Source organism: Mya arenaria, chromosome 3 (genome assembly GCF_026914265.1).
Source record: "Mya arenaria isolate MELC-2E11 chromosome 3, ASM2691426v1".
NCBI lineage: Eukaryota > Metazoa > Mollusca > Bivalvia > Myida > Myidae > Mya > Mya arenaria.
In genome coordinates, this window is record NC_069124.1 from 85,576,756 (window position 1) to 85,865,113 (window position 288,358).

Below are 288,358 nucleotides of genomic sequence, written 5' to 3' on the forward strand. Positions count from 1 at the left end.
ATGCAGAACTTTCTAAAAAGTTTTGGTCTTGCATCAACACAACTAAAATGAGACATGACCTCAGCGATATGAAAACGTATGATTGGAATATTGTATCTCAAGTGAGAAGGCAAATGTCCTTAACAACTATTTAGCTCGACTATTCGAAGAATAGGTGGGCTATCCTACTCGCCCCAGCGTCGGCGTCGGCGTCCGGTTAAAGTTTTAGGGCAAGTTGGGATTTTCACTTATAGTCCAATACCCTTCCATTCAATTGACTTAATACACGCAGTTATTCAGGGCCATCACATGATGAAGTTAGATAACTCCATATTATTCTTTACACAGATTATGGCCCCTGATTGACTATGGAACTTAGGTTAAAGTTTTAGGGCAAGTTGGAATATTTATTAATAACTTCTATATCCTTTGTTGACTTCAGTTGTTCAGGACCATCACCCAACGAGGTTTCATAACTCCATATCTTTTATACAAGTTATGGCCCCTGATTGACTTAGGTTAAAGTTTTAGGCAAGTAAAAGGCAAGTTGGGATTTTAATAAAAACAACTTCTATACCGTTCATTAAATGCACTTAATAAAATTCAAAATTATTTACGACCATCTTACAACAAGAAACATAACTCCGTTTTAAGCCTAAATTACTAAATACAAATTATGGCCCTTGATTTTTTTGGATTTTTTTTTTAAAATTTTATTTGAAAGGCATATTTGATTATTCTTAACCACATTTTCATAATTGGAAATCAAGTTATTTGAATGACTTGCGTCATTGTTTGGGCGGGCTGGTGGGAGGGCAGCATCAAAGTCACCTTATGTATCGAATAATTTTAGTTAGGTTTGACATAAAGAGACCAAACTTGGTATTATTACATCGTTATTGTATTCTAAGTCAAAGCGGCGTAGTCGAGCGCGCTGTCTTACGACGGCTCTTGTTGTATCCGTTTTTGTTGACGAACCACTTGGACCATTACCAGTTTTTTACATTAAATACGAAGGAGTGTTAATGGATCAAAGTTTCATTGAGCATTGTTTGAAGGATCTAAATGTTTATAAGTCAATGGGAAGAGATAATATACAGCCAAAGTTGCTAAAAAGAATGTGCACATTAACTAAGTGAACCACTACTAAATCTCATTAATAAGTCACTCTTTGTAGGAACAGTATCGAAAATATGGAAAGAAGCAAACATAATTTAATAACCATTGCTAAAAAATGGACCCCTCAAACTATCCCACACTAAGCCTTACTTGCCTCCCATGCAAGATATTTGAAAAAGCTATAAGAAATACTATAATGAAACATATGCAAGATAAGGCCCTTTTCTCTAATTGTCAACATAGATTTAGATATAAAAGAAACTGTGTCATTCAGTTACTGGATGTTCTTAATAGCTGGACTTAAGCCATAGACCAAAATCTACAAGTAGATGTTATGTATCTCGATATAAAGAAAGCCTTCGACCAAATCCCACAGAAGGCTGCTACTCAAGTTGGAATCATATGGCATCGTAGACAAACTGTTGCAATGGATTGAAGACATTTTTGTATAATCGAATTAAGTTGAAGTGAATTGGGATGACTCAAGTTGGTAAGTCTGGTGTTCACCAAGGATCCGTACTGGGGCCTATATTGTCCATCATCTATATTAATGACCTGCCAGATACATTCTCGTCAATATGTTGAATATTTGCAGACTGCACAAAGCTGTACATACCAATAGAGAGCAGACTAGATCAAATCACCTTCAAAAAGAATTGGATAATGTGATTCGAGAGAGATGTGTAAAGCCATGTATATTGAAAACAAGAAAAATAATTATGACTATGAAATAAAATCAACAACCGTAGGAATTTTACCTGTACGCAATGAAGAAAAAGACATTGGTGTGACTATTTAAGATACCCTAAAATCATTCAACGAAGAACGACTCATATTGTACCTTACCTTAAAGGATTGACATATGAGGAACGTCTTGAAGCATTGAACCTTAATTTCAACACTATTATATAGAAGACAGCTGATACAGATCTTTAAAATACAAAAAGAACATACTCGCAATTCCATACGATTACATGCTTTCCCAGCAACGTGTATAAACAACTTGAATAGCCTTCCTGAAGAAATTGTGTGTGGTGATAATTTGATGCATCATTCATTTATTAACTGGTAGCGGAGCAGAAAAATGTTTAGGAGAAGCTAACAAGCCATTGCTAAATGGCTTCCAAAGCTTCAAAGACAAGCAGACCAGACCGGACCTTGTATATGTACCAACATTCAGCTTCAAAGTTCAAGAAAACGCTTGAAAAACAGGATTACTATTTTTCTTTATTACTTGGCAACTTTGTCTGGTTCCAAACTGTCGTCTTTAGTTTTGACTAAGGGGAAGGTACTACAGTTGAATTAAATAGTAATTCTTATATCAAATTGATATTTACACTGTTGTTATTTCACTACTCCATATTTCATTGCAAAGCATGACATTAAAATGTTTCCTTTTCGATGTTTTCTTGAACTTGCTTTCATACAAAAAAAAATCATACGAAAACAACTGCTCGAACATCAATTCGATGTTATATTCCGTACCAAATGTATTTTTAAACTATACGACTTTGAAGTACGAACTTCCCGGAAAATTCACACAACAGTTAACTGATTTTTTAAGCCACCTGACTAAAAAATCAACAACCAAGAGCGGTAATCACTCTTTATCTGGAAAGCGAATCGGCTTCATCCGAATCAGACTGTTCTCTGACAGTGAGTGGTGATTAAATATCCGTGTATCACAATACAAACTCTAAAACTTGCAACACTGTTTTAAATCCAATGTTTATTCACATTTGTTTTATTTACGTGTTTGACCTTTTCATTGTTCATTCAGTAAATAGCGGCCAGTGTTAATTTGGTCATGTATGCATGTATTACTCAATTATAAAACAATAAAAATCTTACAGCCACATTTGTTGTTTGACATCTAACGAATTTTAATCTGAAGTTTGTCAGTATTAAAAAGAGATCTCGTAAACATGTTTCCAGCATTTTCGTCAACAACTGATTGATTTATTAATTGTTCAGTTTTAGACTTACTATTTGTTTACAATTACTATCGTAAGTATTGGCTTTTTGAAGCACTGTTCAATTCTTGAACGTACCTGAATCAGCCGTAAAGTATTTCATCTGTAGTTGTCGCCCTTGCACTGTTGAAAAATAGATCAATGTTCGCGGCTGCGCGTTTCTTTGTTTCTCCTGTCTTGACAATTTTCCAGAGTCCACGCTGGTCAAAGTTCAAACATATGTGTGATGCATGCACACACTTATTGTTCATGCGAATGAATATCAGCGTGTAATTCCAGTTCGTTAATATTTTAACACCTGACGGGTTCGTTTAATTATAAGGGAGAAAACGTTTGTGCTGGGCCGGTGCACATTTCTAGCTCCGTTGGACCGTTGTATCAGAATTTAAACAAACGCGTCCAGAGGTCTTCAACTCTGCATTGAAGTATCACATTATCACACTGTTGGTTGATATACTATAATATCACAAAGCGTGTGTGTCTCTTGTTCAGACAATTCAAAACTATCGAAAACGGCTATTAATTTGACTGAAAACGATTGAACACTTTGATAATCTCACTCGTATCTTGATAATTATGTCACTGTCTATATCAACAGGTTCAATGGTTTTATTCAACGATATATGCCACACTATCGCTTCTTCCCCTTTACCCATAAATCGTCCGTTAATTACTTGAGATCTTTCGTAAGTTGGTCTTTCCAGCGAGTCGTTTTTTTATCTATACAATCTTAAATGTTAATGTTATGCGGAAGAAGCCAGTGTTTGGAGAATCCACTAATTGGTGCTCCTTTTTCTTTTCCTAGCAAGTCACAAAGATAGGGAATGCCCGTTATTATACCCGTAACATTTTATGACATAATTGACAATTCATTAAGACACTATATGTCTAGTCTATGGAATTGAATGTCTTCATTTTTTCCATCTTGTTGTTTAAAATTTGGCGTAGTTCTGCCACGATCGGCGCGAAATACTTTCGGGCAATACAGTCACACCTGTATTAAATGGCCACCTTTGGGTAAAGGTCAAAGTGACTGCTTAAGACAGGTGGCCACTTATCCAGGTTGGAACTTTCCGCAACTTAAGCTTTGTTTAAACAGAGGTCAATATATATCTTAAAAAACACTTAAATCCACCATCAGTACCATTATCGTTAAAGAAGTTTAGATACAAATGTAGATAAAATAACTTAATTGCAAACTTGTGAATAGAATGCAGAAGACAAATGGTTATACACACCTAAATCAGTCCACACAACTACAATGATTTGTGAGACATTACAGTCAGTAATTCATGTATACATGAAACTTGCGGATTTGTAGTTATTGTCGACCTGTTTCCGGACCCCCATTAGGCCTTCTTCATTTATGTCCGTATCAATGCCGTAATGTTTTAAGTTTGTGCCCTTTTACGAAACACACCTATGAATCTTACATTCGAGCGTCCACTGTTTTTGAGTCTTATAACTACGCTGCTAGTCACTTGTCGCCTTCATGCAGTCGTCTGGATGTGCGTAACTGGATGGAGTTGTGACGGCGTGATGAGGGTTTCTCAGTAGCTGAGGCCGTGGTTAGATGTTCTGCGTCTGGTGTTTGGCAAACCATTCTAGCTGCGCGGGGTTTTCTTTGTCTCGGATAGGATGGGGGTTGTAATGTGCACCTGTGGCCACCGTGGGGCTGGAATAATCCTTTGCGCACCACTTGAAGAGTGAATATGTTGGCTTTATGTTTAAACTTTTTGCTACTGAGCATGTTTCTGTAGCTTTTTGCATATATATTGATTTAAAGAGGATCGATGGTGTTTTAGGTGATGTTTCGCATACAAGACCCAAGTTGTTCCCACCTCGGATGTCGCAGTCACAGATATAGGTCAAAATGAGGTTCGTTCTATGTATGAAATGTTTGTGTTTTAGTAACTTATTTAAGCATTAGTTAGTTGGGTTTTTTTTATAATATTTTGGCACAATTGTTCACTACACTGAGACGATGTGTTGCATACACAACCAAAACTTATCATTGAATCATTGAATGTCAAGCTCAAAGTATTGTTTCCGCACTCAAAGTTGTTAATGACTAAATGGCGATTCATGTATAAGTCTGCCTTTAACAGTAAATTTGCATTTCAGGTTAAGCATTGTTACTCATTTTGAATTAATTTCCGTCGTAATAGACCTTATGCATGAGACTTAGTAGTGTTTGGTAGTAGAAGTAGATATGTATCACCTGTTCCGACAACTCTAGTTTACGTAGTTGTTAAAAGCTCTTATTCATTATTCAGTTCATGTATATGTATGTACCTAGCAATGTGGTCTCAGTTGCCGGTTGAGCGGACCATCACCTTTTCCATTGAAATGCGTTTGGTGACATAGACTAGTGCAGAGAGTGTCCCAAGGCGTGTTGATCTCAGACGCTGGGACCTATAGATATGCTTATTTATTAATGTTATTATATGCCTATCAATTTCCTTTTCCATATCCAACAGTGAAAATACACTGAAAAATCCGTATCACCATACTGTCGTGTTTTTTTTTTATTCCGTATCATTCTAGTACCCGCGTGTGTAGTCTAAGAACTGACACAAATATTTGGTAAAATCTATCAAATTTTAGATACATAAAATCACCTAGTTTTACTCACGCCACTAGAAGCATATTAATATTCAGTAACATCGTTCTTCAATGAAATCTGAGGATAAGCAAGAAGCAGAGAACAAGACAACTAGTTGTTTGCCAATTCGAAGTTAATAAAATTGTAACATTATCATAAACATGAGGGGCTCGCGAAGACAAAGAAGAAGGCGAATTCGCGTCATCGATAGAAATAGCGACCTCACGAACTTTCCTCAATTTTGCAAAGTATGATCGTCAAAAAATCCCACGAAAATTCACTTTGTAAAAATGCCCGCGTTACGTCTTAAGGAAATTACGACTAGTGTATACAGGGTGAGGAATCACGCAACTTCAACGGGGTTCTCACATGTGTCACCACGGTTCAAAACCGATGTAAACAAGCAAGAAAGTGACAGTAATTCCTGAATAACACTTTTTAGAGAAAAAATAGGAAAATATTTCTTAGCCTACAAAAGACTGTGATGTTTTCTGCTTCTACACGTATAAGATATTTTAGATTTGCTTGTATTATAACGATGCAATCCTTGGCTAAAAATTCAGCTCGGAGGAATTTTGTAGAACGATGCTACGCTGTGTGCGCCGTGATTCTTTGTTTTGTACATATTTCTTAGTCATTTGTAATGGTTAAGAAATCAGAAATGCGTTAAAAAGATAGTTTTGCTCATTAATTTCATTAAACGAATTGTTCGTTAAATGTTATATTATTTTTTTTCAATAAATATCATATTTTCATGAAGTGCGGTGTTAAACGTGAATGTGATATGTGCTGTCGTTAACGTAAACTTCTCATCTAAATAAAGCTGACTATGTTAAGTCGGTATGCTTAACAAATTTATCATAACATGCTCAGTTTATTCTATTTTATGGTTTGAATTGCCCTCTCCACCAATTTGATCGATTTGAAAATGTTCAATTTATGTTGAACATATGTTGCCTTAAGGCCGTCAATGGGCGACTTCCAAATACTCAGTATCCCTCTGCAGTTTCACCAAATGTTTACAAAGATTGATACATTAAATGAATGAAGTAATAAATACACTAAAATGGAAGGCAAAATTCACTACAGCCAAACCAGTCTCATGTACGTTCCAAAGTGAAAGAAATCCAACAGCAAAGAAACGACAAATAACAATAACAATTTAATAACAAAATCGCCATTCCTAAAGGTTAATCATAAAACTGCCCACGTTCCAGTTAAATCTCATGCTTCGAAAATGGTCAAAATATCTTAATCCGTAAGAAATCAGGAAATAATAAGAAGCACTGACAACGAAATTGACTACCATGAAAATGACCTTCCCTCGTAAGGTGATACTTTTTATCTTGCATGGTCTTTCGTGCAAAAAGGTTAACCCCAACCCGAGCCTAGCGTGTGATGCGGAAACACGGTTACACAGTTTTCACTTTGCAAATAATACCATATGACATGTTTCCATTGTGCTGCAGACGACGGTCTTCAACAATATTTGAATCTACTTATCTGGGGAGGGGGGAGAGAGAGAAAATGATAGCTTTAACGCCATAGAAGAGCATATAACCAACCAGACACTTTTAGTGGAATCACAAGCCTCGAGTTGTGATAATAAAGTTTCATAGTTTATTCAAACGCGTAAAGGCCATAGGCCCATGAACATACATCAATGGAATTCATAATATATATAATTAAATGCACTTCTATCAATCGATCGTAGGTCACGATATTTATTAATACACGTATACTTATCTTAACTAACAAGGTACTTTCGAAACACAAATAAGACATGTTTGACAGTACACATTAAATATATTATAATCATCGTCAGGTGACTGGTTGCAAATATCATTTAAATGAGTTATTTAGCTTCATTATGAATACAACAGGGACTCTAAATTAATAAGTTTTGTGGATAAACATTGCTAATTTCCGTTGAGTGGTATTTGTAAACGTTCAACAAATTTGGTTATATTTGGTCTATTTAAATAATATTTATGTATGTATTGTCTTCTTCAATAACTAAATAAAGTACATTCACACAAGAAATGAAATTCATCTACTATTTTTAATATGGCAATCTTGACTTTTCCTTTCATGTTCAGATATAGGAGTAGGTTTGTGCCATCTACCGGCCACAATTTCTTACCTGTGTGACGAAAGACTATGTCTCGTCAATGCTTTCCTAAATTTAACTATATTAACAGCACACAAAAATGGTTGTAAATTACAAAACACACGTTTTGGCTCTAGATGAATTAACAAATTCTGAAAACCATTTTTGTACATATACATTTTAGTCTCTGTTTCAGTTCACATATAAATATATATCAAAATCACCAACACGTTGAAATAACAATGCATCATAAAATCCTAGTGATTGTAATGTATCTATAATAACTTTTGCCCATGACTAACAATTTGGCAATCTTTCTAAATCTCTATACGATTTTCTTTAAACAGCTTTAACATATTTAATATCATCACATTGTGAAATCTTTAACAAATAATTAATCAAATTTACAATTCCTTTAATTAGTAATGGTATTCTACCAAGTTCTCTATACATAAAATTGTTCTCAGTTTGGGTTCTTACACCCAGTATTTCTTTACAGAACTTTGAATAAACTTTTTTTAACTTAATGCTATCTTGTAGACCCAAAACTTATTAACCATAGTTTAAAGCAAGATATATTTATTTATCAATAAGATAAATACTGGCATGTGCTATACCAGGAAATTTAACTAGGATTGAATTAAGCTTGTAAAAAGTCTTCATAGCTTCTCCTGAACAAGGGTCAAACGTTGTGCTAAATGACCCACCAGTGCTAAATATTATTCCTAGATAAAGTAAATTTATTCACAATTTCTAACTCAAGCCTTAAATTACCAAAAAAAATGTTTGCCTAATGTTTCAGCCTTTTAAAAAAATATTGCCTTTGTTTTTTTACATTTACAAAAAAACGTTCTATCTATAACAGTAGTCTTTTTACAACAACAGATTATTTTGTAACTCACTTTCAGATTCTGATAAAATAGAGTGCCCTAAATACGTTTCCTTTTTGAAAAAAACTACACATATTTTAAAATAAAAATATTCATTAAAAGAACTAAAATGAATTTTACAAACAATTCGTTTAATGAATGAAATGAGTAAAACCAACATTTTAATACATGTATGAGTTCTTAAATATTACTAATTACTAAGAAATGTATACAAAACAAGACTCACGGCACACACAGCGTTGCATCGTTCTACAAAATCCCGTCGAATCGAAATTTTGGCCAAGGATTCCATCGTTAAAATACAAGCAAATCCAAAACATTTCACACTTGTAGAAGCAGAAAATAGCATTGTCTTTTATAGGCTAAGAAATATTTTCTTATCTTTTCTCTCAAAAAAGTTATTTAGAAATAACTGTCATTTTCTTGCTTGTTTACATCGGTTTTGAACCGTGGTGACACATGGGAGAACCCCGTTGAAGTCACGTGATTCCTCAAAGTAAATAAGTACCGTGTATCAGTGTGTGCTTACCACGTGATAAATTACGTCATATATGCTACGTCGGAAGGCAACAATTTGCTTAACATGAAGACTTAAATCAAAGATAACTTTTCAATTACACCCCCATTTTAAATGAAACAAACGGCAGTCAATGTCGCTTAAAGAGTCCCGCATTTGTTTGATTTCCGAAATTTGATGAGGTCATTAGTTTCATCAAATACTTCGACAAAGCTGTTTCCAAAATAATGTTTTGACAGTGCTCCGTCAGACGGCCGTATTGTGAAAAGGTTTGTCCAAGTGTTTTAAGAAACTAAACTCGCAATCAAATTCTGGTAAAAGACCGAAGGTGTGGCTCCGTAAGCGGCGTTGACTGCGCTTTGTTTCAGTTAAAATGGTAAAGAAATAGTAAAGTTATCTTTGTTTAAAGTCTCTTTTTTTCAAACCAAAATATTGCCTTCGATATTACAATTATGACGCAATTTATCACATGGTATACACAGACTGGGTTATGTTTGTTATTTTTTTGTGCTGTAACATTTAATAATAGTTTTCGTATAAGCAAGTTGTTTATCTTGCTTTAATAGATATAAATCATTTCCTTCTTTTTTTGTTTATTAAAGTGAATTCTGTAACTTTAGCCTCCCTTGACTTCAATACACAAAATAACGTAACATATTCATTTGCCAATCCATTCCATATTTAGACATTTGACATATAGCAGTAAATTTAAATCTCATTGAAACCGAGAAATAAAAAGGATTTATTAAATAGTCAGGTATATAATAAATAGAATATTACGATAGGACGCTTTTCTGGTGACCTGCATCACGTCTCGTTTTGTGGGTTAACATGTTTACTATGTCACAATTACATGTATGTTTAAAACATGTACCGATCGAACGACTTGACATTATTTTAAACACATTTCGTATACTGCTATGTTTCTTTTCCCCTCTAGCAATATATTGTATGCCAGGTCGTTGCTAGATCGCCTATCGACAAAACGACGACTTTGTGTTCATGTTTTGGCAAGCTACAAAAGTTGCTTCCATTTCGGTGCTTACGTGAAGGATTGTATCTGTCTGAATCTTTGACTCGACCCTTTGCAGCAATAATAGCGCCATCCCATTTCTTTCTTGGACCATATTTATATAATATATTTCTTGAAGATGGTATCGTGAAGGAAAACTTGGATGTATTCAGCCAAGTCTCAGTCACATTCAATATATCCGTTTTAGCTTGAGTATTCGAAGAACAATAATATGAACTTTTGCGTGCAAGTATTCACTTGTTATGTTGGTTTGATAATCCATACACGACATCCCCGTAACCACACACTATTACCCTTGTTTGATCAAATAAAATACATACTTCTTCAGCATGAACAATGCTTCAAACATTATAGTTTATTCAGAAATACATGTAGACATACTGTCCATGTGTATACATTTGAGAAAATAATTTCTCCCACCTCAGATAAGAAGATCCATTAATTTAACCATGCTAGAAATTCTTATCTTGCCCACGGGTGAAGAAAAAATGCCCGTATGGAACTCCTTTTTAATGGTCATCACATTGTAATTACCTCCCTTGTTAAAGACTGTCGTCTGTAGCATCATGGAAACCTTGTCTTGTGGCAATATTTAGAACGCAAATTAATTATTTCTCGCTTTAAATGTCACCATAGAACAGTTTTCATGCACCTTTCAAGAAAATATGCTTCACTTTCCTTAGAACTATTTAAAGACAGATTTGACTATTTAACATAATCTGAATCACTGCGCGCATATCCATGACAACCACGAATTATCGCATATCCATACGCAATTACATTTACTAAGCACAAAATAGTTACAGCAAAAAATACATTTTTACTTAATTTTGTTTAACTGAGGTGGGAGAAAAAGCATCTACGATAGCCGCTCGTGTAAGATAGGTTCATCCCGACCCTCGCGCGGGTAGTTTTGCGGAAACTCGGTAAACCTCGTTTCCGCAAAACACCCTACGCTAGGGTCGGAATGAACCAATCTTACACTCTCGGCCGTGGCTGATACTTATAATATATTACTTGTCTAGTGATCAATGAAATATTTATAATATACAGAACATATATGGAATCGCATAGAATACAAAACTAATAACTATTGTATACATGTAGAGTAAAATCAATATATGACAGCGAGAAATCAGTGTAAAATAACGTTTATATAGGCTATCACTAGTCATAACAATAATGATACTTGTTTCTTAAACCAAATGCATGATTAACATCCATGGCTAAATTTCTATTCACTTTAACATTTTCAGATTGCATTAATTCAACAAAGTTTGGTACGGTTGGTCTATTTCAATAATACTTAGTGATATATGACTTTCGTAATTCGTTATACAGAGGACATTCAAGATCAAAATGAAATTCATCTTCCAATACATCACACAAAATACATTTTCTATTTTCAAAAGATATTGGTTCGGGTCTGTGCCATCTTCCTGCTACTATTTCTAATCTATGGGATGATACTCTTAATTTACATAGGTCTTTTCTAAATTTATATATATTAACATTTGTCAAATAAGGTTGCAACATACAATTATAAAACATTGTATAAGTTCTTGCACGTGACGAGTTATTAAGTTCTGACCTCCAGTTTTGGATAAATGTATCATTAAGTCTTAAGACTTCAACAAAGACATAAATATATTTTCATCACCAACACCTTGAATCAACCAAGTATAATGGAATCGAAGAGATTGTAACAAAGTACATATACAGATTTCGCCCAAGACTTACAATTTGGCTTTGTTTCTATGTAACTACACATTCGAGTGTAAACACCTTTAGTATATTTATGATCTTCTAATTTAACAACGTTTAACCAATATCTTCTTACATTAACAGCTCTTCTGCTTAACAAACAATGAAGTTCTACCAAGCTCCCCATCGATGAAATTATTCTGAGTTTGATCTATGGAGAGCTTGGTAGAACTTCATTGTTATACACATTCGTAAATACATGTATGTGTTAAATTACGACAGCATTCACATGCAATCCCAATTTTATCATCATCATCATCATCATCATCATCATCATCATCATCATCATCATCATCATCATCATCACATCATCATCATCATCATCATCATCATCATCATCATCATCATCATCATCATCATCATCATCATCATCAGTTCGTTACCGCACTCAGATACCGATGCGAGTGTGTAGATCTGATAATTAAATTCTTACGCAGGTAATTGATTGAACAAAGATTTGACAAACTAAACCATAATTATTCCACTTGGAATGGGTTTGCTGTATGGTTTTCTTTTAATTTTTCAGTTTCATTTATTCTGAAAACTAATCATGTTGTGTTTTTGTAAAACATTGAATAGCTTTTCATAAATAATACACGTTCTACAGACTGTCTGAATGGGGGTTCATCCATCAATGTATTTGAAAACTAGAGAAAGCCTAAAGTAAATTAAATAAAAGGTACGAACTTTAAATAAAATGTTTCGATACGTACGAAGCACTGGCACCGGATTTTCAAACTCAATCATTTTTTTAAAAAATCAAAAAAAAATCTTATAATTCCTTACTAAAAATTATAATACCGAATATGTGAAAAAATATTGAATTTTTTTTTTTATAAATATGCACTTTGTACTGTATAGTTAGTATATTATACAGTACAAAGTGCATATTTATAAAAAAAATATTTTTCAATATTTTTTTACATATTCGTTATTATAATTTTTAGTAAGGAATTATAAGATTTTTTTGATTTTTAAAAAAAAAATGATTTAGTTTGAAAATCCGGTGCCAGTGGTGCGAAGAGTGGAAAATATTTGCGTACGAAACTTTTTTCCACGGTACGAAACGTAGTAACAAGCAAAACAAACTAAAATATATCTGAATGGATTGGAAGATCTCATATAAGTTCCTGTCCATGTTGGAGTTTACTTGCTCTGGATAAAAAGGGACATTGCCTGATAGCGGGACTAGGAGATTCCTCTTTAGTTTCTTGAAATTTTTGAAAAAAATATTGCCCGATCAGAAATCAAAACACGCATTTTTATACCAAAGTAAAGTTGCCCTGTGCTTAAGGATATGCAGTCTACGGACAAACTCATTTCATGGTTGTGTACATGATAGCTAGACTTAAATCCTACTTTGAGATATTAGGGTTCAAAGATATACTTGTTTTATGCTTTTTTAGAAGTATAAGTAACAATTTATAACTATTACGTTGTCTGATGGGGAAACACCGAGGGTCTGTTATCGTTGCCTAGTTAGTTGTGAAACACCGAGGGGCTGTTATCTTTGCCTGGCTGTGAAACACCGAGGGGCTGTTATCGATGCCTGAGTGTGAAACACCAAGGGGCTGTTATCGTTGGCTGGTTGTAAAACACCGAGGGGATGTTATCGTTGCCTGGTTGTGAAACACCGAGGGGCTGTTATCGTTGCCTGGTTGTGAAACACCGAGGTTGAAACACCGAGTGGCTGTTATCGTTGTCTGGTTGTGAAACATCGAGGGGTTGTTATCATTGCCTGGTTGTGAAACATCGAGGGGCTGTTATCGTTGCCTGGTTGTGAAACATCGAGGGGCTGTTATCGTTGCCTGGTTGTGAAACACCGAGGGGCTGTTATCGTTGCCTGGTTGTGAAACACCGAGGTTGAAACACCGAGGGGCTGTTATCGTTGTCTGGTTGTGAAACATCGAGGGGTTGTTATCATTGCCTGGTTGTGAAACATCGAGGGGCTGTTATCGTTGCCTGGTTGTGAAACATCGAGGGGCTGTTATTATTGCCTGGTTGTGAAACACCGAGGGGCTGTTATCGTTGCCTGGTTGTGAAACACCGAGGGGCTGTTATCGTTGCCTGGTTGTGAAACACCGAGGGTGAAACACCGAGAGGCTGTTAGCGTTGCCTGGTTGTGAAACACCGAGGGGCTGTTATCACTGCCTGGTTGTGAAACACCGAGGGGCTGTTATCACTGCCTGGTGGGGAACATCGAGGGGCTGTTATCATTGCCTGGTTGTGAAACACCGAGGGGCTGTTATCATTGCCTGATGGGGAAACACCGAGGGGCTGTTATCGTTGCCTGGTTGTGAAACACCGAGGGGCTGTTATCATTGCCTGATGGGGAACGCCGAGTGACAGTTATCATTGCCTGATGGGGAACACCGAGGGGCTGTTATCGTTGCCTGGTTGTGAAATACCGAGAGGCTGTTATCATTGCCTGATGGGGAAATATCGAGGGGCTGTTATTGTTGCCTGGTTGTGAAACACCGAGGGTCTGTTATCATTGCCAGACTGGGAAACACCGAGGGGCTGTTATCACTGCCTGATGGGAAAATACCGAGGGGCTGTTATCATTGCCTGATGGAGAAACACCGAGAGGCTGTTATCATTGCCTGGTTGTGAAACACCGAGGGGCTGTTATCGTTGCCTGGTTGTGAAACACCGAGGGGCAGTTTTCATTGCCTGATGGGGAAACACCGAGGGGCTGTTATCGTTGCCTGGTTGTGAAACACCGAGGGGCTGTTATCGTTGCCTGGTTGTAAAACACCGAGGGGCTATTTTCATTGTCTGATGGGGAAACACCGAGGGGCTGTTATCATTGCCTGGTTGTGAAACACCGAGGGGCTGTTATCGTTGCCGAAACACCGAGGGGCTGTTTTCATTGCCTGATGGGGAAACACCGAGATAACAAATGAAAAACTATTGAACACATGATCAGATTCGTTTAAATTGATTCACTAAGATTTTAACAAAATTTGCTGTTTTCCTTAAGATATCCGGGTTCTTACATTTTAAAACTTGACTAAAATTCAAGACATTAGGTCTTGAGTAAAAACGACAATGTATGTATTTTTTCTGATAGGATTAAATCTATATCTTATATATACACAATTAAAAAAATAATGTTTGTTTTTATAGATATGCATTGCTAACAAATGACAAGTTATAGTTATATTCTACAATAAATATGCATTTCAAACAGAGTGAAACAAGGTATCCGTAATAAAAATCAGTGAAATAATATTCTGCAAGTATACTGCAAGTACAAGTTTTTTTGTGTGTAGTTCATTTTTATTGTTGAACAGCATAGAACATACAGGTAAGTTTGAGGTGCGAAGAGATAATTGGTGATTATATGTAAGTGTGAAAATAGCGGTTGGGAAAGTGGGAGCAAACCGTTTTACTTCCCGATATTGGGAAATACGTGCTTCCAAGTCGGGAAGCATTTAGAAAACAGCTCGATATCTCATGAATGGGGAACATCAAGAATAATCTGAACGTCTACACTGGTTAGCATGTTCTGTATCAGGGACTGAGAATAATTTAGGGCATTGTGACTTAAAGAGTTTAACCACGTGAACATCACTGTTTTTGCTGCTTTCCATATATTGTAAGACTAATTAATTCTAAGAAAAACAAAACCCTCTTGTTGTAAGTCAAACATATTTTCCCGAATGCATTCTATTTGGGACGATATACCAGTATGTGAATGCAGCCAGAGGAAAACGTTCCAGCATGTTTTTTTATTTCTTCATTCCAACGTCTTTGATTTATTTCGCTGTTCACACTTGGACAGTGATGAAGTATGGTGGCCATAAACCATGTAGCCTCCTCGGCGGCCCGCGTTCGGGAGATCCCCAGGCTCTGCAGGCGAGATTAATGTTTCGTCAGAAGTCCATATATATGAATATGGGTTATATAAACAATGATTATTTTATTTATGAGTACCAATAGTCTCGTAGAGGCAGTCACGTCTTCATCATCCGCTCACGCTTTTAAACAGATACGTGTTTATTGGCCGGGCTCAGATATAAGTTATGGCTTTTATTAAGTTATATCCTACGATAAAATATTAATGCAGAACATTTATGAACTATTATGCATTTATTGACTAGGGAGCCATTGGATATGATCAGCCATTACAACGTCGTACCTAGCGTTACGCAAATACTCGACCGCGTACTACTGAAAAAAATAACTGAAAAATTAACAAACGTTTTAATTGCGCACTTGCGCAGATGTAAAAACCCAACCCTTACCCGGGTAAATCACAATGGTACCCATAATAGTAACATGTAAAGCAAATGTTACAGTTCAGAACAAGAAGTAATGGTTGAAAGAAAGCCGAAATGTTTCATCTTTGTTTGAATTTTACATGTGCTTTGTGTAAAATAAGCGTTTTTAAAGCGCAAAAAAGTCATGAAATAAACGCCAAATTGCACCATCTCAATGAAATCTCGGGGGAGGATGCCCCCCCCCCACCTACATCTGGTTGCGAGTACATGCTAAATGTCTCTAGGTACGCCCCTGACCAGTGCGGAAGCAAGTGGATATCAGATCACGATCCATAGATTCCTAGTCACCAACTGTTACATTATATGACATGGTTATTTTCAAATTAAAATTCGTCATTAACATGCTTTGGACTCAACCAACATTTTCAGCCAATTAAATTGCAGAAAGGTAATCATTCAATTCTTGGTAATCATTAAGAATTTCAACTTTCGCGGGTGTTTAAAGGTCCGCCTACTGCCAAGCATCCAATACACATTCCTGTGTCAAAATTTGCGTTGGCAATGTGTTAGTCAATGAGGTTGTATTCTAAGTCAGTAAGATCACAGACATCTGGATCATTGTTTGTCACTTAAATGTTGTTTAAAACCATTTTGGGTACATACAATGAGATAAACAACACATCTGAAGATATTTAGTGTCTTTGATATACAAAAAAGAAACAAGGTATGTTACTCAAACTTACACCGATTTCACGGTAGAGTCCAGTTTTATAAAATTCTCAACCAACATATAGACAATCCATTTTTAAATAAATGACATGGAAAGAAGAGTCAATTACCTTTAAAATGGTGTGCGATATGTTGGTATTACTATATTGTCTTTAGACAAACAAGCATAATTCAATGTCCAATTCTCGTGTTTTTCTTTAGTCGGAAAGAGTACAGCAAATTTAAATCTTCAATTTTCCCCGTGTAAACAGTACTAATCACAGTCCTATTGAAGTATTTTATGCTTCAGTGCACAGATAAATTAATTCCATTCCTTAATATCACAATAAGACTAACACCACAGTTTAAGAAACAACCGGGTCAGTATCAGTGATTTTTATCTTATTGTATGTACCCAAAATGGTTTTAAACAACATTTAAGTGACAAACAATGATCCAGATGCCTGTGAGTAAGATGACTAAGTAATATCTTAATGATTAAAAAGAACTCACGCTCACTCCGCCCTTTCTTAATAATTAAAATATTACTTCATGTCATCTAACTATTACTTGAAAAAAACAAACATATGCAATACATTTTTTACTATTAAGATAAAAAACTCACCATTTTTTACCTTATTATAACATAGGTTTTATGTATAAATTATAGCAGAGATTCAGTCAGGATTTTAAAAGGGCAGGGTTCTACGTCAGAAAGGGCATTGTGGATGCACATTAAATGGGTCACTTGCAAGGGTCAATATTCAATTCGTATTGTGTTTGTGTTGTAACATATGACATGAATATGAGGAGGGAAATATTTCGTGTCACCGATTGCACTCATGGCCAAAGAGAGATTGTCTGTTTATAAATACGAGTACTACTAATGATAATTATATCGAAAATAGCCGTATAACATATACATTACAATAGGTGATTGCATATTGGCTTAGTTATCAAACATGACCGAGGCCGAACTTGCATAGGCTGTCAGCCGAGGGCCCTCCGAAATGTCGATTGCCATACAGAAACGATGTTATCACCTAATTATAGATGCATTATTATAAAAATATAAGAAATAATTATCCATACTTATACATTTCTTATAATCTAACTCAGTCATGTTTTATATTCAAATCAGTAATATACACAAACCTAACTTAATATAACCTAATTAAATGCTCTATTTCGATATTGGGGATGTGCATTGCCTGGTTCTAGTTTTTCAAATGATGACTCAACTCAAGTGACTAAAACGGAAATAATTTTGTATCGAAAGCCAGCACCAACTTAAAACCAGGTCTGTTTCAAGCATATATGTAAGATTGAATTGAAAAAAAAATATGTTCACACAACAGAGCTGCGAATGTTTGTTTTCGGAATACAAATGTAGTGCCATTCTGTTTTATTTGTAAAACTTTGTTTTCAATAACAAGGAAATTAAAATGCACGGTTGTGTCTATTTTTCTCTCTGTTCACCCCAGTAGATACGTCTGATAGAAATCAATAGCCGATCCTTCAAATCAGGCGAACTTGGGCATTGCCTAGCATAGCTGGCTTCTCCAAAAAGTCGGAACAAAGCAAATGGCGTGCATGTCGCCAAGTATATGTACAGACTCTCAATGTGACAGACACGATCGATCCACGAGATTCCCGTGCTATTTTTTTTAAGTGAAATCTATCAATCAATATGTAAACGACATAACTGAAGCCTTTTCAGAAGGAAATAGAATACGTAATTTGACAATTTTCTCTCTCTGCAAATGTATGCATCGATTAGACAAATATATTAATCTGGCTCAGTAAAACATGGGTAAGTTGGCAAAGGAAGAATGAAGATTGAAATCCAAGGTTCTCTGTTAATATGCTATGATTTGTTCATAATAATAATTTGTTATGATATTTCTTCATAAATATGATACATTATAAGCGTAAGAAGCGAATCGAGAAGTGTTGCATGTAATTCTTGGAGAATGATTAAAGTAACAAATATATACTTCATGGCTGGCCGAATATGTTCACTGGACTGAAGTATTTTACCAGTCTTAAACATAAAGAGGGTGTACCGTATATCAGCAAATAGTTGCAAATCAAGGGCAACTACCAGTAAAGGTAATGTTAAGGTATGCATTAGCTTTGTAAAATGATTGAAATTAATCTAATCCAATGGGTAATTTTGATTCACAATAGCGTAATCTGACAAAAACAAAACAAAAACAAAATCGTGCACTTGTCTGAAGTAAAACTGCCATGGAAGCATCTAGTGGATTTCCAAAATTTATGTTTGTCATGTTGTGTTAAAATTAAAATTAATTCCATCTAAGTAGAGCTTGGTAGAACTTATTTGTTAATAGAAGAGCTGTAAACGTTATCAGATATTGGTTGAAAATTACTAAATTAGAGGATCATAAATATGTGTTAAGAACAAGATTTAAATTTTGATCCGTTAATTTTACAGGTCATTTAATTTTAAATAATGTGTTATTGTAACGACGACATGTGAATGGCATCCAATTAAGTATTCAAAATGCGCAATACATGGTCTCACTTGTAAACACACATCGTACGCAATTTTTTGGTGATATCATCATGAAATATTTAGAATTTCATCCTGAAATATCATTCAAATACCTTAAAACATTAATATAGCAAAGATATGTCCGAAGGCCTCAAATCGCGCGATGCTGCTCAATTAAGATTTCAGTGGTGATTATGTTGGGGCCATTTATCTCGATCTACGAAAAGCATTTGACTTAGTTGACCATGAAATACTCTTACACAAACTTAAACTTTATCACTTCACAGAAAGGTCTATGAAGTTATTTAGGTCCTATCTGACTAACAGGATGCAATTTGTGAAAGGGAACAACATTAATTCTGAGAAAATGAAAACTATGTCGGGTGTCCCTCAAGGATCAATACTCAGTCCCTTACTTTTTCTTATATACATCAATGATATGCCTTTAATTTCTTCCAATTGATGTATTGACTTATATGCAGATGATTCCACGTTATACAAAATAGGTCCAAGTATATTGAGCATTCAATCAGATCTACAAAAAAGTCTTAATAGTGTGAACTGTTGGTGTAAGAAAAATAATATGTCAATCCATCCATCAAAAACCAAATGTATGATTCTATGTACTAATTATAAGGCAAAACATGCATTGCAACTTGAACTATCAATAGATGGATTGTCAGTAGAAAACGTGAAATGTCAAAAGGTCCTCGGGGTGCATGTTGATCAGACATTGTCATGGCATACACACAGACTGTAGTGAATAAGCCTAATTCAAAATTGGCACTTCTAAGAAGAATAGCATATTATCTAACAGACGAGATGAAATTATTGTATTATAATGCATATATCATGTCAAACATGGAGTGCTGTTGTAGTGTCTGGGGACTTACACATTCCTCAGATACCACAAAAATCACTAATATTCAGAAAAGAGCGATTAAGCTAATAATGAAGTCGGGAATTAGCCACTGTGGAAACATATTCAAACAGCCAGGGTTGCTATCTTTTGAAGACAGGTGCTATTATCATCTTTCATTAGTTGTTTTCAAAAGCATGAAATGTTTGACTCCTTCGTACTTCACAGAATTGTTAACATTTGCCAAAAATGAGCACTATAGATTGCGTTCTTCAGAAAACAAGGATCTTTTTGTTGTTAAACCTAGAACAAACTATATCAAAAATACATTTGCCTATAAAGCAATGAAAATTTGGAATTCTCTTCCTACATACATTAAATGTAAAGATAAGCTACCAGCCTTTAAACATGCATTAAAAGGCTACTTATTGGCAGAATAATTTTATCACATGAAAAACAATCTTGACACTTTATTTAATTCACATTATAATAAAAAGTTCATTGTTTACATGAATTGTGAATTGTGTTAATGTACGTATATGACATTCTTGCAACAACTTGTAATGTATACTACCATATATGTAAATGCTGAAAATATATTGATTGAATGTGGTTTTACTGAATATATGTACATTATTTACAGTATGAAATTATTGTAATTTTATAATCATCATATTAAACTGAGTTGTGTTTGTCGAAGAAATGTATGATAGTGATAGTGTGTTTGTATGTTTTTTATGTTGCTTAATATGTAACTTAGTATATGTGTTTTTGTAATACTTTTTGTGTGAAGGCCATGCTGGAAATAAGTAGTATGTCTGTAATGATTGTACACTTAGTATGTAACCTTCGTTAAATAAAGTTATTATTATTATTATTATTATTATTATTATTATTATAATTATTATTATTATTATCATTATTTTTATTATTATTATTATTATTATTATTATTATTATTATTATTGTTATTATCTCTTCATGTATTTTTGAATAAACTATCAATTATAAATAAATAAGTGATAGTTATAAATAACTATCTTATCTTGAAAGAGGGATTCTCAATTTGTATATCTTTAGGGTCGGTCTACCACAGATGCTATTTTTGTTTTCAATGCAATTGTACAAAAGTTGTTTAATGGTACAGATTGTGTTGTGAGTCTATTATATATGAAACGTTCTTTCGATAGTATTAGTTTAAATAGCATCTGGTTAAAGTAATAAAGATCAGGAGTTGACGAAAAGATGCCTAGAACTATTAAGAATACGTATACAGATGTAAAACATGTGTAACAAATGAAGTTCGCTCTCCGAATATTTTGATTGTGCTGTCGACCTGATAAAATTCATTGACCTTACGCAAGATACGAAGTATTCTATATTTTGTACAAAATATACGAATAGTCAAATCGTTCTTTAAATACTTATGAGGAGAGTGCAGCATTATTTCTTGAATGCAACGTGAATGCACTTGTTTGGTGACAAATAGAACATAAATATATTTTGCTTAACGTTTGTTTGTCCATCCTCAATGCTAATTTAAACATTATTTAAGACAAATTTAACATGTAAAATACTGATTATTAATAATGATCATATTATATTTTCCTTGTCTCACATACAAACCTATTGTGTTATCGTTGTATATATGTTTAATCTTTGATAATGTAATAAGGATCACGTTTGTGTTCAAATTACTTTAAGTGACACTCTTATTCAAAATCAATACATACACATGTCCGGAGACATGAATTTTGAGTGATACACCCTCAACCTTTTACTAAATAATGCATTTTTGGGAAATATTATTACTATTAGCAATATTATAACTGTGTATTTAATAGCTGAAAACGCAAAAAATATTAATTGATTGATGAATGCTAAAAGATTAACTGCGATATACTGTGGTTTCATAAGGTAGCAATACCGTGTTTTCTGCACATTTATTTTAAATTAAACTCGGTATCCTTCATAAGCATCATTGTTTTCGACATTGCTTCATCCTTTTCGGTATGATTAAAACAATTGCATTACATGTGTTAAATCTTATTTGGGAGTAAAAGTGCATCTTTAATAAATGTGTTGAATCTTATCGTCAAGCAAGACGGGGGATAATGTCCCAGATCCTATTTGCCCTTTTCATTGATGACCTTGGGCTATTTTTCGAAAATGCGTCGTTATGCGATTGACGATATTACTATTATACTGATGTTATTGGCTGATGATATGGTTGATTTTTGTAAAACTGATTACCTACAAACTATTCTAAATACGTTACATGAATAGTGTGTTAAATGGGGTCTAGAGGTAAATATATATGTAAAGCAAAAGAAATGGTTTTTCGTAAAAGGGGCATAGTACGTAACAATGAAGAATGGTTTATATACGACAATAAGTTCTTTGTCGTATAAGGATTGTCGCCCATAAATTACATATTGAAATGGGCTGATATTGCCGTAATAGAATAAATAGATCTCTGTGTAGCTCTAACGATGTAGAAGATGAATACCACTTAATTGTCGTAGAATTCCCTGTGTATAACAATATCAGAATTAAGTTGATCAAACCAGTTTATGCAAGAAACCCTATGTACAATTTGATTGAAAACAAATGAAATCGCAAACAAGAACTCTAAGTTAATTTATAAACCAAACATTTCTTCTACGAAATTCTATGATAAATAATATGATTTAGACTAAAAAGTGATATTTGATATTGGCTCCCAAAACGCTATTATCTTGTTATTTCAGATATGTACTTTTCATGTTTTGATTTCGATATTTATCATTTATATTTTTGAAAAAAAAAACACTTTCTTTTTTGTTTTTCTTTGTCTTTTCTTTTTCCCAGAAGTATGCCGTGTATCATTGTGACTATATTATTATTTTTTATGCATATCATGATTTGTCAAGAAAGGGTTATTGACATTCTTACGACAGTAAACAATTTAGGTGAAAGTGGTCTAGTGGTAGAGGTGTTTGCCTCTCAAAAGGCTGTGGTTAAATCCCCACTAGGGGTACTTTTTCATGGCCTCTCATCAAGGACAGCGTCATGTTTTGTATCGCGGTTGAGCATGCCCCGCTTCTTTTGGTGCTCTCGTATATGGATTTGCCAGGTATTTGTAATGGCAGTGTCAAATTAATTGTCAAATTACGTGTGTTATAAATAATACGATGAAAAACTGCAGGGACAAGTCCAGTAGTCGAAAAGGAATAACAAACCATTTTTAGAGTTACAAGGCGAACCCCAAAGTCAATGAAATAGAGACACAAACATAATAATACCACATACACAAATTCAAACACCACAAACAAACCACAACTTCGTCAAAATAGCTAATCAAACTAACAGAGATTTATTGTCATAATTAAGTAATAAGATCAATTTTATTTATTGTTAATTGATGGGATTACCCCCCTGAACGGCCAGTGAAACAAGTGTTCACTGGAAATTGAGAGATTGAGATAAAGCGCCGCGAATTAACTGTATCCCCTTGTGAGGCACTTCCGGGGCTAGAAAAAAAGCGCACAGTTTTTGTGCCTGACAGACTGTTTGTCGACGGCAGCGAAGTAAGAGCCGGGGAAGTCGATATATCACAGAACCGAAGAGGAAACCACGGACCGCCGACCGGACGTGGCATCCGTGGCCGTGGGGACGCATGTTTCCAACAGCAACACGGGAACCATACACAGCTGCCAAGAGGAAGAGACTACAATACCGCACGCGGACGGCCGATCGGCGCCAGATAAGACACCGAATCCACACACCTTTAGGGGTGCTGTGGTGGACTTTCATTTTTTGTTGTCTTTATGTTTGTGGTTTAACTTCGAATTCAAATATCTGTTATTATCTATTATTTGTTTATCGTATTAAGTCTGTTGATATATTTTCTTGTTTTGAAACACATTGGGACGAGTTTGATTTAATCAACATTGAGGATTATGATTGTTTTCTTAAGAATCGTTCCCAAAAAAACCCGAAAAAAATGGTGAAATGGCTACTTTTATTTTTTTTTGTTTTATCTCAAATTATTTCTCAATAATACCTACAGACTGTGAGTATATACAATGGTTTGAGCTTTAGAAAACTCTTTTCACATCTCATGAAGATGTAATATTTGGTGCAGTGTATGTACCACCGGATAGTTCAAAATATTATATGTTTTTTTTATACTGAATAAGAACAGTTAAATTGTAACAAGAAATATGTGACACGTCGGATGTTTTGACAGTTTTTTGAGAGAAAAAGTAAAAAATGAAGACTATGCATTTTGAACGTCGTTCTAAAGATGGCACTGTAAATCGTCTAGGAAGACAGCTGATTGACTTTTGTCGAACTAACGACCTTATTATCATTATCAATGGCAGAGCTTTCAGTGACAAAAGTGGTCATTATACATGCAAAGATATATCGGTTATTGACTAATCGCATCGTGCGATTTGGTTTCGTTTTTCCAGGATTTTAGTGTAAATGAATATTGTCCCCTTCTCTCTGATGTACATTGCTGTCTCAATAATAAATTAGTCACAGAAAAATTAGATACATCTGATAACGATGCAAATGGAGAAAAAAAATCGTAAATGGAATGGAGACAAAAGGCAAGAATTTATTAATAATACCAATATGCATAGTATAGAACGATGCTATGGAGAATCTATCTAAAAATGATGGCAATCTAGATAAAATTTAACAATATGAAATAGTCAATTCTTTTGAAAGTGTCTTAGTAGAATCTGCCAGAACCACACTTGGGGTGTATAAAATTATCCTCTTAAAAGTAAAACTAATAGTAGAAATAATAAGATATGGTTTAATAATGAATGTAGATCATCTAGAAATAAGTTCCATGCCTGTAAACGTAGATATAGTCATATAAAGAACACTGATACAAAACATGATCTAGTCCAGACAGTCATCCACATCATACAAGACTATCGAGAAAAAAACGAAGTATGCGTAGTAAGTCTACAAAGATTATTGGAATTTCATAAACAGTTTAAACTCTAGAAATAAGACTTATGATGTCAACCTAGATGTATTTTTCGATTTCTTTAAAAACATAAATGCTAATAACGTTGATGCAAATGAGCATGTTGAAACATTTCCAAATGTAAGCATAGACCATAATCTAAACAATGAAATTACAATTGCTGAAATTATTGTTTGTATAAATAAATTAACGTCTGGCAAGGCTGCTGGTCGTGATATTGTATTAAATAAAATATTAAAGCGTCTTGTTATCTGTTAATGCCTTTGTACCATAAGTTATTTAACAGCGTTCTTTGACACGGGCTGTCTCACTGAAAATATTGATTGACTTGTGTTGGGGAAGTATTTACTGCTGTGTTGAACAATAGGCTAACTGAATACATGTACTTAGAATACCTTAACCTGCTCAATGAAAATAAAGCGGGCTTTAGAAAAAAACAACACTTTACTGTTGACCACATTTTTGTAATACATTTATTAGCGAAAATTTAAAAACTAAAAGGTTGTTTTGTTGTTTTATTGATTTTCAGAAAGGTTTTGACTCTGTATGGAGAACCGACCTTTGGAGTAAATGAATGTGTTAATTATATCATTAATGGAAAAAATGTTAACTATTATAAAAAATATGTATCGTGATATCAAATCCTGCATTTCTGTTAATAATATGTCAAACCTTTTCCCCTGTGCTAGAGGTGTACGCCATGGCGAAAATCTGTCACCGATACTTTCTCGCTGTTTTTAAATGATCTAGAGAATTATTTATTGACAGAAAAGTCCTATCTGATGAAAGTTTCGACATGAATATAAAACTGATTGTTATATTATATGCTGATAACACTGTAGTGTTTGCAAACCCAGAGGAGGATCTCATGTCAGTGCTTCATTCTTTTAACGAATATTGCACACAATGGAAATGATATATAAATTTTGACAAAACTAAGATAATGGTATTTGGAGATCGTTTCCGTAGAAAAAGAAATTTTATCATAAATAAACACCAACTTGAGGAGGTGGATACATTTAAATATCATGGTATTCTATTCTTAAAAACAGACAGTTTACATCTGCTAATATATATATATATTACACGTTTAACGTAGTACTCCTCATATTATGCTTTATGAAGACCTCGGGAGATATCCCATTTATATTGTTATCAAGAAACAGATTATTGACTTCTGGTATAATATGATATCAAGTACTGATAAACTATCTTCATTGTTCTATAAATGCATGTACTCTGACTTTGTTCATATTTCTAAAATGTATAACTGGTTAAAATTTGTGAAGTAAATTTTAGATGAAAGTGGTAAAAGCTATGTATAGATAAACCAAATAATTGATGGTTCTAGAGATATGTTTTTTAAAGAAAATAGAAACAAGTCTTCAAAATCACTACTCGTAAATATGGCATAGCAATGTTATTTTGATTTCAATAAATGTCTTAATTACCGTATGTTCAAGCATGAAATTTGAACATTACTCTAATATATTGTCACCCTACTTTGTACACGATTAGTTAATTTTAGTTAATTTTAGAATGTGTAACAAGCATCTCCCTAGTGAAAAACTTAGATGGGCTAATATTCAACGTAACGATAGAAAATGCAAATGAATTAAGAAAAAAAGTAGTTCCAGAGCGATTCCACAGAAACACAAATTGTCTTAGTTTCGAATCTCTTATGAATGAAAACAACGCACAAACTCTTCGTCAATTAGGCATTTTTTTAGGCAAGTTTGATGTGACTGAGATTCGTCTATTCTTGGGATTTTAAATGAACATGGCCCATGTTACCGATGTTCGCTTTTCGTCGTCTTGGAAATTATTTAGTTGTAAATTCAATGAAACAGCTACATCCTTAATCAAACTTCAGATCCAAACTTCATGGAATTTCGCTTGTACATGTATATTGGTCAAGCATAGCTCATGTTTGAATATGGTTCTACATTTTTAGCAAATCTTCATGACACTGGCTTCGTTGATTACTCTTTTACAGATCATTGTGTATTAAACCTATGGATCATGTACTCCGGTGAGCGATGATGAGCCTTTATGAAATGATGACACCCTTCCTTGCTTCTAGACTTGTCCAAGGATCATACCGACCAAACTTTTTAGGGATTGCGATACAGACCGGTCCTGGCAAAATTCATTGAATGTACCCTCAAACGTGTCCAGATTTTGACCAAACACATCCTGTCTGATAATGTTGGCAGCCCTTGACAAAATTACTGCTTCGTCATCAAAGTCCTTAGCCTTTCGCACATGTTTTCCAAAGTAAATATTGAACATCAGATTAATTTCCTTACCATGTTTGTGAGCCTCTAAATCAGAGATATTGGACAAAATCCTATTTTTTAAATGTGTTACATTTATTGGAGTTGTTAATTGCACACCTAGCGGATTCAACCGTTCACAATACAGTTGGGCAAGATCAGATAATTTAAAAATCTGGATGCAAGCAACATCGCTGTGAGATTCTTCAATGTATGCAATAAGCTCTGCTAGAACAATGCCATGCACCTTTGACTCAGTTTGCCCTTGACCAACATCAGAATCAGTAACCCTTGTTTTGTGATACAATTCTCTGTAACATTTTAAATGATAACTTGCTTCCGGGGAAATTAGAGCACCAGTGCTCAATTTAGCCAAAAGAACAGTATCCTGAATATGATGTGCATATTTTCTTACTGTTGTGTCCATATCAAAGGTTTATCATTACAAAAAAGCACTTCATATTTTGCTACATTACCAGAATTTGTTCGGGTTACCTTTGATGGCGTTGGTGAGCACTGGTTGTTTTCACTATTTTGGTCCGAAGAATTCAATCCGCTGTAATTTGAGTTTACTAAATTTGTTTCTACAAAGTTTGTGCCATTTAGCCTTATGTTTTAGAAATGTTTCTTGCATGCCTTCACCATCATCTAACAAGCTTACATCAACTGGCATTGGAGGCATTTCAAATCATCAAACCTCTTCAAATCTTCTACCAATGATATATAGCCAATGTTATTGTTAGACTGTAAAGTAGTTGGACTAATAAGCCCTTCAGAAGTGTTGCTTTGGCACAAAATACATTTCGACCAATTAATTGATTTGTCCTTTGTCCCATCTTTGAAAACATATGGACTATCAGCCATGTTTTTTTTTGTGTTAGTATATGTTTAAGAAATTTAGTCTACATGATGTAGTACTACACAAAATTTAGTCTCTATATTTTGGGTTCATGCTGAAAAATTAAAAGAAAGTGTTTCGTCATTTAAAAACTATCAAGTTAGTTCTATTCTAATTAGAAATAAGAAAATATATCATTTAATGATGTTTTAACAAATAACAATATGTTTCATCAAATGATATCACTATGAAATGTTAACCTTGATAAACTTCTTAGTACTTACAAACGTTGACCAAACAGTCTATGTTGTCTCAAAACCATTTGGCATTCTTTTTTATTAATTTGTGCTTGTTTTATTACTATTTCAGCTTTTTGATAAATATCTTAGCTTACCTCTTCACATAATGTAACATTGCAGTAAGTTTCAGGCATAAATTCATTTAAATAAGCAGAGAATTATGCAGTATCTCTCCAAATGTATTCAACAAAAATCGTCTGCAAATGGCACATATAAAACAATGGGATAAAACTTGTTTATTTTAATCCCAATAAAATACTCACAATGTTTCATTTTTTTAAATAAAGATCAATTCCTGTATTAAAATTAACTCAATTTGTCTGAAATTGTATTGATATATGATTTTGATGAATATTTAAAAATCATAACATATAAGGCGGCCATTTTGGATTTTGTCGGCCATTTTGGATTTTTCAGAGTGGGTGTTCAAAATTTGGTGCTTTTCCCATTTTCTGAAGTATTCTGGTAACGATCTAACTGGACTAATATAGTTTGATTTATTTCATATTTAAATGCATTAATTACAGAATGCACGCGTTCATATTGGGTTTTCAAAAGTTCTTGGTGATAATCAGGTTCCATTAACGTATTGGGTGATAATGAAGTTACATAAGTTAATACAGCTCTTAAGCTTCTTGTCATGAATTCTAAATTTAATAAGGGAATGCAGTCTCGCTGCAGAGGGAACTTGCTGCTGTATAATCACTATATGCGGGTTTTATGTTTTGTTTATTTGCTCTTACAGTTATGGTATGTTCGATCCCATATCTTAACATTTAAAGGTTAAAAAATTAAAAGTACACAGTCTTCAAGGTGTAAGAAACATACGTTCCAATGATAAAAATACAATCTTAACTACAGTGACAAGCCATGGATGGGACATAACAGTAGTCACCAGAACAGAGGCAACTCATACAGAGGTAACAAGTACAGATATATCAAATACAAAGGTAACAAATACAGTAGTGACAAATACAGTGGTAACAAATACAGTAGTGACAAATACAGAGGTAACAAATACAGTGGTGACAAATACAGTAGTGACAAATACAGAGGTAACAAATACAGTAGTGACAAATACAGTAGTGACAAATACAGAGGTAACAAATACAGTAGTGACAAATACAGAGGTAACAAATACAGTAGTGACAAATACAGAGGTAACAAAAACAGTGGTAACAAATACAGTAGTGACAAATACAGAGGTAACAAATACAGTGGTAACAAATACAGTAGTGACAAATACAGAGGTAACAAATACAGTAGTGACAAATACAGAGGTAACAAAAACAGTGGTAACAAATACAGTGGTAACAAATACAGTAGTGACAAATACAGAGGTAACAAATACAGTAGTGACAAATACAGAGGTAACAAATACAGTAGTGACAAATACAGAGGTAACAAATACAGTGGTAACAAATACAGTGGTTACAAATACAGTGGTAACAAATACAGTAGTGACAAATACAGAGGTAACAAGTACAGTAGTGACAAATACAGAGGTAACAAAACAGTGGTAACAAATACAGTGGTAACAAATACAGAGGTAACAAATACAGTGGTAACAAATACAGTAGTGACAAATACAGTGGTAACAAAAACAGTGGTAACAAATACAGTGGTAACAAATACAGAGGTAACAAATACAGTGGTAACAAATACAGTGGTAACAAATACAGTAGTGACAAATACAGAGGTAACAAATACAGTAGTGACAAATACAGAGGTAACAAATACAGTAGTGACAAATACAGAGGTAACAAAAAACAGTGGTAACAAATACAGTGGTAACAAATACAGTGGTTACAAATACAGTGGTAACAAATACAGTAGTGACAAATACAGAGGTAACAAATACAGTAGTGACAAATACAGAGGTAACAAAACAGTGGTAACAAATACAGTGGTAACAAATACAGAGGTAACAAATACAGTGGTAACAAATACAGTGGTAACAAGTACAGTAGTGACAAATACAGAGGTAACAAGTACAGTAGTGACAAATACAGAGGTAACAAATACAGTGGTGACAAATACAGAGGTAACAAATACAGTGGTAACAAATACAGTGGTTACAAATACAGTGGTGACAAATACAGAGGTAACAAATACAGTGGTAACAAATACAGTGGTAACAAATACAGTGGTAACAAATACAGTGGTAACAAATACAGTAGTGACAAATACAGTAGTGACAAATACAGAGGTAACAAATACAGTAGTGACAAATACAGAGGTAACAAATACAGTAGTGACAAATACAGAGGTAACAAATACAGTGGTAACAAATACAGTGGTAACAAATACAGTGGTTACAAATACAGTGGTAACAAATACAGTGGTAACAAATACAGTGGTTACAAATACAGTGGTAACAAATACAGTGGTTACAAATACAGTGGTGACAAATACAGTAGTGACAAATACAGAGGTAACAAATACAGTGGTAACAAATACAGTGGTAACAAATACAGTGGTAACAAATACAGTGGTTACAAATACAACTGTTTCAAATTCTTGTAGTTTTTGTAAAATTAAATGTTTACCATGCAATATTTCTTCGTTTCAATGTTCATTTAATACTGCTAAAATTAAATACTTGTAAAAATTAAAACGTTTATTTTAAATTTAAAATTGAAACTTATATAGAGATTCATTCTTTTGAATCTAGAATCAACAATAATATCGTCGTTATCGTCTTCCGATTGCACAATTTGGTTTTGTTTTCTCTCAGAGGTCTGTTGTTTGTTTTGAGGAGAACCATAAAGACGGTAGTTGACATCTGATTCCTAAATCAAAATATTGATTAACGCTGTTGATCGTCTGAAGATATCCCCAATTTCTACCAAGAAGATGGGATGGGATCTGAACAGGCATTCAAGTGCCATTGAGCATACTTACCACGGCAGATTTAATATGTGTGTTCAGGACACCTCGTCTTTCTTCCCAATAAACTTCCTTTCAAACCGAATTTCTGAGCTGTATTTGGATATTTTCTAAAAAAAAGCCGAACATCATTCATAGAAACGGCAGAAATCGATGGTTTTAAGCCAAAACTCTTTAAAATGGTACCCCTTTATAAATTATACATGTGATATTTACCAGTTTATATGATATTTATACAGGAATTAAAACACATTAGAGTGAGACTTTCAAATGCAGGTTACGTTCGAGAGTGTGCGTAAAACCGCGAATGACCTTTGTCAACAACTTGATAGCACCTTTCCAAGACCAATACATTTCCAGAGGTTTCAATCAGTTCTGATTGAAAATAATGACAACTGTGATAGCGGGACAGAAGAAATGAGCCTCAGAACTATAAATATCTCGACCAAGATCATGCATTAAGCCAGCAATTACGCCATCTGGGTTCAAGGCGTTTATTGACATGATATAATTTTATTACATTCACGGCTCTATTCACTAATGAAAACTTCTAGGATTGAAATAGTCTAGCCGGGAAATAAATCACAAGAGGCGAGACCTCGCATTTGTAACAATGTATTTCTGCTACATAGAGCAACGACCTAAAGCTGTTTACGTAATCATGAGAGCTGTAGTTTATCTTCATGAATCACTGTCCCGACAGTGCTTTACAATTCGAACAGATCATTCAATTGGCGGCCCTTCCTTGGACAGCTTCACAAGTCGGACAGATTATTCATGCAGCCTGCCTGGGAATTTGGATACCAGTCTTCATTCCCCAAACCCTCAGGAGAGAAGAAATACGGGGTCAACTCGAAACATTTCTCCTATTTCAATAGTAGGTACAATCATCAACATTGATCGCACATTTATGCAGTTAGTCTTCCTGCTTATCGTAATGTATTAGCAAAACTATGGCAAATACAGAACGAACGCCTTTTTAGAGAATCAAATACTTTAATAACCCAACAGACCCTCACGTTTGCATTGCACGAGACTGTTTGCGTATGTGTCCGTGTGCATCTGTATTTATTGGCATATATACTCACTTGTTACGCTAAAATTAAATGGTAGATTAACATATAAACAAGTAACACTCACTAGCGTTAAAGCAAGGATTACACAGTGAGGCAACGTCAATGGTTTAAACCGTTCAACCAAAACCTCCAACGTATTAATTGATAAGTTCTGACAAATGTAACTATGTTGACACCACAGGAATCAGCTTTCTAGCAAACATCAATCATGTTCATATAGAACCAAAACTACAAAACACACCAAGGGAGATGCACCACCCCACGGTACAAACAAGCGAGGTGCACGTACCATCGGCAGAAACAAGTCAGGTGCACGTAACCTACGGTAAAAACAAGCATGATGCACGTACCAACGATACAAACAAGCGTTGTGCACGTACCACACGATACAAACAAACGAGGTGCACGTACTCTACGGTACAAACAAGCGGGGTTCACGTACCCTGCGGTACAAACAAGCGAGGTGCACATACCCTACGGTTAAAACAAGCGAGGTGAACGTACCCTACGGTATAAACAAGCGAGGTGCACGTAACCTACGGTACAAACCAGCGACGTACACGTACTCTACGGTACAAACAAGCATGATGCACATACCCTCGGTACAAACAAGCGAGGTGCACGTGCCCTACGGTACAAACAAGCATGATGCACCCACCCTCGGTACAAACAAGCGAGGTGCACGTAACCTACGGTACAAACAGGCGAGGTACACGTAAATACGGTACATGTAAGCGAGATGTACGTATCCTACAGTACAAACAAGCATGGAACACACACACCCTACGGTACAAACAAGCGAGATGCACTTACCCTACAGTACAAACAAGCGAGATGCACGTACACAACGGTACAAACAAGCGAGGTGCACGTACCCTACAGTACAAACAAGCGTTATGCACAAACTTCACGGTACAAACAAGACAGGTGAACGTACCCTACGGTAAAACAAGCGAGGTGCACGTACTCTATGGTACAAACAAACGAGGTGCACGTACCCTACGGTACAAACAAGCATGATGCACGTACCCTCGGTACAAAAAAGCGAAGTACACGTACCCTTCGGCACAAACAAGCGAGACACACGTACCCTACGGTACAAACAAGTATGATGCACGTACCCTTGGTACAAACAAGCGAAGTGCACGTACCCTACGGTACAAACAAGCGAGATGCACTTACCCTACAGTACAAACAAGCGAGGTGCACGTACACAACGGTACAAACAAGCGAGGTGCACGTAACCTACCGTACAAACAAGCGATATGCACATTCTTCACGGTACGAACAAGACAGGTGAACGTATCCTACGGTACAAACAAGCGAGATGCACTTACCCCACAGTACAAACAAGCAAGTTGCACGTTCCCAACGGTACAAACAAGCGAGGTGCACGTACCCAACGGTAAAACAAGCGAGGAGGACGTACCCCACGGTACAAACAAGCGAGGTGCACGTAGCCTACGGTACAAAAAAGCGATAGGCACATAGCCTACGGTACAAAAAAGTGAGGTACACGTACCCTACGGTACAAACAAGCCATATGCACATACTTCACGGTACTAACAAGCCAGGTGAACGTACCCTACGGTACAAACAAGCGAGGTGCATGTACCTTACGGTACAAACAAGCATGATGCACGTACCCTCGGTACAAACAAGCGAGGAACACGTACCCTACGGTAAAAACAAGCGAGGTGCATGAACCATACGGTAAAAACAAGCGAGGTGCATGAACCATGAGGTACAAACAGGCGAGGTGCACGTACCCTAAGTTAAAAACAAGCATGATGCACGTAACTTACGGTAAAAACAAGCGAGGTGCACGTACCCTACTGTACACTGCATTTACAAACATGTAGTCAAGAAATGAAAGTTTCACTGCAAATAACCTTAAACGAGAATCAATAAATAAAAAAACTGAAATAATTTCATTGTTGAATGTTGCCTTGGAAATAAATGGGAATGGACACTCTTGCATTTCGAGATACTTGTGACTTAAATCACTTATTCCATTTTAGTTGTCATTAAACTAGTATTATTAAGGTATAACTACGTAGTCTGTTTCTTTGGTTTATTACGATTGTTCTATACGGTAATGCATTGATGCGGTTTCGGCATAGGTGCAATAATGTACTAATGCATGCATACGATAAATGTTTCAGTTATTTACATATTTTTTTAAATAATTGTAAAGGAGGAAATTGATCAATATATAGGGAGATTTAAAAGACGTGTTTTTTTGACAAGTCTTTAGATTTCAAATTTATACCACTCCATCTAACCATATGCTATCCTTCCTGTTAAGAATCCTGCTCCTGATAACCATAACGAACCTTCATGATGGCAACAGATGGGGACCAACGGGATGGCGGTGTCAGGGCACGGACCGGTTGGTGGATAAGTATGACGTCCTATGTATCGATCCTGGGTTCCGGGAAAAGTATGACGTTCGATGTATCGATCCTGGGTTCAGGGAAAAATATGACGTTCGATGTATCGATCCTAGATTCCGGGAAAATAATGACGTTTGATGTATCGATCCTGGGTTCCGGGAAAATTAAGACGTTCGATGTATCGATCCTGGATTCCGGGAAAACAATGACGTTCGATGTGTCGATCCTGGATTCTGGGAAAACTATGACGTTCGATGTGTCGATCCTGGATTCTGGGAAAACTATGACGTTCGATATATCGATTCTGGGTTCCGGAAAAACTATGACATTCGTTGTATCGACCCTTGGTTCAGGGAAAACTATGACGTTCGATATATCGATCCTGGGTTCCGGGAAAACTATGACGTTTGTTGTATCGACCCTTGGTTCCGGGAAAACTATGACATTCGATGTATTGACCCTCGGTTCCGGGAAAATTATGACGTTCGATGTATTGATCCTGGGTTCCGGGAAAATTATGACGTTTGATGTATCGATCCTGCGTTCTGAGAAAACTATGACGTTCGATGTATCGATCCTAGCTACCGTTCTTGTCCCGCTTCCTTCAACTTCTTCCCGGAATAAATCGCCAATATTGGATTCACAGAAGAAATGTATTGGGTAGTCGTGCAACACTTGTGCTCAAAGATTATTATAGTTTGGTGTGATATGCTGGTGTTCATTTAACAAGAAAAAGGTGCCAACAAGAAATCAGTGTCTGTTAGTTCTGGATATATTGTTTCAAATATTGAGGGATGTGTTTGTGGTATACTGAAATGAATGATTTTTCATATATGGTGTAAGTATAAAGTATTTTCATGTTTTATATGTTTTATATTACAAAATATCTTTCGAAGAATGTATGATTCATTTACTTTCACGGGCTTAGTCATGGTAACGTCTGCTGTTTATGTCGCATAATAATGCAAAAAGGAACGTTTGAAAAGAAAAAAATCAGATCTGTTGTAAGTCTCGCCATATTAACAGCTCCTAGAGGCGATATTACTTAATCAATGTGTCGAGCCTTTATTGACGTGATTCGTCCTTATTTGACTTATATTGAGACGCTGGAAATGAAGTATTCAGCTCTTCAAGATAACATATTTTAGGGTCCCCGGGAAAAGTACCACCAGTCACTACTCGGCCTCCTGGGAAACATACTAGAGACAAAAACCGAGCTTGCCTTTAATGAGTAAATATGACACGGCAAAGATTTTCTTTTTCAACAATGCCTTGAAAAGGATTCCATATCCAGAATAGGTTTTACTTAATGATAATCTATTGATTTTGGGAGACAACCAGAAATAAACAAAGAATCAATTCCAGTGGTTCGAATTGCAAACGTGATCGAGTTCATTTTATTCTGATTTCTGAGACGTTTGCTGTGATTTATGAGCGAGCAAGGAACTTGAGAAATGGAAGGATAATTGTTTATGTATAGAGCAGCTTGGTTTAACTTCATTTTCTGCTGTCTCTTGGAATGGCAAAGAAAGAAGCAGACGTATTATTTATGTAACTTTGTTTTAAAATAATAATTCATAATGCCCTCTCAAATTAAGTTGCAAACCAATTAGTCATTTTTTTCTGACATGAGTTGGTAACATTTACAATGATAAAACTCTTAAATCTCTTAAAGCTGCAACGCACATGTGTGGGTGGAGCGAGCGGCACGATATAGTCAGTGTCGGTCCCAGTTGCTACGTTGAAGGTCATGTCCTTACACACTAACGTAATGAATCATTCCTGCTTGTCTGACTACCTTTATAAACAAAACTCACTTGAAATATTCAATAATTCACTGAATTGTACTTTACGGTCTATTCCTATTTAATTACGAAGCTAAATTCAATTCGTAAGACTGTTTGTCTAAATTATGTTTTCTCTACAATGAAATGAACTAACACACTCCTTTTTGTTTCGACTTTCAATATTGAGTGATTTGAAATGGTAAAATGTTTTACACCCATGGTTATGTCCATTAAAATGATGTTTCTAAACCCCTGCAAACGTGCGGAAAATCGATAGAATCGTCTACAGTCCTGAAAAGCAGGATTTTATACAAATCCATGTAATTATATCGCGTGCCAGTGTTCTTTGAATTGCCTTATGGATTTTTTTGTCGTAAACAATACTTGTTTTATTGTACTTATCGTATTTTTATTGGTTTGGAATATATAATCAAGAATATGTTCCCATGTACGGAAACACTAGCTTTTAGAAAAAAAAAATACTTGAAAGTTGAAATGTGCCTTTCATTTACATGTTATATCACAAACCGGTTTGTCTTGCCTTTGTCCCAACAGTAATCGATAAGAGCTAAATTCAACCTATTAATAACCGTATAATAAGTATTTTTGCTTTATACAGTAAACCCTATATATATATATATATATATATATATATATATATATATATATATATATATATATATATATATATATATATATATATATATAAATAGACTTAAAATCCATCGTATTGCTTTGATTATTATTGAACGGCATACACGTATTCTTATAGATTAAGAAAAATTCCCAGCCACGCCCAGCCGTATATACCCAGCCATATCGCTCTAGTCACTCGAGTGTTATCACACTTTAAGTATAAAAGTTACCTAAAATTGGTATTCTCAATAACTTTAAAAGCCTTTATCAAATTGTCACCAAAATGTGAATTGACATTAAATCAAGTATTGTTCGAGTCACTCGATGGTTATCGCCCTTTAATCATAGAAATGACCTGAATTCCGTATTGTCTGATCCATAACTATAAAAGCCTTTGTCCAATTATGACCAATTTTGGTCATAATGTGCATTGGAATTATATTTTGGACAAGTTCGATAACCAGTCATATCGTTTAAGGCACTCGGGAGTTATCGCCCTTTTATTATTATAGATACCACGAGGGGTGAAAGCGAAAAGGTTCTATCTTCTTCTTTATTTAATGTCAGTTAGAACCGTAAGCAATAACTAAGAATAAATTCTAACCTTAGTATTAGCTCCACACCCAAACTGCATCAGCTTTGAAATCATGCTGTGCACCCGCTTAAAAAGACCTGAAATCTCTTCATGACACTCCCTCCAAAATATTGTGACGTCATTTAAATCAGCGTTGACACTGAAATAGTGCCTTTGCATAGGCTACTGTAGGCGTGGCTATATGCGCATGCGCAGTTTTAGCAATTTACTAAATCATGAAGAGTCGTCTTAAGCAACAAGTTAATATTCTTAACAAATAATAAACTTAACATTTAAAAACATATAGCACCCCTGATTGGCTAAATATGTAGGGTGAACACTAACGATACTCACCGATTTTTTTATATAGCTGAAACATATTTATTTGTGTCAATACTTAGGATTTTTTTTCTTTGACTGATAACCTATGAACACATTTATGAGAAGCACGAAGCAAGACATTCCTTTCAAAATTATCAGGAATTATAACTTCAGTTCTGTCTTGCTTTTGTCATTTGATAACCAAACATTTTGTTTTTATATTTGTTCTTACGGTAAAAGTAATTTGTAACACTCTCGGAACTATGAACCACTGATAAAGATAGATTATTTCCCTTGGGTTCAAGTTAATCACATAACAACAATTATCGAAAGACAATACACACATTTGAACACATAAGTTCGTCAAAGGAAAGGGCATAACAAACAATATCGAAGATTTTCCTGTCAATTTCGAAAGCCTCTAGTATTAAAACATGCAGTTGATGGTATAATTGAAATTGTGTACATCTACAACGTTATCCTGGGACAAATTTCTCACCCGAGGTCGCCCTTATGCTTAAATGTTTTGAAAAAAAATCAATCCTCCAAAACGTTTTGCATCTTAATACATCATCATGAGATAACATTCGCCTGACTAAATGGAATATCCCGTTACATGTCATGGAATGAATATGTGTTGGCTTGAAAAGTATATCTGTAATAACAGCCCCAGGATCATCTTTAGACATATATGCATCTACTAATGACACAAGCTGTGTTGATATACAATGAGTAAACTCAATATGCGCTTGATAGTTATTTAGAAATACAATTTAATACTTTTGGTGCTTCAGGGACCCATTCCATATCATAAACTTAACATCTAAAAACCATTTCAAAACATCTGTTTTAATGGCATGGGAACAACTAATTCGTCTAATTTGCCCATAAAAAGATGAACCAAATGATGAAAACATAGGACTACCAATTGCCCATTGCTTGCAGGTGCTTTGTTGTCAAATTCAAAACAGTTTTTGTCAAGTAACAATATCAACAGTTTACTAACATCTACAACATTTACCTCTGTTTTGCCAACGTCTTTGTTTAGTTACTATCAACAAGCCTCAATTCCGCTATGAAGTGCAGTATTAGTGAACAACGAGGAGACTCCCAGATTAACTTAATATGAATATATATTTTTTCGAACTACTATTCTTAACTTTGTTTATTAAATCAGTTGTATCTTTTTCGTATGATTGAACACTGTATATAGAAATTTAAGATAAAGTCTTGGACTTGGGCAATGTGCGGACATCATGGGTCGACCTGGGAACACAAGCGGAAGATTGTCGTTAAACGGCTCGTGAATCTTTGGTAATATTTAAAACTGTGGGATCCGAATAGTGCTGTTGAAACTTATTCTGTAATACCGGCAATGTTATATTGTTTTTTTTCTCTTCATCACAATCTACATTTTTTTTTCGTATTTTTATTTCGAGATTTGTCCTCCTTTTTATAATATGTTTCGTTTCTTAATTTACGTGTAACTTTTTAAGAATATTTAGTTTTGTCCATGACAACATTTGTGTCAGATTCATTCGCCTTTTTTAATAACAATGCAATAATTTTGTGCGTCTGTTTCTGTCTCCGTTAGACTATTTGCTTTCATTCCTTTCTTTTTTATAAATACGTGTTAACATAGCCCAGTTACAAAAATAAAGATATAATACAAGGTTGTTCCTTTAAGTATTAACACTGTCGCATGACCTTAGTATGATCAGTTTTATACACATTTACCTGGAACAGTCACATCGGGCTGTACACAATGACATTACTGTTTACTGCCATAAAATTCGCTGTAACAATGTTTCTTCTTATTGATTATGCTCAAGGCAGCACATGTTTCTTGGAAAACAAACGTACGTGGTGCTTCGGAACATATTTGAAGAAAAACGCTATATACTTTATATTTTACAGCGTGATCAGTATAGATTTCTTTTGAAGAGAATGATCTGTTGATTGCTTATCACTCGTCGATCGCTTCCTCTGCGTGTTAACGGTGCATTCGTATATTGTCTGTGAGAGCTTGGATTTCCCCCGGGGAAGTTAAGATTCCATCCGCTTATAAGCTTGTCGTTAGCATTATAATTCAATACTAATTCATGGATTGGTTTTCATAGCTTTTCTCGTCGAGATTTTAAAATCTATTATCCCACATGCCATACATATTTGTCAGTTAGTTAAGACAGTTTTGTTATTCTGTGTTTAGTTCTATTAGCTCGACACCATTATTTATTTTCCCTTTAATTTGTTCTGCCATCCCGGTTTGAATAATGATTCAATCTTTATTAGACGGTTTATATAATTTTACTGTGCTTATGTTTGTTTGTCACCCGAGCCTTTTCCTACGAAATACAATTTCGTTTATAATAGTACAATAGAAATTATATTGGCCTATAAAAGATTAAGATGGTCCTGTTTAAAGTCACAAGGTAAAAAACCATACAGACACTAAACGTACACAATAAAAACATACCGAACACCCTTCCACACAGACATACCACAAACAGAACAACACACATATATCACAAACAGAACAGCCCAGACATACCACATACAGAACAGCACACACATATCACAAACAGAATAGCCCAGACATATCGCATACAGAACAGCACACATATATCACAAACAGAACAGCCCAGACATACCACATACAGAACAGCACACACATCAAACATACAGAACAGAACAGACATATCACAAACAGAACAGCACAGATATATCACATACAGAACAGCACAGACATATCGCATACAGAACAGCCCAGACATACCACATACAGAACAGCACACCCATATCGCATACAGAACAGCACACACATATCACATACAGAGCAGCACAGACAAATCGCATACTGAACAACACACAAATAAAACATACAGAACAGAACAGACATATCACAAACAGAACAGCACAGATATATCGCATACAGAACAGCAATACCAGGACATACCAAACACCCTTCCGTACTGAGATATCACATATAGAACAGCACACACATATCACAAACAGAACAGAACAGACATACAACATATAGAACAGCACAGACATATCACATACAGAACAGCACAGACATACCACATACAGAACAACACAGAAATACCAAACACCCTCCCGCACAGACATATCACATACAGAACAGCACAGACATATCACATACAGAACAGCACAGATATACCACATACAGAACAACACAGACATACCAAACACCCTTCCGCACAGACATATCACATACAGAACAACACAGACATACCACATACAGAACAACACAGACATATCGCATACAGAACAACACAGACATACCAAACACCCTTCCGCACAGACATATCACATACAGAACAACACAGACATACCACATACAGAACAACACAGACATACCACATACAAAACAACACAGACATATCACATACAGAACAACACACACCTATCACAAACAGAACAGCACAGACATACCACATACAGAACAGCACAGACATACCACATACAGAACAACACAGACATATCAAACACCCTTCCGCACAGAGATATCACATACAGAATAGCACACACATATCACAAACAGAACAACACAGATAAACACATACAGAACAGCACAGACATATCGCATACAGAACAGCACACATATATCACATACCGAACAGCACACACATATCGCATACAGAACAGCACACACACATCGCATACAGAACAACACAGACATATCACAAACAGAACAACACAGACATATCACAAACAGAACAGCACATACATACCACATACAGAACAGCACACACATATCGCATACAGAACAGCACCGACATATCACAAACATAACAGCACAGACATACCAAACACCCTTCCGCACAGAGATATCACATACAGAACAGCACACACAGAACAGCACACACATATCACACACAGAACAACACAGGCATATCACATACAGAACAGCACTCACATATCGCATACAGAACAGCGCAGACATATCGCATACAGAACAGCACACACATCACATACAGAACAGCACACACTTATCACATACAGAACAGCAAAGACATATAACATACAGAACAACACAGACATATCACATACAGAACAGCACAGACATATTGTATACAGAACAACACACATATATCACATACAGAACAGCACACACATATCACATACAGAAAAGCAAAGACATATCACATACAGAACAACACAGACATATCACATACAGAACAACACAGACATATCACATACAGAACAGCACAGACATATCGCATACAGAACAGCACACATATATCACATACAGAACAGCACACACATATCGCATACAGAACAGCACACACATATCGCATACAGATCAGCAAAGACATATCACATAGGGAACAGCAAAGACATATCACAAACAGAACAGCACAGACATATCACATACAGAACAACACAGACATACCACATACAGAACAACACAGACATACCACATACAGAACAACACAGACATATCACATACAGAACAACACACACCTATCACAAACAGAACAGCACAGACATACCACATACAGAACAGCACAGACATACCACATACAGAACAACACAGACATATCAAACACCCTTCCGCACAGAGATATCACATACAGAATAGCACACACATATCACAAACAGAACAACACAGATAAACACATACAGAACAGCACAGACATATCGCATACAGAACAGCACACATATATCACATACCGAACAGCACACACATATCGTATACAGAACAGCACACACACATCGTATACAGAACAACACAGACATATCACAAACAGAACAACACAGACATATCACAAACAGAACAGCACAGACATACCACATACAGAACAGCACACACATATCGCATTCAGAACAGCACCGACATATCACAAACAGAACAGCACAGACATACCAAACACCCTTCCGCACAGAGATATCACATACAGAACAGCACACACAGAACAACACACACATATCACACACAGAACAACACAGGCATATCACATACAGAACAGCACTCACATATCGCATACAGAACAGCGCAGACATATCGCATACAGAACAGCACACACATCACATACAGAACAGCACACACTTATCACATACAAAATAGCAAAGACATATAACATACAGAACAACACAGACATATCACATACAGAACAGCACAGACATATTGTATACAGAACAACACACACATATCACATACAGAACAGCACACACATATCACATACAGAAAAGCAAAGACATATCACATACAGAACAACACAGACATATCACATACAGAACAACACAGACATATCACATACAGAACAGCACAGACATATCGCATACAGAACAGCACACATATATCACATACAGAACAGCACACACATATCGCATACAGAACAGCACACACATATCGCATACAGATCAGCAAAGACATATCACATAGGGAACAGCAAAGACATATCACAAACAGAACAGCACAGACATATCACATACAGATCAACACAGACATACCACATACAGAACAACACAGACATACCGCATACAGAACAACATTCCACATACAGAACAACACAGACATACTACATACAGAACAACACAGACATACTTCATACAGAACAACATTCCACATACAGAACAACACAGACATACCGCATACAGAACAACATTCCACACACAGAACAACACAGACATACTACATAGAGAACAACACAGACATACCACATACAGAACAACACAGACATACCGCATACAGAACAACACAGACATACCACATACAGAACAACACAGACATACCACACACAGAACAACACAGACATACTACAAACAGAACAACACAGACATACCACATACAGAACAACACAGATATACCACATACAGAACAACACAGACATACCGCATACAGAACAACACAGACATACCGCATACAGAACAACACAGACATACCGCATACAGAACAGCATTCCACATACAGAACAACACAGACATACCGCATACAGAACAACATACTACATACAGAACAACACAGACATACTACATACAGAACAACACAGACATACCACATACAGAACAACACAGACATACCGCATACAGAACAACACAGACATACCATATACAGAACAACACAGACATACCACATACAGAACAACACAGAAATACCACATACAGAACAACACAGACATACCATATACAGAACAACACAGACATATCACATACAGAACAACACAGACATACCACATTCACAACAACACAGACATACCACATTCAAAACAAAACAGACATAAAACATACCCTACCACACATACATACCACATACAGAACAACACAGACATACTTCACACACTTCCAAACAAGCATACCACACCCCTTTCCACACAGACAAACCATACACCCTTGAACACAGACATACTTTACACCCTTCAACACAGACATACCACACATTCTTCCACACAGACATACCTCGCACTCGTCCACACATACATTCCTCGCACTCTTCTACACAGACATACCTCGCACTCTTCCACACAGACATACCTCGCACTCTTCAACACAGACATACCACACACCCTTCAACACAGACGTACCACCCACGCTTCAACACAGAAATACCTCGCACTCTTCCACACAGACATACCTCGCACTCTTCCACACAGACATACCTCGCACTCTTCCATACAGACATACCACCCACCCTTCAACACAGACATACCACGCACCCTTCCACACAGACATATCACACACCCTTCAACACAGACATAGCACACACCCTTCAACACAGACATACCACACACCCTTTCCAAACAGACATACAACACACCCTTCAACAAAGACATACCACGCACCCTTCAATATAGGCATATCACACACCGTTCAACACAAATATACCACACACCCTTCAATACAGACATACCACGCACTCTTCAATATAGACATACCACACACCCTTCAATATAGACATACCACGCACTCTTCAATACAGACATACCACACACCCTTCAACACAGACATACCACACACCCTTCAATACAGACATACCACGCACTCTTCAATATAGACATACCACACACCCTTCAATATAGACATACCACGCACTCTTCAATACAGACATACCACACACCCTTCAATATAGACATACCACGCACTCTTCAATACAGACATACCACACACCCTTCAACACAGACATACCACGCACCCTTCAATATAGACATACCACACATCCTTCCACACAGACATACAACGCACCCTTCAATATAGACATACCACGCACCCTTCAATATAGACATACCACACACCCTTCAATATAGACATACCACACACCCTTCAATATAGACATACCACACACCCTTCAATATAGACATACCACACACCCTTTAATATAGACATACCACACACCCTTCAATATAGACATACCACACACCCTTCAATATAGACATACCACACACCCTTTAATATAGACATACCACACACCCTTCAATATAGACATACCAAACACCCTTCAATATAGACATACCACACACCCTTCAATATAGACATACCAAACACCCTTCAATATAGACATACCACGCACCCTTCAATATAGACATACCACACATCCTTCAACACAGTCATACCACACACCCTTCAATATAGACATACCACACACCCTTCAATATAGACATACCACACACCCTTCAACACAGACATACCACACACACTTCAATGTAGACATACCATACATCCTTCAATAGAGACATACCACACACCCTTCAATATAGACATACCACACACCCTTCAATATAGACATACCACGCACCCTTCAATATAGACATACCACACACCCTTCAATATAGACATATCACACACCCTTTAATATAGACATACCACACACCCTTTAATATAGACATACCACACATCCTTCCACACAGACATACCACGCACCCTTCAATATAGACATACCACACACCCTTCAATATAGACATACCACACACCCTTTAATATAGACATACCACACACCCTTCAATATAGATATACCATGCACCCTTCAATATAGACATATCACACACCCTTCAATATAGACATATCACACACCCTTCAATATAGACATACCACACACCCTTCAATATAGACATACCACACACCCATCAATATAGACATACCACACACCCTTCAACACAGACATACCACACACCCTTCAACACAGACATACCACACACACTTCAATATAGACATACCACACACCCCTCCAAACAAACATACCACACACCCTTCCAAACAGACATACCACACACCCTTCCAAACAGACATACCACACACCCTTCCAAACAGACATACCACAGACCCTTCCAAACAGACATACCACACACCCTTCAACACAGACATCCCACACACCCTTCCAAACAGACATACCACACACCCTTCACTATAGACATACCACACACCCTTCCAAACAGTCATACCACGCACCCTTCAATATAGACATATCATACACCGTTCAACACAGACATATCACACACCCTTTAATACAGACATACCACACACCCTTTTATACAGACATACCACACACCCTTCAATATAGACATACCACACACCCTTGCAAACAGACATACCACACACCCTTCAACACAGACATACCACGCACCCTTCAACACAGACATACCATATACCTTTCCACACAGACATACCACGCACCCTTCAACACAGACATATCACACACCCTTTAATACAGACATACCACACACCCTTCAATATAGACATACCACACACCCTTCAACACAGACATACCACGCACCCTTCAACACAGACATACCATACACCTTTCAACACAGACATACCACGCACCCTTCAACACAGACATATCACACACCCTTTAATACAGACATACCACACACCCTTCCAAACAGACATACCACGCACCCTTCAATATAGACATATCACACACCGTTCGACACAGACATACCACACACCCTTCCATACAGACATATCACACACCGTGCAACACAGACATACCACCCACCTTTCCAAGCAGACATGCCACATTGGTTAAAATCAAGGAGCGGGTGCAAAAATATAGTTAATAAAGTACTTTCTATTTCAAAAAAGTGTGTCAAATCCAACGAACAACTGATCAATTTGTTGTGGCCTAATATGACGACTTTGTTCGATCGTTAAAAGAACGAGTACTTCGTTATGGACCCATTTTGCAGTAGTGTTAAATTTCGCCAAAGAAGCCTTAGAAAATTAAATTTCAAAACAATGATTGACAGAAAAGTTTAAAGGTCCGTAGAATGATAAATCGTTTCCCTCCATTACCCCACTGTCCAACCGTACACATTGTCCCACAATAGTAATTTGAAAGCCGTGTAATAATTTAACCCGTATTCCTTTTCAAAGGGTATGGAGTGAATACGAACACACAAATAAATTGAATTATGATAGAGCCTTTTAAAGCTAAGAACCATTTTCCAATTGTTAGTGTTCAACTGCTCAGTAAAGTCAATTAACACCTGAATAAACATATTTTAATAGATGTATAATCACATTATGTACAGCGTTACTCCCATGTTTTCCATGAAAGTAAAAAATCCCCAAACACACATCGTCATTATTATTCGATTTTTGTACCAAATGGAGACCCAATTCGGTCTTTTGATTCCCAATTTTACAAAAAAGCTCCCACATACTCGTTTATCGTGACAACACCTTTCATTTTTAGTATTCTATAATTGGCGCTATAATGTTGTGGATATACTTGCAATACAAGCTCAGGTTTGTAACAAACCAGTCTTTTTCAAGGTGATTATGCATAGCGGGTTCTTTCCGTCCACAATCGGCAATTGTGTGTTATATCGAAGCCGATGTAAAATCTATCCGAAAAAGACATGGTTGTTGTGTACAGCTCATCAAACTTTCGTTTTTTTACGGTAACGATTATTTTAGTAAGGTTTGACATATGGTGACTAAACTTGGTATTTACTTGGAGTTTGTGGAGACCTTCCATTGTTCTGCTTTTTGGGACCCTATGATCAAGGACACTGATATCAAAAATAGAAAATTGGTTGAAATTGAAAACTTATAGTTAATTATTGCGACCAACATTGGTATATAGGAAAGGTTTATAGAGAACGTTCATGGGATTGTGTTTTGACCCCGAGAGTCATGGTCAAGGTCAAGGCCAGTGCTATTAAAATAGAAAAATGATAAGTACGGAATGACTTTATTTAGAGTTAACACATTGTGACCAAACTTGGTATATGTGACGAGTTTATGGAGATCTTTCATGGGATTGCGTTTGGGACTCTTAGGGTTAAGGTCACTGTTACTAAAAATAGAAAAAAACCGGTAAGTACTGAACATTTTAGTTAGGGTTGACATATTGCGACCAAACTTGGTATATAGGAAGAGTTTATCTAGATTGCATTTGAGACACATAGGGTCAAGGTCAAGGTCACTGTTTCTAAAACAAAAACAAAAAGTGTGTTTATGGCATCAATCTTAAAAATGATAGACAAGGGACGATTTTTAAATTTTTGTTATTCAAATTCTCTAAACATATTAAATAAATGGGAATTCTTCCGAGTTTACACTCTCTTAAAAAACGCATCTAAAACCCTTCTTTGGTCGGGGTTGGGGTGTTAAGTAGGGCCAAGTTCCCCTTAAAACAGCAATCATTGTTCGGCCTTAGTTTCATACTCGAAAGTGTAACTAAGGAAAATTAAAACCATTGCTCATTGTTGTAGCAAATATCGTATGATTTGTTTATTTATTTATACGTTAGCTGTCAAATACGCTGTTATAAAAATGCCTTGTCCTCACATGTATAAAAAAACAGCAAAAACATGGGAGATAAGTTTAAATCGGTAGAAACAGTGGATACATGTATTAATCGGTAGAAACAGTGGAGATAAGTTTAAATCGGTAGAAACAGTGGAGATAAGTTAAAATCGTGAGAAACAGGGGAGATAAGTTAAAATTGTGAGAAACAGGGGAGATAAGGAAAAATCGTGAGAAACAGGGGAGATAAGTTAAAATCGTGAGAAACAGGAGAGATAAGTTAGAATCGTGCAAAATGAATGTGATTCATAACAGTTCTTAACTGTACTAAAATATGATGTATTTATGCAAAAGGAGTATTGCAAAACATGTATAAAATGTTAATTTAATTTTAGACTAATTGTTTAGAAGACTAAAAAGAATTGATTTATAACTGTGTACAGTGATGAATGCCTCTCAAATACCTTAGCATGTGTGTATGCGCATGTGCGAGCTTTTAAATACCTCGATGAATAATACCTATCAACGAATAAATGGAGATTTGACGGTTATATTCGTTAATCAATTCTTTTCCTAAGTCTTCGAGAGCTCACATTATATTAGAATAGTTATCTTCGTGATTTTCTCGAAGATTGTTTTGGATTCTTTGGGGTAGCTCACAGGGAATAAGTGGTGTGCGTCATTAGAAAAACTTGTAGTAGTTACTCGTGACGAATTAATTTTATATAAATATTGTTCTATTAGGGGAATAATTAGAATTTCTTTTTCGACCTATATATATAAGACAACAACAACACAAACTTTTATCAAATATCATATAGAATGTGGTGAGCGTGACTAAATATATCCGGTGTGGAAATTTCTATGCAACTGCATATGATAGATACAATTCGGAGCATTGCTAAACCGTCAAGCGAGAACTTGAAATTCATTTTCTATCCCAAAGATTATAAAGTATAAACAGAAGAAAGAAATTAAATATTTTCTTCTTTGAACAGATCAGTGCTAGTAGCAGGATGTAAAAGAAGCTGGTAGTACATACATATCAAGGTTTAAATTGCATGGTAATTGGTTTTAAAATCTTGATAGCTGTTGTTTTTCCATTCGTTTACATCGATACAAAGTATAAAACATATGGGACGCTGATTCTTGTGTCCATTTATCTAAAATTTATGAATTTATTCAATTGGTACCAAATCACAATATTAATTATGACATTTGCTGTTTGTCCGACCGATTTCTACTGCAACATCCCTTTCTTCAATGTAAACATGACTGTTCCTCATCGGTGTCGGATAGAACCCACAACAGCCGAATGTTGACGGAAAGAATCTGCTATGCATCATCATCGTGTACTTGGCTTGTCACAGTAGTTTTCATCATATTTTTGCAATAGATTATCATTCGGAATGAGACGAAATAGAGTGACATTGACCTTAACACGAAACGTAATTAATGAATCCCTATGCCACCAAGCACATTGTTAAACAATGTTAAAGATAAGTAATAGCATTGGTCGTTAAGGCATTGGATACCCACCGTAGAATGTGGCCTTGATCCTCGTCTTCAGTCCTGTTTTTTTCCCAACACAACGGCTTCTTAAGGGGAACATTTATGGCAAGTAATATTAAATCGATTCATCAATGTATCATATCGGCCACGAAGTAGAGGACGATCTGAAGAAGTCGAGCGAACTAAGTCACCAGAAATCGGTCTTTGACCGGTTAGCATGCTTTTGGGAATACAACCTTCGTATGCCTAATGCCAAGCACATGACAATTATAAAATTGTTTGTATTCCGCCACCAAACGGACATTAGGATCAGAATTGTTTGAAGTATTGATCTGGACAGTGCTTGATGGAACAAGATTGATGTCTCACTTTACCTAGGACAATGTACTGTACAAAAAGCTCTATGGACAGTGGTTGGGAAAGTAACGTTTTTCAATTTGTGAAGTATTGACGTACGCTTGTTTTAAACGTATTGGTTTAGATATTTAAACATATATATAAGATATCTTTTTAATCATAGTTAAGTTTTCCAGTGTTTTATACTGGGAGTTTGAGTTCAGATGAGAACAAATATAAACAAATACTTCTTTGCTTTCGAAAGTAGTTTCCAATGTACCTCATTAAATAAAACACATATGCAAAACCCTGACCAAAATGACATTGACCCCAACATTAATTAATAAATATATGTTATGTGTAGTTTGTCTTTGTTGTTTCGTGACATAGTACTTGGAATTAATGGATTAATTGAGTGCCTCATAACAAGGTCTTCGTTCAATGTGTGCCTGCTGTGCTTAGCCCTGTAGTTGATGATGTCTTAACTATTAAGGCACATACTAGGTAAGGACATGATAAAACCAGCTTAACTCACCACCTCTTGTTCGGTTTGTCTTGAGTTTTACTTGGATCACTTAATTCATTGGGTATTTTTAACAGCTAGTTAAACCATAATATTAAATACAATAATCTGCCTTCCAACCTTCCTCTTCACCAGTGTGATAACTGTTTGAACAGTTTAACCACACATTATCATGTCATATAAGGAAGGACTGGTGCACCCATACTATTTGTCATCGGGAAAACTAACGCACGCCAGCGGAAGAGGTAGGAAGACAAGAGGGCTCGTGTTTGACGCTCCCTGCAGGAGCGTATTCTTAAAACCCTTCACAAGCACAGGAGATAGCCATAATCGGAAGCAAATATTTAATCAAACGAAATTCAAACGGAAACTTAAATACTTCAAACGTCATCTCTATTTGCTCTCATTTAAAAACAAATAGTAATTTTTCCGTTATTGTATCGAAACAAAATTTCAATGAAAGGTCAAGTTTCCAAGAAATGTCACATTTAATTGATCGCGTGTTTTGCTTTGAAAAACTATTCTAAAATAGGCAATCACTAATGTAATAGTCAAAGCATTGCTTTTTTTCTGCAATTCGAAATAATAAGGCGTGTGAAAATCTCTCTTTGATAACGAACTCGTGTCTGAAATCATTATTATCATTACTGCATGTAAATTCCACTTACAAACTTATTCCCACTTAAACAATGCAGAACAGTAATTAGGCCAACGAGAAAATAGGTACCATCGACGATGTATCTGTAAACAAGGTAACACATTCTCATAGCAGTCGCCCAAGACAGGCGAGGACTGGGATGTGTTAAGGAATATGAATTGTTTACTTTCTGTATTAAGAATTCATCTGATCAACCAATCTCTTTCTTGCTGCATGTGGATGGGGCATATATCGGATCATCTGTTGATAATAAATAATATAAATGTATACAAAGTTCTGCTTTACGGACACAAACTTTCAGGCAATGATAAAAGAATCTGATGTTATTTATCACATAATACGTGCATTTTGAAACGTATTATGCCAACAGGTAAGCAACACAAGCAATGTTCACGACAAACAATATATCAACAACACACCACCTTCACATTAAAATCGTCAGTCTCGGTAAAACTGTAGGTTCGGGCGCAAAAAATGAAAGTACTTTTTTGCATTTCGGATAAAAAGGTGCGGTAAATCGGACGAACAACTGATCAATTTGTTGTTAAATATGACGACTTTGTTCGATCGTTCAAAGTACTAGTTCAGCGTAATGGACCAATTTTGCAGTAGTGTAGAATTTGGCGAAGAAACCATAGAAAATAATTTTCAAAACAATGATCAAGGACCTATAAACCAAACGTAAAAAATAGGTCCGCGGAATGAGCATTCGTTTTGTTTCCCTCCATTACCTCACTGTCCAACCGTCAACGTTGTCCCACAATAGTAATTTGAAAGCCGTGTTATAATTGAACACGTATTCCCTTTCAATGAATACTTACACACAAATAATTGAATAATGATTAAGCCATTTAAAAGCTAAGAGCCATTTTCCAATTGCCAGTGTTTAACTGCTCAGTAAAGTCAATTAATATCTGTATAAATATGACTTTTTATAGATACCTAAACCTCCTGTTTCAGATTTCATAGTGTTCACATTATGCTTAGCGTTACTCCCATATTTTCCATGAAGGCAAACTATCCCTGATCACACATTGTCATGAATATTTGTATATAGTTCCATATGGGGACCCAATTCCTCGATCCTATGATTCCTAATTTGGGCCAAAAGCTCTCCACATACAACACCTTTAATTTTCGTTATCCAATTATTGGCGCTCTTGTGACTGATCATGCAAGGCACTACATCATGTGTTCTTTATGGGACTTCAGGTGGGTTTAACAGAACGGTGTGTGAAAACGGTTACTACATGACACGTGGAGATCTTGATGTTGGACCTACTGATCCTTGTGTTGGACATTACACTTTAACTACATGTTGTGTATATATTTGAAGTACATGGCCAAGTAACAAACGAAACTTTTGTTTACCTTCTTATCTTTAAAAAGCAATTTCAACTCAGATCTCAAATACTATAATATCCATTGTCCTCCATACTTTATTATAAAGAATGACCTACGTCGTTGTTCGGATGGGCTAGTGGGAAGGCGTCGTCAAACTAAAATATGGTATCGAATACTTTTAGTTAGGTTTTTACATATGGTGACCAAACTTGGTTTACAATAAAAGTTTGTGCAGACCTTCGTGGGATTGCGTTTGAGGCCCCTAGGATCTAGGTGAAGTTGACTGATACTAAAAATAAAAATAAGGTTGGAACTCAGAAACATATTTTATACAATATATTCAGTTGACATATTTTGACCAAACTTGGTATCTAGGAAGAGTTTATGAAGACCTTTCATGTGATTGCGTTTGAGGCTCATAGGTTTAAAGTCAATGTTACAAAAACAGAATAAGAAACGGTTATGACTGAATATCTTTAGTAAGGGTTGACATATTGCGACCAAACTTGGAATATGGATATTGCATTTGGGTCCCAAGGGTCAAGGTCAAGTTCACTGTTACTTAAAATATAATTAAAAACCCAAGTGAAACTGAATCTCACGAAGGCTGAATTTCTTCTGTCAATCATCGAAAGCCTGGTTTTGTTTCATTTTTTTTATTGTTGTATTTTATTCGACTTTTGTATTGCTTTTGACAGGCACATACCATATCATCATCATTGTACTTTATCTAAGACAAAGCGGCATAATGTCGAGCAGTGCTTAAATGAACTTAAAAACGACGTATTTTAAGCATAGGTAGAATTTCAATGCATAAATTGTCAATGACATTTTGGACTAATTGTTTTTAAGACCAAAATCAAATGTTTTACTGTGTTCAGTGATGAATGCCTCGCGAATGCCTTTATATTAGAATGGGCGTATACACATGCGCGAGCTGCTAAATTACTCACTGAATATTCCCAATTAATGACTAAATGGAGATTTGACGGTTGCTTTCTTTATTTAGTAGAAATCTGGCTGTTTTGTTATCTGCTTAATGGAGTTTTTGGTGTTAGAGCTCATCTTAATGACTACATGTGAATCTGTCCGGCGATCCTATTGGCGAAAGAATGAGCATGGACACTTAGCAGTGTTATAGCTTGAAACAAAAGGAATGCAGTAAAAGCTTTGTGGGCCTTAGTCATTAATTCTTAATCACGACATGTGTAAATAGATATTACTACTTAATTGGAAAAAACAGTGCGAAACTTTAGAAAACTCAAGATTTGTTTAACGTATTCAGAAAAGTTGGAAGAATGTTCCACATTTTGTTCCTAAGTCTTCGACACAATTGGATAGCAGAAGTGAATATGCTAAAACAAGCAATGCCTAACACTTGGAAAGAAACCTTAAGAACAAATATATCTACAAGGACTGTGGTTAGAACAAAACTTTTAATCAGTTGTCAAGACAAATCTCTAGAAAACATGACGAATAAACAGATATATCAGATATATATCAAACAATTCTATGAAAAGCCAAGCTGTGTGAAGTTAGCTAAACATACGACATTGGACATTGGACATTCAAAATCGAATGTTGTGCTGGCTCGACATTGGACATTCAAAATTGAAAATCGTGCTGGCACGACATTGGACATTCAAAAATGAATGTCGTGCCAGCACGACATTGGACATTGGGATTTCAAAAATGAATGTCGTGCTGGCACGACATTGGACATTCAAAATCGAATGTTGTGCTGGCACGACATTGGACATTGGACATTCAAAAATGAATGTCGTGCCAGCACGAAATTGGACATTGGACTTTGGTATTTAAAAAAATGAATGTCGTGCTAGCACGACATTGGACATTCAACATCGAATGTTGTGCTGGCACGACATTGGACATTTAAAATCGATGTTGTGCTGGCACGACATTGGAAATTTGACATTCAAAAATGAATGTCGTGCCAGCACGACATTGGACATTCAAAATCGAATGTTGTGCTGGCACGACATTGGACATTGGACATTGGTATTTCAAAAATGAATGTCGTGCTAGCACGACATTGGACATTCAAAAGTGAAAGTCGTGCTAGCACGACATTGGACATTGGACATTCAAAATCGAATGTTGTGCTGGCACGACATTGGACATTGGACATTCAAAGTGAAAGTCGTGCTGGCACGACATTGGACATTGGACATTCACAAAAAGGAATGTCGTGCCAGCACGACATTGGACATTGGACTTTGGTATTTAAAAAAAATGAATGTCGTGCTAGCACGACATTGGACATTCAACATCAAATGTTGTACTGGCACGACATAGGACATTCAAAATCGAATGTTGTGCTGGCATGACATTGGACATTGGACATTGGTATTTCAAAAATGAATGTCGTGCTAGCACGACATTGGGCATTGGATATTCAAAATCGAATGTTGTGCTGGCACGACATTGGACATTGGACATTGGTATTTCAAAAATGAATGTCGTGCTAGCACGACATTGGGCATTGGATATTCAAAATCGAATGTTGTGCTGGCACGACATTGGACATTGGACATTGGTATTTCAAAAATGAATGTCGTGCTAGCACGACATTGGTCATTGGACATTCAGCATCGAATGTTGTGCTGGCACGACATTGAACATTGGACATTCAAAATCGAATTTTGTGCTGGCACGACATTGGACATTGGTATTTCAAAAATAAATGTCGTGCTAGCACGACATTGGACATTGGACATTCAACATCGAATGTTGTGCTGGCACGACATTGGATATTAGACATTCAAAAGTGAAAGTCGTGCTAGAACGACATTGGACATTGGACATTCAAAATCGAATATTGTGCTGGCACGACATTGGACATTGGACATTCAAAAGTGAAAGTCGTGCCGGCACGACATTGGACATTCAAAAATGAATGTCGTGCCAGCACGACATTTGACATTAGGACATTCAAAATCGAATGTTGTGCTGGCACGACATTGGACATTGGACGTTCAAAAGTGAATGTTGTGCTGGCACGACATTGGACATTGGACATTCAAAATCGAATTTTTTGCTGGCACGACATTGGACATGGGACATTCAAAATCGAATGTTGTGACTAATTGAGTCGATATCGATAAAAAATAAGTCGACAGGCAGTAATAGGTTACTTAATCGGCTCATTGACAATATTTCGTGTTATAATACGTAAAACCAGATAAAGTAGATGTAGGAACGATTACATTTATATTTTTTGGAATCATCAATGCATGTGTATATTTTCCATATGTCATCATATACTGTGAATATAATTATCTTCACTTCGTTTATAAATGGTACTAGATGTGTAGCAGTGGTGTGTAAACAATTAAGCTTATTAAAAGTATGCCATTTCGAAAGCATTATCACTGTTTGTCTACATATAATCCACGACCATTCATAAGTATATTCATTTGAATCTTTCTCTGCATATGTGACATCATGTCTATCTGAATCATGCTTAAGTTCCAAATATTGCGATGGAATCGTAATGACAATGCTTTCTTGGTGTTTATAAATTTATAATGAGTCATTGCTTTTGTGATCTCTAGCCCTTTTCAAATAATTTTAAGTCAATATCTCAAAAAAAATAATTCCGAAAATTGCATGCCATCCGAATTAATTTAAAGTCGGTAGAAAACATTTATTCATAAAACATGTCATACATTAATTTGAATGTGCCAGCACGACTTTCATTTTTGAATGTCCAATGTCGTGCTGGCACGACATTCATTTATGACTGTCGAATGTCCAATGTCGTGCCAGCACGATTTTGAATTTTTCAATTTTGAATGTCCAATGTCCAATGTCGTTCCAGCACAACATTCGATTTTAAATGTCCAATGCCGTGCCAGCACAACATTCGATTTTGAATCATTTTTGAAATCCCAATGTCCAATGTATAATGTTAAAACTGAAAGTCGTGCTGGCACGACATTGGACATTCAAAAAAGAATGTCGTGCCAGCACGACTTTCAGTTTTGAATGTCCAATGTCCAATATCGTGCCAGCACAACATTCGATTTTGAATGTCCAATGTCGTGCAATGTCCAATGTCGTGCCAGCACGACTTTCAATTTTGAATGTCCAATGTCGTTCGAGCACAACATTCGATTTTTGAATGTCCAATGTCCAATGTCGTGCTAGCACGACTTTCACTTTTGAATGTCCAATGTCCAATGTCGTGCCAGCACAACATTCGATTTTGAATGTCCAATGTCGTGCTAGCACGACTTTCACTTTTGAATGTCCAATGTCCAATGGTGTGCCAGCAAAACATTCACTTTTGAATGTCCAATGTCCAATGTCGTGCTAGCACGACATTCATTTTTGAAATCCCAATGTCCAATGTCCATTGTCGTGCTGGCACGACATTCATTTTTGAATGTCCAATGTCCAATGTCGTACTTGCACGAATTTCACTTTTGAATGTCCAATGTCGTGCCAGCACAACATTCGATTTTGAATGTCCAATGTCCAATGTCGTGCTAGCACGACTTTCACCTTTGAATGTCCAATGTCGAGCTAGCAACACATTCGATTTTGAATGTCCAATGTCCGATGTCGTGCTAGCACGACATTCATTTTTGAAATCCCAATGTCCAATGTCCAATGTCGTGCTGGCACGACATTCATTTTTGAATGTCCAATGTCCAATGTCGTGTTAGCACGACTTTCAGTTTTGAATGTCCAATGTCGTGCTAGCACAACATTCGATTTTGAATGTCCAATGTCGTGCCAGCACGACATTCATTTTTGAAATCCCAATGATCAATGTCCAATGTCGTGCTGGCACGACATTCATTTTTGAATGCCCAATGTCGTGCCAGCACGACTTTCAATTTTGAATGTCCAATGTCCAATGTCGTGCCAGCACAACATTCGATCTTGAATGTCCAATGTCCAACGTCGTATGTTTAGCTAACTTCACACAGCTGAAAAGCCATACATTCATGGTTATTGGGAAAGACGATTACAAGAACATATTTGCTGGAACTCTTGGTATTACATAGTTCATAAATCCATTGTGGACAATAAAGTCAAACAGTTTAAAATAAAGCTATTACATAATATTATAGCAACAAATTTAAATTTATATACCTGGAAAGTGAAAGAGTGTCCTTTATGCATATTCTGCAATGAAGTAGAAGATTATGAGCACTTCTTTGTTACATGTAAGGCATTGTCAACCTTTTGGAGCGATATTCAGACAGTCTTTAAAAGAATACAGAAACATATTAAGAATATTAAGCACATTGTGCTGGGGTATAAAATTACCCCAAAAGAATATAATATTGTTAACATTGTATTAAGTCATGTTTCTTATTGTATTTACAAGACTTACTATATGTGTGAAAGAAGAACAAAACCGATTAATATTATGCACCATTTATATAATTATTTAATAACGCTTCAAACTCATTTTACAAATAAAGGCATTTCCCTGCGTTTTCTAAATGAATTTATCAAATATACTGCTATATATTGACTATTCACCTCAAATACTATACCATTTACCACATTGCTTGTTGTACCCTTTGTATGTTTTATGATAAAATTAACGGATTATTATAGATTGACAATTCCAAAAAGAAAAAAAGTCTTCGACAGCTCACATTGCATTGGAATAGTTATCTTCGTGATTTTCTCGAAAATTGTTTTGGATTCTTTGGGGCAGCTCACATGGATTTAGTGGTTTGTGTCAATGGAAAAACTTGTAGTTGTAACTCGTGACGAATCAAGTTTTTTTTTATAAATATTGTTCTACTAAGGGATGGATTATATCTTCTTTTCCGACCGAAATAACACAAAAACAACACACACTTATATCAAATACCAGATAACATCTGGTGCGCGTGACAAAATATATCCGGTGCGGAAATTTCTATGCAACTGCTATGATAGATAAAATCCAGAGCATTTCTTAAACGTCAAGCGAGAACTTGAATTCCATTTTCTATCCCAAAGATTATAAACAAAAGAAATAAATAAAATATTTTCCTCTTTGAACAGATAAACGTAAGTAACAGGATGTAAATAGCTGGTTGTACATACATAGCAAGGTTTAAATTGCATGGTTTCAAAATCTTGATTGCTGTTTGTTTCATTCGCTTAGATGAATAAAAAACATATGGGGCTTTGTTCCTTGTGTTTTTATCAAAAGAATATTCAGTTATTCTTTTGGTTTCAAATCACAAGCACGGCTTAGTATATTTGCTGTTTGTCCGACCGATTTCATATGTAAATATGACTGTTCGATTCCGCATCGGTGTCGGATAGAACCCACAATAGACAAATGTTGACAGAAAGAATCCGCTCTGCATCATCCTCGTCCCTGTTGTTTTCAGCGTATTATTACAATAGGATATCATTGAGAATGAAACAAGATTGAGTGACATTCGCCTTAGCGCGATACATAATTAATGAATCCCTATGCCACCCTGCATATTGCTAAGCAATGTTGAAGATAAGTAATAACTTTTGCCGTTAAGGCATTGAAAATCACCCTCAAATTGTGGCCTAGATGTTCGTAATCAGTCCTGTTTTTTGCCTAACACATAGTCATCTTAAGGTGAACATGTTTGCCGATTGTTTTATTAATGTACCACACTGGCCACAAAAGCGGGGACAATTTAAAGAAGACGAGCTAACTTAGTCACTCCAAATCGAACTTTGACCGATGGCCATTTATTTTTATATTTTTGGGGAATACAACCTTTGTTCGCCCAATGGCAAACAAATGATAATTACAAGCGTGTTTGTATTCCGCTATCAAACGCACATTAGAATCAGAATTGTTTGATGTATTGATCCGGACAGTCCATGGTGGAACAGGATTGATGTCTCAATTTACTTAGGACCATGCATTATACAAAACATATTGTGGTCAGCGGTTGGAAAAGTAACGTTTTTCAACTTTGCAAAGTATTGACGTATGTTTTACACATATTGGTTTGCATAATTTCGTTTACTGATACATAATTTATATAAATAGAATAATTAAAATATGTCTTATACATAGTTTAGTTTTTCCTGTATTCCACTGGAAGTTTGAGTTCGGATGAGAACGAGTAAACAAAAATAGTGGGTTGCCTTCGAATCCTTTTTGCATTGTTCCTAAATATTGACACTATTAAATAAAAATTACATGCATCAACATTACCAAAATGACATTATGACACTGACCCTAACATAAATTAATAATATATATTATGTGAAGTATGTCTGTGTTGTTTAGTGACACTGTGTTTTGTATTAACATCCAAGCAAGGTATTCGTTAAATGTTTGCCTACTGTGCTCGATGCTGTAGTTGATAATGCATTTAGTATTAGGTCACAGACTAGGTACCGACATGTTAATGCCAACCTATTGAACTCATGTGGTTAGGTTTGTCAGTGCAAAATACAAACATTTCTGAATCAGAATGTATATCTTAAGTTTTACTTCGATCAATCATTTAATTCATTGGGTATAATAAACTGCTAGTTCAACTAAAATGATATTAAATACAGTCATTGGCTTTTGTTTGTGTTCTGTATCATTGATAATTACATAACTGATCATAATACCAACCTTCCTCTTAACCAGTGATATAACATTTGAACAGTGTTTGTCGCATATTTAAACACACATTATCATGTTATTTAAAGAACACTGATGCACCCATACCATTTGTCATCGGAAAACAAACGCACGCCAGCGGAAGAGGTAGGAAGACAAAAAGGCTCATGTTTGACGCTCCCTGCAGGAACGTATTCTTAAGACCCCTTCACAAGCACAGAAGATAACCATAATCGGAAGCAAATATTTAATTAAACGAAATTCAAACGGAAACTAAAATACTTCAAACGTCATCTCTATTTGCTCTCATTTAAAAAAACAAAACAAATATTAATCTTTTCGTTTTTGTATAAGAACTAAATTTCAATTAAAGGTCAACTTTCCAAGAAAAGTCCAATTAAACTGATCGAGTTTTTTCCTCTGCAAATATACTCTTATCATATATCAGGGAATTACTAATGTGATAGTCAAATTATTGTAATTTCTAAAATGATCTAATTTAGATGTGTGATACTGTCCCTTTGATAACGAACTCGTGTCTGAACCCATTATTATCATCATTCGACGTAAATTCTACATACAAACTTATTCTCACAAAAACAATGCAAAACAGTAATTATGCCAACGAGGGGCAAGAAACCATTGACAATGTATCTGCAAACAAGGTTAAATATTCCTATAATTGTTCAAGACAGGCGAGTACTGGGATGTGTTGAGGAATATGAATTGTTTACATTCTGTATTCAGAATCCATCTGATAAACCAATCTCTTTCTTGCTGCATGTGGGTGGGGCATATCATATGTTGATAATAAAAATTATCAATGTATACGCAAGATTTTCTTTACGGAAGTAAACTTTCAAGCAATGTTATAAGAATATGTTGTTATTTATGATATTTATCTCAAAATACATGCATTTTGAAACGTGTTATGCTATCAAGAAAACCACAGAAACAAAGGTCACGACAAATAAAACTTCAACAACACACCAAGTTCACATAAACAGCTTAGAAACACAAACAATCATGCAAAAATAACATAGTCAGTACAAATGCAATATTTTGTCTTCGATTTAAGGCTAAGGTTAACGGCTAAGAAATATCAGCGAAAATCTTAAGTACTTGTGATGGGAGTTTAGACTCATTTAAGAACAATCTACTTAGTGTTATTAGAATGAGGATGCCCATGGGCAGACAGCCGAGCAGGCATCAAACTTGTTGATACAATATAAATAATTTTCGTTAGGATATGACAATAGTCTAAGACGAGGCACTAGATCTGCCTTGGAGAGGAAACATTTCAAGCCAACCACGCCTTGTCGGCCCCCATTTATCCGGGTCTGACTCCTGATTCTACTCTTCTCCTGGTTGAGAAACGCCTTAGATATCATTCATGGTTGTTGCACAATCACTATTTGGGGAGGGGCTTATTTGCTCTCTTAAGTTTTCCAGTAAGGAGAGTAAATTACTCCCGTTCGGCTTCTAATGTCTTCTTTTCTCTGTATGGGGAATGGAATGGGATTAAGCCATAATACACCGTAAAGAGCGAGTAGACCTTAAAAGTCATATATAACAGTAAAAATTGATTCACACGATAGTTCTAGCAATCAGGTTAGGAACTAAGGCGATTTTCCAAAAAAGTTGAAATGTACGATTGTGTATATTATAAGAAGGATATCCATTCTGCAGATCACGTGTATACATTCAAACATAAATCCAACAACCTATAAATATCCGACGGAGTTATTTTTTGGAGTTTATTGGAAGTAGATATGAATTATGATGTTTGTTAAATCAACAACTTCTATAAGAGCTCGTTTCAGAGCGAAGAATACATTTACAACTCTTTCAGTCGCTTCTTTTCTTGCTTAATTACTCTATATGCTTAAGTCTGCGTGAGAAGATTACTTTCTGTTCGCCTTTGTAAAGTTTATATATGCGTATTATATCTCTTGGGAGAGGTCATGTCTGGGATATATATTATCTCTCTTTGGACAGGTCATGTCTGGGGTTTTAATGAGTAAGTTTATCGCTTGCCTCTCATGTATATACATATACGAATATATTAAAATATAAGTACTTGATTCAAATCCAGTTAACTTGTTCTTAGTGCTGTCTTTTTTAAGATACCTAAGTATATTTGATTTGACTCTCAGGTCGAGATTGGAATATACAACCGAAGGTTACGGACGAAAGCAGGTAAAAAGGATTACCAAGTATGCGACGTGTCCGGAAGTCGGAATTTCCAATCTGGACCGTAAACAGATACTAGATTCGTGCATACCTTCACCAAAACGCACGCACGTCGGTGTTCACTGACGTCATGTTTTATTTTTTTTATTTAGATTATTAAAACCTTAAACTATACAATAAACTTTTATCAACTGGCGCGTGATTCATCTTCCATGGGGCTTGAACGATCATGTTACAAAACTGTCCAACCGGGAAACACTTTTACAGTAAACAAGAAATAGAGATAGAAATTTACTGTACTCATGTGTCTTTATGCATGTGTGCATATTTTACCGATATCATTTGTCCTATTTACTCAAGATAGAATCTTACAATGGAATTGATCGGGGTTCTTTGAAATATATTTTTGAATCACAATCCTACGAAACCTACCATTATAAAACGATATCTTCTTCAAAGGAGGACATATCTATCACTTTGCGACAAGAATATTCTCACAATTAATTGGGTTATCCTTACTGCACTCTCCTTAACTAAATGTTAATGGTAATATTCACATTATGCTGGTTTATTTAGTTTATGCTTCCCGGTGGTTTATTGAAATTTAACGGCGGATCATATCTCGGTAAACACACCGTTTGATTTGTTTCTCTGTTTTCTCAGTTCCCGTTTCATTGTAAAAAATGGTAGCATAAACGCATACAAAGCCGGGAAATATACAATGTGTTCTAGTATGACGTCATTTGGTCGAAATTTCGTTTGGTTTTCCTATCATATATCAATTAAATTTTGTTTTGTTTTTGTAAATTGTTTAACATGAAATGAAAAGAAAAAAAATGTTTGTTTTAGTGTAAGATTGCAATATATATCAACCCGTGAACACCAAAAGTAAAAAGTTCACTCGTAGCAAAGCCACTGGTGAACTATTACTTTTGTCATTATCCTCTATATCATAACTAAGTCGCCATTATGAAATAATGTCATATTTTTGAAATGATACTAGTGTAATAACAGTTCAAAAAGTGTGACGTTACGTCATTCATAAACAGCATTGAAATTGCGACATTTTATGTATTTATTGCTGTAAATTGGCACTTGCACATTAGTATTTCTGATATAAAAAGATATTCACACTCGTGATCATTCAATCCGAAATTTATTAAACAAATTTTACTAAAATTGATGGAATACGAGCTTCGGCGATTTGTTTTTTTGCAATTTTAGTAAATGACCACTCATCCTATATTTGTTGTATAAACAAAACAATGTATGAACCGCAAGGGGTTATGCCGTCATTATATATTTTAATTACGTGCTATGATTTGATTAGTGTGACGTCATTTAACCAACTGTTTACGACGTTACAAATGTATGCAATTCGTTTTTACAAACGTATATTGTCGATAATCCTTCTTGACCAATAAATATTCAACACAACAAAATTTTACTAATTGTCAATCGTAATAATTATTGGCTTAAATACAAAAATATGGACTGATCGCATTCTTTTTGCGCACCTTGGAAAATTAGCAAGCGTGACCTGATGTGTTCATACAGCATGCTAACACGAACAATGCGTTCAATCCTTATAGCAAGCTTATTGCAAAATATGTAGACGGTATTTATATGTTTTTCTTATTTCCGAAATTCCTGTTGATGAATGATATTTTAATACGGCGTAGTTAATTATGGCTCCGTTGATTCTTTTTATCACCGATAATGAACCTTTTGCACAGATAGAATGTCAGAACGGCTACGGACGATCTCTTTAATGCCAAGCGTGAATAATTTCCTAATCAACGGTTTCAAATGTCAAACCTGTTCGATCGATGCGAATTATTAGAGAATTTCTTGCCATTTTACTAATAAACTTATCTTGGACAAATTGTGCATTTCATCGGTGATTCCGTCCAACCTTTTATAACTTATAACCTATACCCATATTATATACCTTACTTCATGTATTTCATATTGCCACACACGTTTCCGTTTATACAGTAACCAGTCAGCTTTATAAGATGGCTTAAAATATTGATGATACTATATTTTCAGACTGAAATAAATCACCGATCTTAAGGACCATTATGTGCTTTGCACAACCTCTAACTTCATCACTTCCTACCTGCACAATCGGCATTAACTGGTCAACTCTGGCGACATTAAGTCTAACTTGCAGGAAATAAAGTATAAAAAGAGTAAAACCATGTTTCAAATAATTAATATGGCATAAACACCAGTTAAAACAAAAAAAATAATTCTTTTTCATCTCTTCACGATTACATAACTAATAATCTGGGTTAAAATATTCAGTCCTTTGCTCTTACATCGACGATACTCTACAGTTGAATTCACTTATTAAATGTTTGCAGACGAACTTGATAAGCCACATAAAGTGACACTCTTTTTCAAAATCGATACATACACATGTATAACAAACACACATTTTGACTGATAAACCTTAAACTACTTACTAAATAATTCATTTATGAAAAATATTAATTATTGATAACAAAATCGTATTTTTAATAGCGGAATGAGCAAAAATGTTAAATGATTGGTGAATGCTAAAAGATTTACTGTGATCTACTATAGTCTCATAAGGTAGATACACCGGGTTTTATGCTCATTTCTTTCAAATTCAACTCGGTATCCTTCATGAGAACCGTTGTTTTCGACATTTATTCATCCTTTTTGGAATATTAAAACACAATTATTAATTGTGGAAAATATTATTTGGGAGTAAACGTCCCTCTTTAATATCTTGAAAAGATTGAAAACATTCCTAACGACAGATATGAAAATAAATAATATTACAATTTATGTGTCCTGACACAGATTTATTTCTCTCTGTGTGTGTGTTATAGTTTGGGCATCTAACGCGCGTTTAGAGGCTTAAAAAAACATGTTTAGAATTAAACAAGAGAGCAGCCAGAATCCTATTACAGAAGCGTAATGAAACTCCTTCTATGTCACTTATCAATAATCTGGGATGGTGCACATTTGTAACCCGATTTAAGTATCACAGTGGCGTGATTGTATATCAAGCCTTAAATAACCAAGCGCCATTATACATTTAGAAACTTTTCATTTCTATTTCCGTTTGTAAATACCCACTTCTTTTACAAACTTTCCCAATAGCATTACAAGTATATGATGAAAACCTTTCCAAATAGTGGTAAAAATTGGAAGTGAACAACAGTACACATAAGACATTCTTTTAAATATTTGTTAAAATATATCTTTTACATTTCCAAACATTGGTTATCGGAATTAAAATTGTTTTAAATATGTATGAAAACAGAGACACAATAATAAATGTCATTCATGAACAATTATAAATTCACGAGCGTTTTCTGAAGATTATATATAACGAAATCTCGTTTTATTTGTCACGTGAAGATGTCTCACGTGTAGAAGCGTGTTTTTGTTTGTTTTTGTTTTCTATTGCTGTTGTTGATTCTTTTTATGGAAGCCGTTTTGTAAAGAACAGGGTTTCCACATTTTTCTGCAAGGAAAATTCCAGACTTTTTCCAGACTTTTTCAAGGTCCTTTTTGGCAAATTCCAGACTTTCTCTCAACCTTTTTTCACAGTTATTACAACGTAACATTTCAGTGAAATATTGTTAACATTTTAACATGCTAAAATAAATTAATTGGCCATTTTTAACATTTAATAAACAACTTGTAAAATAACATCAAATGACATTCTCAAAAACAAAACCTTTCACGTTCTGAACTTCTTAGACATTTATTGAACAACATGATTAACCTTTAGCATGCTGAATACTATTGGCCTCTGTGAACAGTGTAGACACGGATCAGCTGCCATGATCAGGGTCTAGGCTATTTGCTGCTTGGACACTTAAAGGCTTACCTACTATCTGTGCATAGAACAGTGCGGACCCTGATCAGCCAGCATGGTTTGGTGCCGGCTGATCTCTGTATACAATACCAATTTTCATAATTAGTTGATAAATGCATGCTTAAGGTAAATATAATCAAATATCACATTAAAAAAGTTTTACTCTCTGAACAAAAACTTACGTTCTGGACATTTTTTAAAGCTGCACTCTCATAGATATATACTATTTTAACAACTTATTTTATTTTTTTGTCTTAGATAGAGAAACTTTTGACGTAAATATCTGCAAACCAACGATAAAAGATTGCTGACAAAAGATCAGATCGCTGATTTTCATATTTCCGTTCAAAAATTTATGATTTATGGTTTACTAACGGTTAAAGAAAAATGCATAAAAAATCCATTTTTGAACTTAAATATAAATATCTGCGATCTATTGTTTGTCAGCAGTCTTATAATATTATATAATTGGTTTTCATGGATTTTCGCCAAAATTGGCTGGTTCCAAGACAAAAGTAAAAAAGCTGTCAAATTGTTCAATCAGTGAGAGGGAAGCTTTAAACATTTATTGAACAACTTGAACTCATAACATCCAGTGTCATTTTAAAAGAGCTTAACACTCTTTAAAAAAAATCTACTTGCATCAGTGAGCATGCAATACAGCTATATCTGAACATCAATCTTCATCAATTCATGTTCTTCGCTTCAACCATGAGTGAAAATGCAAAATAAGTGACTTTTTTGCACAAGTTTAAAACTACTATGATGTCTACTGGCCAAAGAACTGTGGTCTTCTCAATGTCTATAAATACGAGCAAGGTCAGTCTAAAGGCATCATTCATAGATTCACACTTGGAATAGCAAATATTTGTCAGGCTTTGTAGCACTTCGCAGACTAGTGAGATCATTGCAATTAGCATTCATGTATGTTATTGACAGCGTATTTAAAGTTTATTTTAATGAACTAGGGCCAATTTCACGTTTAAAATAACTTTCGATGAATGCAGAGATCGCTAATATAATATATATATAATATCCATGATCAATATCATACTGTAGACTAAAAAGATCGTTGTAGATATCATCTACGATACTTACTGACAGCTTATAATAAAGCGAATCCCGACGAACTGCGGCCAATTTCTCGTCTAAAATAACTTGCTGACGGCAGTGCAGACACAGCTACTAATCATGATCAATAAACGCTTACATGTGGTAACGGATACCTTCTTAGTCTCGATCATTCAGCCGCTCTGATCAGAGTCAATTCAATACAGAACAGTGTCAGATGCAAGCGTCTAGATGATCGAGACTACTTACTTTTACTAGTTTCGTAACCAAAACGGTTCGAACTTTAGTACTTTTCCCGGCTTTTTCCCGATTTTAACCTGTTAATGCAAAATTCAAGGCATTTTCACGACCGGCAACAGACTTTTCGATATTCCTGACTTTTTCCCGTTTTCCCGGTAGCGTGGGAACCCTGAAAGAAGCTATTTTATTCAATTAATGTGCTATCTACAATAAATGAAGTTATTATTATTAGGAACTATAAACACTTCCTTGCTTCCTACCTCATCCGCGTCGTACCGAAGACGTTACACAACATTGTACCGGTATTGTTCGGCATTTTTAAGGGGGTACTGGAAACCTGAACATATACACGTGTTGTCCATCACCAACTTCTGTTTACATATACACTATCTGAAACATGTTTGTCAATCAGAAAAAAACAAAACATGTTCACATTGCAATTTGCGACGAAATGTACTGTTTCAGACATGTATTTTTTTTTTCAAATATGTGTTGGTAAGATTGAAAGTTTTAATTCGACCCAACTGAAAAATATCGTCTATTGAAAACCAGAACCTTCTATCAGCAAATTTCTAAATTTTTCAGGAATCACTAAAAACTGTTAAAATCTTTTGATTCAGAATCTTTTGATTAAATACTTCACATCATGAATGTTTGTAACATGGTTAAAGCATAGGCATGTACTTTTGTTGAAAATATTTTGAAATATGATCATTATGAGGCAGAATTGATTTTTTAGTTTTGGCATACTAAATCTGAGACTGGAACCGACATTTTGAACTAACCAGAACGTTTTATTTCACGATAGAATGTTCTGGCATATGAAATCAGGAAAACTATTGTTATGTTTAGACAACCAGAATGTTGCATCTGGAAATGAAAGGTGTAAGCAAAAAAAAAAATTGATATAAAACTAGCGATTTTGAATGCCAGAGTATTTCATCTTGTGATACAATATTCTTGCTTTTAGCCAATCTAATTCTTTGACAAGACAAAATATGTGACAAAATGTGTCATTCAAAGATGACACATTTTAGAATAATAAAGAGCATACTTTTTAAGTACTATTTATTTTGCTAGATACATTTATACAGAGATAAGATGGACTGGAAAGAAACACAGCTACCTTAAAACAATACAATATGAGACCAGAACAGTGTAAGTACTGTTACTACGGTCTGGTTGTGACAAAAGCATACTGTTTATGTTCTATGACGTGCTTAAATATATTATCTGGTGAAAAATCAAAACTAAAATTAATGATAATGCTTGGAAAAACGATACCTTAGTATGAGTAATGTGCTCTCAATTTCAGTTTTCAATAAGAAAGAAGTTTTGATTGTGTATTTTGTATTTTATGTGTTACTTTCCACTGGTTCACTATACATGTTGTAAAAATAGAATAATATTTTAGTCTAATGCAAGTTCATGCCATGCATAATTTTATGCATGTTGCCAATTGACATTTTTCAAGTGCATTTCATGATCTGTTTTCATACAGACAAAAATGTCAGTGGTCATTCAAAGATTTTGTAGCTATCAGATATCATAAAGACATATTGCCAACAGTCTTCATGTGTCTTAAGTCATACTGATAAACCTCAATAGTCATTTCAAGACACAGTCATTTAACCTTTGGAAACAAGAACAGTAGTAAAGCAAACATTATCTAAGCTCCTTTGGCAAGATTTACACATACATGTACTAATGTAAATTCATTCCACTTGTTAAAAAGCTATAATATAACCATAAGTATACTTATGTTGACAATGCACTTTCACTGTAAACTGTAAGCATTAATGTATAACACGTAACAATGATGTACGTTTGATTTATGTTAACAAACTTATGACCTGTATCATTTTAAGATATCTGTTAATTATTAGATCAAAAGGTGAGTCTAAACTTATTTCCCTTTCATAAGACCTAACTGCCTAAAGTGACTACTGTCATGAGAAATTGACCATTATGTCATTTATTGAATAGGATACTATTTTCATGCTAGTGATTATATTTTTTATATTATTATTACAAATGATTGTTATCAGCATCGTCTTGAGATGAGATTGGATGTAGCTACGTTAAAATTAACAGATTTGAAGCATTTACATGCCCAATTGCCCTCTGTTTAGAAATACATTATGGATTTATTTTCTCATGACAATACCATTTGTGTTAGAAACATTATTGTCAGTCATGTTTTTAGTTCAATTCGACTCAGGTTTAATCAGGGAATAAATGTGTTAAGATAATTGAAACATTGTCATGTCGAGTTTATTCAACATCAGTGTCCGCGTCCGATTCCTCCTTATCAGGTTCTGGTAACCTTTCCTTTACACTTTGACTGGCCGATAAACCCCTGTAAAAGTCCTGGTATTCTGTCGGAATAATGCCTTGTTTGCACAAAGTGATGAGGTCTTTCTTCTTTGCACTTGATATTGGCAGCTTTGCTTTGTACAAGGGCTGTACTTGGTGAATATCGCGTTTACTTACAAGCTTAACCTTCTGAAACTCTTCTGTATTGTCAAAACTGTACTTGAAGAAGCATGCATCGGGTTCGTTCTTCAAAAATCGCATCCACTTCATGGATGTCCATTTCAGCCTGGTGCCCTGTTCAGTTTTTGTAGCTTTTGTTTGTGATGATTTTACTGCCTTGAAGTCTTTGAAGTCGTAGTTTTTCAGAGCAACCACATGGTATGGGTTTTTTCTTCTCGCCATAGATAGGACAGTTTCCCATTGGCTTGGGACAAATATCTTCGTTTTTGACTTGGCGAACTCGATTGCCGAATGCATTGAGTCACATTCCATATGAGTGTGTCCACTCTCGAGAAATTTGTGGTCGATTGTGTTAATAGTTGGTGATGTTGATACAGAATGTAACAGACTTGTCGCCACAATTTGATTTCTGTTTTGCCCAGGGCAAGCGTCGGAGTACAGAATAACATGTTCGATCCTTGAATTCAATCTTGACAGATACAAGTTTAGACATGTAGAAATCTCGTTGGATCCCCGTTTCCCATCAATTTCTGACCACAGAAAACATGTTGCTGTTTTGTCACCGGCACTGTAGACTGACAGGTTATAGCAGCACAGCTTTCTCATATAATACATCAGGCTTACCAGAGAGCAGGGTGTGTATAACACTGACTGAAGATCAAACGTACATGTGTGAGTCTTGTTGTCCTGTTTTGCCTTATTGCTGTCCTCGTACTTTTGTTCCCTTGCTGATGTTTTCCTTTGTTGGTGATTTAAATATTCTTTTTTCATTTCTTCATTAAGTGTTCCGTCTGCCTTTGCGTTGTTGTACCTGTTGCATAGGCTACACTGATCTTTCTTGGGGACGTGAAAGGAAAGGTTGTATTCCTCATTAAAAACCCTTCTGTAAATTGGCTCCTTGACAACATCTGTTTCTTTCTCTGCACATTTCAGTATGTATGCCTCATACATTCTCTTAATGTTCAATTCAGGGGGGAGGAACTGTCGTTTGGTGGATTTTCTTGTATAATGTGAGTCAACGATTGGGAAAGATTCAATATGTGCCCTTACTTCATTTAACATTCCGTCACTTGTTTTATTTGGTGCTCTATGTCTCCCTCTTTCATCTTTGCCTTGAAAATGACCACTAACTTTTTTAGAAAGAGCTTGATTTACAATTGCTTGACTTATGCTTATAGTACTGAGAAAAAACTTTTTGCAAACCCTTATGCTTTCATCATTTACCACAAATGAATATGATCTTGCAACTTGCTTTCTTTTCTGTACTTTTATTCCTGTATCATCTACATAGGATTTTGTAGTTTTCTCTTGGACATTTGAACATAAAAAGTCCATTTGTCTTTCGTAAGACGTTAGTCCGTAGTATAAGTCTCTAATCGCACATCTTTGTTCAAATGACACTTTGCTATTGCATTTGTATTTACATTTTGCACAGTTACATTCTTTCACGTCCTTTCTCTTCACCATTTTCCCTGTTGTTGCAATGTACTCTTCACCAGATATTCTTAACCTTTTTCTTACATTCTTTTTCCAGTGTTGAGGCATAGCTTTTTTCTTTCTGAACAAATGCTTTTTTACTGGCGACACAAATTTAGCAGCCTTTTTCGGGGTTTGACTTTTCACTGGCGTATGTGTTTCATCTTGCTCATTTACTACTTTTGTAGCCGTTAACATCTCGGTCTGGCAACCGCTTGAAGAAACCCTACATGCGTCATAATGTTCGAGAACTGATGGAATGGAAATATATGCCAAGTTAAGATTCCTATTGTCAACATTTCCTACCAAATTAGGTTCGATGATGATCTTTGGCTGATCAGGCTTACTTGTGAATAGTGTTAATGTACACGTAGCATAATTTGTTAGTGCAAGTGGAAGTAGGTCCGCCACTCTGTTTGACCAGTATCCATCTTCTTTAAGATGCTCAATTTCGCTCAAATATTCACACACAAATTCTTCTTGGCTCTCTGGGGCATGTTTGTTGATTAGAAATCCCATGTATTCAAGAATGTTGTCTTCAAGATGCTTGCACAATGCTTTCCTCAGCTGGCTAGGGGACTCAGGTATCAAATTGGATACACATGCAGCCTCAAAGAAACAGTTGCCATGCGGGGGCACCTGTATGCGTTCATATCCTTCAGTATTTAATATTTGATCCACACGGCCTTCATTTGCAGCGATGAGTGTTGTCCGAAGAACTTCTTCTTGAAAACTTAGACGTACTGCATCATGAATAGCTGAATCACTATTTGAACGTTTCCTTTTTGTTTTGAGTTTTGTCTTTTTTGATGTAGTGGCAAGTTTTGCTTTTTCACTGTGCTTTGTATCCTTATTCCATTCTTTCTTAAACCTTTTTTCCGCCATGTAAATCCTTTTACTTGATTCTGAAAGATTGGAAGAGTATTCTGAGTCGGTAGAATTCACATCTTTTGAGTTAGGAACAAACATCTCGTCACTGCCGCTGTCACAATTTATTCTGCATTTCTTAGCATACACACTAAGAGGAACATCGTCATCAGAATCTGTAGAAATATATATCAGTTTTGTTCGTGTCGGTCTCCTCTTTCTGTTTTTTCGTTTTTTTCGACATGCTTTGCTGTTCTGGTAGCACACCTGCAGTGTTTTGCTGTTCTATTAGCACACCTGCAGTGCTTTGCTGTTCTGGTAGCACGCATGCAGTGCTTTGCTGTTCTGGTGACACGCCAACAACGCTTTGCTGTTCTGGTAGCACGCCTGCAGTGCTTTGCTGTTCTGGTGACACGCCTGCAACGCTTTGCTGTTCTAGTGACACATCTGATATGCTTTGTTGTTCTAATAGCACGCCTGCAGTGTTTTGCTGTTCTGGTAGCAAGCCTGCAGTGTTTTGCTGTTTTGGTAGCAAGCCTGCAGTGGTTTGCTGTTCTTGTAGCACGCCTTCAGTGCTTTGCTGTTCTTGTAGCAAGCCTGCAGTGTTTTGCTGTTCTGGTAGTAAGCCTGCAGTGCTTTGCTGTTCTTGTAGCACGCCTGCAGTGCTTTGCTGTTCTTGTAGCACGCCCGCAGTGCTTTGCTGTTCTTGTAGCACACCTGCAGTGCTTTGCTGTTCTGGTGACACGCCTGATATGCTTTGCTGTTCTGGTGACAAGCCTGATATGCTTTGCTGTTCTGGTAGCAAGCCTGCAGTGTTTTGCTGTTTTGGTAGCAAGCCTGCAGTGGTTTGCTGTTCTTGTAGCACGCCTTCAGTGCTTTGCTGTTCTTGTAGCAAGCCTGCAGTGTTTTGCTGTTCTGGTAGTAAGCCTGCAGTGCTTTGCTGTTCTTGTAGCACGCCTGCAGTGCTTTGCTGTTCTTGTAGCACGCCCGCAGTGCTTTGCTGTTCTTGTAGCACACCTGCAGTGCTTTGCTGTTCTGGTGACACGCCTGATATGCTTTGCTGTTCTGGTGACAAGCCTGATATGCTTTGCTGTTCTGGTAGCACGCCTGCAGTGTTTTGCTGTTCTGGTAGCACGCCTGCAGTGCTTTGCTGTTTTGGTGACACGCCTGATATGCTTTGCTGTTCTGGTGACACGCCTGATATGATGATTTGCTCTTCTAGTAGCACGCCTGCATTGATTTGCTGGTCTGGTAGCACACCTACAGTGCTTTGTTGTTTTGGTAGCACACCTGATATGCTTTGCTGTTTTGGTATTTGCTGTTCTGGTGACACGTCTGATATGCTTTGCTGATTTGGTAGCACGCCTGCTGTGCTGTGCTGTTCTGGTAACACGCCTACTGTACTTTGCTGTTCTGGTAGCACGCATGCACTGCTTTGCTGTTCTGGTGACAGGCCTGTAGTGATTTGCTCTTCTGGTAGCACGTCTGCAGTGCTTTGCTTTCCTGGTAGCACGTCTGATATGCGTTGCTGTTCTGGTAACACGTATGCAGTGCTTTGCTGTTCTGATGGAACGCCTGCAGGGCTTGGCTGTTCTTGTGCGATATGATCCCATTTCTGGCTAGCTTCAATTAATATCTCGTCGTCTGCATCCGACCACATCTGGAATCATGACACATTGGCAATTGGTTATATGTATTTGGTATTTGTGTACTCAGAATGGAGACGGTATGAACAAATCTTTTAAGGTTAAACCGCTTGCAACATTTTGCAGTCAAGTGTGTTTTTTTCTAGGAATGCATGTGGCATTATTGCACAAAAATAACTATGCGTTCAATCAAAAAATAGCATTCTACTATTAGTCCAAGTGTGTTTTCTACCACCATTCGATTCCGTCATCAATATTCCTTGCTATGCGAAATGCCCACTTGTTGAAACAATAGGGCCCGTGAATTTATATCACGGATGACGGATGCATTTTGGAAGATCAATGTTTTTTTTTTACATAAACGTAGTATATAAATAAAATCAATTCAACGTAAATCTTATGAATTTAGAGTAAATTAATAACCGGAATCTTAGTTGTTTCCATATTTTTTTATGATCGGGATAAGCAGGCTAAGAGTTGAAAAAACCTGTTGTGTAATAAAGCAGTTGAAATACATATTTGATTCCGGTCAGACACAGAGTTACTCGGTCAATATTTCCCTCAAATTTGAAGCGATTAGGTCGATGTTTAAAATTGAAGCAGGTGAACAGACGACAATTTTTGTAGCAGGCTAAGGGTTAATTGTAAAATTAAACTAAGATATTAGTATATTTACATTGAAAACACAAATAATAACAATCATTATAAGTAAATATGCTTACCTTTTAGTTTTTGTAGGTCGAAATCCTTCCCTGACCACATTCTATACAGTTCTGCGGTTTGTGAGGTTTTTATCTCTAAACAAACACTTCGCAAGACAAAAACCAGTTCCACATGAAACATGATATAGAATGTTATTAACACCAATTAGCCTTGTCAAGTGCTATCACACATATGCTTAAATAGTTCATACGTAAATGATAGTGTCTGCTTTTCACTTGATAACTCATTTAAGTTGATATACGATAAACCCAGAACCATTCATCGCTAGATACAACGTTGTGGCTAACTCTTCTATCAGCCATTTAGTCAAACATGCATGTGTATCTGAGATAAAATGTTCTGGTTGTAAAATATGATGATGTTATGGGCTGTTCTAATGAAACCCAGATACTTTCATACTCAGATGATAGAGTCTGGTAGACAGCATTTGCCTGTTTAATTCTTAAAACTGTAAAAGCATACCATTCTATGACCAAATGAAATGGACTGGCAATTTTCTTAATGAAAATTGTGACATTTTATGTTACATGTGACGATACACTGTTCTAGCATTACAAAAAAGTGATTGATTTCAGATAGAATGTTTGATCTCTTATCAATAACTTTTGATATAGTTGGTATATAGGTCTGAAATTTTGAGACAATGTGTATCCGCATTTTCTGGATCTAAGAATGCAAAAAAGTGATTTTTGCAAAATTGGTCAGATAGAATGTTCTGGTTTTCAATAGACGATATGTTTTGTTTGATGTTGTTAAATTCTTGCATGCTGTTTCATGACTTTTCGTTCTGCATTGTATTCAATTTCATTCTTCCGTCTTAACAATATCGGATTCAATTTTAAGATTATTTTCTAAATGATTAACTTGTGTTATATGCACATGGTACGTAATTTGTAAAAGGCGATTCATAAGTTTGTGTTATTCTGATCTGATTTATTATTATTTCGTTATGGGTCAATTTATCTTTTATGATTACCATGCTTTGTAGCGCTGCTTGTGTGGCCTCCAATTAGCATTACCATCATGCAACGAGACCTGCAATATAGTGCTGTTTGTGTGGCTTCCAATTAGCATTACCATGCTGCAACGAGACCTGCAATATAGTGCTGCTTGTGTGGCCTCCAATTAGCATTACCATGCTGCAATGAGACCTGCTTTGTAGCGCTGCTTGTGTGGCCTCCAATTAGGATGATAATGCTGCAACGCGACCTGTAATATAGCGCTGCTTGTGTAGCCTCCAATTAGCATTACCATGCTGCAATGAGACCTGCTTTGTAGCGCTGCTTGTGTGGCCTCCAATTAGCATTACCATGCTGCAATGAGACCTGCTAGACAGCGCTGCTTGTGTGGCCTCCAATTAGCATTACCATGCTGCAATGAGACCTGCAATATAGTGCTGCTTGTGTGGCCTCAAATTAGCATTACCATGCTGCTATGCAACCTGCAATATAGTGCTGCTTGTGTGGCCTCCAGTTAAAATGATCATGCTGCAATAAGACCTGCTGATAGCGATGCGTGTGTGGCCTCCAATTAGGATGATAATGCTGCAACGCGACCTGTAATATAGCGCTGCTTGTGTGGCCTCCAATTAGCATTACCATGCTGCAATGAGATCTGCTTTGCAGCGATGCTTGTGTGGCCTCCAATTAGGATGATAATGCTGCAACGCGACCTGTAATATAGCGCTGCTTGTGTAGCCTCCAATTAGCATTACCATGCTGCTATGAGACCTGCTTTGCAGCGATACATGCGACAAGAAAAAAACAAACATTCTATGATAAAGAATTAAATGAACTTATATCGACATGCGATGATCAAAAGTACTTTTGGGTAAAACTTAAACGAATGACAACTCACACCGAATGTGGTAACCCAATATCAATACAACAATGGGAAGAGCACTTTGAAAACCTATTTAAAAGTAATATAAATGAAGAAAATGTCTTGCATGAACCAACCAATCTTGAGTTCAGCAATGATATAGCAGATACTTTGTTTAATGATGAAATTACTGATGATAAAATATTACGAGGAGTAAAAAACATAAAACGGGGTAAAAGCGGTGGAAATGATTTATTAATCCCAGAGTTCTTTATTCATTCAATTGATTTAATTTTACCGATTATACGGACAATTTTTAACAAATTATTTACGGAGGGCCAGTTCCCAGATCAATGGTGTGAATCAATAATCGTACCTATATACAAGAAGGGGAAGCGCACATCCCCCGGCAATTATAGAGGTATATCATTACTCAACGTGTTAGGGAAAATTTATACAAGTATTATTAATAGACGATTAACTTTTTTTTGCGAATATTTTTGACAAAATAAGAGAGCCACAAGCTGGTTTTAGAGAGGGGTACTGTACAATTGATAACGCGTTTATTTTACAGGGTTTGATTGAAAATAAATTGAACAGAAAGGGGGGTAAAATGTACGTAGCATATATCGATTTTCTCAAGGCATTTGACTAAGTCAGTAGACATAAATTGTTTGAAATCCTTTCATCTAATCGTGTATACGGTAGATTATATAAATCCCTAACAGCAATGTATACTTAAGTTAGAGGCAGAGTCCGATCTAATAATAACATCAATTCAAATGAATTTGATTGCCCAACCGGTTTAAAACAAGGTTGCCTTTGCTCTCCGATATTGTTCGTATTCTTTGTCAATGAGTTTGTTAAACAAATAGAGAATAGCGAACTAAAAGGGATTCAGCTCTTCCCTGATTGGCGAGAAATATTATGCCTACTATTCGCAGACGATTTAGCTTTAATGGCTGACACTGTACTAGGCCTTCAAAGAATACTTAACAAACTATCAGATTTTACACAGGAGTTTAACCTTACAGTCAATACTAAGAAAACAAAATCCATGGTCTACAAAAATGGGGGCACACTTTCGAAGACTGAAAAGTGGTACTTTAATAAGGAACGATTGGAAGTTGTAAACGGATTCCCATATGTTGGTGTTTTCCTTTCACAACAACTATCATTCCCAAGAATGGCAAATGAACAGGCAACTACTGGGAAGCGAATACTTATTTCGTTGCTATCAAAACTATACAAATTTGGCCAACTTAACCAAAAATCGTATTTTAAAATTTTTGATACAAAAATAGCACCAATATTAACATATGGTTCAGAATTATGGGGTACTAAAAAACGTAACACAATTGAATCTGTCCAAATATACGCGTGTAAAAGATATATGTGTGTCCCTCAGAAAACAACAAACATAGCAGTTCTTGGTGATTGTGGAAGATTTCCGATGTATATACAAACTATGAAAAAAGTAATAAAATATTGGCTTAAGATACTACATATGCCAAATGATAGATTTGTGCGCCTTGTTTATAATATGCTCAACTATATGGACAAACTGGGGCACATCAACTGGACAACACGGGTTAAACATATATTAAATGAGACGGGGTATAGCTATGTATGGATAAATCAACTGGTCCAAAATGAAAATATATTCTTGATCAACATTGTGCAAAGACTTAAAGACCAATACATGCAAGATTGGACAATATAATAATATCAGAATCTCATAAAACTAGCATATTCAGAAATCTGAACACGGATTATAGACATGCACCTTCTAGAATAAAGTAAAAATAAGAAAGTTCCAAAGTGCTTTAGCTAAGCTTAGGTGTTCCGCCCATAATTTAGAAGTTGAATCAGGCAGATATTATAATACTCCCTATGAAAATAGAATTTGTAAAATATATCAATTAGAAGTTGAGACTGAGTACCATTTCATAATGAAATGTACTACTTTTAATGATCTGAGGATCAAATATCTCCCCAGCAAGTATTACAATAATCCGAACATGCATAAATTTCATCTCTTACTGAACACAACAACAGATAGCACTGTTAATAACTTAGCAATGTTTATCTTCTATGCCTTAAAATTGCGGGAAGAATTTGTAAATAATAATCTACCATAACAGTGTTGAAAAACACCATACTGATATATATTTATTCATAACTATATATAAGGTTGTTCTACTTTGTACATGGTATTATATGCACATTTTTCACTACATATATTCTATGCCAAATAATTTTCACATGTAACTTGTGTTCACCATTCACCTGTAATTGTCTCATTTGTGTTTGTTTGTACATAATGATTGTTTTGGGCCGGTGGCCTTTATCAAATAAATGATTTGAATTTGATTTGAATTTGAGACCTGCTTTGTAGCGCTACTTGTGTGGCCTCCAATTAGCATTACCATGCTGCAACAGTGCCTCCAATTAGGATGATCATGCTGCAATAAGACCTGCTAGATAGCGCTGCTTGTGTGGCCTCCAATTAGGATGATCATGCTGCAATAAGACCTGCTAGATAGCGCTGCTTGTGTGGCCTCCAATTAAGATGATCATGCTGCAATAAGACCTGCTAGATAGCGCTGCTTGTGTGGCCTCCAATTAAAATGATGATGCTGCAACGAGACCTGTAACATAGCGCTGCTTGTGTGGCCTCCAATTAGGATGATCATGCTGCGATAAGACCTACTATATAGCGCTGCTTGTGTGGCCTTCAATTAGGATGATGATGCTGCAATGATAACGCATTGCTTTTGATATCTCCCAAAAGAATGACCCTGCTGCAATGAGATCCGCATTGTAATGTCCCTTTTAAGGCTGACTGTGCTGCATTGAGATCCGCAATGTGATGGATCTTATTACGCTGGCCATGCTGCATTTAGACCGGCAATGAAATATCAATATTAGGATGACAATGCTGCATTTGGACCGGCAATAACGCATTGATTGTAACGTGTCCAATAAGGCTGACCATGCTGCATTGAGACCGGCAATGTGATGTTTAAATATAATATGTAGAATTAAATGTGAAGGACTTTTTCTTATCGATGAATAGAGCATGAAAAGATGGTATTTGGTATTTCGTTATTTGGAGACTTTTGTTTTGTACAATGTTTTGTATTAAAGGAGGGAATCCGCCAATATGCTAAAAATAGAATTAATGAGAAGGACAGTCCATAGCAACTGCAATAGGTCGAGCAAACTTTGTACGAACTAGCCCCCGATTATTATAAGCTTGCATTGTTGGGTATGGATTTAGAGACTATATCATTTTATAAGAACCACTTGCGGGAAAAGGCATTGTTGTTATGGTGTATGTCAAAGTGGCTCTACGTATGATTATAAAAATCACATGAAAGCAATATTTGTTATACATTTCTCTAAACCTAAAACAAATATATTTAAGTGCAAAGGTTGAATAAGTGCATCGGCTCGAGAGGATTCCCCAGTTAACAAAATTAAAAACAAACAAACGAATAGTAAACATTTTAATGGAGGAAGCGAATCTCTTGAGGACCACCCAGACGCTTCAACCGCCATATATCACCGCGGCAGGTGTTTCGAACGTAAATGTAATGGCAGGATAGATTTATTTAAAATGAAAATGTTGTCGATTGCTATGGTTCAATTTATAAAAACTTTTTAATGAAATAATTATTGGTATTAAATACTTTAGTGGATATTAGTAACAATATTACTATAAGAGAAAGGGGTAGAAGTACCGTTGACGTAAATAAAACATATGCCTTACAAGAGGCTTCTGAAGTATACTTATCTATGTTTTTTCACTTGCACAACCGTTCATCAATTAAATCACATATATCAATCTCTTGGACAGAGTGTACAACGATCAAAGTACCGGTTGGGATCTAACAGAATAGAAACAGCAATTAAAAAGCTAACATCGGAAAATAAACTTTATATATTATTTACTGAAATAAAGACTTGACATATAGTGCTACATTTCAATCGTTCCAAAATGTCTGAATTATCATTGACAGTTTCGAAATGTTTGTTCAGTCTTCTGGTGATCATGCAACATCAACCTTCTGGTGATGTAATGTTTTTGTCTAATAGACACATTTATGTCTTATAGACACTTCACCTTCTTGTGGTGTAATGTTTATGCCTTATGGACACTTCACCTTCTGGTGGTGTAATATTTATGCCTTATGGACACTTCACCTTCTTGTGGTGTAATATTTATGCCTTATGGACACTTCACCTTCTGGTGGTGTAATATCTATGTCTTATAGACACTTCACCTTCTTGTGGTGTAATATTTATGCCTTATAGACACTTCACCTTCTGGTGGTGTAATATTTATGTCTTATAGACACTTCACCTTCTGGTGGTGTAATGTTTATGCCTTATAGACACTTCACCTTCTGGTGGTGTAATATTTATGACTAATAGACACTTCACCTTCTGGTGGTGTAATATTTATGACTAATAGACACTTCACCTTCTGGTGGTGTAATATTTTTGTCTAATAGACACTTCACCTTCTGGTGGTGTAATGTTTATGCCTTATAGACACTTCACCTTCTGGTGGTGTAATATTTATGTCTTATAGACACTTCACCTTCTGATGGTGTAATATTTATGCCTTATAGACACTTCACCTTCTTGTGGTGTAATATTTATGACTAATAGACACTTCACCTTCTGGTGGTGTAATATTTATGTCTTATAGACACTTCACCTTCTGGTGGTGTAATATTTATGCCTTATAGACACTTCACCTTCTGGTGGTGTAATATTTATGTCTAATAGACACTTCACCTTCTGGTGGTGTAATATTTATGCCTTATAGACACTTCACCTTCTTGTGGTGTAATGTTTATGCCTTATAGACACTTCACCTTCTTGTGGTGTAATATCTATGTCTATTAGACACTTCACCTTCTTGTGGTGTAATGTTTATGCCTTATAGACACTTCACCTTCTTGTGGTGTAATATCTATGTCTAATAGACACTTCACCTTCTGGTGGTGTAATATTTATGTCTAATAGACACTTCACCTTCTTGTGGTGTAATGTTTATGCCTTATAGACACTTCACCTTCTTGTGGTGTAATGTTTATGCCTTATAGACACTTCACCTTCTGGTGGTGTAATGTTTATGCCTTATAGACACTTCACCTTCTGGTGGTGTAATATCTATGTCTAATAGACACTTCACCTTCATGGTGGTGTAATGTTTATGCCTTATAGACACTTAACCTTCTTGTGGTGTAATGTTTATGCCTTATAGACACTTCACCTTCTTGTGGTGTAATGTTTATGCCTTATAGACACTTCACCTTCTGGTTGTGTAATATCAATGTCTAATAGACACTTCACCTTCATGGTGGTGTAATGTTTATGCCTTATAGACACTTCACCTTCTTGTGGTGTAATGTTTATGCCTTATAGACACTTCACCTTCTGGTGGTGTAATGTTTATGCCTTATAGACACTTCACCTTCTTGTGGTGTAATGCTTATGCCTTATAGACACTTCACCTTCTGGTGGTGTAATGTTTATGCCTTATAGACACTTCACCTTCTGGTGGTGTAATGTTTATGCCTTATAGACACTTCACCTTCTGGTGGTGTAATGTTTATGCCTTATGGACACTTCACCTTCTGGTGGTGTAATGTTTATGCCTTATAGACACTTCACCTTCTGGTGGTGTAATATCTATGTCTAATAGACACTTCACCTTCATGGTGGTGTAATGTTTATGCCTTATAGACACTTCACCTTCTTGTGGTGTAATGTTTATGCCTTATAGACACTTCACCTTCTGGTGGTGTAATGTTTATGCCTTATAGACACTTCACCTTCTTGTGGTGTAATGTTTATGCCTTATAGACACTTCACCTTCTTGTGGTGTAATGTTTATGCCTTATAGACACTTCACCTTCTGGTGGTGTAATATCTATGTCTAATAGACACTTCACCTTCTTGTGGTGTAATATCTATGTCTAATAGACACTTCACCTTCTTGTGGTGTAATGTTTATGCCTTATAGACACTTCACCTTCTTGTGGTGTAATATCTATGTCTAATAGACACTTCACCTTCTGGTGGTGTAATATTTATGTCTAATAGACACTTCACCTTCTGGTGGTGTAATATTTATGCCTTATAGACACTTCACCTTCTGGTGGTGTAATGTTTATGCCTTATGGACACTTCACCTTCTGATGGTGTAATGTTTATGTCTAATAGACACTTCACCTTCTGGTGGTGTAATATTTATGCCTTATAGACACTTCACCTTCTTGTGGTGTAATGTTTATGCCTTATAGACACTTCACCTTCTTGTGGTGTAATATCTATGTCTTAAAGACACTTCACCTTCTGGTGGTGTAATATTTATGCCTTATAGACACTTCACCTTCTGGTGGTGTAATATTTATGACTAATAGACACTTCACCTTCTGGTGGTGTAATATTTATGTCTAATAGACACTTCACCTTCTTGTGGTGTAATGTTTATGCCTTATAGACACTTCACCTTCTGGTGGTGTAATATTTATGACTAATAGACACTTCACCTTCTGGTGGTGTAATATTTATGCCTTATAGACACTTCACCTTCTGATGGTGTAATATCTATGTCTTAAAGACACTTCACCTTCTTGTGGTGTAATGTTTATGCCTTATGGACACTTCACCTTCTGGTGGTGTAATGTTTATGTCTTATAGACACTTCACCTTCTGGTGGTGTAATATCTATGTCTTAAAGACACTTCACCTTCTGGTGGTGTAATATTTATGCCTTATGGACACTTCACCTTCTTGTGGTGTAATATTTATGCCTTATAGACACTTCACCTTCTGGTGGTGTAATATTTATGCCTTATAGACACTTCACCTTCTGGTGGTGTAATATCTATGTCTTAAAGACACTTCACCTTCTGGTGGTGTAATATTTATGCCTTATAGACACTTCACCTTCTGATGGTGTAATGTTTATGTCTTATGGACACTTCACCTTCTGGTGGTGTAATGTTTATGCCTTATGGACACTTCACCTTCTGGTGGTGTAATATTTATGCCTTATGGACACTTCACCTTCTGGTGGTGTAATATCTATGTCTTAAAGACACTTCACCTTCTGATGGTGTAATGTTTATGCCTTATGGACACTTCACCTTCTGATGGTGTAATATCTATGTCTTAAAGACACTTCACCTTCTTGTGGTGTAATATTTATGCCTTATGGACACTTCACCTTCTGATGGTGTAATATTTATGCCTTATGGACACTTCACCTTCTGGTGGTGTAATATCTATGTCTTAAAGACACTTCACCTTCTTGTGGTGTAATGTTTATGTCTTATGGACACTTCACCTTCTTGTGGTGTAATGTTTATGTCTTATGGACACTTCACCTTCTGATGGTGTAATGTTTATGTCTTATGGACACTTCACCTTCTGGTGGTGTAATGTTTATGCCTTATGGACACTTCACCTTCTGGTGGTGTAATATTTATGCCTTATGGACACTTCACCTTCTGGTGGTGTAATGTTTATGCCTTATTGACACTTCACCTTCTGATGGTGTAATATTTATGTCTTATAGACACTTCACCTTCTGATGGTGTAATATTTATGCCTTATGGACACTTCACCTTCTGGTGGTGTAATATCTATGTCTTAAAGACACTTCACCTTCTTGTGGTGTAATGTTTATGTCTTATGGACACTTCACCTTCTTGTGGTGTAATGTTTATGTCTTATGGACACTTCACCTTCTGATGGTGTAATGTTTATGTCTTATGGACACTTCACCTTCTGGTGGTGTAATGTTTATGCCTTATGGACACTTCACCTTCTGGTGGTGTAATATTTATGCCTTATGGACACTTCACCTTCTGGTGGTGTAATGTTTATGCCTTATGGACACTTCACCTTCTGATGGTGTAATATTTATGCCTTATGGACACTTCACCTTCTGGTGGTGTAATGTTTATGCCTTATGGACACTTCACCTTCTGGTGGTGTAATATTTATGTCTTATAGACACTTCACCTTCTGGTGGTGTAATGTTTATGCCTTATGGACACTTCACCTTCTGATGGTGTAATATTTATGCCTTATGGACACTTCACCTTCTGGTGGTGTAATATCTATGTCTTAAAGACACTTCACCTTCTTGTGGTGTAATATTTATGCCTTATGGACACTTCACCTTCTGGTGGTGTAATGTTTATGCCTTATGGACACTTCACCTTCTGGTGGTGTAATATTTATGCCTTATGGACACTTCACCTTCTGGTGGTGTAATATCTATGTCTTAAAGACACTTCACCTTCTTGTGGTGTAATATTTATGCCTTATAGACACTTCACCTTCTGATGGTGTAATATTTATGCCTTATAGACACTTCACCTTCTGATGGTGTAATGTTTATGACTAACAGACACTTCACCTTCTGGTGGTGTAATATTTATGCCTTATAGACACTTCACCTTCTGATGGTGTAATGTTTATGTCTTATGGACACTTCACCTTCTGGTGGTGTAATGTTTATGCCTTATGGACACTTCACCTTCTGGTGGTGTAATATTTATGCCTTATGGACACTTCACCTTCTGGTGGTGTAATATCTATGTCTTAAAGACACTTCACCTTCTGGTGGTGTAATATTTATGCCTTATGGACACTTCACCTTCTGGTGGTGTAATGTTTATGCCTTATGGACACTTCACCTTCTGGTGGTGTAATATTTATGCCTTATGGACACTTCACCTTCTGGTGGTGTAATATCTATGTCTTAAAGACACTTCACCTTCTTGTGGTGTAATATTTATGCCTTATAGACACTTCACCTTCTGGTGGTGTAATATTTATGCCTTATAGACACTTCACCTTCTGGTGGTGTAATATTTATGTCTTATGGACACTTCACCTTCTTGTGGTGTAATATTTATGCCTTATGGACACTTCACCTTCTGATGGTGTAATGTTTATGTCTTATGGACACTTCACCTTCTTGTGGTGTAATATTTATGTCTTATGGACACTTCACCTTCTGATGGTGTAATGTTTATGTCTTATGGACACTTCACCTTCTTGTGGTGTAATATTTATGCCTTATAGACACTTCACCTTCTGGTGGTGTAATATTTATGCCTTATGGACACTTCACCTTCTGGTGGTGTAATATCTATGTCTTAAAGACACTTCACCTTCTGGTGGTGTAATATTTATGCCTTATGGACACTTCACCTTCTGGTGGTGTAATATTTATGCCTTATAGACACTTCACCTTCTGGTGGTGTAATATTTATGCCTTATAGACACTTCACCTTCTGGTGGTGTAATATCTATGTCTTAAAGACACTTCACCTTCTGGTGGTGTAATATTTATGCCTTATGGACACTTCACCTTCTGGTGGTGTAATATTTATGCCTTATAGACACTTCACCTTCTGGTGGTGTAATATTTATGCCTTATAGACACTTCACCTTCTGGTGGTGTAATATTTATGTCTTAAAGACACTTCACCTTCTTGTGGTGTAATATTTATGCCTTATAGACACTTCACCTTCTGGTGGTGTAATATTTATGACTAATAGACACTTCACCTTCTTGTGGTGTAATATTTATGTCTTATAGACACTTCACCTTCTGATGGTGTAATATCTATGTCTTAAAGACACTTCACCTTCTGATGGTGTAATATCTATGTCTTAAAGACACTTCACCTTCTTGTGGTGTAATATTTATGCCTTATAGACACTTCACCTTCTGGTGGTGTAATATTTATGACTAATAGACACTTCACCTTCTTGTGGTGTAATATTTATGTCTTATAGACACTTCACCTTCTGATGGTGTAATATCTATGTCTTAAAGACACTTCACCTTCTGATGGTGTAATGTTTATTCCTTATGGACACTTCACCTTCTTGTGGTGTAATATCTATGTCTTAAAGACACTTCACCTTCTGATGGTGTAATGTTTATGCCTTATGGACACTTCACCTTCTGATGGTGTAATATCTATGTCTTAAAGACACTTCACCTTCTTGTGGTGTAATATGTATGCCTTATGGACACTTCACCTTCTTGTGGTGTAATATTTATGCCTTATAGACACTTCACCTTCTGATGGTGTAATATTTATGCCTTATAGACACTTCACCTTCTGGTGGTGTAATGTTTATGTCTTATGGACACTTCACCTTCTGGTGGTGTAATGTTTATGCCTTATGGACACTTCACCTTCTGGTGGTGTAATATTTATGCCTTATGGACACTTCACCTTCTGATGGTGTAATATTTATGCCTTATAGACACTTCACCTTCTGGTGGTGTAATGTTTATGTCTTATGGACACTTCACCTTCTTGTGGTGTAATATTTTTGTCTAATAGACACTTCACCTTCTGATGGTGTAATATTTATGCCTTATAGACACTTCACCTTCTGGTGGTGTAATGTTTATGTCTTATGGACACTTCACCTTCTTGTGGTGTAATGTTTATGTCTAATAGACACTTCACCTTCTGATGGTGTAATATCTATGTCTTATAGACACTTCACCTTCTTGTGGTGTAATATTTATGCCTTATGGACACTTCACCTTCTGGTGGTGTAATGTTTATGTCTTATGGACACTTCACCTTCTGGTGGTGTAATGTTTTGGATATTTGGACTTTAAAAGTGCTTTTTCGGAACAAATGACAACATGGTGAACTGTTTATCATTGTATCATTCAAAGATTAACTGGCACAACCCCTCATCTATCGACACTAAATGTCTTGTTTCCCCAGGCAAATACAAGCTCTGTTTCTGAAAAAACCCGCAATTATCATCTTAATTTTTATACATCAAAACAAAACGCGTTACATTTGATATCTGGGTAAAGATTATCTATTTACAAATACACGTACGGATACACATATAAGATCAGCTGTATGACAAGTCTGAGAAACGATGCCTGTTTCTGGCCACCTGATATATATCGGCTGCATATGCCTGTTTACATAGATGTTGGAAACAATGTTGAAAGAATGTTACAATATATTAATATAATTCCCTTGCAATTGTAAGACTATATACAGTTATGTCAAACCTACAGCAGACAAGATTATTAAATTAATCAAATTTAATTAAAACATCAATATGTTACCAAATCAAATCATATAGATGTCTTAGTCCTGTCAATAAGTTCCAACTTTTTCTCAGATGAAGATAACCGTTAGCACTTTAACCTCTTAAATTCAACAACTAAATGCTCAGATTTGTCACGTGATCGAAACTTTGCACCTGGACATTATTTTTTGTTATATAAATGTTACCGCAAAAAACGAGAAGAAACAGTCTTTGTTTACATTTCACAGACTTCTAAATGAATTCCATATATATTTCATAGACAATAGACCAATTTGCAAGGGGAGTAACACTGATTTAGTGCTACACGACCCCAACACCATATATGCGAAGAAAGTTCAGCATGTGTACTACACATTAAATAGCGTTAGAAAAAAGTTACGTTTCTTATAAGACAAAAAATTAGTTGAACGTTATCACCTTGTATTAAATATATAAATGACCAACCAAATCCGGGGTAGGTGTTCACAAAATGCGATGTAGAAGTAAACAAAAAAAGTAGATCCAGCACGTTCAGCATGTTTTGAAATCACAAATCATTCTTCTTCAAAACTTATAAATATGGAAAGTAGCCAATGGTCTGAGATGGTATAAACATGCTTTGATTCACTGTCATAAGTCAATTAAAGTCCGATGACCCCCATGGCCTTTCAAAGGTTCTACCGAAAATTTCATATCCCTCATTTTTAATATCTATACGTTGGAAACGCTTTTAAATGCACACAATTTTATTGTTGGGGGGGGGGGGGGGCAACAATGATCAAACAATATATTTTCTATATTTTTTTGGGGAATCCCGGATTGATCCTTAAAGGTCACAGACTACCTAATAAATTCCCTATATATTCTGTAGACAGATGGCCAATTTGCGCGCGAAATAACAATGATTTCTTGTGCTACACGACTCCAACACCATATATTGGAAGAAAGTTCCACATGTGAAATACACATTTTACAGCTTTAAAAAAAGTTCTTATAAGGCAAATAAAATTAGTTGAACGTAATCACGGTTTATAAGATAAAATGACGAGACCCGGTGAAGGTGTACACAAAATGCGGTGAAAATGTAAATCGAGATTTTTCAGTCCGTTTTTGAAATCACAAACCATTCAGCTTCAAAACCTTTTAATATGAAAAGAAGTCAATGGTCTGAAAAATTATATAGAATGAATCACTGTCATGTGTGAATTAAATAAATAAGGCATATAACAATGAGCTGTCACATGCGTTTTGGTGTTTTTGCCGCCCTTGTACTACCTTCCTGGAAAATGTGTATCACGTGGTACACATAGCAAAAAGCAATGACGTAGTTGGAAAATGCCTTCTATTGGAACAGTTTTGAACAACAATTTTCCTTCTTTTTTCTACTTTTTGTCGACTTTGCTAAGTATATCAAGGTTCTTTCCTTTGATCGATCTTATCTTCTGCTTAATGTAGAGTTAATCAGCTGTATCAGGGCTTGTCACATGGCGTTGACACGTGATTAAGAAGCTCTTGCAAATAACGAAATTGGCATTGACCTCCAAATTATTTCATTTGTTGGTAATCCTATTTTGATATTGGCTACCAAATAATTCGTGGTCACCTATTCCGTGATTAATCGAACAGAACTCGCATTGCCTTTATCAATGGTATAATGTGAGAGATTATTTTCACAAATAATTTCTTTCTCTATTTGTACATAATTTCTTCCCAGTGTATTGTTTCTAGTACAAATACATAATTATATACATTTTGTGAGCAACAGCCAACACTTTTTTTCATATTCCAGCACAGTTTGAAATGTGTACATGATTCTCAAATTCAAGGGTCAATGTAGTATCTTCTGTAGTTTTTTTTTTAAATTGTCTTTTGATCAGAACATGCAAAACTACGTTTATAATATATAACAGTTATTGTCACGATGCAGTGCAAGTAAAAATGTTTTATGTTATTTTTTTCATCTGTTTCATTAAAACAAAGACGCTCCAAGTGATGTAATGTATTGCTTACGTTACGATTAAAATGATTGACACATTTAGGGAACAGAAATCTTTGAATGATCACTTTACTTGAGTGTATGACGGATCTTTTTTGTTCCCTTTCCTGTCCCACAGACGGTGTTCGTACGATGTTTATCAAAAAATCTAATAAAAGAAATATTAATGTCTACATAATGCTAATTTATCCCCATAAAGGCGAGCTTTGTATTTTATTAAGTAGAAATGGTCTGGTATTTCGATCGGATTCCTTTGGTAATGTCTAGGAAAATAGCGGATATTAAATTGTTTATGATTATATACTGATATGGTTTTTCCTATGCATAATAGTTCAAAGAGTTTGACGAGGAGGAAGTGTTTATTTACTTTTTCTCTGTGTGTGTGTGCGTGTGCGTGTGTGTGTGTGTGTTCGATGTATATGGTCTTTTTGTGTATAACATCTTAATGAAAATGCCCGGCGCTATGTTGAATCTAAATAAGACGCAATTATTAGCTCTAGATTATAAATTTGACATGATGACATAACTAACGCAAGCTATTAGAAAAGAAAAACATCACACCTCCCGAGGTCCGAGTTTCGACTTCAGTTCGACCAATGCCTCTGATATTAAAAGGGACGTTACAGCCACTCTGCGAAACACATTGTCACAAAACATCAAAGAGAGACTGTAAAAGACTTAAAACAATGTACAACACAATAAGCACGTCGCCCATCCAATGGAACAATGCAAATAAATACCAAACGGATGTGAATATTATCTTATTATAACTTAAACAACTGGAAACTACAGAAAAAAGTATATTGGCATTATCTTTTACTAAGGTCCTGTTAAAATGCACAAGGCGCACTGTCCTGACAGTATCAGCACCCACCACTGTGTAAGAATGCTAATATGTTTGTATATGCATACACCATTCAACCAACCTGGCATCAAACGCGAATGTGACAATCGTCATCGAATTGTGTATGTGTGCTAATTGTACTTGCCATAACTAGAATCATCTTATATCATAGGCAGTGTTAATGTTATATTTCCTACAGCATATCTTAAAGTATTTAAGTTGTGCACATCTCACAAGAGTTTGATCTACGGCGCCATCAGAAATGAGACGTCTTTTCCGATCCTTTGACTGAACTACTAATGGGCTCTGGTGTGCAGATGATATCAGCGCCATACACAGGTCGATACTCACAAACTGTATTTGTGAAAGAACAACTCTCTCCCTCTCCCTCTAAATGTCATTTAAAATAAGAAAAAGTATTCATGTATTTTGCTTGCAACAATGAGACAGCTAAATGGTATCACTCCCTTATGCACAGAAACCATTCTTACATTTAAATTAAAACTATTATGTTAAGGGTGTGAAACCTTAATAGTTTTGCTGATGACTTGTTTAGTTGGTTGGTGACTGGTCTGATGGCTGATTTGATTGGTTTGTGACTGGTCTAATGACTTGTTTACTTGGTTGATGACTGGTCTGATGAATTGTTTGGTTGGTTGGTGACTGGTCTGATGAATTGTTTGATTGGTTGATGACTGGTCTGATGAATTGTTTGGTTGGTTGGTGACTGGTTAGGTAGGTTGGTGACTGGTTTGATGACTTGTTTGGTTGCTTGGTGACTAGTCTGATGACTTGTTTACTTGGTTGATGACTGGTCTGATGAATTGTTTGGTTGGTTGGTGACTGGTTTGATGACTGGTTAGGTAGGTTGGTGACTGGTTTGATGACTTGTTTGGTTGCTTGGTGACTAGTCTGATGACTTGTTGGTTGGTTGGGGACTGGTCTGATGACTTGTTTGGTTGGTTGGTGACTGGTCTGATGACTTGTTTGTTGGTTGGGGACTGGTCTGATGACTTGTTGGTTGGTTGGTGACTGGTCTACTGACTTGTTGGTTGGTTGGTGACTTGTCTGATGACTTGTTTGGTTGGTTGGTTTGTGACTGATCTGATGACTTGTTTGGTTGGCTGGTGACTGGTCTGATGACTTGTTTGGTTGGTTTGTGACTGGTCTGATGACTTGTTGGTTGGTGACTGGTCGAATGACTTGTTTGGTAGGTTGGTGACTGGTCTGATGACTTGTTTGGTTGGTTGGTGACTGGTCTGATGACTTGTCAGTTGGTTAGTGACTTGTATGTTGACAGTTTGGTTCATGTCTGAACTGATGACTCGTATGGTTTGTTTGTGACTGATCTGATGAGTTGTTTGGTTGGTTGGTGACTGGTCTGATGACTTGTTGGTTGGTTAGTAATGGTATGATGATAGTTTGGTAGGTTCATGTCTGAACTGATGACTCGTGTGGTTGGTTTGTGACTAATCTGATGACTGGATTTGTTGGTTTGCGACTGGTATGATGACTTGTTGGTTTGTGACTGGTATGATGACTTGTTAGTTTGTGACTGGTATGATGCCTGGTTGGTTTGCGACTGGTATGATGACTTGTTGGTTTGTGACTGGTATGATGAATTGTTGGTTTGTGACTGGTATGATGACTTGTTGGTTTGTGACTGTTATGATGACTTGTTAGTTTGTGACTGGTATGATGCCTGGTTGGTTTGTGACTGGTATGATGACTTGTTGGTTTGTGACTGGTATGATGACTTGTTGGTTTGTGACTGGTATGATGACTTATTGGTTTGTGACTGGTATGATGCCTGGTTGGTTTGTGACTGGTATGATGACTTGTTGGTTTGCGACTGGTATGATGAATTGTTGGTTTGTGACTGGTATGATGACTTGTTGGTTTGTGACTGGTATGATGACTTGTTAGTTTGTGACTGGTATGATGCCTGGTTGGTTTGTGACTGGTATGATGACTTTTTGGTTTGCGACTGGTATGATGCCTGGTTGGTTTGTGACTGGTATGATGCCTGGTTGGTTTGTGACTGGTATGATGAATTGTTGGTTTGTGACTGGTATGATGACTTGTTGGTTTGTGACTGGTATGATGCCTGGTTGGTTTGTGACTGGTATGATGACTTGTTGGTTTGTGACTGGTATGATGACTTGTTAGTTTGTGACTGGTATGATGCCTGGTTGGTTTGTGACTGGTATGATGACTTGTTGGTTTGCGACTGGTATGATGCCTGGTTGGTTTGTGACTGGTATGATGCCTGGTTGGTTTGTGACTGGTATGATGAATTGTTGGTTTGTGACTGGTATGATGACTTGTTGGTTTGTGACTGGTATGATGCCTGGTTGGTTTGTGACTGGTATGGTGACTTGTTGATTTGTGATTGGTATGATGCCTGGTTGGTTTGTGACTGGTATGATGAATTGTTGGTTTGTGACTGGTATGATGACTGCCTGGTTGGTTTGTGACTGGTATGATGACTTGTTGGTTTGCGACTGGTATGATGAAATGTTGGTTTGTGACTGGTATGATGAATGGGTTTGTTGGTTTGTGACTGGTATGATGACTGGGTTTGTTGGTTTGTGACTGGTATGATGACTTGTTGGTTTGTGACTGTTATGATGACTTGTTAGTTTGTGACTGGTATGATGCCTGGTTGGTTTGTGACTGGTATGATGCCTGGTTGGTTTGTGACTGGTATGATGAATTGTTGGTTTGTGACTGGTATGATGACTTGTTGGTTTGTGACTGGTATGATGCCTGGTTGGTTCGTGACTGGTATGATGACTTGTTGGTTTGCGACTGGTATGATGAAATGTTGGTTTGTGACTGGTATGATGACTGGGTTTGTTGGTTTGTGACTGGTATGATGCCTGGTTGGTTTGTGACTGGTATGATGAATTGTTGGTTTGTGACTGGTATGATGACTTGTTGGTTTGTGACTGGTATGATGCCTGGTTGGTTTGTGACTGGTATGATGACTTGTTGGTTTGCGACTGGTATGATGAAATGTTGGTTTGTGACTGGTATGATGACTGGTTTTGTTGGTTTGTGACTGGTATGATGCCTGGTTGGTTTGTGACTGGTATGATGCCTGGTTGGTTTGTGACTGGTATGATGACTTGTTGGTTTGTGACTGGTATGATGCCTGGTTGGTTTGTGACTGGTATGATGACTTGTTGGTTTGTGACTGGTATGATGAAATGTTGGTTTGTGACTGGTATGATGACTGGGTTTGTTGGTTTGTGACTGGTATGATGACTTGTTAGTTTGTGACTGGTATGATGCCTGGTTGGTTTGTGACTGGTATGATGACTTGTTGGTTTGTGACTGGTAAGATGAATTGTTGGTTTGTGACTGGTATGATGACTGGGTTTGTTGGTTTGTGACTGGTATGATGACTGGTTTTGTTGGTTTGTGACTGGTTTTGTTGGTTTGTGACTGGTACGATGACTTGTTGGTTTGTGACTGGTATGATGACTGGTTTTGTTGGTTTTTGACTGGTATGATGACTGGTTTTGTTGGCTGATGCCTGGTATGATGACAGTTTGCTTGGTTGATGACTACTTTGATGAATGGTCCGATGAATGGTTTAGTTGATTGGTGACTGGTCTGGCGACTCGTCTGGTGACTGGTTTGGTTGGTTATTGACTGGTCTAGTGACTGATTGGTTGGTTGATGACTGGTGTGATGACTGGTTGGGTTGGTTCATGACTTGTTTTGTTGGCTGATAACTGATATGATGACAGTTTGCTTGGTTGATGACTACTTTGATGAATGGGCTGATGAATGGTTTAGTTGATTGTGACTGGTCTGATGACTCGTCTTGTGACTGGCTTGGATGGTTGATGACTGATCTAAAAGCTGGTCTTGAGACTGGTCTGGTGACTTGATTGATTGATAGATGACTCGTCTTGTGGCTGGTCTGGTTGGTTGATGACTGATCTGATTAGTGGTCTAATGAATGGTTAAGTTGGTTTGTGACTGGTCTAATAACTGGTCTGGCGAATAGTCTGATGGCTAGTCTGATGAATGGTTTGGTAGGTTGGTGACTGGTCTGATGACTGGTCAGGTAGATGGTGACTGGTCTGATGACTGGTCTGGATGGCAGGTGACTGGTCTGATGACTGGTTTGTTGATGGCTGTTTTAGTTGGTTGATGAATGGTCTGATGACTGTTCTCATGCCTGGTCTTGTTGGTTGTTGACTGGTCTGGTGACTGGTCTAAAGACTTGTTTGGTTGGTTGATAACTGGTCCGATGACTAGTTTGATGGGTTGTTGACTGGTCTGATGATTGGTTTGTTGTGTTGGTGACTGGTCCGTTGGTCTGTCCCTGTTGCTTCCTAGGACTTTGATCGATCTTCTAGACTCTACTTTGCCATCTGTTCATATGACGTTTTGTCAATATTCTGACTGCATTTTTCGTCCTCTATATCTAACAATTTCTAAAAGCGTAGTACTAAGTGGATGGCTACCAGACAATTTTGGCAAACGTTTATTGTTATGTTCTGACTTTAACAGGGTTTCAGATATTATAAATTAAGGAAAACTTTTCCAAAATGTTTGAATGGTCATTATAATCTTATATCAAAGTACAATAGTAGTCTTAAATCGCTAATTGCTAATGGTATTGCTCATCCCGATTTTAATGGTGATGTTTTAAAGCAAATTCGTAAAATTAAAATGTTTCCAGCAGGTAGTTGGGCAGATAGACTCAATGAATTACTTGGATTTTATTTAAACCGTGGATATAAAGGCAATACTTTGAAGAGTACTTGCCTTCTAGTTTTTAAAGATGAATTTCTAAAACAAAATATAGGGTTGAATATAGCAGATTCATGTTATCTTTAAACTTACTTTGGCTGGCTAATTTTCTAAACGTAAACACCCTGAGCGATGAAAGTAGTTTAGGCCACACCAAATTAATGTTTAGTTCCTCGGATTTTTGCCCAAAAAAATTGGAGTGAGCGAGCGAAAAAAATTTTTTGTCAGTTTTCATAAAAACCGAAGCGAGCGAAGAGCGAAAAATATATTTTTCCTTATATTCAATATAAATAAGAAAGATTGTTCAAAATAATTGCCCTTAAACCCATTTTAATGCCACCTTGAACTGAACCTCTAATGGACATTGGGAAAATGTCGGAATACATACTATTTATTCATCCGTGTTTAGTACAAACAGTAAATGGATAAATCTAATTTCTTATATAATTAAAACGTTTAAAACTTTAATATGACGATCATTCATAATAATAAATAACCCTGCTTTTAGTAAAAAGTTTGAAAATACTTTTATAAATCTACCTGAATCAGTTTAACATCATATGCAACTGTATTTAGACATAACTTAGGATTGATTTTGGATTTGTAAAAAATGATTACTTACACAAGCATCATCAAACATCAGACTCCTTATAACAAGACTAAATTTTGTTTTTATTATCATAGGAAATGCAATGACATGTGCTATCTAAAACAAAAAGAAGGGTATTTTTCAGAGTACTTTTTTTGGTTATTTAGATGTTTTTATGCACCAGCCAATTGTATATGCCCCCCCTTAGTCCGGAATAGCGGGGACTTTGACTTCCGGTCTCTCAAAATCCGGGTAAAATACCCGACCTGCAGGGACACACTGCTGGTATTCCCGACTATTTTCATTATGAAGACAAAACCACATTCACTTGGCATTGCGGGGCCACCTGAAAGGTAAAAACACAGCCCATTGCCTCTGCTGTCCCCGGTATACCCCTGGAACAAGGACGAGGGGTGGGCGGGGCAGTGGTTACAATTGACAAGTGCATTACAATCCCGGATTATGTTGCAAATAAAAACAAAATATAAGGTGATAAACTTAGGCTTACCTATGTTGTGCTATATCCAGACCAGTGTTTATATCGCTATTTGTGAAAAGATATTTGTTCAAAACTGTTGTTTTGTCAGAATTTGATAAAAAATGAGCTGCTTGATACATCAATTTGGACCAAACAATGACTCTAGTTCCAGTTAAATTGACGTGTCATCGTCGCAACGAGGTAAAATTTTGGTCCCTTGTATTATGACTTGAATAAAATAGTACTAAGTTGATCATTCCCATTCAAAACGAGTCACTAATTACTTAATATAATCGCTACCAGTCTCAGATACACATGCTTTATTGCATAATGATTGCTTTAAATAATGATCCTTTAGTGCATGAGACGATCAACAATGACTTTAAGCATGCTCAAAACATATTTATTGTAAAAAATAAGATTTAATTTCCAAACTTCGAGCCACAATGTTTATACCGGAAGCCGCCATTTTGATTGAATTTATTGAAACCCATGCTAAACCGATCGAGATACAGTATAAAAACACTACGCATCGGTAACTTCCCTTTACAAAAACACGAAAACTAGCGTAGAAAAATTATACTTGATTATTTTTAGCCTTTTAATAAATTATTACCTGAAAAAAATCTGCTTTGCGATCAAAATGGAGGTGCGGGCGCACAATTTTTTTTTTTTTTTACAATTTCAAAAAAAATGGAGTGGTAAATCCGAGGAACGAAATATCAATTTGGTGTGGCCTTAAACTAAATTAAATAATTATAATATAGCCTGATTTCTAGCACATTTATAATTTGATCTGGCCATTGACTGTTTATAAATTCATAGGAGTGTTTGATAAATTCAATATTGTCTTCGATTTCATGTTAGCTCTAGTTGACAAATGTTTGTAAACATGTGAAGTTGGTATCTGATTAAAGTTCCTCCGTATTTCATCTTCAGTGTATTGATTTGCAATCATTGAGTATTCGTTAAAATGAAAGATCGACGCTTGGGGCGATGGCAGGAAGTGTTGCACCTACCGTTGGTGTCAATGAATAGTCTGAATCAATAATGGAACTACACAAAGAAGCCCAGTAGTCAACAACTCAAATATAAACCATGCATCATTGTACAAACAAGGAGGAAAAACAAAATGAAAATATAATAGAACAATACAAAATATACATGTTGTCGAATATTCTTCGAGACTGCTGCTTTCATTCTGTTGATGTATTTAGAGCTTTCGGAGCATCTCCCACCCAGAATTAATTGATCATCTCGTAAACCGGTTTAACCCTCAAGGGTTTCCTTTCAGGAAAATAAATGATAAGTATGAGGATGCTACCTAAAAAAAACTCGTTTTACCTTCCTTTAGACGTTTGTTTTCGCTGACACATGCAATAAAGCATTGATTGTAATCAATTCCAATTAGGATGACCATGTTGCACTGAGACTTGCAATAAACTATTGATTGTAAGGTTTTCCATTAGGATGACCATGCTGCATTAAGACTTGAAATGTACCATTGCTCGTAAGGTATTTCATTAGGATGACCATGCTTCATTGAGACTTGAAATATACCATTGCTTGTAAGGTATTCCATTAGGATGACTATGCTGCATTGAGACTTGAAATATACCATTGCTTGTAAGGTATTCCATTAGGATGACCATGCTGCATTGAGACTTGAAATATACCATTGCTTGTAAGGTATTCCATTAGGATGACCATGCTGCATTAAGACTTGAAATATACCATTGCTTGTAAGGTATTTCATTAGGATGACCATGCTTCATTGAGACTTGAAATATACCATTGCTTGTAAGGTATCTCATTAGGATGACCATGCTGCATCGAGAATTACAAAAACATTACTTGTGATGTGTCCTATAAGATTGACAATGCAACATAGAGACCTGCAATAATGCATTCACTATGAGTCTCCTATTAGGATGGCCATGTTGCATCGAGACTTGCAATAAAGCATTGACTGCACTTAAGACGACCATGCAGCATTGCGACCTGCAATACAACATAGACTGTGAGTTTCTTCTTAGGCATCGATTGTGAGGTCTTCCATTAGGATGGCCATGCTGTTTGGAGATTTAAAATAATCTTTTTCTTTCGATTCTTCCAATTAGGATGACCATGCTGCTTCGAGACCTGCAATAAAGCATTAAGACCTGCAATATGGTCGATTTTTAAGATGGTGCTACGTTTTGACTCGCAGGTGTAGAAAGTACAAATTTATCTTAAGACGCACAAAAATTGAATCTAAAAAATTGAGATTGTATTATAAATTGTTAGTGATTAAGTACTTATACGGTTGTCAGTATCGTTAATTTTGAATTTGGTATGTGAAATCAAATGGAATGGACATTTTGTGTTAAATTGTTCATTGATTCTAGCACTTAATCTTTTATAATTGTGCCGCTAGACAAATCGCATTTAACTTATAGCCACTAAGATTTTCCTTTAGTTTTCATTTGTATTTTTGAAATCTTGAAATAGCTTTGGGCTTGTTGCACAGCTTTGACAAATGTGCATACTAATTGATATAAATACCATATATATCATACTAACAGTTCTAAGAGGGTGTAAGTTTTGACACCACTCTACGGACGTTGACTACAAAACTTGTCGCCCGTGTTCTTGTACATCACTTTTCACTAACAAAACGAGCAGTATATAACTGTGTTAATTTATACATACTTATATATTTAAATCGTCAGCACTTTTTAATATTTTTTCTCCTCACTTCCTTATACATTCTATACCGTCAGCTTACTTGTCCGCAATTAAGTGGAGCCAACACTACTACTTTTCAGATTTTCTTGAAAGCGAGTTCAATTGTAGTATTATTGTGTCCGAAAACGTGGAAAATTAAAGATTACAATTTTAAGTTTGATAATTGTAAATACGGAGTATATAACTCCTATAATCAACTGTACTGATAACTTCATATATATCATATCTTTGCAAAACACATTTTGGCCGCAACATTTAACTTTTGATTGTTATTTGGTATGCTATAACGGCCAACCCTAGCGTCGAATTCTCGTTTAAGAAATATTGAAAACAAATGTTGTGTTAAAACTATGGCGAGGGTGAGACAGTCACCATGAACACGACAAAGCATGTTCTCTGATAACAGTAATGGTCTGAGGGAATTTCGGACATCTGATTTAAAGACTTAAAATGTTAGTTTTATAATTGTATTTTAATACCAAAATGTTTGATCTGCCCAAATGCTTCTTTTAAAAATGTCTGTTTCTTTACATGTTGTGGCGTATAGCCACCGCGTTCCATCACAGCTTGAAATGTGAACGCAGTTTTCAAGTTCAGGAGCCGTTATAACACCCTCAAATAAAACAAGTTTTTAAATTAATTTCGCTTGATTATACTACGTGAAACACTGGTTATTGTCTAGTTCAGACATAAAAATAACATATTTCAAAGAAAGATTTCAAGTAATTCTTTAGGATTCCATCTGTTTCAATAAACCAGAAATGTTCCAAATAAATGTAATGCTTACGTCATGGTTAAAATGATTGGCACATTTTGGGGAATAGCAATCTTTGATCGATCGAGCTAACATTACTAAAGTGTACGTTGGATCGTGTTTGAAGCATTTTTCTGTCCCACAGACGTTATTCGTACGATGTTTATACAAAAATCTAATAAAAGAAATGCTAGCTTCGTCTATTAGTATGTATAAATAATCTGGTCCGTCAATTTGATTCCTTAGGCACTGTGTAGCAGGCACTTGATATTTAACTGATCATAATTATACATTGAACATTTGCATAACATATCAAAGTGTTTTATGTGATAGTTTCTTTCTTTCTTTGTGTATACGTGATGAGTATGAAAGCTATGTATGAAACTGCAAGGTTCTAGTGAATGTCGGAATAAACATTATATTACTAACTTCACAATAGTTAAGCTACTAGATTTGAGTAACACGACACGTTAGAATATAACTTACACACTTAAGAGCTCTGACTTAACTTTTGACCAATGTCAATGGTATGACAATAGACATACTGGCAAAACATAAGACATCTTACAATACAAATGCCACGCCCATACAATGTACCAATTCAAATAAATATCTAAATATCGATAAAAAATGGAAAATACAGGGGAAAGTTAAACCCTAGAGTTAAAATGTTTATAAAGCAACACGCTTCAACGTGATACTACAAACATTACACACATGCACACATATCAAAATATCGTCATTGATTTTAATACCTCTGACCAATGCTAGAATCACATTTTATTAAATTCAATTGTAAATAATATCTTGACTAAAGCATATCTTAAATGGTATAAATTAATTATATGTACATCTCACAAGAGATCTACGACGCCATCAGTAATTGTTGTGACTAAGAGATGGTTTTTCCGATTTCGCCTTAATGGTCTTTGACTGAACAACTAATGGGCGCACTGTGATGTTCTGATCAGATGATATCTGCGACTTACACAGGTCGATACTCATACACTGTCCTTGTGAACAAACGTCTGCTATCTAATTTTTTTTAAAACAACTGTTCATGAGTTATAAGCTCGTTACGATGAGGCAAATAGATGATATCATTCTCGTATTCATCATCGGATTTTTTTACATTTACCAAGCCATGTAACTGATTAAGAAGTGTGAAGCGAATGAATATTCCATGTGTTTCGCTGACGTATTGTCCATATGCTGAGCGCAAATATTATTCAGATATCAGATGAAATATAAGTCATACTCACGTGTGAACCAATAAACAAAAGGCACAGCTGCAATATGTCAACAGTGTTGACAGCGTTAGTTATATTTTAACTAACTGATATAAGATTACACGCTAAATGAAACGTCATCGTCCCAACAGTTTTTCGACGGGTTGTTATACTCTCTACACAAAAGTCATGTGATATGAGGTTCATTTACCAGATATGTATACAAAGCACACACTGTGTGTTACAATACACATGCACGCATACAACTGAACCAGGCTGGTAAGTGTCAATTCTTGTTTTGCAACTACATGTATTATAAAGCTAAATACATTACTGAATAAAACACATTATACGGTATAGAGAAAAAGTATGTTTACTAAATAAAATATATACGTTTAACATAAATACATAATTAAGAACTCGAAAGAGTTATGGGTTCCCATGCGAGTTTTTTTTAAAGGTTTCAGAACAATTGCAAATAAATTTACTCAAATTAATAAGTTTTTCAACACCGTTTTCAGACATAATTTTCTGAAAAGAAATTATATTAGTCAACAGTACATGAAGTCCAATAAACGACATAAGGAATTCTCTAAACACCCCTAATTCAGTAATACTGGCTTCAATAAAACATGTATGAAAACACACAGGAAGAGATGTTTATACAGAATGCGATATATTTGTAATCCTTGGACAATGACGCCCTATATACTTCTCAACTGGTTTTCCGATGTCGTTTGCTGTTTGAAAATATTGGTAGGAGATCACAAAGCAGCGTATGGATTAATAGATATTTCATTTGTTTTTTAAACACATTTTGATAGTAAATCTATTTAACTTGCTTTTCCTGAAACGGGATAAGCTGATTGCATGTGTTCGATGTATGTTCAGCCTTTAGGTTGTTCGTCTCCTTGCCAAATTTCCATCAGTAATTGAGTGCCTGCATCGATTTGAGAATGTTACTTTGTATAGCTCAAGATCTGTTCATTTCGTCGTGAACTGGTCATGTATTGGACGCATACACACACTTATAATTAAAAGAAGACGTACTACACCTTTTAGGACGCGGTGAGGAAAAAAGAAGTGCTTGGAAATCTGGGCGGTTCATGGTACACGGAAACTTAATACTTGGCCCCATTTGGTACGCATAACATAAAAATCGTTGAATATTATTTACAATGCGGGATTCTGAGAGTAATTGAAGTTTTCGGTACGCAAGAAGGATGTAATAACATCCTCTTAAAATGTATATATTATTTTCGTTAATGGCGCTAATGAAGGCCAAAAATGAAACTTTCAATTCGACAGTCGGCCAACACATGGCAGCTTAGCAATTTATATCCAACATCAATAAAGCAATTATGAAAGTACTGTGCCTGAAATTAAATAAACAAACTTATCAAAGAGTATTATTATATTACAATTCATCAATACATTGCACGCTAGTTTAATTTATCATTTTATGAGTACCATGGTATGATAGCTTTTAAGCCATAGCTGCCAAGTATTGACCAGACTTTGCAAATACCTTTGTATGAAACATAGAAAAAACCTGCGAGAATTGAACAGGTGTATTTCACGATTCTAAATGATCTGTAGATCACCAGATAGTCTTTGAAATATGCCAGGAAATTCGGCGAAAGCATAACTAGATAGAAACACCATCAGTCGATCAGTGGCACTTAACACTTCAGGGAATTTTATTCAAACATTTTTGCTCATTAGCAGTTAACCTTCGACGGACGTGTATGTTTATTTGTTTCAAAGGAATATTTTGTCATTGGAAATAGTTCGTTTGGAATCTTCTTCAACTTGATTCCACCACAAGTGTATCAAGGATTATTATCTTGGTAACCACTTCTCATGACATGTTTTCCGAAGATGTTCTTCAATGACCAAGCTTTCTTTGTAATTTGTTGATTTATTCTGATTTATTCGGATTGCGAATACTAATACTGTTGGTCATATTTGAAGGATTGGAAAGAGGTATATAATGAGAAAATTGAACTTTGTTAAATAACTAATAATCATATGCAGTATGCATGATAACTGAATAAAATTGGTCTTGGGTAAATATTCATTTTTGTGTTAATGACATAAATGGTGCAAATGAAAGCAAGTAAAAAAGCAATACAGGTGCTTTTAACTTTCAATGAACTTGATTTTACGTTTAACCATTTTTAAACAATTTTATTTATTATACTATCATGATAACGTCTGTATGGTGGAAATAGGTGACCTTTATAGAAATATGGGAAAACAACGTTTACAATAAACATAACCTGATCGTTACAGCCAATTGAGCAGGTATTGTAAATTTCTATAAAACTTGTCTTTTTAAAATGATATCGTCAGCTGCTGAGCAAAATATTGATGTTCGCAGACGGATTCCAATGCAAATTTAATTACACAGAGAAATTGAGACTGTTAAAGATATAAATACACGCGAATGGTTTTAAATTACTCTGGCATTTCTAATGTTAACGATGGTCGTATTAAGGCTGATTAAAAGTTCTCGTAAAATTTCAAACATTGATTCAGAGTTACGATGTCTACATAACGCTTCAAAGGAAAGCACAATCGCACAATTAGGTAACTGTTTGAAAACGGGCGTTGTTTTGACGTCTGTGAAGTTGTTTCCAAAATGTTCATTAACATCAATGAGCGGAATTTCTTTACTGTTTCGTTTTAGGCGTTCTTTCAACATTTGAATGTCGATTTTCTTATACTAGCATTTTGAGGTGTGGTCCGGTACAACTTGGATTAAACGTTAGACTTAATGTTATGTTTAATAATAATTGGTGCTTTATCTTTTAAGTAGAAAGTAAACCACTGTTCTTATTAAAAGAAACTAATCTATCAATCTTTCAGCATTTGGATGAGGTACGAACTAGACAAATGTGTCCAAACCAAATTTTATAAATAACCATCGAAAAGGGAAGATTTGCTTTTATCATATTCCATAATTTATATTCTGTTGACATAAAGGCATGATTTAAAAGTCTAAATCATCTGTTCAGCTTAGAGCAATGATAAATGTATTGTTGACTTTCAAGCTTGGAACATGTTCAAACACTTTTTTCTGTGAATTTTACTGCAAAAATCACGAGGTGAAATGAATACTCAAAAGTTTAATAGAAAACAAATAAAATAAACTACGATAAATATATACCTAAAATTCATCAGCCTGCCTGTCCGCCTTATGAAATAACAGTAGTTATGATAATGCCATATAATACGATGCGATGAGGCCAAACAGCCTATAAATTGCACAAACTGGAAAGTCCCTGTAAAGAAGAGAATCATAACACCTTAGGATATGTGTACGGAACGAGTGTATGGCTTCTACATCTACTATTTTATTACACGTTCCCGCATAGTAGGAACATTTACGGATGGATCTGCCTGAGAAGTTCTTGCAAAGAAATCGAGATGAAATATACGATATACGGAACACATTTGACTTGCTATTTTTACGGTCGGCTTTTACAAGAAATATCAGAACATTCTTAAGAATCTCAGAGAAATTGTGTTAAATACATAAAAATTGCGATGGTGATGATACGCCACAGTCGAAACCAGAATGGGCTGCCAGGAACCTGTTCCTGTTTGTGATAACATTATCCATTGTTTTGGTTAAATTCTATAAATATTTAAGTTTGTTAAATTGGTAAATGAAATCAATTTTAAACAAGAAATCAATAAAGAATGCAATGATAACCACACGGACAATAAAATCAATAAAAACATTATGTGTCAGGCTGTTTTATTTTTAATTAACGTTTTTGTAAACAATACAAACTCAAAATTAAACTACTCAACTAATGCCATTTATAAGAAACTCCGGCTATAGATATCCATGTTTTCAAGTTTGATCTAAATAAATGCTTGAATTTTGATATTTTCTAAACAATATAACTAGAAATCGTTTAATTTTCTCACCATTCAGTAGCCTTTCAGTTAGCGTATACTGTTCTCTTTGCTGACCGTCTAACCCTTAATGTGGAAACAAGGCGCGTTATGTGGCCTTTTTATCAACACCTAACTCTTCCTTTTTCGCTTACTCCTTATTGTACCATTTCTTCTCAGCAAATGACTTGGAAAAGGAGTGAGAGCTATGTTACCTAGTTAACTGTACCATTTTCACTCCGCAGATGACCTGAGCCGCGGTGTCGTGAGGAGCCCGGGAATGGAGGGCGCGCTATGCTCACCCCGGTCATCATCAAGACACACCAGCCTCTCTCTAACCCTCTGCCATACCTCATCCTTCTTATTCTAGATAAAGGTAAATGTTTTAATACCATCCTAAAGTAAAATACAATAAGGACTCGAGTGCCACATGGTGTACATATATATTGCAAAAATATATTTGCATTATCCCCTGACCTAATCTCCAGGAATAAAATTTATTTGAGAGCACTATGTATGTTTATAGATAGAGGCTAAAACAATTGATTTTGTTTGTTTTTTCCAAAATTGCATTCGGCGTATATAATAGTATATACACAGAAAGAAATACTTACACGGTAAGATCAAAATGTATTCCGGGTGTATATTTTTGGACCTAAAGGCAGCTATAGCTAAAGTAAAGTATCTTATGATTATCTTATAATACGATTGACCATTGTTTTGATATATAAAAGTGAAATTTTTAAAACAGTCTGGCCAATCACTGACATGCGTGCTTGAATTTGATAAATTATTTTGTTCATATCGTTTTAGTAAAGGTGCGCTCGGGGTGAATACTGACACATATAGTTCTATTTTATCAATGCAATACGTGTTATTGTTGCAGGTCTTGAAAAAATCCCGCTCACCATTCAGATGTCTGTAAACAACACTGACACTGTGGTGACATTGGCCGAAGACAATGGCGACAACGACATGGTTTCTCTTCTCTCAGAGAAACGAGAACAACCCCAGCAAAAGGTAAGCCAATTAATGTATATGCACGTATTTGGGGAAGATATTTGTGTTGAAAAACAGTGTTTTTATTGTTCCAACGAACATAAATATTTATAGGATAAATTTCGTGATTTTGTCAATGTATTTATGTATGCAGCTATAATTCTATTTTATTTATTATTATTTTATTTTATTTGTTTTATTTAGTTGTGTGTTTGTTTGTTTATGTTTTTATTTTTTTCGGGTTGGGGGTGTTTCTTTTAACATTTTGTAGTGATTCTCTCAATTTGCTCATTGGGCGTATCGGTAGTAATTGTTATGGCAGTTTTTAAGATGGTTTGTACTATGAGCTTATTTACATCTGAGATCAGTGGGAACATATCGGACGTGATCATAATCTAGGAGCGTTACATAGTAGTCAACCGATCAATCAGGTTTGGTATGTTCAATACTAGAACTCACCATCTGAATAATTCCAACAGTGTGTGAACTAGGCCATGCTTGTTCTGACAACATCGCCTCTAGTTAAATTAGATACTGTTTCTTTTATGTGTTCAAATAATATTATGACTAAAACCTATTATGGATTATAAACTATTCCATCCAAACAATTACTGGTGGTCGATGGTAAAACTATTCTTGCCGCATGTGGGAGTGCCAGTTGAAGATGTAGTTCATACCAAGGAATTATTGGCGTTTCAGTAAAACCCTTTAGAGCAAGGTAATGACTTTATAACATAAAACAAAATGACATGTCATATGTATATCAGTTGTGTATGGTCACTTTATAGTAGTCCGTGTTGGGAGGAGCACATTTGTAAACACGTGTATACGAGTAACTATAATAAATAGTCCAGTTAATTTAACTGAAATACAATTGTTGTAATAACATAACTTTCAATTTCTATTCTTGCTATTATTTCGAACTTATTATAAATGCATATATATTACCGGAAAGTGTAATTGTGTATGGTAAGACTTGTCTCGTATGATTTGCTGCTAACTTACATTTAACATCAACTCTTATTGAGTTATAAAGTGATACTTTCACGTAGACCTTTTTATAATCACTCTCAAACATTTCACACCTATTGTGAGATTTATTGTCTAGAAGAATCGGTATCTATAGGTATCTCAACACAAATTGGATGTGAAAAGCAGAACCTAGATTAAAATGATTTAAACAGTTCATGTTATGCAGGTGTTCATATTGATCATCTCGTCCGCATTTTTTTCCATTTCGACCTTGTTTAGGATCATTGAATATATGAAATATATACACATGTGCTAGTGGCTTCATACTGTTAATAAGAACAACAATTGCAAACGTTAAAAAAAATACACCTTAGTAGCACCCTCAACAATTATCCCATTTTCCTTTCCTTTTTTCCACCACTTTTTGTGTGTTTTGTTTTGTAAAAGGTATATTCACATCAGTTGCTGAAGCATAATTTTGTCCATAACATGGGAATGTTAATAATGATTTATTTGTTTGTGTGGATACCACTGGCAGTTTCCTTGCTAGCATTACATAATGATACTGAATGCTCATCTTAACAGGTTATTTCATAACTTGTTTTATGCAATTTGTAGACTTAATAACTAAATATAAATAAAATGTACTGTCAATGAGTTGTCCAATCCGAGTGTCAAATTGAGTCCACGTTCTAGGAACATAATTACTCTTGTGTTTGAACTATACGTATATTTGCAATAAATCTTTAATTCATACAAGTGAAATATTTTCTGTGCAAGTAACATTTAAAACAAATGTTTTTTAATGAAATTATCTTTAATGCCAGACAAACAATTTGGACTAGAGAATACGATTCGGAGAAATCTAAAATAGATTAACGTAAAAGAGTTTTTTTTGGCACATGCCTTATTGTTCGGCCAAACATTATTTATTTTAAATCATATATATTTACAATGTACCATCCCAGAAAAAAATAAAGTTGCAAAACTAAAAAAATACAATTGTTCAAAATACATACACTTCATCGGGATACTAAGGCTTTTAGTGCCAAATTTCCATCTTTTCCAATTTTAAGATAAACAACTCTTATATTCTCATCAGGTACGCCCTACTTGAAATGACTAGAAAAATGCATTTAGTTTTACTTTATTTTTTAATATGAACTTTATTTCCTAAAATACTATATACACAAGCATTTTTTTTTAATTTTTAAGAAGCGTCAACTGTATTTTTTGTAGTATTAGTAAAAAGATGAGGGGATGGTTTCACTTTTCCGGTGACTGTTACAAATTTCCATTTCCCAATGTTACTCTAAGGCAAGTTTTGTGAAGACACTCCGTTGTTAAATTTAACTTGCAACGCTCATTAATAATGAAACCTGAAGTGTATTTGCTGATAACCGTAACATGATTAGCTCCAGGAAGATTTATATCTACCATTATCGTAGGATTCTGCCCTACCTTCCTAGAAATATCCCGTCAAATTACTTGGTTAAACATAGCGTTTTACACGATGTGCCAATATATTAATACATATCTATTAAGCTGTTCCAATAATAACTTCATTATAAGAGTTCATCTCATTTTATCTGAATCCTGCAGCGGACGGTTGTCTCTTCAATCACCCAAGAACATATTTTACCATATCTAACGTTTTCATTTTACATAATATACAAGTATAAAAACCATCATTTGTTATATAGCTTAACAAAAACGTGCAACATATGGCATTATCCAAACATTGTTTTCGAAATCAATTAAAATTCGGATATACTAATCAAACCATGAAATCGTTTTTGATAATTTGTTCCTAATCATTTTTTAATCTTATTTATGAGAACTATATCGAACTTATTACACTTCACTAAATACAGATAAATGGACCATGATTCTAGCCGAATTGGCCTTCGTTACGATAATCATCAAGTGATGCCTGGTAATCTCTTAACAGTTTAAGCAAGTCCGTCCAATTCGACACAAGGTGTGTTTTTACTCTGTCCTATGTTAGGAAAATCTCTACATTGTTCATAGAAATCAGTCGAATGAGTTTTAGACGTATACATATATGGCCTGAAGTAGATAATTTTAGCAATGGCAATGTTCTAGCTGCTCCTCTTTGTTCTTAATATAGACATGTAATTTATACTATTTTAGCTCTGTTTTTCGTTTCAGTTAAGGTTATAATTGAATGTTATATATTATTTGTTACGGTTATAATTTTACTAAAACCTATAGAAAGTATTGCATGTTTATAGACGTTTATTATTTTATTAATCATGATTGTTGTATTTCATGTTCATACATGTGGATTTCATAATCATGATTGTTGTAATTATAGTTTGCATAATTGATGATATGTACTTAAAAATGTTATTCACAAGCCATATATAAGGGACAAAGATTGCGAAATGTACTATATGTACATCATCAGTTTTCTAAGCATACGCACATTATAATGCTCAAGCGGGTTCTGCTCAAGTGGAGGGCATTTTCCTAAGGGCATTGTAATCTTTGTAAAATTGAACTCCTGGAGACAGAAGCAAGTGTTGGTCTACGAAGCATCGTGTGTTGTACGGCCTAGCTGTTGTACCCGTCTTCGAGGATCAGAAGTGCTCCGAACATTGACGGGAGTCAATCTCTTATGGAGGCCCCGCGTCGTAAGATATGTTAGCTCAAAATTCCTCTTAACGTGTTGCCCTTTCCTGAAGTTTCCTCCTCCAAACTCTTTGGGCTGCGTCATGGTGACACTTCAGCTTAACTCTTAACCTCACCTGGCGATGTAGGTGGAGTTACCATGTTATTCGTGTATTTCGCTCAACTGTTTTTGAACTTTCCATATAAATGTATCCAATGCATCCAGTTCAAGCTTGTATTATGAAAATAAACATTATTATTATATTTTCTAATATATTTATTATAAATTAAGAAAGACAAATTGCTCTATTATTTTGAGTTTTATCGTATACTTATTTTCCCATAAAAAGTATTACCTTTTTATTTTATCCTACTCCTTGGTTTATAAAAAACTTAAGGAAGATGATATTCTGATAAACGCACCGTTAGAAACAGTGAGTATATCGAGATGCAATGTTGCTGTATTTCTTGCTTTGGCCCGTGAATAAAACCATAAATGCAAATCTGGTGGATAAAACATCAATGACGTTATTTCCGTTTTGACGCCAGTTGGCTAAAATTTTGCGCGCTTTTCCGTTTCGGACCTTTATCTGCTGTTCGGATCTCGTGTTTTGTTTTCTAGAGTTATACATATAAGTAACATACTGGCTGCCAAAATGAATATGCCTTTCAATATTGCATGCATGCGAATGTATGTACCTTACATATACGCAAACAGATGTTGATTTACAGGTCAATATATCAGGGAAAACGCATGTTCATGTGTTCAGGAATATTGCAGTATTTATCATGATCAGTTCTAATCATAATCCGAATTTTGCATTATTGTTATACGTCGGATACATTCAGGCTTTTCATTTACCTTTTGCTTATCAGCTTGTTTCCATCAGCTTCAAATGCAGTGTTGCATAACAAAATGTACACAAACCTTTCATATAAATGCAGGAATTTCTTTATAAATATAAAAATTTAAACTAATTATAAACAAAAGTTGCAAAAGCTGAAAACATTTCAGTCTTACAATAGTTCTGTTGAAAAAATACTCATCAAGTGAAAACAAAATGAAACTCGAACATTTTTATATAACATAAACTAAACTTAAAAAAACTTAAAACACAGGCCTTTATTCTAAAACATTTAAATTTATTAATGAAAGAAAAGGGTTTACAATCGTCTGATTAATCTTATCAGTTATTTGTATCTGAGAGCTTTGTTTTACGATAAATTCCCTATGCCAACCTTAGGTCGTAATAAAACCAAATACAATTGAACCTATATGGTTTATATTTACAAAGGAAAATACATTTTTTGAAATTTAGAAAAATTACATCAAATTTGGAATTATTGTTTCCATACCCTTCTATAACAAATACTTTGTACGACAATGTTAAAACCTTATCAATATAAAGCATACAATGTATATGCTTTTCATACATCTTCCCAAAAAACGTCCGTAATACAGTTTTGTCTAAAACACTTACTTCCATTAGCCATTTCATCCTTATCAACTAATGTAGCTATCAGCTGAAACATTTATTTTCACTATGTTATTATACTTTATAGCTATTTTATTTGTTTGCTATATAAATAAAGCTTGCAACAGCTATGTCTTTTATTCCACTTTCTGTCACAAAAAACTGGCCTTTTTTGTTTTCAATTCCATACTAGCTCTGAAAATGTATCAATGAGTCGTTTTACAAACTCATTTGATGGATTTGGTAACAAATTAATGTGTAATTGATGGTAATACAATTGGTTTTACAACTGTAATTTTAACTATCGGTGTTACCTGTCTGCTTTTTTATATATTAAACTATGCTTTACTTTAAATATATTCTCATCAAAATTTATCTCACACATTTGGTTTAGAGCAATAATAAAATTTACATCAAGTAACTTGAACCTAATATCGCCCGTAATAAATCAAATTTTGTTTTTCGTGGATCTGGAAGGGAATTTCAGTGTTACAGCCCAAACTAATTTGGTCTTATCATGATTTACGTTTAAACCTAAAAATTGGGAGAATCTAATTGAAACATTTCACTGTTTTCACATTTTTTTTGTACCATCCAACAAAAAAGATGTATGATCTGCAAAATGTGAAATAATATAGTTTGAACTATCGATACAAATACGTCTTATATCTTCACAATTTCTTAATCTAAATAGCTAATATATCTGAACCCAAAATAAACATGTACGGAGAAATATGACCTACCATTCCGTTTACAACATCTACTATCTTAAGAGAGGCTGAGACTTAAAAACATGTATCGGTAAAACAATTTCGATGTTGTCCAAGAACATTTATATCCATTTTTAAACATATCTGCAAACTGTAATGCCAACATTTTCTCAACAAAACTAAAACATATCGAATCAAACGCCGTTCCGACGCCAATAAGCCTTACGGGTCCAGGAATGTGATCATCAAACATTATAGTTTACAATAGGGTTGGATTTTCACTTACAATTCAACCTTTAACGAACTCTGGCTTGTCTTTTGAAAATGAAATTATAAAAGAAAAGTTGCTATGCTACCCGGAACGTTTTTGTATGTATCTGGAAAGATCGGTATTTTGCTTGCGAAATCAGTTGAAATAAAGTACAAAATTGCATTCTTCCATAACTTCTTCTGGGGCTGTATAAATAAAACATCTCAACACATATAGTGAAATAAAAATCATGCAACGTAAATTTAACCTCCCAACCTGACTGTGATCAAATGTATACATATGAGTTTATAATTGAGGCCATTTTCTGGGATTTAGTTGATGTACAAGAGTTAGTCTTTAGCTAAGAAAAATGCATTTTTTAGTAAAATAAATAGCTAAGAAAACAAGCACCTTTTTCAAAAAATAATCGAACTCAAGTTACTTAATGAATATAGTCCCTGTTATGAATTTCCTATAAGGTATGCTGCATATTTAAAATGTGCATTCAAATGATATCAACATATTAGACTGGTCACCAGCCATTAAATTTACCATTACAGCCAATGGCACGATAGACCATTATTTTTACATCGTATACCTTACAGACACAACATAACAAGATAATAAACACAGATAACAAAAACATTTTCATCGTTATCAATAGCTGTGTGAATGATAACAGGAGTTAAAATGAGGTTAAAGTAGTTTGCGAGTTCTCAATGTCACACTTATCAAAACATGTATGAATCAAAGTTATGGTTAAACCTGTAAGACTCAACTGAGCCAGTAACGGCTTGAAGACAACGTAGCTTAAAGCAAAGGAAATAATTAAAAATCACAAAAACGGAAACGTCACAAACAAACATAAAAAGACAATAGATTAATGTACATTCATGAGACCAGTAAGTTGTTTGTTTATTATTATTGGGAGTAACGGTTCAGAATAGTAAATAAAACTAGAAACATCTCATTTTGTGCTTTATTGTTTGTAGCTTGGTTTGTCACTGTAGTAAAATTTGTGTAACATGGACACATAGAATACGTGTTTTCATTGGTTACCTTCCGATTATATTTATTATGTCCAATAAGCTACCCGTATCCATGTTGCCATTCGTTTTGATATTTCATGTTACCCACCCTTGGTTTCAGGTGCAGTTTCATCCTGTTTTTAGAATCTATACTAAAATCCATGAACTTGTTAACTGCAATTAATAAAGGCATGAACCCAGTGGGAATTCTTTGATCCTACGTTTTATAGACAGGCAAACCTAATGCATCAAACCTCATATATTGGTATAACAAAGAAGCATTCCAACTGGGCTTTTATCCCAGGCAAAACGGCAATGAAGAATCTAAATAAATATTGTTTTTTCCATATTCAATACGTCGGCCTATTAAACTGACATATGGAAAATAAATATTTAATGTGTTTTGTGTCAGGTACAATCAATGTGGTTCATATATTTCATTGCATAATACTTTATTTAGGATTCCTTCCATTTTTACTGTTTAACATGTAAAGGTTAACGTATCGATTGTAAAGGAATTGAAAATACGGTCTTTTCAATTCAGATTTATGTTTTAATAAATATAAATATTGAAACACTTTCTTGTCTACTTTTAATGGATTTATTTGGATAGTCCCCAATATGTTTTTTTATCTGAAAACGAAAAAACACACGTTCAATATCATCAGGGTCGGTGAATACAAATTTGAATTCAAAAGGAACTTCATAAACAAGCCCTGTTGTAAGATACAATATCAAAGGACCACCGAACAGGGACGTCTTAATGTAATGTTTTCACTTATGTCCACGTGTTCCTTTTGTTTAAAATGCACGCTGGTCATGATCCTTCTGTTTAAAAAAGTGACCATTGCCACACATGTACAACCAAATATTCAATACAGTATCTTCTCATGATGTATGTTTTTGTCTATAAAAACAACTTATAATTTTGAACTTCATAATGAAGGTATAATTTATTTGCGCGCTTCATGGGCTTCTGTTTAGCATTTCAGGAATATTTATATATACCCTTGATATGATTAAAAATAATGCCAAAGAACACTTTCAAACATTCTGAACATACACCTCTCTCTTTCAGGGTTTTATACGACAAGAATGGATGTTATTGCTAGTAGAACTTTTTCTTATACGAACTCGAAAAGATCGGCTACCATGAAAACTTTGTGATTATCTGTCTACGTTCTATAACATGTGTATTGAATTTATTATACTATCAAAATACTAGTCAAACGAAAAAATGAGTGATAACATTTCTGTTGCAAATGGGTTTGCGATTTTCACTCAGTTTATAGTGGAGGTGAAATCAGAAGGCAGCTCTAGGTTGAAAATGTGTTAAAACATTGCGGACTCGAAACTGATTGAAATCTTTTGGGAGTTCCCACTCAGGTTTTAACCTTTCTTTTATATCTTGATTAATTAAAGGTTAACAAGTAATGAGTTTATTGTATATAGCCTTCTTTCACGTTAGTGTCTTTTTGCCTTGATGGTTTTGTAAAGACCAACATGCGTAGCAGATAATTATACAGTCTACTGTGTCTCGTATACAAGCAGCGTTTGTCCTATTTTTTAACAAACGTTTCATAATTATGTTTAACTCTAAATCAAAATACAGATACAACGCAATATTTTATACAAATGTAAAAATTTCGAAGGAGCATTGCAACACACTATAGGTTAACATCGACTATGGAAAACATTTGTGTGTGCATTAAACCTTTCTGACGGAGAAAAACATGAGAAATGTCAACGTTATCTTCTGATGGAGCGAATGGAGATACAGCCTGCATCTCTTTACGTCTGGTCGTATTGTGTTCTCACCACAGTGAGAATGATACTCCATAGGAAGTAATGTTAGACTTACTTTTATGGCTCTTCAAAAGTATTAATGAAAATAATTCATGGTACATCAACCGTTCAGGATTTGACAGAGGGCAATGTTCAAAAACAAAATAAAACACCATATTGGCCCCCTCTTTAATCAGAAATTAGGACTTCCAGGACAACATGTTTTTCATAATTCATTTTGTTTTTGGCAATATACATTAAGAAAGGAGTAATAATAGAACGCAGTCATACTCATTGCTCATAATGCATTCTCTACGATGGTGCACCACACCAAAAGGTTACTCCACCATTGTCATAAACTTCATCTCCATCAAAAAATTCTGACAGTAATGTTCCTTTCAATCATGCAAAATCGACATTATTGAATTGAAGGTTTTTTATTCTAATGTCCCTGAATCATCACTTTCTGCCTACTTCATTATCTTTGAACAGTGTTGAAAATTGATTTAAATTCAGTTGACAGCTAAAACTTTAAAGTCAAGGACACACTTTTAACATAAAGAACTTTTAACTTTACAAGGTTACATATCTCAATGTAAAAAATAAACCTTGTCTGAATTACCTGACCCTACCATTACAAAGGGTACTTGCTGTCCAGACTTTCTGTCCAAATGGAACTCAAAATCATTATCATTAATAATGATTTTTATTATTTATATGACACCATATTCCACAGCTAATAAGTAAATGATTATATAATATAACTTTTGCATATAAAAAAGGCTGTAATTCAGGACCTTTTCGTGAAAAAAACCCCACAGTGTATTGTGATTTTCATTCTGTTTGTTTTTTAAAACAGTCGAAGGAATTTTGAAGGAGGATTTAAGTATGAGAATAATTGAAGCCTAGAATTTCACTGTACAGCTCAGCTTCACTGTAACATTAAACAATATCACAGCAAGGCTCTTTGCTTATGTACATTCCAATAAATCAAGATATCTTTGTTCCAAATAAAATTAACAAATTCTATATTTACTATCAAGACCGGCATTCAGAAGCATCTTGAAATCACAGACACGACGTTGTTAAATTTTACTTAAAAACGCTTACATCGCACATTAATTGGGAAACCTGAAGAACATTTGCAGATAACCTGCCTTACCTTCGGAGAAACATTCCCGCAATGTATCTGTTTTAACGCAGCGCTTTACAAGACGTGCCAAATGCCAATACGTTGATATTGGGGAATTACCTTGGTAGTGTTATTTCTGAATCCCGCAGCTTCATTCAAAAACATTTCCATGGACTCTCAGCATAAACCCATACTGACTTGATATATTATTCAATCATTAAATATTTTAAAACACAAATTTATTTCTGTTGCAACACTTTTAAACGATAGAACATAAGTAGTTGAATTTAAACAGAGGCAAGATACAAAGATACACGAAAACGCGCTTTCATGAACAGATTGAGAAGCACATTTTACTAAGTGTATTGCAAACAGTACTTATTATTGCCTTGGATGTATAGAGTAATTAAAAATGAACAGATGAAACCTTTTAATTGAAATTCCTATAAACCAGGATGTAAACCAAATGGAAACGATGTTTTTTTTTTGCAGCAACTGCACTTTATTTTGTGATGATAAATACGCCTGGCCCCATCATAACGCTAAATCTCGACTCATTATTCATAATTACAGCATAAAATGGTTTTAGTCTTTCAAAATATGTCAATATTCCGAAGATGTTATACAGCTAAACATGTAATTGAGTAAAATTATATTTTTGATATCATTTACTTAAGCTTATTGTACGCTCTTAAACTAGTTTTCTTTCTGTGAGAAACAAAGAAACAACTATAAGAGTAAAATCATACAGGATTTTGAATCATAGCATGCTTGTATGTGGTAAATGAGTTGACATTGATATCGATATTTGGATAAAGACTTTTATGTGATATTTGGGTCATATCTTTATACTATATAGACTTGTGGATTGAACAAAAAACATAGCGTTATATGGATTTTTCGGTATGCCGTGCTGTATTACGTTCAGCTGTTTAAAAGGATATGGATAGAATAATAACCTATAACATATCCGCCTTCTTTTATGATGTAAAGACTGTTTCAAATTGTGAAGAATGTTTTAATTACAATGCCGTGGTATGGTATCTGATACACCCGTAAAAGTTATGCTCCCATCTGTTTTAATATTTTATAATGCAGAATCCCTAAAAACAGGTGCATTTTCATCCTGTTATCAAAATGTGTACTGCAACCATTGATGGGGTAACTGGAATAAGTGTATGCATGATTCTAGTCGGAAATTCTTTGATCTGCCTTTTAATTGCATACAGGCAGGCTAATGCATGAAACGTGAAGTATTGGATTAAAATTGAGCATACATCACACGATTATATTCGATGTTAACAGATATTTTTAGATTCTATTACAGTGATTAATTGTTTTATACACATTTAGTACCATTAAAAACCTCTGTCCATTAAACTGTCATATGGAATATCAATACTTAACGATATTTGTGCATGGCATAATCATTGTACATTCAGAACCTTTCTTGCACAATTGTTTTATTTAAGTCTTCTTTTATTTTAACTGTTTAATATGTTCTTTCAAATGGTTTGAAATTGTATCGATTGTGGAGTTATTTGAAACCCGATCTTGTCCATTATGAAATACATTTGTGTATGTCTGATGGTGCATGAGTGTTCGTGTGAATACAACAAGTTTACATCGCATCAAGATATCCAAGCCATATCGTTCCAAACGTGTATTAAATAGTGACTAAACAGAAATAAGACATATTCATTCGACATAAGTTTTCGCAGTATTTTAACTCAATTATTAAAACTTCTAATCTCCCGTATTCACGGTGGAGAACCCACGTGACTTAATTGGTAAAGTGCACGGCAACAAATGTCAACAAGTCTCGATTCAGGTAAGGTTTTTAAAGATAACTTTCTTAATATTTGGAGATTTTTTGTGAAATAAAGACCATAAACCCCGCATTTAAGAGCTCTATCCACGGTTATAAAGAACTTTCTCTAATATCCTAAAGTTTTCCTGAAAATCTTGACCAAAAGATTTCTCAGAGTTGAAATCTAAGGCAAAGTACACGGCTTTTGACAAATCTATCGGTTTACTTCATGTTATCCGTAAATAATTCATACAAAAATCTTACTTTAAGCAAATTTAATGTATTTTAAAGTTTTCAGCGTGTATTGTTGAACTTCTTATAGTTATTTCAAAGGCGAAAATGAACTAAAACCAAATTGATAAAGTACACGGACATTTTAGGTTTGATAAAGTACACGGTCGTTTACAACCTTCAGTGTATATACTCATTATTTCACTGACTGGTGCTTAAACGAGTTATTATAAATATATTTATTATTTCTATTCTTCAAATTCACTATTGAACATTGCTCCATGTTTGACGCATTGTAATGGAGTGGCAAGGGAAGAATGAACGCGTTTTAACAGTTAGACCGACAGAGTCGCCTAAATGATGGGCTCATTTTCATGAATCATGGAAACATGTGTTATCACACAAAAGTCACAAAAAATCTCCAAATATTAAGAAAGTTATCTTTAAAAACCTTACCTGATTCGAGACTTGTTGACATTTGTTGCCGTGCACTTTACCAAATAAGTCACGTGGGTTCTCCACCGTGATATTTGTATAAATAAATTGCAAATAAAAGAAAAAAAAGATACTGGGCTCAGTTGAATTGAAACTCTATTTATCGTATTTGATATTGTTTTGGATGGAACTGATTTAAATAATATGCACACATGTACATTCTCTGCTGAAGAATATAAAGAGAGCTGCTGCAGATCATCCAAAACGACTTCATTATATAATTCATCAAGACATGCAAGAATAATTTCCCTGTGCACCAAGTAATTGTGAATTACTCCATTTTCCTCTCTCCCCCGCAATCGTTCTGATCAAACTGCCGCACTGCAAATCTAATCAACACGTAAGTTTCCACGCATTATAAGCACCTCGGTCGTTGGATGTTTTGCCTCTAAACATCTCCTGACGGTAATATCTTTGATCAATCGACGTCATTTTGGTACATTAGTGCAATGTTGTTGCGAGGTTTGATTCTCGAAAGCAAGGATTAAACATAAATAGTTTTGCTGCCTGAAATTTGTCACTTAATGCATGTGTTTTCTCGTGTAATAGGAATGGTCCATTATGATACGATCGAACTTCTTAATCGACAATATCATGCATTTTATTCTTAGCCCTCTACCGACAGACATCGAAGGGTTGCTTCACGTTATGATATTTTTGACAGTTTTAAAGTTATTGATGACAACCACTTAAAAGCAATCATTATTATTCCAAACCTTTTTCAGAAACAATTTTGAATTTCGCCGTAAGCGTTTTCAATTACGCTTTAGTTATAGACATAACATTTTAAGAGCATATACACAGATCTATTATACATGTTTGAAAAAGAGACAGACTCTGCGATAGCTCTTCTGTAAATGTCTCGGAGCGTTCTCGAGGGAAGTGCTTCTCGCTGATAAAGATGTCATGGAGGTTAAAGGAGGCTGCGAATCTGTATAAACACGACGAGAAGAGACGATGATCCGAAAACTGAATGAAAATTTTCAGGAGAAACATAGTTCTTGCATAACGCACACGTGTTTCCGAGTTTTTACCGGACCTCGAAATGTCTGTCTTCCCCTACCCGCGTAAGGCGACTCACATGCGCCTACGCGTCATAACAGAATAATATTTCAATGGATTATGGTACTAAATTAAAAATAGAATGATTGATAAGAACATAGTCAGAACAATGTTCATCAACAAAAATTAATACAAAATTAAATGACACCTCCAAAAAGGCGAAGTCAATCGGGAACTATTTGACGTTCACTTATCGTTTACTTCCACACGTGCCCTCAGGTCGGATTTTGTCATCTGCACCGAATACATGAAAAATAAACTTATATTCAACTCCCGGAGGTGTTAGAAAGGCGTCACTGGACATTGAACCTTCCTGACGAAGAAAACATGAGAAATGTCAACGTTATCCCGATGGAATTCAAGGCGTCGATAATAATCTTTAATATTACTAAATTTAATCGTTTGATAGCGGCTGATTTGTGGGCCGAGAACCTGAAGATGAACAGATCCGTCACTTGTTAGTCGTAATTTGACATTGTTCTAAGAGCAACTATAATTCAACTAAAAGTTTCACTGTTCTCTAGCTGCTGGATAAAGAGAGACAATCTATACAGTTTTCGAAGCATTATTGGAAACACCATAATGGGCGCTTGTGGAGAATAAAAAAGGGCGGTCATCCGTTCCATACAATAGAAGATTGTTTAGTGAATTATCGTGAATATGTAACACCGCAGCTAAACATAAAGCAATATGGAATATACACTGGGAGAGGACATTAAATGGCTGCAAGACCGAATAACCATGCCATTACTTTAAAATAATAGGAAAACAATTACCGTTTATACATGCATCATTTGAAGTTATATCTTCATCTCCGACGGTATAGTTTCACTCCCGTTTAGTTGACACCAATATCTATCTGCTATTTTATAAAACCATATACTTCAATGATCTATAAGTACATCGTAGCGAGTCCCAACTCACCAAAATCTTGTGTAATTGCTTTTATTTTTCTGTTCAACAAAATACTTAAAGGGAATTCGTCACATTTCTTGATTGGGTCTTTTTGCCAACCTTATAAACATTCAAGGCTTCTATTATCATGCGACATGCTTCAAAATAATAATTGCCCTCGGCGTATTAACTTTATGGTAAGACATACTTAGAATTAACAGTAAATAGGATAACAATGCGGTAAATCACTGCTTTGAGTGAACAACTTGGTTACAGTATATATCGAATCAAATTGATCAATAAATACATTTATAAAATATAATTTCAAAATTCAAACGTGAAATATAACATAATTAGATTGACCAGGGTACAGACGTTATTTTGTGACATGTCAAACTTGCAATAAATGTTGGTGTACGGCCTGTAACCTTGTACAAATAATCCAATCAAAAATACAATTGATGGTCATCAGAATGTGATTTCCATCGTAAGCTGCAGGCGGCTCACAGACCTCAATTTGATTTTCTGGGACTAGCCAATAATATGGCTGGTTACACTTGGATAATAATACGGACGTCCCCGTAATGCAGCGAAATTAAGCACATTCCTGCTTTAATCATATCTACTTCAAATTCCATGATTGGTATCTACTGTATTGCGTTATTTATGAGAATCTGACGTAGTCTGCAGAATGTCTACTCTAGCAAACATATTCCTCTCTGGCGTGTAGCTGTGAGGCATTATAGTAAAATGACCGATAGCATAGATATACAAGTCGTCTATATATGCACAGGGGAGACAATTTCAACAACGTCAGTTCCGAAATGTCGTAACGTTCGCATACAATTTGGTTCGTTTTTATTATAATACTTCAAATAAATTTTATTTTATACTCCTTTTAGGCTTACAATAAACATAAAAAAAATCGTGGCCTGTATGTTAATTACGAAATGGTATGATAAAGTGCAGTTGCACTCGGTGTATTAACTTCACAATTGTAGTAATCAAAACAATTATTAATTATCTTTTTTATTTATATATCCGATCGTTTGCATTCCGTTTAGAAGTAAACCAAATCCTGAGATGCTATCCAGTAAGGACCACTGCATAAACACTGTACTTTTATAAACATTTGCTGTTCTATAAACGATGACTTCACATCCGGTTTCATTTTGTTATAGGCTCATGACGTCATTTCCGATTTATATACAGTTATTGACGAACGTTTAAAGAATAAAAAAAATATAAATCAAGAGAAAATGACATTATTTCCTCGAATGATTTTATGAAAATTGAACTTTCTTTAAATACTTCTTTATCATAAAACACAAATTAGAAATATAAATATGGCTGAAATTGCTTGAATATTACCAATTTAGCAATAAAGGTTTCCACTTATATAGTACACAATCATGCGGAGTGATATTGATGTATGACACATGCGTTATACAGAAAATGGGTAATATTAATCAAACCGGAAACAAGGTTCACCATACGTTAATTATATTTATTAAAATAAATCATAAGTTAATAGAAACAAAATCAAATGCAATGTCCTCTCCGAGTGTAAAATGTTGTTCTTGCTGAACATTATATGCTCTGTCATATATCCTAACTTAAGAACACGGTTTTGAAAATAGTCAAAGGGAAAACTATTGTAACGTTTTAAATAAAAATAAATGAAATATCTGTATCCTTATATATCATATATAAACAAGCTTTGATTTGTCAATACAATGTCATTTCAGTACGAGGCGAATAATATCAGAGACAAGCCCATTACTGGATATGTGATTTAGTTAAGAATTATGGCACCCAAAAATAGCCGCATATACTAGAACAGGATATCACAGCAAAGCATATTCAGTTACAACGCCACAGCTACAACATATACATCAGTAAATGTTAAGCACACTTGACTCATAAATAATGGAATAACCTATATACAGTATTAAGGTATAGCGAGTGGTTTGCCATTTTCATATGAACATGTTTTTGTGTCTCAAAATAAGATCATTGTTTTGGTTACTAGGTTTGTTTTGCCATGACAAATATTGTTAACTGTTTCAGGCGGTGGAGCCTGCTAAGCCCAATGTTGTCAAGACTGAAAGTCCCAGGCGAGAAGGTCCGTCTAACTCTGATTCTTCTCACTCTTCCGGAAGTGGTTCACAGCTGTCCTCACCTATTCGGAAGCTGGAAGGATCCCCTCCTCCCAAGAAAGCCTCTCTGTCCCCTCACATTCCACGGTCTGACTCTGTCAAGTTCCATAAAAGACCGGCCAATGGAAGCGCTATAAGATCGATCAATATGGACGATAAACAGAGAGCGCCGCGATTATCGAAACGCGTGCCTAGTCTAAAACTCAAGCGAATGGGTGCACAGTCACGGAATTTAAATAATGCAAACGTCAGTGAAAATGTAGAGGGAACTATGCCGTGCCTACCCCAATGTGGTAGAGAAAATCCATCGATCACAATAACTATAGATTCGGATGATGATTCAATTTATAGTGATTATTTAAGCCCAGATGTAAACTACAAACCAGAAATGAAGGTGCAATTCATAGGTGACGAAACGAGTTTGTATGGAACTCCGAAAGAGGAATTGTTACCCAACTGTAATAATAGTGTAAATTTGGAAAAATCAAGTCCAACAAGCTTCCTGAGGGAGCAAATATACGCGTTCTTCCAGCCATCAGATAATAAACTTGCAATGAAATTATTTGGAAATAAAAATGCCTTGCTCAAAGAGAAGATGCGACACAAGCGCCAGGGTAACTGGGTCATCCACCCGTGCAGCAACTTCAGGTGAGTCCACACCCTCCCTCGACAACAAATGTATAATGACTAGAGTAGATCATAAGTTCACAAAATTAGAAATGTTCAATTCAGTGTGTACATAATGTCAACAGTCACACTTACATAAATGTACTACACCTTTTCATTTCCCCAAGAATATTCGAATACAAATTGTACAAATGCTTGATATTGGTAGTAGTCTAAATACGCACGCTTTCTTGAATATGCGGAGATGCATTTACGTTGGTAAAATCAACATTGTAAGATATACAGAACATTCTTAAAGTAGTGAATGGCTTTGGTTATTCTTTGTGTATTCTTGTTTCTGGACAGCTGTTTATCTAAACTTAAGAACCGAGTTATTCAGCAGCTATATCAAGTTGTGTTTTAGATTCAGCATTGCACCAACAATCAAGAAGAAGCAATCTAACTCACTTTTCTAAGAACGAGAAGAAAATAATAATTACATGTCAACATTTGATATTAACTGACATCTTAAGGTTTGTATTTCACTGCGAAATTAAAACTGCCAAGTTCTCCGTCGTCCATTATCTGCATTCCAATTATTTAGAAAGTGTTGGTACTGCACATAGCTTCTTCAATTTTGATAAGTTGTCATGACACTTGGACCTCCCAGTTTGTGAAAGCATACGCCTCTCACGTCCACTGTTTAAGATTGAATAACCATTTTAATGATACAATGACTTTATAATTTACATATATATATATATGTGTGTGTGTGTGTGTGTGTGTGTGCGTGCGTGCGTGCGTGCGTGCGTGCGTGTGTGTAGCTGTAGCATGACAATGGGAAACAAATGTGTGTAGAAGCTAGCTTTCATGAAGAAATACGTCCTGACCTTCCTGATCAACCGCTTACCCTGGATTCCACGTTTCTATAAGATCTGATAGCAACTTTAATTTAGACGATCGTTTCCTACTCTAGTGATCGGTTGATGTTGATTATCATATTTGCAATGTAAACTACATGTAGTTCGTTTCTCTATCAACATCAAAGAACAAAATAAATGTTTTGAGCATTATGATATACTCGACCAGAGATGTTATTCGGCTGTATTTATCTGGCCGGTATATAATGTATAAAACGAATACAAACAATTTGTATATGTATAGTAATTAATAATCTACACTAATAGTTATGTCTGTTGCACGTCTTTCTTGTTTTTGTTAGGTATTTACTTGTGTCACTGCAAAAATGGACGGAGGAGGTTTGATGCTTGTTTGAATCAAAACATTCCTTATAGGATAAAAGGGATCAAGCAAATAAACATCCCTACGTTGTTTGCAAGTGTTCCAGACTTATCATATATTAAGGCTGACCATATCTCGGAAAATATTACATAGTTTCCGATCGAGTAATCTGTAGGAGGCACGGAAACATCGAAATTAGAAAAATAGCAGTGACGGTTTGAATAAGACGTTCATATTATTTATATCATTTCTGTTTGGGGGTTTTCCTGCAGAATAAAAGGAGTGAATGATGTGTCTGCTGTTACACCCATATATCTCTATATTCAAAATTTGCTACTTTAATACACTGGAATTCGATTAATTATCCAGATACATATGAATAAAACAAGTGCATGTGTTAATGAACTACTTATGAAACTCATTGTGTTCTTTGCAAATATGATCGAACGTTTATTTGCCTTAGTACGCTTCCGGTTATGTGTACTAAAACTAAATATGTGTATATTACAGTTTACGTTTGTTAACGGATTATACCATCTCGTGCATCGTAAATGTATAAATGTTGCAGATGCCGACGGCCATTATAAGCCTCCATAATAATTGAGATAATTGAAATTTAAGTATATACAATTAGAAAACGCTGCAATTAAATATTTTTCTTGCGAAACAAAATTTTCTCTGAGTTCAACACAATAATGCCAAAACTGTAAGAAAACATCGATATTAACCTCATGGAGTTGAAAACATATTGTACGGAATTTGAAAATTCACAAACACTGCAACTGCAAGTATAACCACATAATTATTTAAATGAGATGAACATCTTTGCGATTAGATTGATCTAGAAACACAGAAAACGCAAAATCAATTGCATAAGAGCTAAAACAACACAAAAACATACATTCGTCGCACTTGACTTCAGTAAACATGTCTGCCCGTCTTGTATGGACCGCACTTGTCATGGTGGAGCGCTGGGTATGTAATAGTGAAATGCTACTCGGAATTTGTCCTGGTCATGTGCTAGGTTTGAATAAATGGTGAGCCACTCGGATTTATCCTCGCCATGTGCTAGGTCTGCATAAATGGTTAGCGACTAGGCCTTGTCCCGGTCATGTGCTAGGTCTGTATACGAGGCTAGCCACTCGGCTTTGACCTGGTCATATGCTAGATTTGCATAAGTGGTTAGCCACTCGGCTTTGTCCTGGTCATGTGCTAGGTCTGTATACGTGGCTAGCCACTCGGCTTTGTCGTGGTCATATGCTAGGTTGGCATAAATTGTTAGCTACTCGGTTTTGTCCTGGTCATGAGCAAGGTCTGTATACGTGGTTAGCGACTCGGCTTTTGGTCATGTGCTAGGTCTGTATTAGTGGTTAGCCACTCGGCTTTGTCCTGGTTATGTGCTAGGTCTGTATTAGAGGTTAGCCACTCGGCTTTGTCCTGGTTATGTGCTAGGTCTGCATCAGTGGTTAGCTACTCGGGTTTGTCCTGGTTATGTGCAAGGTCTGCATAAGTGGTTAGCCACTCGGCTTTGTCCTGGTTATGTGCTAGGTCTATATTGGTAGTTATCCACTCGGATTTATCCTCGTCATGTGTTAGGTTTGTATACGTGGTTAGCTACTCGGCTTTGTCCTGGTCATGTGCTAGGTCTGTATACGTGGCTAGCTACTTAGTTTTGTCCTGGTCATGTGCTAGGTTTGTATTAGTGGTTAGCTACTCAGTTTTGTCCTGGTCATGTGCTATGTATGTGTCAGTGGTTAGCTACTCGGGTTTATCCTCGTCATGTGCTAGGTATGCATAAGTGGTTAGCTACTCGGGGTTGTCCTTGTTATGTACTATGTATGTGTCAGTGGTTAGCTACTCGGGGTTGTCCTTGTTATGTACTATGTATGTGTCAGTGGTTAGCTACTCGGGGTTGTCCTGGTCATGTGCTATATATGTGTCAGTGGTTAGCTACTCGGGGTTGTCCTGGTCATGTGCTATGTATGTGTCAGTGGTTAGCTACTCGGGGTTGTCCTGGTCATGTGCTATGTATGTGTCAGTGGTTAGCTACTCGGGGTTGTCCTTGTTATGTACTATATATGTGTCAGTGGTTAGCTACTCGGGGTTGTCCTGGTCATGTGCTATGTATGTGTCAGTGGTTAGCTACTCGGGGTTGTCCTGGTCATGTGCTTTGTATGTGTCAGTGGTTAGCTACTCGGGTTTGTCCTGGTCATGTGCTTTGTATGTGTCAGTGGTTAGCTACTCGGGGTTGTCCTGGTCATGTGCTTTGTATGTGTCAGTGGTTAGCTACTCGGGGTTGTCCTTGTTATGTACTATGTATGTGTCATTGGTTAGCTACTCGGGGTTGTCCTGGTCATGTGCTATGTATGTGTCAGTGGTTAGCTACTCGGGGTTGTCCTGGTCATGTGCTATATATGTGTCAGTGGTTAGCTACTCGGGGTTGTCCTGGTCATGTGCTATATATGTGTCAGTGGTTAGCTACTTGGGGTTGTCCTGGTCATGTGCTTTGTATGTGTCAGTGGTTAGCTACTCGGGGTTGTCCTGGTCATGTGCTTTGTATGTGTCAGTGGTTAGCTACTCGGGTTTGTCCTGGTCATGTGCTATTTATGTGTCAGTGGTTAGCTACTCGTGGTTGTCCTAGGCTTCTGCTATATATGTGTCAGTGGTTAGCTACTCGGGGTTGTCCTGGTCATGTGCTATGTATGTGTCAGTGGTTAGCTACTCGGGGTTGTCCTGGTCATGTGCTATGTATGTGTCAGTGGTTAGCTACTCGGGGTTGTCCTGGTCATGTGCTATATATGTGTCAGTGGTTAGCTACTCGGGTTTGTCCTGGTCATGTGCTATGTATGTGTCAGTGGTTAGCTACTCGGGGTTGTCCTGGTCATGTGCTATGTATGTGTCAGTGGTTAGCTACTCGGGGTTGTCCTGGTCATGTGCTTTGTATGTGTCAGTGGTTAGCTACTCGGGGTTGTCCTGGTCATGTGCTTTGTATGTGTCAGTGGTTAGCTACTCGGGTTTGTCCTGGTCATGTGCTATATATGTGTCAGTGGTTAGCTACTCGGGGTTGTCCTGGTTATGTGCTTTGTATGTGTCAGTGGTTAGCTACTCGGGGTTGTCCTGGTCATGTGCTTTATATGTGTCAGTGGTTAGCTACTCGGGTTTGTCCTGGTCATGTGCTATGTATGTGTCAGTGGTTAGCTACTCGGTGTTGTCCTGGTCATGTGCTATGTATGTGTCAGTGATCAGCTACTCGAGTTTGTCCTGGTCATGTGTTATATATGTGTCAGTGGTTAGCTACTCGGGGTTGTCCTGGTCATGTGCTATATATGTGTCAGTGGTTAGCTACTCGGGGTTGTCCTGGTCATGTGCTATGTATGTGTCAGTGGTTAGCTACTCGGGGTTGTCCTGGTCATGTGCTTTGTATGTGTCAGTGGTTAGCTACTCGGGGTTGTCCTGGTCATGTGCTATATATGTGTCAGTGGTTAGCTACTCGGGGTTGTCCTGGTCATGTGCTATGTATGTGTCAGTGGTTAGCTACTCGGGGTTGTCCTGGTCATGTGCTATGTATGTGTCAGTGGTTAGCTACTCGGGGTTGTCCTTGTTATGTACTATGTATGTGTCAGTGGTTAGCTACTCGGTTTTGTCCTAGCCTTGTGCAAGGACTGTATCAGTGGTTAGCGACTCTGTTTTGTCCTCGTATTCTCGTACCCTTATTACACAAATGTAGTTGGACGTATATTGTGAAAAGCTAGATAATAAAAATGTAGTTTAACTTCAACACTCCTTCTGCTTGGAAAGAAGTGAAATCTAGAACAATTATTGGTTAATAATGTACATTGAACAGAAGGTAAGAAGTTCATGCATTTTTAATCAGTTGGTGGCTTTGTTAACTGAAGAAATCAACAGGTATAATATTAAGGTCCAATTTATGGTGGAATGGTGCTGGGTATGACGTGCTTAATTTTTTGAACGCACAATTATTGAAGAAGAACCGTATTGCATTCACTGACTGTTTGGAACTTTCTCTGTAAAAAGTCATGATACAATTGAAGCTTGCGTGAATTATTAATGCTATTCGTTTGAACGATGAAGCAATTTCCTGTTTATTCGCTGCCATAACATAAGATTGAAATCTAATTCTATAATGATTGTCCGCGATAACAGTTTTCCTAAGCAACTCCATTATTTATCTTCAGTTTGAAAAGGACTGAATCTAGTTTGACCATTGTCAATATATATTTTTTTAACCGTCCATTACAGTTGTCAATATATTTGTAAAAATGGAACGATATAAAGGGACGAAGTTGTAATAATTTCAAGTGACGGCGTAGACTGTTAAGCCTGGCGCGAAAATGGGACAGTGATGTGACAGGAATTGAGTTTTACTTCATGCTTTATCCACTACCTGCGGGTGCTATTCGCATTGGAGGATAATAATTAATTCCCTATTCAAGACGTTTCCGTTTTTGAAATTTAGCTACAATTGATAATGTATATATTTAGCGGTACGTTCGGCTATTAGACATATTTAAAGATGTACTCTTACTCCTAAATAAGATTTTCCACAATTAATAATTTTGTTTTAATATTCCAAAAGGGGTGAATAAATGTCGAAAACAGTGGTTCTCATGAAGAATACCGAGTTGAATTTAAAAGAAATGAGCATAAAACACGGTACTTCTACCTTATATATTCATAGTAGACCACAGTCAATCTTTTAGCATTCACCAATCATTTAATATTTGTACACTTTCTGCTATTAAATACACGGTTACAATCTTGTTATCAGTAATTAATATTTTCCATAAATGCATAATTTAGTACGTAGTTAAAGGATTAGTAGTCAAAATGTATGTTTGTTATACATGTGTATGTATCGATTTTGAATAAGAGTGTCACTTTTAAATCTTATCTGTCGATGCATTCGTACACCTAATTAACGACTTCCATTTTGTTAAAAGTATTATTTAAGGTAGTTTTTATCCATTTATAGCACATAATAGCTTTCATGATGTTTAAAAGTTTTTTATACGTTTCCAATCAAAATTCTATGTTTGTTGTACAATATTTGGCCACATGGTCCTATGACCTTCTGGTTATTAACTATTTTGTTCAGTTATTTTTAATACAAAACATAGTGTATTGTCGCTGTGAAAAATAAATTCTGAGCTGGTAGTATTCAAGAAAATATGTATGATATGAACTTGGTATCGTTTATACAGGAGCATGGTTTGTTCAATTAAGTGTATTATTTATCAGCTTGTGTTAGTCTCGAAAGGAAATACAAACAAGATTATTTATTTCTAAGCATTATAAATAATCATACTTATGCATTCGTTATTTGTTTAAACACTTTAACAGTTTTACAGTTTCTCCTACCCCTGCAAAGGTCATAGGATTCAATTAAAATGTGCGTGAATTATTTATGCCTTTCATTTCAACGATGAATTAATTTTCTTCGTTTTCGCTTGCATATGATTAAATGAAGGTAGACATATGTTGTTGTTTGCAGAGTTTACAAAAGTCTGCATGAACCTACTGGCTGCTTGACGCTGCGCTGTTTCCCATCACAACTTTAAGTGTGTTTAACTGAAATTGAGTTAGAAGTGGATGCAATTTCTACCAACATTGCGATCACCCTAAGATACATTAAGAAATGATAGCTGTAGTCCCAATGGAGTAAATTCATCCTTAATTGTGGAACTGTTACACATATCTGCATCAAAAATAGCAGATGTAACCTATTACATGTCAGTATGTTCTTTAAAGCGCTAAAACAATCAGCCTAGCAGTTCACTACATGTTTTAAAAATATCATAAACACATTAGGGTTAACAGAACAAATCCTGATTTTTTTTCTTTTTAATTACGGAGACCCAGTAGAAACCATACAGAGTATGTCAATGACATAAGTTGTAATAGATACATCTAATTTTATCATGTACAATGCTCAATCAGTGATACATAGTTTAGTCGTTAAGAATTGTTCTCTGTCTACAATGATTTGATTGTTTTTACTTGACTATCAGATCGTAGGTGGAAACGAATTGAGCCACTGATGACATATATATGATTACATGCACATTTCTTACAAAGAAGAAAAGTGTTGATCTTAACAGCGACAACTTGGAGCTTTACAACGCATGTTAAATTTAACTTTTTTTTCTTTTATAACATGGAACACAATAATTATTTCTCGGTATTGATCATGCCTTGTCTGAGAAGACATGTTTTCACGGACTTTCAAGTTATCTTTGCATGTTCTGGTAGAAGGCGATAACTAACTGATAGATTCACTTTGTATGACCGAGAAAAGAAATCTCTTATTTACCAAAAAAAGGTGTTATATCATCATAATTATGTATAAAAAATGGAGGGAATCATGATTTCTTTAATAAAACGATGCAAACTACAAGGACAAGCCCAGTAGTCGAAAAAACAACAACCCTGTTTAGGGGCTCAAATCATGGGCCCAAAAGACAATGAACTAGAGACACGAGCCAAGCTCAATGGCGTCACTAACTTGACGTGTTTTTATTGACGTTGACGGTGGCGTAGAAATCACGCTTAATATATCAATTTTCTTAGGTTTCTTATATCTTTTAGCAATTAACCTCACCGTCAATTTTTTATGTTTCCTATGACTAAATAAAAACATACCCTTCCCAAGTTCGTTTTCGAGATAAATACGTCAAATTCACCGATGGGTATCTGTTTTTGGCGATTTCTTATTAAAGCCTTTTTGTCATAAAACTTAAAATTAATTATTTTTTTCTTAAATACTTATACTAAAATTATAGGATTATTTATTCATCGTACAATAAATTATATTCCGATTTTTTTTTGTAAAAAAAAGCCGTAAAGTTATATTTTTTTACGGTTTTATCAATGTTAGCGCCAAATAGCACGTGTCCGCTAGGTGGCGCTGTAAATCAACAAAAGACGGGATTCGAAAAAAAATAATTACACCTCGTTAAAGTAGAGTCATTGACGATTATTTGTTCCAAGTTTCATTGAAATCGGCCGACATTCATATTTTTCGGAGTAACGTGGTCATGTACCTTAAGCCAGAATCCTGACGTGGCAATGACATAATTGACGCATACATTCCATTTGCAGATACCAACGGCAATTAGGCATGTTGTCTTCTACTTTAACTCGTAATAATATGAGATTTATGTCTTCATCATTTCCTAAGAAATCGTTCTATCCGAGAGCTATTGAGTTCTTCATCTTGAATCATGTCACACGTGCTCTATAGTATATAGCATTGTTTTGAAACAATAGTTATACAGCTAAGTTATGGCAGACAGCATTGTTTTTAACACATGCATACTTGGACAGAATATTGGCAGCACCATTGAGTCTACGTTAGTCCTGCTTTTGGTCTTGATGGGATCATGTCGGGGATTTCAGCCAAATCAGCAAATGTCTTCATGATATCTAACTGTCACATAAACCTATCCCATTGCCAATCCACACAGTGTATGTAAATGTAACCTTTGAGACATGATGGGACTAGACAGCCTTGGATAGTATTGTACTGGGACTAGACAGCCTTGGATAGTATTGTACTGGGACTAGACAGCCTTGGATAGTATTGTACTGGGACTAGACAGCCTTGGATAGTATTGTACTGGGACTAGACAGCTTTGGATAGTATTGTACTGGGACTAGACAGCCTTGGATAGTATTGTACTGGGACTAGACAGCCTTTGATAGTATTGTACTGGGACTAGACAGCCTTGGATAGTATTGTACTGGGACTAGACAGCCTTGGATAGTATTGTACTGGGACTAGACAGCCTTGGATAGTATTGTACTGGGACTAGACAGCCTTGGATAGTATTGTACTGGGACTAGACAGCCTTGGATAGTATTGTACTGGGACTAGACAGCCTTGGATAGTATTGTACTGGGACTAGACAGCCTTGGATAGTATTGTACTGGGACTAGACAGCCTTGGATAGTATTGTACTGGGACTAGACAGCCTTGGATAGTATTGTACTGTTTCATGACCGGGTGAGGTCGTGTGAGAGCGGTATATCCGTTTGCCATTTTTTCTGATGAAGGGACGGAGGGATGGTGGAAATGCCAACTGCTAATAGTTATTTGATATTTTAGGAAACGTTCACGTCATTTGATCTCGTGTTGCACGTGTGTGAATGAAAGTAATGGCGGGGAACAGACGATAAAAAACTTTTATTCCATATTTAATTACATAGGTTTAATTTGATTTAAATTTACTTAAGCAATTCTCTTCGGAACCAATCAACTACCACAAAATATTTCTTGGAAATATTTTTCCTAATAAATTGATGTTTATGAACTTTAAGATGCCTGTTTTATTTCATCACAGCCAAAAACTCAGAAGCACGAACATTATTCTAGGACAACTTAGAAACGCCATGTAATGAGCTGCATAAAATTCTCGGACTTGTGTAATGGTCTTATAAACACGTCTTTAAAAGTCTTTTATTACTTTCATTTTTTGCTTGAAAAACTTGGATAATTGTTATATTTCCATTTGAGGTTGATTTGGTACAATTCATATAATACACATAATTAAAGTTGTTATTAAATTGTATTAGATATAATAACAATCTAAATAAAAACTGTCAAATGTGACTAGACATATATCTTTGAATGACTTGAATTGTTTACAACCTCGCTAATCGTTGGCGGGTTTTAGTTCAATGTAGCTGCATTTGCCCCAATAATCAAGTTAAAAATGGACAACGACTCATAACCCTCTGAATGGAGTCAACGCAAATTATTAAGAAAAAAAACAACAACCATGATTGTATTGACCATTTTGTAAATGACCAAATAAATGTTTTGTGATACCAAGTAGAATGTCGTAAAGGCGTGTCCGAGTCTTGTTTTTTGCCACATGGTATTCTTTTATTTTCCCCGTCAATATATATATCATGGAGTCGATGTCATCTCCATGGGCCCGTACACAGTATATTTAATTGAGAAACTATGGATTATGCTAAGTGTTAAGACAAGATATCTTTATTATAAGACGAGTCGGCAAATACTGAATACACCTATTCATTCAAAGAGTTCATTTGTATGTAAGCGATCCTTACAAGTTGACGCGTGTCAGCTTATGATTATCACATGCTTTTTCTGGTCAAATAATTCGAAGAAGACTTTAATGTTTTACCTGCCGTATACCATTCCCCCCCCCCCTTTAAGCATTGCAGAAATAAAATACCCGGAATAATCTTAAACAAGTATAATAAATACTGAGATGGTTGGTATCCAGTCTGAATTAGAACGTTGTAAACGTTAAATGACATAATCAAAAACCTTAATGATTAAGAATGGGCGGAGTGGTGAGCGTAGCGAACGAACTCTTCTTTCTCATAAAGATTTTACTTTAGGTCATCTAACTGACATAAAAAATACCTCATTGGCTGAAACATTGTCAACACAAAAGTTGACACAGGAAGTGTCTATCAGATCAGTGGCTGAAGGCGGATCTTTACATATCCGCGCGATAGTTGAAATTCTTAATGATTAAACCAAGCACTTATTCATTACCTGTCTGCAATTTCATTTGAAAAGGTTGTATGTTAAGTAAAGATAGAGCTAGACGTTCATATTGCATGACACGCAAGTAGTTATGACGTCATTGTTAATTTTAATTTTGCGCTCGCTTTGGATTAGCGCGACGTCATTTAACCAATGATATACGACGTTGCAAATATCATGAAATCTTTTATATAAACGATTTTTGTCTGCTAAATTTCCTTTAAAAACTAATACTGAATTGTAGAACATATTCGCAATGGATAATTCATATTTTAAATGTAAATATACGTATTGATTGCATTTTTCTTTCGAATTACTACAGTCAAATGAGTTAAACAATATCATACATTATAATAATAATAAAATGTAATTGCATTAACCTTAATTGTGTTCCTGTAATGCAAAACTGCTATTCAGCCGAAGTACGGCCGCTCTTTTTACCTATCGGTCGTCAAAATTGAACTCTTACATGCATACAAACGTCACCCCATCTACGACGTTTCTCTATTTTAAAGACATTTTTTGTTATATCATATTTTCTCCAAAATTACACTAGTCCATGCACATGAGGTACGGGTTGAATATCCCGAGCTTTGTCTTGAACTGCAAAAGAACAGCAACGTCGCCTCTTTGACCCAGAAACAAATTACGCTGTCGTTCGAATCCATCCGTTATTGTATAAAATATTTGCCGTTATGGTAACAGTGTAATAGTTTACCACAGAGGTATTATCAGAGAAATTTGACAGGTTGGTTCCCAGAAGTACTGAAAACTGCCAGAAAAACAATATCATAGAAACAGCAGCAACATTCCGACTATGTACACCTGGTTCTGGTCTTTCATCGATACCAATTGAACATTCTGGGATATGCTGAAACGCATGGAAAAATCAGGAGAAAGAACTTGAGTAAATGGATCGTATTGTCAATTTAATGCTTATGCCCAAGGAAGTCATCATAAACAGCCCAATGCTGATAAAAGTACCTGGTTTTGTGCAGCTACGGTATATTTGTCCAAGCACTTTTAATTTTATTAAAATGTCTTCTAGAAAACCGAACCCCTTATTTGCTCATATTTATTCGTAAGAAACAAGGCAGTAGGATTGAGTTTAACTATCAGAATAAGTGGGACAGAACAAACTTGCCCCAGAAGTGAAGTGACGCAAGGGCCAGCGCAAAACATTGAAGTATTAAACAAATGCCAGACTATTAATTATGGGAGTTGTCAGTTTAATTTGAAGCTTGTAACCACTTGTGCATTTAGAATACCAATTACACTCGTGCTTTAAGGATACCAATAAAAGCCGTCCCTTGAGAATACCTATAAAACATGTGCTTTTAGAATACCCATAACACCTGTGCATTAACAATACCCGTAAAACTCGTGCTTTAAAAATTTCAATAAAGCCCGTGCATGAAGAATACTCATAACGTCCGTGCATTTAAAAGACACAGACAATCTGTGCATTTAGAATAACCATAAAACCAGTTCATTTGGAACACTTATATATCACGAATTTTAAAAAATCTATATTACTCTTACATTTGGAATATCCATAACAATCTTGTATTTAAAACACATAACACCCATGCTAAACCCATGCAATTAGAATACACATAACATTTAGAATAGACATAAACCCGTGCATTTAGAATACACCATTTAGAATAGACATAAAACCGTGCATTTAGAATACACCATTTAGAATAGACATAAACCCGTGCATTTAGAATACACATAACATTTAGAATAGACATAAACCCGTGCATTTAGAATACACGATTTAGAATAGACATTAACCCGTGCATTTAGAATACACATTACATTTAGAATAGACATAAACACGTGCATTTAGAATAGATATAATGCCCGTGCATTTAGAATACTTATAACATATATATTCAAATGAAGTTCACACTATTCCCTTACTATAGTGTGGAGAATGTTGAAGGCCATTCGTATTGTAATGTAAATCAGATTTCTGACAAAGATATTGTATTGAAGTGTTAATTCAGACGGAAACTGTCAGGAAGGTGCGTATAGCGTTTCGATTTAGGTGAAACTATTCATTTTGTTGTTCTTTTAAAGGCTTATTTGTCATGATTTATGGAATATATAGTTGCGATCAATGTACTCCAGACGCTCTCGTAAATTCTGAATAGAGGAGTTTTCTTCTAACATATTTTTAAACTTTTATGACATTGGACAGGAAATGAGGGATATTTCATGTATTACAGTTCATGTTGAATATATAGTCATAAAGATTATTGTAAGCATAACAAAACCATGCAATCTACACCAGATGAAACAACAGGGACGTGTGAACACCATAGACATACAGGAGACGGACTTTGAGGGAATCTATATGCTATCAGCTTCTTTTCAAACCCGACCTTAAAGAGATAAGTATAAACTCACTACTCGCATGGTAACACGATAATATAACCTCATGAACAGCCAAACACAAAGCCAATACTTGAAACAGCCTGAGCACTACCATCACATACAGAGTGTTCCAGTAATACACATAAATTCATTAGGAATCCATGAGTCATAGTTTCATTGGAAAAGAAGACTATATCGCATTTAATGTAATTGATTACGCAATCATCGAGTAAGCACACAGTGACACCATATTTGGGATAAGAACTGTCATTTTCGTTCAACAGAGGAAGACATTAATAAATATTTACAAATGTCTGTTGACACCCAATTTGTCGTCGTGGAAGCTGAACATTTTTACATGATATCGCAAACGGTGTGCCAGCTCCCACAGCCATGATATTAGTTTCCATTCGCTGATATTGTGTATACAGTAAACAAATCTATATGGAAAGTACGTTTCATTCCAACCCACCAAATAACAAAGTAGTGAAACTAAAATGCATCTATAACAATTAGCCGAATTGACTAGCAAAGCATTAATCTTAAAGAGGTATAATTTCATGGCTCAAGAAACATGTTGATACTAGTAAGATTTCAAAAGTGAAGATTTTATCTCTAAGCATCGCTTTTTGCATACAAAGGATCTACGACCAACATAAACAGCATATCAACATGCATACAAAAAACAGAATACATCAATGTTAGACTAGATAATAACGTATTAAGTAAATAGAAAGTGAATTATTCCCAAAAAAAATGAACTGCTGGTAACATTTCAATATAGTTTAAGTACAACATTGTTATGAAACCTAATTTTACAGAAGGGTGCACATCCAATCAGCCTTTAAGATAAAGTCTTTGAGCTTTACAGAGTTTTGGTTTGTAAAAGTATACGTTTAGAAGGATTTGCTCTAACATCATCAAAGAAGGTAATTGAAACCAATAATGCAATTCATTTCTCAGACAATCGGCGTTTTAACAGAGTCTCTGATTTCTTTTAATGATAAAAAGCAATGCCTTTTCTAAAATGTACAAAGCGCAAGGGCAGAAATGTTTGTACAGTGCAGGACTTTTGCGTCTGGCTGAAGCATTGGTATTGTTTTTGTTATAAAGTAAGTTACAAGTGACTAGTACCATATAAACCCAAATGTAGCCCATTTTCACAAACTAAGGTGTGTTTTTTTCAAATCCCTCCTGTGACAGCATGATTAAACTCGATGCCGAGGAACACCATTCTTTCGATTCGGATGATTATTGCCAGATTGATGTTCAATTAAACCTTGTTAAAGTGACACTCTTATTCAAAATCAATGCAAACATATGTAAAACAAATATCAATTTTGACTTATAAACCTTTAACTACTTACTAAATAATGCATTTATGGAAAATATTAATTATTGATAACACGATTGTAGCCTTGTATTTAATAGCAGAAAGTGCAAAAATATTAAATGATTGGTGAATGCTAAAAGATTTACTGCGGTCTACTATAGTCCCATAAGGTAGAAATACCGTGTTTTATGCTCATTTCTTTCAAATTAAACTCGGTATCCTTCATAAAAACCATTGTTTACGACATTTATTCATCCTTTATTAATTTTGGTAATCTTATTTGGGAATAAGAGTGCATCTTTAAATTCATGCGGGCGGTTTAAAAATGAAGATGTTTCATTTTTCTTCGTTAAATGAAATATGGAATTGCACCGTGGTTAACTGATCGATAAGAGTTTAGCACTTCAAGAATATGGATGCTATATTACATAAAGATTGCATAAGGACTTGGAAATTATTTGGGAAAAAAATCAAATTTCTCCAGAGCGTTTCTGTGAAATATAAATTTTATCAGAAAACGTTTATGATTATTTTTTGGCTACATGTCTGTATGTTTAATTTGTAGTACTATGTTATAAGTAAGCTGTGTTTTCCTTTGTAAAAAGCTACGACATTCTTACACGAGGTCATGTACAAAAGACCACATCACTTGGTTTAAAATGATTATATGAAAAGTTTTAAAGGAGAATTTCTTTAAAGATTGGGTGGTCGTATTTTTTGTTATGCTCGGGACAAGCATCGTCGGCAACCACGGTACTTCATTCCGTTATACTTCATAATTGTCCTAGAAGTGTATCGGGGTTATCCAACGATGGTGACAGGTGAAGATGTTCAATAGTCCATGTTTAGTTAATGATTAAAGGGAATGCCCCGTCCAAACTATCAAAGGTGTGTTTTCATAAGACAAAAACAAAAAAGGACTAAGGCGTAAGAAACAATTTTTGTTTCCAGTTTATTGACATACTTTGTTTTGGGCCCCGACCCTTACCCTTTTTGCCATTATTTTTTTTGTCTTTTTCAAGTTAAAAGTGTTTTTGGCTTCGAAAAATACCAGTGATGGTAATAATGGTTGTATAATTGTGTAGTGTTCTTAAGCATACCATATATATATATATATTGGTAACAGAAAGAAACAATTGCCCTATAAAAAGAGATATTAAGAGGGGGTGGACAACCATATTATTTTTAACGCCTTAATGCGAAGAATGATTTTTAAAGCTAGATTGGGTAAATATGAGTTTTTAAACATCAAGACATTTCAAATATCAATGCCAATTTTAAGTATGGGTTCAAACGTACAAAAAACACACGCACCAAAAGAGCTTTATCAATAAATGATGGAATAACCTCCTGGGAACGGTCAGTAAAACACGATTCCATGTTAACACGGGTTTACTCGGGGTTTAAACTAAGTTATTTAACACTTGTTCCGACATTTATCAAAAAGTAGAAAATTGAATATGATTAAACAACGAATGAAATCCAGGATTCCTGGGCAATTTGTGATCACGTGTGTCCTTGTGGGGTGGTTCAATCGCTTTTATATGTAAATGGTCTACCACAGCACTGGCAGGTTTTTATATTTGTGTCAGCTGTTAAATAATGCATCATGTGAACAAAATTATAAAGATAGCCTGCGAACTCGTTTTAAATTTGTATTGTTAATCATCCTTCTCGGAACTGTCCCGGTTAACGGCCAGCATTGAAACAAAGCAGTTCACTCCAGTAGTAGCAACATGTGTCTTTTAAGAACCAGTTCGTGCGTAATGTTTTCAATGTAACATTTCCGCCAAACAGATATGGCTATGTAAATCTCCCAGAAGGACTGAGAACAATATCATATGAACAGTAGTCGCATTTCAGAATGGTGTACCTGGTTCCCTTATCACCAGAAACAGTTGAGGAGATACAAAATCAATGATAATGAAACTTGGGTTTGTGCTCTCTTAACGTACAATTATTATATGTATCTAGATGAGAAATGTATCTAATATTCTAAGAAGAAATAAACCAATGGTGTTTGCATAACATTTAACATAAGACGTTTTTATCATGATTTGCTTTCATGATGAATAATAAATAATAAGCCGTGACATAATATGAAGTCACATGCTAGATGCCTATCGTACTTAAGCCCTTAGATACCAGATAATATTCAAAACAAATATTTTATTATTGGTCTTCTTGACCTTTTGTAACGTAATGTATCAAATTAAATGAAGTAAATCCATTAACATTTATATTTACCGGGACATGACGTTTAAATAAAGTATCTCTCGATAAATGTCATAGTAATTTAACTATGCAGCAGATAACATTAAAGTGTGGAATTTCAGATGCCGTTATTTGTCTCTGTCAGTTAAGGCATGATATCGCCTCACTTTTATTTATGATTTTAATAGCAAGATCTTGAAAAATAAGGTATCAACTTCGTCTGGCTTTTGCAGTGATCAGCCTACATCGCATACCGCCACTTTGCTGCAATGAATTAATCCACTAATAAATAGAGAGCACCTCGATGAAACTAAATGAAGGAGTGTTTGCCTATTATTTAGTATGTCATTACCTATATATAGGGCTACTGAAGCAGTTACCGCCTACAACCTATCAGCACCTTACACCGGCAATCTCGACAACATTGCCTAGCCAGAGTTAGTGGGAGTACGGTCTCTTTATTTGAATAGCACAATTTCCTCACAACAATCTGTACTTCCGGCTGTTGAGTGATAAACATATTTTCTGTCCATATTGCCTCGTTGCACTGATCATGCGACAAAAATGACATATGCGAAAGGACCATAGAACAAAAACAATGCTATTAATTGTACGGTTTAGCCCCTAGTCAGGTCCTGTTTCGCTTCTCGTTTCAAGGCAACAACCACACCAATTGTTCATAAACATATTTTAATAGTGTATATGTAATTTGTCTTCACTGTATTAATATATTGTGTGAGTCGTGTATAGTGTCAGTTAACCTTGAGGCTTGTGTCCGAATCATGCTAATCATGGCTATTGGCCCTCTCCCTGTAGTAAGGTACTGTTCGAGATTATTCTGACCTTAATCTGTTGGAAGTAAAAGTCACCATTGAAATCACTTCGACATGTTGTCGAAGGTTCCTTCTTGTCTTCTCAACTCAAGAATGGTGTTATAACTAGACTTATGAAAGCAATTGCAATTGCGGCATGAAACAGCCAACTGATCTCAATTTATCTGATTAGATATCGCCAAAAACATTGCACTGGAAATTTTCAATATATTCGTTTCAAATCCAATATTTGCTTGCGATAAATTACAACGCATACTGTTAAAATTTCCTTATTTTCAACATGACAGATAATTGATTCGCTATACAGCCTCATATGCTTCAAGAGTTTGCAAATGGTGACTAACATGTTAGATACTAGGAACTATATTGAGTTAAAGTTTGAACTTGAATGGATGGTTTTGGACACTAACTTCCACACGTTCCTGCTCGAGGGTTCTTCAAAAGCCCCTGTTTAATGATAATTCCTACTTAAATGCGCCATTTTACTAGATAAAAATAATATTCCAAGATATTGATCGAACATATATATATACTGTTCCGACTAAGACAATGGGGCTATGAATGACATATTCATGTTTCATGACAACTGTTACCGTGGATAGCGCGTTCGCAGTGTTTATCGTAATCACTTTTCACCGAGTATCCCCTGGTTCGATTCTCGGCCTGGAAATATGTGACTTTGGTATATTGCCACATAACCGGACAACCTGGGTTTAATAGGAGTACTCCGCATTATTCTACGACATAAAACCTATTCTCTCGCATTCCAACGAGAGTGATTAATATTTTGTTGCAATAACTTGTATTCATTGTTGATTCGTCGATTTATTTTGTGTGCGATTTTTATAATTAAAAAGATACAACTGAATACGAATGAAAATAGGATTAAAAAAATGAATGATCGGGATATCACTCCAGGAAATATTAAATTACTCGATAATTTAAAAAAGGTATCCTTCATCGGAACTTTAATGATCCCTTTGGTCGAGATCGAACCTACAACATTCCCGATACTTAATCTAATTATAGTAGACAACTTTACATCTAAATCATTAACACTTTCGGTAGCACAATGCTTAAAGAAGAATGATCTTCTTAATGTTTTATAGATACATGCAAACGTTGAAAGCATTTGTGAGCGGGTCAGAGGCGATCGTTTGAACGTGTTTCCCGTTTGAACTAATCTCCCGTTCGGACTTAGCTCCCGTAAATGCTTTGTGTCTAACTTTATTGTTTATGAACTGTCACTTACTACAGCAAAATGCTGGCCTGATCATGATTTTGTTTCCATTCAAAACAAACTGACTGTTCGTGACAACACATTCCAATCTATTTCAAACACATTTTTTTTTCAAATCCACTGAAACACCCAAACCAGAAACCCATTGATAGCTGCTAAACCGCGTTCTTTAGGACTTATTATCATTTATACAAGATGTACAAAGATACATTTCATTTTTTATCTCCGAGATTATGTCATCAGAGAAGGTGTATGTTCATTAATAACTATTTTTATGTTTTGATTTGCAACTGATTACATCGTTAATTAGGTAAAGATTAGTAACACGTTGCCTGTTTGACCCAGAAATCAATTACGTTAGTTGGTTTCCCAGAAGAATTGTGAACTACCAGTAAAGAAGATCACACAAACAGCGGCGGCATTCCGACATGGTGCACCTGGTTCTGGTCTCTCACCAATTGAACATTCCGGATTGTGCTGAAAACTACTGGTGAAATATGGAGCTGGTCTGGAGTCAATAGATCTTTATTGCCAATTTTAATTCGCTTTCGTTACTAGAAGACTGCGCAAATGTCTCGAGGTTTGCCTCGATCTAGTTCACATAACATGTGAGTAGTTTTGTGTAGCGACTATAAGTTTCATTTCATTAAATTGCATTCCAGTAAACCAGATAACCTAATATGCCCATAACTATCTTGTCAGTAATAAATGACGACTTAAGTTATAAATAATGATTACAAAGACAGACGTAGCAGCTAGAGCACGCATGTTCAAGTAGTTTCGTGACACAAGGACCGGCACAAACAAGTATAAATTCAAAGACTCATTCTTGAAAGTTCGTTAAGATAAATATATTATCAGGACGAGTATATCAAATGTATAATGACAAATTCATCTCAACATGTCCGAACATTGGATTAAAAATGCGACGTGTAGAATAAGTTTAATGTACTAATGCGTATCATTTTTAAATACCAATAGTTATTAAAATACGGAGGTGGGTATTCAAAGTATTGAGCTGACATATTGACTTCTTATTTCGTTATGTTTGAAATTCATATTTATAAGATAATAAAATTAAATTACTGTTTTACGGTTTTTGCAAGCCCTGTCCATACCCATTAGAATGCACTGTAACATTTTGGATTTTAACGGTTATTAAAGATATCCATTTGCTTGTTAAACCAATCAAATATAGCAATAAAAAGTTTTCCTTTAATGTATGTTTTTCCTTATGTAAATTACTTTTGTCCTTTCATATTTTCCAACATCTAATGAATTGTGTTTAGTTTTAGCAACAAAACTTTTATTCAAACATATGTCAACATTGTTCCAAAACGAGCAAGTATTTCTTAATGATATCTGTCTATGAAAAATATATGTGTCAGTAACTAAGCAACATTAAACTTTAAGTCATCTACTTTTTGTTCTTTGTTTGCAAGTATGGAAATAAAGTAGCATTACTTTTAAGTTAAAATAACGTCAAGACTTAGCGTACGATAAAGACTGTTAAATTAAACCAAAGCCAACAAAAAAAAATCATTTTTTTCTAAGCAAAGATCCATAATATCTCAAGAAAGGGACAACATATATAAAGCCAATACTTATAACATTATGAACAATATCAACCACATTACATGTATTGCCAAGCTTCATTTGCATTGGAAAAGAAAACTTTATAGCATTTTAGTCAATGCATCTAAATAAGTTCATTGAGCATGTATTGAGTTAGCAAACACTGAAAGTTTATTGATAATGATTGAAACCGTCATTGTGGCTGAACAGTGAACACAAAGAGAAATGAATAAATATTTACAAATGTTTGTCCATGTGTTGTTGTCGAAGAAGGAAAATTGTTTACATAATATAAGATATGCTAGTGTTCCATAACTTAGATGTTCGTACTGCTTGTCTATTTTGTGTATGCACAATTTAATGTTCAAACACATGCGCACATTATTTTGAATAAAATGAACCAAAAATAACGCCAATTAACATATAAATGTACTGCTTATGTCGCTTTAACCATACGGTCACGATTCTGACCAATGAAAATAACGTAGGTTTGTCTACCGACAACCAAACACATAACAACAGATAACAATAGTAAAGTCATGTTTACAGGACCAGAACAAACTATTGCATACTAGAGTATGACACTTTTACCATATAGGAAATGCTCTGTTCTTTGAAAAGATATTGAATCGTGGTTTCAATACTACAATGGATGCCAAAGGGACATGCTCAGCAGCCCAAATTTGACACAAGTCTAAACAGACACTGAATGAGAGACTTACAATGTTTAAATAACACAGCTAGACAACACAATTTAAGTGGAGCACAGCCGTTATTGAGAAATAGTTTAATGAGAGTTGAACAACTTTTAAACATAAGGTGATTATACTTACAGAAGAATTTTCCGACGTCATCTTAACAGTTATTGAAACACATTATGGGATTCATTACTTAGAACAGTGCAGAATACTTAAGTGTTTTTAATGTTTAGAATCAGTGTTTGAACATCAATTATTCCAAATTAATATTTTGGACAGTGCAATTGCAAAATTTCTTGTGAAAACATCAAGAAATAATTCAAAGCATAATTGAGCTTGACACCAAGGCACGAAACTTATACATCTGACTGTATACCATCTACCTTGTTGTATGAACTGGTTTTAAATAACATCTTTGCGTTCCATGTTTTGTTCATGGTATGTCTTTGACATTCTACATCATTAAATAATAGTATCATAATGTTTGTTTCAAATGGTGTCATATCTGAAAAAAAGCTTTAAGATTACGTTTGTATCTATATAAATGTCATTCACACAAACTGACCGTGCTGAAACGCTCCTGTGAAATCATGGAAATACTCTGCATCGATAAGAAACACCACTCTTCTTTCTTTTTTTACTTAAACTTAGATTTAACAAAATCATGTTCAGATGCATTAATTGAAAACGATACCAAATCCCAACAAACCCAAGAAAGTGAAATGAGAGCTATGTTTACAACCAAGCATATTCTCGGCCACTGCGCAATGTGTGATCATGTACGAGCTATGTTTACAACCAAGCATATTCTCGGCCACTGCGGAAAGTGTGTGATCATGTACGTAATTGTTGAGTGGTTATATCGCTAAATATATATAATACTCAAACCGATGCAATGGTCTACTACGTTGACATGTTTTGTTTTATTTACAGTAATACAAGGTTAATACTGGGTCGAGCCAGCAGCTAAACAAATTACTAGATCCACGAATTGGTTTTAACTTGAGGTACATGGAACAGAGACTTAACGCGACGCAGAGTCACAAGACAACAGACTATTCAAATAGTGTTGTCTGTAGATGTGGTTTTAACATTGCCTTACAGCTAATATGGTTTATTTATTTTAATAACAATTGTAAAATTTTGTATTTCATATTGATTTAAAAGGTCAATGGAACTAAGCACGCCGGGCGTTCAATCACCATTGCCCTCTCATAAAGGACGCCGGTACAGAGCCTGATTTATAGTCAATTCCATGTAAGCTCACGCTTTTGGACTATGACGCATGTCTTTACAAACGACATATAAGGCGAATAATTATACGAGTATAATTTAGGCTCTTTTGGAAATTGTGCAAAGCATTATATTGCAAACGTGTGCTCCACTGGTGCAATCGGTTAGCGCGCCGTCCATATAGACAGTGTACAGGTTATGATATGCGGAGGCTGTGAGTTCGAGTCCACCAGGGTCACTGTTTTTAGCAGTTCAGTTCACCTATAGAAAAATATTCCAGGCATAGTCGTTGTGTAGGTAAGGGCCGTCAACAATGTTAAGTGGTTAGTCAAGCACATCTCAGTTCACAAGGCAACTTGACCATGTCCTAGCGAAGTGCATTGTTTCCTTTTTAAATTTACATTTCATATAAATAACACTATGTACCATTTAATAAACAGTTCATGTTATTATTTACATTGTAACATCACGATCAAACAGATTCGGTGGTATAAATCTTTCACACGGACTGAGAATAATCAGAAAACAATATCATATAAACAGAACACACATTCCAGAATGGTGTACCTGATTCCCTTATCACCAGAAACAGTTAGTCGATATTAATAAGATGCATACCTTTACTTGTATACAATTAATACATTTATCTAGACACAAATGTAGAAGACAATATTTTTAAAATTAATATGCAGCTTCAGAATCAAGTGAAATTCCTGAAGTTTCTTCAAAATTCCCTTTTCAGCACGTTTGTATGTTTACATATATCAAACATATAGAGAAGGTTGTTGACTTCTGATGATGCTAAATTTCTCAGCGAGCTGATATACGAAATCAAAATAAACGTAAAATAAAAAGGTTGGCCTGCATTCGCCTCGATCGGAAACGCTGCTTTCATATATTTGCACAAAATTATTTGCACAAAATTAATAAGCATGCTTTGAAAACGAATGAAGGATTGTTTGTTAGTTCGTTAAGTTCGTGTCGTCTAATGCGATTACCTCCTTTACAACTAATGACAAACCTAACAAACCAGGAATCACGACAATGTTTTCTAGTTCTAATAATATCTTTTCATACCAGTTTGGGTCGAGCATGGGTTTGAACGAGAAATAATCGGTTCAAAACACAATATTTACATTGATCTGATCTTTATTATAGAGAAAGCAATTTGAATTTTATAATACATAAACCGCATGAAGGGATAATGACGTCAGAGCAACGTCTTTTAGCCAATGCATACGAGATTACATTCGTTCTCTTAGAAATTAATATTCAGTAGCAAAAGATCTAAATATTTTTATTCGTAATAATTAGTAATGTAAATATATTATGATTGATCGCAATATATTCCGTGTGTTCATGCTGTATGAACGCAGGTTGGCACTATTGCAAATATCACAAGAAGCGAAGGCTCATTTCATGAATCTTGCTTGTGTGACTTCCTTCTCATTAAATATACGAATGTCAACTGAAGCAGTTACAGCCTATAACCCATCAGCACCTAACACCGGCAATCTTGATAGCATTGCCTAGCCGTCGCGCGCTTGTGCGTTAGTGGGAGTATGGTTCCCGTATTTCAATGACACAATATCCGGAAAGTCCTCACAACAATCTGTACTTCCGGCTGTTGAGTGACAAACATATTTTCTGTCCACTCATAGAGTATATTGCCTCGTTGAACTGATCATGCGACAACAATGACTGATGTGAAAGGACCATAGAACAAAAACATTGCTATTAATTGTATTGTTTAGTCCCTAATCATCTCCTGTTTCGCTGCCCCTTCAAAGGCACCAACCACATCAATTATTTATAATTACATTTTGATAACGTATATGTTTTCTGTCTTCACTGTATTGTTACCTTGTGTAATTCGTGTATAGTGTCAGTTAACCTTGAAGCTTGTGCCCCAAACAGGCTAATCATTGCTATCCGGGCCCTCTCCCTGTATTAAGATACTGTTAGAGATTATTCTGACCTTAATCTGTTGGAAGTAAAAGTCACCCTTGAAAGCACGTTGACATGTTGTCTAAGGTTTTTTCTTGCCTTCAGTCAAAATTTAATATGGTTTTATAACTAGTGTCATGATAGCAACGTAGGGATTAATCTTACTGGTTTATTCTTTTTTTAAATTGCGTCAATAAAATGGCCAAACTATCTCAATTTGTCGGATTAGATATCGCCTAATACATTTCACGGGTAGTTTTAGAATATTCGTTTCAAATCCAATATTTACTTGTGATTAATTGCAACGTTTATTTTTACAATTTCCTTATTTCCAACATGACAGATAATTAGTTGTTATCCAGCCTCATATGCATTAAGATTTTGTAAATGGTAACTCACATGCTAGATACTATGAACTTTAAATGGAGTTATAGTTTGAACTTGAATGGATGGAATTGGACACTAACTGTCACGCGTTGCTGCTCGAGAGTACTTCAAAAGCTTCTGTTACAAATGATACTTCCTACTTTAATGCGCCATTTTAGTAAAACAAATCATATTCCAAGATATTGGTCGAACCTTTATCTTTTAGAACCACATTATTTCGTTGAACTTTATGTAATGGCATTGCTATTTAATGTTGAAGTAGTGTATCTTACATACACTGGGCAGTATTGGGACTGCGCAGTGAAGTAAGCACTTCAATCATTAGTTTGAAAATTGAATTGTATTGTAAATACGATCTAAATATGTCTTCGTTGTTTATAATTGATTGTATGCATATGTGTAAATGGGTTTAAGACCTTCATGCAATAATCGTTCGAATTTGAATATGCGAGATTTGACATAAATCTTCCTTCGTTCCATACGTTCATCGAAATTGGTAGAAATAATGAGATGTTTAGAGCTTGTATATCAAGTATTAAAGATGACCACCTTTATGGACGCCAATACACCATTGACTGTGAAGAAAACTGAAACTGTGAGGGAGATGGCTGATAAATGGGTTTAATAGGAGTACTCGGGAGGGGGCCGTAACTGATGTTGGCAAAACTCGTGGCCCAATACTAGGGAGAGGGCCGTAACTGTTGTTGGCAAAAACAAGTGGCGCAATACTAGGGAGAGGGCAGTAACTTATGTTGGCAAAACTCTTGGCCCAATACTCGGGAGGGGGGCGTAACTGATGTTGGCAAAACTCGTGGGCCAATACTAGGGAGAGGGCCGTAGCTGATGTTGGCAAAACTCGTGGCCCAATACTAGGGAGAGGGGAGTAACTTATGTTGGCAAAACCCGTGGCCCAATACTAGGGAGAGGGCCGTAACTTATGTTGGCAAAACTCTTGGCCCAATACTCGGGAGAGGGCCGTAACTGATGTTGGCAAAACTCGTGGTCCAATACTAGGGAGAGGGCAGTAACTTATGTTGGCAAAAATCGTGGCCCAATACTAGGGAGAGGGCAGTAACTGATGTTGGCAAAACTCGTGGCCAATACTAGGGAGAAGGCAGTAACTGATGTTGGCAAAACTCGTGGCCCAATACTAGGGAGAGGGCAGAAACTTATGTTGGCAAAACTCTTGGCCCAATACTCGGGAGAGGGCCGTAACTGATGTTGGCAAAACTCTTGGCCCAATACTCGGGAGAGGGCCGTAACTGATGTTGGCAAAACTCGTGGCCCAATACTCGGGAGAGGGCCGTAACTGATGTTGGCAAAACTCGTGGCCCAATACTAGGGAGAGGGCCGTAACTGATGTTGGTAAAACTCGCGGCCCAATCCCTGTACATGCTTGATTTTATAATGTGGGTTAAATATTGTGTTAAAATTTGCATTCATATTCGCATTGTCAAATGTGTTCTCATGCAATAAAATATTATTAAATCAAATCGGAGTACTCGGGAGACATAAAACCTATCCTCTCTTATTCCAACGAAATTAATGTTGTTATAACTTGTATTCATTTTAGTTCAGTCCATGGGTTTTATGTGTGATTTTATAATTAAAAAAATACAATTGAATACAAATGGGATTACAGAAACAAAAACAAAATGAATGAACAGGATATAATTCCCGGAAATATTAAATAACAAGATAATTTAAAATGACATCCTTTATCAGAACTTTAATAGTACACAACTTAACCTCTACATTATTTAAGCTATCGGAAGCACAATGCTTGAAGAAAAAATGATCTACTTATTGTTACATAAATACATACAGACGTTGAAAACATTTGTGAGCGGATAAGACGCGATCATTGGAACCTATCTCCCGTTTGGTCTTAGCCCCCGTTAAAGCTTTGTGTTTATGAACTGCCCGTACTACAGTAAAATGTTGACCAGATAGTAATATTTTTTCCATTCAACACAAACTGACTCTTCGTGTCAATGCAATACAATCTAATTAAACACAGACTGTTCGTGACGTCACATTCCAGACTAATTCAATCACATAATGCCCGTGACAACGTATTCCATTTTTTTTTCAAATGCACTGAAACACCCTAATAAGAACCCGTTAATAGCTGCTGATGCTCGTTCTTTAGGAGATATTTTTTTGGAAAAGAATATGAGTGGTTATTTCCGCCATTTTGACCTTGTATACTCGTTATACCAAATGGCTGTAACTACGGGTTTATTTTTTATTTTCGAGAACATTCAGGTGAAGTCACATCAAGACATTATATCAATATATAAATAACAGCAATATAATAAACGCATTTATTTTGTTGCACGAGTTGTGTTACTTAATTTACAAACATAATGTCAGCCCTTCATTTATCCCAGATATACAAAGGTACCTTTCATATTTTATCTCTGCGATTATGTCATCAAAAAGGCGCATGTTTATTAATAATACATTTTATGTTTTGACGTGCAACTGAAAACATCATAAATGAGGTAAAAAATAGTAACACGTTGCCTGTTTGACCCAGAAATCAGAAGCGGTTTGGTAAATATAACCGTTATTGTGTGAAATATTTGCCATAACTGTTACAATGTAACAGTTTACTACAGAACTAGAATCAGTTAAATGACCGGTTCGTTTCCCAGAAGAATTGAGTACAACCAGTAAACAAGATAATACAAACAGCGGCAGCATTCCGACATAGTGCACCTGGTTCTGGTCCCTCTCCAATTGAACTGTCCGGATTGTGCTGAAATCTACTGGTGGAATATGAAAATGGTCTGGAGTCAATAGATCTTATTGCCAAATTTAATTGGCTTTCTTTACATGAAGACTGCGCAATTGTCTCCAGGTTTGCCTCGATCTAGTTGTCATAACATGAGGGTATTTTTTGTTGCTACTACAAGTTTCATTTCATTGAATTGCATTCAAGTAAACAAGAGAACGTTTTTATGGCCATAACTATCTTGTCAGTGATAAGTGACGACCAATGTTTAAAATAATAATTACGGTGAAAGACGCAAAAGCTAGAGCACGCATTCCCCGTAGGGAATGTTGAAGCTATTCGTTTTTGAAATGCAAATAAGATTTCTGATGTAAATCTTGTATTGAATTGATATTGAAGACAAAAAACGTGTCATTTCTAAATGCGAATAGTTATACAGATACGGGTTGGGTATCTATAGAGCTATGGAACTGAAGCTTCAAAGTATTGTATGAAATAGATTCATTTCTCTAGCATAATCAAATTACCTTTTACAAATGTCTCCGTGCCCTGTCTATATCCACCAAAATACAATGTAACATTTCTGTTACGTAAATTTGATAAAATATAATATTGAAAAGCTTTTCTATAATGTATGCTTTTGCCTATGTACATTACTTTTGGTTTGTTATATTTTTCAACATCTTATGAATAGCGTTGAGTTTGAAAATACGTTTGATTCAGAGTCAGAATTTCTTAATGATAATTTGTTTATGAAAAAGGTATGTTTCAATAAGCTCAAAAAAACCTTAAAATCATCGACTTTTTGTTCTTCGTTTGCAAACATGGAATTGAAGCATTACCTCAAAGTTCAAATAAATACATAACGTATGATATAGGCTGTTTAATAAAACTAAAGAAAGGGACAACATAAAAAGGCCAATACTTAAACAGTATGAACAATATCAACCATATTAAATGTTTAGTCAAGCCTCATTTGTATTCGAAAAGAAAACTTTATAGCATTTTAGTAAATAGAACTAAATAATTTCAATGAGCATATATGAAGTGAGTAAATACTGAAACTATAATGATAATGATTAAAACAGACATGTGACTGAACAGTGAACACAAAGAGAAAAGAATAAATATTAAATATTTACAAATGTCTGCCAATGTGTTATGGTCGAAGCTGCAGCCTAACATTTGACACAAGGCTTTACAGTCACTGAAGGAGTGATTTTCAATGTTTAAACAACACAGATATACAACACAAGTTAAGTAGGGCACAGCCGTTGTTGAGAAAGAGTTTAACTAATTTCAAACATATGGTGCATATACTTACATAATATTTTTCCGACGTCATCTTAGCAGTTATTGAAACACATTAAGGGATTCATTACTTAGCAAAGTGCAGGGTACTTGAGTTTTTTTTCAATGTTTATAATCAGTGTTTTGGACTTTAGTTATTCAAATTAATATTTTGAATATATTGCAATAATTCTGGGCAAAACATCAAGAAATCGTTGAAAAGATAACTGAGCTTGACACTAGGGCAGGAGAGTATTATATCTGACTATAAGTATATATTGAAAACGATACCAACCACGAACAAACTCAATAAAATCAAGTAAGCAATGTTTACAGCCAACATATTCTCAGTCACTCGGCAATGTTTACAGCCAACATATTCTCGGTCACTCGGCAATGTTTGATCATGGAGGAATTGTATCGCTAAAAATTTAATAGCCAATACGGCACAACGGTCTACCACTTTGATTTTTTTTTTAAATTATAGTAAAACAATATTAATTACGGGGTCGAGCTTAGCAGCTATACAATTAACTAGACCCACGAATTGGTTTTAAATTGAGGTACATGGAACAGACACTCAATGCGACGCAGAGTCACAAAACAACAGACTATTCAAATATTGCTGTCTACAGATGCGGTTTTAACATTGCCTTACAGCTAATATGCATCCGAGCTCAAGTTTTTGGACTATACCTCATATATTAACAAACGTAATATAAGACGTTTAATAAGCATACAAGTATAAATTAGGCTCTATCGATATGTGTTTAAAGTATCCTATTGCAATCGCCAGCCTCGATGGCGCAATCGTTTAGCGCTCCGTACTTAGAGAGAGTATAGTCTACGATGTGCAGTGGCTGCGAGTTCGAGCTCCATATTGGGCACTTGTTTAAGCAGTTAAGTTCACCTATAGAAAAATATTTCCGGCAGAGTCGTTTTATAGTTAAGGGCCGCCAACAATGTAAAGTGGCTTGTCAAGCACATCTTAGGTCACAAGGAATTTTGACCACGTACGTCCTAGCCAAGTGCATTGTTTCGTTAAATATTTACATTTCATGTAAGTAATTACACCATGTGCCATTTAATAACAGTTCATGTTAATGCTTTTATTGTTACATCTCCATCAAACAGATTCGGCCGTGTGAATCTCCCAGAAGGACTGAAAATATACAGAGAGCAATATCATATAAACAGTACAAGCATTCCAGTTTGATGTACCTGGTTTCCTTATCACCAGAAACAGTTAGTAGATATTTATAAGATGCATACTTTTGAAACTTGAAAATTATTCTAAACAATTAACACATTTATCTAGACACGTATGTAGAAGATATTATATTTCAAATTGATTTGAAGGTACAGAATAAAAGTGAAAATAAGGAAATTCCATCATAATTCCATTTTCTGGACATACTATGGGTGTTGACGTATGAAATATATGAATAGGTAGTTGATTCCTGTTGCCGTCGTGTTGTTGTTCTTTTTCTGCCAGCTTATTTTGCGGAATCAAAATAAACGTAAAATAATAAGGTTGTTCCGCAAACGTCTCGAATCTGCTTTCATATTATAGAACACCATGCTATGAAAACGAATGAAGGATTGTTTGCCTCTAATTCCGTTAAGTAAGTGTCATCTAATGCGGTTACCTTATTTACGAGTTATATCAAACAAACTGTATAAACGGTCCACAAACGGGCAACTAAAACACTATTGGCGTATATGGTCTCTTTTTATGCCAGTTGAGGTCAAGCGTGGGTTTGAACGAGAACAAAACGGTTCAAAACACAATATTAACATTTCAATGGTCTTTATTCTAGAGAAAACTTGACTTTTATATCATATCGCAAGGGATAATCGCGTTTATATTAGTATTAGTCACTATTACGCTCTGATTGCATTAGCGCAACGTCATTTAACCAATGTATATGAGGTTAAATTCGTTTTCTTTGCTATTAATATTCACTTGCAAATCGATCTAACTATTTTAAATCGTCATAAAACGTATATATAATATAAGGATTGATCGCAGTATGCACCGTCTGTTCATGCGGTATGAACGCAGGTCGGCACTATTGCAAAATTTCACAAGACTTGCTTCGTGACATTTGCTTGTGTGTCATCCTCCGTTCATACAGCAACAACACGTTGAAACTTTGGATCAGCCCATCCATGATGAAATACATTGACTGCTAAGGTAGGAAGTCTAAGCATTTGGAAATTAAGTTGTAGGAGTTGTAGGAGGTCTTGAATATTTGAAAATGTTAGGGTTTTGTTTGTTTAACCAGTATCTATTTGAGATAGTTTAATATTTAAATCATGAACATTGAAACTGATAAAATATAAAACAAATATTTCAATTATGATAAAGAGCAAAGCTGACAATTATGTAATTTCTACAGAATTGTAAAGTAGCCAAAACAAGTGTTGTTGTTGTTTTCTGTGTTTCTCTTCTGGTTCTGTAAATGATAGTTCTGGCTTCAATTTCATAGTGTGGTGTCCTAGTACAATGTTCAAATAAAATAACACTTCAGTTCTCGTCCCATATATTATCTGACCTACCTACAATAAACAAACATTAGAGTATGTCACAGGTCTCCCTTATAAGTCAAAATCTCGTTGTTATAAATATTGTGATTGTCTTTTCCATAAGTGTGGTGAATAACGGTACGGCTTTTGTCAAAGTACGCAACACAGTAGTGGTGCCTCGTAACTGAATGAAACCAACAACAAAACATGGAAAGGCTTGTTGCTCAATTCGAAAACAACTGACAATGCAAAAACACTATAGTCAGTTAAACGTTTTATTAAGGCAATAGCTCCTTTGTTATAATGATGTTTTCTTTTTTTTTTACGCAATCGTAGTCAAAACAGTTGAAAACGTACAATTGAAAAATCTTCTCACAGAACACTTTATACATTCAACCAGGAAGTTATTACACATCCATGTACAGTAGTTTTATCAACAGAATGTGCAAGACAATGTCAATATTCTCCAAGGAACTTATCATATTGATTAAATTTACTTTTCCCTCATGTGTTTTATGTCCGAATGGAAAATTTGGACGGAATCAATGCATTTTGTATGACTGTCTGCAGAACGAAGGTTTATGTGAATAATACTTGGCTGCTGGACACGCGGATTGCTCGGTAGCACTCCTGGTACACAGACTTCGTTTTCTTTCACCTCTCTCTCTCTCTCTCTCTCTCTCTCTCTATATATATATATATATATATATATATATATATATATCGCTCAGACACGCTACGTTTTTTGAAAACTGTTATATCTACATCTGAAATGAAATCCAACAACTCCCTGAAAATTCTCACTTCTAAACTTAAACCCAATAACTATTTGATGATTCCCACTTCTCAACAAAATTCCAGTACTTATCTTTTTCCCCCATTTAATTTGATCCGCATGCTGATTATATGAGAAACGTGAACCATATTCATTAGAAGAATGCTTTGAATTGCACACAATAGCATCTCAGGATTTTAATGAGTTTCAGTGCATTTATGTTTATTCTGCTTATACATAAGTAGATATAAGGGTTAAAACACTGAACAGTGTATGTTTGACTGCCTTCAAATATATCTTACATAATATGTATAATAAATCTAGCAATATATTTAAACTAATTTCAGTGTTAAAAATAAAAACTTAATTCATAAATGGTAATATATTTTTACATGGCAGGATGTCAAAGTTTGCCCAATAAACAATGCTTTCAAAATATGGCCTATATTTTATATAAATGTTCTGTGCGTTTTTGCCATATGCTCGTTAAATGGTGCATTTTCATGATGCAAGTACCGCCGCGGTGACCTAGTGGTAAGGGCGTCCGCCTACGGAGCGGGAGGTCGAAGGTTCTAGCGCACTGTGTTGCTAACCTATCAGATAGTTAAATAGTTAGTTCCGATTGTCGCTCGATATACAGGATAGGAATCGAGAGTTAAGATGTTCCTCGATATAGGTGTTCCGTAAGCCCAGTGGTCTTGCTCTTAACTGAGAGGGGAACACTACAATAAACATACTGTTTACTTTTTTTACTTTTAGACGCTTTTCGCACTATTCTGAAATTGACATGTTAACAGATATCTAAAAGACAAAGTGTCTGCCTGTCCCCTTTTGCGTTTTAAGAAATAGATATTGTACCTTTGGACAATGCATTCTCCGTAATTACGTGTTTGCCTTTTCTGTTCGTTTGTATTCGCAAAATAATAAGTTATGGATGATGATCTTAACCCAATAACCATTGTATTGATCTGTCAATTAAAGCAAGCATAGTGACATATTTCCCTGCCGCTATCTAATACCGATCACTGTAATTTCCCCAGTTCATCCGTTATAGAAGCCAACCATATCATGCAATATTTGAATCTTTGATGCCAGGGACTGTGAATATATATCATATTCGTTGCTACTTACCCTGGGGAGGTTAACCAGTACTAGGTGCATTCATCTCTGCAAGGAAACCTGAAACACAAAGATTATAAGAGATGCGCTTGGAGATTCCTGACTGTATCTCCAAGCGCATCTCTTATAATCTTTGTGTTCTATTCAATCCCAATGTCAATTTCCAATCACACTTGGCATACAACAAGCTATGTAGATGTATGGGTGGTAATGTTGGTTACAGTTAGCTCTTACACAAGTTACCGAGGTGTAACGATGGAAGTGATGCTGTCAGATAGTGTCAGTACCAAACTTATCAGACAAGTTTGCATCGATGAGTACACATTAGGCATTATGGCACGTTCTGTGTAAGAGAAACATTTGAGCGTGAGAACACAAAATGGAGAATTCGATTAAGAAGAATTACTCGACTGAATGTCTCCAACGGCTTTTCGATCGTTGTTCTCATTGCAAGAGTCCGTCTCGCCAGACGTTTCCGTATAACATTTTTAAATTGTGTATATATATTCAGATAATTAAATAATGTTCGCTTAAATCAAGTGAGAAAGTCTCTGTTTTAGACCAAAACCTAAATCTAAATCTAAATACCGTAGCCATTTAGTACTTATGTGATGCATCGTGGTATTGACGTAGCATTCATTTATCGCTGACTAAAGGGACAGCGTTAAATATTAAGTTAGTTGACTGTGACCGTCTTCAAATCCTGAATGTCTGACATACTTAAGCTGCTTTCGAAGTTAAGCTATTATTACGCTAGACAATTTTACAATAGAAAACGTGTTACCCGTAAAAATGAAGCTTTACCTACAATGTTCCAGTTAAAATCTCACATGCTGCCATGGTAACATTAAGATTTAATAAAGGCCATTTCCGACATGCTCTGCAATATGAATGAGTATTTTATAATCGAATTTTGCATGTTATGTGAATTGGTTAAATATAATTTATCTTTAAATTGTTTAAAACCACGTTATAGCTAATTTTAAGTGATGCTATTAAAGTGCCAATAGGCATTTGAATTCTTCGGAAACATGGCTAATAAATCTATCTTCATTGGTTTATTTGAAGATCATTTCGCTTTCCCGATGTACACTCCGATAGGCTATGATATATAAGAGATCGGCCGATACTGTCATGTCAAATACGATTGAATTGGATTCCGGGGAACTGACACGTGTGTCAGATCAAACGCTTGTAAATAAATGAGGTTTCGACTGTACAACGAGTGTAAAACATATTATTACAACGTTCGTTGACACGCTGTTTCGCGAGATCGAGGTCTTATGATGTGATCAAACCCGGTGTACAAGAAGGAAACTGGCTTGGTGGCAACCAACCGGATCATAGTTTCATGATATACGCCAGATACTTTATAATCCGCTGATTTGCTAACCTTGGGTTTAAGTCAGTTTGCACGAGTCTACACGGGCAAACCTTGTAAATGACCTACACCAATACCTAGGTTGTAAGAGAAAGACGACATAAAGACTTAAAGGTGAGAGAGAGAGATTCTTTACGACACATGCATCTTTCGCAGTGTTTGCGCAATTTTCCAGTTCAAAATTAACTACGGTTGTCTACCACGAAAATCCACGTAAGAATAAAAATAGCTTCGGTATATTCATCTGTACTCATAAACATATATGATTGGGAAACTGCTTTGCGCTATTTTAAACAGAGAATCACAGACAACATCATGAGTGTTGAGTTTAATAGTTTAACCATGTTAAGTGACCTCACACGCCCCCCCCCCACTAGGTCGCATTGACAAGTCTAGGCTTGTAATGAAACATACTGTAGTTGCCGATTTTGGACAATCTTGGTTCTAGCCCCTTTAATAAGACCACGCAACAACAGTACAGTTGTAAAAGTAAATAGCTGGTACTATAATACTAGGTTAATTTTCAATCACACTCGACAAACTGAAAGCTATGGAGATGTATAAGTGGTAATGTTGGTTAAACTCGAATAAAAACAAACTGTATTGGTTGTTCAAGCTGGGTTGAAGTTTCTGATCGTGTCTGTGTTTAGTGTCAAACATGTTATTGTTTTGCGAATATCCAAGCTGGCTTCCTTGTTATATTTTTAGCTGGTCTCTGTTGCTTGTGGTTAGATAATATTTATTCATACCCACCCTAAAGTCTAAATAATACCTGTGTTCTTGTTGTAATAATCTATCAAGGTGGGAGAGAAAAACCAGCAAAATCAGTTGAGCGCTTCTCCTCATTGTTTAAGATATGACATGAAACATACACCCGTTGAATTGCCACTTTTATTTTGTATTTTTTATCGTGTTTAAGCCATAATGCAGCAATATATTGTATATAAAGCTAAGAAAGTTCACTATTTTTATCACCATTTAGAACTATTCTCAGTCCTCCAAAATGCAGTTTTCCTTTTGGTTTTCTCCTACATACATTTCCAAACCAATATAACACTGTGTGTATTATTGGCGCACATCGCATACATAAATGCTAGGGAATGAAAATCGGCCTGAAATCACAACCGATCTTCGCATATAATCCGAAATCAAAAGTTTATTAAATGTTTGAACTTAAAGATGCACTCTTACTACCAAATATGATTTACCACATTTAAAATTGTTTAATATACCAAAAAAGATAAATAAATGCGGAAAACAACGGTTCTTAAGAAGGTTACCGAGTTCCATGTGAAAGAAAGATGCAGAAAACATGGTATTTCTACTTTATGAGACAATAGTATATCGCAGTAGATTTGCACTTACCAATCATGATACTTCAAATCAGCTTAATGTTACTACAAAATAAAATAAACTGTTGTTTGTTTTTACTTTATATTTATATTTTAAGACAATACAAAACATAGCGATATTCGATTTCGAGATTCCGAGATTATGCAATCGGTTATCAGCGTAAACGATAAATTTTTGACGATACTCTCATATTCCTAATATATGTGTTTTTCTACGTTTTTGTTTATCTATTGACAACCAATATTCTTTAATCCGAGTACGTTATACAGCCATTACTGTCACCTATAAAAATGCACTAATAATCATTATATATATGAATTATTGTAACACTTGCAGATTTTACTGGGACCTGTTCATGCTGGTGTTGCTGATCGCAAACCTGATCATCCTTCCCGTCGCCATCTCCTTCTTCAACGATGATCTCTCAACCCAGTGGATTGTCTTCAACTGCATCAGCGACACAGTCTTCTTCTTCGACATTCTTATTAACTTCAGGACAGGTCAGATATACTTTTGTATAAGAACGTATCCGTCTACTATTTTGTATTATTATTATTTTACCAGATGTTTGATTATCTATTATAATGGATGGTAAACCCATGCTTGGGTTAATGTTCTCTGGAATGGTGCAGTTAACGAACCGTTTGACCAATAAAAGCTTCAGTAAAACTTTCTTCATATACGAATTAATCGTCTCAAAATATTTTCGATCGTAAATTCCGATAAAAGGATTGTCTGTTCAAATAGGTTAATTCTTTTTTAACCAAATTCATGACTCTGTGCGCGTATATATATTTTTTTTAGTTTATGGGAAATCTTAATGATACGCAAATGCTATCTGTATTTATTGTCTTAATGCATCTCCAAGATAATAAACTTATCGTAACCAAAGTGCTTCAATCATGATAATCGACAAAATCCGTCCGCTAGTTCAAGTAGAAAATTGATTGGGCTGTGCTTTGAAATATTTCACGAGCATGCAGGATGTTTACTCGAAACCCATAAAACAGCATTTGCAGAAATGCTGTTGCTTAATGGTAGCAGCATGGGGGATTATTTTGGCATTGCAGGCCAAGGATATGTTATCAAAACTTGAGAGACTAGGTTAATGGGCTAAACTTGTTGACCAGATTGCATTTCATTTGCAGGTGCATTAAGAGACATTTTATTCAAGTTATTCAACGAGTTTTAAAGAGTACAAACATCACGTTCAAGGCAAATTTTATGCAGGCGGTAGATTTATTTCATCTGCTCTATAAAGCAGCGATAGTTTATAATGTGATTTTATTTCACTTTATCTTAAAAAACATAATAAGCAAGGTACAAAACAACTAATTATATAATTTTGAAAGATATCCCAGTTTACCATTATCACAATCGTCACCTTGGTGAGTTATATACATGTATTTGAAATTACAGTATTCAATTTTGGATTGTTTATTTCTCTTTTCAGGGATTATTTTGAACGACTTTGCGGATGAGATCATCTTAGATCCAACGCTTATAGCAAAACATTACTTGAAATCATGGTTCTTTTTGGACCTTATAAGTTCCATACCAATGGACTACATATTTTTAATGTGGGACGCAGAGGCGGATTTCAGCCAGTTGTTCCACGCAGGTAAACACGAGGAACTGGACGCTTCCCCTTACTGGCAAGGTGATCATTCTGCCAACAAACAATCCGTGTACTGTCAATTGTTACTGTCTTGTCACATTTTCTTAAACATTTTGCACTGCATTTTGGTGTCTGCTTACACTTTCCATTGTTCCCCATCGCTGGCAGGAGCTCAGACCACTTTTGACTGGCTTCTGTAAAAGAAATACTTTTATATCGTACATGCTTATGCAATAACTATTTATTCCGATCCTTAAATAAAAAGCCTGAGCTGCCGGAGTCTTGATGCAAAGTACATATTCCTTATGGTTGTTTTGAAATGATACGCTTTAAGCATAAGCCATTCTATTGGTCAAATTTATGGTAAACGTAAATTTGAACAAATTTTTATTTTAGTCCCAAATACATAATTGCCATTGGTAGATGTTTGAACAAGATAATAATGAAGCCATGTCAAAGAGGTCAGCTTACTTCAGTTGGTGCGAATTTCATTTCGACATTGAAACATAATATTACTAAGAATATGTACTCATAATCATATATTGAACTCAAAATTGGTATTGCGCTCTTACATGATTCGAAGATAGGTCAGTGTGTTTTGGCTGAATTTGCTTTCAAGTAATTTGGTTTCGTCGAGACATTTTCTAAATGTCGTATAGTGAAATGCCAACTCAAGGTAATCATTCTCAAATGCGTGTTGACCAGTCCATGTGCCATACCCTTTCCAATATTTAAATGCGCTATAGATAGAACATTGTCTACCAGAAGCGTATTGTGTACGTAAATAAGACAGTTCATAGCGCCTCCTTGTCCTGTTAAGTTACGCACGCACGTACACATAAGTCGCTTCTGTTGTGATTGTTTTTTAGCTCACCAGAGCACGAAGTGCTCAATATGAGCTATTGTGATCGGTCCTTGTCCGTCGTCCGTCCGTCAGTCAGTCCGTCCGTCTGTCCGTCCGTCAACATTTGTTAAAAAAACATCTCCTCTGAAACAACCACTCCAAATTCAATGAAACTTTACAGAAAGCGGCCTTTGGGTGACCCTCTACAAAAATTCAACAAGGGGTCACGATTGATCATCAACAACAACAACAACAAAATGGCCAACTTCCTGTTTTGCTTTAAAAAAACATCTCTAAAACTACCAGTCCAAATACAATGAAACTTTACAGGAAGCTTCCTTGGGTAACCTTCTTCAAAAATACAACAAGGGGTCGCGATTGATCAATAACAACAACAAACTGGCCAACTCCCTGTTTTAATTTAAAAAACACCTCCTCTGAAACTACCAGGCCAAATTCACTGAAACTTTACAGGAAGCTTCATTGCATGATCCTCTACAGGAATACAACAAGGCATTGAGATTGGTCAACAACAACAACAACAACAACAAAATGGCCGACTTACTGTTTTGCTTTAAAAAAAATCTCTGAAACTACCAGGCCAAATTCAATGAAACTTTACAGGTAGCTTCATTGCATTACTCTTTACTAATATAAAACAAATATATCATCAGTAAAGATATGTTTAAATTGCAACATTTTTTGTTAATGCTTTACCACAGAGTCGTGTCCCTTTGCTTAGGTGAGCGTTTTAGGGCCATCATGGCCTTCTTGTTTTTAAATCCAAGCACATCACATAATTACATTTTGGTTTTATGTTTGATGTTTTATGATTAGTATTAATACTGTATGACTTATTGATGCTCATAGAGCAATGCTGTGTGCATGAAATTAGACGAGCACTGTCATATACTCGTAAAGTATAAGCAAAGGCTACGTGTTACACTTCTGTCTCTCTATTTCTGACAATATGCCATACAAGGTCGTCTGTTGGAGAATGATTGCCTTGCTCGACAAGCACCAATGTCCAGTGATATATCCCCTCTCTGTTCCGCCATGCTTCTATAAAATATGTATTTATTATTAATGTAGTTGCAATGCATCGGTCTGCAAGCAGACAACTTGCCATTGTAAACAATTTATAGAACTTATTATGCATATTTTTAGTCATTTATGTCAAACACTTTTTTTTCCTTTTTATACGTGAGCATTTGAAAACTTGTTAATGCATCACTACGTCTGGTTCTGCACAGGTTTCACATAAAGCATATTTCCCCAGGTTTTTAAATGTTCTATTGTAGTTATAATAAATGCATAATTGCGTACTTATTAACAGTACATATGATATTGCATACTATGTTTAGTATTATGCTGAATTATCAAATGATTCTATTACCAGGCATACAGGTATTAGTGTCGTGTGCATGTTGATCTAAACAAATCTGTATTATATTACTATGTTATGTTTGTTTGTTTCACGGATTCGGTATTTTGCAGGCCGTGCCTTGCGGATGCTGCGCCTCGCAAAGTTGTTGAGTCTGCTACGTCTATTACGATTGTCTCGGCTCGTGCGCTACGTGCAGCAGTGGGAGGAGGTGAGTGGACCACAAATTCTATTGTAAAATGCCAATTTTTGATAGGTTCCAGTTTTAGTTTCGGACAACGACCATTTCCTTATTTGGAAACGGAATTTGCAATAATCATGATGTGTGCAATGGCGGAGATGTTTACCCTGCCTTGTACTGTTGAATTTTAAGCGTTTATGGAAATATAAGAGGTCCCTACAGGGGATTTAAATAAAACCATTCAAAGACTCGATAGTTTGCTCTTATCTGAATTGGTTTGTATTATACCATGTTATAAACTCTTGTAAACATTGATTTCCTTTGAGGCACGATGCACGATGAAAGGCTTTAACTGCAACTCGGCTAATTCGCTCAGAACTTTGGATCCCCTTTGCACCACCGACATTGCAAATAAATGTACATAAAATACACTGGCCTCATTATTGCAGAATTGCCCGCTCTGGCCAATAAACTGAACACATTTTCTATCAGAGAGGTGAAATTACAATGCAAAGACAGCATTGTTTAATTTTGCTATTAAAATGTATTTTCGTCTCGGTTAGTGTCTATTTAGAGGACCAATCTTAGAAGTTGGTGTATATAGTACTTAGTCTGAATTAAGGTGAATCATTTTTGAAATATAAGACATCTTTGCAAATAATTAGACTGTTTAAAATTCATGCCATTACTTTCATTGTGCCCATGAATAGATTATACATATCGAAACAAAGCCATTGGATGAGGCAGTGTCAGATAATAGCACACACAAAGACAGCACACTATGGATAGGATATAAGAGTCTATATTTTTATCTTCAAATTTAGACGATTAACTATTATTCACGTTCTGTATTTTAAAATTTTGTGCATATTAACTACTAAACATTTTCTTAAAACTGGGTGCCAATAAGTCGCAACTGTAAGTTAGGCTTTAGGCTTTTGGAAGTAAATGCTAATGTTCCGGAACATGCACATAACTTATATTATTACAATTTAATATACCCATTTATATTATCAAAGCCACTTCCAAACCTTTCATCTATTACAGAAAACGAAACAGGTATGTCCAGCACCTATAGTCGCGATATAAATAGGGCAGTTTTCTTTGTTTTGTAGATCATGTAATACTAATCAGTACAGTTTGCTTACAATTATTGTTTGTAGATAATGCAGCATTTAGCTTATTAATACTGAAAGAATTACGTCTCGTTACGTAACGATACGTTAAAGTTGTTCAAGCATTTTGGGGACCGTGGATGTTACACTGACAATAAGTTTGAGTTCGTCTTTCACAAGCCTCATTTGACCTTATTGTATTTGGTTTAAGCAAAAATATCTAAATATCTTGCTCGCGAAATTCATTTTTAAAATGTTGTTGAAAATTATTTGAATGAATGCCCAAGCATCGACACAAAGATATTAACGAAAAATAAGCGAATATTTTGTAAATCCCAACTGAATATTATTCTAAAATTAGTATCAATGTAATCAAACAACGCTTTTCTACAAAATGGAACGTTCTCTCTCGCGTTTTGCGCAAATAATTCGACATGAGCGTCAGAGCTCGTATTCCAATGAGTGTTAACTGTTGTTGCAAGTTTTTTTTTCATAATTACACACAAACATTATTTTTTATCTCGTCGGCTTTACCAGAAAAAAACAACAAGTCGAGTTATTGGCGTAGCCTATGAGGTTTCGTCAGCGTCGGTGGAGACTGTGTACACATGTTTATATGCGCATGTTGAGCAAGGCTCTTTAAAAAGTGCCGAGTTACGTCCCTTGTTCAACTTACTTAAAAAAAACAACGAAGTACGAACATTGCTGTTCGCCCCGCGGCGTTATTGTTTTGATTAATGACCATATAAAATGCGAGAAAGTCCTTTTAAAGTTGACGCTATTTTCCTTTAATATGACAAAAAACTAAATTCCAACTCGTTTTAGTCTATAATGATGTTTTATGACTCAATTTCTGACTTTTGCAATGCATGGAACTTAGCATTTACTTCCCATCAGCAGACACGCACAGTTGGGCTTTCAATGTATGTGTATATCATTAAACAAACCAAAGGTTTAGAAATACAAATGTATATGTGAATTTACAGCTTAATCAGTCAAATTACTATTTGAGGTGTGTATGAAAAGATAAATTATAAAACGTTTCCTTGTTTTCCACAATTTTTGTGTGAAAGCGTACATGTTTGTGAATTTGAAAAAAAGGTTTGATATTGTTTCTAAGGTTTGAACAATTTTATTCTTTTAAACATTCTTTTTGCTCAAGTCAACAGAAGTTATTAGATGCGTAAAGCGTGTTCCAATTAACATGTTAAAAATGAATATGCTTTCCAAAAATAATTCTGAAATATATTCTACTAGTAGAATAATTGCAATGTTGTTAATGTTCACATGGCGTTGACGCCGCTATTATTTTTCCATGATTCAGTTCCTGGCAGTGGCGGGCAAATTTATGCGGATCTTCAACCTGATCTGCCTGATGTTCCTGCTGGGCCACTGGAACGGCTGCCTCCAGTTCCTCGTTCCCACCCTCCAAGAGTTCCCCCAGGACTGTTGGGTATCTATAGAGGAGCTGCAGGTACGCGCCATGGAAAGGGGTTGTCCGGCTGAAAAAGAAACTGTTCTGTGGTGTTAAGATTCGTGCATTCGTGTTTCGGTTATGTATTTTATTCGTTTCGACTTTAAGGTACTAGCAAAAATACCCAATATTTGCCCGTAAACTTCATTACATTTAACCCGACCAGTTATCAATTTGTAAGGAGGGATTACATGAATAATTTACTTGTACGTATAAACGTCTGTAACAGGAAGCACACTGGGCCCAGCAGTACACGTGGTCGTTGTTCAAGGCGCTGTCACACATGTTGTGTATCGGGTACGGCCGCTTCCCGCCCCAGAACATGACAGACACTTGGCTCACTATCCTGAGCATGCTGAGTGGCGCCACCTGCTACGCGCTATTCCTCGGACACACGACCACCATCATCCAATCCTTCGACACCTCAAGGAGACTCTATAACGAAAAGGTACTGGTGAAATTTAAATTCAACTTTCTATTGCCTAATATTCATAAAGTAAAAAACTGCAGCCAGATAAGTATTGTTTTAATTACATATCCAACAAAATCAAAATTTCACTGAATGCCAACAAATAACTATGTATATTTAAGTTTAACAGGAAAATGTTTGCAAAGAAAATGCATGCAGTGTTCATTTTTTTCTACTGTTACATATGTGTGTGGGGGGATGGGGGAGTCAGGAGGAATTACCCGAAATTAATAAACTTTTCGTTCATTTTTTCCTGCCCTGCAGTGTAGGAGTTTCAATGCTTTACCAGATGAATCCTCCATGTGAAAACGGCGTGTGGAGATTTATAAATGATTAAATATGCCTGGGAAAGAAAGTTAATCCTAGAAACTGTTTTCTCATTAGTCAATTTGTTTGAAGGAAGAATAAAGAATTCTATTTCATCAAACAAGCGAAATTTTACTAGTCGAGACACTTCAAGATAATTGTTTTTGATCCTCATGTGCATTGCAGTAGATACTTGAACTTATTTTGATCAACATCTCCCCGTACAGGTTGTAACAAGTTATTAGCTGAAAGTCTTTTTAATTCGAGTTATATATCCAATGACATACCTAATCTTGAACCGCAGACTTTATTACGTACCTATTTTGGAACTGTAATAACGATACTTTAAAGGAAAACATATCGCAATATATTCCGATACGCATTTTCATACAAGCAAATTGGGTTAAACAATATCTGTGTCTGGTTTATTAAAATAAATATCGACTATCTCAAATATCATGATTATTTTGTGATTATATGTCTATTTGCTTTTATGTGTGTATTGAACTTTCTATATTATTCAAATACATACTGGTTAAATCTAAACAAGACTGTTGTATCAAACCACATTTTTACATCTTCCTCGCAGTTCAAGCAGGTTGAGGAGTACATGATCTACCGGAAGTTGTCCCGGTCGCTGCGCCAGAAGATCGCCGAGTACTACGAGCACCGTTACCAGGGGAAGATGTTTGATGAGGAGAGGATACTGGGCGAGCTGAACGAGTGTTTAAGACAGGTGAGACATTTCACAATGATCTAGTAATATTGAAAAAGAAAGAAGAAAAAGAAGAAAGCAATCTTCAAACCAAATGCAAGATACAGTGGGTCAAGTCTTCCATGACTTGTCTTGTAAATCATAAGACGCAGCTGAATTGGTTTGAGAGTGAATAGATAGATCATAATATGAATGAGGGTAAACATAAGTTTAAACATTCTAATAAGCGTTTGAAATAAGCAGGGATTATATGAATTGATATACAACATGATAAAATCAAGAGGGCACCATATTGTCATAAATACGATGAAGATAAAATAAAATATGTATCCCCCACCACCGGAATGGCATCCAATTAGTAAGCTTGCAGTAAATGTCTGCGGGGCAATTTTAGAAGATGTGTGGAAAATATTCCATAAACGTTAGATTTTAATCTAAGAGCTTAATCGCCATTTCTTAGTTTATAAAGGTCTTTCGCCATATAATTGCTGCATTATAGCCATAATCGCATGGAATGAATCGGCTACTTCAGTAATCCTACCATTGCGGTAAACAACAGACTACTATCCTGTGTTTCATATCGTTAAAATTTCCTACGTTTGCGCGTGGATATGTTGCGATTTTTTAAGCGCAGTGTTTTCCCTTCACAAAGGAAAATAACCACTGCGTCTGACCGGCGACCAGTCTAAATAAAAACGGCAGGGAATAAGTTGTAGATCATTGTAATAGCCGTCTGGCTAATATTTCTTTAAAAAACATCATATATCGACTGTTTAGATATACACGGTCATCGGACATAGGTTTTTTTATAACATAGATAAAGTAAAATTGAAAGAAATGTGTTAAATGATAAGAATTCAATTTTCTTACAAATAGACCCTTGTCTATTGAAAATTGTAAATGTGTATCCCTAGATAGACACAGCCTTTGGGTCGCTTTTAATGCATTGAACATGCAGACTTGAATAAAAAATATCGAATTGTGTGTTAAATTGCTGTCATGTAACATCCCGGTTGTCGGTGTGAACTATCGCGCCATTGTACGGGGGTATTGTGATACATCACTCCGCCCTCGATCTCTTACAGTACCCCGCCAGTATTGAAGTTTTCAACACCTGTATGCATCGATCATTGTTCCACTGAAAACCTAAATCACCAGAAATAAAAATCCTACAGAAGCTCTTGACAATGTTCCAGTTCGATTTCATGGTTCCTGCATTCCAGCTTTACAGATAATGAGGACAGCTATTAAAATATTAAACTACAATGACACATAAACATTTTAGGTTTCTGCAAAAACATGCACCATTAAGGGAATCCGACCCATACATATGTGAATTTTGGATGACACAAAAACATTTTAAGTCCCTGTTAAAACAAGCATCATTAAGAAATCCGACCCGAAAAAATGTGTTTTGATAGCTTGTGACCCCATTATATTTTCGTATCATTTTAAAGCGTGTTATGTGCAGAAAAAGAAATGGTGAATATTTACCCCAAAAATGGCTTTTACCAAAATAAACCCATTTTTTTTTTTAATTTTTTACCTTCATAGATTGCAAAATATATCATTTAAATCTGTTTTCAGCTGAAATGAAGAGAAAAAATACAAATAGCAACATTTTTTTCTATATTGTGTTTTCGGTCATTTATTTTACATAACTATTAGTTAACGATAATCAATTGTCTTCTCTTCCAAATGGTATCACACTGATATTGGGTCACTGGAATCACATTGGTCACTGGAATCACATTGGTCACTGGAATCACATTGGGTCACTGGAATCACATTGGTCACTGGAATCACAATGGGTCACTGGAATCACATTGGTCACTGGAATCACATTGGTCACTGGAATCACCATGTGTCAGTGGAATCACATTGGGTCACTGGAATCACATGAATCACATTGGGTCACTGGAATCACATTGGGTCACGGGAATCACATTTGTATGTTATAGTCAATAGAGCTATCACAAAACTGGTCGGATTCCTGAGGTGAGCATGCAATTAGAGGCATTATCACAAAATCCACTAATGCACTGATTGCATTGTAATTATAGAAACAGTGTTTTACATGTTTCTTTGTGTATTTTTAGGACGTGATCAATCACAACTGCCGCTCTTTAGTGGCGTCTGTGCCATTCTTTACGAACGCGGACCCGCAGTTCGTGTCGGCGGTGGTGAGCAAGCTGCAGTTTGAGGTGTTCCAGGCCGGGGATTACATCATCAGGTACTTAAATAATCCCTTACTCCGTCATGGATCCAAATCGATTGATGGTAATAATGTCTCTTCCTTGGTTGGAAATGCATGGATTGGTGATAAAAGATTGACAGCTGGGGTTATTCGGCATGCTGCACATCCAAATCCTACTAAAACGGTATTTTTATTAAGGTCTTAATTGCTTTAATGAAAATAATGTTGCGCAGTGCTATAGGGATGCTTTTTACTATAAGTAACTCGTCAAGGTGTTAAACATTTCCATATGATGTTTTGTCATATTTAAAACAAAATTAACAATAACATGCGCTATTATTTTGTATTTTTTTATAATTCGTACATGTTCTTGTCATTTTTTTAACTCTTTTGAATTGTTCGCATATATTTGCGGGTATATTCAATTTCCGGTAGGTAAGACGTTAAATGAACATTTCCGTTTCTTATGTTATAAACCTGTTCTTCTGAGTTTTTACCATCCAGAAGATAAAAACAGAGCAAGAACTTCTCTAATTAGTTCAAGGCGCTTTGATGATGGATTGATGTTTATCTTTCATGCTTACGTAAACCCATTTGGACAAAAATACAGTAATATCTGTAAGCCCATTACTACCACTGGCGTCATTTCCTGACTACACGTGGTGCTGATGAATGTACATGCACGTGTGTTTCAGGGAGGGGACCATGGGCAGCAAAATGTACTTTATCCAGGAAGGCATCGTTGACGTCATTACCACCGAGGGCGAGGTCGCTACGTCACTCTCAGACGGATCATACTTTGGCGGTAACTAAAGGCTTTTAAATTGTCAGATCATATATAGTGTGTGGCTTCTAGTATGTTTCACCAATAAAGAAAAACAACATGTTTCGCTACTATTTAATATAAGGCTGATTTCACAGTAAAAGCCATACTGAATGTTAATTAGTTCCAAAATTACGGTATTTGTTATGTATCCGTTGTAGCATGGCAGACTTATGGGCATCCTCATCGTTAGTGTCGTTCTTCGCCGGCCTTCGGTTTCCGCGGCATAACAGTTTTATATCCCCCCTCTACCTTGAGCATTTATTGTCCAATCTTTACTATTCTTGGTCAAAATGTTGATTGCCATAATGTCTCGCATGGGTTCGAGCAACAGTCATATCTCATTATTCTTTGTATAGTGGTGGTTCTTGAACTGTCAAGAGTTACCTCAATTCAAATTGTCCGCTCTCTAACTTAAATAGCTTTAAGCAATTATTAAATGATCTTTACCAAACTTGGTCAAAGTAGCTTTCTGCGTCATAATGAACATGATCGAAATTCAGATTGCAATATTCGTTATAGGATTGTGGCCCTTGTCAAAATTTGATCTCTTACTTGAACTCATCTAATCTTTACCAAACGTGGTCACAATGTTTTTGGCATATCATCTTGACCAAATTTGACCAACAGCTAGATCGCAGTATTATCTCCATATTCAATTGAGTCTGTGATGTATTGTAAAGATGCTATTGCAGGAGCAAATGTGGTTAATATTGCTGTATCTGTAAATAATAACCTGGTCCACAATTAGTCATATATTCATAGTAAAAATGAGTTACATTATAAAAAATTATATTTCAGTTTTCTGAACTGTCGCTAACTTGAGTATTTCAAATCTTTACCAAACATGGTTTCAATGTTAATAGACATACAACGTAATTGAAGTTAGATCAACAGTCAGATGGCAATATTCGCTAAATGTTACCCTTGGATCGCCATAATTGAACATTTTATTCCCATCTTTGCCAAACTAGTTTACAGTTACAGTATGTGTGTGAGCATTTTAGATCAATTAACAGCCATATTTTTGTAAACACTCAAAAGTTATGGCCCTTGGGTTCTCAAATTTTGATCTCTTACCCAAGCATTTCTTATCCAATCTTTACCAAATAGGTGACAGTGGTCATGGACTTACTATATCTCGATATCTTATATATAACACCCACATTGCATTATTTACTAATGGCCTAACCAATGACAAAACTAAACCGGATTCACTTAGTCCGCTCTCGAACTTCAGCAAATCCTTATCAAATGTGATTTCAGTGTTTATAGACCCTAATATATCTCAACGACACTTAATGAACACGTTCATTTCATTCTTTATTTATGCTTAATACACATGCATACACATGGCCCTCGGGCCATTATCAGCATGCCGGGGCTATTATCACTCATTGGCCCCGCGCGGCCATATATTAATCTCTAAGTAACAGCCGTTTGATTTTAAGAGTTCGCCCAAATTCATCTTGTATGCGTCCTAACTTAATTTTAATGCTTCCTTCATCTTATTTTATAGCAATTTATAGGCATACATCCCACAGGTTTTACTTCCCAGTGGTCTTGATTTTTTTTCAACTTTGTTTGTCTTAATTTTATTACATTATATTTGAACTAACTTGGTCATATTCAATAGTGTAATACATCGCTATTATTACATGAGTGCTTTGCTTAAATAATAATTCGCAGAATTCTAGTCATTAGTTAATGCAGATATCAAGCAAAAACTGAAAAGGGAGGCCTATTTCTTTCTAAATAATAATGTCCGCTTCTTTCAGAAATCTGTCTTCTAACGAATGCAAAACGGGTAGCGAGCGTGCGCGCGGAAACGTACGTTAACCTATATTCGCTGTCCGTGGAGCACTTCCGGGACGTGCTGGAGCGGTATCCGGTTATGAGACGGACCATGGAGAGCGTGGCGGCCGAGCGCCTCACCAAGATCGGCAAGAACCCGAGTATCGTGAGCAGCCGCGCCGACCTTGACGAGGACCAGCGCCTCTTAAACGAGATCGTTTTGGAGTCGACGCCCGTTGTCACTAGCGCCAGTGAGGACGAGGATAAGGACTCTGACGACAGCTCAGGGAGCTCGAAAAGTGGCAAACATAAGAAAAAGTTCAAGTTGGATTTCAGTGCTAAGTTACATAGGATAACAGAGGAACGCAAATCTCGGTCGCGAGAAAACCTGAAGGATAATACCGACAGCAAGTTCAGAAGTATGTTGCGGAAGGCGCCCTCGGGACCAAACTTGTTTGGTTTGCTCGCACCTCCTGTAATTACGGAGCGAAAGAGAAGCGGAAGTGTCGGCGCAAACCTCGGTATGATCATGGAGTCGTTCACAGATACATCACAGGACGATAACGAAACCAAGCGTAAACGTCATGAAAGTGTTGGGAGTAAACTGTTCAAGCTTTTTGATTCCAAAGAGGCCAAGAGGAGATCGAGCTCAAAGTCATCTGTGTTTGACGATTCTCCGACTTCGGACGGCCAACATATGCAATTACTACAGGTACCGCTAGAAAAGTCACTTAAAAATAAAGACTCTAAAAAGAGCAGTGACGTATCTTTGCAACTAAAGCGCATTGTTGATAAGGAAGGTGAGACCGACAAGCATGCGAAGCTTTCTTCAGTTTCCAACTCTACCAGCGAAAGTGATATCCCTCCGCCGTCACCGCAACGGGTTAGCTTTTCTCTACCCGACAACGACGGTGACGACGATGAAATGACGCCGTTCACAAGCGGTGAGCGTAGGGACTCCGTCAAACAGCCCTTAACGCCGGCTGTAAAGAAACGATCTCCTGGTCAAACGCGGGTAGACTTTGAACAAGCCAAACTTCTCCCGTTCAGCGATTCCAGTAACGAGCGGGAGAGTGACGACAGGTGTGACTCCCCAGAATGACGCCATGCACGTCCAGAGCACGAGTACTTAGAAGGGTAGGTGAAGAGCTTGGTAAAACACTAGTTCTGTCAAAGATCCGCAAAATTATTTCGCGTGCTTTTTGTTATGCTGTATCATTCTTAATTATTTCGGAGGCCGTATAGATTTGGCGCTCTCCGTCCGTCTTGACATCCGTCCGCAATCATTACTTTGCTACTACTGAACAGGAATTAATGAAATAAGGTAATACAAAAGTTATTGCACTTATCTACAGAAATAAACGAAGTTTGTGTGTTATATGTATAATTAAGGACGTCAATAATATATAACTATTTGGCAATAATTAGTGAAACAACCACAGATTCTGTACCTTTTTTAAATAATTACTCTTAAAGGAGTTTGTTTGTATTCTTTTGCTTAAATTGAAATCTTGAAATAGATGTTTCCTCGACAATGAAATTGCTACGGCGAGGGATATCAATTGATTGATACACGGTAGATTGTTTCTTTAAATAACAATTTCTTAAAACAGAAATATCTTTCCTATAAAAATCGCATTGATTTTGTGCAGCAAACCAAACATGTACTGGTAAAATGCAAATGCCTTGATGTTACGGAGTAAAAGAGATTATAAATTCCACAATTCTGCCATATTTCTTTATGTTATCAAATCGAGTTCAATAAAAGTCACAAATTATGATCTTTTTCAGTAAAATAGAGCACTCTTTTTTCTCTATAATTGCATTCTCGATCCTTTGTAATACTGATGTTGTATAATATGATAAGGTTTTCTTGAGAAACACATCTATTGACCGCATTAGCAGTTCTACTTATTTTTTCTGTACTAGCTCAATGCAATGAATATGTATTCAACATCTCTCATAACCAAACAATACAATTTTAATAAGATAATAAATTATAAACATGAATGCACCGAATTGCCTAGACATGGTTGTAGCATATTCTACAACCCAGTTCGCTATATGTTTTATTGAAGTGCTGTTAACGGTATACCGTTTTAGATAATGGAGTCACTGTGGATGCAGACCACCTGCTCCCGGGTATGATGTAGCCGGTCGAATTCAAGTCGGACTCGAGTGGGATACCATATTACTTTTCACATCACCGTCTACAACATCCCACACACCGGTCCTTCTTCGCACTTTAGATTTCTCGCTCTAATGGAGGTCTAGGAAATTGCCGCCATAACACCGACAAGTTGCATCTGTTTTTCGCATCAAGCATTTCACAACTGTGAGTTCCAGTAAGGCCAAAATAAACTGTCAAATGTCCTTTTGAAATGTATAAACGTTACTTCACTATAAGACCATCAGTTATATAGGTTCAGCTAGGTCGGGTTCTAGGCTGTGGATATATGTGGTTTAGAACAAGGCTGTTGCCGAACACAGTCCTGCAAAACTTTACTCATTGTGTCAACATATCATTTCAATATTACCTATCAACTTTAAGTGATGGTTCGTACCTTTTGTGTTTAGAAAACAACAACATGATAGTCGAAGAGGACGTAAACCATAATTATCACAAAAACAAATATCACTCCGCATACTGTATTATGTATCATTAACATTCGTGTTTAATATTTGTACTATGCAATGTTTTGTACGTGAATGTAGACAATTATTCATTTTTGTGAATTCTAAAAATGGTAAACCATGTCGTTTGATGGATTCATGAGATGTTACATTCCATATTGTTATATATTCCAGTCAACAGCTGCGTTCTTAGGAATGTCACAATAGTTCGTGCTTTAAGGTAAACAGTCCATTAAGACAGCATTATGGGTGTATTATCACTGCGGTTATATGTTTCGTTTTATAATCTGATACATAATTAAAATGTATTGACTTCCAGTATGTGTACACCTAATTGCTTGTTCTGAACTCGCAACAGCTCACCAATAAACTCATACTATTTGGACTATTAAAGAATGCAGATCACTTGAAAAGGTTGCTTAAAATGAAATAAACCAGCAACAAACACATATGAAAAATAATATACATACTTGAAGTATCTTAGATTTAAATCCAAATAGTATACAAGATGATGGAGTTCAACAGTGATGATGATAATAGTCCTTTTCTTGGACTTAGCAATTAGCCTGCCAACTCTTGTTACTTAGCAATTTCGTTTAAAGAATATATAGAGACACCAAAGCGTTTTGCACCTAAAAGTCAATCAGACACGAATATATGGAATTGCTATGAAATATTAACGCTCCATTAAGTATTACAGATACCGTTACTTATAATAAGAGGACACCGTTATGTCCAAAGTGTTGCTTCTACCGTCGCCATAAAACTCCCTCCAATGCAGATATTCTTTGAAGTTATCAAATGCTTTACGCTTGTTCCATAGCTAGCACAGCCACTGACTGCATTTAGGATTGCTCGAGTCTGTTACTAGTCAATTGCAACCACGCCCCGGCCCCAGGTCAATTGGATAGCCGGGGAAATGTGTCGTGTTTTTACCTTCCAGGAGGGCCCGCATTGCCGGGTAAATGAGGTGGTTTTGTCATCGCGCCAAACATAGCGGGGAATGGGAAATATCTAGGATGCGAGAGCATTTGGTGGGGATTTAACCAGCAGTTCGTCCCCGCAGAGCGGGGATTTTACCCGGTCATTGCTGAACCAAAAGTCCCTGCTATTCCCCGGACCTGGAGGTTGGGGCGTGGTTACAATTGACTGGTGCATTAGTCCTAATATGTAACATTGATGCATGTTGACAACTGATTTACATGTATGCATACACTTTCCATCGAAGTATAGATGTGTTCGAATATTTGCGCTCATCACATAACATGTTGATATGTCAATGCAATTAGAAAGTAGATCGATCTGTGATATATATATAGAGAGAATGTTGATGATACATGTCAATGTACAATGTATGTAGAATCTCCCTACTCAGTCCTATGATTTAAAGCGACCCTCCCAGAATCGATCATATCGTCCAATGTCAAAGGCAGGGCTTAATTTATATATGCATTTAATTCACTTAAAGATACATTAATTGATATTTATGTTTGCTAGATAACATTACTTAATGTATAACAGACTCCTTCTTTTCTGTGGAAATGTCGCTTTAAAATGTTAGATATGTTTATGATTTGTAAAGTGTGATAGCTACACTTATATTCTAAAACAAAGTACGACATGTTTGGAAATAGTAATTTGTTTTAATTTAAAACATTGTTGATGTTTTTGTTACTCTTTTATTTATATTTGCAGCAGAAAATTTGTTCATTTATAAAACAATGGATGTAATAGATAATAATAAAATGCTAGAGAGACTTGATGTGTTATGTCGTACCTGTAAAACACACGTTGCTTTAGGCGGTACGTGAAACTAAGGTAACTTGTCCTTGTTCCAGATATGTTTGTCGTCATGTTCAAAAATATTTTAATTTCCATATGAACGATATTGAACAGATAGACATATTCCCAATTCATTGACTACACAAGACAAACAGTTTGAATGTATTTAATGTTGGTAAGAAGGCGATTCGGCAATGCTGGAACAACCGTCACAATGTGGTACATATTGACATCATCATATGTCAACATCAATATGAAGAAACCGGAGTTTGTTTACGTATAAGTTTAGTTGGCAAAGCAGAGAAATAATTAGAGAATACTAGGTTAGTGCCATGGATGGAGGAAGTTTATCTGGCAATGCGGAGGAATTAAAGGCGAGCCCGATAAATTCCGCAGCCATCCACGGCACTAAACTAGTGTTCTATTTATCCTGTTACCTTGTTTATTTAAACACTAGAAATAACTTATTGAAATTATTCAGTATCTTTAAACATAAGGGGGTCAACTGTGTTTTTCCCTGTTGACTCGGCACACCCGGTATCCATGAATAAATCGCCCCCAAAATAGTTCCCAAAACTGTTCAACTTTTTCATCATTTATATCATTGAACTCCTTTTACAAGCATTAAATGAAGTGACGCGCGTTATTCTGACGAGTGACAAAACAATTTGTGTATAATTTCCAATAATTTGGTGGACAAACGCGATATGTGCGGAACTCAGTAGTCATGTTTATCACATGTTGAATTTATTTCATACATTTATTTCAACAACAATCGAATTGTATTCATCAGATATTCACCAAAATGGCGTCAGATTTTCTTCGTTTCACCACGTGTTCTTGTCTGGAGAGGCAAAGAAGTACTTACATATTGAATAATTAAAGTCCCTTTGCACCAGATCAATGTCATACTTATCACTTTTAATATATATATTATTGGATATGATTGGACAAAAGAGGCTTGACGCGGTAGCAGAAAATGATGTCACTTAACACACGTCAACAGCGTGAAACGTGGTTAGAAAACGACAGTCCAGTGATATGGATGTTTCAATACAACGTTCTATATTTTGTTGGAAAAGGAATTGAATCGACAATAACAAATGATCTATCATATGATCAATTTAGTGTGCACAAAAGTATTTATCCACTGAGTAATTATGAAACCTCGAGGCTACTGCCGAAATCAACCATTAGTTTTGATTAGGAGAGTCATATGTTGAAGGAGAGGCATGTTCTGTTTAGTGTGTAAAACACATGATGAGGTATGCACAGAACACCAGAGAATTCTTTGCATTAGAACCAAGCGTAAGGTGCGGAAGCATTTGGATTGCTAACTGATGAAGTGACCTACATTTCAGTGACAAAACTGAATTACCTTTGTACAGTTAAATTTTCCTCATCCAAATAGGTAGAAACAAATTTTCTTTGATTCTTGAAGAGTCATAGCGTGCTAAATCTATAGCAATTAAGACTTTACTTATAGTCAAATTGAATGACAATGGAATAGACTTAAAACATTCACTGGTTTTGCTTCAGATGGAGCTGGTTAATAGTTGGAAAAGGAAATGGTGTAACTGCTCAGCTTAGATTAGACAGGCTATCTCTGATTGATGTCCACTGTGTCTGCTATAGCATAGTTTTAGCTTGGACAGATTTGTATATGTCATAACAGTACATTGGAAAAGTAGAAACACTGTCCAGAAAACTCTAGCACTTCTTCGAAAATTCACCCAATTGCAGCAGCTTGCATCAGGATCCAGGTAGCTCTTTAAGGCATTCAACTTAATGGATAAATCTCTGACCAAGCCACAGGAAAACTGAAGAAAAAAGCAGACCGTATTCGGTAGTTTAGTTTTGACACAGCAGTCAATATTTTTAAATCAGGCTTAGAACCAAAATAACAAACACAATCAAAGCTATAGGAGACTTTTTGCCACAGCACTGAGCCTGCTGAAAGGAATGAAGTACCTGAAATTTCTTGAACCTATGCATCCATAGTGATGTTTGCCTGTATTGTCCAGATTGTCACATTAAAGGACGCCCTATACTTATCAGTAATTTACCCAGCCATCATTCTATGCAAGAAGACAAGAACGTTTCTCTGCAAAAGCGTCTAAGTGACATTTACATCTTCCCAAACGTGTACCAAGAAAATAAGGATGAATCCAAACGAAACTAGTGACTTTAAGAATCTTCTGCACACTAAAATAGATAGTTTACATTAATCCGTATTGAAAAAATAGCACATACACTCATGCATGGACATTCAGGAAGGATTATAGTTTCTCTTTAATTTCGTTAGGTAAGTGTCATCTAAAGCGCCTACCGCCTGCAACTTATCGACATATAACACATCAGTTAGCTTTAGAATAAGTGGAAGTATGGCCCACGTATTTGAATGACATGGTTTTCAAAAACTCATCGGAACAATATGATGTTCTTCCGGTTGATGAGTGACACAAACACCGTCCATTAAAAGCATTTTATTTACAAATGTATAGTATGTTGTCTTGTCATACCGTTCGTGGTCAAGCATGGGTTTGAACGAGGAGGAGGAACTGGTTCAAAAAACAATATTAAAATTCCACTGGTCTTAATTATAGAGAAAACTTGACGTTTATATTGCAAGTCGTCATTTATGATATCAGTGGGCTCTAGTTGGATAAGCGTGACGTCATCAGTTGTCTACCAGGTCTATTCCTATATATTGAACGTGTCAATCACCTGTACGATTTACTTTGCAATAAATATTAATGCAGAATATTTCACTCAGTTTTAATCGTCATGAATAATTATGAAAGTGTAAATATAAGGATTGATCACATATAGTTTCGGAAGTGCATTCTTTTTGAACGCATGAGGGCACGCTTTCACTTCAGAAGAAGCACGAGCGCATCTTATGGCATTTGCTCGTGTGCCTTGCTGCCTACACGCAGGATCAATAATGCTACTATAAAGACTTCATGGACAAGCCCAGTAGCTTAATATTTACGATTACCCTGTACAAAGTCATAGCCCAACAGACAGTAAACGAGAGAAACAGAACGTACACAATCACACAGATACCACACACATAATGCCACAGACACACCGCAGATAATACCACCTACATATCACAGAAAAAATATCACCGACATACCCCATATGCATCGAAAAATATTTAATATAAATGCTACCCGACGTTGCTGGCCTTTAACATATCAAGTTTTACAACTAGGTATGTATAATATTGCATTGTGCAATTCAGAGGGTTAAACAAAATCAAATAGAAAAAGACAAGTAAATTCATATACTTCAAAACTAAATGATACCCAAAATCTGCAATCAAACCCTTATATGAAGCGTGATTGTCGGACAGAAAACGGTTTTTAGGGTAACACATAGTCCACAAGAACACCATACGCGGACGCTAACCTCAGCTGAATAGGCAATAAAAAACACAAAAGTAACTAAAACGTTTCCTTTAGAAGTCAATTTCTCGTTTGTCATAAATAGTTTGACCTTTTTTCCGCATTCGCGACTAATAACGGTTGAGAGCAGACTATTTTGTATTTAAGTTTAAATAATGGGACAATCTAGTTCTGATAATATTTCATATTTATAAGATTTATAATGTACGTATCCGTTTCTTTCAGTAGTACAATCTACTTTATACATTCAATCAGGAAAATGTCCATGTCTATAAATGTCCATCTAAGGCATCAAGTCGAGTGCAAGACAATGAAAGTTACTTACCAGAAGCGTATCATATGAATTACATTTACATTTCCCTTGTGTGTATTGTGATTTAAAGGAAAACGTGAACGGAATCAATGCATATTTTATGACTTTGTCTGCAACACGAAATTGTATGCGCACCGTGAATAACCCTGTGCTGATGGACAAAGCACTCCTCGTACAAACTCCTCGGTCTGTTTATTTACGTATCATCCACACCGTTTGTTGGGGGGGGACAAACATTAAAATGCACCGTTTGTTGGGGGGGAACAAACATTAAAATGCACCAATTACGCGATTTGATGACAATTTCTTTCGGATGTTCAAGTAAATAGAAAATGTGCAGCCTGTGGTCAAACTGCCGGGGCGACGAACCCTAATTATACATAAAGGTATACAAAATATGTCGGTTTTTCAAAAAAAAATACAATTCGTTATTGAAATGCAAACATGTAAGGATCTTGGTTGTTTTATGATTCATAACTGAGTATCCTAAGAAAGAATGTATGTCATAAACTGAACCTAACTGAAAATGCCCAATTCTTCAAGATTTACTTCTCACTTCTAAAGAAAACAAGAATAACCTAAAAACTCCTGCAATCCCATTGCTAATATAAACCCAAAATCTACCTGAAAAATGCCACTTCTAAATTGAATCCCACGAACAGCTTGACAATAACTACACCTAAATGGAACCCACGAGTAACCTGAAAACTCCCCCCTATAAAATGAAACCCAAGAACTACCTGATAATTCCCACTTCTAAAATGAAACCTCAAAACTACTTGAAAATTCTCATTTCTAAAATAAAACCCAAGAACTACATAAATATTTCCACTTCTTAAATAAAACCCCAAAACTACTTGAAAATTCTCACTTCTAAAATGACAATCTAGCATGAAACCCTGAAATTCCAGCTTCAGTACTAAACCTTTCTTTTATCTCCTGGATCTGCATACTGATTATTGGAAAAACATGACACACATTCATTTAACGAAAGCTTTGACTTGCACACAATAACAATAAAGAACATGTCTAAGTACATTAATGTTCAATTTGCTAATAGATAAATAAATATCCTTTATTGGATGACATTTTGGATATGTCATATAGCTTCCATATCAAATGGCGAATGAATTTTCCCCTGTCCACAAACTTTACGAAAAGCCCGCGTGGATGTACAATTACTTCAATACACGGAGTTTTATTTGCTACCTTTAAATACATAAACCATTATAATTATGTATAATACCTCTCGCACGAATTTTGGATATCGTTTTTCTGTCGTCTTATAATGCAAGGTTAAAACTGTGAAAAAAGTCGTGATATTTATTTTATAAATGGTAACATATTTTTGCAACTGGCTTTTCGGGTATTCTAAGCCTGCCCAATGATCCTAACTTGCCAAACATGTTCTATATCTATTTAAAATGTTGTGACGTTTGAGATGTTGCCATATAATAATTGAACACTTTTATAATGAACTTTTTCAAGTTCGACGCCTTAGATATCGAAAATGACAGTGTCTGCCTGCTCCTCCTCCCGCGTTAGAAGATATGGAGACAATGCATTCTTGGCCGTAATTTGATGGCTATGTGTTCATTTGAATTCGCTATAAGTTTAGAAAATGAACTTTTCGCAATAGACATTATCTGGAAGATCAGTCCATTAAAGCAATCATAGTGACACAGATTTCTTCTTGCCGCAATCTGGAACCGATCACTGTAATTTCCCGACAATAACTTTTGCGCTTCATCCGTAATTAGAAGCCAATCTCATCATGCAAAAGTTGAATCAGTGATGCCAATAAGACTGGATATATATTGCCTTTATTGCTATTGATCCTGAACGGACTGTGTTTAAAAACGCATCTCTTATAATCTTTGTTCGCGAGGCACTTTTTATATTCCCTCCAAATATCGGAGTATTTTCTGCCCGTTTACATGTAACCAATATGCTACTCTATTATTTTACCATAAATTGATGCTGAAATAGTTTTTACTCGCAATGGTGTTATTTTCAATTTTATGAGACAAGTTTCCATCGATGAGCAGACATCAGACATTACATTTTACATCATGTGTAAAAGAAACAAAATGATGAGTTCCATTTAGAAGTAGGTCTTTTATTGATGTATGATCCTTGTTCCTCAAAACATTTTGAAAGTTTGTACACGTTTAGACAAATAAAAATCGTATTTGCTTTGCTTCTTTGACGTTTTGTAAATATTTCAAAACAAACATTTTACTGCCCAACAGTAAATATTAAATAAGGCTCGGCGGTTAATACTATGCTATGAACAACAAAAATGTGATCAACATAGCGCTTCGGTAATGATCGATGAGAACTATTTTGTTATTTACGTATATTCATTCGTCGCTGGAATAGGGATTCCTTTAATATTGAATTATTTGACTGTCGTCTCCAAATCCTTAATGGCTGAATTACTCTTGTTGATTTGCTAGTTAATATATTATTACGCTCGGTATATTATAGTAAAAACCGTGCTGCCCTTTACCTGTAATGTTCCTGTTAAAATCGCCCGTGATGTGTAGGTTAAATTTAGATGTAAACATCAATAAATGCCCTTTCCGATAGGTATTGCAATTATGTAGTTTAGGGTTTAGGATCACGATATTGCTAATTTTGAGCGAGGCTATTGACTCTGAGGCTTTTTAATTCTTCAGAAACATGGCCACGATAATTACTAGTCATACGTAAATCTGTCGTCATTCGTTTATATAATGATCATTTTGCTTTCCGATGGGCTACGGTATATCAGAGATCCGCCGATATTGCAAGTCAAGTATGATTTAATTGTACCCCGGAGATCAGACAAGCGTGTCAGTTCAAACTCTTGTAAATATCAGATGTTTTTTTTTTATTATATAACGACTTTTCAATACATTTTTACAACGTTAAGTTAATCACTCTCAAAGACACAAGTTTACGAGTGAATATGGTCTTGTGATATGGTCGAACCCGGTGAAATCGAAGGAAATCGGCTTTATTCAAATCAACCAGATAAAACCTTTATAATAAGAACTTTATGAAAAAAGAGTGTCCTAACCATACACTCCACTTAAATAATATGTTTATGTTTTAAGTCTATGCTTGCAAACCAGTTAAACACCAAGAGTCCAATGCCACCAAGACCACGTAGCTGTAAAAGAAAGAGTGGTGGAGGTGTTAGAGCTTTTTAAGGTCTGCCCGTGCCTATTGGCTGCATTATTAATTGATCCCACCGCATCCCCTGTGTAGTTCAAAAAAGAATTTAGAAGCAAGAAGGGGGATTTATCTTATAAATCAATGAATAAGGTATATACTCAAAGAGAATATTTTAAAACAACGAATTAATTGTGTACCAACAATGAATGGCTTGTTACATATCTCGCAAGAGAAGAAGAAATAGGGATCAGTCCATTAAATGGTGGCTGTATCACCCAAAGGGGAGGCTCAGTTGCTAACTAGACCAAACTGGCATTGGAGTAAAAGACAGACGACACAAACGCAAACTTAATAAAACAACACGTTTTATCTCAAAATATATACTTAATAGGTTTACATTCAATTACACAAGTTTGACACACAAGAAAATTTGGAGATGTATTATTGCTTTTAGTTTTGCATGGTGGTTTTACTTTAAGCTTAAACTTAAACGATAATGAACTGTTCAAGATTTCAAACTGTGTTGAAGGGCATTCTAATCGCGTCTGTGTTTAATGTTAACACGTTATCGTCCGTACGGGTATCCCAGCTGTCTTCCTTGTGATATGTTTCAGCTGGTGTTTGCTTACCTCTGTGGCTTACGGTTTTATAGTATTTATTCTTATCCACCCTTAAGTTTAAATAATACCTCTGTATAATACCTCTGTTCTTGCGCTGTTTCTCTACAAAATTAGGAGAGATAATAAGGCAAAATTAGTTGATTGTATTTACACATTGTTTTTTGACAAGAAACAGACACCATGTTAATTGCTCATTTTTTTAACGATAAATGGCTTTTAAGACAACAGAAAAAGAAGAAGGAAAAGGTATCAGTCCGTCAAATGGGGGCCGAAACCCGCCCCAAAAGTAACTGGCAGTGCATTAGAAATCCTACCTTAAAATGACAATGCTGTGAATAAAGATATTGGCTTGGTACACAGCACTTCCACTCATTGTGCATAACTATTGTATGAAGTTTAATTAAATTCCATCCAGCAGTTTACAAGTAATGCTCCGGACAAAAAAGGAACAAATGAAAATTACTCTGTAATATGCTAAAATGGAGTTTCTTGATTCTTGGGCTTCTGCGCTTCTTCTCTTTGTGTTTTACCAATGTGTGAAGATTTAATTAATTTCAATCAGTGGGTCTAAAGTTATTCTCTGAATAGATGTTTAAAAACAAAAAATAAACAAAAGGCATTAACTTTGTAATAACCTCAAATAAAGTTATGGTTCTTGTACACTGCACTTTCTTTCTTTATGCCTTACCAATATACAAAGTTTTATATTAGATTCCACCCGATAGTTTTCAAGAAATTCTCCGCACAAGAAAAAGTACCAAAGGTCAATAACTGTGTTATTGGCTAAAATAGAGTAAAGGTTTTTGTACATTTCATTTCATCTCATTATCTTATATCATTGTATGAAGTTAAATTTAAATTCCATCCAATAGTTTTCAAGTGATGCTCCGGTCAAGGAAAATTGCAATGGACCGACAAACCGACCGACCACATTGCGACCCTCTTCAAACTTCGTTCGTCGGGATAAAATATATATCCCTCTTGTTGACACGATGTAAGGCGATAATGTGGCCGATAAATATCATATATAGAAAATAGAAGTGTTCATTTATACAGACATTCATTACAATTTAAAATTGTTTTCAGCCTTCAAAATCAAAGTGTTTCCTCCATCCTTTCTGCACATCTACATACATTCTACGGTTTAGTCTGTTTGTTGTTTTCTTTCAATTGAAAGCCAAAATTCTTCCATCTTTATGTATAATGCAACTATAATAGTTTATTACCAATCCCTATGTACAATATACAATGAATTCTTCTTTTTTTCAAGGTTCCTTATGCATTTACCTTCTTCAACGACGATTACTCCATTTAGAGGATTATATTCAACTATATCAGCGAAACAGTATTCCTTTTCATTGATATTTTATTAATCTTAACTTTTACCAACTCAAATATTAATTGAGGATCTCAAATCAGTTTATTCTGTATCGAATTTATCAAACGAGTACATTTTAAAACGATTAAAACGAAGCTCTGCCGATTTGTTTTTCGTTTTTTATATCGATGACGAGTTTAACCAATTTGATATAAAATGAACATGAATTTGAAATTCCATTTTAAACACAACTCATTTACAGTAAATATCTAGGTTAAAGATTCTTCAATGCACAGTCATCCTGTCCTATTGCAAAAAAAATAACATTATAAGGTATTATTAGCCTGCTTTATCCATAGGAAAGAAAAAAGTCTCACATAAACAAATACTATTTAAAATAAAAACATAAATCATGTCTCAATTATAAACTGATTTTCAGGTTACACTTAAAACCAACTAACATACATATTGAATTTTTCATTGTTTCAATCTTTTTTTAAATCAACCAAATCAATACTAAGAGAAATGCCATCAGTATAAATCATGCGAGTTTGTATATGTCATTACATTTTGGCGGTTGAAGATTGAAAAGACCGTTTGTCAGTGTCAATGGCACATTCAAAGATGCAAATTTACTTTCTAGCTGATGGATTACCACATGAATTTTTGACATTTTGATGGATGTGGACATGTATATTACCTCGGTGAATTGGAGAACCAAAGATGGTGTGAAATTAACGAGAAACAGTGTGATTTGATGTGGAATTAGTGACTGTGTGGACATGAGCATTGCTATTGAATCGTTACTTAACTTAGCATTTGCATGGGAGTAGACGGGGTATTTTCACTGGACTACATGATGTTGGATATTTCCTTATGTTGAATTTGATTTATGTCGCTATATTTGCTCATAGATGCAACTTTCTTGTGTCTAGATATTAACATGATCTGGTTCGCATGATCTGTGTTGTCATTCAATATTTTTGGACGAGGTTTCTTCTGGCGCTGTGTATAGTCGTTTGTTTGGATTAAGCCCAGCCTTCTTCGCCATTCGCAGAAAACAACTTCGATAAAACACAAGTCCCTTTGACACCCAAATCGGCCGTCGCGATGTTTGTTTACGTTTTTGACAGCGCGTATGTATACATTTTTCTGTGATGCGGAATATTCCCATATGCTTGTTCATTTTTAGTGCGTTAAACAATTTCTATATCAGCAGTTTATTGTATCACACTACATCATGTTCCTCGCAGTTTAAACAAATTGAGGAGTACATGATCTACCGGAAGTTGTCCCGGTCGCTGCACCCGAAAATCTTTGAGTACTCGGAGCACCGTTATCAGGGGAAGATGAATGATAAGAAGATTCTGGGGTAGCTGTACGAGTGCTGACGACAACTAACCCAAATCAAAATGCCTGTTAGTTTGTCAATGCTGGTGTTCAGAGAGCTATGCTTGCCATTTATTGTCTTGTAAATCATGATGACGTGCATAGAACATAGAACATGCAAACATTGATAAAGAATATCAAATTGTGTGTTCTATTGCTGTCATATAATATCCCGATTGTCGCTGTGATATATAGCGCCATCTCGTGGGGCGGCCGTGTTGTGATACATCACTCCTACGATGTACCCAGGCTCTTACAGTGCCACTCCAGTATTGAAGTCATCACTTGCATACATCCATCATTGCTCTCATGACAATTAATCCGTCGGGAAAACGTTCCTTCCTTAAGAAACATTTGTCAATGATTCAACTGCATTTAATGATTTCTGCATTTCAGCTTTGCAGATAATGAATAATGAGGACCGCTCTGAGAATAACTAATTACTGTCACGATCTTAGTTGCAGTCCCTGCAAAAAGGCACCGAAAAGAGAACATGCAATTAGAGGCGTTATTGCAAAAACAACTGATGCATTGTTTGCGTTAAAATACTCAAACAGAATTTTGTTTTTCAAAATTGATATCAGCGAGCTGTTTGTTGAAAGGAATTAAATGCACATATGAATTTGCGTACATCAAGAAGTTAGCATTCACAATTGTCGCTCTTTGGTGGCATCCGTTTCGTTCTTTATTAACGCGGAGTTCGCAATTTGTGTCGGAGGTAGTGGGCAAGCAGTAGTTTAAGGTGTTCCAGGTCGGGGACTACATCATCAGGTACTGAATGTATCCCAAACTCCGGTATGATCGAAATTGGTCCATTACCATGAAGTCCGTTTGTCAAAGGTTTGAAGAGCATGGATTGGTGAAATAAGATTGACAACGGGGATGTGGATTTCTACTGCACAACCAAATCATATTGAACGTTTAGTTAGCTTAGAGCGTCTCGCATGTCCCCATGTCTAACATTTTGATCTCTTCGATCGATATCGTTGCATAGTAAATATGCGTGTTAAAACACATGACCTTTACTATAGCAGGGCTTAAACTTTCCCATTTTTTTGAATTGATTGACATTTTGTTTTTATTTAAAATCAGATTTAATACGGTATATTGATTCAGTCGTTTCTTATCAAAAATAAAGGCTATATCCATTGCTTTAGGAAATCGACTCGCCATGGGTTAATTATGTCCATGTGATGTTTAGGTCAGTAAACATAATTCGCAATAATATAAGCTTATATTTACCCACCCCTTTTTATTTCGTAATTGTTTTTGTCATTTTAGTGAGTAACTTACTGTTTTTGTGTTGTTGTTGTTGTTGTTTTTAAAAAGAGCAGCGATTTAACTTTGCGTGTTAAGCGAATTGTTAAAACGAGAATGGCAATAACGCGAATATCCGCAACTATAATTTCGTAACCAAAACTAGTCAACCTGTTAGTGTTGTACAGCTGAAAAAGGTAATAAGTGTCAATTTTGAGCACTTACATGCCTGTTTTTAGTCGTATAATAGGTATCCTACTAAAAAGGTAACGCGAATACCAACTAGATAGGTATATAATTATAGCGAAAATTATGTGGTTAGCACGAAGCAATTTGCGAACGTTAACAGGTTATCTTACGGCAGTTATATGTCACCATAGTTTCGCAAGCGTTACCAGGTTATCTACAGGCAGAAATATGTCACCATAATAAACTTTGTGAGTTTGTGCAGACTCAAGTTTCATCTATTACAACAGTTATTGCACTTTGATTAATGAAAAAGAGCAGAATTTGTCCGTGAGGAGCAATCACTATGTTACTGATCGACAGAAACTATTGAAACTTATGTGAACTGTGTATAACTCTAGGGAGGCAGTGCATGCGCAAGCTTAATCTTTATTTTGGTTAGTATAACAAGAGTTATTGCTCTTTAAATTAAAGTTTAAGTAAACATTTTCTTGGGCCGTTTTCTAAGGATATACATTAATGACATTTACCAGAAATCTGTATAACTATAATGTGATTGTGTATGTATTAGATTCGAATATGATCAATAACATAAGAGTAATTGCTCTTTAACTAATAAAAAGGCTTAAACTTGGCCATTGGGAGCCTTTTATATATAATAAGTTGACAGAAATTAGTGAAATTACGTGTCTATAGCCATAGCGCAGTGGATCAGCGATTGTCAATATTTACACAAAATAGTGAGCTCAAAACAGCAAATCTCATACTTACACCCATTTGCTTTCAACCCAATTCATATTCATATATATTTCAAATGACTATTTAAAGGGTTTTGCTATTTTTATTAAGATTATAAGTATCTTCCATGGCCGAGAGTTTAAGATAGGTTCATTTCGACCCGAGCGTAGGGTGTTTTGCGGAAACGAGGTTTACAGAGTTTCGGCAAAACACCCTGCGCGAGGGTCGGGATGAACCTATCTTACACGAGTGGCTATGGTAGATGCTTTTTCTCCCACCTCAGTTAAACAAAATTTATTTAAAAAAAAAATTTGCTGGAACTCTTTTGTGCTTAGTGAAAATAAATGCGTATGGATATGTGAAAATTCGTGGTTGTCATGGATATGCGCGCAGTGATTCGGGTTAACAGTCAAATCGGTCTTTAAATAGTTTTGAGGAGAGTGAAGCATTATTTCTTGAAAGGTGCGTGAAAACTGTTTCATGGTGACATTTGAAGCGAGAAATAATTAAATAGCGTTCTAAATATTGCTACAAGACAAGGTTTCCATAATGAAACAGACGACAGTCTTCAACAAGGGAGGTAATTACAATGTGGCGACCATTAAAAAGGAGTTCCATACGGGCATTTTATCTTCGCCCGTGGGCAAGATAAGAATTTCTAGCATGGTTAAATTATTGGATCTACTTATCTGAGGTGGGAGAAATTAAAATCTTTAACGGGGAGGAATATCATATGGTAAATTTGCTTGACTATTCTGTGTATAAAGTTTATATAAATACACGCTAGTCTGTGTCTTAAAATAGCATTGTGTAAATAAAGTTAATTTCCTATTAATTTTTGTTCGCATTAATTTTGTGAAGCAAATCGAACATGTTCTAGTAAATTGCGAATGCCCTGGTATTACGTCGGAGTAAAAGAGAGTATAAATTGCACATCTCTGTCATATTTCGTTATGTTATTAAATTGAGGTCATAAAAGTCACAAATATTTTTCAGTAAAACAGTACACTCTTTTCTCTATATAATTGAATTCTGGGCATTGAAGCTCACTGCAAAGGAATGTAAATACGAAAAAAACGTTAGATTGATCGTATGAGTAAATGTATTTCATATTCCGTCCTAGCTCATTGCTCTTAAAATATATTTTTAACATTTCTTATTATAGCAAATTAATTCATTCTTTTTCATAATACCCAAATGTTTTCTGTATGTATTGTCTTAATGCATCTCCTCGATGATAAACCTTTAGTTAGCCTAGTGTTTCACTCATGATATGCGACCAACTCCTTCCGTTTAGTTCAAGTAGGAAATTGACTGGGTTCTGCTGGTTTGAAATGCTTCATGCGCATGCACGATGTTTGCTCGAAAACCGTATAACAGCATTTGCAGGAAGCAATTTCTTAATGGTAGGAACACGGGAGAAAAGTTTTGGCATTGCAGGCAAAGGATGTGTTATTAAAAACCTAAGAGACTAGGTTAATGTGCTCACCGTATTGACCAGCTCGCATTTTTATTTGCAGATGCATTTAGGAGACATATTATTTAAGTAATTTGTCAGATTTTAAAGAGGAAATAAATCACATTAAAGGCAAATGATTGCAGTCTGTAGTTATATTTATCCTGCTAACACAGCAGCGAGAGTTTATAGTTTATGGGACAATGTTTCACTTTATTTTCCAAAATTATGAGCAAGGAACAAAACAGTTAACTTCATTTTTGAACGGGGGCCCTTCAGGTCCACGTTCATAGTAGGCACTTCCGATCGTGACTACAACGGTGATTCGGTCGAAATAATGCGCTCATTGAATGCTTGAATACACATGACATCTTTAAACTTCAACAAAACTGAATTGATGTAATGTAATGTACACTTGAACTCGTACATTTTGCATATCCCTGAAAATGCAGCTGAAAAAAATCACAAAATAAAGACAACATATTTATACGCAACAGCTCGAAAACGGCGAAAAACTAAGTGTATTGTTACAGGTGTGAGTCGGTTATAAGAAGTAGTAACCATAATTGATTAATCGATTCCAAACAATTCAAAAATTTCCTTAAAAATGAAATGATATGTAAACACTATTTCACTAATCAATAAATAAATGCGAAAAGTGAATGCTTTTTGGAAACCGTATATCGATAAAGTATATTATACAGATTACGCCGCCTCTATTTAGCGTAATCATTTCACTTTTCGATCGTCGCCATTTTGTAAGCGCACAGCCTAAGAGTGTGTCATGGACTTCAGCTGGATTAAATTTGTATTGGAAAACATGTTTTTTCACAAAGTTTGTGTTCGTCCCCAGTTTCGTACCGTTTCGTTCACAAATATGTTTACAGTATGTACTAAAGACGTGTTTATATAAAATAAAGCCCGAGAAAAAATCCAGATTTAGGTTACATCAGTAGTTTTCTAACTGAAATGTGATATTGGGTTCATCTTCAAGTGTTGGCTTCATCGCACCTGTCATGAGCAGCTTTTGGTCGTGGTGGATCACTTAAAAGTTGAACCCATCAATTTAAACTGGTATGCCAGGGATGTGTTAATTGAGTATGTTGTGTAGGCTATAAGGGCGTCAATGATTGTATGTTTGGGTGTTGTTGATTTATCTATTTTCCTTTCTTATTATTTTAAACAGACCCCGGAGGAACTGTAAAGAACCAGCCAGACAGCCCGCCCGCCGAGTTGCCCACCCGGCCGAGCTGTACTTTGTGTATGCCAACATGCCGACATGCTGTAATTTGTTAGTACTTCAAGATCATATAATGGAAAATTGTATCCAAACTGAAGTATAATTTGAGTAAGTTTGGGTCATATAAGCCCATTGATACGGTTTGTTCCATTCCTAAATGAATTCCTTTCATGTTGTTTCTCGATCATTTCTGATGCGGCTTTGATATAATATTATTTTCTAATGACACTGCTGACTCGTATAAGTCTTTGGTCTGTATTGTGCATCTATTCGCACATTTTGTTTGCTCTTTTAAGCAAACATTACATTAATTTAAAATTCTATCAGCAAATAAACAAAACTTACTGCAGAATGATGTTTTATTTAGTGTGCATATGATTTTGAGCTTATGGACATGAAAACATCTACTTCAACAATCACAGCAAAACAATGAGATCCCTATTTTAAAAAAAATAATGCCACCTTTCATTAATTCATTAATTCATTCCATCAATCATTCATATATATTCATTTATTTATGCAGTTTATACATTGAAAAACTTGACATTTCTTAAGGCAAAAGAAATGAAAAGTGAACCGCTTTCATAAAGATTAGAGCCTTTTCCCTTCATGCATTAAAAAAAAATCAACCTTAATACATTATAAATGTCTTGAAACCCTAATGTATTGTTTATTTCAATAGCCAGCCTGGTTGCTGTAGCCACAGGGGAATTTACATTTCTTAAGGCAAAAGAAATAAAAACTGAGCCACTTTCATAAAGCTTAGAGCCTTTTCCCTTCATGCATTAAAAACAACAACCTTAATACATTATAAATGTCTTAAAACCCTAATGTATTGTTTATTTCAATAGCGAGCCTGGTTGCTGTAGCCACAGGGGAATTTTCAAGGACAAGAACCAGTGCTGGTGAAAATGTGGTCTCATGTGGTTTTCCATACCGGCATTCAGCAAGGATTTCAGAGAAAGGAATACTGTCTCCAAGTAAGAAGAAATTCTAAGCATGTCTGGTTTTAATGCTTTCAAAATGCATCTGGGTACTCAATAAGATAAGATTAACCTTTGAATTATTAAAATCTGATAGCAAAATGTCCAAAAGACTATATATTTCATAAAATTTGTCCTGAAAACCTTTCAATTCATGAGCTTTTCTGTATATTTATCACATTTATGACCACATAAAAGGTTGTGTATGCCTCAAATGAGTGTTTACATGCCTTTTTCAAGCTTTAATTGTATTGGCAGATAGTTTTATAAGTGTAAAACATTGCTTTTGTGTCTTGCTTGCAGATCATGATGTGCCGATAAGCTCCAGTTAGCTGTGCCTTTTTCCTCCCACCGGTAGTCCTTCAATCTGAATCCAGGAGATGCAGCTCTGAATCCAATATTTCAGGAGAATGAATATGTAAGTCAACTCTGTAGTACTTGTTTGTGTGTAAATGATCAAAAGAGTGAGATTTATAGCAAATCAGGTGTAAATAAGCAACTTATAGACATTGGTGAAGTGCTGTACTCTGATTTTAATGCCAAATCTAGCCTTCAAAACAGATACTTAAAGTAAAAAAAAAAATGGACATATTAATGCTATCTCTGCATTTTCTACATCATGTAGCCACCTCATACATGAAAACACTAGCAGTTGTCATGAATCTTTCAGTTTTGGTGTTTTTTTAACAATTTCTTTTTTTGCGCGATTTGTCCCTGAAGCAAACAGTTTGGCATATAGTGGTGTTTAGACTGTCTATAAACACATTATCACTGAATTTCTAAGAAAAGCAAAATTTTGACAAGTTGAAGCATTTCAGTTTGGCTCTATGTCATTTTTAGCTCTACTGGCCAAAGGCCAGAACAGCTTATGCGATGGTAATTTGTACGTAGTATGTGCATAATCATTAGAGCTCGGTTTCTTTTGAAAACCAGCCAGATCCGACCATGCTTGATTAGATATGGGCTTTGATCGTATTAAAAACCCTGTAAACAATTGCTCATTAACACGAAACAGCCTTCAGTTTTGATTGTATCTCGATGAAACTTGAACAGTATCTACATATCCATAAGAGCTCGGTTCCTTTTGAAAACCAGCCAGATCCACTCAGCCGGTAGAGCATATGCCCTTTTGGGCCTCTTGTTTATATAAAACTCTAAGCGCAAAAGAAGTGTGAAAACCTTATTTTGCTTAGAAAAAAACTTATAAGAGTAGGCAGGTCATTTTTGTGGTGCTGTTCTGTAGACACCATTGAAAGCAACAAGGAAAGCTTTACTTGGTCAGATTATTCCAATGCATAAGGAAATAATGGCTCTTCAAAGGTTTGCAGCTTACCATTTGAGGGAAATGGCTGTTTCTGCTTTTTATGAAAATACCACAGGTGCTAATACTTGTCTCAATCATTTATTGTTTAATATATCATTTCCAAACTTTCAGTATGTGTTGCATATAGCCTGCAGATGACCTATATGGGTTTTGAAGTCTGTTCCCCCTTCTATCATGCAATGAATATTAATGACTATGTATGTGGTACATGTACTTTCAGAAAACTGAAGCCTTCATAAAGTCAATGCCACCATGGTATTGATTTATTCAGCTCTGATGTACTCAGCTGTGATGTAACATGCCTTCAAGCCACTATCCGAAGAACATTCAGACGTTCTAAATGGACCATTGCCCTGTTGCCATGGAAATCATTATGAGGAGGAGCACACAAACTGTCACTTGTTTTGGATATCAGATGTACCACGAACTGACCATAAACTTTTCAGATGCTCTGTTTATTTCATCAGCCAATTTCGATGTAAATTTTACTGAATAATGACAAACAGTCTTACTCATAAGCATCTCTTACTCATTCGTATTCCACAACTAAACATGCTTGCAATTACACTGTGCCATCTATCATAATGCAATGTCCACATTTTTTTGTACCAGTTGTTGCTTTATACTGAAACTTTTATTGAAAATGGTGCATAGACACTGACAACACATCAATGTTTCGTTCATACATTTGTACATGTTCTTTCAGTGTTGATAATGTTGACATATTTCATGTACATTTACACATGTGTTTATTGCCAACCTCATCAAAACATGCATAGTTTGCTCACATACATATTTCCACAACAGACATTTACTGAATGTATTACTACTTTACGTTGATTTTGATATGTAAATAAAACATTGTACTACTTGTTTGTACAAAACCCTTTTCATTTGCTATGTTGTTTGTTTCCATGTTCTGTCTGCATACAGATGGTATTATCATATCAATTTTTAGCTCGACTATTCGTAGAATATAGAGAGCTATACTACTCACCCAAGTGTCGGCGTCACACCTTGGTTAAGGATTTGCGTGCAAGCAAACATAAGTTAATATCTCAGTTGCTTCTTGAGGTATCGCATTGAGACTTGATACAATTGTACTCAACCATCCAACCTACTTAATTAACCAAGTTAGATAACTCTACTTTGCATTTAATGAAAATTATAGGCTTTTATTATTTGACTAAGAAATTCTGGTTAAGGTTTTGCATGCAAGCACACATAGGTAAATATCTCATTAAGTACTTGAGGTATTGCATTGAGACTTGAAACAATGTTACTCAACCATCCAACCTACTTAATAAACCAAGTAAGATAACTCTACTTTGCATTTAATGCAAATTATAGGCTTTTATTATTTGACTTAGAAATTCTGGTTAAAGTTTTGCGTGCAAGCATTTAATGCAAATGATAGGCCTTTATAATTCGACTTAGATATTTTGATTAAGGTTTTGTGTGCAAGCACACATTATATAAATATCAAAGCAACTATTTGATGTATTGCATTGAGACTCATACAATTGTACTCAACCATCAAACTTCCCGATGTAAGATAGCACTAGTTTCATTAAATGCAAATAGTTGCCCTTTATTATTCGACATAGAAATTCTAGTTAAGGTTTTGCGTGTAAGCACACATAGGTAAATTTCTCAGCAACTACTCGATGTATTGCATTGAGACTTTATAGAATGGTATTTAACCACTAAATGTCATTGAATAACCAAGATATATAACATTATTTTGCAAATAATTGCCCTTTATTATTAGACTTAAACATTATGGTTGAAATTTTCCATGTAACCACATTTATGTTTATATCTCACCACATGATTTGCATTGAAATCTTATCTAACAGCGATCCATGCATGTTGCGCCAAAACTTTTCAATCCTTACACTGAAAAGCGGCGGAATAGTCGAGCCCGCTGTCTCTGTGCCAGCTCTTGTTCAAAATTAACGTGATGTTCATTTCCATTGTGAAACTTATCCCTTGGGAACGTTCAAACATATTCTACATTCATTATTTTTTATCTTACACTGTATATATATATGTTCTATATGTATATATCACGCCTAATAAAATTGAAGCCTGTCAACTCGTACGTTGTTGTAAAACATATGAACCCCACCTTTCAACTTCCCTGTGTGTTCCTATCAATTCGTTTCTGAAATTCCTGTCACCATTTGAATAAATTGCTTACTCTCTCGTGGCCACCGTTCCTCAGCGCTTTCAGCGCTTTGATTTGTAAGATTTGTCAGTGCCCCATGATTTAAATTTTCACTTTGGTGAGTTTGATACATTGAAATTTCAGGCTGCATTATATTTTGCTAATTCGGTGATAATTTTAACTGCTTAAATCCGAACCTTATCGCAAAACATTACTTGAAATCATGGTTCTTAATGGACTTACTAAATTTCAATACAAATGGACTACATAATTTTGATTTGGGACTTCGATGCGAATTTCAGCCAAAAGATCCATGCACGGGGATATGGACACCTCCCCTTACTGGCATAGTGATCATTCTGTCAACTTTGTACTGTCACATTTAACCGACTGGTGACAATCATTGAACGTGTTTCACTGCTAACATTTACCGTTGTCCCCAAATGCTGGCAGTGGCTATGAAATAATTAAACTGTTATACAAACTAAAAAGATCTAATCTTACTTAATCAATATCAGAATAATTCAATGTAAGATTTATTGAGACTTTTGTAGGAAAACTAATCATGAACGTTTGTTCTCTTATTTCAGAGTGATTTGCAAATGTTAAATCAAATTTGGCAAAGGCCTGAGCTATTGGGGGTCTTGATGACAAGTAAGGAAATACCTTGTTAATAATCATTATGGTTGTTTTGAAATGCTACGCTTAATCCATACTTCGGCATTTAAAATTCGAACAAATATTTATTCTATCTTAATTTATGATTGCAAAATTACGCTCATATTTGTTGACAAAAATGATTCGACAAATTAATATTTAAGAAAAGTAATTTATTTTTTGTCTGAATTGCTTACAAGTAGGTCGGTGTCTTCGTGACATTTTTCTAAATGTTTTATAATGAAATCCTAACTGCAGGTAGTCAATCTCAAATGCTTGTTGGCCAATCCATTTGCCATACCATTTCCGATCATTATATGCGATAGAGATAGTACAAGCGGTGTGTGTATGTTCATAATGCAGTTTATAGAACTTTGTCCTATTAAGTTACGCACACCAGCAAACTAGGTTATAGATGATTGTCTTGTTAAGTTACCCACACGCTAGCACACTAGCTTCAAGTGCGTTTTCCTGTTTAGTCAAGCACGTAAGCACACTAGCTTAAAGTACTTTGTTCTGTTAAGTGACGCAAGCCATAATACATTACCTTATAAAGCTTTGTTCTGTTCAGTTACGAACCCTGGCTCATAGAACATTGCTCTGTTAAGTTACGCACTCTAGCACACTAGCTAATAGAGCTTTTTAATGTTTAGTTACCCACTCTAGCACACTAGCTCATAGAGCACTCTCCTGTTAGGATACGCATGCACGCACACTATCGTATAGAGATATGTCATTAGGTAACGCATTCACACATACTAGCGGTCGTGCTCTATTTATTAAACGTTAGAAAGTCCTTTTAAAACTGACGATATTTTCATAAATAAGCATTGTCCTGTTAGGATACGCATGCACGCACACTATCTTATATAGCTTTGTCATTAAGTAACGCACGCTAGCAAACTAGCTTATAGAGCTTTGTCCTGATATGGTACGCACGCTAGCACACTAGCTTATACAGCATTGTTCTTTAAAGATACGCACGAACGCACATAAGCTTGTAGAGTGCGTTCAGATGTGTGCCTTCAACATGAAGGTTATTTCTTTAGATTGAAACAAGATTATATTAAATTGATAACAAATAACAGGCACAAGTCTACACAATTTATAGATATATATGTAAGTTTAATAAACTGTTTCTGAAATGAGAGTAATTGTTAATATTTGATGACCGTGGGGTCATTACAATTATTTTCATGCCGTTAATTCTGCTAATGTAGCCATGTTTATGTTCCTGTCGATGGCGGGCAAATTTATGCAGATCTTCAACCTGAGCTGCCTCATGTTCCTGCTGGGCCACTTGAACGGCTACCTCCGGTTCCATCGGGCGCGTACCTGCAGCTCCTATATAGATACCCAATAGTACTTGGTGAACTTTAGGATAAAGAGGTTTGACGGTTAGAGGTTCAGATTAAAACACTTCTCTAGTTTCGGTTGGTAATGTGATTTAATAATTTCGACATTAAGGTATGACTACCCCACATTTGAACGTAACAATACAAATGTTGTTTATTTCACATTTTACACGACCAATTACCGATATGACTGAATAGATTTACGTGTGCGTATATATGCCTGTTTCAGTAGGATAGTGGGCCCAGCAGTACACGTGGTCGTTGTTCAAGGCGCTGTCTCATCGGGTACGGCCACTTCGCGTCCAAGAAAATGACGGACACTTTGCTCAAGACCACCTGCTACGCCCTGTTCCTCGTCACACAACCACAATCATCCAACCAATACTCCAAGCTCTATAATGAAAATGCTACTGTATTTTTTCTATTATTTTATTTTGCCTAATAGACACTGCTGCCAGATAAGTATGAATTTATTTACATATTCAACATGATTCAAAATATCAGTGAATGCCAACAATTAATTATGTACATGTATAATTAAGAAGAGTTTAACAGGAAAATGGCTGCCAAGAAATAACATGCCAAAATGCTTTCTTTCTAAAGTTACATATGTGTTTGTGGACGGCGGATAAAGGTCAGGTGGAATTATGCGAACTTAATTATACTTAAGTTTAATAACATATTCCTGTACATTTCCAATGCGTTTCTAGTCTCTACCCTATATTTTCTGCATATTAAAGCGGGTAGACTTAGAAATTATTAACTGTCTTGGAAAGAAAGGAAACCCTAGGAGCTTTTGTTTGATTAATCGGTTTGTTTGTATAAAGACTTAAGAATAACATTTATTAAACAATATAAGATCCATCAAAATAATTGTTTTTGATTCTCATTTGCATTGCAATCCATGTTTCTTTTAGAAACTAAGACGTATTTTAAAGTAAATCTTCATGAATCAATTGATACAAGTAATCAGTTGCAATTGTTTCAAATATATTTAATAAAATACCACACCTTCAACAGCAGAGTTTATTATATACCGGTTATGGATGACAATGGCTAGATGGTTAGTAACGATCCCTTTTATAAAACAAATGGCAGAATATTCCAATATGTGTGTTCGTGTACAGTGCGTTAAACAGCAGTGTATCATATTACATTACATCATGTACCTCGCAGTTTAAGCAGGTTGATGAGTAAATGATCTAGGGAAAGTTGTCCCGGTCGCTTCTTCAAAAGAAACCTGCAGAACTACGATCACCGTTATAAGGGGAGGATAATCGATGAGTAAAATTCTGGGGGAGCTGAACGAGTGCAGAAGACAATTAACCCAAATCAAAATGCATGTTAGTGTGTCAATGCGCTGGTGTTCAGGGAGCTATGTTTGCTATTATTGTCTTGTAAATCATTATGACATGCAAAGAACATGAACATGCAAATATTGATAAAGAATATCAAATTATGTGTTCTATCGCTGGCATGTAACATCCCGGTTGTCGCTGTGATATATAGCGCCATCTCGTGGGGCGGCCGTGTTGTGATACACCACTCCTACGATGTCCCCAGGCTCTTACAGTGCCACTCCAGTATTGAAGTCATCACTTGCATAGATCCATCATTGTGCCCATGACAATTCAAACCGTCGGGATACGTTCCTTCCTTAAGAAACATTTGTCAATGATTCAGCTGCATTTAATGATATTTGCATTTCCGCTTTGCAGATAATGAGGACCGCTATGAGAATAGCAAATTACTGTCACGAACTTAGTTTCAGTCCCTGCAAAAAATGCACCGTAAAGAGAACATGCAATTAGAGGTGTTATTGCAAAAACAGCTGATGCAATAATTGTTTTGAAATACCCAAACAGTGTCTGTTTTTTTAAAAATAATCACAGCGAGCTGTTTGTGGAAAGGAATTATTGCACATATGTATTTGCGTACTTTCAATACGTGAGCATTTACAACTGTCGCTCTTTGATGGCCTCCGTGAAGCTGTAATTTAAGGTTTTCCAGGTCGAGGAGTACATCATCAGGTACTGAATGTATCCTCAACTCCGTTATGAATCGAAATTGATCTAAGACCATGACGACTGTTTGTTCAAGGTCTGAAGTGCATAGGTTGGTAATTTAAGATTGACAACTGGGTTATGGAGTTCTACTACACTTAGATTAATGAAAAAGCACAATTTGTCCGTCAGGAGCCATCGCTATGTTATTGATCGTCAGAAATTATTTAAACTAGTGTGAACTGTGTATTACTCGAAGGTGGCAGTGCATGCGCAAGTTTCGTCTATATTTTGGTCAGTATAACAACGGTTATTGCTTTTCAAATAATGAAAACATCTAAATGTTGGCTATCCTGAGTCATAACTTAGTAACTTAAGGACGTATATTAATGAAACTTACCAGAAACTTGTATTAATATAGGGTGATTGTGCATGTACAGTATTTGAATATGATCAATAACATAACAGTAATTGCCCTTTACCAAATAAAAAATCTCTAAATTGGTCATTAGATGCAATTGATATACAACTAGTTGACGGAAATTAGTGAAACTAAGTGTATGCAACCATAGTGCAGTGGTGCAATGGTCAGCGAATGTCAATAAGTACACAAATTAGTGAACACACAAAAAAAACCTCATACTTCCACCCTATTGATTTCTACCCAATTCATTTATATATTTGTATTTTTCAAAATGACTCTTAGAGGAGTTTTTCTTGAAATATTAGAATCTCTGTATAGCCTATATAAATACACGCTAGTCAGTTTCTTCAAAATAACAATTTGTAAAGAAACTTTATTCAATATCAACTTTTGATCGCATTGATTCCGTGCAGCAAACCTAACATGTACTGGTAAAATGCAAATGCCTTGATGTTACGGAGAAAAAGAAAGTATAAATTCCACAATTCCGTCATATTTCTTTACGTTATCAAATTGAGTTCAATAAAAGTCACAAATTATGATCTTTTCTTGTAAAATAGTGCACTCTTTTCTCTGTATAATTGCATACAGGGCATTGTGGCTCAATACAATGAAAATACGAAGAAAATTTATCTATTATAGATAGGCCGTCTGAGTACATGTAGTTCATGTTCCGTACTAGCTCATTGCCCTTAACATTTCAGTTTCAACATTTCTTATTTTAATTCATTTTAGTAAAAATGATAATTTATAACAGTGCGTGTACCGAATGGGCTAAATATGGTTCGTAGCATGCTCTACAATTCAAATCAATATAAAACAGTGTTTACAGTATCTGTCGTTTCTGGTAATAGAGTCACTTTGGGTGGATGACAGATCACTTGCTTCTAGGTAAAATGTAGCCGTTGGATTCAAGTCGTGGAATACAGTGGGATACCAAGGATTGTCTATATGTCGCGCATACTGTTCACACACCGACACGTGCATTCGGTGTTTTCACATCACCAATTAGGTGCTCGGCGATTGTCACCAACTGATAAGTTATGATTTATTCATATGTGTTCTTACAAAAACATGAAAAATACAATGTTTTATATTTGGTGAATTCCAATTGTTACCCATGTCTTTTTATATGTCATCGACGTTCGCCACATATATTTTAGTAGAAACCCAGACGCTACATAAAATATCAACAGCAAATAATCACGTGAAAGCACCTCGTAAAATTGGTAAAATAACAAAATAATATAAGTATTATATAGTTCACACCAGTAGAAATATCAGAGTTGGTGAAATAAATAAAATAAAGAAAATAATGCAATTATAATAGAGGCAAATAGACGGAATTTAAATGCTGTACATTGTTTTTCAAATGAAATCATCAAAAAACAGACATCACCAAAGATGTAGTCTATATATTTTAAATATTACATTTAATTTTAAGTGTTCATTGCCATCAAAAATACATAGCATGAAAAATAAATACATGAGAAGTTGTGTAATCATTACGTAACATTGTTTGGGATACCTACTACTGACCAATCGTAATATTTGCAGAAATATCTCATACAATGAGAAAACAAGGATGTATGCAATGAAAATATTCCACACTCTTTTACAGCCATACAAGTATTAATACTTTTATTCACACAAAGATGTTTCCAGCAAAAATCATTTGATACATATTCAATATTAGGACTAAGTTCGTATCCCCAGATCTGGGACCCATATCATAATTTTGGTTTAATAATTGTGTCAAATACTTTAAACAAATAACAAAAAGGTTTTTGATAATGTTTAATGGCAAAAATTGTTTTTGAACTTGGGATTCCATTTTTTAAGCTTGTGTCCGAGACGATTGTGCACTAAACGGTAGCCCCACGTGTTTATAAAATTATGTAGTTTCAACATTTATACCATGCCATTTTTCATAATTTCGTAAAGGACCACCGTTGCTGAAGACAGTTATTTCAGTTTTGAAGAAAATGAAAAAAAATATCAAAGCTGAAGTAATGAAGGTACTTACAACAAATACAAAGAAGCGGGACAACGAGTAGGATTTTACACCAGAAGGTCAAAATATAAGTACGAACAAATATAGCAGAAAATATAAAAAAAGTCACTCCATTTTTGTTTTAGATTAATTAGAAAATAATCTTAAACAGTCAGTGGAGTAACAATCTTGGAGAGTGAACAGGGAGATAAACTTACTGAAGATATGGACCTGGCAGAAACTTTCTATAACCACTATATGTCTCTGTATTCACAAATGAAAATAATGCAGTACCAAACATAGAAAATGAACGAGTTCCAAATATTATCATCCTAGATATCAAAGCCATCAACGACAACAATCCAAGGAAAGCCCAAGGACCAGATTAAGTACACTCCAGAGTCATATATATTATGAATGCAAGGAATACGTTAAGAGACCGCTAAAATGAATAGACGAAAAATTATTAAGGCAAGAAGAATTCCCAAAAACCTGGAAGTTAGCCCATGTAAGTGCAATATTTAAAGCATGGAATAAGAAAAAGGTGTGATTAATTACTTACCCATCTCGGTCACGCCAATATGCTGCCGAATACTAGAAAAAATGAGATGAAATCAGATTAAGTTACGCATCTGAAAAACAACAACTTAATAAATAATCACCAACATGTATTCCGAAAAAAAAACACTTAACTTTTGAAGTGTGTTGAAGAATTATGTTCAGAAGCACTAGATAATAAACAAGACGTTGACATTATATACCTTGAGTTTAAATCGGCATTCTATAAAGTTCCTCACAAAAGGCTTCTCACAAAGATTTGTACTGTGGGGAAAGATGAAATATTTATAAATGGATTAAACATTTCTAGAGTGACAGGAAACAAAAAAGTGTCAATCAAAACGAGCTTTTTCAAAAGCAAGATGTAGCAAGATGAGTCCACCACGGCAGTGATCCAGGACCTGTCCTCTTTCTGACTTTCATAAATGACCTACTGGACAACCTAAGATCAAGAACTAAACCTTTCGCTGGTACCACTAAGTTTTATCAAATGCTTGAAAATGAAGACCAAGAGTCAGTACTCCAAGATGACATTTTTATAGCGAATTCATGCAGTGTGTGTATATACCATGTGATAAATTACGCCGTAAATACTATGTCTAAAGGCAGCATTTAGCGTTGAATGAAGACTTTAAACAAAGATAACTTTTCTTTTTCTTGACCAATTTATATGAAACAATTGTTATTCTATACCGAATTAAAAACCCGGCCTTTGTTTTATTACCGGAGTTTAATAAGGTGATTATGTTCCTCAAACACTTCGACAAACCTTTTTTCAAAATAATTTTGACAGTGCTCCATAAAGAGAAAGTTTTGTGGAAAGGTTTGTCGAAGTATTTTAAGAAACTAAACTCTCATTCAAACTCTGGTGAAGACCAAAGAGGGGCTCTGTAAGCGTCATCGACTGTGCTATGATTCATTTAAAATGGTGAAGAATCGTAATGTCACCTTTGTTTAAAGTATTCATTCGAAGCAAAATATTGCCTTTAAACGAAGCCTTTATGACGCAATTTATCACGTGGTATACACACACTGACATGGTCCTATGAGCGGCAATTGATGTATAGCGTAAAGAATATATAAGCCAATTCATATTGGCAACCACGAACCAAATGAATATTACATAAAAGACTGGGGAGGAAATATTATTGAAATTAAAAGGTTTGAAAAAAGGAAAGGATCTTGACGTCATCTTTGTCGTCAATCTGAAATCAGTCAATGATCATATCACTGGGAAAATTAATATAGCTTACAGAAGCCTTAGTGAAGTAAAATATCTATGAAAGGAAATGCTCCTTACGCTGTACAAGACAATGGTAAGACCACACTTGGAGTATGCTTCCTATGTATGTGCTCCTAAATAACAAAGGACAATATCGTCCCATTGGTGCAAAAAGGTACCAAACAACATTTTGACCAAAATTGACTTTTCACTATTTTTAGTTAGAAATAACTTTTTCTACCTTGTCTAAAAAGATCTACCCTGAATATTGAATATTGACTGAGATATGAGTTCGTGCAGTTTGGTACCAAGTGAAATTGGTGCTTTTGATTGGTGGAAAAAGGTACCATATGCCATCTGGTGTATGCAATAAGGTGCTATATGACACATGGTACCTTTCTGCATTGAAATATTTTAGCACATTATATATATTTTTATTCAAAAAGAAGCCTTATGGCATGTGGTACCTTATTGCATGAGATGATTCTAAAGCATTAGATACATATTGGGATGGAATAGGGAGCCATATGACTTGTGGTACCTTCTTGCATAAAATGATTTTAACTAAATAAGTTTACAAAGTGTGCAATAAGTGACCAAGTGGCATATGGTTCTTTTTTGCATAAATCATTAAGACTAAAATGTTAACATTTTACAATGTTAATATGGTACCTTTATGTACTGATAGCAATACACAATTTTCTAATTGACACTGATAACTGTGATATCAGGTAACAAGTGTCCGGTAAGTTATTGTCACTTTTTGTTGGATAAGAAACGCCAGATGTTGTTGACTTCACATTCGAGAAGTGTAATTTGTTCATAAGGACAGAAGATTAAGAAGGGATATATGGATACCATAACAAATGTAAGTATTGTTTTCTGTCATCTACAAAACAAAATTAAGTAATGATGATTATAACTTTTTTGGGGGTGCGTTAAATATAACTGAATGTATTATTAGTCTGTAAAGTAGTGGTATTTTGGATTTATCAGTTCTAATTTTGCATTGCGATATGTATTATGAAATGTGTTTTTAGCGTAATATACATCTAAATATGTTTTATAAATTTAGTAAGGCAGTTATAACAAAATTATGTTTCAGTAAGATTCAATATGTGGAGATACTATAGCATCAAACAGAACTATTCATGACGAGCCTGCTATACAGAGTTCCAATTCTGAAGATGATTTTTCATTAACAGATATACAAAGGTGTGAAGGACTGAGGTAACCCGTCAAATTAAAATGAATAGATCCAAGTGAAGAAGGTAACAATGACATTGATCTGGATGAAACTTACAAACCAAGCAAGGATCGTTAAACTTCCACCGATAGAGAAAATGAGACTGTATTGGGAAACAATAAACGGAAAACAGGGGTTTTAGCGAGAAAATTCATGGAAAAAAATTCCGAAACATATCAAGATGTAGCAAATGAAGACTCGAATAAACGAAGTGGGAAAGAGCACAGATGTCCATCAAAAACTAATGAACAGTATAACACTCTCACAAAATAAGAGATGCAAACAGACAATAAAATTAACAATTAGAGCCACTTGGAAAGAGCACTAAAAGAAAAAGAAAATCAATTTATAACTGATGATGTATCAGAAAGAAGTAAAAACCAGTGTAACATTATATTGCAAACCAGTGAACATTTTGTTCACTGAACAAGCCCATAGGGTACCGCAGTTCACCAGTGAAATCAAAATGTTAAGAACAATCTTACAATCTTTGTTTCTACAAGCCAAAACAGGACCAATGTTTCGTGTGTGAATTATATAGAAGGTAGCAAGCAGATGGTAGTACTAATGAAAACTTGACCAAAGAATACGAAGAACTTCAGTTAAATAAAGTAAATGAAATAGAAGAGACGGAAAAGGTCAGAGAGAGAGAGAGAGAGAGAGAGAGAGAGAGAGAGCAAAAGCTTTCAGTAGTGTTTACGTTGAAACGTTGGACTCACAAGGCAGTGCTTAGGCCTTACAACTCTCTTTTCATATGTCAGTGAGCTAAACTACTGTATAAAACTATGTGACCATTTGACCATTTATTCGTTGTGCAATAAACAAGTATTTTGTCACCTTTGGAACAAGACCCAGTGCAATCGAGGCTCCTCCGAGGTAGCTACATGTCTCATAAAAACACTTTGTAAGTTTGTTAAAAAGGTTATGTGCACGAGATTGTGTACATCTCTGACAAAACAGAAACCAGTAGGTAACGTCATCCTTTCTGTTCACACCTACAAGTACCACAACTCAAACCGCTTTGTCACAAGTTTCTTGTGTCAGGACAATCTCAAATGGAATGTGATTCTGTTCGCTCAACTATAGAAACAGCAAAAAACGTCTGTGTGTGTTCGTCGTAATGGATTACACGAAAGACAAACCTGTATGTTGTGGTTTCAATCAAATACAACCATGGGGTAGACTACAATAAATTTGTGAAAAATACTGTCCAAACTTAAAATTATCAACCTCTTGTATGCGCAGAAAGTGGCTGCTTGTTAAATTGATTAGGTCACCCAAAAATACATTTGTGAACTATTCGTTTGAAATGGACTCATTTCTAGCAATAGCTACTCGTATATCAACCATTACAAGGTAGACAGAAATGTTGGCCTTTGCACAAAGGATATCGTTTCATCGCCTCTCACTTAATGTCAACATAACAAACATAGATGTTGTGCAATTCATCAGACGATGAAGATATAAATAATAAGCTAAGTTGAATAAGCTAAGTATTTCAAAATGAACAGATTCATTTTTTTATACTGGAAAATCATGAATAATTTCTGTGCGGAAAACAGTGAACACTTTCTTGTGCATACATATAATCAGTGTGCAATGCAAAACTGTTTACATGTGTAATAATTATGATAAACGTTAGTACATTTACACTGAACTGGAATTAAAAATCATGATACATAGCCTTGTTCTTTGTAATATTGTTCAAACCATAAATGAATTATTATAACGTTTACTATACTATAATACTATAAATATAATCACTTATATTTGACATATTGTACCAAATGTTGCAATATTAAAGATCAATGAATATTTCTTATGTTTTGTGTTTGACATTTATGCCTAAAATATAAAGTAATAAGGTACCATAAGACATAAGGCCCCTTAAAGCATGCAGATTTATCTGATTATTCCAAATGAGGTTTATGCAACAAGGTACTTATTGCCATATGGCTTCTTTTCACATTATTTGTTTTACCTAATCACCTTATAAATGCAAGAAGGTACCATGATACGAAATTAACTAATTAAACTTAATTATCCATTGTATTGATTTACAATTCAAGGAACAATTTAAATAAACCATTTGAGATAAGTGATAAAAGATTCAAAGTCACAAACTCGTTTTCTGATTTTTTAGGAACCGCCAAACCTTTAAACTCAATTTACTCGAAAGTATGAAAATGTCGCTTGGTACCTTTTTGCACCAATTATGGGACGATATGGCCAAAAACGTGTAAATAAGAGTAACTAGAGAAATGGTCAAAGAAATGGCGGGCCTAACTATCTCGAACGAGATAAGCAATAAGGATTCCCAACTCTTGAGTATAGAACACAAAGGACGGATCTTATTTAACAAACTCATCATTAAAATAGACCATGTCTTGGTCAATTTGTTTAATATGAGATGTGATGACACAAAGAGAAGGCACAAATATAAACTTTTTTTGAACAGGTTTCGAACCTCATTTGATACAATAAGTGTTGAGCAATTGCGTGATCGACACTTAAAACAGCCTTCCGTCGTAGAGGCATCAACTCTAAATTATTTTATAAACATTTTAGGTAAGTTTGTGAAGGTCCCCTTTAAATTTGTGGCGATCGATGTGCTATAAAATCCGGGATGAATTAAATAGTGTGAAGCGTTTAATTATGGTTTTAATTAAAATTAAATGACCGTGCTAATAGCCAAAATGTATATGAGAATAAATTGCATACAAATAAGAAAAAAAAACGGAATTAAAAAGTGTAAAATTATATACAACCAAAATGCCCTAAACATGAAAAATCAGCTAACGAGCACATTTCCAAAGTGGAATAAAACCAGAATGGGCATAAGAAGCAGAGAATTATTCACGGAAGCTACGGTGCATCAGATCTCGACAACTTCATGAACTACATAAACTACATTAATGAGGTCTTACATTCCATATTGTTATATATTCCAGTTTTTGGACTAGGGCACTTGTGGCCTAGTTCATAGCCGTAATCGCGATGTCTGCATTTTCAAGCCGAATCTTGGGGTTCACTGACGTAATGTATTCATACGCTGTATTTTGATTGGATTGCCGTTAGCAAATTTGAATAATCAAAGTAGTACCAGAACTGATTACAATGAAAACATCCAATAAAAATAGTTCTCCTAACAAGACAAGCTAATTGTATGTTCTTTTAATGAAGCACAAGAAATGGGTACGTAGCGATTGAGTTAATCGGGTTAACTACATGTTCTTGCATACGGTCAGATTAAATGCAATAAGAATATGAACATATTGGAAAAGTACGCATCGACATTTTCCGTTCAAAGCTCTTGATTGATAGACTGGTAGCCGCTTTCTCTTTTATCCGAAAAGAGACCAGTATCAGCTAACCACGGCGCCCGTCGCGCATTCGAAATGTATTGTGGGTACGTAAAACGAATCAAGCTTGCGGTCTAAGTAATAAACAACCAAGATATTTGTTTTTTTTTTTTTTTTTTAAAGTATTGTTATCCTTTGTATAAAATGTTGGTATTAATTTATTAACAGGGCTGTTCTTTTTTTCGACATAATTTGCATGTTGCCGTGACATTTTCTTTTTAAATACAAAGTTTATTTTTTAACTAATCATTGCATGTCACTCAGCACTTTTTCAATACAGCATGATTTTTGGTATTGATTGTTTAAATACTATTAATGTAAAATAAAAAACCCATATGCCGCGTACCTGTATAACGTTATAACTTGTGTTCTTGAGGAAAAGTAAATTCGGGTACCAGTCTACTGTATTGACTCATTCACTCTGATCAGAGCGGTCGAATGATGCACACATGTACATGTTATCACTACTTCCGGATGCTGATGATGAGAATTTTATACGTGTTATATTGAAGAAATTTATCAATAAAGTCGCCATTGAATGATTACCACCATCAAACGGATTTATTGTCATCTTACCGTGGATAGCAAGCATGTTTTATTTGACACGTAGAATTTCAAGCAATACAAGTTCGTTTGATAAAATCATGTGATTTCAATTTTGCAAAATGGAGATAAAGAAATATCAAATATGCGCATACTTATTTATAAAGTTTCATTTTAAATGAAGCCAAATGTATGAATATGCGCATAGCATCTGGCTTATGAATATGATGAGTGTTTACCTATGTGCATAGAAATGTCTTGGAGCCATTCTCAGTGTAAGTACATTTTGTTCAATGACATTGTGTGATAAACCATCGCCATTTGCCTGCTCACTTTTGATTTCTACTCTTATTATGCACCAGTCAATTGTTACCACCCCTCGGGGTATACTAGGGAAAAGGGCAGTGTTTTCACCTTTCAGCGGTGTCCTCGCAGTGCCTGATGATTGCGGTGGTTTTGTCTTCCAGCAAAATATAGCGGGGAATTACCCTTACCTAAGATCCTTGGGGTGCGAGGTTATTTGGCAGGGATTTTACCACCAGTTCGTTCCCGCAGGGTAGGGCAGGGATTTTATAGGGGATTGGTTGGACTGAAAGTCAAAGTATTCCCCAGACCTGGAGGGGGGGGGGGCGGGGTTACATTTGACTGGTGCATAAAGTTCTTTTTCTGAAGACGCTTTGAGCTCACTTTTTGTTTCCTCGCCAAGAATGAAAATCAGTAATCACCCAATGTTGTGGCATAGTGAAGTAATGAAGATTTAACCTCACAACAGTCTTTCTCAAATGCTGTCCAGGCTTTTTTATGCTTAAGAATAATTTACCTGGAAATATCAGACCAGAAATCGTCTTGGCGTGAGATTGGATTACTATGGATCAGCATGCACCAGTCAATTGTAACCAGGGCCCCCACATCCGGGGGGTATGCCGGGGAAATGGGCCGTGTTTTTACCTTTCAGGTGGTCCCGCAGTATCGGGTCTTCGTGGAAAATACAGTGCGGATGTGGCTTAACCTAATGTCCCTTGGGTGCTGGGGGGGGGGGGGGGGTTGGTGGGGACTTTGCCATCAGATCATTCCTGCAGGGCGGGGATTTTAGCTTGGGTTGGCTGGACCGACGGGGGGGGGGGGGGTGCATGGTTACAATTAATTGACTGATGCATAAGCTTGCGTATACATACAGATTCAGTGTTTTGGTGCGCAGTTGACAAATTAACTAATTACTTATTAGAAATTAAGAATATATATTTATTTATATAAGTTATACTTTGCAATCTAAATCATAGATTTGAAAAAGGTAACCTGTATCAATAAATGCAATTATACATAAATAACTGTGCAAATCTTTATGAATCATCCAAATATGAGTACCTTGCAGGGTCTATGTTATTTTTTAAAAATTATACTAAGGGAGCTTTTAAGATTAGCTTTCCAATCGCATACACAATGCAGTTTGAAACCCTGATAATTCAAACAAATCTTGGTTGCAGACCATTACTATTAAATATTTGATAAGTCACAGACATTATAAGGTACATTTTAAATGGGCTGTACTCAGTTAATAATGAAAAAGAAAAAAACTTTCTTTTTTATAGAAACCTGACATTAACTTGGTATCGATGTGCACCGAATTAATGCATTGAAACTTACTAACTGATGATTCACATAGTTTACAAATGATTTATTAATAGCAGTTATTTCGTGTTTTTCCATTAAAAAAAGATTACTAAGTACATTGTATGTCTACCGAGTATAATTCATTCCTTATGCGTAATCTGCCGTTGATGTTATGACGTGATTTAAGCGAGTTAGGTATATATCTGGAAATTCCACCCAGTCTTCATAGCATAGTGGATTCGACACTGCACTGCAATTTTTTTTACATTTTGGTATTTTATTTACAATAATGATATCAAAGAGTAAAATAGTTTATTAAAAAATTGTCCTTAGATTCGTTAAAGAAAAAAATCCAACTTTTTTGGTGCCATTCTGGTGTACAGTCCCTTTAATAAACAACAGGTGAAGCCAATGCTGTATTAAAATTGAGACAGACAAAAAGAAGACAGTACAAAGTTCAACAAGTGTGACCAATTTGAGAATACCCGGTACCTTACGTAATTTATAAATATTCATGCGATTCAGACAATTTAAATGCTAGAAATCACAAAAAAACATCCCCTTGAATTATTCCTGTCATAGTTTAAACTCATAATCAAATTTCAATGCACAGCATTTTAAATAATTTTAAACAGATGAAAAACTATTATTTTTAAAAAGCACAATACATTGTTTATCTTTTATGTGACCAAACATTAATATAAAAATTTATTCAGATCATAATTTAGAGACTTTTCTTGCACTTAAATGTGAACAAGTATGCTTGGGATTGAACACTAAGAAAAAAAAATTCAATGAAATTAAATGAAGCACAAAATATACAAAAAATGAAACTTTTTAGACTTTCAAAACTTTAACATTTATACTAAATACGGTTACATAAAATGATGAATACATTTGCAGGACTTGATATCCCACTAAATGTAACCGTCGGCTTCGTTCATTCTAAACTTTCTCTCAGTGATAAGGAATAAATTTTATTCACTGCAGTTGTTTTCTAACTTTATGAAAATAAGAACAATGGAAACAATGCATTTACTACTGTTTATCAGTGCAGATTGTGGGAGGTCATGGTTGATTTCACTGAACCACCAATAAGCCCTGCCGAAATTGGATTCTAATTGGTCAGTCAGGTGTTTTTGGTAGGCATGATTAGTATGAATCTTAATTTTAACCATCATTTATGAATGTTTACCAAATCATTGAATATTGAAATAACAAGAGAAATATTAGTTTGAATGATGAAAGCCATGAAATATGTGAAGTATTCAAAAAGATACCATTTTCCAGCTTGTATAAGTATCGAGAAAATTATTAAGTAAACTTATTTATTGTTTAATATCTGAAAAATGTTGAAATCTCATGTTTAGGCTTGATTGCTATGTTATTGCATTATGTTTTATTCATTGCAATATTAATGTAAAACATTTTTATGTTGACTTAAGTTTGTAGATAAAAACTAATGGTATTGGTGATATGAGAATGATCTCGTAAGTCTTTAAAATCCCTTTTGGTATTGTGAGGATTTTGCTCCAGTCTTGATCAGTTTAGCTTTTGAAGATTTTCAAAGTAACTGCAAAACAAGTCCAGCAGCCTAGAAAGACTATGTCAAACCCTGACCAGATAAAATTTCTAGTGTTTTCAAATTACCACCTTGGCAATGGTTTTATTATAACATAGGATATTAATGCTAGTGGTTTTAAAGAAAATGCTAGTGTTTTTGTATTCGGAATGATATATCATAAGTGGCACTAAATTGAACATAATTTATAGTTCTCATTGATAAAACACATAGCCCCAAGTACATGTTTATCTAAGATTTAAGGCTTGGATGGAGTCAGATCAAGAAAATTGCATGTAACATTGTCAATACAGACAGACAGACAGACAGACAGACAGACAGACAGTAAACTTATTCAAGTCTCACTTTTATACATTCATGGGATAAATACAGATAAAACATGCAATAATAATGTATAAAACCACTCCTCATGGAGTTATGAGAGACTATTTGCTCAATAAAAAACAATAAAATATATCAACTTTAAAACATGCTATATAACTTTAAATATTCAGTAATAAAGATAAGGTGAGAATAATCATTATTGTACAAAACATGCAATAAAACATACAAACACTAAATTACTTGTTATACAGATACTGACGTCGGAGGTTTAGGATATCATGACAGGTTTTGGCACTGTGTTTAACGATAGTTTCATTTGAAAGAAGGAATGAAAGTTTTTCGTTATCCGATAATGAATTGAAATTATCATTAATATCAATAACTTTTAACAACAGTAAATGTCGTAGATTATTATATAAAGGACAATGTAATAAAACATGACATTCATCTTCTACTATGTTATGACAGTTAAAACAGGTTCTTTGTTCAACATTGAGTGATTCATAGCGCCTGTTTCGAGTTTTAATGGCGCCACTCCACATCTAAATTTGGCTAACGCACTTCTGTTAAGGCGGGTAATAGATGGGCTCTGAACATAGTATTCTGTTTTATATGTTTGCTTAAAATACATTGTACTTTCCAACGCAAAAACTGTTTGTTCATTCAAGTATATAATGCAATCCCCACACCAAGAAAAAGTAGTATTGCTTAACCAGCTCAATTGACATCATGAGTTGGACATTTAATTGCTGCAATTAAAGGCACATCTAGATATCAGAATTATTCAAACTCTGATTTAGCAACCTTATTATAGTTTGATATATGAACTACTTTGTGAAATGAAAGCTTTTTTAGATTTACAAGGACGGGTAAACGTATTTGTAGTAAAGTAAATGTACTGCAACACCTGATACATGTTGCCTAGGAATCTTACAAATTCTAGGCACTCCAAATGTTACAGTTCTATTCAATTCGGAGTGCCTGAAATGAAAGCTTCTTGATTCTACATTCAACATCTTTCTGTATGACCAATGACCAGGAGAATCATGAACCTACAACCATTTGCAACTATTTAGATAGCGAGCTATCAGGACAGAGACAGAGGACAATACAAGAATGGCCTACTGTTGCATTTATTGATGTCTTTTACAAATATTATCCAAAGTATGGCCCTGTGGGTTAAAGCTCCCCTGAAAAAGAGGTGACAGGTTTTCTATATAGGATATAATTACATCATTGAAAATCTTCCCTGAAACTGCAAATAACAAACCTTTGATATAAAATGATTTAATCAAATTAAACAAGTATGTGTACTTTGGTTAACATACGCCAACCACGTAAATTAATTTGTTTAGGTCTGATTTAACGACATTGAGATTTTCAAAAGAACTATGACTTTATCTGATTAAACCCTTTAGCCACCCCCCCCCCCTCCCTCTACCCACACTTTTAAAATTTCCTTTGCAGCTTGCGAGCAGTTTTAGTCTAAAGTTTAAGCTAGCCCATTAAACAGTGACCCCTTGTGATGTGAGCCGATTTGTTTAATGCTTAGAACATGGTTATCAACATTCCCCTAATGAAGCCCTAGTCCATCATTGCTTTCAGCACTTTGAATATATTTGCTTTTTATGCACATGTTTGTATCAATTGTTCGTACTTTTAACAATATGACAGCCTGATTAAGAAGTAAATGATTGATTTATTTATTATATTAATCATATCGATGATAAAAGGTTTGTTCTAAAAGAAATTGCCGCACAGGTATCACTCAAGAAAAATATCTGATCAAGGGAGATCAATGCGTTGGACATTGGTTTTGCCAATGATTGGTAACGAGATTCCGCGTTTTCTACAAGAAAACATACTTTATCTGGATCACTAAGAAGCGGCGCAGTATGAAATGCATACAACAAAGAAATAGAGTAATGCATACAACATAGGCAAAGAAGGGTTTTCACATTTGCATACAACATACACAAAGAAGGATGTTGAGAAACGCATACAATATAGAATAAGAACAAAAATATTGACATTGAAATATTATTGTTTAAATCAATAAATTAATATGTTTATGAGGTTAGTCAAGTGAGAAATAGTTTATTAACTTTATATTTGAATTTTGCTTTTAAAACTAAAACATAATTGATTTGTTTTTCAAACTTTTTGTTTTGTTTGAATAGGGAAAAGATCCTTATATGAAATCATTAAAATTGGTTTAATAGCCTGAAGGAAACAAAAAGTTTATGAAAACTTTGCAATTGGATAAAATAAAGATTGTATTCATTGTGTATACTACAAGTATATAAGTACATTTAGGAAACAGAATCATATCATGTCGCACTGATTACAATACATCAGAAACTTGTAAAATAAATCTATATAAATAATTTCTCATAAGTTTAGTAAAGCACCTGGTACTTGATAAAAGACATACATGTATTTTTAAGAATTATTGTAAATTATATGTAACAATTATAAACTGTATCCGAAATGAACAACACATTTGCATAAATATATTATATAAAAAATAATGAATACAACAGAGAAGCATGTGGGATGTAAAGAGTTTACACATGATAAATGTACATTCATTTGTTTACTTTAATGAGTAATTTTTTACTTAAATATTGCATGAAAAACACAGAAATTCCTCAGTGGTTGTTGAATTATCTGAAGGTGTGTTAACACAATATTTGTTGGTCTTTACGGGTGTGGTGAATTTGACATGCAGGCGAAATTGTTGGGTCTATTTTAAAATTATATTTCCACCGTTCTTCATCCTCATCGAAAAGTGGGAGACATTATATAGTATTACGTACTAAGTAAATGTGTTCTATACAAAATATGTGCTGCTTCCATATGTTTCAAAGAAAGCCTTTTGTTAAGTTTTTGTCATTAACAGTCAAATTAAGGTTGACCAGTAAGAAACATTTCTGAAACTAGTTCATTATAATTTCTTATGTTTTCAAGATATACAAAGCTTTCACATTTTTCTTTTTCTGGTAATGGTTCTATTTTAGGGATTTTATGAATTCAATTTGCCTCAAACTTTAATTTAAAAAAATCTTTTTTTCCTGCTTTGGAGTCCTTGATGTTTAATTAGTAATTTTGGCGTTAATGCAGAGTAAAAATAGTGTTTTTGCTTTCCCGGGATTTTGTGTTTTCTTTGGCGTTAAACTTAATGTGTTGTCTAGATTTACAAAATCATCAAATTCAATAAAGATTAAGATCAATACACAGAAACTGTGTACTATATACAGATTGGTAGGGGTCACTTATCCAATAAAATTAAGGGTCACTTGTCCAGTAAAATACCAGTTATTGGAGATTACTTATGTGTATTGTCTGCCATAAGGTGTCCAAATAACATAATTATGATTCATTAATGACATAAGGCCACAACAAATTGATCATTTGTTCTACGGATTTTGCCCGAAAAAAGTAGGAGCGAGCGAGCGAAAAAAAAATTAAAATACTTTTTTTTAAATTTAAGGCAATTCAAAGGCGAAAAATAAAATAAAAATTAAAAAGTTTATTTCTTACTTAATTTGTCAAGAAATGCTTTTTAATTGCAAACATAGGTTCTTCGTTTAAATATAAATTAAGTTTAAATATAAATGAAACGGTTTTGATTGTATCACATGAAAATCTGTCTCAATATATAACAAATGGCAATAAGATCCAGTGCTTTACTATTACTTAAGACACTGCCGATTAAATTGCGGGACAACACAATTGAAGCAGTATTAAACAAATCTGCAAATGCGGCATCGGTCATTATATTAGAGCAGGTGGTGGAATAAAGATGTTTCCCTTTCAAGACCTCGCCTTTACCACGAACCAATGGTTTATAGGTCCGTGCCTTGAAAAAAAAATCATGACACCCAATAACAGGCCACTTTACTACAAATCGATCAAAGAAAACAAATGGATAAGAACAAAGAATTGAGAAAATTAAAACGGTCATTTTACTTATAAAAGGTTTTATTTTCTGATTTGACTGATGTTATTTTTATACTGTACATGTACATGTATGTGTAATGCACTAGTCAATTGTAACCACGACCCCCATGGTCCGGGGAATAGCGGGGACTTTGACTTTCGGTCCAGCCAACCCCGGGTAAAACCAACGGCACTGCGGGGCCACCTGGAAGGTGAAAACACTGCCCATTTCACCGGCTATCTCCGGTATACCCCCGGTCCTGGGGGTGGGGGCATGATTACAATTGAATGGTGCATAAATACAGACTGTTTCTAAAACATTTACAAGTCCTTCTATTTTTATCAATTACGAGTATAAAACTGAGAAATGCATTTTAGAATTTAAAAAATAACTCACGAAAACATGTTCATTTGTTGTAAGTCGAGTGTCCGTGTATTTTAATATAAGTTTTGCACTCAAAATCTGATTTAGTTATTATTTAACACTAAATTTTGAGTACAAAACAATGAATTACTTAAAACACATATAAATAATTATTGCCTTCGACGCTGTGAAACTGTTTTTGTTTACTGAAGACTATAATCCATTGACTATGACACTGATTTTCAATTAAAAGTGTGTATTTTACATTAACGAAAACTGAAAGTACCCTGCAAATTAATACCGGAAATAGATAACAACGGTGCGTCCTGCAAAATATTCCCGACAAAAAAGACTGTCAACAAATATCGGCTGTTTTGCGGCTACCCGGACCTGATTTTGTCCTGACACGAGGAAAGTTTGCTCGCGGAGAATGTAAAGCATGGAAATACCTTCAAAAAAAGGCGAAGTCGACGTTGCAGGTTCAAATTTTAAGTAAAAAAAGTTCAGAAAATAGAGGAAATTCAGAAGCAAAAAAATGAATAATATGCGCGGCCAAATAGTAAGTGCGGGCGCAAAAAAAGTTTTTTTTATTTTTTTTTTCGTTTTTCAAATTTAAGGTGCGGCAAATCCGACGAACAAATGATCAATTTGTTGTGGCCTAATCATGATTCATTATATATTTTTCATTTGTCACCTAACACCTATCTTTATGGCATCCCTTAAATTAACGATGTGTGAATACAGAAAAAACAAACGATTGCATAGCACCTGCTATCATGGATAATTGGAGTATTGTCTCAGAATTTTGGGGAGTTTATAATAAGGAAGTCAATAAATGAAATCAAAGGATTGTTATTTCTCAACTCATTTTATTGGAAAGAAAACACTATAACACGATTTATCCAAGCACTCTGACAAATATTTTGTCTGACTATGTCCTATCACTAAAGCCATTGTTTATAAAAAAAAAAAAAGATAAATTTATTCCAATCACAAATATTGCAATCAATATAATATGCACATGTAATAACTACAAATTTAATCTAACAGAATAACCAAATTTACTACACGAAATATATATACCTACCCTTTTTACTCATTTTTCCTTTCAATTTATAATTTCAAAAGGATCATTTTATATATTTGGGATTGTTTGTTCTGATGAATGTATTGGATACGGAAAGATCAAATGTTGTTTTTTTGCATTAAAAGTTAAACTATTAAACAAATTTAACATCTGAGGTTTATCCCTTTACAAAATATATTAATAATTATCTATATTTCTCATTTTGCAATAATGGTAAGAACTTATAAATCCTATTTTCACCTATTACAATACAAATCATCAATTCAGACATTTTTACAACTACCAAAAAATGGTTTAGTTTTTCATCTTATGGTGAAATGAAAGTTATTAAAAGTAATTCTGTGTTTGGTTTTATAATCCTCATGCTTCTTCAGGTAATCTTAAAATTTATATTTTGTTATTGTTGTTCCGTGTCTTTGCTTTCCCCGATTTCAAAGTTTTCATAAAAGAAATAATAAATTGTTTCTTTATAAATCTAGATATTAAACCATTAAACCAATTTTAATGATTTGAAATAAGGTTCTTTTCCCTATTCAAACAAAACAAAAAGTTTACAAACAATCAATTAGGTTTTAATTCGAAAAGCAAAATTCAAAAATAAAGTGAATTAACTATTTTTCACTTGACTAAACTTCATAAACATAATAATTATTGATTTTAACAATAAAATTTCACTGTCAATATTTTTGTTCTTATTCTATATTGTATGCGTTTCTCAACATCCTTCTTTGTGAAATGTGAAAACCCTTCTTTGCCTATGTTGTATGCGTTACACTATTTCTTTGTTGTATGCATTTCATACCGACCCCTAAGAAGCTTTCGAAACTAGATGTTATGGAAAGGCAAGCGCCTATTAACTGAGATGAAATCAAAATGATACAAAAATCGGCATCTATTGTTTTACTGCTGTTTTTGTTCCTATTCCTCTTATATCTTGTCGGAGGGCTTATTTTTACCAAAGGTTTTCTTCTAAAACGAGATGTAGTAGGCGAGAACAGTACTTGCCGCGTTGACTTCGCCCGGTACTGGGACGGTGAGTCCCATGGGAAGGAAGGATGCTGGCTCCACAGACGGTTCAACAAGGCCGTTGTTATACTTATAGATGCGCTCAGATTTGACTTTGTTGCTCCTAGTGATGCTCACAATAAACCGTATTTGAATAAATTGCCATTTGTTCAAAATCTCCTTCTCAAAGAACCAAAAAATTCTCGGTTGTACAGATTTGTAGCTGACCCACCCACTACTACCCTGCAGCGATTAAAAGCTTTGACTACTGGAAGCCTACCAACATTTGTAGATGCAGGTTCAAACTTTGCAAGCACTGAAATATCTGAAGACAATGTCATAGATCAGTTGGTAAAGCAGGGACGGAAATTGGTGTTTCTTGGAGATGATACATGGCAAAGTTTGTTCCCTAAACAGTTTACAAGGAAATATCCATTCCCTTCCTTTAATGTAAAAGATTTGCATACAGTGGATAATGGTATATTGGAACATGTTTACACAGAATTACAGAATAAAGATTGGGATGTTTTGGTAGCACATTTCCTTGGAGTTGATCATTGTGGTCATAGATTTGGACCAAACCATCCCGCAATGCAGGATAAACTCGCACAGATGGATGACATGATCAAGTAAGCACATTATATTACCGTTCAAAAGACTGCACAAGTTAGTTATAGATAGATTTATTTGTGCAATGTCATTAATGTTATAAATAAGATTACATGTTACATCAATAAAACAACTACTATTACAGCTCAATAATTATTTAAAAGAAGTCGGCAATACACAAAATCATTCAGTTAATATATGTAAGATTCAGATATAAAGCCAGCCCCACCATGGCAAAAATTGCATTTTGTACCCTAAACAATACAAGCGAGAGTGTGAGGGAGCAGCTCCTGCCTAGTTTTTTTGAAACAACTAAAATGTTACACCTCAGAAAAAAAAAAATATTACTGAATGTTAAGGTTAACCAAGTTCACTGAACATTTAATCAATAATTAGTTTTAATTAATTACAGGTTTGTACATTAAATTCATGTTTGTTTGGAGATTTTTAGCACATTTAGACCATACTACAGTAGAAACTCACTAAACCGGACAAGGTCCGGACTGGGCAAAATTTCCGGTTTAGTGAGGATTCCGGTTTAGTGAGGATTTGATGTACAGAGTAAGTTTACTCAAAATATTAACTGAGTTAACCTTTAAAGGGAAGTTGAAAACTGGAATAAAATGAAAACACATAAAGATAACATTTATTTTACATCAACAATGGTTCAGGTAACTTGAAATAATGCATTCATCTTTTTTTCCAAGTCTTAAAATAAAACAACTCGCAAATTGACCACTTCATCACCAACCAAAGCTCTAATTTGATTCAATCATAGAAGTCTTTAGATAAAACAACCCTCCAAAATGATCACAAACCGTTTCTAGTTCTTTATTTTCTGCAACAAACAAATTAATGTTTCAATCAATTTTCTTTTCACAAGTTTGATTATCGTGCGGCAGTCAATCCACAGCGCAATCATCATTATCGATTATCAAGTTAACACAACATCACAGGTGCAATATTTAACGACGCACTGGCTGTCAAAACAAAGTGACACGCGATTCGCGAATTTCTAATACACAAAATCATTTTGGTTTCCGGTTTCGTGAGGTAAAATTACGTTGACAACTAACAAATTTTCTTGAATTTTTGTCCGGTATCCGGAATTCCGGGGTTCCGGTTTTGTAGGGATTTTTTTATATTGAAAATAGAAGGGGAAAACCGGGACTCTGATAAAAGTCCGGTATCCCGAGGATTCCGGTTTTGTGGAGTTCTGGTTTAGTGAGTTTCTACTGTATAAATCATATTATATTACAGGAATGTGAGTAAGACCTTAGACCCTGATACAGTGTTGATTGTGATGGGTGACCATGGGATGACAATGACAGGAGATCACGGGGGAGACAGTGCTGATGAGGTGGACGCAGCCCTGCTTGTGTACAGCAAGTCAACAATCACCACAGCAACTACACCTCAGGTAGGCAGCCTTTGTTGTGTACAGCAAGTCAACAATCACCACTGTCACAGTACCACAGGTAGGCAGCCCTGCTTGTGTACAGCAAGTCAACAATCACCACAACAACCACACCTCAGGTAGGCAGCCTTGCTTGTGTACAGCAAGTCAACAATCACCACTGTCACAGTACCACAGGTAGGCAGCCTTGCTTGTGTACAGCAAGTCAACAATCACCACTGTCACAGTACCACAGGTAGGCAGCCATGCTTTTGTACAGCAAGTCAACAATCACCACTGCCACAGCACCTCACGTAGGCAGCCCTGCTTGTGTACAGCAAGTCAACAGTCACCACTGCCACAACATATCAGATAGGCAGCCCTGCTTGTGTATAGCAGGTCAACAATCGCTACAGCACATCAGGTAGGCAGCCCTGCTTGTGTACAGCAGGTCAACAATCACCACAGCAACCACACCTCAGGTAGGCTGCCTTGCTTGTGTACAGCAAGTCAACAATCACCACTGCCACAGCACCTCAGGTAGGCAGCCCTGCTTTTGTACAGCAAGTCAGCAATCACCACTGCCACAGCACCTCAGGTAGGCAGCCCTGCTTGTGTACAGCAAGTCAATAGTCACCACTGCCACAACATATCAGATAGGCAGCCCTGCTTGTGTATAGCAGGTCAACAATCGCTACAGCACATCAGGTAGGCAGCCCTGCTTGTGTACAGCAGGTCAACAATCACTACAGCTGTCGCACATCAGCTAGACAGCCCTGCTTGTGTACAGCAGGTCAACAATCACCACTTCAACAACACCTCAGGTAGGCAGCCATTCGTGTGTACCATTTGCTGCATGGTGCAGATGGAGGGCAACTATTCTTAAATTTTTCGAAATGAACGATTTAATTGTATATTATTTTAAATCCATTTCAGAAAAAGAATTGTAGATCTCCGAAATCATTTACTGGTATTTTTCATAAAATTTTGTTATCTGAGCATCTTCCAAGCACACTTGTAAACTTGTTCTAGTATATGTATTTGATGTTATATATCCAATTGTCTTGCAGTACCAGTCTTGTTTTCATGGAAAGAAATATTATAGTATTTATTGGATAGCTTAAGCTGTGTTTGTATCATGTTATACTTTTTGTTAATTTTATTTAATTAGGGATGCAAACGAATGGCAAAATTGATATTTAAGTAATCGGTAATTCTTTCGATCGAATATCCGATTACTAAAATACATCTTTTAGAAGTTGTAGTAAAATAGAATTATAATTCGCCAAAGTATTAGCCGGGGCATTTAACCATACTTTTAGCGTAGCTAGTACGCACGGCAGACCCTGATTTTCCCCAAATGAGTCTCTGGAAAGTCCCTTTTTCAGAAAGAAAAAAGCAATACATTAGACCAAACAAAAAACAAAATCTAATAATTTCTATTCCACTGCCTTCATTTTTGTAAACAATGAGAAATTAGATGTATTCCTGATCAAATGAAAAAAACAATGCGGGAACAAGTGAAACGATAAGACGAATATATGAGGATTTGGACTCTTCTATTGTACATCAATAGAGGAAATTTATCCTAAAACTCTATACTATACAGTTACATTTTAAATCACAAACATTGTATAGTACATTGAAACCAGTTTAAAGCACATGCATGTAACAACATTATTGTACACATGTCATTCATATCATTACTGCGATTTGAGCAATGTTGCACAGCTTAACTTGCATCAAAGACTGTTAACAGTGCGATGATATCTATTACTTGGTGATGCACTTTATTTGGAAGAAAAAGAAGACATCACATGTGGAGGCCGATTCCTTAAATCCTGGATTAGCATGGTCATTTTTAAATTTACCAAAAATTATTCAAACTTGTTTGATGTCGCTTGTCTTTGCAGTTATTGCAAAATTACAGGGACTGTTTATAGGACCTGAAGATATGTCCCTAAATGACTTATGACGTGTGTATAGTTTATTGTCATTACATTCACATCTTTGTCATAAAGGGCCAATCATTGTAAAATCAAGACAAACAAACTTTATACACAAGAACAGAGTTAAAGTCAATAGTGTTTTTTTATTCTATTCATTCAACATATTTTTTCGTAGATTCGAATACTGATTTTGACATTCGAATAGCAAACGTTTGATCTGATATTCGAATATTCGTTTGCATCCCTATATTTAATGTATTGTCATATAAACAGATTTTGGTTTCAACCATAGTTTTAATTTCAGTCCATATATCGTGCTGTATCGCAAGTTGACCTTGTGCCAACCCTATCCCTTCTCCTTGGTGTCCCTGTCCCGTTCTCCAATCTTGGCTCTGTCATCACTGACCTATTCTCCTACTGCAGCTGGTCTAGAGATTCACACATCAAGGAGGTGAAATGTTGTTTTCGAGCTAATAACACAAATGAAATAAATTAAATTGACCTATCACATTTTTGGTTTTAATACCTCATGAATTGACTATTTTGTGGTCTGTTGTTATTATTGATGGTTTCTTTTTTATGTACATTATCCTGTTATGAAGGGTTGTAGCACAACAATCTTTTAAACTGTGTTCATGATCATGTACTTAATGCTTGTGTCCGTATTTGGCAGGTGTACCACATTGTTGAGGCCCTGAGAGTGAACGCCCAGCAGATGAATCAGTACATGAGCCACTACATGCGGATGTCCTCCGATCTCCCTGCCCAGAAGCTGATGGTCTTGCAGGCAAAGCTGCGTGAGGCTGAGGCCAAGTTACAGAGACTTGTCACCGACCTCTTCATCCACAATGTGGACAACAATGCTCACGAGATGCTGCATTACTTGGAGCAGGAATACATTCAGTATATGCACCAAGTGAGGGAAATGTGCCGTGATGTGTGGGCCAAGTTTGATAATGCATCAATGGGCTTAGGCATAATATTTCTTGTTGTGACTGTTGTAGTTAACATCTATATAATATCTGTGGTCCAGCATCTCAGTGAGGATAAATGGCCAGGGCCTACTGTTATAGTGATTTCAGTTTCTGTGGTGTTCTTGATATTTTGTGTTCTACAGTCTTTTTATTTGGAAAGCAGCTCAGTCAGTATTCTTGGATTTATATTAGGTTTTTTTGACATTATTGCATTAGGGATAATCATACATGTGACGAGAACTAATAAAGACCAGAATGAGACCAGTGGAAGTGCAACTTCAATAAACACATGGATTTCAGTTGATAATATTGTGTCAGTAACACTTGTATTAATCAATTTATTGTCCTATTTTTCAAACAGTTTTGTAGTTTTTGAGGATAGCATTTCACAATTCTGCTTTCAAAGCATTGTCTGGTATTTGTGTGCTAAGACGGTAGTGAATATTTTGAAGGAAAATAGACATCTAAAGGATTTATCAAAACCTAGGACTAAAAGTGTCAAACACCAGGACATTAGAAAGATTGTCACAAAGTCTGTTGTACCAGTGATGCTTTTGACAGCCACATGCAGCTACTTTGTTCGCCTTTCAGCAAATTTTAGAAACCAAAGGGAAGAACAGCTAACATCCGAGCCATTGCAAAATGCGTCCATTTCAGGGGAGGGAAATGTTGTGGGTAATGAGAACAGAAATATGCAGTTTTTCTTGTGTTCAGCATGTTTTGGGCTGGTTGTTTACCTGCCTCAGAAGTGGTTGAAGGAGAGTGGAAATCTCAATGGTGTGTCAGGAACAGTCCTGTGTGCCCGCTACCTTGTCCCCATGGCAGCTGTTTCTACTGTCCTCTATTGGGCCTTGCAGGTGAGGCTAACTTTTCAAAAAATTTAGAATAGCTACTACATGTAGCTTGCGGGTTATTTTTCTTTGAACAGACATCATTTGTTCATTTTCAAGCATTGCATGCTCTGTTTATGATATATTATACAAACTAACATTGGCATGGGCCAGCATTATCATAAACAAGTTGAAATAGGATTACTAGGTTTAAAGTAGGTATTTAAAATTTGATACTTTAAATTTTGGTCTAGTAGATTAGAAGTTTATTTTTGATTATCTATTGGCAGTGAAATCTTACATACTGTTATGGGCATACATGTATGTATTGTAAGGGGGCCTTTTAGCTGATCAGAAACATCAAAAATGACCTAGCTACACCCTAGTGTATCATATGGATGTATGTTTGTTATTCCCCGCCGAATCAAAGATTTCGGAGGGGGATATTGTTTTGGCGTTGTCCTTCCGTCCGTCCGTCCGGTACCATATCTTGGTAGGCATTAATCAGAAAATGTTCAAACTTGGTCAGAATGTTTTCCTTGATCATATCTCGACCTATATCAAAAGTGGGTCATATGGGGTCAAAAACTAGGTCACTAGGTCAAATCTTAGAAAAATCTTTTGAACATACTAGAGGCATTATACATGGTCAAATATTCATGAAACTTTATCAGAATGTTTTCCTTGTTGAACTCTTAATCGCAAATAAAACTGGGTCACATATGATCGAAAATTAGGTCACTAGGTCAAATCTTAGAAAAGTCTTGTCCAGAACCATATCATGGTAATGATTGGTCAAGTTATGTTCAAAATCAGTCATGATGTACCCCTTGAAAAATATGGACCTTTGAAAAGAGTGGGTCACATGGGGTCAAAAATTAGGTCACTAGGTCAAATCTTAGAAAAATCTTTGAAATACATTAGAGGCAATATGTATGGCATTATATTTATTAAACTTGATCAGAATATTTTCCTTGATGAACTCTTCGACATATTTTAAACTGGGTCACATTTGATAAGAAATTAGGTCACTATGTCAAATCTTTCAAAAACCTTGTCCGAAACTATTTTATGGTGGTGATTGGTCTGATTAAGTTCAAACATGGTCAGAATGTTCTCTTGGGTTAAATTTCGACTGCGTGTTAAAAGTGGGTCATATTGGTCAAAAACTAGTTCACTAGGTCATATCTTACAGAAATCTTGGGAACACTCTAGAGGCAATACATCTGCTCTAATTTCCATGAAACTTAATCAAAATGCCTCAATGAAATCTTGGAATAGTTTGAAACTAGTAGGTCATGTGGGATCAAAAATGAGGTCACTGAGTCAGATCTTAAAAAAAACTTGTGGACACTCTAGAGGTTATATTTTTTGCAATGTATCTGGACCAATCTTCATGAAACTTGATCAGAATGTTTGCCTTGATGAAATCTTAGATTAGTTTGGAACTGGGTAACATGGAGTCATAAACTAGGTTTCTTGGTCAATTCTAAATGTTACATTATATACAATAATTTTTTTTATTTCAAACAGTTGCAATCAAACTCAAAGTCATAGATATATATTTCATCAACAATTGATTTCCATTCCTTGACTAAGCCCAATCAGGCGGGGGATATCAATTCAAAGAATTTGCTTGTTCTGTTTGTTTTCAGTGCCTGCCCGAGCGTGTGTTAGATGCCCTTCCCATCTGGCAGCAGACAGGCCTCGCCCAGCTAGTGTACCTGTCTGCTATTATCTCAATGGTGATGTTCTTGATTACACCCCTCTGTGTGTACATGCCGGCACAACCTGGACCACAGCTGGCCGTCAACAATGGAGCTCAGGACAAAGACATTGTTGGCAAACTCTTCTCCTACATGAAGGTAGTGTGTTTACCTGTACTTAAATGTTCAAACTATATTGAAAAGATCCTGTTGGCATTGGATAATTGTAATTTAATTACAGAAAGTAAGGTATATTTAAACATTTAGCTCTTAACAAGTCCATTAGTAGAATGTATGTTGTGTGTTTCAGAGCAGCTGGGAGGAAGATAATCAGCAGGCCAGGGGGAGATCAGAGGTTCCCCGTGTGTTTGGGCTGGGGACAGTCTACACTGCTGCTCTCATATATACTGGTTAGATGCTGTCTTAATGGTTTTGTTAATGGTTTGATAATTAAACTAAAAGCATATGTTCTTAAACACAGGTAGTATTTTTCATATGTTTTAATTAAACACAAATAGAATGTTCTCTATTTGATAGGTTCTAAATCAATTTCCCATTTACTTCTTACTTTGACTGCTGGTGTATGGGATGTTGCAGGTCTGGTTTTGGTGCTGGTGCTATCATTGTTGTTGGGCAGTGCATTTGCACCCAGTTTCCTCACCGCTCTCATGGCAGCCTTCATGTTTCTGGAGCTTTTCTCCATTGCCGTCAGGGCCTGCAGGGACACAGGTATGATATATCATCACAAGTGTGGTTATGGGACAAATACAGACAATAAAAGTCCATCAGTATGAAAAAAACCTGTTATCAAGTACAAGTTTCATTTAGATTTTATGTTTTCTTTAATTTATATACAGTGTATAAATAGCAAAATGATTGATATGCCAGGCATGAGTGATGTGTGATTATAAAACACACATGATCAAGTCATTATTTATTCTCTGGAAATTCTTGAATAACTTATTAGCTGCAGGCATTTGAAATTGGACTCTGGACACCACATTGTTAACATTTCAGACCTGTTCAAATGATGGACCTGGTGGTGCTGGCCTGGTCTCTTCTAATGACCACATTGGACAGATGGTATCCTCACCACATTGTTAGCATTTCAGATCTGTTGGTCCTGGTTGTACAGGCCTGGTCTCTTCTGATGACTGTATTCTACAGATACTAGATTTTTCAGACCTATTGGTCCTGGTCGAGCTGGCCTGGTCTCTTCTGATGACCACCTTTGACAGATACTTTCCTCACCACATTGTTAACATTTCAGATCTGTTAGTCCTGAAGTGCAGGCCTGGTCTCTTCTGATGACCATTTTCTACAGATACTAGATATTTCAGACCTGTTGGTCCTGGTCGAGCTGGCCTGGTCTCTTCTGATGACCACATACTTCTACAGGGAATTATGCTCACCACTATGTTGATATTTCAGACTTAATGGTTCTGGGCATGCAAGCCCCGGACTCTTCTGATGACCTCATACTTCTACAGAGTACAATTCTCACCACAATGTTAATATTTCAGACCTGTTGGTCCTGTCGTGCTTGCCTGGTCCCTTCTGATGACCACATTCTTCTCCAGGGTATTATGCTCACCACAATGTTAATATTTCAGACCTGTTGGTTCTGGGTGTGCTGGCTTAGTCTTTCGACCACATTCTTCTACAGGGTATTATGCTCACCACAATGTTAATATTTCAGACCTGTTGGTTCTGGGCATGCTGGCCTGGTCTCTTCTGATGACCACATACTTCTATGGGTTTGGTCACCAGGCTACCATCCCTGCCATACGATTTGAGGCAGCATTTGTTGGTAACTAGAAAACAATTTTTTATCTCATTACATGTATATCCCAAAGTGCCTTCCCCATAATATTTGTATGATAACAAAGCAAAGTATGAATCAAGCGAGTCATCACATTCCATCCGTCTGTACCGATTTCATTTACTGTCCACGACTTTGTCATTCATGATGGGATTTTGAAATAATTTTGCAGCAATGAACCCCATAAAGTTATGACGTGGTGAACCCAAAGACCCGGGTCCTTCTTCATGGTCAAGATACTGCACCCCTCAGAACAATGTCTGTGAACTTTATTAGTTTTGCTATATATGCCTTACTGATGAAAGTGGTTTGAGTCCTGTCCATGACTGCCATGCCATTGAATTCCGAATAATTTTTGGCATAAGTATCCACCATATCAAGACAAAACCCGGGTTCTAACGCTTCAAGGTCAAGGTCACTCACATTGCAGGGTCAATGTTCCTGCTCATTTATTGCTGTATTGAATATTTTGCACTCATCATGTGGCAAAAAGGAATTACTTTCCTGCATAAAATCTTTATTAAATCTTATCTAAGGATTTTTATTTCAATTTGCAATATTTTCTGCAGTCAAGCTGAGCAATAACATCCTGTCAAGGCAGCGTGCTGGGGTAGTCATCACTTTTGTGATATCTCTAATCTATCTTGCGTAAATGTTTTTTACTTTGTACTCTTGTAAACATAGCATCCATGTACACAACTATCAATTTATTAAAGTAATAATTAAGAGTAAACCATCATCATAAATCTTTGGGTAAAACTGCTTGTATGTTCAAAGCCTGTTTTTCATTGACCCATCCCCAGGTTTCCATGGTGACTGGGAGTTGCGTTTGTTGCCGGCGGGGATGATCCACAGTAACATGTTTGCTGCGGAGATCCTGTTCACGTTCCTTGCTCCGCTCCTGTTGCTGTGGCCCTGTACTAATGGACTTATCTCTGGTTAGCCAATAGTTCAACTGTCACACTTGAACTTCTTCAAGTTTTTTACAAACTTTTACTTTAAAGAGAATAAATTGTGCCTTATCACTGTAAAACCATATACAAACTTTTACTTAAATATTGGAAAACAGTCCAGGAACACATAGCCTGACTAAGATGTTCTTCATTTATGTGCAACTTGATTACTAAAAATTAGATGCATAATTGCTTTTGAATTTATTCAGTTACTGATATAACATACAATTTGTTTGACATAAGTTTTGAACAACACTATAGCCATGACAAAACAATACTTAATGTTCCGGGTTGAAGCACACCTGTGCATATGTACAATAAACATGGTGTTTCAGGACACATATTGTCACGGGCAGAGGGTGGTTGGCAAGGTGACTTTGTCATGTACAACAACCCCACTGTATTCCGAGAACTCCTGCTGAAACTGACATCCTACCTCTACTTACTTCATGGGGGCAAGGTAATGCAGAACTTTGTCAGTTGTCATGTGCATGCATACCTGTAATGGCAATTATAAGATAAAGGTGATTCTGACCTTATCATCATTATTATTATGATGATATACTTTTCAAATAATATAATTATGTAAATAATCAGAATTTAACTGATGCAGCAAAGAATTTATTTTTAAATATTTGTAACATCGTGAAGGCACATTAGAAAACAGAAAGAATGAAACAATTATTGCCAAGTTTATTTGTCGTTTTTTTTTTTACAGATGTTGAGCAGTGTATTAGCAGCGGCAGTTCACCGGCGCCACCTGATGGTGTGGAAGATATTCGCCCCACGGTTTGTCTTCCAGGCGATGGCGTCCTTCACAGTGTTTGGAGCATCAGTTCTCTCCCTAGCTGTACTCTTCAGGGTGGAGAAAGCCCTGGAACAATGGACTGAAAAACTGAAATAAAAAAATCATTTCCTAGAATTAAATGGCTTCATTAGTAGGACTTTATTTCTTGAGATTAAATTGTACAGATGTAGAATTTCAGAGCATTATTAGAGTTGGTCCATGTCATGAAGGCTTCATATCGTTTAACTATTATGCAAACAATTTTTGTTATAAATGTTTGTTTCATTTCATCAGCCTTTATTTGTAGTTTAATGTTGAAATATTTATATACGCAAATGTGGCAATTGGTGCAAGTTTATAGTCAACTGATTATGTTGTACTTTTGTATGATTTACAAATTTATGATTTGCTGATAAGCATTTCTGTGTAAGAGTGTTGACTGTAGCAATGGAAGGCAGTTCACCTTGTACAATTTCAAAATGCTTTCAGTGGGGTTTTTTGGTGCCAATCCTCTGTTTGGTACCATTTGTATTTAGCTGGCCTCTTTAATTTGGCTTACCTGTGGCCCACTTTGCCACTGTATGTATTCAAGATGAAGCAGTTTTCATTCTCGGATTTAGTTGTCTAAGGTAAAATAGAAAAAATATGACTGAATTGGACATTCATACTTATTTTATGATCCAACTTATTAAAAGCTATGTGATCACTTTTCTTTCCAACAGCTCCATGTATGGTAGCCAAAATATTTTTGTTTGAAACGGAACTGTTCAAAATGCTTAATTAGATGTGGTATTTAAATGGTGCAGTTTTCTTTGTAGCCTATGACATGCTTTATATGGTCTGTGTTTTTTTAATATTTATATACATGGTATTGCTTAAGCATGTAATTGTGAATAAAATAAAATGAATTTGAACATTTGCATTTTAGCTCATCTGATTTTTGCAGATTTATATATTAAAGGTATTGTCATAGCCTTGATTCTTCATCCATGATTGGAGATAGGACAGAACCTTCCTTGTGCACTGTTACCACGCATTCCGCATTCATAATTGTATTTAGTTGCATCCAATGTCTATGTTCAGAAACATATAACTTAAATTATAATACATAATTATTGGTGGCTGGTGCAGGCTACACCCTTAACATACCGCACAAGAACATCTGAATACACATGAAAATAATGAACCACAGCAGGCATATCTATAGCAGAATTTAAACAAAAACTAAATTGACAATTGTGAGCAAGCAAAAAGATTCCAAAGGCAATTAAATTAAAATACAACTGATAGAAAATATTTGAATTATCGACCAACTTACTGGCACTTACATTATAATTTGCATTAAGACAAATAAGTGCGACCTTGACCTTTGACTTATTCCGCGATTGCTACTGGTTTAGATCAAACTATGATTCCTTAACATTTGCTTCGCGAGATACGAGTTGCAGTGACTAATACAAAAAGAAGCTGCAATTTCATAGCCAATTTAAAATAGTTAGATAATTTAAGGTGTACTCCGGTCTCCAGGACTGTTCACCACGGAGAAAGCGTTTTCTCGCTAAAGACCCATAATCATGAACCTTTGGGGTCAAGATCAGACATGGAGAAACATGATCTTCAGTGTTGACATGGGCTGCTAGATACTTTGTCACATATGCTAATGTTGAATACACGGAGACGCTGCTCAAAAATATAGCCCACAATAATCGGACTATTTTAAAACTTGGCACTGGGAGATCAAACATAGAATGTACAAACAAATTCTTGCATGCTCCATGTATGAACGAGCTGTGCCGGGGTTGAACTGACTCGAATAGACACTTACGCAGAGGTTACGTATGTTCTTTGTTTAGAAGTTCGCGTTCGTTTATATGTGCGCGTTGTTTTATCTTTCCAAAACTTCTAAATATGCTATGAAGAAGATTTATTTCACATCCAATAAGCCATATAACCCTTTGAACCTTTACGTATGGTAGCACTACAATGACTTATGCTTTTGAATAATCAAAATGAAATAGGGAATAATTGTTAAAGTGGATACTCGTAACATATTTCACCGCATGAGCACCAAAAGCTATGTTTCACAGTGGCCTAGCCACGTATGAAATATATAGTTTTGGTGTTCACAAGGGGAAACATATCACAATCTTATACTTGATTGTTTTTCTCTTCAGTATATGCTTTAAAAGGATATTAAATGACAGTTGACCATTGGTTTTTAGAATAGCGTGCCAAATTGTATGCGAACGTAACATCATTTGACGTCGTTTATTTTGTGTTCCAGCCCTGTGCGGCGGCTGACGTGCGTGATGGAATTGAGAGCGCGCTAAAATTTCAAAACATTGACAAATATCAAAAATGTTATTTCACTGTTTAGAACAGTGAAACATATTTTTCATTTCACTGATAAATCTCTATAAACCACAGGAAAACACGTAACACATAGATATATGTAAGGGAATATTCCATTACAATTATTTGTAATGAAATATCGACGATTTAACTTCAAATAAAATTATTTTTATTAAGTAATAAGAGGTAAATCACAAATCTGAGTAGAAATTCTATCATCAATGCAGACAAAAAAGTTTGCAAAATTGCACAAATTTACACATTCTGTAGTGTTGTCAAAATCAATACGGCTTACACACAGTAAAACTTTCTTACGTGATATCAAATATATGCATATTTCATGCTGCCGTATTTTTACTTTTATACCCCTGACCACTCACTGGGAAAATCGGATCAGGAGTATTGTTTTCCTCTTACGAAGCTTCATATTTTCACAAATCAAACGTTGTATATATTTGTTTTAAGGGTTTATACCAGAGCGCAATTGTGTGATAGTACATGTATTAGAAAACCCAAGAGCTCTTGTACCTTACACAGTGACTGAACAAAAACTTCTAACTAGGCTAGACTCGATCTATACAATAAAGTAAATTATATTTTATTAAAAAGGACGTAAAAATCCGAAATTATATAAAGAAAATATAAAATTATCAACCAAAAAGAATTTGATCTGAATTATAATCATCCTAAAAACTGAATAAACTACCAAATGAGCGCATACAAATGCCTAAACGTTCTACACAGTCTCGAAAATTGGTGTTTACAACGTAAACATTGTTATAAAAAATAAACTTTAAACAAATAGATTTTTAATGTCTATGTAAGAGAATTATATGCCAAATGCATTAGGAGATTTTAAACAGAAAGTTAGCATCACAGCGTAATATATGTGTTATTAAACAACGCAACTTTTACTCAGAGAAACCGTTTAAAAGAAACAATATTAAAAGATGTACAAGGCAGCAAAATAATCAGAATTTATAGATACGGAAAACGGCGAATATCACTCTCATGTGATAGCTGCCATGAACTAGTGAGTGTAACCGTACTGTCATCATCCGGGATGTTAAATAGAGGGTTCGGAAAGCTGAAAGTGACAAACGTATTCAACCACCCCATATAGCAATCTGGTTGTTTAGGAAATTAAGTTTCTAAAAAGCCGATTGTCACGACAATGTCACAAACATGGCCCTGCATCGTTACTAGAAGAAGGGATGACGAAAATTGTTCATCAGGTTTATCTTTTAATCGAATGTGTTTGATTTCATGATACCGGAACTAAGAAACACGTGCATTTTGAGTGTACTTCTTGGACTACCGCCGAGGTAAAATATATAACCACCCACGATGGAAATAATCTGTTTGCAATGAAAATATCGTCTGTAGAGATTAAAACAAACCACATGTAATTAACATGTATCAGCGATTGCTGCCATGTGCAAAAGTAATGCGGCGTTCACACAGTGCCGATTATGGCTCCCGTTTGAGATCAGACAGCGCTACGACACGAAAAGCGAAAAAGTCGGATTACTATCCTCAATGATCTGGAATGTCCTATCATTGTCTGAACGCAGTCGTATATGTTCGTAACAGAGTCCTGGTCCGGAGAGGTCGGCCAAGCACTCCCGACAGTTGGGTGCGTCCCGTAACATTCGGGAAACACAGCCGATTTTGTCTAGTCGGATTACAATCGTGACTATGTCGTGACAGATTCGGTCGTTTTTTACCATGACAAAGATACAAATCGGATCAGAATCGGATTGAGAACGGGATAATCGGGACGAATTCTGCTGGAAACGGCTGGATCGGGACGCCCCCTGAACAATATGTTGTCGTGATTAAATAAATGTTTTTACAAATTTTAATAAAAATTTGAATTTCCAGCCACGAATCACAGGATCTTGATCCGACTTTTGACACATTTTAATCGGGAATGGTCCTATCAAGGACGGCAGTAAAAATCCTGAATGTGTGACTTAGGCTTAACTGTTGACTGTTTCGCAAACACCGTAACTGATAGCGACATTTTACATTCGAGACAGACCGGAAGCTGCTGTGCAAGATGGCTGCAAAGAGAAAGTTCATGAGAAACATTCATGAATTTTTTGCATTTTCTCCTTACCAGAATTCTTGATAGATATGACATTAGGAGGAACTAAGTAGTTTAATGATGGAACACAAGTCGGACCTTGAAAAGGCAAAGAAAGTGTACAGGTAAAATACAATTTGCTAAATAAAGTATTAAAGAAGAGAACATGTTAAAACTTCCTATTTCTTTTTTGACTCAGATGTCACAATTTCCAGTATACCACGGACGAAAAGACTAAAGTGTGTGCGTTTTGGGGCTCAAATGTACCAAAACCACAAAATTGGCATGGCCCTCTAACAGACTGAACATCATGCATGACTTGTTCCCATCCACACATGTTAAAATTATATTTGATATGTTTTTCATGAAACGCCATTAATTATTGTCACAAATTGCGAAAAATATGCTGCTAGCAAATTGTCCAGTGGTTATAATAAACACAGTTAACATGCGGTGGTAAAATGCTTTTCATACTTGATCAAATTCTGGATTTTACATAGCAGGGTTCGAATTTAACTTTGAGAAGAACTTGCATAATTATGCGAGTGCTCTTTGAGGCAACTCGCAAAATGAAAAATCAACTTGCAATTTTATTATTTGCTTTATTCCCTTATGATATTGTCTAATTTAATTAGAAATTTACACCTAAGACATATTATGAATATTAAAACGTATAAATCTTGAGTCACTCTACTGCTGGATTTTGTTGATGGCTTATTCAATTTGGGGGGTTCGGAAAGACTCATCAGATGCTGGCCGCTTTTTGATAACAGAGCTGTACAATAATTTGACATTGTTCACTTTGTATATTCACCCTCGCCATCGGGTAATACCCATTTGGCAAGCAAGCTACAGATTTCATTAAGTCTTATTTAAGTATTAAAAACAATAACATTATAAATTCAAAATAAATAAAAGCAACAGTAAATGTAGCAAGGATGCTTTAGACCATGAAATATATCGATCGATAAAGTCTATTCGCTTTGACAGTTGGGCGGAAATATATTCAAAGGTTGATGGGGTTTACATATAGTGCGCGAAAGCGCCAAATTCAGCCAATGATTGAGTTAGGTGATTACGTCATTTGTATTTGCTTTGAAATATGCATGCCTCGGAGCATTCCGGAAAGATTCAAGATAAAACTCGTCCTTTTCCGTATTTGTTTTATTTTTGAAAACTTACTAGAGCGTGACTCCGTACTGTCTTCTACTGGTAGTGTAAACATGCCACTTAAAGGCTGTTTACACTCGACTACGTTGCGGAGTAAAGTTCATGTTTATTCTACTTTCTTTTTAACATTTTGTGGTCTAGAAAAAGCCACTCGCAGAATTTTGCGAGCTTGAATAAAAGTCACTCGCAATTTGCAAATGTCGCTCGCATTTTGCGAGTATGCGAGTCTAAATTCGAACCCTGCATAGTAAATCGTTATGCATGTCAAGCACAATCACCAGTGGGAAAAATTGGGCTAGTTCATTGAGAATGTCTAATTTTGTTAAATTTTTACATATGATTCAAAAATAATAAATTTAATAAAAATCTATCTCATGGACAAAGCAGCGTATAGACGAGTAGCCTGTCTTATGACAGCTCTTAGTACATTTGGTTTTTGTCATGCTATACAGAGTCATAGATTACTGCCCTTTGAAAATATACATGTATAATAACCCATTTAACAATATGGCAGATTTCAAACAGTTTTGGCATTCCAACATTTTTAAAGACTTTGTGTCTCAAATGCATCCTTGGAAACGATTTTTTTCCTGAATTTAAGACACCGGTGCTAAAGGATTTACAATTTAACAATTCCAAAACTTATTTTCCTGATCTAGTTTTGGTGTGTTTCACATTATATATATCTACCTTAAAATTACAATTATGTAAGTTGTGTCTTCAGTGTTCTCAATAAGAACCGGCTGCCGGCCAAAATAGACCGTTCAAATGGCAATTGGGCTGGTTCAAATTTGAAAAACTAAAAGAATTTTAAGTAGAATAATTAGAAGCTTGTCGGTTACTTGACTATTTGAGACGGTTCAACCGAACTTATTGAGAACCCTGGTCATGGTAAAAAGGTTCAAAGGTTTAATTTCTGTTTTAAAATAAATGCCAAGTTCAAAGTGTTGTGAAATTCGCCAAGACAGCTCCATTTATCTGTCTATTCGATGCATACAAACCATCCTGTTCCTTGATTCCCAGACTGGATAATATATTTATGTAATCAATTTTAACCAATCGATTTAACACAATTTGTTTATGCTTTGGCACAAGGTACAATCCAACTTTTGTCACCAAATGTCACATCTCAGAAAAGTATTAGATCAGTCACTGAGTATCAATTTTGGGACAACTTGCTTGCAAAGCAGGTGCTCGACCAACAACATGTAAGCTTACACAATTTTATTTTGATGTTTATTTGTGTGTACAATTTGCTTTAAAAATAAAATAACTGATTTTTTTTTTAAATTGATACCATACTTAATGTGTACTGGATATGATTTTCTTCTTAAATCTTCAGAGCTGCAGTTGATGCTGTCAAGAAACTTGATGAGTCGTTAAAGAAAAAGAAAGCCTACAGAGAGGTGTTCAGCCAAGATGCTGTTGGCCTTAGATACAAGTAATGTGCAGTATTATAATTTGCTATTTTTTATGTATAGAGTACAGGGATTAAATGATTAGAAATGATGAAATATTTACCAAATGAATAATATAAGATCCAAAAAATATTGATCTATGACATCTCCCCCACCCCTTTAACAATGACATGTATGACAATGAGAGATGAGAGATGATTGTTACTGTTTACAGATTACGGGAGTACTGTGAGAGGCTTATGTTCTACAACCCGCTGTATTATGGTCGGAAGGCAGAGGAGGTCTTGTGGAGGAAGGTCTTTTACGATATCATACAGCTTATCAAAAGAAATAGGAGGGTAACTCTAATATTGTATATTCATATATTTAGACATGGAAAAGCTAAGCATGTGGTTAAATTCACAATATAAAGTTTTTATTGTTTTTTTATATCTTCAAAATTAGGAAAGTGATATATAGTTACCTTTTGTAGGACAATTAAAGATATTTATGGCAACTTACTGCACCATTTCTTATTCCCGATGTTACTTTATATTGTTATTATTTTAGTGACAGTACTCAAAGTTGCATTTTGTATGTTGCAGCATGTGCGTGTTGGCAGCTCCCTAGAGACAGCTTATCGGACCCACCTTTCTGCTGCGTGCGGATATTACTACCACCTGCTCTTCCGACTCCAGAAGGATTTCAACCTCAAACTCAACATGAAGATAGACTTCCCTCTTCTGCCTGACAATAATCCAAGTATGGAAATTACATTGAACACATCTGCTGGCATGTAATGATATATTTAGCCGAATGATGGTATCAAACATGCACATAAACAACTGTTTATGGAGACTCATCTAATTACCTTAAAATTTCACAGAGTTAAGTTAATAAATATACAGAACACTAAAAAGTTTTTTAAACATATGAGACCTCTCATTACTCAAAACTGAAAAACATTTGCTTCTCATTATACAAGGAAGAAGTGCAATGTTCGTCTCTAGAGTTTAATGGCAAAGTCTGATTTCAAAATGGAAAGGATGCAAAATACGACTTCTGTGTGTTGACTGCTATACATTTTGAGTGAAACGTCATCCTGGTATCTTTCAAAGTTTACATCATTTTGGACATACCGGTATTGAGACCACATGTAAAATTTGTGACACATGAAAAAGTGAGTTAACATGTCATTTAGTTTAGTTTAAACATTTTTATTTTACAACGATTGTGGAACAAGTTATTACAACATTATATTAATCACTCTTGTTGGCACGATTTTACGCGAGAGTGTGGTCTTGTGTTGTGGGAGAACCCGGAGATAACCCACTTGTCCGGCTTGGTGAACACAAACCAAACTCACATACGCCCAAGCCAGGAATCGAACCCGGGTCGCCTAGGTGAGAAGCGAGTGCGCTAACTGGACAACCTAATGTCATTTAATTCATATTCATCAATGGTTACAACAGGGAGAAATGTACAAAATCAAAGCATTTTTGTTGGTAATTGGTCTACACATACAAGAAGTGATTCACAAATGAGTTACTGCAACTTTCACTTGTAGTACAGGGAGGCTACACATACAAGGGGAGGCTACCCATACAAGGGGATGCTAAACATACAAATAGGGTACAACTGGTGTTTAGCAACGTCTCTATTGTTACTCAAATTATATCAAGTTGCTAGAAATAAGCACTTGATATTGTCCTTGAGATGTGTCCAGTTTTACAGGTATCACTGCATAAAAAATGTGCATATATATATATGTTCTGTACGCATTGCCCCTTCACATATTTTCTATGACAGGTCGTTACATCAAGGCTGTTCGGAAGAAAGAAGTTACAACCGCCATGAAGGAATGGGCCCTGAAAACTGTCCACCGATGCCTGGTCTGTCTGGGAGATATCGGTAAAATTTCAGAGTTTAGTACAATTGTTCAAGAACTATGTTTTTTCTTAGTATTCTAGTGACAGTATTTCTGATTTGTTTGTTTGTTCATATTCTAAGTATTATTTGCATACATGTACATGCATTTTAAGTAATCTTGTTAAATGTAATACAAATGTCTTAGATATTAAATCATAATGGAGATTTCTCTTGCTCTGTAGCACGATACCAGCATGACTTTGATGCAGGGATGAACATTGTGGCTGAGAGGTTCTACTTGCAGGCGTGGATTATCTTCCCAGAAATGGGTACGGTCTTCATTAGTATGATTTTATGTAATCATAAATGTATATCTATACGTGGGTATTAAATAGGGATTGCAACGAGAAGTAAAATTGGTAATTGGTACTTGAGTACTTGGACAATCTTCCAATCGAGTACTCGGGTACTCGATTACTCGGATAACTTGAATTTGTTTTCGGGAAAGACAAGTTTGTGTATACATGTACCGTTCATGTATAGTGTGCGTTGGTCATAATATTGGCATATTTCATCTTTTAATAGGACTGTCATTATGTACCCTACCTGAAAAATCAATGAAAGAAAAATGTTGTTTCATGCTATTAATTGCTATTAATGTCCGTTTCATTTCATTTTGTACATACATGTCATGTACTACAAATAAATGGAAAGCAAAACTTGGATCATATTCAAGCATCTAAATGATCGAGATTACACTCAATAATGAACAACATTCAAAATTAAAATGAACGAACATATTTCTAAATTTATTGAGTTGTTTACTCTACGAAATAATATTTAAAATGACAGTTTTTCATACTGAAATATTGTTGTTTATCTCATTAATTTGCATAATTCCTGAATTAAGATATCCACCAATCAATTGTGATAATCGTTGCAAAATATACGCCCATTCATGAATCATGAAGGGCCCTTTGTTGACAGTTTGCAACTTGTGTACACAGCGGGGATAAGAGGGACCATAAATTGTCATCTTGGAACCGCGCCAGATCTGATACTTAAATCTGTAAATCGTGTATTTGGTGAATTTTATAAAAAAGATAAATATTTTTTCGAGCACTCGAGGAGTGATTTGGTACTCGGGTACTCAGTTGATTGATCGAGTACTCGAGTACTCGGGTACTCGTTGCCATCCCTAGTATTAAATGAGCATCTAGGGATTGAATATTGGTTACTAGTGGAGAACTACAGAAAGAAATCATTTTAATAGGTTTTGTAAGTGTTGAAGGTGTAATATTTTGGTTGCAATTTTAGTTTTGATCACCCGTGTTCATGAGGTGACGGTCTCTCACTCAATGAGTCCCAGGTTCTAGAGACTCTCCCATTTTGTCCCATACGGTTGTATTTCTAGGAAATGGACATTTGATATATAAAATGCTTGTATCATATTTATCATATATTTGTACACAGTTCTAATTCATGTACATTGTAAATCCATAAAAGGTGATCTTAATGTGTTTTGATTGCACACTTGGACTAATACTGTACAGGAGTGGCCCACAACCAGCTAGGAACTCTGGCTTCATCTCGTTACTTCTACTGTGAGGCAGCGTACCATTACATCAGATGGTACAAGCTCTTTCTTCATTTTTTCTTAACAAACTTGATGGATGTGTATATGCTTGTGTGAGCTAAATTTACAATGTTGTGGTGTATATTAAGACAGTTGTAGTAATGTCAATGGCTGAGTGTATTAGACACTGAATCAGGTATGATCTGATTAGTACTGGCTGCTTTTAAAACTTTTGTCACTTTAAAGATCTCTAGAGAGCTAAATACTTAAATGCTACTCATATTTTGTTTTCTTTCCTGGTAACCACAAAAAAATCTGATCTTAAACTCTGTGTTTGTTTGGCAGCCTGTCGAGCGAGGTTCCGTTTGAAGGTGCCGAGGGGAACCTGTTGCGGCTGTTTGAGAAGAACCAGAAGCGCTACCAGGAGCTCACTGCAGACACTGCCAGAACCAGCCAGAACCCACATGAACAATGGTGAATTACTCACAACAAAGGGGATTTATATTGCAGTTTAGACTTAATGTCTTAAATAATTTATAACAAATTCACTAAATATAACACCATTATTAAACTGGTAATGTTTACTATAATTAAAACTCTTAATTATTTTATTCCTTTTAAAACTATAATGCAAATAGTGCAAACTTCTAAAACTCTGTTATTACTTTTTCATTTAACACATGTAATACTCCATTTTCAGTTACAATGACCTTAAGGCCTTCTTCATCCAATTTATGAACCTGCTCAAGATATTCTACAGATATGATGTACCTGCAAGGTATGTGTTCAGGTTACACTGACTTAAATTATCCCTTCTTTTGAAATTTTTCTTTTAAGCAAAATGTACTTCTTTTGATGATGATGAATATGCAGCTGTTTAAATCAACTGTTTTGATAGCAGCTGCAGATATTCCTATGTGTGTTACAACAAGAAACTGTGAAGATGTCTAATGTGAATAATTGCACTTCCAACAAACAAAGTTTGAAGGGGGTTTGTTGGTATCACCCCGAGTTTGGTCCGCCGGTCTGTTACAATTATCCTTTACCAGAGCATAACTTGAAAACTATTTGTTGGAATTTAATTCATACAATGATAAAGCACAATGAGAGGAATTGCAGTGGACAAACACCAAAACTGTATTTCATCTAATTTCAAAGTAATTGCCCTTTGTTACTTTTTCTTGTCCGGAGCAAAACTTGAAAGCTGCAAGATGAAATTTGATTAAACTTTATACGATGGTAAAGCACAATGAGAGATCGTTTACCACAATGGGAGGAAGTGCAGTGTACAAAAACTATAACTCTATTTCAGTTTCCTTGTCCTGAGCATAACTTTTAAAACTACTGGATGGAATTTAATTAAATTTCAAACAATGGTAAAGCAAAATAAGAGGAAGTGTTGTGTATAGGAACTTAAACTCTTTTTCAGTTAATTAAATAGTTTTTACCATTTTTATGCCCCTGAAGGTGGGCATATTAAAATTGCACCTTCCGTCCGTCCGTGTGTCCGGCTCAATAACTCGTGTCCGGGCTGCAACTTTCCCTTGTATGGACAGATTTTAAAATAACTTGCCACATGTGTTCAGCATACCAAGACGACATGTCGCGTGCAAGACCCGTGTCCCTACCTCTAAGGTCAAGGTCACACTTAGGTGTTTATTCACAATGGAATGCTGCATATAATGACATAGATTATCTTGTCCGGGCTGTAACTTTCCCTTGTATGGACAGATTTTAAAATGACTTGCCACATGTGTTCGGCATACCAAGACGACGTGTCGCGTGCAAGACCCGTGTCCCTATTTCTTAGGTCAAGGTCACACTTAGTGTTTATTCACAATGGAATGCTGCATATAACGACATAGACTATAGGTTGTCGTGTCTGGGCTGTAACTTTCCCTTGTATAGACAGAAAATAAAATAACTTGCCACATGTGTTTGACATACCAAGACGACTTGTCGGGTGCAAGAACCGTGTCCCTACCTCTTAGGTCAAGGTCACACTTAGTGTTTATTCACAATGGAATGCTGCATATAAGGACATAAGAATGTAGGTTGTCAAGTATGGGTGGTATTTTTTTATGTTCAGAGGCAATTTAAAATAACTTGCCATATGTATTTGTTTGATCTTTAACTTTTCATGTACTGACCTTGTTCATAGGTCAATGTCACATTCGGGGGCATTCGTCACATACTGTGACAGCTCTTGTTCTTTCTTTTTTTATAGATTTTATTGTACATGTGTGTTATATCAAATAGTTTAAAAATAAATTTCTGTCTTTAAAGTCAACAAGACAACCATGAGATACAGGAGTGTTGCCAGGCAACCCTGAATAGTTTTAACCAGTGCATGTTCTACGAGCCAACAACATACAGCGCAGACCTGGCAGAGGAGAACCTGCACTTCCTGGAGGACGATGTTGTGTTCAAGATTGTCGTCATGTGTACCTCTACCATTCACATCCTGCAGAACAGAGGTAGGTTTGATAGGCACTGGAGGTGAATATGCTCATCACTGTACATCTATATTAACTTCTTTTAAACTATTGAACATTTTGAAACTAGACAGAATGGAAAGTATTTTTTTAATTACATATGTTGTTGTCTGGATAGTTTTTTCTTTGTAGTATTCTCCCTTTCATTGGAAAATGTTTGTACCAGATATGACATTAATGTCAATGACCATTTCTGTGATCTGTGTATTATAACATTTCTCATGGATTGCAGATCAAACAAAATATACATCTCAAATAATCATTAAACCAGTATTAAACCCCCTGAAAGATATATCTGGGGACTAAATAGGAGTTGCATCCATCGCGTTGTATCATGTAATTATATGCCTGAACATCATGCGCCGCATGTAGCTTAACAAATATTTCACCCTAACACATGAAACCTTGTGTTGGTCAGTATGAAAACTTCATAGGCAATTTTGTTAGCATGGGATTTTGTACACTTTCCATTTCCTTAACAATACACTTGTTACTTCCACCTCTCAACATTTTCCTGTGTCCACTGAGGTCATTTTGGGTCATTCAGCATGACTTTGATAGCTCTAGTTAACAATTAAACTGATAAAAAGAAGTTAATCCAGTGCATATAGTTATGAAAATAAACTACATTGATAATTATTATGCAAAATGTCATGGTTGATATCTAGGTTCGCGGAAAGTGACAGCGGCCACAGCGTTCTTGCTAGCACTCTTTTCCCACATTCTGAACCATGTTGTGATCCGGCTGCAGGGGGCGCTTTATGAACGGGAAAACCCCAACAAGATCCTCCAGGCCAACACCCATAACTATGGTAACCATTCAACCAGCAGTTTACTTGCATTAAGTATTGAAGTGAATTCGGTCGCACAATCCGTGCAGATTTCTAGCATCAGAGCACTGAAAAAAGCAGCAAAAGAGTCATTTGTTAATTCATCTCTACCCTTTGTTGCAAACTTTGTTTAACATATGTATTTGTACTGTTGTGAGAGCTCTTTCCCTTTCTTCACACAGAGAAATAATTTGTCAGTGATTAAATGAGTTTTCTACTTTATCAGAAAACATACAGATAAGTAATAATTCAAGCAAAGTCATTTGGGAATGCAATGAATTTAGTACTATACCAATTTACAAGTAAAGAGTGTGTGCCACATTTTGATTCCTAGGCCATGTGTTTCTCTTTCCTAGACGGTATAAATGGTGAGGATTCAGAGAGTGACTCAAAGTGTTCCCTGGTCTCCTCTGCCTCCTCTTCTCTGAAGAATGGACACATCAAACACCCAACAGCCATGAAAAACAACAACAACAACACTCAGAAGGACCAGCCAAAAACTAAGGTATACCAGAAATTGTGTGGGTTACCATAATTGATGTGTTTTGGTATGACATATTTTGACCAAACTATATTTGGAAATATTTAGGAATAGTTTATAGAGACATTTCATGGGATTTAGTTTGGGGCCCCTAGGTTCAAGGTATGTTACCAAAAGAAGAAAAATACTAATTTACTGAATAATTTTAGTTAGGGTCAGTGATTTTTTTTTGGAATTGTTTTTACTGCCTGTGCCTTGCAAATTGGGAAAAAAAGTTGTCTTTGGGAAAAATACAAAATCAGGCCAAAATAGCAAATATAATGGTAAATATACATGTTCTAACTTTTTATGCATACATTATGCTGTGAAAGAGTAAGAATTGTCAAGATTTTGTTTATTTTTCAAGAAATTCATTGCTTTATTATTCATTAACGTAATCCACATTAATCAAATTGGGAAAAAAATATAAAAAATTGGGTAAAATGGACATGTTTTCGCAAGGGGAAACAGCCTTTAGAAGGCAGTAAATTGCACCAAAAAAAAAATCACTGAGGGTTGACATATTTTGACCAATTTTGGTTTGAAGGAAGGGTTTATGGGTCCCTTCATGTGATTATGTTTGGGGCCCATAGGCTCTAGGTTAACCAGTGACTAAAGTTTAAAAGGTTGATACCAAATAACCAGTAAGGGTTGAGACCTTACAGGGGATTACATTTTGGGCCCTAGGGTCAAGGTCACTGTTACAGAATATCAAAAAATTGTTGAAACTGAAAATCTTTAGTTTAGGTTAACATTTTTTGCCGAAACTTGGTATTTAGGAAGAGTGTTCGGAGACCTTTCAAGAGAATGAGTTTGTGGCTCCTACAGGAGGATCAAGGTCAAGGTCACTGTTACTTAAAATAGAAAGAGTCGAACCTCACTTCAGTTAAGGTTGACTTATTTTCACCAAACTTGATAAGTAGGAAGAATTTTATGAAACTTGTCATAGGAACAAACACGCAACAAATCAGCTTACTTAATTTTAGTGGTAATGTTGATTAATATGGTTGGATCATAGTATGAGAAACCCTGTTTATTATTTGACAGAAGCTGCACACTCGAATGAGACGGAGGCGGCGTCCAAAGGCCAGCAAGGTTGACAGTGACTCAGACCTCTCAGATATGTCCGACCTCAGTGAAGGTTTGTTCATAACATCACTAAGTTCTTTGTATTTCCCCTTTGAGAGGCATATAGGTTTAAATATTTTGATACGTTGGAAAGTCGCTTGTATGGTCTGTCTGACAGTAGACCATTGTTTCTTTATAACACCACTTAGTTATATTTATGTCCCCTTTGATAAAGGGCATGTAGGTTTGCAGATTTTGAATGGTTGGTCGGTTGGTGGTATTGTTTGTCTTTTTAGCTTGACTATTTGAAGAATAAGGACAGCTATACTACTCACCCAAGCGTCGGCGTCACCCCTTGGTTAAGGTTTTGCGTGCAAGCACACATAGGTTAATATCTCAGCAACTACTTGAGGTATTGCATTGAGACTTGATACAATGGTACTCAACCATCTAATCTACTTAATTTACCAAGTTAGATAACTCTAGTTTGCATTTAATGCAAATAATTGCCCTTTATTATTTGACTTAGAAATTCTGGTTAAGGTTTTGAATGCAAGCACACATACCGTATTATATCATGCATAGGACGCACTTTTTTACCCCCAATTTTCGTCTTAAAAATTGCCTGCGTCCTTTCTACGCTATTAGAATTTCATCTGTTTTTTTCCAAGTCCATTTCAGGTCGAAAATATCGGACTGGGGAAGAACGCGGTAATAGTAAGTATCTGTACTGCGTCACCGAAGAGAACAACTGACATAGGTCAAATCATGCAAGTTAACACACGCAGAAATATATTGAATGTTTACTTTAAAATGATTTATTGAGAAATAAATTGAAAAAAAAAAACACGAGTGTTTACTTTTTTATAAAAGGGACGCTACTCACAAAAACTCGATGTGAGTCAGCACTTTAACTGGATTGAGTTATAACGGCAACGGAAATCGGGAAAGGAGGTAAATATCAATTAATCGTTGTTCATGATTTTAATGTTTCGATATTTTACAAAACATTTTGTTGTATGTTACTGTTTTAAAAAAATGAAAAATGAATGTGCATAACGCAAAGTAGCATTATTGTCACTATCAAATCTTTTCAAATGTGCGGAGGTGTGAAAAACACCCGCTGTCTGTCATTAGAAAAAACATCAATAGAACAAACTATTGTGATGGTAATACCTTATGGTTGTTTGTTCGCACTTTACCCGATGTGCCTTCCGCTGGCAAGGCTAATTACTGACACTTAATTATGCCGACATGCTTTAATCCGCACAGCGACAAGCCTTATCAAAACAATAATCAGTTTTGACAATACACAGTTTTGTTGCGATTGCAACGGTTGCAACGGTTGACTGTCATTCAGAAAGCATGCCGAGACTATTGCAACGGTTGACTGTCATTCTGGACTATTACGGCATTTGTATAAGTCTTATAATATGCGTAAATGTTCTCAAAATGTCAAGACATATATCATTGTTGTGTACGCTAAATTACCAAAATATGACAATAATTATCGAAATACACAAGACAGTTACCAAAATATGCCTTATATACAATTTTTTGTTTGTTTTTTACTTCAATATATATGTTATAAATACATGACCAACCTCAATTTTTCAAGTTAATATCTCAGCAACTGCTTGAAGTATTGCATTGGGACTTGATACAATGGTACTGAACCATCCAACCTACTTAATTTACCAAGTTAGATAACTCTAGTTTGCATTTAATGCAAATAATTGCCCTTTATTATTCGACTCAGAAATTCTGGTTAAGGTTTTGCATGTAAGCACACAAAGGTTAATATATCAGCAACTACTGGATGAATAGCATTGAGACTTTATAAAATGGTACTCAACCATCCAATCTACTTAAATAACCAAGTAAGATAACTCTTGTTTGCATTAAATTCAAATAATGGCCCCTTTTTAATGCAACATAGAAATTCTGGTTAAGGTTTTGCATGTAACTTTTAAGTCAATGCTTCAGCAAATACATCATGTATTGCATTGAAACTTTACACACAGGCTCCCAACCATATAACCTTCTTATTTAATCAAGTAAGATAACTCTATCTTTCATATTATATAATTTTTGCCCCTTTATTATGCGACTTAAAAATTCTGGTTTAGGTCTTGCATGTTAGCACACATAGGATAATATCTCAGCAACTACTTGATGTATTGCATTGAAACTTTATACAATGGTATTCAACCACCCAACCTAATTGAATAATCAAGTTAGATAACTGTGTTTCGCAAATAATGGCCCTTTATTATTACACTTAAAAATTCTGGTTAAAATTTTGCATGTAACCACATTTATGTTAATATCTCCGCACATCATGTATTGCATTAAAATCAAACCTTACACTGAAAAGCGGCGGAATAGTCGAATGCGCTGTCTCTGTGACAGCTCTTGTTTCTTGTCTATTTGGATATTTTCAAAAACAAAACTTTAAGGAAAAGGCCAGACTTGTCTTTATTATAGCATTTCTAGCAAAACAGTGAATTCCTGAAATAATTTAAATTGATAAATGTTTTCTGATTAGAAAGGTCCTGACCCCCTTCCAAATTGTAGAAAACCCCCACTGATGAGACAGTTATGTATGCATACGTCAGTTTGAGGAATTATCTGTCTACCTATTGGTTGGTCATCAATGTCTTTTCCTTAGAATAACTCAAGAGGGATTTTGCCTAGGTTTTGAAAACAATTGTGTTTGGTTGCTCTTGACTAGCTTATGACAGTAGTTCAAAGATCAAAGTCATATACATCAAATTTATGAAAACTTTTTGCTTCATGACCCAATAACGGTTTGATCCAGGACCATAACTCCTCTGATAGACTGATACGTTGCCTTGACAAGCCATAACCCCCACGGTGTTTGGGGTCAGTAGACCAATGGTCAAGGTTTTATGAAAAACTTTGTGGGTATATATCTTAAAAATGGTTTAACCCATGACCATGAAACTTCACTAGGAGCTTGCCCATGTCTATTTTTGTGGTCAGATCTTCAAATATCATAGCCATTATTTTTGAAAACTTTGTCCACACAACAAGTCAAGAACCGTTTGAAATATGACTATGAAGAGTAGTAGCATGCCCTTGACCAATAGGTCACTCTTTTTTCACTGATTGGTCACTCATCAAAAAAACTGCAAGTAAAGCAATTGTAAAATTGTTAAAGTTCACTTTTTCCCTTGACAGGAGAGGCTGCTATGAGAGAGGAGATCTCAGATGACTCTGAGGAGGAACCTTTGGGCTTCTACAATGATGACTCCGACTCTGAACTCTCTGACTCTCTAATGAAGAGCCAGGACCTGGAGCCTGGGTTTGCTGCAGGCCCTGGGGCTGACTCTGTCCCTCCTCCAGGGGCCCCGGACGACATGTTTCCAATACCAGAGATTACAGCCCCAAATCACAAACCAACAGAAAACCTCGCTCCGGGGTTTGGTGCACCATCCAGTGACACAAACAAAATGTGGCCACTCAGCCATAGTGACAGTCTCGCAACATTTTCATCTGAACTGTTTTCAAGTTCTGTGCCATTTTTGAGTTCAAACTTTAAGCTTTCTCAACCTACAGAGGGTGTGGATAATGATGTCATCATGGGCAAGAAACAGGTGTCTGTCCCACCAGGATTCCACACATCATCAGAGGCCAAACACGTCGCTGAGATCTCCCAAAAACTTGCCAACTTTGTTATAGAGACAGATACTGAGGCTTCAATTACTGCAACTGAAATAGGTGAGGCTAACATGATGTGTAAAATGAGAAAAGTTATTTCTTTAACATACACATTGACATTCATAGTTATACTTCAAAATACTTTTGTGCAAGAAAAGAGCTAGCAGAGTTTAGAAACATAATGAGTAAAACTAAATTTGTACAAACAGTTCAGTGAGGCTATTTGGATAATGGATATTTTTATGTTTTTTTTCTGTAGATTCAGATGGGGAGGAGGACACGCCACAGAGCAGTGAGGACACAGAGAAAGCCAGGTAATAACCGTTTTCTTATATTGTTACAATTTATTACTGTTTGCTAAATGACAAGTCACTAAAATATTAAAAGTGGTGAATGATGATTGTATGTTCTTGTATTTGTGTTCAGGTCATCGTCAGAAGAGGAGCGTGAGGGGGCCCGTGTGCAGCACGTGCTCGAGGTAATCCAGGGGGAGGGGCTGATGCCGGCTGTCAAGGTGATCACAGACTGGATGACCTGCAACTCTGCCATCATCATGACCTGTGCCCAGGTACACACTAATTCTGGGATTTTTGCCAGGTTTAAGATTGGCAGGCTGCTGCTCAAAAGGAACAGGGTGCTAAGAGGGAAAAGGGCACACTGCTTTGTATTTTTTTATGCCCCGAAGGTGGGCATATTAAAATCGCACCGTCCGTCCGTCCATCCGTCCGGCTCTGTAACTTTCCCTTGTATGGACAGATTTTAAAATAACTTGCCACATGTGTTCCACATACCAAGACGACTTGTGGCGTGCAAGACCCTTGTCCCTACCTCAAAGGTCAAGGTCACACTAAGTGTTTATTCACAATGGAGTGCTGCATATAAGGACATAGAGTATAGGTTGTCGTGTCCGGGCTATAACTTTCTCTTGTATGGACAGATTTTAAAATAACTTGCCACATGTGTTCCACATACCAAGACGACGTGTCGCATGCAAGACCTGTGTCCCTACCTCAAAGGTCAAGGTCACACTTAGTGTTTATTCACAATGGAGTGCTGCATATAAGGACATAGAGTACAGGTTGTCGTGTCCGGGCTGTAACTTTCCCTTGTATGGACAGATTTTAAAATAACTTGCCACATGTGTTCCACATACCAAGACGACGTGTCGCGTGCAAGACCCGTGTCCCTACCTCAAAGGTCAAGGTCACACTTAGTGTTTATTTACAATGGAGTGCTGCATATAAGGACATAGAGTATAGGTTGTCGTGTCCGGGCTGTAACTTTCCCTTGTATGGACAGATTTTAAAATAACTTGCCAAATGTGTTCCACATACCAAGACGACGTGTCGCGTGCAAAACCCGTGTCCCTACCTCAAAGGTCAAGGTCACACTTAGAGTTTATTTACAATGGAGTGCTGCATATAACGACATAGAGTATAGGTTGTCGTGTCCGGGCTGTAACTTTCCCTTGTATGGACAGATTTTAAAATAACTTGCCACATGTGTTCCACATACCAAGACGACGTGTCGCCTGCAAGACCCGTGTCCCTACCTCAAAGGTCAAGGTCACACTTAGTGTTTATTCACAATGGAGTGCTGCATATAAGGACATAGAGTATAGGTTGTCGTGTCCGGGCTGTAACTTTCTCTTGTATGGACAGATTTTAAAATAACTTGCCACATGTGTTCCACATACCAAGACGACGTGTCGTGTGCAAGACCCGTGTCCCTGCCTCAAAGGTCAAGGTCACACATAGTGTTTATTCACAATGGAGTGCTGCATATAAGGACATAGAGTATAGGTTGTCGTGTCCGGGCTGTAACTTTCCCTTGTATGAACAGATTTAAAAAAAACTTGACACATGTGTTCCACATACCAAGACGACGTGTTGCGTGCAAGACCCGTGTCCCTACCTCAAAGGTCAAGGTCACACTTAGTGTTTATTCACAATGGAGTGCTGCATATAAGGACATAGAGTATAGGTTGTCGTGTCCGGGCTATAACTTTCTCTTGTATGGACAGATTTTAAAATAACTTGCCACTTGTGTACCACATACCAAGACGACGTGTCGCGTGCAAGACCTGTGTCCCTACCTCAACGGTCAAGGTCACACTTAGTGTTTATTCACAATGGAGTGCTGCATATAAGGACATAGAGTGCAGGTTGTCGTGTCCGGGCTGTAACTTTCCCTTGTATGGACAGATTTTAAAATAACTTGCCACATGTGTTCCACATACCAAGACGACGTGTCCCGTGCAAGACCCGTGTCCCTACCTCAAAGGTCAAGGTCACACTTAGTATTTATTCACAATGGAGTGCTGCATATAAGGACATAGAGTATAGGTTGTCGTGTCTGGGCTGTAACTTTCTCTTGTATGGACAGATTTTAAAATAACTTGCCACATGTGTTCCACATACCAAGACGACGTGTCGCGTGCAAGACCCGTGTCCCTACCTCAAAGGTCAAGGTCACACTTAGTGTTTATTTACAATGAAGTGCTGCATATAAGGACATAGAGTATAGGTTGTCGTGTCCGGGCTGTAACTTTCCCTTGTATGGACAGATTTTAAAATAACTTGCCAAATGTGTTCCACATACCAAGACGACGTGTCGCGTGCAAAACCCGTGTCCCTACCTCAAAGGTCAAGGTCACACTTAGAGTTTATTTACAATGGAGTGCTGCATATAACGACATAGAGTATAGGTTGTCGTGTCCGGGCTGTAACTTTCCCTTGTATGGACAGATTTTAAAATAACTTGCCACATGTGTTCCACATACCAAGACGAAGTGTCGCCTGCAAGACCCGTGTCCCTACCTCAAAGGTCAAGGTCACACTTAGTGTTTATTCACAATGGAGTGCTGCATATAAGGACATAGAGTATAGGTTGTCGTGTCCGGGCTGTAACTTTCTCTTGTATGGACAGATTTTAAAATAACTTGCCACATGTGTTCCACATACCAAGACGACGTGTCGTGTGCAAGACCCGTGTCCCTGCCTCAAAGGTCAAGGTCACACATAGTGTTTATTCACAATGGAGTGCTGCATATAAGGACATAAGAGTATAGGTTGTCGTGTCCGGGCTGTAACTTTCCCTTGTATGAACAGATTTTAAAAAAACTTGACACATGTGTTCCACATACCAAGACGACGTGTTGCGTGCAAGACCCGTGTCCCTACCTCAAAGGTCAAGGTCACACTTAGTGTTTATTCACAATGGAGTGCTGCATATAAGGACATAAGAGTATAGGTTGTCGTGTCAGGGCTGTTACTTTCCCTTGTATGGACAGATTTTAAAATCACTTGCTACATGTGTTCCACATACGAAGACAACGTGTCGTGTGCAAGACCCATGTCCCTACCTCTTAGGTGAAAGATACACTAAGTGTTTATTCACAAGGGAATTCTGAATATAAGGACATAACAGTGTAGGTTGTCAAGTATGGGTGGTATTTTTTTATGTTCAGAGGCAATTTAAAATAACTTGCCATATGTATTTGACACGTAAAGGCAAGATCAACTTTTCATGTACTGACCTTGTTCGTAGGTCAATGTCACATTCGGGGGCATTCGTCACATACTGTGACAGCTCTTGTTTAATCATATATAATAAGCTTTTATACAAAATATATGAATATTTGATTATCTTCAGCATTAAATTCTAAGCAAGTGAAAGGGCGCATATGCTGGTCAGAGGGCAGAAAAGAGCTATCAAAAAAGGGCTTGGAACAGCACCCTTCTATTACTTTAGTTTATATATAGCAGACTTGCTACAGATGGCAAAACAAATGTATAACAGGTTTATTAGTTGAATTGTCCATGTGATTGAGTACCATTGTAAAACTAATAAACTAGAAAAATTCCCTTGACCAACAACAGATTGATCAATTTTAAATAAATCTGCATTTTATCATTTTTAATGATGTCTTAATAGTCTTGTTGCTCTTTGTTGGAGTGTTGTTTTACCTATCTTTCAGAGCTCCCAATCTGTCTGGTGTAGGCTCTCCGTGCTGCTTAATTTCCTGCCGCATGAGTCGACCATCACCGAGCATGGTAAATAAACCACTCCCATTGTTCAGTCAGTCAGTGACCATAGTCAGACCTGATGGTAAATACACAACTCCCATTGTTCAGTCAGTCAGTGACCATTTTCAGACCAACTACACCACTCCCATTGTTCAGTCAGTCAGTGACTGTGGTCAGACCTGCACCTGTTGCCATTCAGGACGCCAGCGGTAACTTGTTATTTGAAGGTTACTGAATTTTTTATTAGCACTTCAAGCTCCTTGGCAAATGTGATAATGTTCAGGGTTATTCCTTTGAGTCAGGACGGTTTTTTCATATTTCTATGGAAAATTGTTCTATTCATCCCAAAACATATTTACAAGTTACACAAAGGAAAAATCAATATATTATGATCTGAATCTTAAAGCTTTAATTTCTGAATCACAACATCAACAAGTAAGGAAAAGTAGAATCTCCTCCCCCTGTCTTCAACATCTACCTATTTTGAAAAACTGAGAAGAGTATCCTTTTTTTCTCCCACCTCAGATAAGTAGATCCATTAATTTAACCATGCTAGAAATTCTTATCTTGCCCACGGGCGAAGATAAAATGCCCGTATGGAACTTCTTTTAATGGTCACCACATTGTAATTACCTCCCTTGTTGAAGACTGTCGTCTGTAGCGCATCATGGAAACCTTGTCTGGTGGCAATATTTAGAACAAGAGTTAATTATTTCTCGCTTCAAATGTCACCAGAAAACAGTTTTCACGTACCTTTCAAGAAATAATGCTTCACTCTTCTTAGAACTATTTAAAGACCGATCAGACCATTTACATACTCTGAATCACTGCGCCAATATCCATGACAACCATGAATTATTGCATATCCGTACGCAATTATTTTCACTAAGCACAAAAGAGTTCCGGGAAAAAAATATATTTTTACTTAATTTTGTTTAACTGAGGTGGGAGAAAAAGCATCTACCATAGCCGCTCGTGTAAGATAGGTTCATCCCGACCCTCGCGCAGGGTGTTTTGCCGAAACTCGGTAAACCTCGTTTCCCCAAAACACCCTACGCTCGGGTCGAAATGAACCTATCTTACACACATCGGCCATGGAAGATACTTATAATCTGTACCACATTTTTAGTGTTGTACAAAAAGTTTGTTTTTTTTAAACATGACTTAACAATGACAGGGTTTTCTCAATAAAACCTAAAGATATGGAATCAAACGCCTTTCCCAAGTCAATAAGCACTACGATTCCTGGAAGTTGTTTATCATCACAATATTTCATTACATCATGCATGAACATTCCAACCTTGAACACACTTGTGCTTGGTCTTTGGAAACCAAAACTTCAAAAATAGTCATTTTGTAGATAGCATTTAACTTCTTTCAGAGTATATTAAATTTACACATAGGTCAGAACCTTCATTTTTGCTCTTGTGCCTCTTTTTTACTATTAAGTATTTCATGGAACTAACAAGCCTTACCAATTTTCTTTTATTAATATATAAAAGACCATCATTCTTTGAGGGGTATATTACCTGTGTTATCTTTTGAAGGGGTATATAACCTGCGTCATCCTTTGAGGGATATATAACCTGTGTCATCCTTTGAGGGATATATAACCTGCGTCATCCTTTGAGGGATATATAACCTGCGTCATCCATTGAGGGATATATAACCTGTGTCATCCTTTGAGGGGTATATAACCTGTGTCATCCTTTGAGGGGTATATAACCTGCGTCATCCATTGAGGGATATATAACCTGCGTCATCCTTTGAGGGGTATATAACCTGCGTCATCCATTGAGGGATATATAACCTGTGTCATCCTTTGAGGGGTATATAACCTGTGTCATCCTTTGAGGGGTATATAACCTGTGTCATCCTTTGAGGGGTATTTAACCTGCGTCATCCTTTGAGGGATATATAACCTGTGTCATCCTTTGAGGGGTATATAACCTGTGTCATCCTTTGAGGGGTATTTAACCTGCGTCATCCTTTGAGGGATATATAACCTGTGTCATCCTTTGAGGGATATATAACCTGCGTCATCCTTTGAGGGATATATAACCTGCGTCATCCATTGAGGGATATATAACCTGTGTCATCCTTTGAGGGATATTTAACCTGCGTCATCCATTGAGGGATATATAACCTGTGTCATCCTTTGAGGGGTATATAACCTGTGTCATCCTTTGAGGGGTATATAACCTGTGTCATCCTTTGAGGGGTATTTAACCTGCGTCATCCTTTGAGGGATATATAACCTGTGTCATCCTTTGAGGGGTATTTAACCTGCATCATCCTTTGAGGGGTATTTAACCTGTGTCATCCTTTGAGGGGTATATAACCTGTGTCATCCTTTGAGGGATATATAACCTGTGTCATCCTTTGAGGGGTATATAACCTGTGTCATCCTTTGAGGGGTATATAACCTGTGTGATCCTTTGAGGGGTATATAAGCTGTGTATTTATTTCTCACTCTCTGGGAGTGTGGTTTGATGTTTTTTAGCACTGCAAGGTAATTTAAGCATAGGATAGTGGCAACCAAGGTTTATACCACCATCCCCTGGACAAGTTTAGTTTCTTTGTTTGGTTGTGAAGATTAATATGGAAACTAACACATCATAGTGTTGGTAGGAACTATTTATGGTATTTCATGATATTAATATAAATGAAATTCATTGACTGCTTTTAGAGTTGTAAAGGTTTTCAAGCCCAATTTGGTCAGCTTTATAAAGACTGTGTGAACAACATCCGCATATGAACTAGTATAATATTAGCAACAACCTTAAATGCATTGACAATCATAAATCAAGCACCAGTGTAAAAGCAAGATACTCCTCAAAACCTCATTTACAAATGTCACATACCGATCTGTCACACAAGCCTATGTGTTTATTTCTGATTGCCTCACTAATGCACAGTGTTATCAATAAGAACCATCCGCCAGCCAAAATGTACGGGGCCAGTTCAAATTTTGAAAAATAACTGAATTTTAAGTACAATAAGTAGTAGCTGGTCGGGTACTTAACTATTTGAGACAGTTTAATCAAAACTTATGAAGGACCCTGAATGCATATTAACAATATGCATAGCCAATGTAAGAGTAATAAGGGTTTTAATAGTAATATAGTTGATATTTAAATTTACTTCAAAACATTGTCACCATTGTTATATTCAAAATGTGAAGCATCATGGTTAAATCATATTAATTGGCTATTATATACCATTACTATTATTCTTATTCTAAAGCACTGAAATAATATTTGTTTTTATTGTTGGAAGAACGAATACAGGTAAACTACAGGTTCTCATTGACAGCTACAGGTAAAGACAAGTATTCATTGACAAATACAGGTACACTACAGGTATTCATTGACAGCTACAGGTAAAGACAAGTATTCATTGACAAATACAGGTACACTACAGGTATTCATTGACAGCTACAGGTAAAGACAAGTATTCATTGACAAATACAGGTACACTACAGGTATTCATTGACAGCTACAGGTAAAGACAAGTATTCATTGACAAATACAGGTACACTACGGGTATTCATTGACAGCTACAGGTAAAGACAAGTATTCATTGACAAATACAGGTACACTACAGGTATTCATTGACAGCTACAGGTAAAGACAAGTATTCATTGACAAATACAGGTACACTACAGGTATTCATTGACAGCTACAGGTAAAGACAAGTATTCATTGACAAATACAGGTACACTACAGGTACTCATTGACAAATACAGGTACACTACAGGTACTCATTGACAAATACAGGTACACTACAGGTACTCATTGACAAATACAGGTACACTACGGGTACTCATTGACAGCTACAGGTAAAGACAAGTATTCATTGACGAATACAGGTACACTACAGGTACTCATTGACAGCTACAGGTAAAGACAAGTATTCATTGACGAATACAGGTACACTACGGGTATTCATTGACAGCTACAGGTAAAGACAAGTATTCATTGACAAATACAGGTACACTACAGGTATTCATTGACGAATACAGGTACACTACAGGTACTCATTGACAGCTACAGGTAAAGACAAGTATTCATTGACGAATACAGGTACACTACAGGTATTCATTGACAGCTACAGGTAAAGACAAGTATTCATTGACAAATACAGGTACACTACAGGTATTCATTGACAGCTACAGGTAAACTACAGGCATTCATTGACAAATACAGGTAAACTACAGGTACTCATTGACAAATACAGGTACACTACAGGTATTCATTGACAAATACAGGTAAACTACAGGTACTCATTGACAAATACAGGTACACTACAGGTATTCATTGACAGCTACGTTAAACTACAGGCATTCATTGACAGCTACGGTAAACTACAGGTACTCATTGACAAATACAGGTACACTACAGGTATTCATTGACAGCTACAGGTAAACTACAGGCATTCATTGACAGCTACGGTAAACTACAGGTACTCATTGACAAATACAGGTACACTACAGGTATTCATTGACAGCTACAGGTAAAGACAAGTATTCATTGACGAATACAGGTACACTACAGGTATTCATTGACAGCTACAGGTAAAGACAAGTATTCATTGACAAATACAGGTAAACTACAGGTATTCATTGACAGCTACAGGTAAAGACAAGTATTCATTGACGAATACAGGTACACTACAGGTATTCATTGACAGCTACAGGTAAAGACAAGTATTCATTGACAAATACAGGTACACTACAGGTACTCATTGACAGCTACAGGTAAAGACAAGTATTCATTGACAAATACAGGTAAACTACAGGTATTCATTGACAGCTACAGGTAAAGACAAGTATTCATTGACAAATACAGGTACACTACGGGTATTCATTGACAGCTACAGGTAAAGACAAGTATTCATTGACAAATACAGGTACACTACGGGTATTCATTGACAGCTACAGGTAAACTACAGGCATTCATTGACAGCTACGGTAAACTACAGGTACTCATTGACAAATACAGGTACACTACAGGTATTCATTGACAGCTACAGGTAAAGACAAGTATTCATTGACAAATACAGGTACACTACAGGTATTCATTGACAGCTACAGGTAAAGACAAGTATTCATTGACAAATACAGGTACACTACGGGTATTCATTGACAGCTACAGTTAAAGACAAGTATTCATTGACAAATACAGGTACACTACGGGTATTCATTGACAGCTACAGGTAAACTACAGGCATTCATTGACAGCTACGGTAAACTACAGGTACTCATTGACAAATACAGGTTCACTACGGGTATTCATTGACAGCTACGGTAAATTACAGGTACTCATTGACAAATACAGGTACACTACGGGTATTCATTGACAGCTACGGTAAACTACAGGTACTCATTGACAAATACAGGTACACTACAGGTATTCATTGACAGCTACAGGTAAAGACAAGTATTCATTGACAAATACAGGTACACTACGGGTATTCATTGACAGCTACAGGTAAACTACAGGCATTCATTGACAGCTACGGTAAACTACAGGTACTCATTGACAAATACAGGTACACTACGGGTATTCATTGACAGCTACAGGTAAACTACAGGCATTCATTGACAGTTACGGTAAACTACAGGTACTCATTGACAAATACAGGTACACTACGGGTATTCATTGACAGCTACGGTAAACTATAGGTACTCATTGACAAATACAGGTACACTACGGGTATTCATTGACAGCTACGGTAAACTACAGGTACTCATTGACAAATACAGGTACACTACGGGTATTCATTGACAGCTACCGTAAACTACATGTACTCATTGACAAATACAGGTACACTACGGGTATTCATTGACAGCTACAGGTAAACTACATGTACTCATTGACAAATACAGGTATCAACAAACAGATACAGGTTAAATATCCATCATGCTAATTAGTAGTTCCTGGTCAACTCTTGAGTTACATGTATGTGCATTAATCCTGATGTTCAACACTTTTGTTATATTGAAGACTTTGAGATGGATCATGTGGCACAAAACAATTACTTTCCTTAATGTAATCTTAAAACATGTATTTAATATCTGCATGAGTGAATCAGTGACATCCTGTCAAGGTGATGTGTGTGGAAAGTCATCACTTCTTGGATAGCTCTTTTTAGGAGTCCAGTGATTCATACTTGTTGCATACTCTTACCAATTCCTTAGTTGATTGTTGCAAAAACTAAAACACAGTCCAGAATGTAAGCAATTGAAATGGGTAAATACCTAGGTGCCAATTATGAGTTATCCATATATAATTTCCAGCCGAGTGTTGGAGTGATGATGTTCGTGTGGGTGTGGTGGGTGGGGGTGAGGGGGGATGGAGTCAGACCCTGCCCCTCCCTGAGGACATCCACCTGACTCGGTTCCCGCCCCTGAGCCACGCGCACAAGGACCTTCCAAGGAAAACTTCCGTCAAGATGAGCGAGCAACAAGAGGTAGGCTACACTGTGTACAGTAATAATACATGTGAACACAGCTGATTGTGTTATAGAGTAAGGCTGTCGGATGTGTTTTATATTTTAAGTAAGTTTTCTTTTAGTATTTCACACGTTAAACACAGACAGTTTCTTGAGTGCACTATTCTCTTTTTGCTTTCAAAACAAATATTCTTCAGAGAAACAAACAAATATTTTGTTGTTGTACACTTTTACTTATTCAGCATCATTCACATCGCTGTACATTGTAAATGCATGTATAAAATATTTAAGAATGAAAAGATGTTATAAAATATTGAATAATTGAAAAATATGATCATTTTTTTGGTTATTATTGGAAGTTTAGTTACTAAAACAGATGTACTGTACCTCAGAGTTTCCTGCGAACACGCTGTCTGCGTCAGTTTGGTCACTTTCTGTCGGGACTGAAGGGGCTCAACTTCTCATACAACGAGGAGAAGGGTATCTTCATCGGCCCTGCTCCGCCAATCAGTACTGAGGAAACACAGGAAGATGCCATGGAGAAAATGGTAAAATTAATTCAGATGGCTGGGTGGTTAGATCAGAATTGGTATTGTTAAGTGGATAAGTAGAAATATTTATTGCAATTTAATCTTTAATACTTAATTTTCATGAGGCACATGGTACAATAAGGTCAAAATTGAAACTGTCCAGGTTTGACTCACCAACTGGTAAGAAAAAATTGGTAACTTTCAGTTTATACCCCAATATTGTTTGTAGGGAAGCAAATAGGAGTGACCATATGGTAGGTGAGTTGGTTAGTCTATTTACAAACATTTGTGGAGTATTCCCAAAGTTTAGGAGTTTTCAATGTGATACCTGGTTTATATTACAACCATGATGGGTAGTAGTGCCTAATGTGTTTATTGTGACCAATGAAGCCACATCTTCTTTTTTCTCTTTTTGCCCATGAATATGTTTTTTCCCTTGCTTTATACCGTTTTTTTTAGTAAACTTTTCCCACAGTTCTAGAAGTATCACTCTTTAATTGGGTACACATTACCCCCTGATATAAAGAAGTGCCTGACATCTGTTTCCTGACAAACAGCCATTTCATCTGAGAGTTTTGTGACCTTGAATACTATTTTTTCACAATTTTGGCGTTAATTGGAGTAATATATCTGTCTGTAAACATTTCCATTTTGATAGGTACCGGTAACAGTGCCTTATACATGCCATATATATTTTGAGTGACCAATGGCCATATTGTCTCACAGTAACATGACCTTGAATATGATTTGTTTTACCCTATTGGCTATATTGGAGTGTGGCTGGATGTATTGTTAGCACTGCAAGGTAATTTAGGCATAGGATAGTGGCAACCAAGGTTTATACCACCATCCCCTGGACAAGTTGAGTTCCTTTGTTTGGTTGGCAAGATTATTATGGAAATTAACACATCATAGTGTTGGTAGGAACTATTTATGGTATTGCATTTTATATATTCATATAAACAAACTTGCAAGCCCCGAGGGTTAAAACATGAGTTCACAAGTTTAGTTTCTTTGTTTGGTTCACTGTAGGAAAGATTGATGGTATTACATAATATTCATATAGATGAATTTCATTGACTGCTTTTAGAAGGTTTGCAAGCCCACGCATGTTGAAAAATTAAGGTCACAAGTTTGGTTTCTATATTTGGTTGGCAAGATTTATATGGAAATAAACACATCATAGTGTTGATAAAACTATTTATGATATTACATTAAAATCATTTAAATGAATTTCATTGACTGCTTTTAGACTTGTTAAGGTTTGCAAGCCCCCACATGTTCAAAATATAAGTTCACAGGTTTAGTTTCTTTGTTTGGTTCCCCGTTGGCAAGATTAATATGGAAACTAAATCATTAAAGTGTTGGTATTAACTATTTATGGTATTGCATTATATTCATATAAAGGAATAAACTTCTCCCATTGTATAAGATGTACCATTCCTATACTTGGTACCCTTTTCCACGGTGATGTGTGGTAGTGCCTGGTATATTTTGTGACCTATGGCCTGCCCACGAATTATATGCCCTTGAATATGATTTTTACTTTTTAGGCTATATTCATTATTGGAGTTTGTGATGTGAAATGGTTAAGGAATATCACTCTGATAATTGATACACATCACCACCATTATGTAGTAGTGCCAAACACATGTTTTACCTACAAACATGTGTTGTACAAGAACAAGAACTGGGAGCCATTTTTACCAAATCACCTCCCTTGATATATTTTTGTTGTTTCATTCGGAACTCCTCGACCATTTTTGTCAAAAACAACCTCGGATGTATGCAGGTACATCAGTTGAAGTAGTTCGTAAAAATTTGAATTATATCATTAATGAAATGTAGTGTTTTAGAGTTGTATATTTATTGATCTAAGTTTAAATTGATTGCCATTGAATTGTATTATTGCAAACATATTTAAGAATCCCAAGAGTAATGTCACAAAGTTTAACTGCTAAATAAAATTACTACGCGATCTACTTGCAGCGGACTTAAACGTACCACTTTTTGAGTGTGTAAACCGTCCAAATACATCCGAGGTTGTTTTCGATAAAATGGCCGAGGAGCTCCGAATGTTGTTGTTTTTTTGTTTATTTTCAAAGTGAATTAAAGTTGGTAGATTGGTTAATGACAATATGGACTTGTGCACATTTAAAAACATGTCTGTTTTTGTTTGTTTCTTAATTACCTCCCTTAATAAAAAAACATGTGTTGTACAAACATATTCAAGAAACAAGAGTGAACAATGGCAATATATTTGAACCAATTCTTTTGCCTGAAACTCTGTGATCAATACTCCCTTGATATTTGTCAGTTTTAGAAAAAAATATGGATGTAAATACTTTTGATTGAACATGATGGCAATGTGAACTTGTACACAAAAGCAATGGAGAGAACTTTTAACTGTTCTTTTAATCATACAGTCATGCTTATTGATATTCAAATCCACTGAATGTATCTTCAGAAATGCTAACTTTACAAAAAAAAAAATTATGTTTTTTTTTTATATAATTTTATACAAATGTGCTACCATTCAAGGCCTTTAACACATCCAGAAATGTTTCCCGTTTATATTGCAGTTTATGGAACAAACTTCCCCCACAATTTTAGAAATATCACTCTGATTCTTTGTTCACATTACCACCCTTGGGTAATAGTGCTTGACCCATTGCTTATCAAGTTTTCATTGAACCCAGCGAACTCATTTGTGAGTTATGTGCTTTTGAACATCAGTATAACACTTTCGCTATATCCTTTAAGATTGGTCTTGTGGCATATTCTAATTACCATGATTTTTATCCCCCGCCGAATCAAAGGTTTTGGGAGGGGGATATTGATTTGGCGTTGTCTGTCATTCCGTCCGTCAATCCATTGGGAACCATATCTTGGTAGGCATTGATCAGAAAATGTTCAAACTTGGTCAGAATGTTCCCCTTGATCAAATCTCAACCACTAAAGTGGGTCACATGGAGTCATAAACTGGATCACTAGGTCAAATCTTAGAAAAATCATTGGAACAAACTAGAGGAATTATATACATGGTCAAATATTCATGAAACTTAATCAAAATGTTTTCCTTGATTAACTCTTGGACGTATATAAAACTGGGTCACATGATAGAAAATTAGGTGACTAGGTCAAATCTTAGAAAAATATTGTCAGGAACTATATCATGGTAATGATCGATCAAATTATGTTTAAACTTTGTCAGGATGTACCCCTTGATGAAATATGGACCGCTTGTAAAAGTGGGTCACATGGGGTCAAAAACTAGGACACTAGCTCAAATCTTAGAAAAATCTTTGGAACACATTAGAGGTATTATGTATGGTCTAATATTCATGAAATGTGATCAGAATGTTTTCTTTGAACTCTGACATGTTTAAAACTGGGTCACATGTTATAAAAATGAGAAAACTGGGTCACATGTGATAAAAAAATTAGGTCACTAGGTCAAATCTTACAAAAATCTTGTCTGAAACCATTTCATGGTAGTGATTGGTCGGATTATGTTTATACATGTATGACTGAACACATGATAATAAATGTAAGTATTTAATAATGATTGCCTTCCATCAACTTCCATTATAATCAATTATGATAGGTTATAATCAATAATCACCAACATGAAACTCCTATGAGCTTGAAAATAACACTCAGTGAACATGATCAACAGGTACCTTAAAATTTCATTCTTCACTATTTACTGTTATCACTTCAGACATATCTGAGCTTTCACTTTGAAATCATTCAAATTCATAGAAACTATTACAAATGTTACTCTATATATAAAACTTTTATTTCAAACAATTCCAAACAATCTCAAACTTATATCCAACGTTCATAACGGTCCATTTCCCTGCAGCCATATTACATGTTAATATAGGAATATTCCACCTACTTTTCATTTCCAATCCATGCCTAATCAGGTGGGGATATCAATTAAACGAATTTGCTTGTTATTTCAATATTTGCCTGACTCAATCAATAATATCCTGTGTCAAGGCAGTGTGCGAGGTGAAAGCTTTACATTTGGTCTGTTCATTATACAGTTTAATTTCTCTTAAGTTGTATTCAATATTCCCTATTCTAGGTTGATGCAGAGAGCAGAAGAAACCAATTGATGAGGGACATGGCCCAACTGAGACTGCAGGTAATGCTCCCTGGCTTTTAAGACAAACATTGGAGGAAAAATGCGTTCATAAGCTCTAACTTTTAAGAGATATACATTTTCGTATCAATGCACAGTACAGTTTTCATCCATCATGTGAAAGAGCAAGCAAATCTCTTAATTTTGCTGTAAGTAAAATTACAAACTAGAATTGTTTCTGCCTTAATTATTTTCTATTTTATTTATAATTTTAATGACTGTATGCTCACAGTCGGTTATTAAGTGTCATGTGTGTTTGCTATGTGGTGCAGGCCGAGGTGAGCCAGCTGGAAGGGAACCTGTCACAGCCAGAGACCGCGCCCTTCCCCCCATACGTGATCCCAGACGCCACGTCCCTATGTACTGCTCTTCCCAATGTACGCAGGCTCGCACAGTCCAATAGGACCATCATTGTCATTCCCCTTGCTGGTATGTTATTTCACACATATTTCCCACCATTACATACTGGTAAGACTGCACACAGAGACAAGTGCCAATTTTTACCAGCTGTCTCTTCAGTTTATTTTTTTTGAAATGTTTCATATTATATATTTATTTTTTTTCTCTGATTTATCATATTCCAAAATTAAAAGTCACTTTTATAATTCTTGTCTGTATAACTTACTGGGTAATTAAAGCTTTTGTTATGTCTGACTGAGCCACCTATTATGAGGTAAGCATCTGCATAATTGTGATTTCCTTGTTGAATGTGCAATATTGAACATAAAACAAATGCCATATTGATGGTGTATATGCTTTTATGCATGTGTTATGTCCCGACTGCAGTGATAGACAGTCTGGACATCCAGAAGAAGGAGAGTCATGGTGCACGAGAGGCCATACGATGGCTCGAGGCAGAGTTCCGCAAGGGAAACAGGTCAGTCTCTCCTTGCCCAACATATATATTTCCCTCCATTGCTAATGGTAAACATTAAATTTAATGAATTGATAATGAATGTTAGAACTCTTTTACTCTGTTCGTCATTAAATTACTATAAGTTGTAATAGTTGCATGTGTTTACATAGACATTAAATGTTGTTCAAAGACGTGGATAATCACACTATCACAACAAACTTAAGATTGTTTTGAAATATAAAAAGAACAGAATTCTTCACAGTATATTTTCATTAATTATAAGTACCGTATTTTAATGCCTTTTTTTAATGGAGTTCTGTTTAATGCCAGATATATTTCTTATTACACATATTGCTGTTTTATTTCACCATTTTTGGCATAAAGTCCAAAGCTTCAATTTAAACGGTGCATTCAGAATCAATTAAACCATTAGATGTTAATGATTTTTTTCATAAAAAACATAGATTTGTGATGTGTTACAGATTCATTCATCATGTAATGTTTGAGTGATTTTATGTTACAGATACATCCGAGCTCAGAAGAATAGTGAGAAACTACAGACTGCAGTTCCTAAACATTTGAAGAAGAAAAACAGAGATACCTGGTAAATGCAGTGGATTTAAACAAAAAATAATAAATAAACTCAAGTTTATTTTCTTAAATTGTTAGGTACAAAGTTGAATTAACCAGTTTTTATTTCAATACAAGGTTAAATGTTGGTACTTTTTTATGTCATTTGTAATAATCAATGCCAGGTCAAAATTGCATGTAATACCATAAATATTTTGCTATTTTAGTTACCAATAATGCGAGGTTGCTAATTTGAACATAAAGGACTGTTCCTATTTGGTAAATCTATTCCTATTTTCACAGAAAAAGTGTTAATCTCAACGTCAAAATTCACCTCCCCTATCCTGAATGACATTTCAGTTTCTGATGACAAGCTAGTTATTCATGTTTGAACTCCATTTATTTCAGGAGAAACTGGTTATTTATGTTCATCTCAGTTTATTAAAGGAGTAGATGGTTATTTTTGATTGAGGAATATAGCTGAATATTATGATTTGTCAGTTAGTTAAATAATATAGAAGTTGCAGCCATATTATGGGTAGTTTGAAAAAAAGACATGAACATTTTTGCGAAACTCCAGTCTTCAATCATTCTGACTTAGACTTTCAAAGCCCAAGTCTTCCATCATTCTGACTTTGACTTCCATAATCCCATTCTTCGATGATTCTGACTTAGGCTTCCATAGCCCAAGTCTTCCATCATTCTGACTTAGTCTTTCATAGCCCAAGTCTTCTATCATTCTGACTTAGACTTTCATATCCCCAGTCTTCCATCATTCTGACTTAGACTTTCATATCCCCAGTCTTCCATCATTCTGACTTAGACCTTCATAGCCCAAGTCTTCCATCATTCTGACTTAGACTTTCATAGCCCCAGTCTTCCATCATTCTGACTTAGACCTCCATAGCCCGTCTTCCATCATTCTGACTTAGACTTTCATAGCCCTAGTCTTCCATCATTCTGACTTAGACTTTCATAGCCCTAGTCTTCCATCATCCTGACTTAGACCTCCATAGCCCCAGTCTTCCATCATCCTGACTTAGACCTCCATAGCCCCAGTCTTCCATCATCCTGACTTAGACCTCCATAGCCCCAGTCTTCCATCATTCTGACTTAGACCTCCATATCCCCAGTCTTCCATCATCCTGACTTAGACTTTCATAGCCCTAGTCTTCCATCATCCTGACTTAGACCTTCATAGCCCCAGTCTTCCATCATCCTGACTTAGACCTCCATAGACCCAGTCTTTCATCATCCTGACTTAGACCTCCATAGCCCGTCTTCCATCATTCTGACTTAGACCTCCATAGCCCTAGTCTTCCATCATTCTGACTTAGACTTTCATAGCCCCAGTCTTCCATCATCCTGACTTAGACCTCCATAGACCCAGTCTTCCATCATTCTGACTTAGACCTCCATAGCCCGTCTTCCATCATTCTGACTTAGACTTTCATAGCCCTAGTCTTCCATCATTCTGACTTAGACCTCCATAGCCCTAGTCTTCCATCATTCTGACTTAGACCTCCATAGCCCGTCTTCCATCATTCTGACTTAGACCTCCATAGCCCTAGTCTTCCATCATTCTGACTTAGACTTTCATAGCCCCAGTCTTCCATCATTCTGACTTTGACTTTCATAGCCCCAGTCTTCCATCATTCTGACTTAGACTTTCATAGCCCTAGTCTTCCATCATTCTGACTTAGACCTTCATAGCCCCAGTCTTCCATCATTCTGACTTAGACTTTCATAGCCCCAGTCTTCCATCATTCTGACTTAGACTTTCATAGCCCCAGTCTTCCATCATCCTGACTTAGACTTTCATAGCCCCAGTCTTCCATCATCCTGACTTAGACTTTCATAGCCCCAGTCTTCCATCATCCTGACTTAGACTTTCATAGCCCCAGTCTTCCATCATCCTGACTTAGACCTCCATAGCCCCAGTCTTCCATCATTCTGACTTAGACCTCCATAGCCCCAGTCTTCCATCATTCTGACTTAGACTTTCATAGCCCCAGTCTTCCATCATCCTGACTAAGACCTCCATAGCCCTAGTCTTCCATCATCCTGACTTAGACCTCCATAGCCCCAGTCTTCCATCATCCTGACTTAGACCTCCATAGCCCTAGTCTTCCATCATTCTGACATAGACTTTCATAGCCCTAGTCTTCCATCATCCTGACTTAGACCTCCATAGCCCCAGTCTTCCATCATCCTGACTTAGACCTCCATAGCCCCAGTCTTCCATCATCCTGACTTAGACCTCCATAGCCCCAGTCTTCCATCATTCTGACTTAGACCTCCATAGCCCCAGTCTTCCATCATCCTGACTTAGACTTTCATAGCCCCAGTCTTCCATCATCCTGACTTAGACCTTCATAGCCCCAGTCTTCCATCATCCTGACTTAGACCTCCATAGCCCGTCTTCCATCATTCTGACTTAGACCTCCATAGCCCTAGTCTTCCATCATTCTGACTTAGACTTTCATAGCCCCAGTCTTCCATCATTCTGACTTTGACTTTCATAGCCCCAGTCTTCCATCATTCTGACTTTGACTTTCATAGCCCTAGTCTTCCATCATTCTGACTTAGACCTTCATAGCCCCAGTCTTCCATCATTCTGACTTAGACTTTCATAGCCCCAGTCTTCCATCATTCTGACTTAGACTTTCATAGCCCCAGTCTTCCATCATTCTGACTTAGACTTTCATAGCCCCAGTCTTCCATCATCCTGACTTAGACTTTCATAGCCCCAGTCTTCCATCATCCTGACTTAGACTTTCATAGCCCCAGTCTTCCATCATCCTGACTTAGACCTCCATAGCCCCAGTCTTCCATCATTCTGACTTAGACCTCCATAGCCCCAGTCTTCCATCATTCTGACTTAGACTTTCATAGCCCCAGTCTTCCATCATCCTGACTAAGACCTCCATAGCCCTAGTCTTCCATCATCCTGACTTAGACCTCCATAGCCCCAGTCTTCCATCATTCTGACTTAGACCTCCATATCCCTAGTCTTCCATCATTCTGACTTAGACTTTCATAGCCCTAGTCTTCCATCATCCTGACTTAGACCTCCATAGCCCCAGTCTTCCATCATCCTGACTTAGACCTCCATAGCCCCAGTCTTCCATCATCCTGACTTAGACCTCCATAGCCCCAGTCTTCCATCATCCTGACTTAGACCTCCATAGCCCCAGTCTTCCATCATCCTGACTTAGACTTTCATAGCCCCAGTCTTCCATCATCCTGACTTAGACCTTCATAGCCCCAGTCTTCCATCATCCTGACTTAGACCTCCATAGACCCAGTCTTCCATCATCCTGACTTAGACCTCCATAGCCCGTCTTCCATCATTCTGACTTAGACCTCCATAGCCCTAGTCTTCCATCATCCTGACTTAGACCTCCATAGCCCCAGTCTTCCATCATCCTGACTTAGACCTCCATAGACCCAGTCTTCCATCATTCTGACTTAGACCTCAATAGCCCGTCTTCCATCATTCTGACTTAGACCTTCATAGCCCTAGTCTTCCATCATCCTGACTTAGACTTCCATAGCCCTAGTCTTCCATCATTCTGACTTAGACCTCCATAGCCCGTCTTCCATCATTCTGACTTAGACCTCCATAGCCCTAGTCTTCCATCATTCTGACTTAGACTTTCATAGCCCCAGTCTTCCATCATTCTGACTTTGACTTTCATAGCCCCAGTCTTCCATCATCCTGACTTAGACCTTCATAGCCCCAGTCTTCCATCATTCTGACTTAGACTTTCATAGCCCCAGTCTTCCATCATTCTGACTTAGACTTTCATAGCCCCAGTCTTCCATCATTCTGACTTAGACTTTCATAGCCCCAGTCTTCCATCATCCAGACTTAGACTTTCATAGCCCCAGTCTTTGATCATTCTGACATCATAATGACAAAAATACACCTTGCAGTCAGCTGTATGTGAAAGATGAATACTAGTTTGATGATTTATGTGGAAATGCTGAAGCAAGTTTATAATACTTGTAGTCTCCACCTCAGAATAAATAAGTTTGGGGCTTTGGACATTTTTATTTGCATCTGTATTCAAAGAAAGGGTCTTTTAAAAATGTTCATAAAAGCACATTACCTTTAGGCTTTAATGAATAAAAGGTTTTGTCGTTCCTGCTCCTGTTTCTAAAGGGTTGACACTTTGAACACAAACCATACGAGCCGTTTACATTTACCGTGTATCCATGAATTGTAAGGAGATTAATGTCATGGATATTCGGTTTAATTATTTGAAAACTCAAACCAACAGCTTGTTACTTATTAATGTTTTTATCTGATAACATTTCAAATTCTTTAAATTTAATAAATTTATTTTAATTCAATCACATTTATCTTATCAATGGTGATGTACAATATTTTTTGCGTATTCCTTAATTCACCAAGAAAACCATGCATGATTCCAACAGTGGCTTTAAACTTCATGTATACATGTATGGTATTTCAGGTGTGCCTTGGAGATATTCAACTGCGCATTATACCTGTCACGGCAGGGTGGGGATTTTGGGGCGGACACGGTTATCGCTGTACTGACTGCCACGAAGTTCTCCCACCTGACACACCCTCTTGTCAAACAGACCATTGCTTCCAGTGAACAGGAAGGTGCGATATACTTCTAGTGACTTTCACTAAGTACCTTGTTGTTTAATTTGGATCAATTAAGTATTGCATCACATCAGACTATATCCCAAAGTTGCGATCCTCAAATATTAACTACTATAAGCAACACCACCACCGACCATAATATTATGCCCCCCTTCGAAGAAGAAGGGTATATTGCTTTGCACAGGCATGTCGGTATGTCGGTCGGTCGGTCGGTCGGTCCGTCGGTAGACCAAAGCTTGTCCGAGTGATAACTCAACAATTCCTGGATGTATAGTCATCAAACTTCACATGAAGGTTGGGCCTGACCAGTAGATGACCCCTATTGATTTTGGGGGTCATCGAGTCAAAGGTCAAGGTCACAGTGACCTTTATTGGTAAAATAATTTTAAAGCTTGTCCGAGTGATAACTCAACAATGCCTGCACCAATGGCCCGCAAACTTGATAGGATGTTGGGCCTGACCAGTAGATGACCCCTATTGTTTTTGGGGGTCATCAGGCCAAAGGTCAAGGTCACAGTGACCTTGAATGGTAAAAGGTTGTCCGAGTGATAACGTGACAATGCCTACACCAATGGCCCTCAAACTTGACTTGGAGGTTGGGCCTGACCAGTAGCTGACCCCTATTTTTTGGGGGGCTCAATGGGTCAAAGGTCAAGGTCACAGTGACCTTGAATGGTAAAAGGTTGTTCGAGTGATAACTCAAAAATGCCTGCACCCATGGCCCTCAAACTTGACTTGGAGGTTGGGCCTGACCAGTAGATGACCCATATTGTTTTTGGGGGTCATTGGGCCAAAGATCAAGGTCACAGTGACCTTGAATGGTAAAAGGTTGTCCAATTGATAACTCAACAATGCCTGCACACATGGCCCTCAAACTTGACTTGGAGAATTGGCCTGACCAGGAGATGACCCCTATGGTTTTGGGGGGTCATCTGGCCAAAGGTCATGGTCACAGTGACCTGGAATGGTAAAAGGTTGTCCGAGTGATAACTCGACAATGCCTGCACCCATGGCCCTCAAACTTGACTTGGAGGTTGGGCCTGGCCAGAAGATGGTCCCTATTGATTTAAGGGGTCATTGGGCCAAAGGTCAAGGTCACAGTGACCTGGAATGGTAAAAGGTTATCCGAGTGATAACTTGACAATGGCTGCACCCATGGCCCTCAAACTTGATTTTGAGGTTGAGCCTGGCCAGAAGATTGTCCCTATTAATTTTAGGGGTCATTGGGCCAAAGGTCAAGGTCACAGTGACCTTGAATGATAAAAGATTGTCCAAGTGATAACTCAACAATGCCTGCACCCATGGCCCTCAAACTTGACATGGAGGTTGGGCCTGACCAGTAGATAACCCCTATTGATTTTAGGGGTCAAAGGTCAAGGTCACAGTGACCTTGAAAGCAAACTCGACAATTCTTGGACCTATGGTCATCAAACTTGACATGAAGGTTGGGCCTGCCCAGTAGATGACCCCTATCGACCTTGGGGGTCATCAGGCCAAGGTCAATGTCACAGTAACCTTTAACGCAAAAAAGTTAACAAATCTTCCCCCACTGATATCAGAACAATGCCTGAACCTATGATCATTAAGCTTGACATGGATGTTAAGCCTGACCAGTAGATCACCCTTATTGATTTTAGGATTCATAGAGCCAAAGGTCAAGGTCACAGTGATCTTGAATGGTAAAAGGTTGTCCGAGTGATAACTCAACAATGCCTGAACCCATGGCCTTCAAACTTGACTTGGAGTTGCATCTGACTTGTAGATGACCCCTTATGATTTAAGGGGTCATCGGGTCAAAGGTCAAGGTCACAGTGACCTTGAACGAAAAATAACTTGTCTTGTGGTAACTTGACAATGCCTGCACCCATGGCCCTCAAACTTGACATTTAGGTTTCTGGTGACCAGCTTATGAATCTGGATGTTGAGTTCATAGAGTCAAAGGTCATGACCGTCATAACACACTGTATCCTCACACTTTAATGGTCATAATCTTAAAACAGCAACAAATCAGCTTTCATTTCGGTCCATGCATATTTCATTCAACTGTCCATATAATCCTGACAACATGGCACTCAGGGGGGGGGGGGGGGGGGGGCATAATGTTTGACACACATCTCTTGTTTAATAGTAGTTACACCACCACCTGACATTTTGATACACATTATCAACACCTCGAACAGACATATTAATCACTTTTATGAACACCACCTCCCAACATTTTAATTGTGGTGGTAATGTTGTTAATGCTGAATATTATACCTGACATATAAGTGTCCCTTCTTTGTATATATAAAGTTGATCGGTCCGTTTATCACTGTATTTTAATAAATATCCAGTTTTATGACGACATCGGTCCACATCATAATTTTTGGCGATTCTGGTCCTGGCCAAAAACATCATATGAACCAATGACGTCATAAAATTGGTGAGTGCAGGTTGCAAATTTACCAATGGAAAATAATTCGCAAGTAAACATTATTTGCTTTTGGTTCAATAAAACATATCAAAAACACTTTTAATATAGTGAATGGTTATATAATATGTTTGGTATATATAACACATCACTTTAGGCAATATGGCATTAAGAACCGGCCAGTCAGCCATCAAAGGCGGCTTTTGATGGCTGACTGGCCAGTCCTTATAATGTCATATGACACTTGGCGGTGTGTAATATTTCTTATTTAATATTTCTGGTTATGGCATTCATAATACTTACTCATATGCTTTATTATTTATACCATACCACAAGAAAGAGCATATCAAGCAAGGTATAATCCTTTTTAGTATGGCTGCTTTTCAACATAAATAATGCATTGTTTACGTTTTCAATGTTATAAACTTAAGTCAAAATGAGAAATGATGTCATTAGGTGCATTTACCAATATTGAGGTAAGGATTCTATTAAAAGTTAATAAATATTCTATAAGAATAACGTTGGTCTGTAATGGCCTATACTTACGGTACTTAAATGGTTTTAAATGTTGCCAATCTAAGTACACTGGAATGGAAAAAGCCTTGATTTACCTTGTTACATTTATGCATATTATTACATGTCAATATTTAAATCTTCTTACCTAGGCATGTGTTAGGTTAATAGCAATATTTTAGTTTAAAAGTAGGAAAAAAGTAAAGAAAAACATCTTAAAGTAGATTGATTTAGGTACTTGAGGGCCAGATAATAAAATGAAATTGTAGTTTTCTAGTTTCAATAGTTTCCAAACTGGTGAGAACTTGTATCAAGTATGAAAATAAAAACAAATTTGGGAAATATCTGTCAGATGTTGAAACTAAAAAACCCCAGAAATGAAGCCCTTATAATTTGTTTCCTTTGTTTTGTTGTTCCAGTGGTAACATGGAAAACCTTCCTAGCTTGCATTGTTTTTATTTGTCTTTGAGGCATTAATTTACAACTACATATATTGTAAATGGAACAATCCTTGCTCAACAATAAATGTCTCTTTTATTGCTATTTGTTCTGTTGGCACTAATTATTTAGGAAGTGTTGTAGACAGCCCTATCACGTATGTCCATATTGTTCCAGGAGTGTCGGTGGAGAACGTGACAGAATTCATGGCCAAGTGGTCCGAGGATCTGAACAAGAGATGAGATGGGCCTGCAGCGACCATGCAGGGGCATGTGAAGTGCCTTCAGGGACGTATCACACATGCACAATAAACTATGCAGTGCCTGTGTATACAAACCGTCGACCCGACTCAGTTATGCAAGCTCCATGTTCACAATCAGGTCAATTAGTCTAAAGATCATTGACCTTTTGATTAATATGGGAAAGGTTAAATGAAAAGCTCATAATGCTGATAATGAAAACTCACACATTTTGGAATAAACAACAAAAATGGAGACTTTGTTGTTGTTGGTACTTTGCACTCTATACTGAACTTGCAATTCACTGTTAACTATTTCAGGATTAAACTAGCTGCAACCAAATTTCATATTTGATAAACATTTTTGAAGTTTTGAAGAGTTTACTTTTACGTGATTTTTTTGCTTTCTTTTATGATAGAAATCCATGCCAAATCTAAAATAAAGTTTGTTTTCATTTTATTTTGCTAAAATATACCAAGTTTTTTTGCATTTTAGATTATCAATAGATAAGTATGGGTTCTGACTTACAGTGATTGTGCTTTCCTAATATATGCACACATGTCCACTGAGGCCAGAGAAGATGCAGACATGTCCACTGAGGCCAGGGAAGATAATATACAATGTACGTTGGTTGTTAATATGTTTCTAAATGTGCCCAAAGAACATTCTTATTATTATGAGCTTGCTTTTTTTACAAACTCACTGAAATAAATTTATGTCTAAATAATTTATGATAATGAATGTGTAAATTTTACCATTTTTAGTTTTTTACTGAAACTACGTATTGAATAAATCATTAACATAAGTGTGTTGTGTGCTGTAATTTTAAAGTATGTAGGAGTGAGCTTGTCGGTCTGTTTGTTTTTACAGGGTCTGGATTATAACTCCTAAAAGGGCAAGATTTAAATAATTTTGATATACATTTTTACACCATAAATTACAGGTCAAGTTCAACTTTGGTTACAAACTTCCAATTGTTTACTGAGTTATGGCACCTTTTCAACTTGGGATTTGCAAAAAATACTGTGGACGTACAATTACTCATGAAAGGGTTGACAAAATATTTGGTAAACATGTTTGACACAATGAAAAACTAATCTTTTTATGCCCCTTTCCAACAAAACGAGATATATTGCTTTTCACATGAAGGTCGGTTGGTCAAACAGTCTGTCTGTAGACCAAACCTTTTCGATAAAAAGAGAACACTTTGGCCTAAGTCCTCAAATTTAGTAGGGAAGTTAGTCATGAGCAATAGATGACCCCTATTGATCTTGAGGTCAAAGCACATGGACGCAGTGACCTTAAACACAACATAGCTTATTTGATTGATAAATATGCTTGGTCCTACTGTCCACAGACTTGGCAGGAAGGTTGTTTATGATGGCCCCTATTGATTTTGAGGTCAAAGGCCATGGTCACATGGTCCTCTTACTTGTTGGGATGTTGGTCATAACCTTATATTACCGTACAGACATTTAGTCCAAAAAAAACTAATTTGCTTCCATTACCGGAGCATATATGTTTTACAAATATCTCTTGTGCTTTAATAAGTGCTATTTGCCTGACAAGGCCTTATCTGGGGCATTTGTCATGTGACTGTGACAGCTCTTGTTAACAAAGTTATGGCTCATTTGAAATTGGCAAAGAACAGTGTCAGAACAATATCTTACGATTTAGATAAGTTTTGGTCAACAGGTTTTAAAATCCAGCAATGTTTGACGAAGTCATGGCTCCTTTTCAAAATCTACCAAAATATTGCCCCAAAATTGTGATGAAGGGGCAAACTCATTTCAGTCATCTTCGATACTTGGGTAAGGTACACGAGTTTGCTACATGAAAGTAGTTTCTTTGGTAGAAAGAACTTGAAAAGAAAGGAAAATGTTTGAAATTGCTTTTCTCAGAAACTGCTGGTCAAAATAATTTCAAAAAGTGTTCCTTAGTTGACCCTTTATCAAATGTATTCTCCTCAAGTTGATTCGTCAACAAACTAGGCTGCCAGGTGGTGCGGATACTTTTTACACTTTGTCTATAAGGAAAACTTTGAAAATCATCACAGAATCCGCTGGCCCGATTTCAAAATAATTTAACAGAAATGTTCCTTAGGTGACAAATTTGATTTCCAACATCTCATGTTGAAACATAAAAAACATGGTAGCCAGGGGCGGGGCTAGTAGCCACTGTGTATATAGAGACAACTTTGAAACCCTTCTCTTCAGAACCATTGACCTGATTCCAAAAAACTTCTCGCAGATAATATCAATGTAAACACCAAAAAGTAAGTGACTTGAAACTGTTCAGAGAATTCCTTTTTCACAAAAATGAAGACACCAAGAAATGAACTGTTTTCACCTGAAATTTAGAATTCTTACATTTGACATTTCGAGTGTCACAAAGAAGGATGGTAGAGAATATGATCCCGCCACGTTTCGGGGATTCAACAGTTTCATCGTTCTCCACTTCGATGAACAAATTGAAAAATGTCTCTCATTAATGATATCTAGTTTTCGAAAGCTCGAGCTGTTCTCAAAACTAAACAGAAAACTCTGAAAAGGAACAGCTGATGACCTTTCCGATGAACATCTTGAACTCCGAAGAAGTATGCAGCCAATACTTATGGTGCTTCCTGACATTCCATGGTGTCTATCTGCGAAACATACTTTAGCATGCGTACCGGTCAGGAAGTCCATACGCTGTGCTGGGGCAACAATCCGCTCGGGATTGATGACGAAACAGAAGTTGAGTTTGTTATGCTGGATACAGAGCGGCAAACGAAAACTCGCACTGGCGCTGTAAATCCTAGAGACACATAGTACTTTTTTCTATTAACAGCTTCTGCAATGAAATTAGATCTACCATGAAAATCAACAAATATGCTCGATGTCATTAACTGCTTGTTAAAAATAAAGGCACCCGGACCACAGATTCCTGTTGACACAATATTTGTTTGGTATCAATTGTAAGAGTTTTGTGTGCAGAAAATGAAAGGAAAATATACCGAATATGATAACACGAACACGATGTTTTGGCTTTCAAAGCTTGCAAAATAGGTCATTTTTGTCCGGTTTCGGCCTTAATAATTTTATTTGTGATGTGCTTTCGGTCATTTTCTTAAAATATTATAGTAGTCAGCAAGCAAAAAATATTTCCTTAAGATAAAACCGTAAGTGTATTGAGTGACCACGCTTTATTATGAGCTTTTTTAGTGATAATTATTTTGGTCAGAAAACTGGCTTATTGATGGGATCGGATTCTTATTCTTGTTTTTTTGTTGTTGATTACTCTAAAGCATTTGATTATCTTGTTCGACCTTACATTGGTTCAGATTATATAAGTTAGGTCTTCGAGGAAAACATTTTAATATTATAAAAAGTATATATAGTAGTGTCAAAACAAAAGTGAAGCTTTTTGGAGAAACTGGTGAATTGTTTAAAAGTTTTCTTGGTGTTCGTCAAGGGGAATGTTTAAGCCCGTTTATTATTTCTATGTTCTTAAGTGACTTAGAAGATGAGTTATTTTTGAATGGAGCCAAAGGAATAGATATCGATACAATGAAGTTATTTCTATTGATGTATGCAGATGATATTGCAATATTTGCCAAAACAAGTGAGAACATGCAACGTAATTTAAACATGTTGCATGACTACTGTAACAGATGGAAGCTATCTGTAAATAAGGATAATAATATAATAATAATAATAATAATAATAATAATTATAATAACTTTATTTAAAGAAGGTAACACATTAAGACATAGGCATCATATTATAAACAAACATAACACACGACTTATTTACAATGTGGCCTTCTGAAAGAACATACACACGCACACACACATAAATGCTTAGAATGAAAACGCAAGCATAAATTTATGTTATTTCAAAAGGGTACGTATTAAAATGTTATACGAAAACATAAAGAAACATGAATATAATACATTAATTATAAGATCAATGCCGAACAATACATCAATTTGTACCTAAAGGTTAACAAATCGTATCATTAAAATTTATTAACTGAGTAAGTAGGACAGTCACACATGTATTTAACACCTTAATCGAGATATATATAATGTAAAAACAATAGTCATGGAATTATGCGTACAATTCTTACAACGGTTTTTGCAATTGATGATGTAAAAAGAACTTCTTGCAGCAGGCTTTAAATGTATTTTCCGTGTTCGATTTACGTATTCGTTCTGGTAAAGAGTTCCAAACTGTCCCGCTGTAGCATGCAAACGAGTGTTTATTGTATTGAGTTTTATGTCGAATGTGGGCAATGTCTTGTCGCGTAGAAGATCGTAATCCATATCTTGTATTGTTTGATAACTTTATAATGTCTCTTATATAACTCGGTGTAAGATTGTTAATAGATTTATATACCATATTAAACAGCCGTTTGATATTTGCAACGGTATTCAAATTGAAGCCATTCTAATTGTTTAAATAATTCATGCGATGGCGTTCTAATAGGCTTAAAGAGAATAATTTTAGCAGCTCTTTTTTGAAGCATGGTGATTCGTTTCGTATGCGTTTGCTTGCTTTTCCCCCAAACACTACAACAATAGTCAAACATAGGAAGTATATACGATTTATAAAACAAATGTCTCATTTGATCCGTTAAAAAGTAATTAAGTCTTTTTAAAAGAGCTTTCTTGCAGACAAAGTCAACTTGCAGGTTTCATGACAATGATGAATCAATAACAATTCCAAGCAATTTCTTCGAAGTTACATTTTTAATAAGTACATTGTCTACGAATAATTTGAGTGCACATGCATTTCTTAACTTTGCATTTGAACCCAGCAACATGCAATTCGTTTTCAATGGATGTATTGCCATGTTGTTTATTTTGCACCACTCCGATAATGGATGAGACGATAGTTGTTGTAATTAGAAAAGGCGATAAACTACCGCAAAATTTGAAATTTCATTATGGTGACTCAGAAATAGATGTTTATCAAAATATTGTAATTTAGGTATGTTTTCACATCTGGGGGCTCTTTTAGCTTATGTTAAAAACACTATCAGGTCAGGCAAATAAGTCTATTTTTAAACTGAAAAGGTATCTTCACTTTTGTCAACATATCAACTGAACATGTGATAGATCTATTTGATAAATTAGTTAAGCCTGACTTATTTTATGGTTGTGAGGTTTGGCGATTTTTCAGTGCCAGCAAAATAGAAAGAAGTCATACAATGTTTTGTAAGAACTTATTAGGGGTTAAAACTTCGACACAAAATGATTTCGTATATGGTGAATTGGGAAGAATAGATTTGTTGTTTTTTTGCGATTGACATACATTTTATGATACTGGTTCAAAATATTACATTGCTGTGACAGAATGTATTCAAAGATTATGTATAAAACGATGTCAAATGAAATTGAAAATAACCCAAGAAAAATAAATTGGGCTGTAAATGTTAAACATAGGTTGTGTAATTATGGTTTGCATGAAGTCTGGATTGCACAAGGGTGGGGAACACAAAAACATTTATCAGCATTTTTCAGCGTCGAGTTAAGGATATCCAAAACTGGTACATCAGATTAAAAAACTCAACTAGACCGTGTTTGCAAATTTTGAGTTTCAGTCATATTTGAAGAATATAAACATTAATAAATATAAAATAGCATTTACTAAATTACGACTATCATCACACCGGCTCTCGGTTGAGACCGGAAATGGACTAATATTCCTAGAAATGATCGCTTATGTAGAGGATGCAATAAGTAAGAATATGAGAATCACCTCTTATTTGAATGTCTTTTGTACAAAAACATACGATGTGGATACATTAAGAAATATTATAGGGAGATACCGAGCATGTTTTTCAAGGCAGTTTCTATGCAGAATGCGGAAAATGCAAACATCTTAAAATTTAACTGTATATATATTTAATAGTACATTTGACATAAGGAAAACGTATGTTCATGTATAGATTTCTAATGAGTAGAAACTATGCGTGCTTTCATCAGTATAAAATGTTCTTTGAAATACAGTCATGCATTTTATTTTGTAAGCAAAACAATACTAAGATCGACATAGCTTTACCCCGTAAACCCTTCTAATATTTCGTTTTCGCCCTTTTAGTGGAGTGGGAATGGGACATTTATCACATGCATACCCTTGTTTTCCGTGTAATATACCCATTACGAATATTTTTTTCTTTCATGCTTTACGATGAAATATGGGGTTTTAACAGTGAAATAACAACAGTGAAAATATCAATTTGATATTTTCACTGCAAAATAAGGAGTGAAAATATCAATTTTCAGAACTACTTTTAAAATCTTTTGTTGTTACATGTACTTGCCTTGGTCAAAACAGAACACTGGACTTCAGTAAATTAACAACTTACCGTTTATTACCGGTTATCCCGTTTATCAAACATTTTACTGATCTTTGAAGCTGAATGTTCGAACATTTGCTTTCATTCCAAACAAATTACAGACAAAAACAACTGTTCGAACATAAATAAAATTTTATAGCATCGTTCAAATGTATTTTGAACTGTTAACCGTTGTAGTACTTAAAATGAGCTTCCTGGAGAATTCACACAACAATTTACAGATAGATCCGATATTTTTTACCCCACCCACATCTCAAAATGTGTCAACAAACTAGCGTGGCATTTACTCTTCCGGAAAACAATTATTTTAAAGCGAAACAGACTGGTCTCTGACAGTAAGATGACTGAATATTAACTTACTTTAAAAACACGCGTATATCCAGTCTTAAATTAAGAAGAATGGTTAAAATCCAATGAGTATCCACATTTGTTTTGCTAACACATTTGACCTTCCAAATTTTCATTCTATAAATAGCGGCGTAGTAATTTGGTTAAAATAAAAAGTGTTTTCATTATTGCACTAATAATACTTCATGTTTACCAGGCGCGTAGCTGGATCAAAATCAATGTGGACGCCCATTGAGGCGGCGAAGCCGCCGAAGTGCTAGGGGGGTCTGGGGGCATGCCCCCCCCCGGAATTTTTTGAAACTGTTGAATGTAAATGGTGACATCTGACGCATTTTGGAAACGTATTATTGCCTTAAAATACTGAAACAAATTTCTCTTTTCACATCTGATTTATTTATTTGTGAACACATTCATTAAACAAAGTCAAGCCTTCGGCTTTTGCTTCCAGCGAATTTAGACACTACCTGGTCAATGTCAATGTTAACATCCCGATATACGTGCATCAGGGCAAGTCCTGTCATGCGCTCTGTCCGCATCGTCGACCTCAGGTAGGTTTTCACCCTGCGCATAACGCTAAAGCTCCGTTCAGCAGTAGCAGATGATGCCGGCATGGTCAGAAGAATGGTGAGTACTGTATAAACTCCCTTGTAAAGATCCGGATTGGTTGATGCTACAGTTTCACCCAATGTGCTTGGTTTGTCATTTTCATCCATCAATTGCCATCTAGCCTTCCACCGCCTAACCTCGTTATGGAATGACTGGTTTCCCTGAGGTAGGTCCACCGAATACCCCGCAAAAATGAGATCCACCATTCCGTCTGTGCAAAGGTTCAACTTGGATGGAATCAAGTACTGTGCACGGAATCTTTCCTCGGCCACAATCAATCTGTCGCTAAGTTCTTGACACAAATGGTCCAAGAAAGGGAAGTAGAGAGCTCGCTGCCAATACTGTTGTGGATCATTGGCCGGTGGGTTTGCCCGGTTTCGTTGGCGTTGAGCAAGACGGGGCATTGAAGGTTCAATCTCAAATTCTGCTGCAATATCTTTAGCGCTCTGAAACAATGCTTCCCAGACATTAGGGTCTGCCCTTTCGTTTTGAAACTGGCGGATGAGGGTTTGACTTTCTCGCGTTGCCTCAAGCAAATCGCAGTCGACTGCCTGAAGAAGATAAGACAACGGAACTGTACTTTGCATAACGTGCACAGCAACGACCAGTCCGATTATGAAGTCAAACTTCATGATCGACGCCAAGTGTTGGCCTGCCTTGTCATCGCCATCCTCCTGTAGCTGTTCAAGGGCATGAACAACAACGCTGTATGCTGACTTGAACGTTGAGAGTGCATCGGCTCGGCTAGTCCACCTAGTTTCACACAGAGTTCTCAGTTTGGTGCGTTTCTTCAGCTTTTCCTGTGCGTCTTGGTCAGCAGCAAGTTCATCAACAAAGAAGTTTAGTCTTTTGGCCGAATAATCAAATGCAAACCCTACCTCTTGCACAGTTGTCATCACTGACCTTATGCATGGGTCCTTGCTGCTATGCATAACTGCTAGGTTGAGGCAGTGGGCTCTACAGTGTACATACAGCGCAGACGGCACCCGTTGACGAATTCGTGCCTGTACGCCCCTGTGCTTTCCAGACATATTTGCGGCACCATCATAAGCCTGAGACCGCATCTTATCTACTTCGATTCCATGATTTTCAAGAGAGGTCAAGAGTAGTTCTGCAAGTACCTCGCCAGTTGTTCTACTTGCTTGAACAAATCCAAGAAAATCTTCACGGACTCTAAATTGCTGGGAACCGCTTCCACGTTGGACAAATCGCAGACACACGGACACCTGTTCTTTTGTTGACTTGTCGGTCGACTCATCGGCTATAAGAGCGAAACAGACTGCATCATTGCATGCCTGCACAATTTCGATCTGTATCTGCTCAGCACACAAACAGATCAGTTCATTCTGTATGTCGGGCGATGTGTATGTTGCCCTACGATTTTCTGGAACATTTAGATGCTGTGCTAGGATAGGGTCATCTGCTGCCTTTGAATGCAGTATGGCTAAAAAATTGCTTCGTTCTTCTGTATTACCTCTGATAGCGATATTTTGCTTACCACAAAGGACGATTACTTCTATAATTTTCCTGAGAATATGGCGGTTCTGCTCCACTAGGCGTCTGTGACTGTCCGATACAGAACTTGTGATGGGTTCCATCTTACCTGATTGTATATCAAGAAAATGTTCCGCCATAGCTGTAACATTGTGATGGTTTGACTCTGCTAATTCGTGCCTCTTGACGTACTTGGCTAGGTTGGACCAATCCTTCACTGGTGTACTGATGAAAGTTTTCTCCTTCGCATCTTTCCGTCCAAATACGAAACAGGGGGCGCAGAATAAGGCATCTGTAGAAATCGAGTATCTGAGCCAGGGGTGGTCTGTCAACCAGCTTGATGACAGCTTTCTCATTTTCCCATGGATGCTTCTACAAAAGAGAAAACAAAAGATGTATTAGTTGACCTGGTTCTGACTTCTATCAAGGAACAGTTTTCACCAAGAAGTGTCCGGTAAATTGTATTATAAATTTACCAAAGCTCTTTTTTGATGCAACTACCATAACCTATAAATGTTTAAAATATAATGCAACTAGGGTCTACACTATTTTGTTTACCTAACCCTGTACCTGCTATTCGCGACTATTCATGCTTACTCAAACAGCTTGAATCCAGACCAGACGCCGAGTATCTCATCTGGATCCAAGTTTTTTTTAATACTAGAAAAAGGGTATACCAAATTTGAAGAAAATCGGACGATATTTAAAATTGAAGTAGACGATATTTTTAGCAGACGACAATTTTCGTAGCCGCCCGGCTAAGGGTAAAAAGCATGACTAAACATATATGTTACATACTTAACTAATATCGACGACGTGATCGAGATTTAAAGGTCTGTCAGACTGGGGGCGTATTCATAAAGCTTCTTAGGAAAATCTCAAATTAGAGTGATAAATTCAAAGGCAGATTTCTCGGTTTTTACCCACAACACTTCAATGAAATTGTGTATGCTCAAATGTTAAACAACGTTTTACACAAGCATGCCATGTTGCAATGAAGTATAATTGAAAATAAACTGGAAATTTGCATTTTAAATTTTTACTTGAGTTGGGGATTTTTAAATCTGCGTGTCACTTAATTGTATTTTTTTGCATTCAAAAGACAACACAACCTACCTTGAGGGAAAGTTGAACATATGGCAGTCAGTCCATGTGTCTTTCAATATCGACCATTTCCACTTTGCTTCAAGTTCTCCACTTGCCGCAGTAGCTATATCAGGATATGAAGGACCACTGTGGGTAGACTTAACTGGCTGAGCCTGTCCAGGTTTGGTGCTGTCAGATTCTGTGGCAGATAGATCTAGGTCCATGCTGTTTGCATGCTCCGAAGGTGCCGTGCCGGTTGCTTCTGGGCACGCAGTCGCTGTCGCGGTTTCAAACATCCGCTTGAACATTTTGTCCAGTGTCATAGGTTTTGTTTTTTTCATTTTTTACAACAGCCCGAGGACGACCGCCATGAATTAATAAAATATTAAAAATATATTGACGTCACTTTCATACTGCTCTAATAAGACTTATAGATACTTGGCTTAAAGATGTTGACAGTGGTAAACTAGTTGGTGCGATATTTTTGGATTTGAGAAAAGCTTTCGATTTAGTTGATCATGAAATTCTTCTTTATAAATTGAAACTGTATCATTTTTCTGAAATAGCATTGAATTTGTTTAAATCATATCTTGAAAATAGAAACCAAATTGTAAAGATTGGCAAAATTAAATCGCAAAAACTCACTGTTACATCTGGGGTACCCCAGGGTTCCATACTGGGACCCTTGCTTTTTATTTTATACATAAATGATATTGCAGTTATGCATCCAACATTAAATATAGATCTATATGCAGATGACTCAACACTTTATGAATCTGGATATCAGTTGACGGATATTCAAAATAAATTACAACATCATTTAAATTATGTTAATAAGTGGTGTCAACTAAATAATATGTCATTGCATCCTTCCAAGACTAAATGCATGTTAATAGGGTCTGCAAATACATTAAAAAACACTGGGAATCTTGAACTTTGTATTAATGATGTTCAAATAGTTAATGTTGTTGTGCAAAAGTTATTAGGGTTGTATATAGATAATACACTAAACTGGCATGTGCAAATCGATTATGTTTGTAAAAATCTGAATAAGAAAATTGCACTTCTAAAAAATATAATATATTTCCTCACACCTGATACAAAACGAATGTTTTACAATGCATATATTCTGCCAAATTTTGATTACGGCTGCTTGGTCTGGGGCAAGGGAACCAATTCATATGTGAATAAAATAAATAACTTACAAAAACGAATTGCAAAAATCATACTTGGTAAATCTAAACGAGATTCATCAACAAATCTATTTAAAGAACTAAAATGGCTAAACTTCTCGGATAGATGTAAATACCACGCAGCAGTATTAGTTTACAAGACGTTGAATAGCATGGCTCCATCATATATGTCAGAATTAGTAACAGTTTCAGACAATAATGTATATATGCTAAGATCAATGGCACACAAAGATATTGTTTTGCAAACTAGACCTCGTACTAATTATATGAAAGCATCGTTTACATATTACAGCAGAATTGTTTGGAATAATATACCTTTGGAAATACGAGAATCAAAAAACTTTAATACGTATAAAATAAAGGTCAAACAGTACCTCATAGGAAACTTGTGATTATACAAATTGTGATGTTTTATTCATAATTATATTTAACTGAGAGTATCTGTCTAATGTCATCATATGCATCATTATCGTCAGCATCAACAGCATACTTATAATCATCATCATCATCGTCATCGTTGTTAGCATCGTCTTCATGTTTGTCTTATGATTATTTGCCATATTTTCATTCTGTTTCAGAGGGCCATATCGAAAATAAGATTCTGTAGTTTTGTACATGATCTTAATATGTCACCTTCTTAAAATAAAGATATTATTATTATTATTATTATATGTAGTGGATGACATACTAGTTGTGACGTCATAGTATGACACAGTTATCGACCGGGTCACCCAGAGTGGCGTGTAATTGACCTGATGTGCCGTTTTACTTTAAGTATTACACACTTTTTTCGTTTAAATTATTAAAAAAAAAATACTTTTATTTATTCAATAAAAGTAAACTCGTGAAAATAATGTGCACGCCCGGGCGTCTTGGCGTAAAGGCAGCTACGCGCCTGCAGAGTGGCGTGTAATTGACCTGATGTGCCGTTTTTCTTTAAGTATTACACACTTTTTTCGTTTAAATTATTAAAAAAAAAATACTTTTATTTATTCAATAAAAGTAAACTCGTGAAAATAATGTGCACGCCCGGGCGTCTTGGCGTAAAGGCAGCTACGCGCCTGTTTACTATTCATAAAGCTTTGCAATAAAAAACGAGCGAATATTAAGCAATAAGAATGAATAGCAGAGAACTATTTCTCAGCAAACCGAAAGTAGAAAAGTTGACAGCTATAATTATGCATGAGGGGCGCCCCACGGGTAGCAGCGTAAAGCCCACCCTTTTCAAAAAAGGGGGTAATTCAGAAATAAATAAAAAACAAATAAAACTCCGAAAATAAGCATAAAAGAAACAGAAAATTTGTTTATTTCAGTGTAAGATCGTATTTAATTTCACTCGTGATCATAAAAAAACTACATTTTCTATGACACTCGTGAAATAAAATACGATCTTACACTGAAATAAACAAATATCCTCTATATCTTACACATGTGTAAGATAACATATCAGACATTTCTATTGGCTAGACCAATCACACGCGACCTAGATATCCCTCCGCATTGTTTGTAAACAAAATGGTTTAAACGCCAACAAATACTTACCTCAATAATGAAGCGGTAGGACTTCCGGGAGACAAATGGCTAACGAATCATAGTGCCAGAAAGCATCTTGTTCGAAAACTTTCTGATAACAATGTTCCGCCAACCAGATAATGCAGATTACTAGTCACAGAAATATCCAGTCAGTCAACAAATACAGCAGTGACAAACAACACGAGAACATTTCAAACATCTCCATCTTAACAGGCAATATGCGACCAATGCCATAAAATTTGCTTGCCAGCTGTCGGTTACCAAAACACAAATACGAATTCCGCAGCACAGGTTTCTCATCACACGTACGTCCCGAGACCGTAATTCTCGAACTTGAACAGCTTGTTCTCTGGAAACATTCTTGATGGAACTTTTTCAACATCAACATCCATGCAGTGCATAGTAAGGCTTCGTCGTAATCATCTGCATGTTGTGAAAATCCATGTACACTAAGAAAACGCTTCACAGTCATCGTAGAAAGCGACAGCGAATAACTTTTAAATCCGTACACACAGTAAAACTTGACAGACCGATGTAGGTCACATAAACCGCGTAAAGCATGTACTCTGAGTATGACGTCATCAAATTGTGTACTGATTGTGATTTAATGGTTAAAATTGTTGGTTATTCATGTTGTTGGATATTTAACTACACATTTTTATACTTGTGACTTGTTCAGCGCTTTATCAGAATTAAAACTTGATAACTGCTAGCTGTTTTTGTCATTT

At 35.9% G+C, this 288,358-nt stretch overlaps 7 protein-coding genes and 1 long non-coding RNA gene across 9 annotated transcripts; 5 read left to right on the forward strand and 3 right to left on the reverse strand.

Annotated features, from left to right (window-relative positions):
- The first annotated feature begins 29,577 nt into the window (after positions 1–29,577).
- LOC128226357 (probable serine/threonine-protein kinase clkA) lies at positions 29,578–31,229 on the forward strand. Its single transcript, XM_052936236.1, has 2 exons — positions 29,578–30,185; positions 30,626–31,229. The coding sequence occupies exons 1-2, from the start codon at positions 29,578–29,580 to the stop codon at positions 31,227–31,229; spliced, it is 1,212 nt and encodes a 403-aa protein (XP_052792196.1).
- A 4,538-nt stretch (positions 31,230–35,767) lies between these two features.
- LOC128229201 (potassium voltage-gated channel subfamily H member 2-like) lies at positions 35,768–177,173 on the forward strand. 2 transcript variants are annotated; one of them, XM_052940941.1, is made up of 14 exons: positions 35,768–35,902; positions 106,117–106,247; positions 106,758–106,891; positions 123,419–124,155; positions 160,268–160,431; positions 161,385–161,591; positions 163,891–163,988; positions 166,398–166,547; positions 166,777–166,995; positions 167,912–168,058; positions 170,137–170,270; positions 170,930–171,039; positions 172,836–173,988; positions 174,955–177,173. In XM_052940941.1, the coding sequence occupies exons 2-13, from the start codon at positions 106,166–106,168 to the stop codon at positions 173,951–173,953; spliced, it is 3,300 nt and encodes a 1,099-aa protein (XP_052796901.1). In that variant the 5' UTR covers positions 35,768–35,902; positions 106,117–106,165; the 3' UTR covers positions 173,954–173,988; positions 174,955–177,173. The 2 variants fall into 2 exon arrangements, with proteins under 2 accessions (XP_052796901.1, XP_052796902.1); XM_052940942.1 differs by having other exon boundaries at positions 161,385–161,552.
- On the reverse strand, positions 73,428–74,918 carry LOC128226358 (involucrin-like). The gene has a single exon (XM_052936237.1). It carries the CDS (start codon positions 74,916–74,918, stop codon positions 73,428–73,430), a length of 1,491 nt encoding a protein of 496 aa, XP_052792197.1.
- Positions 91,965–95,605, reverse strand: LOC128226359 (uncharacterized). Its single transcript, XM_052936238.1, has 4 exons — positions 95,475–95,605; positions 94,048–94,953; positions 93,115–93,916; positions 91,965–92,678 (listed from the first exon to the last, which is right to left on the reverse strand). The coding sequence occupies exons 1-4, from the start codon at positions 95,603–95,605 to the stop codon at positions 91,965–91,967; spliced, it is 2,553 nt and encodes an 850-aa protein (XP_052792198.1).
- Positions 177,174–192,311: 15,138 nt separating the features above from the next.
- Positions 192,312–195,246, forward strand: LOC128229295 (uncharacterized). The gene is made up of 4 exons (XR_008260068.1): positions 192,312–192,467; positions 193,211–193,339; positions 193,646–193,760; positions 194,938–195,246. It is a non-coding gene; the product is annotated as an uncharacterized LOC128229295 (long non-coding RNA).
- Positions 195,247–219,928: 24,682 nt separating this feature from the next.
- LOC128227374 (GPI ethanolamine phosphate transferase 3-like) lies at positions 219,929–232,048 on the forward strand. The gene is made up of 11 exons (XM_052937834.1): positions 219,929–220,743; positions 221,984–222,143; positions 224,373–224,519; positions 224,742–225,899; positions 227,528–227,737; positions 227,889–227,988; positions 228,176–228,307; positions 229,278–229,388; positions 230,204–230,338; positions 230,689–230,813; positions 231,072–232,048. Exons 1-11 carry the CDS (start codon positions 219,983–219,985, stop codon positions 231,255–231,257), a joined length of 3,225 nt encoding a protein of 1,074 aa, XP_052793794.1. The 5' UTR covers positions 219,929–219,982; the 3' UTR covers positions 231,258–232,048.
- Positions 232,049–235,540: 3,492 nt separating this feature from the next.
- LOC128227373 (nonsense-mediated mRNA decay factor SMG5-like) lies at positions 235,541–275,830 on the forward strand. The gene is made up of 25 exons (XM_052937833.1): positions 235,541–235,706; positions 238,094–238,192; positions 238,384–238,507; positions 238,754–238,910; positions 239,958–240,059; positions 240,260–240,346; positions 241,571–241,649; positions 241,939–242,067; positions 242,294–242,371; positions 243,880–244,070; positions 244,757–244,900; positions 245,275–245,423; positions 246,486–246,579; positions 249,711–250,250; positions 250,450–250,504; positions 250,617–250,758; positions 254,170–254,245; positions 260,520–260,692; positions 261,067–261,222; positions 265,301–265,360; positions 265,630–265,786; positions 266,144–266,234; positions 266,737–266,817; positions 271,265–271,419; positions 274,964–275,830. Exons 1-25 carry the CDS (start codon positions 235,660–235,662, stop codon positions 275,026–275,028), a joined length of 3,231 nt encoding a protein of 1,076 aa, XP_052793793.1. The 5' UTR covers positions 235,541–235,659; the 3' UTR covers positions 275,029–275,830.
- Positions 275,831–282,131: 6,301 nt separating this feature from the next.
- LOC128226361 (zinc finger MYM-type protein 1-like) lies at positions 282,132–285,212 on the reverse strand. The gene is made up of 2 exons (XM_052936240.1): positions 284,935–285,212; positions 282,132–284,190 (listed from the first exon to the last, which is right to left on the reverse strand). The coding sequence occupies exons 1-2, from the start codon at positions 285,210–285,212 to the stop codon at positions 282,132–282,134; spliced, it is 2,337 nt and encodes a 778-aa protein (XP_052792200.1).
- Between the last annotated feature and the right edge of the window lie 3,146 nt (positions 285,213–288,358).

Coding starts and splice junctions, on each gene's coding strand:
- LOC128226357 (XM_052936236.1), top strand. CDS start 29,578: ATGGGACATAACAGTAGTCACCAGAACAGAGGCAACTCATACAGAGGT. Junction 30,186..30,625: donor GACAAATACAGAGGTAACAA/GTACAGTAGTGA, acceptor TAACAAATACAG/AGGTAACAAATACAGTGGTA.
- LOC128229201 (XM_052940941.1), top strand. CDS start 106,166: ATGCTCACCCCGGTCATCATCAAGACACACCAGCCTCTCTCTAACCCT. Junction 106,248..106,757: donor CCTTCTTATTCTAGATAAAG/GTAAATGTTTTA, acceptor TTATTGTTGCAG/GTCTTGAAAAAATCCCGCTC. Junction 161,592..163,890: donor CGCTTCCCCTTACTGGCAAG/GTGATCATTCTG, acceptor GGTATTTTGCAG/GCCGTGCCTTGCGGATGCTG.
- LOC128226361 (XM_052936240.1), bottom strand. CDS start 285,212: ATGTTCAAGCGGATGTTTGAAACCGCGACAGCGACTGCGTGCCCAGAA. Junction 284,191..284,934: donor ATGTTCAACTTTCCCTCAAG/GTAGGTTGTGTT, acceptor TCTCTTTTGTAG/AAGCATCCATGGGAAAATGA.
- LOC128226359 (XM_052936238.1), bottom strand. CDS start 95,605: ATGAGAACAGTCATCAGACCATTCATCAACCAACTAAAACAGCCATCA. Junction 94,954..95,474: donor CCTGACCAGTCATCAGACCA/GTCACCAACCTA, acceptor TCATCATACCAG/GCATCAGCCAACAAAACCAG. Junction 93,917..94,047: donor TACCAGTCACAAACTAACAA/GTCATCATAACA, acceptor TCATCATACCAG/TCGCAAACCAACAAGTCATC.
- LOC128226358 (XM_052936237.1), bottom strand. CDS start 74,918: ATGTGGTCGGATGCAGACGACGAGATATTAATTGAAGCTAGCCAGAAA.
- LOC128227373 (XM_052937833.1), top strand. CDS start 235,660: ATGATGGAACACAAGTCGGACCTTGAAAAGGCAAAGAAAGTGTACAG. Junction 242,372..243,879: donor AGATATGATGTACCTGCAAG/GTATGTGTTCAG, acceptor CTGTCTTTAAAG/TCAACAAGACAACCATGAGA. Junction 265,787..266,143: donor CATTGTCATTCCCCTTGCTG/GTATGTTATTTC, acceptor TCCCGACTGCAG/TGATAGACAGTCTGGACATC.
- LOC128227374 (XM_052937834.1), top strand. CDS start 219,983: ATGATACAAAAATCGGCATCTATTGTTTTACTGCTGTTTTTGTTCCTA. Junction 220,744..221,983: donor CAGATGGATGACATGATCAA/GTAAGCACATTA, acceptor ATTATATTACAG/GAATGTGAGTAAGACCTTAG. Junction 225,900..227,527: donor TCCTCTATTGGGCCTTGCAG/GTGAGGCTAACT, acceptor GTTTGTTTTCAG/TGCCTGCCCGAGCGTGTGTT.